Source organism: Eschrichtius robustus, chromosome 10, assembly GCF_028021215.1.
Source record: "Eschrichtius robustus isolate mEscRob2 chromosome 10, mEscRob2.pri, whole genome shotgun sequence".
In the NCBI taxonomy this organism is placed as follows: domain Eukaryota; kingdom Metazoa; phylum Chordata; class Mammalia; order Artiodactyla; family Eschrichtiidae; genus Eschrichtius; species Eschrichtius robustus.
Genome location: NC_090833.1, coordinates 10,314,604 through 10,560,000, shown reverse-complemented (window position 1 = coordinate 10,560,000; position 245,397 = coordinate 10,314,604). Strand labels below are relative to the sequence as shown.

Genomic DNA, 245,397 nt, shown 5'->3' with positions numbered 1-245,397 from the left:
CGCCTGCCAACGCAGGGGACACGGGTTCGAGCCCTGGTCCGGGAAGATCCCACATGCCGCGGAGCAACTAAGCCCATGCGCCGCAACTACTGAGCCTGCGCTCTAGAGCCTGCGAGCCACAACTACTGAAGCCGCACGCCTAGAGCCCATGCTCCACAACAAGAGAAGCCACCGCAATGAGAAGCCCGCTCACCACAACAAAGGGTAGCCCCCGCTCACTGCAACTAGAGGAAGCCTGCGCGCAGCAACGAAGACACAACACAGCCAAAAATAAATAAATTAAAAAAAAAAAGATCCCATAATTCAAAAACTTTTATCAAGCCTATACTCTGTGTGTTGTCTCTAGGGATATAATCAGCTATAGTTACTGACCCATAGAAGCATGGAGGCTGGTGGTAAAAAGAGATATACACACAGTTAATTATAAAACAATACAATCATGCTGTAACAGAGAGACATGCAAGGTGCTATGAGATATCAGAGGCAGAAGGGACTAACAAGGGCAATCAGATCTGGCCTCCTAAGCAGGCAAGTCCAGGTGGAAGGTGGGTGAGAGGAACAAGCTTTCTGGGTAAAAGGCAGCATGTGTAAAGGGGTAAACAGACAAGTTCAACATGACCAGGGGGCTGGGTGAAGAGGAAAGAAGAAGTGAAGACAACTGCCAAGTCTGTGGCTCAGATGCCTGGATGAATGGTAACATTATGCAAAGCAGAGAATACAGGAGGGAGAGGTAGTCTGATAGGAAAGAAAAAAGTTTTGGCCCGGCTGACCCATCTTTAATGGGTCTCTTACTAATAATGTTGATAACAGTAATAATTGCAATAGCATGGTGCAGGAGCAGCTACAGTTTGCAAAGCATGTGCAAGCACATCCTCTAGTTCTTACAACCACCCTTCACTGTGTCCATTTACAGGGAAATTGAAGCTTAGGGACCACTAGCCCAAAAGCACACACCTTGGTGACAGAATAAGGATTCAAACCCAAGTCTTCTTGATCCAAAGCCTGTACTCCTTATATTACACATCCGTATGAACTTGAGAGATACAGGTGACCCTTTCCAGTAACAACCAAGAGAACAAACAAGTCTTATATAAGTCACCGTGTTGGGCAGAGTCAGGGACAGAAAAAGAATCAGTTGCCAATTCCCATTTAGTTTTCTTGTGCACCATATCCCACATAGAGCAATATCCCACACTCTGGCTGTTTTACTTCAAGCCCTCAGCACCTAATGTGCTACAGCTAACACCATACTTAATGGTGAGAAACTCAAAGATTTTCCCACTAAGATCAGGTACAAGGCAAGGATGTCTCCTCTCACCACTCCTTTTCAACATCATCTGGAAGTTCTTGCTAATGCAATAAGGCAAGAAAAGGAAATAAAAGGAATGGAAGGCTTCCCTGGTGGCAGAGTGGTTAAGAATCTGCCTGCCAATGCAGGGGACACGGATTCGAGCCGTGGTCCGGGAAGATCCCACATGCCATGGAGCAACTGAGCCTGTGCACCACAACTACTGAGCCTGCGCTCTACAGCCCGCGACCCACAACTACTGAGCTCGTGTGCCGCAACTACTGAAGCCCATGCACCTAGAGCCCGTGTTCTGCAACAAGAGAAGCCACCGCAATGAGAAGGCTGCACTCACCACAACTAGAGAAAAACCCGGGTGCAGCAACAAAGACCCAACGCAGCCAAAAAAAAAAAAAATTTTATTAAAAAAAAAGGAATGGAGATTGGGAAGGAAAACATAAAGCTGCCTTTGTTTGCAGATGATATAATCATCTTTGTAGTAGGAAATCCAAATGAATCAACAAAAAAACTCCCCAGAACTAATAATTGATTATAGCAAGGTTGCAGGATACAAGGTTAATACACAAAAGTCAATTGTTTTCCTATATACCAACAATGAACATGTAAAATTTGAAATTAAAAACACAATACTATTTACAGTAAAACTCCAAAAATGAAACACTTAGGTATAAATCTAACAAAATATGTACAAGATATACATGAGGAAAAGTATAAAACTCTGATCAATGAAATTTTAAAAAATTAAATAAATGGTGTGATAGTCCATGTTCATGGATAGGAAAGACTCAATAATGTCAAGAAATCGGTTCCTCCCAACTCGTTCTATAGATTCAACGCAATCCAAATCCAAATCCCAGCAGTTTATTTTATGGATATCAGCAAACTGATTCTAAAGTTTATATGTCAGGCAAAAGATTCAGAATGGCCAACGTAATACTAAAGGAGAACAAAGTCAGAGGACTGACACTACTTGACCCTACAACTTACTATAGCTACAGTAATTAGGACAGTGTAGTACTGACAAAAGAACAGACAATTAGATCAATGGAACTGAATAGAGCACCTGGAGATAGACCCCCATAAATATAGTGAACTGATCTTTGACAAAAGAGCAAAGGCAATACAGTGGAGCAAAGGTAGCTTCTTCAACAAATGGTGCTGAACAACTGGATATCCACATGTAAAAAAAAATGAATGTAGACACAGACCTTACAACTTTCATAAAAATTAACTCAAAATGGATCACAGACCTAAATGTAAAACTCAAAAACTATGGACTCCTAGAAGATAACATAGGAGAAAACCTAGATGACCTCGGGTATGACAGTGACTTATTAACTACAACACCAAAGCCATGATCCATGAAAGAAATAATTGATAAGCTGGATTTCATCAAAATTAGAAACTTCTGCTCTGCAAAAGACAATGTCAAGAGAATGAGAAGACAAGCCACAGACTAGGAGAAATATTTGCAAAAGACACATTTGATAAAAGGCCTGTTACCTAAAATATTAAAAAAAACTCTTAAAACTCAACAATATAAAAAAAAAATACCCTCAAGAACAAGAAAACAAACAGCCCAAGGCAAAGACAAAAAAGGTATAAGAATTGGAAAGAAACAAAACTGTCTTCATTTGCAGATGATATGATTGCTAGACTCTGAAGACTCATTGTTAAGCTTAATAAGAGTTAATAAGTTGTGCAAAAAATCTGATACACAAATATTTCTATATGTCAGCAACAAATACAAAAAATAATTTTTAAAATGTCACAATTTAGAATTGGTTTTAAAAAAATAAAGCACCTCGGAATAAATTTAACAAGAGTTAACAAACCTTTATGGAAGGGACTTCCCTGGTGGTGCAGTGGTTAAGAATCTGCCTGCCAATGCAGGAGACATGGGTTTCGAGCCCTGGTCCAGGAAGATCCCACATGCTGTGGAGCAACTAAGCCCGTGTGCCACTACTATTGAGCCTGCGCTCTAGAGCCTGCAAGCTACAACTACTGAGTCCGTGTGCCACAACTACTGAAGGCTGCGTGCCTGGAGCCCATGCTCCGCAACAAGAGAAGCCACCGCAATGAGAAGCCTGCAAACTGCAACCAAGAGTAGACCCCGCTCGCCACAACTAGAGAAAGCCCGCGCGCAGCAATGAAGACCCAACGCAGCCAAATAAATAAATAAAAAATAAATAAACCTTTCTGGAAAAAATTATAGAACCTTATTGAGAGTCATTTTTAAAGAAACAGTAACACTGAATATCTAGAGAGACAGACACGGTGTTCTTGGATAAGAAAACTCACATGATAAAGTAATCAACGTTCTGCAAATGCATCTTCAGAGTCAATGCAATTCCAATCAATATCCCACCAGGTTGTTTTTTTTTTTTTTAATCATTTATTTATTTATTTATTTTGGGCTGTGCGCGGGCTTTCTCTAGTTGTGGCGAGCGGGGGCTACTCCTCGTTGCGGTGTGCGGGCTTCTCATTGCAGTGGCTTCTCTTGTTGTGGAGCACGGGCTCCAGGCACGCAGGCTTCAGTAGGTGTGGCTTGCAGGCTCTAGAGCGCTGGTTCAGTAGTTGTGGCGCACAGGGTTAGTTGCTCCATGGCATGTGGGATCTTCCCAGACCAGGACTTGAACCCATGTCCCCTCCATCTTTTCCAATTTTTCCTGGAGACATCCGCAGCCTGGACAATATCAACAGACACTCTCTTCCCTCTGGCATCTGGTTTGGTTCAAGGTTGCATTTGGGCAGGTGACAGTGCTGGAGGCTGGGAAGTCCACGATCAAGGTGCCAGCATGGTCACCTCTGGTGAAGGCTCATTTCCTAGTTCATAGCTGGCACTTCTTTCTGTGTCCTCACCTAGCGGAGGGGCTAATGGTCTTTCTGGAGCCTCTCCACCAGGTTTTTTCAGGTGCCTGAAAAGTTGTTCTGTGGAAGAGCAATAGGCCAACGATATTCAAAATACTCCTAAAAAAGAACTAGGTACGGAGACTTGTCTTGTCAGACACCAGGACTTATCCTAATACTGTAGTTAGTAAGGCAATGCTTAGTATTGTGCAAATACCACAGCTGCATACACCCCAAAGTCCAGGAGTGGTTCCATGTACAAATGGAAAACTGAATTATGATAAAGCTGGCATTGCAGATCAGTGAGAAGACAGATTTTTCAATAAATGGTACTAAAACAATTAAAAAAAAAATAAGACACAGATCCCTTTCTCACACCAAAATCACATTTCAGGTATGTTAAAGACTTGAAAATAAAGTCAAGACTCTAAAACTTTCAGATAATAATATAAGAGAATAATGTTATGATTCCAAGTGAGGCAAGGTTTTTTTAAAGAGACAAAAGTATAAACTTAAAGGAAAATAATAAATTCAACTATACTAAAATGAAGAGCATATGTTCAACAGAAGAAACCATAAAGAGTGTCAAGGCAAGCCCAAAACTGAGAGAACACATTTGCAACCCACATAACTGACCAAGGAGCATGGTAGCCAGGATATATATAAAGAACTCTGACAATTAGTGAGAAAAAGACAGAAAATGTAATAGAAAATGGGCCAAAGATTTGAACCAGCACTTCACAGAAGAGCACGAATGACTGATAAACATATGAAAATATGCTGAACTTCATTAATAATCTGGGAAAAGCAAATTAAAATCACGGTGAGAGGGAATTCCCTGGTGGTCCAGTGGTTAGGACTCTGCGCTTTCACTGCCGAGGACCCAGGTTCAATCCCTATTCGGGGAACTAAAATCCTGCAAGCCGTGCAGCACGGCCAAAAAACAAAAAAAAAAAAACCATGGTGAGAAAAGATTTCACATTCACCAGACTGGCAAAAATTAAAAGTCTGACAATGTCTCACCTTGTCAAGGAAGCAGAGGAACCCAAATTCTTATACACTGCTGGTGAAAGTTTGTAAATTACTACAACTACTATGGAAAAACTGGGCATTACCTAGTAAAGTTGAAAAGTACAAATCTTTTGACCCAAACTTTTCACATCTCAAATATACCCTAGAGTTAACTCATTCACAGGCAGACAAAAGTTCACAGCAGCCTTGTTTGTAAAAGCAAAAACCAGAAACACCTTAATGCCCACTGTCAACAGAGTGGGTAAATGAATTCTAGTAACTTCATACTACACAGTTGAGAAAAGATTAAATTATAGCGGCATGTGTCCATATGAATGTGTCTCAGAATACAACCTTGAGCACAGAAAGCTAGCATTAGAAGAATACCTACAGCATTTCATTTATATAATGTTAACAAGCATGATAAATGAAAGAAGCTACTGTTTAGGGATAAAATTATAAAGCAAAGCTAGGAAGTGGAGTAATTTCTGGATAAGCTTACTTAAGAAGGTAAAAAGAATGTGACGGAAGAGTAAAGGGCACACCAGGAATCTCAAAGGTAAACATACTGTTCTTTTTCTTAATCTGGGGGGTAGTAGCTACACGGCGGTTCATTAGCTTGTTACACTATTTACCTTACTTATGTTTCATAAATATTATTTCGTATCTCAATATTAACGAGGACAACAAAGAAACGGACTCTAAACTCATCATCTTTACGAGAAAACTGACCTTCCTTTACTGCTATCTTAGCCTGATGACTGACAGCATCAGCCACTCCGGTGATTAAGCCAGAAACCCAGAAGTCACCCCAAACACCTCCTTTCCTCTTGCTCCTCTCCTGTATTTACCACATTACCAAGTGGGTCCGTCTCCTCACGATTTCTTAAATTTGTCTCCTCCCCTGTCATTTCCACCTCGACTCTTGTCAGAGTCACCGTCTAATGCCTGCACAACTGCAAGAGCTTCCTAACTGGAAACCCTTTCAATGTTTCCTCTAACAGCCAGAGTAATCCTCTCCCTTACTCTGTGTTACCCTTCCAGCCTTCTTCCACTTCCTTGAAGGCGCTACTCCCTTTACTGCCTCAGTTTCTGGGTTTATTGTTCATACTATTTCCTATTTAAAATTCTCTGCCATCATTCCTACCCCCACAAACTTCAGTAGTTCATCTCAGTTCAAGTGTTACTTCCTCAAGGAAAGTGTTCTATGACTCCAACGCAAGATGATTTGATGCCCTCTTATAGGATCTCACAGCATCCTGTAGTTTTCCTTCACAGCAACACATCATAGTTTATCATTATATATCTATGTGATTATTAATGTCTCACTTCCCCTCTAGACTAAATTCCACAAGGGCAAAGGTGGTATCTGTTTTGCTCATCCTAGTATTTCTAACACCCAGCACAGAGCACAGAGCTTGACACATAATAAAACTCAAATTATATTTTTAGAATGAATGCGGGAACTCAGTGGGACCAGAGTCTGGAAAATCACCTTTTCCAATTATGAAATGGATGGATGGTTCTAATATCAAACGGTCCCATGAATCCCGAAGTTTTGTGTCTGTTGTTCTCTCCAACCACCCTCACCAAATGTATTCTATACCCTTCTGTCTTCTCTGCTTCCTGCTGTCCTACCCATCCTTGAAATTCCAGTTCCTCCAGGAACAGTTCCTTGACTCCTGCACTGGAAATGCACTCTCCCTATGGCATATCCTTTGCATTTGAAAAATCTATTTCACTTATTTGGGACTTACTGAGTTGTGAACTTTTTTCTTGTCAAACAGAAGGTTTGAGTTCTATCATGAAACAGTAGGCCTCTGAGACAAAACACTATAGGTGTCTAGATTTTCAGTTCACTGGGGGGAGGGACCTTCTATCGCAGTCATTCATTTGTGTAAGATCTATTTACTGGGTGCTCCTTGTTGTGAGTCAACAAAGCCCCGTGGAACAAGCATGAGCTTTGGAGTAAGACTTGGGTTAGAATTCAGCTCTGTCACTTACCGTATAACTTTGAACAAGGTATATGACCTCTCTCGGCTTCTATTTAGGTATCTGTAAGTATGCTGATAGCTAGAAGGAGTATATAGACTTCTCTTTTACACAAATCTTACTGTACTGTAATAATACTGTAAGTCTCTGGTGCACTTGAGATTAGTGGATCTCAGGGGATGAGGGTAGGGTTTTTGGTACCACCTGTTAGGGGGTGTTTTGTCAATATGAGGAGAAGGGCTGGCCTGTCAATGCCTGAAGGATGCTGCTGGCATTCAGAACACAGGGGCCAGGAAAGCTAAATGTCCTGCAATGCATGGGACAATCATACAGTACAAATTGTTCTGCTCAAAATGGTAAGGAACACACCACTGAGAAGCACTACAGTCAATAATGATACTATTATTGTTCCCCCTTATATTCTCAGAATTTAGCACGGGCCTAGAGTAGAAGGGCAAAAAATGTACGTTAGCCAAACAAAAAAACAAACAGTTATGATATCATTTATGTGCGTTTGAACAAATTGGATTAGAGCCACGTATGTCAAAGGTACAAGCCTAGCCACGTCAACCAGTGCTGTTGTGTCCTGTGCTCAAGGTCCATGACATAGTAGCTTACACATTTGAGTAGATCACATGGTATGCTCTGACAGTTCCTGTCCGGACAATACTGACCTCTTCTGTTAAGCAACCCTTGTTCAGCTACATGGCCCCTTCCATCTGGATGCAGCCTGGCTACACCAGGAACTAGGGCAATGTGGACTGCATGAGAAACAGAACTTTCACCAGCCACCCTGAGGCGAAAATTTCTGACAGATATAGTTTTTATCCCATTCATGAATCCTAGCAACTTGGGTCCACTCCTAGTCCTCTACTTACCTTTTGCAAATCAATGGAAAGTTGCTGAATGAAGGCTTGGAGTTCCTCTTCCTTCTGCTCCAGGGCTGTGATCTTATTTTCTGCACCTGTTTTTGAAGCTGTCACATGATCTCTTTATTGAAAGAAAGCAGACAATGAACAAATTTGGATATCCCACCTAAGACACATTCTTCTACAGGAAAAACACAGATGGTTCTTTACATGTCAGGGCTGCAAACATTAGCCTTGTGAAGATTATCAGTGGAAAAGACTCCTTCACTCTCTCTGAAACAAAAGGCCCAAGAGAAAAATTCCACTCAGATTTAGGCAAGAAATCCTGATCTACCTTTGGCTATTCAATAGCTTAGCAACTCTAAAACATACTAAATTGCTCGGCAGGGTTGGAGTGTCTGAGCCTAGGCAGGTGAAGGGGAATGAGGGTTTGGGGGAGGTAGGGGGGTCCTAAAGCCCTAGGCAGGTAAGGATAAGTCCAGAAGACTGCCAGAATTAAGATCAGAAAGTGCTACAGTGAGCAATGGGGAAAGACAGGTTGGCTGTAACCAGAGCTACACTAACACCGCTACCCATGTGCCCCACAGACCAAGCAAGAACCTCTGCTCTTCCAGCGTTGAGTAGTTTCTCTGAAGTTCTTCTATCTTCTGGCTTAAGTCTGCTGACATCTGGCTGGAGATCATCAACTCCTCCTGGGTGCGACTAAGTTCTCTGGTACGTGCTTCCAATTCTTGCTCCATTTTCCCCAAACTTTCTTCTTTTTTTAAAAGCTGATACAAAGATAGAAAGTTTCACTGGACCACTACTAAGAAATACACTTGTAAAAAAATCTGGACAAGGACTTCCCTGATGGTCCAGTGGTTAAGAATCCTCCTTCCAATGCAGGGGACGCGGTTCGATCCCTGGTCAGGGAAGATCCCACAGGCCACGGGCAACTAAGCCCACATGCCCCAACTACTGAGCCTGCACGTCTCAACTAGAGAGCCTGCGTGCTGCAAACTACAGAGCCCATGCGCTCTGGAGCCTGCGCGCTGCAACTACAGAGCCCACGTGCTCCGGAGCCCACGTGCCACAACTGGAGAGAAGCCCACATGTCACGATGAAGATCCCGCGTGCCGCAACTAAGACCCGACGCAGCCAAAAATAATAAAAATAAAATAAATAAATTAAAAATAAAATCTGGAAAAAAAAAAAAATCTGGGACTTCCCTGGTGGTGCAGTGGTTAAGAATCCACCTGCCAATGCAGGGGACAGGGGTTCGATCCCTGGTCTGGGAAGATCCCACGTGCTGCGGAGCAACTAAGCCCATGTGCCACAACTACTGAGCCTGCGCTCTAGAGCCCACGAGCCACAACTACTGAAGCCCGCACGCCCAGAGCCTATGCTCTGCAACAAGAGAAGCCACCGCAATGAGAAGTCTGCGCACCACAACGAAGAGTAGCCCCCGCTCGCCGCAACTAGAGAAAGCCCGCGCGCAGCAACGAAGACCCAATGCAGCCAAAAATAAATTAATTAATTAGTAAATTAATTAATTACCAAAAATCTGGACCAATAAGGCAAGCTTTCATAACATTTTTGTGAGCTTAGAAGGGGTCTCATATGCCCAGTAGTTTAAAAAGAAAAAGGAAATACATTCCAAACAGAACTTTCCCACTTTAACAAACTGAAAAACATACAAATATGATTAATATCAAAGACAACTAAGGTATGCTTATCAGCAGTTAGAGAGTGATGACTAGCAAGATCAGCGTAACTAATCATCTATTCAGGATTTAGCTTCTAAAACAAAAACGCGTACCATGTGCTTTACTTTACTTAGTTCCTGCTGCTGGAACCCCTCTAATTCATCCATTTCATCTCTTCTTTGGAAAAGATTCAAACTCTGGTTCTTCATTTCCTGTAACTGAGCTGTCAGAAACCTTTTATCCTATGCAAAAGAAAATATCAGCTCAGGCAACTAGGACATTAGACATCTGTATTATATAAGCAGAATTCTTAATAAAGGAAAATCTGAAGATAATTTCTTGTCAGTAGCAATAATACATTGATAATGGGAAGCTTTACGGTAATTATTTACAAAATTATCTATAAATTCTTTAAGTTAGAAATAAATATGTTTTAAATGATAGTTGTGAAAAGGGGAACAAGAGCAACAATTACTTAATACTTGAAAAGTGCTTAAGTTTAATTAGCAATTCCAGATATCCATTTTACATGTCTATCTCAATGACATACTGAACTGGCTGAATAACATGAATAACTGGAACAAGACTGAATGCTCTTAAAAAATTAGATGCATTTGAGTAGAACTAATATTGGTTAGTAAGTTCAGATAGCAAGTCAACAAAAATTAGACATGACTGGTGTCAGGAGGTTACAATTTACTAAATAATAGCTTCCCGAGATGGATTCTCTTCAGGACAAACCCTGTTGTCACAGTTTCCAATTCTTGATTAAAAAGAAATTAAAACGGGGGGGAGGGGTGGTGGGACTGGGAGATTGGGATTGACACATATACACTAATATGTATAAAATGGATAACTAATAAGGACCTGCTGTATAAAAAATAAATTTAAAAAACATTTTTAAAAAAAGAACTTGCTGTATAAAAAAATTAAATTAAATTAAAAAAAAAAAAAAGAAATTGAAACAGTCTAAAAATAACACTTCCAAAAATCACAGTGGCTTAAAAGACCTACATAGATGCCTCATTACTCTTTCCTGGTCTAAAATATTTCCCAACCCCTCCTGCGGTAGGGCGGGGGGATGGAGAGAAAAGCTCTTAGTGAACTGAAGTAGATTTTATTTAGTTCAGTCCTATACGGATTCCCCCTTTACCGTAATTTTAAAAGATGAAAAAGTAGTCCAATGAGAATTCAACTGCTACAATCTTAAGAGTTTCTTTCAAGACAAGAAAACTTTAACCTAACCCATACCCTTCATATTTAAGAAGACCATAATTAACACCATGTTTAGATATATTTTTTTTAAGCACAAGTTTCTTCGGGACATAGCTTGACTTTTCTGTAATTCTTTCCTACGTAAATACGTTAAGGCATTCTGATAGCTTGGGTAATCAGATTTCTACAGAACACACAAAGAAAATCGCTGGTTTAACTTGGTGTTTCATCCCAAGAATGGGGCAATAATAAAACTCATCTGTTTAATAAAATTAACAGTAAATATATTTTACAACTGAATATATCAATCTAAGAAATAATTTTCTGGACTTCCCTGGCGGTCCAGCAGTTAGGACTCTGTGCTCCCAATGCAGGGGGCACGGGTTCGATCCCTGGTTGGGGAACTAAGATCCTGCATGCCACATGGTGTGGCAAAAAAAAAAAAAGAAAAAGAAAAGAAATAATTTTCTACCATAAAGAGTAACTTAGGAGTACTCAATGAAAACAAGGAATGAATTAGGAAGCAGCACATAATGTGGGCTGAGCAAATTGACTATTGATTATTTTAAATTAAAATGTGTTTCTAATTGTAGGTGTGAAATTTAATCTTCCTGTTCATGTCTGGGAGCCAGGAATACATTACATAAGGCACCTACACAGTGTTACACAAGCTATGGTGCTGGAATAATCAATTCTCCTCATCTGTGTCTAGCTAAGAGGTTCTCTTATCTACTCAATGCTGAGCCTTTAGAAATGCCCTCCTTCCCCACTGCATCCTCAAAAAGTATTCCTAATGTTACCATTGTGTCAATCAGAGCCCCAGCAGGAAAGGGACTCAAAGTAGATATTCTGCAGACAGTCTAATAAAGGGACTTTTCAAAGCTGTGGGTGGGGTAAGAAAACCCAAAAGAGATGATGTGCTAGTAACAGTTGGGTATAAAGGGGCAAAGGGATAAATAGGTTATAAGAAACACAGAAAGAGAAACTCTATCAGAGGGTGAACCAAAGGTCCAGCTGAAGCTGTGACCTTTGGCCATGGGATGCAACCAAACTGAAGGGATCTCACATGGAGATGGCTGGGGGAATAAACTTCCCGACCACGCTCTTCCACACATAGTTGTTTTTGTGTTCCCCACTGGCATACTTAATTAGAAGCCAGAGGGCAATGGAGCCCTGCTGATGCATTCCCTATCAGTCTTCAGATACACAGAGAAAGGTAGGAGAGGGGGTGGAGAGTGTATCTGGAGGGGCAAACAAAAGATATCCAGTACACCCACCAAGAAAAAGGAAGACATGAGCTTTCTAAGTCAGTGTCTAATCACCCAGTGCCCTGCTTCCAAGAGGTGGTATAGCCATCAGTGTACTAGGTACTGGAGAAAGCATTTTCCAAGCCCCAGAGAAGAGGCCAACATTCACAATGAGACAGAAACAAAGATGAACTAACCTTTTCAAGCTGATCCATTTTTTCTGACCATTCCTAAAACAAAACAATAAAAAAGTACAGTTTCCAGGGTAGAGTATCAATAATATCAAGATCTTAAGAAAACAAAATAACCCTCTCCACCCAAAGCAACCAATCAACCAAACAAAACAGCAAATATAAAGAAAGCCAAGAGTCCTAAAAGGAAAAGAAAATGAACTTTATATAAAATTCTAAAGCACATACATAAGCCTGCAAATTTCTACTAAGCAGACCACCCAAACAAGGCTGTATCTGATGTTCTGATGCAGCTTTCAGCTTATTCCTGAGTATTTTTCTATGAGTACTATTATTATTTCTTGGGAGTGGGTAGCTGGGACCAGCTGTGTTGGTAATTCCACAACTGCTATATAAAAATTAATTTACTGAAAAACAGGCGGGGGGCAGGGGTTGTCTTCAGCAGCCCCCGATCATTATTTTCCTTCTCATTTTCACTTTACCAATATCTTTTACGCCATCTGATAAAAGTTAAAGGAGAAGGGATTATGCCCCTTATTCACCAATCACAGAAGAGGGGAAAAATAACCACTGGCACAAAAGGCTACATCCCAGCTGCCTACAGTCAGAGTCCACCGATTTTAGATTCTCTCTTCATTTATGTACATTCATATCTCAGTTATTCACTAATTATTGGCGAATGATGTTTTTTTCCTGGCTAGTAAATGTCTGACATGACTAATACACACTGTAAAACAAGTCAACCAACCACCCCACCTACTGCAGATGAAATAATGTATTTTCTTAAAATGAAATATAATAAATTGACCCTGTCTTAATAAATCAGAATTATCATTACAGTATTTTAATGCTTATCTTAAATTTAAAATGCCATTGAACAAAATATACTTTATAATTATTGTAACAGCCAGTAATAGTATTAGTTTCTTATTGTCATTCATTCAGCATCATTCAGTGGATGGTTCTACTGAGATTACAGAAGTTCCTCTCAGTCTAGTTGGCTGAGGATGAAGAAACTTGGGACAGAGGTTGTAACAACTATGTACTCCATGGATAATCACTAGCTTGATAGCATCTTCTCCACTATAAAGGCAAGTGTTTTGGGACTAGGCTTTCAGACAGGTTTTTGGAGGACAGAGACCTTTTTCCTTATCTTGGGGCTCACCACCAGATTACGAACACACTACTTTCCTCTCCATTTTAAAAAGTTATACAGTTTGGAAAATGATACTCTCACATTATGGACACACTTCATGATTATAACTGTAAAGTTCCTTAATAATTTCCCACCCTAAGGCCAAATGAAATCTCAAAGAACTTATATAGCATTCCTTTTCTCCTGGGTTGTAAATATCTTCTACCAGGTTTATGGCATGATTTTTGAAATCATGTCACTAAGTGAAATCTTTCCACCAGCCTTGGGCAGTGCCACATATAAAATACCTGGTCCTTTCTGGCTAATGCCAAAGCCAGTCCTTCTGCCATTTTGGCTCTGTTGGCTTGGAATGTCTCATTCTGCTCTTGAAATTTCCGCATGGAAGCTGTTAACAAAGAGGCTCTATTTGAGATATGGAGATATTTCAGAAACAGCATGTCAAATAGCCCATGTGATTACTTTACAACTGTCACCTAACAAAAAAGGCCAAGGTCACAGAGTGGATTATGAGACTGGGAAAAACCTGACCCATCTTGACTTTCCCAGAATCTTTTGCCCTTAGTAACAGACCACAGTTTTGTTTTAGCTTGTTTCCAATTGTTCTTGGTTTTTGTCAAGTATATACATTTAGGAAGATGCCAAAGGGTAACTTTTTAAATGATACAGTGATAGAACACTGAGTTAGGTAGGTTGCCGGAAAACACCAATGCTATTGCTAAGTGATGGCTACTACTACTTTATCAGAATTACAACAAAAAGTCAAAAAAAGCAAAACAAAAAACCCCTTTCTTCCACTTTATTTTGCTTAAAAAATTTTTTTTAGTATATATCAACAAAAAATAACTTTCTACTTCTGTTAGCATCTTTTTTTGGATTGAACCCAAAGGAGAACATATGATTTAGGGTAAACTAAACAAAATGTATGTTCTATTGTTAGAGGAGTGATGACAGATAGAGATTTCCCCCAGTTATTGAACAAAGCAGCAATGAAGCTATGGCTAGAACCAAAGTTTCTTAATGTAGGCCCAAGGACCAGGCACTTGATTTTACTAAAACCTAAGGGCAGCCAATAAACCAGTCAACTGGATGAGATACATAATAACCTTCTCCTAAGAAGCATGCCCATAAGGCAACATAAGGATGAATTGTATGCTTATAACTATCAGATAAATGTTATATCAACTTGATTAAGAAGTACACTACTTATAAAATAAAGATTTGGGCTATGAAGAAGGACAAACTTAACCATACGCTATTGTTTCATTTCAAAAAACTAAACCCTGGAAAGATTGAAAAAAGCAGGAAAAAAAATACGTACAATCCTGGTGTTTTTCTAATGCAATTTCAAGCTTCTCTTTTATCTTCTGCAAATTTCGGACCTGTTCAGCATAGTCTTGGATGAGGAGGGTGACGCACATACCAGGAATGGACAAACATCAGGAAAGGAAGTTAATTAAACAAAAAGAAATGAATGAAAATGATGATGATTTTCTCACCCTGAAAACCATTCCTGTTAAGGAAAGCTGGGCAGACAGCCTCCCATTAACAATGAACAACACAGGCAAACAGGTATAGTACAAACTACCCACAGTGTAAATGGTGAATACAAACAGGCAGATTTGTTCAGCCTTGAGAGAGAACAAGAACTGGGCCTGGTCTGGTCATCAGAAATGCCCCGCCATGAAAACCACTATTATCTCATTACTTAATTTCCAATCTCAGTTTTCACCTTCCTTTCCAGTCTTAGCAGTAGGACAGATCAAAGGGAATTCACTGAACAGCTCACTTATAGTCCATACAACTGAGTGACAGTGGTTAGGGCAATAGCAAACATCTTACCACAGTATTGCCTTTGCAATAAAAGTAATTAATTCTCTAGAAAAGTCAGCTTCCTTTCTACACAGAACTGAGCTGCCTATGACATATTAAAGGTGAAAGTCAGAATTAATTACCTTGGTAGCCAAAGAAGATAGTATGGTATAGTGGAAAAGTAGACAGGCTTTAGTTCAAATCCCAACTCTGTCAGTCCTTAGCTGAGAGACCTTAAGCAAATTATTGATCCTAAGTATTAGTTTCTTCATTTATGAAATGATGATATTAATTTATCTACCTCAAAGGATGTATTAGATAATAAACTAAATGTTCTATATGCCTTAATTATAAAATAAACTAAGTGCTTTAAGCACGTTGCACACAATGCTCAATAAAGGGTAGCTGATACTGTGGTTGTTGTTATTATTCATACTGAGCCTGTAGGTAAATACCCAGGACATAAGTGGGCTTAATAAATGTTAGTCCTCTTCCCTGTCTCTCCTCTAACATCAGTCAAGCACAAACTATTTAGGCAAGATCCATATTACCTTAGAGCTTTCTCCCCAACACTGAACAAATATAAAGTTACTTCACCTCTGTTACTGATATTACTTACAGGTAGGGGTAACAGGATAATAACAATTGAGTTTAAAGCAGACTGTAGTGGTTTGGATCCGAGCTCTACCACCTACTACCTCTGTGACCTTAATCTCACTAAGTCTTGTTAGGCTAGAGTGAGAACAAAATGAGATAATGGACTATCTAGGAGCTGTGAGTTATACTATGTACCTTTGATAACTACACAAACACAAATATTTCACATACAACTTGGTGAATTTTGTAGTCTGTTGCTTTCATTCCAGTAAAATGGGCATAAGGCCAAGGGACAAAAACAAACACAGAAGCCATTTACCACTTCACAGGCTGAAGTTTTCAAAATGTATCTACTGGCAGAAACCAAAATAAGAACTCACAACTCTATCACAAATATGCCCTGCTCAGGCAAAGAATATAATAGGAGTTGTGTAAATCGTAAACTGCACATAAAAGACATGAGAGTTATAGCTTCTATACAGGTGCTGAAGTTAGAAATACCATTGAAAAGTAGCCCAAAGACCCAGAACGACATTACACAGGTGATATGTATCTGTAGCAAGTGGCAACGTAGCACCAAACCCTGTCTGGTGCTGAAGAATCCAACATCTGTTGGCCATTCCCTAAATATGCTATCTCCTAACCCTCTCCACCTGAAAGCAAGCTAGGCTAATGGGTGAAAGATAGTTAAATCTACATATACTTTTAATACCTTTTATATCCATGGCTAGAAATCTCAGGAGCAGAAAAACGTAAGTTTTGGGTTTTTTTTTAACTTTAAAACTCAGTTTTGAATTTACACTATTCAGTACACTAACAAAAGAAGGGATTAAAGGGGGTACAAGTTGCTCCTTTTTGACTGAGAATATCAAAATATGTCAAAATAACTGTAAGGTTATGCTATTTGGCTTTTTTTATAGGGAAAGCGGGTCAGGCAAGGCAAGTTTCCTTTGTTTGCTTCTTATGAGTTCTTAGACATACCAGAAAGCCTGGCCTCTAATTTCCGTATCTGTTCATTTCTTCTCAAAAGCTGGGATGAAAGATCTTCTCTGGAGCTGCTTCCATCAGATGCCTGTTGAGACAGATAAAAGAGGTTGTATTCATGCCTGGGTTTTTAGCAGCGTGAGACCACGATATTCAATCAGAAAGCAACAACTCTTATTTTAGGTTTGGTTACACTTTAAGTGATAACTGAAAAGCTTCTCTAACTATAAAGTAGAAGCAACACTACCTCCATCTATAATGTTAGGAGATACAAGATGCAAAACAGATAAATTGTGTGTGTGTGTGCGTCTGCGTGCACACACTACTGGAATACACAGTGGTAAACAAATCCATTATGATCATATTACACCAAGTACATAATACAAAAAAATATATTTTCCGATAAAAAAGTAAATCACTTTATTTTTCCAAAGGTAAAATCCTGAGGTAAAGGGAAGAAGGTTCTTTAGCAAGGGATCAAAGGCTGGTTGGTCTGTGATGAAGAATCTATCACTAACATTGATAAACTTTCAGTATCTTCATCTATAAAACAAAGGGATATCAATCTGTAGCTGTAAAATGCATCAAAAACTTTAGCAGATAATATACATTCAGTAAATCACTATATTAATGAGACATCAAATTTTCCCAATAATTTAGATTATCTTAAAACATATGTGCACTACTACTACTTTGGGCACTGCTTACTACTGCTAATAAATAAGTCACTTTATCTTTCTACTTTTGATTATAAAATTTTAAAAATAAAGAAGAGTAAGGAGGGTGGTTTAATGAACACTCTCTCTCTACTTTAACAACTGCTGATTTTTCCCATATTTGCTTCATCAATTTTTATTCTACTATAGTACTTTAAATAGCAGACATTGACATTTCATCCTAAATATTTTGATAAACATTTCTAAAATATAAGGACATTTTCCTTTATAGCCACAATACCATTATTATACCTAACAAAATTAAGAATAATAGTGTCTAATATCCAGTCTTCAGTCTTCCCCATTTACTGCCAAAATGTATTTAAAGGTGGTTGAACAACTCATTTTAAATATTCATTTACCCACTGAGCCACTTACTCGTCCACTATGGAGGGTATAGTTAAAAGGGAGTCTCAGGAGGCGGAAGGCCCAGGTTCAAGTCCCATCTTCACCACTTACAAACTACAAGAACTTGGACCAATTACTTAACTTCTCTGTGCACTGGTTTTGTCCCATGTAAAATGTGATAACAAACATAACCTACGTCACAAAGCTGTGATAAGGATTAAATAAATCAATACTTGTCAGGTCTTGAAAACACAGCCTGGCACGTAATTAGCTTTAATACGTGTCATCTGTTAGTAGTACAAGTTATGATTATTACTGTCAGTGAGACATCAATTCTTAGCACTGTGCTAAGCACTGGGAACAGTGGTGAAACGGAGTCCCAATCTAAAACAGCAGCAGCTGCAGCAACTACGAATTACGAAGTGCTTATTAAGAGCCAGGCACTATACTAAGTGTTTTATATACTATGCAGAAAAGAGTTAACATCCCAGGCCTGAGACTGCTATCCTTGGCAAGGCCTGCTTGTAAGGCAAGCCCTTGGCTGGCCTGTGAGAACTTAGATTTTACAAGGGTTCTCACCATTCCTGATAAGAATGGCTCACTGTACCTAAACTAATTGTGCCAAAAATATGGTTTATGCTGAACACCTGTTTTCGTTCTGGGAGTCTGGAATTTTGGTAAATGCTAGGCAGAGGGTGCCTATATGACTAGCCTCCAGTAAAATTCCTGGGCACTGAGTCTCTAATGAGCTTCCTTGATAGACAACATTTTATCCTGTGTTGTCACAATTCCTTGCTGAGGGAAATAAGTGTGCCCTATGCAACTCCACTGGGAGAGGACTCTTGGAAGCCTGTGCCTGGTTTCCTCCAGACTTTGTTCATGCACCTTTTCCCTTTGCTAATTTTGCTTTGTAGTAAATGTTTTTACTGTGATAAACGATAGCAGTGAGCGAAACTATATGCTGAGTCCTGTGAGTTCTTCTAATGAATAATCGAACCTAGGGGAGAACCTTGCCTGCCCGCCCTGCCCCAACACACATACTTTAATAAAGACAGGTATAGTTCCTATCTCCATTTTATAGATGTGGAAATTAAGGCATAGAAAAGTGACAGAAAATTTGCCCAAGGTCACACAATAACGATGAAAAGAGGAATCAAATCCAGGTCTGCCTCCATAACCTGGCCTGAGTTCCTAACTGTTACTCTACTGCCTCTCATGAAGCTCCCAGTTTAGTGGGAGAGACAAACAAGCAAATCATCAACAACAATGCAGTGTAACAGAGGATATAAGAGACAAGGGACCAAATTCAGCCAGTAGGGATAAAGAGTAGAGGGGGTGAGATGGGCAGGTTGGGTCAAGGGGGCTTCCTGGAAGTAACATGTGAGCCAAGTCTTGAAGGATGCACAAAATTATGTCAGAGGAATTCAGAAGTGAGAGGAGGACACAGGAGAAATTCCAGAGAGAGGAGACAGCATATGCAAACATTTGTAGGCATGATGGAAAGTTGTCCATTCCATAAAGTACATTAAGTTCAATATGGCTGGAGCACAGGGTGTAGGAAAGTAGAATGAGATAAAGGTAGGATGGGTTAGCTGTGACAAGACCACAGGAGTTTACCATTATACTATAATAATGACTTTGCACTTCATCCTGCAGATGATGGGGAAGCCACTGAGGAGTTTTAAGCATGGAGAGACATGAACAGGTCCGCTTTGGGGAGTTATTGGAGCCAGGGGGCCCAGATAGGCTACCACATTTGTCCACAAAAGAAAGACAGCCTGAAATAAAATGGAAGTAAAATGTACTACTAGTAAATGGAGTACAAAGGGTAAGTTTGAGTCAGGAGATGGAAGCCAAAATACTTGCTGACTAATTGGACACCAAGAAGTGAAGAAGCGAAGAGTCTAAAATGTCTCCAAGGTTTCTTGCTGGTGACTTGGGGGACGAAGTGGAAATGTGGAAATGGAGTTAATGAATTCAGTTTTGTTCATGTTAGAATTTGAGATACCAGAGGAAAGGCACCTGGTCGGAGAAATATATGCAATGGGATATAAAGGTCTGGAGATAGGGAGTGAAGATCAGAATGTATACATAAATAAGTTCAAACAGATAACTTTAGAAGTCACACAGCAAAGTATTTCCTGAATTCAGGCCAATCTCCATATCTGGAATACATTCAAGATGAGAGACTTCATTTAGCAAGTCAGCGTGAAGGCAAAGCAAGTACTTCTGCCACAGAACTCAGCATTAAAACTATGTCCTTCAGCCTGGTGATCAAACGTGCATTTATATTTCCTGTTAAATACAGGAGCCAATGATAATTTAGATCTGGTCATCTATTGTTCCACCCCAATAACCTAATAGCTTCTGCCACGTAATCTGACCTGAACAGGTAGTATAAGAAAGGAGGAGGTCGACTCATCTGACCATGGAAACAACTCAAGTATCTATCACTAGTAGAAGACAGAGACAAACTGTGGCCTTTTCAAATGCTGGAATCTTATACAGCAGTAAAAATAAATGAACCATCTATAGTGTACCATTTTTATAAAGTTTGAAAATAAGCAACATTAAACAACAGATTGTTTATGAATATATATGTATCTGGTAGGATATTTTAAAAAGCAAAGGATTGATATACACAAACTTTTGGACAGGTTACCTGAAGGGGCGGAAAGGGAAGGGAACCAAGAAGGAGCAAACAAGTGGCTTTGACGGTACCGATAATGTTCTAGTTCTCTGTATAGGTGACAGATTTAACAAGCATTCATTTTATTTTTATGCCTTATACTTTACATTTACATTACATACATTCTTTTACATATATCAAGCATTATAAATAACTTCTTTTAAGTTATCTAACTTTAAGAGGATCCTGTCATATGCCACCGACCCGATTTTAATCCTAAGGCATGACACTTACCTAACACAGCAGCATCCTCAAATCTTTCCAACTACAAAGGTATTTTACAAATAAGGGACACAATGCAGCCATCAGTGCGATCTTTTCATCAATTTTCCCACTAAAATAGTGCTAATTCCCTGGCTAATTCCACACCAAACTCACAGACCTCGCTAAGCAACCGACTTAGAGTGTATATATGTGCAGACACAAAAAGCCAAGGTATTTTGAGAAACGAAATGTAAAAGAAGATGCACAAGGTATATAGATGGAAAAAGAGTACAAGAGGACAATGTAGAGAATATGCAAAGGGACCGATGAAAAATAAGAAAAAAGAAATAGAAAAGCACCTCAGAGCAAGAAGAATCAGATATAAACTACAAATAATCTTGCAATTTTAAAAGAAAATACTTATTGGAGGGACTTCCCTGGTGGTCCAGTGGCTAAAGACTCCGCGCTCCCAGTGCAGGGGGCCCAGGTTCGATCCCTGGTCAGGGAACTAGATCCCACATGCTGCAACTGAGAGTTCACATGCTGCAACTCAAGATCCTGCATGCTGCAACTAAAGATCCCGCGTGCCGCAACAAAGATCCCGAGGGCCGCAACTAAGACGCAGAGCAGCCAAATAAATACATAAATATCTAAAAATATATATATAAAAAAATAAAACAGCTATTAAAAGATAATAAAAAAAGAAAAAATATTTATTGCAAAGATTCCCTGAAATATTATTTTAAAAATACAATGCGGCTATACCAAACATTAAAAACTAGAGAAGATACTTACAAAGTCATCTCCTGAGTCAGCTCCCATGGAGGCAACCGATTCCTTGCTCACTGATCGTGGGATCCTAGTAGCACCTCCTGGCCTCTGAGCGACAGCAGTCTCTTCTGCAATTTTCTTCTTTAGTTTTGCAAACATTTTGCTGTGTGGCTATCCTGCACTGATGGCCAGGTCTTGAACCCCCTACAACAGTCGTTAGGCCAGCAACCAGGAATTCCGAGACAGGTGCCTAAAAAGTTCCAGATATCCAAACTAGCTGCATTCCCACTGAAATGTGGGCCAAAGGCTTGTGGCAATAGCGTATCTATAAATCAGATGAAAGAGCGCTCTAAGTTAAACACCAGAGAAATTTCACATCTGGGTTGCTTTGTTAAGCTTCAGGTTTCAAGATTAAGTTTCATAAGTTTACATGCACACTTACTAGAACACAATTACTAAACATCTGAAAAGCACTCAGGTGCTACAGATGCATGTACAGATAAGGAAATCCAGTCTCAAGGAGGTGAAGTAATCTGCCGAAGACTGTGTGGCTAAATGCAGCGCTGGCATTTGAACCCAGGACTCTGACTCACAAGTCCTTACTCTTTTTTTTTTTTTAATTACACCACATTGGCTGTGGCATGTAACACATCAAGTAAAATTTTCCACAGCAAACATTAACATAATGCTTCTGAATCCTTCCCCCAATAATATTAAGTTCAACTACAGTTTAGACAAAAACATGTTACTCAATACAGGGAGAAGGTATAATGTTCTAATGTTCCAAGATGGTTTGGAATCAGCTGTTCACTAGAAAATGTTGACAACTTTTTTCCTAAAAACCAGGCAAGCCAGTCAACTGTATTGTATACGTATCCGATATCCTTAAATGTTTCCTGGAAATGCTGTGTGGTTCTCTTTAAGAGTGATTAAAATTACCTCAAGTCAATTTCTTTTTTCACAATGTTTTACATGATATTCAAACATCTTTCCCTCCTAACGTGCATGAAACATTTACATTCTGGGTCCAAACTTAACTTTTGATATTTTGTGGAGGATAGCTAAGCTCCGCTCTAAGATGTACAAATGACTTCTTACCACTTCAGAGCATCCATTTAAGTCTCTACAATTCTTCAAAAGTTTTACCTTCAATGTCTGTAAACCACCTACTCACCTGGCTTATCTACTAGATTTAAAACAGCTTGGAGGTCAAAGCTTTCTGTCCTGCATGAAGACAAAAATAAAATGCATTGAATATTTCCTCTCAAGTGTAAGGCCAAAATGTTGCGGGGTCGGGGCAGGGGGAGTGGAAGAGGAGGGAGGAAGGACTAAGGTGAGGGGGAGAGAAAATCTGTCTCTACCACAATCCTCAGGGGTCTCCCCTCCCTCACCCTGGTCTTTGCATCTGTGATTTGCCTAAGAGCTTCACTTAAAGGCACAAAGAACAGAACCTCTCATTGTAGTAAGTGGCTAAACTCACTTCGCCTTGGGAGCAGTGAGCAAAACAACTTTAACGAGATTAAGGTTTCCCAGGGCCAGTATTTATTTCAGTTGATTCTGACAGTCACACTGTTTACCAGGCCAGACCCCAGAGCCTTGACTCGCACTAAGAAAGTCGCTGAGAAAAAGGATGGCTAAGTTGGGTAAAAGACAGCTTCCTAATGCCCGGGGGCCAGCCACCTGCCACAGCAGTTTGGATCCCACTCAGTCTCCTTCCAGACCCGCCCGTGCGTAGACTGTCAAAGAAGGGAAGGACCAATGTGTCTCCCATTTGACAGCAGGGAAACGGAGACCCAGAGAGGAAGAGTGACTGGTCCAAGGTCGCGCAGGGGGGGAAATTCCGGAACCCCAGGCTTCAGGTTCCCAGGCCGGGGAGCCCGCCTCTGCCCCCACCCTCGTCCTTTCTGCACCCCGGCACTGCCCCCCGCCTTGGGTCTTGGGCAACCCAGTCGGGGCCTCTTTGGGCGCACTCCGAGACCACCGGGAGAAAGAGGGGCCTGCTCGTGTCTCCGGTCCCCGCCCGCGCACCTGCCGCTCTCTGGGCAGCCGGCAGAGCCCCGCCTCCGGGGCCTCTCGTGAGCGCCGGCCCGCGTCACCAGCCCCCACGGCTGGCCTGTGGGCAGAGCAGCGACCCGGAACCGCACTTCCACCGGCGCGCCGGAAGTGGCTGCGCGCGGGGCCGTCCCACCGTGCGCATGCGCCTGAGCGCCGCTTCCCCGGCGGCCGGCGCGAGCTTGGGGGTGGCGGTTGGGCCGGAACCGCTGGAGGGCGCGGGGCTGGGCGCTCTCTGAAGCCGGCCCGCCACGTCAGCAAGCGGCCAAACCCTCGTAGGAGGACTGGGTGGCTGAAGCACTTCTTTCCTTTTTTTTTTTTTTGAAGGGGGCGGTGCGGAGCGGGGGAAGTGGTAGGAGCCTGGTGCAAAGGGGAAAGAACTGATTGCTGCGGTGGTGCCAGCCTGTGGCGTGGAAACCTCAGGCCGTGGCTGCGCTGGCCCAACCCAGACTTTTCACTCCTCTCCTTGCATCCCAGTCTGCACCCTACACGGCCTTGTCCCTGCAAGCCCCTGCCGCCTTCCTCACGCACCTGTGGCTCCACACGTTAGTACTGGGAACTCGCGCTTCGTAACGGGTGTTTTAAAGTTTGTGCCTGTGACCCATCGTAGGACACGTAATGTGTCATTGAAAGAAGAGTTTCCGGAATCATACCCTTATTATATAGTGCACTCTGATATATTGCATTTCATTAGGAACACACGCTAGCGGCAGCCCACCACATTCATTTTACTAGCCACTAATGGGCCTCCAACTTTTGACAGATGAAGAAAGTCCAGAGAGGTAAAACTGCCTTGTACAAAGTTACAGTACAAATTGGTAGCCTACGTCGGGTCTCCGGATCCTCAATGCCAACCAAGCCAGACATCCCACATTGAAGTTGCACATGTTCTTGCCCAGACCCAACACCAGCCCGAGGGCCAGCAGCTTCAACCCAATCCCCTGAAACAATCCCTCCCTCAGTGTGTCCCACCAGGAGGAGGGCAGGGAAAAAACCAAGACTAGGACGTAGAAGAAATTTACAAACTAAAACAATAGCATCAAATCCTCAACCTCAAGACTGTTTCAAGTAACCGAGGAATTATCTGAAAGAAGCAAACCCTATCAGTTTAGCCCTTATGTTGTCAACAATTCTGAAGAAGTAGCAAAAACTTTAAGCAAATAATGTTTATTTTTATATCGATGATACACTTAATATATACGTGAATTCAAGATACAAAATTCATTTACAAGAGTTCACACCTGATGAATGTAATCACATTCCTAGAGAGAACATTTATCAATGCAAAAATGTCAATACACTGACAACAAAAATCAAATATTCTGTAATCTTGTTATTCAATAAACATCAAAACAATGTTTAACTCTCCATTCTCTATTATTTAAGAGCCCTCAAGGTGGTAGGCACCATATAACAAGAAAACATTGGAAAAGACAAGGGCCTACTGAATCTGCTCTGCAGAATCACAGTGTTTACTCTGATATTCATTTACTGAAGTAGTGAAAGGCTTGCTATCCTTTGACAAATCACGTATCATACAAGAGTCAAAAGTGATGATCAAGAAAATAAAATGTTTTGATAACTTCTCAATTTCTAAAATCTATGACATATTAGCCATAACAGACAAAGCAGAAAAAGGCTGCTGAAAAGGAACACAATAGGAAAACATCCTTAAGAGTATGTATGGCTTAAGCAATTTAGAAACACAACAGATAAGACTTTTACAATACCACAGTTGTTCAAGTCAAATGATATTGACAATATAATTTTCCCCCTTAGTCATTGGTGGTAAATAGCCCCTTCAAATTTAATTCTACTGAGAACACATAAAACTAGTGAATCCAAATGGTTTCTTGTCTCACAGAGCTGAACTGATGGATTTTGTTCTAAAGTATTAACCCACAATACCCAAAATTTAATACAAATGAGCAACAAGACTACATTTCAAGGATTACAGTGATTTGTGAATAGCTAGATAGGCAACCAAATAGCTTCATTATTTGCACGACAGATTAGCAGCACTTGGATAAGAACTGTTACGTGAAAACTATTGTGCTTCAACCTCTCAAAGAGAGCTAATAAATATACCTCTATAATCCTTATAGTGTTACAATTCTATAACATTTCAGTTACAGACAAGCACAATTTTTAAAAAGTATTTCACACCACTAGGAAATCAAGTAATTATATTCTCCAAATGTAATTTCTGCTATGATTGAAACAAGTGCATTTCTGCCTAATATCCATAATACAGACAATAGGTTCACCATTATTTTCAGGGAAAAAAGACCAAATATAACTTATTTTAACTCCTATTTGATTATCTTAACCTTTAGTGATGACTTGAATAAAGAAAAAGGTATTCAACCTCACAATGGAAACTACTCAGAGAAAATAATAATGTGGCCTGAAATGACAAAATTCTTTAGAGCTAAGTAGGAAATGATTTAAAACTGCTTCATCACATTCAATGATTAATGAAACCACTATTTTTACTGGTGCTACACAGTGAAGATAAACCTATTTGGATAAATTCCTTCATTTGTAAACTCTACTATGAAAATGGTAGGACATTGCATCTGCCTTTCCTATTACCTAAGACCTTTCTACTTTGACAGGAAGAAGCCTCCAAAATATATCTCTTGATTGTTGAGTGGCAAGGTTTATTAAAAACAACAAATAAAAAACAGCTGGAGAACTAGTCATATGATCTATGTGATGAAAGGAATGTAACCAGATAACTATAAAAAGCCACAAAGTCCTAAAATATTTTACTGAACCATTAAGAGTTCTTTTTAATAAAAAAGAAACAAAAGTTTTTTAAAAAACTCATTCTGCAAGAAATAGTAAATAAAAATTCTTATTGCCCTAAAACATTTGAAGCAATTTTTCCTGCAGATTTTTAATACATTACAACACATACCTATAATCTAGAAAAAAGTCAGTAACATGCAAAGAAGGGTAGGAATAGATTTTTTAATTTAAATAGTGTTTATTTCTATATGGTTTGGAAATATTTACTCTGGGATTATCATATATGATCATTTCACATTTTACAATGGTTGATCTTACTGATTTGATGTTTGAAAAGACTTATGGGTCAAATTGTAATGTTTACAAATCTTAATTTTCCATCACAGATAAGTGGACATTCATGATAGTTTCAAAAGAGAAAAGAATATTAGTAATATAACATAAAATTTTAAATATTGTTTACTGCAGACCTAAAGGAAGGCTAGCTATAATTCCCCATCTCATTCTGAAAAGTGACATAAACACTCATTCTCTTAATCTTCATTCCATAAGGCTATCAGAAAAGTAAAAAAATCTCAACCCTAAAATTACCAATGTCTCAATAAACAATACTACACCTAAAAAGATGATTGTCTTGGGCTGTAGACTGGAATTGTCCACCAAAATAGGAAAATATTCCCAATTTATAGTCTGTTCTATGACCAAATTCAGGCTTTATGATTAAGTGAATATGGAGTGCAGAATTAGTATACCTCAAACTGCTAAAAAACTCTGAAAGCACTGTTCAAATGTTTTTAAAAAATCATACTGCTTAGAATAGTTTGATAATTTAAAATATAACTTTTAAAAAACACAAATTAACAAAAATATTTTTAAATTAAGAATTGGTGCTTCAGTCAGTGATTAACAACGTTATACAGAAATGGAATTCTTCTTAAAAGTCAATATTACACCAAACTAAGTTAAAAATATCAATTTTAGCTTAAGAAAACATATCTACAGAATTCCAAAGGAAATATTTCTATGGCATCAACAAATTAGTTACACTTGATTTAATACATTTATCTTTACCCATTTAAGGGCATGTCCCCCTACATCATCCTGACATCCTTCCCTTCAATAGGTAATTGATTCCATTCACACATCAATTATCCTTCCTTAAACACAAGGCATGTTTAATAAATCTCTGTGTTCAAAAATTCAGTGAAGCTGGGACACAGTGTAATTATTATGTTTTGAAATTCTCGTTTGAGGAAGATGAACTGCCTTAATAAAATTGTTTTTTAAGGTAAAGTGGTCACAGTATCCAGGAAAGAACTGGAGGTACGGCATGAACAGGTATAAAGTATCCATGTCTAAGACTGCAGGAGAACAGGGGGAGAGGGCTTGGTTTTCTAAGCAATTCTTATTTAACTGCAGCCTGACTGTTAGAGAGTCAGAGGTCATATTCACAATGTCAGTCTCATCTACTACACTTCTAAATGCTGCTGCTCTCCTCAAATCAATGTCCACATTAAGCATGAGTCAGTTCCATGAATTTTAAATAGCATAACATCTGCTCTGCTACTCTGCAGTTGCAATAAATGATTTGGTTACTAAAACAACTCGAACATCAGACATTATGAACGTTTTCACTGATTTTCTCAGAAAGAATACATCACCAAATTTTAATATGTATTTAAGAAAAAGGCTATTACAACTTTATTTTAAGTTTAACATTGTAATTGAGAAGTGTTATGAATACTTGGCTGACATATTAAAAATACAATGAAGAGGCAAACGTAACATTTTGGAGGACAGTAGAATTGACTCCTGACTTTTCTCTTTAAGATAATTTAAAATTGGATCAGATAGATTTAATCTTCTGAAGAATAATGGGGTAAACAGTTGTTTGCAGTTATATTTTATCAAGCAAAAAAATAACCCCTAATTTTTGTGGTGAATGTATTCAAGTGTATATTAAATATCTCCTACACTCTTCCGTGCAAATAAACATGCCCAGTGAAGACAGGAGTAACCGAATATTGATCTCTGTGATATTCCATAGGTTCACAAATTGGCACTGCACATATTTACTATCCTCTTATCCTCCCCTACCTGTCATTCTTGGTAGAGGTTTGAAGGCCCCACTTTTATAGCACGCCATGCACCTAATATTAAGAATCCTACTTCGTGTGTGAATATATCAATTTGCAGAACACAGTGGTCTCACAGAGACAAAGAAATACAACTGGAGGCATTTTATTCACTGGAAGCATTTTCTCAGATAAGCATACTCATCTTTGATATGCAGTTCCAATAAGAAAAATCTCTAGTTAGAAATGCCAAGACAGGACTAAATTAATCACAGCTGCTGCAAATATAAAGGTTATCAACCTCTTGTTCCTCATTAAATTCGACTCCACCTAGGTAAAGCCCTCCTCTACCTAATGCTCCTTTTTCTGCCTCACAGAGACATATGAGACACACTGGTGGAAAAAAAAATTGTTCCAAAATTAAGCTGTGGTATCAGGCATTAAAATGGCAACTAGGAACATATTTCCCTATTTAAAGGATATTTTCCTATCTATTTTGAAATGTGATCAAAGTAATTTTTTCCACTGTCCCTTGATTCTCAGTATAAATACGTATGTTACTAAGTAATAATACCCAACTACAGGCAAGAAAATAAAGTACTAATATAGCTTAAGAACCTGCTGGTGTCTCAGTTTCACATACTTAGGTTTTTCAGGTTTATATCACTAATTTATCATCAGTTTAAATGGAAATTGGCAGATGATTTTAAAGCTAAGAATATCCAGCTTTCTGTTAAGATCTTCATGTCCTAATTTCAACTCCAAATTAGTCCATTTTACCCAAACACAAGCCCCTCAAAATAGAGGCTCACGATTGAGATACAGCCACAACCTAATTACAGCAGCATGAACAATGCCACCATGATGTCCTCACAGAACTTAAATAAATTCAGCCCACAATGGGTATGGGTATATAATATACACATACTGTATCTCTGCATACCATATATTTACAAATATGTACATATATACAAAAAGTATACACAGAGATTCAGCATCATGAAAATATATACATGCCATTGCAAATATAATAAGAGTTTCAAATAAATAAGGACAACAAAGAGCCCTCAATGTAAATATCCTTAATACTCTCCAAACAAACATACAGGAACATATACACCCAAAATATCACCAGGAGATTCATACCATTCATATTCATATCAAATCTTTTTACTCACTTAGGATGGGGAGGTGGTTCTGAATCACAGGCAGGAGCCAAGTTTGCAAACCTTGGTACCTTACTATATTTCCTGTCCAGAATATTCTCTGTATATCAGACTGATTACAAGTCTCTGTGGATAACTAAGTACAAGATTTTTCAACGAAGTCCAAAACCCTTCTAAGAGACAGAAAGTTACTAACTCACACAGGTCAGAGATTAAACTTGGAGAAAAATGCTAATGAAAGCTCTCATAATTAATATATAAATCGGATTTGTTGCTTTTCCCTTTACCTCAAAGAAATTCAGTTCAATCACCACCTAATCTGTCTCAGGGAATACTACTGCAAGAAGAAAACAAAGCATAGTAGCCACAAGTGAGAAAAAATAAAATCCAGATCCTTTACCAGGAAAATTTCAGTCAAGACTAGATTGCACTTTACTTTTATAATCTCAAAACATTTCAACTTGGTAAAAATATAAAGGGTACAATAAATTCTATGTGCTTTGAGAGGTTTTTGAGAGCACCACTTCCTAGGAAGAAAACACACACACACATACACAAAGGATATACCCTGGCTAAAATCAAAGATAAAATGTCTGACTTGTGGATTTTTTTATAATTAATAAATAAAAATTTGCTGGGGCTGATTGATTTACTGGTTTCAATATTTGATATATTAAAAAAATACCATAGCTTTTGTGCCAAAATATAAATCTCTAATTATTTCTTTCTTGTTCATTATAGAAAGCAACCTGAGCTACTGGAAAGACTGGGCTGAGATTAGGAGATTTGAGTTTTAGTTCTAGCTCCATCTTTATGAAAAAAAACTGACAGTTTTTTGGGGTCTCAGCTTTCTCTTCTGTAAATTAGGGAAGATAGTTGCTTTATCAACTTCAGAAAGATACGGACAAAGAAAGAGAAAACAATTCCATTGTGCTTAATTTTGTTTTGTATATAACTGACTTCTTGCACTCTTACACTATTTTGTTTACAGTGGTTCTTAGGTGAGGTGAGACACTGTATCAGAATCTCCAGGGGGGAGTTTGTGCAATTTGAAAGCAAAGAAGTGCCCTTTCCCATTGTTTTGCTTTGTTCTTAGTTCCAAAATTTAAATTTCTATGAATTCTAAAAATAAATAAAGGGTTTAACATTTTAATATTCATAAAGGGGAGCAGTATATATTGAGAAAATAAGATTCTCTGCCATTGTCGTCTTGAGCCCATTGAGTGATTGTCCTTTTTCATTTCCTCTTCCTCGATTAAAGTAAGGTCTTAAAATGTAGAAGCTGGGTAATGGGTATAAAAGGTTCATTAAACTCTGTGTATGTTTTAAATTTTCATAACAAAAAGTTAAAAAAAAACAACAACAAAGGAATACAAGTGTTTGCACAAATGTAACCTTCACAATAAGGCCTACCCCGATCACTCACTGAACATTATTCTCTGCCTAAAAACAAACGAAAAATTTCCCTTGCCACGCTCTAAATTTTCTTCATACTATTTAAAACTTTCTAACATAAATTTACTTATTTATTGTATTTATTGCCTGATTCCTCCTACTAGAATATAAGCTTCTTGAAAACAAGGACTTTTAAGTCTACGTTGTCTGGTTCACCAAAGCCTAGGACAAAATCTGGAGTATAGTGTTGCTCAATACACATTTTTTTAAAGGCATGAATGAAACAATAGTTTAGAATTTTCCAGCACAGTTTTCCTCTCAAGATCATTTCAGTTCACTTTAAATTTTTAACCACCAGTAAGGAATTACACTACTATTAACTTGAGGAGCAAGGTCATCATCTAAACACTAGCTGTGAGTTCCAAGACCCCTTGTTCTTAGACAAACATGTTACTAATAACAAAAGCTCTAATTTCTTCCAGAGATTCTCTCTCTGAACTAGTTTCTACAACAACTAAGTGGGACCCAGATATTTTCTTGAACAAAAACTAGGTAAAAATGATATAGAAAAGAAAATGTTGTGTATACTAAAATAAGGGAAACCAATTTTCCAGGTGGCAGGGGTGGGAAAATCAATATCTTTTGGAACCGAGAGTTCAAATTATAGAACCACCGAATTGGACAGAACCTTGGGCCAATGCCTTCATTTTACAGATGAGAGTGCTAAAAAGCAGAGACATGAAGACACTTGTCAAAGGGCATAAAGCTAGTTACCAGGAAAGCCAGGATTAGAACTCAGGTCTCCTACTTCTCAAACCAGTGTTCTTTATGTTAATCAAGTGAGGATAAAGCTCAGGATGATAAATATTATTTTAAGCATCAGAGAACAGGAGAATATGTGTTGCTAGGAATCTTACTGGCACAGAACTTCAGGGGAATTGAAACAAGAGGTCAGATAACTAAGGACAGTCTATTGCTGTAGTTCAGGTGAACACTGTTATGAAAGGAAAGCTATGAAGTTTATTAAGGTACTGGGGGAAAAAAAAAAGGAAAGCAGTCTTTATCTGATAATGAAAACCCACTAGCAAAGGAAATCTCTCTCCAGGGTAACTTTTCCAAAGCCTTCTGAAATAATGTTTAAAAGAACAAACAAAAATGACTTTTAAAAAATTAATTAAAAAACCCACAAAGGCTCCCAAACCCAAAAACAATAACGTCAAGACTTCAGATGAAAAACCAACAAATTGGAACACGTATTATGAATAACTTAGACCAAAATAATTCTGTATGTTAGAAATAAAAACCAAGTGAAAAATATTACAGTAAAAATTCCCTAGGGACACAGGAAAGAGGCACCAAAAGCAAACACCTCATTTCCCCTGGGACTGCCAGAGGTAGAGTTGTGAGCCTGTACAGAAAATTAGGTAGAAGGGCTTTTGATTCATAGATTTCTGAACTTGAATGCTGGGGAGTCAAAAGAGGGGAAAGAAATCATAGCTAGTGCCTGTAAAATTATGAAGGGGATGAAAGGGAAGAAAAAACACAAAACTCTTTATATAATACACTGGGTCCTATATAAAATAATAAAAAACTTGTGCATGAAATATAAAGTTGTAAATATAAGGAGTTTTTAAAAACCTAATTTCCAAATTGTCAATGCAAAAGCAACTTCCATTTTAATTATATAACAATTCAGTTACCCTCAACTAAAATTAGTAACTACTCTGAAGTTTCATAAATCTGAACTAGGCAAAAAGATTACAAACTCTCTACTGTATACCACAGACCTCAACCTAGACAGTCTTTAAACTTGATCTCATTAATTAATAAAAGTTTAAATGGAATTCCTATGGAAACACTGTATTATGAAAACGACAATCTGATTTTTTGACTGAAAGATTTAAAAGTTATTGTTTTTCACTTCCAGCATTCAAAGACTACAAAGAAAACAAAATATGCAAACATGTCTTATGATAACACGGGACTCACACATTCCAAACGATATGTATCGTCTCAAGACCCCAATTAAAGATTCAGCTTTTCAGATGCAAATCAATCCTATACAGTTACTGAAATTTTGACAGCATTTAAACGAATTAAATGCTTTTAAGAACTATCTTGATTAGGCTTCAAAGAATCACATATTTTTCTATCTACTAACTTGGAATGAAAAGAAATATTATGGAAGGGCTCTGTTCTTGATTCTTAGTAGTCCATGCTGGCTAGTTTCATATTTGTGAACAATTACATATTTTCCAAATCCACACATTTAAGGTCCAAGTATAAGAGTTGGGTTTTCCTCATTATACAAAAATAAATGATTTACTCTTCTCAGGGTGAGAATAGTGACTATATGAGTGTAGGATCAGATGTTAGAGGTAAGTATCCGTACCTCAAAACCAAAAAATAAAAATTCCAAGATTAATCGAGTTTTTAAAAGACCTGAAATACTGTATTTTAAAACAGTTACCCTAAAAGTTTGAACAATTTTTTTCAGCTTGTTTTTAAAATGGTGGTCCTAAATTGAAAAATAAAAGCTAAATAACACCACTATGTGTCTGTCATCACATTAGAAAACTGCACCATTTAAAATCTGTGGCAAATGAAAACTTGTTTCAACAGAGGATTTTTGTTTTAATAGTCGTCTATGGTATTCTCAAGGAACACGTTTCGCACATCCAGAATGGATGCTAATTCCAAAATGTGCTTCTGGAGGTGAGGGTTCTCCACTGTTTCATCCCTTGGCAGTTGTGGATATGATTCTGGATAATTTCGTGTTTCCTGGTAAACAAAGAAGAGAAAAGTCAATTTTATAGTTTAAGGAAAGAAAATTATACACATTAATATTACTGTTAATATGAACAGTATTAAGAAGTAACTTAATATGCACATTCTCCTTCCTATTGGTAATATATTTGTTGAACATACGAAATTGCCGACATTTGACCATTTTGACCCAAAAAATGATAAGTTCATATGGTTCAACCCAATATATTCATTTAGTGAGTTATTTCATGAACATTTACTGGGGCCTATCATTTCTGGGAACTATGCTATATTGTGGAAACCATATAATTCCTACTTGCTGGGGGGAAAATCCTAAAATACACAGAATTTCAACAAGTATTTGTTAATGAATAAATAAATACATGTTTCAGTAGAAATTGAAATGAGAGAAAAGACATGGGAAACGCTGAAAAGGTCAAACTAATGGGCCTGGGCAATTAATTATAGGAGAAGGAGGTGTCAAAAATGACTAAGATTTCAGGAATGGATGACTTGAAAGAAGAGTTGAGAGCTACTCAGAGAAAAAGAGATGTAAAGGAGGAGATAGTTTGGGGATAGTATAAAGCTTCAGGTTTCAGGTATATTTTATTTAATGTAATGGGCTATACAAAGAGGACAGCCCGTCCACCAGAATTTGAAAATTCAGGACCGTATCTCAGAAGACAGGTTTGAGGGCTTCCCTGGTGGCAGAGTGGTTAAGAATCCACCTGCCAATGCAAGGGACACGGGTTCAAGCCCTGGTCCGGGAAGATCCCACATGTCGCGGAGCAACTAAGCCCATGCGCCACAACTACTGAGCCTGTGCTCTAGAGCCCGCGAGCCACAACTACTGAAGCCCGTGCGCCTAGAGCCCGTGCTCTGCAACAAGAGAAGCCACCGCAATGAGAAGCCCGCACACCGCAATGAAGAGTAGTCCCCGCTCACCGCAACTAGAGAAAGCCCATGCACAGCAACGAAGACCCAATGCAGCCAAAAAATAAATAAATTTTTTAAAAAAGAAGAAGACAGGTTTGAGCAGTTTATGTCATACTATATACTATATACATATATAATATATACACTGATACAATCTACATGAAGATAAATATTAAAAGCCGTGAAAATGGATGAGGTTTCTAAGCATATTAGCAAAGAGAGTGAAAAAAAGAGTCCCTAGAAAGAGAGATGAAAGATCAGGGGAAAAAACAAAAAAAGGACAGAAAAGGACTAATAAAAGAAAAAAGAAAATAGTTTTTGTAATCACATGGAAGCAAAAGAAGAAGACAATTTCAAGAATAAAGTGATTCTCATTTGGAAATTCTTCTTCATTTGGTACTTTCTATAGACTACAATTTTGCCACATACTTAAAATTTACTGAAAAAATAAATTACCACTTTTCTATACATCTAACATGACGGTCCATATATTCAAAGGTCATTCCTATCTCTCTTGTGCCTGTAGGCCTCAGTAATTACATATTACAGAGACCAAATTTTCGTTTTACCACACTAAATACTATGAGGAGTGACAATAATGAAAAGCTCAAAAACCCTAAAAAAAGAAAAAAACAAAAAACCAGGAACTGCTGGGGGGCTACTGTAATCTGAACAATTCTCTCAGCTCACACAGGGCTGGGACATGTTTGAATTCCGACCAAACACCCCAAGGGTGGAGAATATGTGTTGAAACAGTGGACATATAAAAGAGACCCCAGAGAAATCATGCTTCTTAGTACTAGGCTGAAATAAATCTACCTCTGTATGTTAATGCTGCTGTAATAAATCTGCCCTTAAAAAGCTTAAAAACAAGCCAGGGAAAGGTCAAAAAGATGTTCAAGTAATTTAACTCCTGCCAGAACAAAGCCCAACACTCTTTAAAGACAACAAAATACAGAATTCAACATCAGAAAATTCATAATGCTCACAGTTTAACAGAAAATTACTAAACATACAAAGAATTAGAAATATGAGACCCCTAACCAGTAGAAAAAACCAATAAAAACAAACCTATAAATGATAGAGAATACAGTATTAGTAGGTAAAGACTTTAGCTATTATTATTCATTCAAGAACACAAAAGAAAACATAAATATAAAATGAGGAGAAAAATGGAAAATGTTATAAGAACCAAAAAGAACTTCTAGAGGTGAGAAAAATGTAATCCCTGAAATGAAAAACTAAATGGATATAGGATTAAGAGCACATTAGACACTGCAAAAGAAAACATCAGTAAAGTTGAAGACAACAGAAACTGAAACACAGAGAGAAAACAGACATTTTAAAAAATGAAGAGCATGTAAATAAACCTTTTTTCACTTAAAAAAAAAAAAAAGCAAATCAGTGACCTGTAGGACAATATTAGGTTGTTTAACATATATGTAATTGATGCTCCAGAAAGAGAAAGGGAGAAGTAGAGAAATGTTTGAAGAAATAATGGCCAAAAGTATTCTAAAATATCTTAAATATCTTGATATTTAGATAGCTCCAAGATGCTCAATAAACCCCAAGCAGGAAGAAAGCAACAAAGAAAAGCATATCAAGGTAGTACATCATAAACAAATTGTAGGAAACCAATGTAAAGAGAAAATCTTAAAAACAGCCAGAGGAAAACACACATTACACATTGTAATAATAGAACAATTATTCAGAAAATCAGTAAGGCTATAAAGAAGTTGAACAACATTATAAACCAAGGAGATCTAACAGACATTTATAGAACCCTTCATTCAACAGTGGCAGCATATATTGATACATTCATTTCAAGTGTCCCTAGAACATTTACCATTATAGACCACATTCTAGACAATAAAGCAAGTCTCAATAAATTAAAAGGACTCAAACCATACAAAGCATACTATTTGACCACAAAGGAATTAAATTAGAAATCAGTAAGATATCTTGAAAATTCCCAAAATTTAAACACTAAATAACATATTTCTAAATAACCCATGGTTCACAAAACACCAGAGTGAAATAAATACTGTTTCAGATAAATAAGCAATGAGAGAACTAATCACCACCAGATTTGCACTATAAGAAATGAAAAAGGAAATTCTGTGGTAAGAAAAATGATACCAGATGGAAAATTAAATCTAAAGAAAGAAATCAAGAGTGCCAGAAATAATAAATATATAAGCTTTTTCCTCCTCATTAAAATTTTTTTAGGAATTCCCCTGGCGGTCCAGTGGTTAAGACTCCACACTTCCACTGCAGGGTGTGCGGGTTCGATCCCTGGTCAGGGAGCTAAGATCCCACATGCTGCATGGTGTGGCAAAAAAAAAAAAAAAAAAGATAATTGACTGTTTAATGCTATGATAACCACAAAGTATCAAATAGTATATATCATACTCAAAAGTCAAATGACAATAATAGTAGAGACCGGGAGGGAGAAAAATGGAAGAATACTATTGTAAGATAATTACATTAAATGTGAAGTGACATTAAAAAAGCAAAACAAGAGATACAGCATAAATCTACAGTGTTATTAAAATAAAATTCTAAAACAAAACAAAACCTCAATTAAGTTGAATGAAAATGAAGGCAGGAGAGAAAGAAAAAGGGTACAAACTGCAGCCAGGACAAATAGAAAACAAATAATAGTATATTTAACTCAAACTATATTAAGAATTATACTTAATTTAAATGTAATTTAAAACTACAAATGTCAAGTAAAAGGTAGAGATGGTCAAACTAGATAAAAAAGCAGGACCTAATGTTGTTGAAAAGAATTCCACTTTAAATATTAAGACAGATATAGGTTAAAAGTAAAAGAATAAAACAAGATTTGCCATACAAACACAAACCAGAAGAAAAGTGGTATAGTTATATTAATATTGCACAAACTAGACTGCAGATCAAGGAATACTGCCACACATAAAGACAGTTCATAATGATGAATGGGTAATTTCAACAAGACATAACAACTCTAAGTATGTACAAACTCAATAACAGCTTCAAAATGAACAATGAAAAAACAGCACCAAAATGAGAAACTAACCAATTCACAAGTATAATTAGAGGTTTAGATACTTCTCTATCAGGGATAGAATAAGGAGACAGAAAATCAGTTAAGAATATGGAAGACTTGAAGAACGCTATTTAATATACTTGGAACATCAAGCTGAATTGACATTTATACATCACTCCATCTAATAATAGCAGAAGCATACATCTAATAGCATATATTAGAATAGCATCTAATACATAGTCTTTTCAAGTGCAGAAAGAATCTTCACCAAGATAATTCACATGCTGGGTCATAAAACAAGTCTCAATAAAGTTAAAAGTATTGAAATCATATAACTAAATCATATAACTAAAGCAGTTAAGCTTAAAGGGTAGGTGCTTGTACTAGAAGAGAAAAAAGGTTTTCAATCTAAGCTTTAAAACATAGAAATTAAAAGAGCAAATTAAAATAAAAGTAATTAAAAAGAAGAAAAATAATAAAGTATGAATGGAAATAAATTAAGTAGGAAAGAGAAAAACAGCAGTAAAAAAAAAAATCAATGAAAGTAAAAGCTGTTTATTTGGAAAGATCATTAAAATTAACAAACCTTTAGCTAGACTGGAAAAAAAAAGACAGGAAACATTACCAATATGAGTCATGAAAGATCACTAGAGAGTCTACAGAGACTAAAAGGATAAAGGAATATTATCAACAATTTTTTGGCAATAAATTAGAAAATGACTTGCAAGACACAAGTGATTAAAGCTAAGAACAAAATAGAAAACATGAATAGCCTTTGAAACTGAATTCATAATTTGAAACATCCCCAAAAGGAAAACTCCAGGTCCAGATGGCTTCACTGATGAATTCTACCAATCATTCAAGGAAGAAATAATGCCAATTGAAAATAAACTCTTTAAGAAATACAAGAGAATGAAACACACCCCAACTCAATTTATGAAGTCAGCACTAACCTGATAACAAAACCACATGAAGACATCACAAGAAAAAATTAAATACTATAATCATTCATAAAAACAGATACAAAAATCCAAAAGGAAATACTAGCAAAATGAATCCAACAATGCAAAAGGATAATACACGACCACAAAATGTGTTTAGCCCAGATATACAAGGTTGACTTACTAATAGAAAATCAGTCAATGCTATTCACCATGTTAACAGAATTAATATATATCAGGATCAATTAATGCAGAAAAAAAGTATTTGACAATCTTTTATACCCATTCCTGATAAAAACTCTCAGCAATAGGAATAGAAAGGAGCTCAGTCAACCTGAAAAAGGGTGTGTATGAAAAACTAACAATTAACATTATAATTTATGGTAAATGATTAATTTTTCCCTTAAAACCAGGAACAAGGCAAGGATATTCATTCTCATTACTTCTATTCACCATTTTGCTAAGACCTAGCCCTGAAAAAAGCACACACATACACAAAATAAAAGGCATACAGATTGGAAAGGAAGACGTAAAACTGCCTTTGTCTGAAGATGACATGATCATGTAAATAGAAAACCTTAAGGAATACACAGAAAGGTAACAAAGCAAATACTTCAATTTAGCAAGACTGCAGGATACAGGTTAATTTATTATTTTTTTTTTTAAGATTTTTTTGATGTGGACCATTTTTAAAGTCTTTATTGAATTTGTTACAATATTGCTTCTGTTCTATGTTTTGCTTTTTGGCCGCGAGGCATGTGGGATCTTAGCTCCCTGACCAGGATCGAACCTGCACCCCCTGCATTGGAATGCGAAGTCCTAACCACTGGACCACCAGGGAAGTCCCCCAGGTTAATTTAGAAAACATTATTTGCTGATAATACATAAAAACATTTGTTTCTATGTATCAGCAACAAATAATTGGAAAATGAAATAAAAAATATAATTCTTTTTACAAATCATCAAAACTTGAAATACTTTGGAATAAATTTAATAAGACACATGTAAGACCTGTATGATGAGAACCACAAAATATTGGTGAGAGAAACTAAAGAAGACCTAAATAAATGGGAAGATATACCATATTAATTCATTGGAAGACTCAATATTATTAAAATACAACTCTCCACAGATTGATTATATAGATTTAAATGCAATCCCAATCAAAATATAAAATTCACATTGATATGCAAAGGATCTAAAACTATTAAAACACGTAAAACATTTTGGCAGTGGCAGGGGGGGCTCACACTACAAGGATTTCAAGACTTATTATAAACCTACAATTATCACGGCAGCAGTATATTAGAGAAAAATGTTATCAGTCAATGGAACAGAATTTAGAGTCTAGAAATATCCCTATACATATATGGTTGACTGATTTTCAAAAAATAACAAAAGTAACTCAATGAAAAAAGGATAATCTTTTCTGCAAGAGATCCTAGAACAATTTCATACCCATACTGAAAAGAAATTTTAACCCTTACTTCACACTGTAAACAAAAGTTAACTCATATCATAGAACTAAATGTAAAAGCTAAGACTATAAACTCCTAGAAGAAAACATAGGAGAAAATCTTTGTGACTTTGGGATAGGCAGAGATTTCTTAGATAAAACACACCACAAAAGAAAAAAAAATTGATTAGTTCAAACTTCATCAAAATTTTAAAAGTTTAGTCTTCAAAAGCCACTGTTAAGAAAACGAAAAGGCAAGCCAACAGAATGGGATAAAATGCAGCTAACAAGCACATGAAAAGATGTCCAATATCCTCATTCATCAGTGAAATGCAAATTGAAACTATGGGTTGGCCAAAAGGTTCGAATGAACTTTTTGGCCAACCAATACAAAGAGATACCACTATAAATCCAACAGACTGGTTAAAATTTAAGACTGACAACACTATGTGTTGGCAAGGATGTAGAGCAACTTTCACATGCAGTTGCTGGGAACAGAAAATGACACAACTACTTCGAGAAAAAGTCTGGCAGTTTCTTATAAAACTAAAAACATACCTACTCTATGACCAAGAAAATTCAAAACGTTAAGTCTTTGGAAAAGACTTGTATAGGAATGTTCATGGTCACTTTATCTATAATAGTCAAAAGTTTAAAACTGCCCAAGTGTTCATCAAAAAGAGAAGGCCTAGGGGACTTCCCTCATGGTCCAGTGGTAAAGAATCCACTTTCTGATGCAGGGGACATGGGTTCGATCCCTGGTTGGGGAACTAAGATCCCACATGCTGTGGGGCAAATAAGCCCACGCGCCACAACTACTGAGCCTGTGGGGCTCAATGAGAGAGCTCTCGCGCCGCAAACTACAGAGCCCATGCACTCTGGAGCCCGTGCACCACAACTAGAGAGAAGCCCACGTGCCACAACCAGAGAGAAGCCTGTGAGCCACAACAAAAGATCCCACACACCTCAACGAAGGTCCCGCATGCCACAACTAAGACCTGACGAAGCCAAAAAAAAAGAGAAGGCCTAAATAAACTGTGATATATTCAGAAAATGGAACTACTCAAAAGGAATGAGTTACTTCTACATGAAACAACACAGATGAATCTTAAGAATATGCTTGATCAAATAAGGTTTACACTGTATAATTCAAGTTCATGAATAGGTGACATTAATCTGTAGTGAAAATAATAAAAAAAGCATTGTCTCTGGGATAATGGGTAGTGGACTGACTGGAAAGGGGTGTGGAGAAAATTTTCTGGAATGATGCTATGTTGTATTACTTGATTGGGGTTTGAGTTACAAAGGAGTACGTATTTGTCAAAACTCATCTAGTGGTACACTTCAGTTCTGTGCATTTCACTGTATGTAAGCTTTACATTAAAAAAAAGAAGTAAGTAAATAAATATAAATTTCAGTTATTTATATGCATGATGAAGTGTTGAGGGGTGAAGTCCACAGTTTACTTCAAAATGCATCAACAACTGAGATGAACTGATGATTGAAAAAAGAGAGATGGATAAATGGACAAATATGTGAGAAAGCAAATATACCAAAATGTTAACTGCAGAATCCAGCTAGCGTGTATATGGGTATTCACTGCACAACTCTTTCACACTTTAAAATTATGATCATAAAATGGAAAAAATATCATATTTTAAAACTAAAAATGGCAAAAGACTTTTGAAAATATTTAAGCGTATTTGAAAAAGAACCAAATGTTACTTATAAGAAGTGAAAAATGGCTAAATTTTTTAAAACCTCACTGAAGAGTGTTACATAGTTACATGAATACACAGAAAGAAACAAACTACTTAGAGCAAAACAGACCAAAGACTTGAACACACTCTTCATAAAGAAGAACACAGAGTAACACATATGAAAAGTTGTTCAACCTCAAGAGTAATCCCAGAAATGACATTTGAAACCACAACGAGCTACTACTTACATCCACCAGATCCACATGAAACACAAAGAATGACAGCAACAAGTGTTGGCAAGGATTAGACCAATAGCAACTCTTACACACAGCTACTGCAAGCGTAAACTGGTATAACCAGAGCTTTAACTAGTAAGGCTGAATACATCTATAGTGTCTGACTCTGCAGTCCACTACTAGTATGTTCTGCAGAGAAAATCTTATACACGTGTGCCAGGTAACTGATGGAAGATTTCACAGTGGCATCGTTTATAATAATAACAAACCAGAAACAACCCAAATGGCCATTATCAGTAGATAATGAGTAATTTGGGATGTACAGTCAAACAATTGAATCCTATATAGCAGTGAAAACGGATGAATGAAAGCTACAGTCAGTCATCAACATGGCTCAATCTCAGGAACGTAACAGTGAGTCAAAAAGCAAGATGTAGAAGAATACATACAATATGGATCCATGAACATGTTGTGTAGGAACACAAAAACATGTGACAAAACTATAAAGAAAAGCAAATGACAGTTGTAAAATTCAGGGTTTTAGTTTCATTTGAGAGGGGAGACAGGATCAGGAGGACCCACAGAGGGGCCTCAAAGGCAATGAAAACTTTCTGCTTCTTAAACTGGGTGGTAGCTACTCAGATGTGCCTTAGATTGTTCATCTTTATACCTTACATATTAATGTGTGAATATTATATTGGATCTAGTCAAAGTTTATTTAATACAAGTGAAATATAATATATGACTCTTAAATACCTAAAATGGCAAAATTGATCTTTAATGATATTCTTTGCCTACCCGAAAAATCTTGTGCATCCTCATGGTGGCTGAACAAAAGATAAATCTTGTGAGAAGCAAGCGAAGAAATTCATCTCCAAAGAACTGGAGAAATGCCTGATCTGCAAAGAGGAGAAAAGTGACAGTAAAAGGATACTTAAGTGGAAAATACATTTCAAAAGGGAAGAAATGTTCAGGAAAACCTTCTCAACTGCCTTCAACAAATACCTTTACAAATTCAAACAATTTAAACAATTTTAAACCATTATAGTACATTCTGTTAAGTGTGCAGTTAGATTAGTAGGGTACCTATTGAACGTGAATGGGTCAGTAGCTGGGCAATATCGCGGTTGATTTTTCGAAGATATTCTTGACACTTTTCCCATAGGCCTCTACGCATGCTTGACAATCCAGAGACAAATAGGAAGGCCATTAGAGGATTGTTCAAAAAGAGAGTGAACAGGCTACCTCGTTGAGACTGATCTGTAATAACAAACATGTTATATATATAGACAACAGTTTTGCAAAAGAGAGGCATTTGAGGAACATTTTAATATACTGACAATGTATAAAATTAAAGCTGTATCATTAAAGTATAATTCAACAAAGTACATTTGGCTTGGAACTACAAAAACATATCCCAGGTACATTGCTTTCTGCTGAAAAAAACTTAAGATAGAGCCTCGTAAACTTAAGAGGAATGGAAAATGAACATATTCCTTTGCTTTTTTTTCCCCTGCAACTAACAACTTCCATGCAAATATGGCAAGTGCTGGATCATGGGCAGCTCCTAATGGAACCCTCTGAGAAGCACCAGAACTGCCAATCTCTTTCATTCTCCTTTGTTAGTTGCTCTTTCTCTTCCTATCCCTTAAATATCAGTATTTTCTTTCTGATTGCTGATCTCACCTATGCATAAATTTCAGTTATCATTTATATGCATACTAATTCCCAGTTCCCAATCTGCAGCCTAAATAAGCTCCTTAGGTCCAGAACGGCGCTGTCCTACAGTAGCCACCGGACACTTCAAAATGATGAGTCCAAATTGAGACACACTGTGAATTATAAAATATAAATGTCTCATTAACATTCATTTCACCTGTTTGTTTCTACCTTAAAAAAAAAAAGTGTGGCTACTAGAAAACTTAAAATCACATGTGTGACTCCCATTATATTTCTATTGGACAGAGGAGCTCCAGACTACTATACTCAACTTAACTCTCAAAGGTAACCTCAAACTCAACATATCAAAACTTGTCAGTAGATTCTTTCCCCTGTTGTTTCCTACAGATCTGCTTCTTATCCAGGATTATCATTTCTACCAGCACCTCAGCCAGACACCTGGCCGTCCATCCCTGCTTCCTTCCTCTCCGATTCCCTCTCATCCAGTCCATCATCAAGTCCTACTGGTTCTCCAGGATTATTATCTCCAGCTAACCAGCCACTGTCCTCACTCTGGCCAACATCATCTCCCCACTTCCATCAAAGCTCCTCCCCAATTCATTCTTCACATGCTCTCATGCTTTTTCTCTGCTAGAACACTCTCATTCAATCATTTCCCACCCCCATCTAATTCTACGTATCCTTCAACTCAACTTTAGACATCATTTCATCCACTTTCTTAACCCTCAAGGGCTGGTCAGGAGTTCACCTTACATGTGCTTCCTCCCGTGAAACCCTCAGAGCACCTACAGTAATTGCCCGTTCAGTTGTCTATATCTTCTACCTAGCACAGCACCTGATAAATAAATGTGGAATAAATGTTTGCTGAATGAATGAAGTGACTCTTGGTTAAAGAGAGAACTGTAGACTTCAGATACCAGAGGTGCAGGGACGTAATTTGACATTCCAAATACTTAGGTATCTGCTAGTTTTGTGTCCAGATGGGACACATTTAAGGGATTAGAGGTCTAAGTTTTACAGCACAAAAAATAGGATACTGGACTAAGAAATGTTAAGGACATATATTTCAATTAATCATATTAATAATAACAATAGCTAGCACATATTGAATACTTACTGTGTACCCAGAATTATTTAATGAGGTAGGTACTATTATTATCTCCATTTGATAGGAAAGAAACTGAGGCACAGAATGGCTAAGTAACTTCCCAAGGTCACATAGCTGGTAAGTGGCTGAGCTGGGATTCAAACACAATCAGTTTGCCTCCGGAGTCTGTGTTTTTACCCTCTTCACAATAAAACCTTTCAGATTAAATAATTGTGGTATTAACCCATTAGGTTCATGCAATTTAAAATAAAGCTGCATCTTGATAGGAAAATTTGATAGCAAAAAGTACTCACAATTGGAAGGGGTTACATTTCTCCAAAAATGATAAGAAACAGGTTAACAAAGTCCTCAAAGCAGGAGAGCTTTACCGTTGTTTGAAGGTAAGTTCTATCCTTTAGTGATTTGCCTTTTAGATACATGAACTTAGTATTTCTACATGTTTTTCCCTGTTAAATAGCAGAACTTACCTTAAAACAACGGTGAAAAGTCTCCAGCTTCTCTCGGGCATTCAAATGCTGACCATCACTTCCTGTGTCAAACTATGTCAGCAGACAGGACTTCTGGCTGGGAAGTAGCAGTAAAATGCCATCTCCCACAGAGAGACATCAGCACTATTCACAGTTAGGGAGATAGTGAAACAGTGACAAGTACTGCTAAAACAGGATTAAGGTTTGTTTAGTATTTTACCTAGCTTAATGACTGGGAATTAGATTAGATTTTATGTGTTGCTTACTGAGGACAAATTATTAAAGACAAAAAGGTTTTCATTTCTCAGTCACCTGAGAAAAGGCAAAACACTGACCTGTCTCTCTGGCACCCTGAGAAGAGGTTCTTTTATTTTAAAAATGCGAGGTAAAAATGTGAATAAAAGACACCCTTTAAGTTGTGCCAGTTAGGTTATTCTAACACTTAGGCATAGATTGAGAAGTGTTCTAGACCAGAAATCTCACGGTCTTAAAAGATACTTAAAATACGTAGCCAGAGCTGGAGGAAGTCATGCTATATGGATGACGACCAGCACACCTGCAACACAAATTTTAAAATTCACAAATCATGAGCTCCCCAGTAGCAAGGGACCAAAACCACTCTTTTCTCAGGGATGATTTATCATTTCTTTTAGAATTATCTCAAGGCCTAACAGTAGCCCATTAAAGAATTCTGGTTGTTGGCAAGACTTCGGGGTTTATTTCAGACTGACACTTGCCACATTAAACACTATAAATCCACAATTGACCACTATAGGTGGGGGAGACAAAGATCAGAGCAGTATTATTCAAAATGTAGACGTAAGTTTATTTGCAACCTACGGATACAACAGGGAATGACAGAACATACCTTGTAAAGCTTTTGGATATGCTGTAGGAGAAAGCAAGCAGACTAGTGGCTGTCCAAATAAGTTTGTGAAATTCTGTAATATATAAGAATTTAAAACTTTCATTAAAGATTTGACCAATGATAGTAATTTTCCAAAGCATATCATTAGTGTATAGATTGGGTCCTTTTACTTATAAACAGATGCAGAAACATCAGTAACAGCTGAAGAGACTGTCATTCAAGTTTAACTAACGTGCATAACAGGTTTTCTTAAAGTGGTGAAGTTTATTAAGTGAGCTATTGATTTTTAAAGTAAAGGCACACACATGGTTGAAGTGTCACAGGGAGAGGGTATCTGGCTGTTTATCAAGAGGCTGCTGCATTGGGCAACATACACTAATATTTACAAGGGTAAATTTGCCAAGACCTATGATCTGGCTCTCAGCCTCACAGGCTCTAAAACCTGACTTACTGGTATGTGAAGACTGGATTCATCTCTCATTGTGAATCATATTAATTGCTCATACAGAATGATGTATAAAACCAGAATGTGAATGTGTTAATTTATGGTGAGAATTAAACTGACACTCACTACTCTTTGCATGATTAAGAATATCCTTTCCCTAAAGGCAGATCTACATGGGAAGTAAAATCATAGACTGTTTGGTAAAACAAGAAAGAAAACTCCTAGGAGTAAACTTAATAAGAAGTGAAAAAAACAAAAATAACTAAAAAATACTCCTGAATGATAAAAATGAAGACTTGAACAAATGGAAAGATATACTGTGTTCTTAGAGGGGAACCCATTCTAAAGATGTCATTTCAATAATTTATTAAAATTTAAACCAACCTCAACAAAAATGGCCATGGATTTTTTTCCCCTGCAACTGAAAGAAATTCTAAAGAGCATACAGATAAGGTATATTAGCCAGGAAAACTCTGAAAAAGAAGAGCAAAGAGGGGGAACTAGACTTTTCAGATACCAAAACATACTTCAAAGCCTCAGTAATTAGAAATATGTGCCACAGCATACGAGGAGGCAGAAAACCAATGCAAGAAAACGAAGAGTCTAGAATTAGACCCCAAAATAGACAGGGCTTAAGGATATATGATAAAGATGATGGTTGGAATTGGTAGGAAAAACTGATAGCTATCTAGAAAAAAAGTTGGCTCCATACTTCATACCAAAACCTAGGATGAATTTCAAATATATCTGATTTAAATGTAAAAAAAAATTAAACAATAACAGTGCTGAAAGAAAATAAGGGTTATTTTTGTCATCTAGAAGATCTTCCTAAACTATTATAATTAAGATTAATAAACCCAGTTACAAAAATCAAAAATACAGCATGAACTAAATCAAAAGCTAGATGATGAATTGGGGAAAAATATCTGCAACTCACATTACAAAGGATTAATCTCCTTAATATAGAAAGAGCTTTTACAAATCCATAAGAAAAAGACCACTGTCCTAATAGAAAAATGGGTGAAAGGTAACAGGGAATACACTATTGATTGATTTTCATATATGGAACCTTCATGCATTATTCAGATAGATTATTCTATTAGTAGGTCTATTTATTAGCATTTTATTTAAAATTTTCTAATCTATAATTATAAACTAATCTGGGATAGAGTTTTTTGTATGTGCTATTTTTGTCTTGAAATAGTATCATTATCATAATGATTCCTAACATTTACTGAGTGCTAACTATTTTCCAGGGACTATCCTAGGATTCTTAGCTCCTAACCCATAATCTTAACAATCCTATAAAATTATTACAGAGAAGGAAAAAGAGTCTCAGAAAAGACCAAGGAAATACTCAAGGTCATATAAATGTCTTGTGGCCTGTTATAGAATGAATTGGATATTTCTGATATTTTCCATTGCTTTGAAATTGTGCAGATTATAGAAGTTTAAAAGAATTTATTGGTGAACTCAAAATGGCTAGAGCCTTTTTTTTTTAAATTCTTTTAAAATAATTAATTAATTTATTTATTTATTTTTGGCTGTGTTGGGTGTTTGTTTCTGTGCGAGGGCTTCCTCTAGCTGCGGCAAGCGGGGGCCACTCTTCATCTCGGTGCACGGGCCTCTCACTATCGTGGCCTCTCTTGTTGCGGAGCACAGGCTCCAGACGCACAGGCTCAGTAGTTGTGGCTCACGGGCCTAGTTGCTCCGTGGCATGTGGGATCTTCCCAGACCAGGGCTCAAACCCGTGTCCCCTGCATTGGCAGGCAGACCCTCAACCGCTGCGCCACCAGGGAAGCCCTAGAGCCTATTTTTATGGAGAAAAAGGAGATAACTTTGATCACTTCCCTCATACTATTTCATACCCTGTGACTGGGCTTTCAGATTTCCCTTCTTGTAGTCATTAGATATTTTTTTCCCAGGAAATTATCCATTTAACTGAGACTTTAAAACATCTTACAGCTTTAGGGACTTCCCTGGTGGCACAGTGGCTAAAAATCCGCTTGCCAATGCAGGGGACACGGGTTCGATCCCTGGTCCGGGAAGATCCCTCATGCCGTGGAGCAACTAAGCTCATGTGCCATAATTACTGAGCCTGTGCTCTAGAGCCCGTAAGCCACAACTACTGAGCCCGCACGCCACAACTACTGAAGCCCGCATGCCTAGAGCCCGTGCTCCACAACAAAAGAAGCCACCACAATGAGAAGCCCATGTACCTCAACAAAAAGTAGCCCCTGCTCACCACAACTAGAGAAAGCCCACGTGCAGCAACGAAGACCCAATGCAGCCAAAAATAAATAAATAAATAAATAAATCTTTCTTCAACAGATATTCATCGAACCTACAAACTAGACACTGTTCTAGGTGCTAGGGATACTGTAGTTAAGAAAAAAAATAAAAACAGATTTTAAAAAAAACTAAACCTGTCTTCCTGGAGCTGACATTTAGATGGGGGTGGAGGTGGCAGGTAGAGACCCACAGTAAACAAAGTAAAGAAGTTATATAATATTACAGAAGCTGACAAGTGCTACATATGGAAAGACAGAATAGAGTAGTTAGCAGCACAGAAAGGTTTATAATCAGACTGTATTTAAATCCCAAATCAGCCACCTTGTGCCTTGGTTTTATCAGTAAAATGGGGATAACAAAAGTAACACATTGCGTTGTGAGGATTAAATGTGTTAGAATAGTGCATGGCATTATATAGAAGCTAACTTATGATTATAAGAAAAATAAAGTAAGAAAAGTGGATAAAGAGTGCTGGGGAGGCATATAATTTTAAATAGGGCAATTAGGGAGAACTCTCTTAAGAGGCTTCAGCTGATTAAACACCTGGAAAACAGTGTGGGTATCTTTGGAAGAGGATTCAAGGTTGGGGGAACACAACACAAAGATCCTAAGCAGGAGGCTGCCAGGTATGTTTGAGGAACAGCAAGGTCAGTGTGGCTGAAGAGAACTGAGTGAAAGGGAGACCAGCAAGAGAAGATCAGAGATGCACTTGAGGTGGGGAGGAGGCGTGTGAGGGCAGAAAACATGAAGCCTTTACTCTGAGTGAGATGAGGAGCCTTCGGAGATTTTGAGTAGATAAGTGACATAATCTGACTTACAGCCACACCCCGTAGGAGAGCAAGGGCAGAAGGAGGAAGCCTAGTTAGGAAGCTACTGCAATAATTCAGGGGAGAGATGATGGTAGCATGGACCAGGATGGTGGCGGCAGAGGTGGTAAGATTCTGGATATATTAGTTATAACCAATAAAACATTCTGAAATGGATGTGGGTGTGAGGGAAAGAAGAGTCCAGAATGAAACTAAGGATTTGGGCTAGGGCAACTATAAAAGCACAATAGTCATTAACTGACATGGGGAAAGCTGGACCTGGAAGAGGTCTAGAAATTCTGTCCTGGGCATGTTAGCTTTGCAATCTCTATGAGAATCACCAAATAGAGATGTAGAGTAGGTAGATTATATTCAAGTCTGGAGTAACTGAGAAAGGTCTGGGCTGGAGATATAAATGTGGAAAGCGTCAGCATAGAGATAGTAATTAGTCATGAAATTATGTAAGGGCATCAAGGGCAGTCTGTTGTAGCTGGAAAAGAAGAGGAAAAAGGACGGAGCCCGGGGGCACTCCAGTGACAGGTCAGAGAGATGAGGCAAAACCAGTAGAGGAGACAGAAAATCAGCTGACGCCAGGCCTCCTTCGCCCTGAGGCAATCGAGCCACTTGCATTTAGGTTTTAAAGGCCTTATGCAGAGAAGGGGACAGCAGTCAGAGCTCAGGGTCTGCCTAAGATGGAGTCTAACAGAAAACTGGCCCTGCTAAATTGGAATCCCAAAGGGCTACACCCTTACTGTAAGGATGAACCAAAACCAAATTTCACACCTTCCTGCCCCCCAGGACCATGCCTCGGGGGACCGCAGGAAAATTATCTTGGTGCTGAGCAGAGCAGAGACAGAGCAAACAAACAAACGAACCAAACAGTCCTGATGGTTGTAACCGTAAGGCAGCCCTCTTGCATGTTTGTAGCCCAGATTCATACCACCTAGGCAATCCCAAACACATGGTCCCCAAATGGCAGTGCCTCTAGGTGTCTAGCAGAAGCAAATGCAGACCCTCTCTGGATGAAAGTACCATCATTCTAGGACTCAGTGAATTTCCCACAGATAATTTTAAGGATAACAAGAAGAATCTAAGGATAACAAGAAGAATCTAATCAAAGATAATCAAGCATACAGGGATACAAAAACAGTAAAGGGTGTCTTTAAGCAGCAAAAGCAGATTTCAGGTGAAAGAATTACTAGATAGATAATAAATAATACAGTAAGTATGCTTATTAAGTTTAAAGAAATAAAGAACAAACTTGAAAACAGAAAATAGGGAACTATAAAAAGGGCAATGAATTATTTGAAAAAGAACCAAACAGAACTTCCTGAAATGAAAAATACAACTAATATAAAACTCAATAAATGGGTTTAATAACGAGTTAGTCACAGCTGAAGAAAAGAATTTGTGAACTGAAAGCCAGATCAGAAGAAATTATCCAAATCTCAGCCAGAGAAACAAAAAGATGGAAAATATAGAAGAGAGGTCAAGAGACATGGAAGACACAATGAGAATGATGTATGTAAAATCAGAGTTCCAGAAAGAGATGAGAGAGGATCTGCAGCACAGCCAAGATTTGAAGAGATAATGGCTGAGAATTTTCCAGCAATAATGAAAAACTCTAACCTACAGATTCAAGAAGTCCAGCAACTCCCAATAGGTTAAATATAAAGAAACAAAACCTAGATAACTGCAGAACGCCAAAAACAAAGAGACGGCCTTTCAAAGTAGCAAGAAGGAAATGGAGTGAGTGAGGCTGACTGTCAGAAGAGCTCTTAGGTAATCTTGTTATGAAGGTGAATGCCTTCATAGACCACAGCAACCTACAGTCATCAGTCAAACACTTTAGGACAAGGCTGTTTAGATAAATATGACTGTTTTGACAAATGTGTAAGTCATGTTTACTGGCAGGGATCCACCTCTGTCATAAATAATTAAATACTCAAAGGATTTTCTTCTTACAAAGAAAAAAAAAAAGCAGAATTCAAAGAAGTGTTCCCCAAAATGACAGGTTTGTGTTTTTTTTAACCCCACTAGTACTACATTACTACAGATAAAGCCTATTCCCTGATGGAAATTTGAGAGCCAAAATGTGAGCCATACTTGTTATGTTACAGATCTCGGCATTTCAATTCCTCTCTTCTGAAATGAGGCTCAGACTAGCACAAAAAGCTCCTCTTTTTCTAAATGTAGAAACAGCTTGGGCTTTGGAATGAGAAAGACTGCTGGAATCAATTAGGCAAGATACTTAACCTCCAAGAGCAGTTACCGCAACTATAAAATAAGGATAATGGTGACTACCTTCATTTAACCATTCAACATATATTTATTGAGAATCTTTTAAGTATGAAGCACTGGGTACATAAAAGTACATGTATATGCAGATATAAACACACACGGGGGACTTCCCTGGTGGTGCAGTGGTTAAGAATCCACCTGCCAATGCAGGGGACAAGGGTTCGAGCCCTGGTCCAGGAAGATCCCACATGCCGTGGAGCAACTAAGCCCGTGCGCCACACCTACTGAAGCCTGAGCGTCTACAGCCTGTGCTCCACAACAAGAGAAGCCACGGCAATGAGAAGCCCGCACACCTCAACAAAGAGCAGCCCCTGCTCGCCGCAACTAGAGAAAGCCCGCATGCAGCAATGAAGACCCAACACAGCCAAAAATAAATAATAAATATATAAATTTATATTAAAAAACAAAAACAAAAACACACAGACTTCAGGAAAAACATAGCATAATGCTGATAGACCTTTACATTCTGGGCAGAACAGCTGAGCTTGCTCCAGTGAATATGACTAGACCACGAAGACCTAAAGACACTGACATCAGAGATTACCCAACTAAATGGCCCAGCTAGATCGCCACACTGAGCAGCTCACTGTGACAAGTCCTACCCACAACCTCAGAGATTCCAACCATTTTGCTAGCTTCCACTCTTATATCTGAGCAGAAAGGAAAAATTATGAGTCTCTAAAATGACATATTCAGGAAAAACACCAGAAACAAACCATAATGGAGGAAAGAGACACCATGCAGGGAGAATTTTTAAAATGATCATTGACATTCTCAAAAGGAAGAGAAGATATTTCAACCAGGATAAAAACCAATTATATACGTGTATGTATATATGTTTTACATACACACAGATACATCTATATCTTTGTGAAAGAAACATCTAGAGAACAAATGAAAAGCTCAATAAAAGGGTTAGAAGATAAAGGCAAGGGAATTTCCTACAGAGCAAAAAGACTGGAAGATGGAAAATAAAGGGCAAAAAAATCAGAGGACTAGACCAGGAGGTCCAATATATGAATGACAAAAATTCTCCAAAGAAAGAACAGAGAAAATGGAAGGGAGGAAACCACTGAAACAACTCAAGAAAATGAGCAGAGTTTCCAGATTGAAAGGACTCACTAAGTACATGCCAAGTACCATGGTTAAAAGTAAACCCAGACCAGGGCACTCTGTTAAGAAGCTGAAAAACACTGGAGACAAAGAGAAATCCTATATATTTCCAGGGACTGAAAACAAGTCACATGAAAGAACTCAGAATGCTTTGTACCTCTTAAGAAATACTGGAAGCTAGAAAGCAATGGAACAATGCCTTCCAAATTTTGAAGGGAAATAATTTCTAATCAATACCAAAACCACCATTTAAGTGTGATGGTAAATCAAAAACATTTGCAGAAGTGCAAGACTTCAAATATTTTACCTCATATTCACCCTTTCTCAGAAAGCTCCATTTTGCTGGAGATGCTACAGTAAAATGAGAGAATAAACCAAAATGAGAGAGTAAATGACAGTGTCCAAGAGGAAGACATAGGATTCAGGAAACAGGGATTCCAATATAGAAGAGAGATGAAGAATTCCCAGAATAATAATGAAAAGAGATTCGGGGAGGAGAGCTGTGCAGTACATGTAGAGGGCACCAGTCCAGAGGCTTTGGGAGAGAATTCATCCCAAAGATAAAATTAAGAGAATGATGCATCTGAACAACCTGAAAGAAGATTAAGCAATTGGTGAGGAGCTTGGGGTTGAATTTGTGATAAGTTCAGAAAAAAAAACAAGGAGCAAGATAACATTATTTGCTCCAGGAAAAGTAGAAAGTTGCATAGAAAAGAAAAAGTTTACTATGTGGCTTAGATGTTAAAAGCATTGTATAGTCATAATAATATAAGCACTACATATTCAGTGAATCAAAATTATGATATGTCTATTGTGTGGATAAAAGTTTATAAAAGGTATGAATATGAAATGGGGATAGGAAGGGGAAAGAGAGCTAAATTTTTCTTCCATAATGGGATATCAATACATGCTGCTTAAAACTGAAGAATCAAGAAATATCAATACCAGCATGTGATTTAGAAAAATAATGTTTAAATACCAAAATAATTAACTAAAAAAGATGTAAATGGTAGCCTCTGGGAAGAGGCAAACAGGGGTAGGGCATGAGAGTGGGAGACTGCTGTTGTTAGTAACTCCTGGTGGAACTTGGTTGAGCAGATCTCACCCTGACCACACAAGGGAATTATGCTGGTACATGAGACCCACCCCAGGCCAAGCAAATTAGAATCACAGGAGTTGGGACCCAGGTACAAGTGGTTTTGAAGAGGGCTCTGAATGTTTCTGATGCACAGACAGAGAACTACAGCTTTCAACTATATGCATGAGTTACTTTCATAAAAATTAAAAAGTAATACTGAAATGAAGAAATAACATGAAGTGTTTGTATTTACATGAAGAAACATTTAGAAAACACATATATGTTCATAAAACATTCATATGGATGAAATGGATATAACAAAGTATGTACTGAAGAAATAATACATGTCACCCAGTTCTTTTTCATTAGAAACTTGCAAAATGATAGTTTAAGAATTTTTACGTGCTTTGTGGGAAACGTAAATGTCAGACACTTTCATATGTTAACACAGAGAACTGCACACTTGATTCAGAGGCATTAACTAGTTTTTTAAAAGACCAAATTAGTCTACGTCATGCTCTTATTTGCCTACTGCATATGGGCTCCCCATTTCATTTCTAAAGATCAGAATGTTCTTGACAATTTAATTTTTTAGAGGAGTGATACTGCATGTGCCATCAACACCAAACACACACAGAAATCTTTCTATTATTCCACTGTTATCCTGCGTGTTGGGATATTGAAATTTAGAATTAAATCATGAGACATAATTCCAATTATGCACAATGGTGTTTTTTCAAAATCATCATCCAATACGCATTCTACATCCAAACGACACTCTGGAAATAGCAGGTACATAACATGAATGATATTCTTGAGATTATAAAAGATGGTATCAAATAACATCCAATTAAATTGAGAGAAATTAATAGATTGTGAAAATACTTTCAATGCATGCTAGATCATAGTAAGCAATACACTTGCTTACCGTGTATCAACACATTCTGTTACATCGTTAAACTGTAGCAAATGTTTCCTTTTCATTGACAAAGGCACAGAATGCTTTTTTTGAATTCTGTGAAGACACAAAATGCCTGGACTCTTCTGATTTCATATGTTTAAATGGGGCAGCCAATAAACCTTTTCCTTCAGCAGCCTCCCACCCTCTCAAAAAGATTAAAAATGACAACAGCACACTCACAATTTAAGAGAGTACATAGCTAGTTTTCCTAAAAATCAAAAGTTGTAACGTTAAACTTGACAAAATGGGTAGCAGGAAACATGCTGAACAATGTAGGGTGGGATGGATGCTCTTGGAATTCCGACTTTAAAAAGTGAAACTAAGCATGAAAATTAGATGGAAAAATATGCTTGGGGTCAGCTTTTTTGGCTACCAGACATTTCTATTGCTCTCTTGAAATAAACCTATTAACGTTTGCTTCCCCATCTAATTATATGAACACCCACAACAGAAATAATTTTAATTGGCAGATCTGTGTTTCCAGCATATTTCTGAGCATACTGTCCACTAATGAAATATTCCAACCACACACAAAGGGCTCCAAAAATTCTGTTTTCATTTTCCTGTAAATTACTATTGTTTGAATTCTAATGTCCAACTTTAAAGTGTCTCACTGCTGCCATTCTTCATACAATCATTGAAAACCACTGCTTCAATAGCAAAATATAAAAGAAAGGATTTTCACATTAAGTCCCTGTTACTTATTTCAGAATTCAGGGTCATCTTTCTTACTTATTGTCACAAATTAAAAAAAACAATAATAAGTGCATCTAAAACAATTTGTGTTGATATTCAATGACTATAACTCTATAACATGGGATAGGAATTCCACTTAAACTATAGTAGCTCAGTGTATAGAGGGGAAAAAGTTTGAAAACTAGAAAATAAAATGTTCCCATATATTTCAACCTCTATAAAAGAAAACTATTCTGGGTTATATAACAAAAATAAACCTCCCACCAGTGATCTTGGAAATCTTGAATTTTTTTTCCTGCAGGAGGATTTATTATTTTCCACTGAGTGTCCATTCATGCGTTTTCTTCTTGTTTCTATTCATAGCACCAGATCCTGACTAGCATGCACAACCTCAAAAGAAAAGAAAGACTAAATACAAACTGTGTAAAATTAAATAAAATAAAGCAAAATAAAAAGGCACATGTTCAGGTTGGTTACCTCAGGGTGGTGCCATAGTTTCTAACGTGCAATAGCGCTCATGGAACTCACCTTATATGCAACACTATTGGATGAATCCACAATGATGAACAGGGGCTTCCTTGTGAAGGGATAGAGATCTCCAGGATGAAGGCTGGGAAAACAACAACAACAGTAACAATGAATGACTGTATAACTCTATCAGCCAAGTCTCAGAAATCTTATTCATCAGTTTGGTCTGCTCACACCTCCTTTTTGTCACAGCACTGGGAGAAAAACAAAGATTAATTAAGCAAAAGACCAAAAAAGTCTGTATTTACTGGGGTAGACAAGTTAACAGCTTTATTTGGAAAAGAAAAATTCGGACATAATTATTATTCAAGAATATTCAAGCTAAGGAGAAGTCTACATATTTAATATATATATTAATATATTTAAAGATGGATTAATAAACACACATGAAAATCTCAGAAGTCAGCATTTAGGGCCTTACTTAGTATTTAAAAGTTCCTCCTAAGAACATGTTCTGAAAACAAGATGTAGTAACACAACAAGATTTCTATTTCAATGAGTCTTTCAAAATCTATATCCATTTTAAAGATTTTTATTATTTTAAGCTATATCTTAATATTGCAGACAATAAGCAGGGGCTCCCCTTCTATTATGTACATTTCCTCTGGAAATGTGCATCAGAATCAGCTGGGGTGCTTGTTAAAGATACAGATTCACTGGCCCACAGAAGGCTAAAGTCCAGTAACATGCTTTTTTTTTTTTTAATAATGATTTTTTTAATCTTATTTTAATTAATTTATTTTTTTATATTTTTTATTTTTGGCTGTGTTGGGCCTTCGTTTCTGTGCGAGGGCTTTCTCTAGCTGCGGCAAGCGGGGGCCACTCTTCATTGCGGTGCGTGGGCCTCTCACTATTGCAGCCTCTCTTGTTGCGAAGCACAGGCTCCAGACGCGCAGGCTCAGTAATTGTGGCTCACGGGCCTAGTTGCTCCGTGGCATGTGGGATCGTCCCAGACCAGGGCTCGAACCCGTGTCCCCTGCATTGGCAGGCAGATTCTCAACCACTGCGCCACCAGGGAAGCCCCAGTAACATGCATTTGAGAACCACTGCTTAAGGTCGTGATTTTGGTGTGCATGCTCCTTCCCATGGTTGGTGGACAACGTGGGTAGTTTACAAATATTAATGTAAATGTAAATGTAAATATACAAAATGATGTTGTCAATGAGCAATATCATCAAACCCCAATATATTTCAAATACAGGCTTTTCTGATATAAATCATTTACAACTATGGTCAACTACAGCACCAACACATGGCTTGGGGGACCGTTAGCTATTATACATATAATTTGAAACATTTCCCTCTCTGCCCTCCCTTCCCCACTCTTTAATATGAAGAGTTATGTTTTTATGTAAAGTGCTATTAGAAATGCAGTTTCAAGCACGTCCAGTTTCCTCTATAATGAGACTGCTCTCTCTCAGCTAGGGAAATTTTAGAGCCCATAATGGCCCAACCAGTGAATGCACTGAGCAAACTTTCATGGATGAAAGCTCCTTGAAATCATACAGCTAACTTCATTTTTGCTATATCACACCAACAGAACCTTATATTAAAAAGCTTATATTGGGCTTCCCTGGTGGCACAGTGGTTAAGAATCCACCTGCCAACGCAGGGGACACGGGTTCAAGCCCTGGTCCGGGAAGATCCCACATGCCGCAGTGCAACTAAGCCCGTGCGCCACAACTACTGGGCCTGTGCTCTAGAGCCTGCGAGCCACAACTACTGAGCCCGCGTGCCACAACTACTGAAGCCCACGCACCTAGAGCCCGTGCTCCGCAACAAGAGAAGCCACCGCAATGAGAAGTCCATGCACCGCAACAAAGAGTAGCCCCCGCTCGCCGCAACTAGAGAAAAGCCCGCGCGCAGCAACAAAGACCCAACACAGCCAAAAATAAAATTAATTAATTTTAAAAAAGCTTATTTTGATATTAACATGCATCATGTCCTGACTTATTATTTATGTATATATTTATTGTCTCCTCCAACTTGAATGAACAGATCTCCAGTGATTGAATAGTTCCTGACATATAATACATACTCAATAAAAAATTGTAAAATAAATATTAACCAACAATTCTAATTGCCTAAGATAGAGCCTGAGATATTGCTGGAATCCAAATAAGTGTCATGAATAGCAGTCTAAGGGAACATTCCATTTTACTTAATATTTTATAAGAGAGAACTATAATTTTTATAATACATACCAGTGCATTTCCTTGTGGGACTGATTTCGTTTGTGGATGGCATCTCCATTTATAATATCCCGGTTACTATTAGTAAGTACCCCTCCAAAATCATAAGGACCTATAAAAAGAAAGGGAAGAATCCTAGACTTCAGTTGGAGAGTAGCATTGATCTGATGTTCAAACACAAAGGTGTTGGGTGAATCTTTCATTGATACAAGTGGAAGATAATTACAAAACATTTTTATTAATTGAAAATTTAGCATTTTAGTTTAACGTAGCATTTAAATGATTTCAGCATGTTGCCTGTTCCAATATTTTAAAAGATCATCTGACCATCTTCATCAGTTCTTCAGATTATAATGAGAAACAAAACAAGAATCTACTGCATCCCATTATTCTGGGTAAAAAAGAGATGGAGATCTGGGATGTTCAAAATGATCTTCTCATTTCAAGCAAAATTAAAATCTCAAGTTCAACAAAATTATTTAAGTAAGAAAGTTGCAGAATGAAGTCCTAATAATTTCTTAAATATAATTTTAAGAGGACCACTAATTATAAAATGTAGGGAAATTTTTGAATGGAACTTGAAAATTCTCACTGACAAAAACTTCATTTTTAAGAAAAGAATTAAAAAAAATTTTTTTTTAATTTTAAAAAAATTTTTAAAAAATTTAAAAAAAAAGAAAAGAAAAGAATTACCAAATACCAGTGTAGGAAAAAATCCATTATCATTATTATTACATCAACCACTGTAATTCTGGTTTGGGAATTAGCCTTTTCCCACTGGTCCTATCAGTTAGTTAAACTCTTGTGTAAATGGAACAGCAACTGTGGGATGTTAGGAATAATCTCTCTCAAAGGACCATTCAGTTAGTAACTACTGTACTTTGAAAAAAGTAAAACAAGATCAATACATTAGGCGGGGCCCAGAAAATCTGATTCAATAGTGTATAAGATATGGAAATAATTATTTATAAATAAAAGTACTAACTTTATCACCAAAAATTTAAAGTATTTATGATTTTGCATCACTTTTCATAGTGTTATATTTTATCCCTTAAAAAAATCACTGCAATGAAGAGAGATTTATCTTGTTTTGTTTTCATTTTAACACTTTAAGAGGATCTGTAGGTCATGCAAGGAAGATGGCAGGGACATGCATTGTATAAAGGAATGCAAATTTCAACAAACAAATGAGGAGGAAAATGTTAAGGATGTTAAGAACAATTTTTTCTTGTCCAGGTAAAGATTTAATTGCCTTGTTTACATCCAAGCTACTCATATAATTCAACCAATTTCATATATTCTGGACTCACATGTTCTAGACAGCTTCAAGTTTTTATTCTAAAATAGCATCCCAATATTCTACAGATTGAATCCATAAAACCAAAGAAAGGACACAAAATAAAATCATGTCAAGGACTTGAACTTTCACAGTTACAAAAGTGCACTGATTTCTACAAGACTTTCAGCCACAGTGAAACCGCTGACCAGATTCCCTAACACACTGAAGGCTCAGAAAAATTCAACCATGTGAAGTAGATAATTAGGCTTGGTTATTCCATGCACATATATGTGTTTGCTTTTAGCAAATCTGTTAGAGAAGCATGCATGTAGTATGTGAATTTGCTGATTTTTTTTAACTTCACCGTATAATATTTCAGCAAATAAAACAGACTGGGGTATCTACAAGATTGCCGATTCAGCAAATAGACCAGGTTTCAAATTTGGGAGCCTCTCTAGAAAGCTTGAGATTGTCTGTGGGCTATGGGCCATCGCCTTGTAGAAAATAAAGAGAATTCAAGCCCTGCTCACGACAGGGAGCATTCCTTTATTGTACCTTCACTATCAGAACGACCTGTGGGGAAAACGCCAGTGGCTGACAGGTAAATCAGAAGCACACTATTGGCAGGCAGCTCCTGAAATTAAAGAAAATCACATATACAAAACGACAAACAGAAAACAACTGTTTTATTGAAAGTTCATGACATTTTAAAGTTGTAGGGAAAACAAGAACCTAATTTAACATATAATGGTCTCCCCCAAGAGAAAAGTCACTCTTGCTAGTTCCAACTTATAACTGTCTACACAGCAAAGATTCATTATTAACCTATAACCATTGCCAAAAGTTTTGAAGACAATCTCTGCTTCAAAACCCCATCATTTAAAGAACGTTCTCTGGAAAACTTAAAATGGAGAAGTAAAGATCCTGACTATAGGTCTAAAAGACAAACTTCCATCCGTGCCTTTCTCTATAAACTGAGAGGAATTCCCTACTCATGGTTCTTTCAGACAACCAAAATGTTTCCCAGAGCCACCATTCAGGTGGCTATTCTATTCATAGAACACGCCTATAAAATCTGCTCCTGTTTTTCAGTTCTGCGTTGACTACTATGCCTAAAGCAGTTTAGCAAGAAAAACCCGGAGGAAGGAGAATGATAGTTAATCAATATTCTCGTTAATTAATGGTAGGGAACATTCATAACATAATAAGCAATTTCCATTCCAAAAATAGCTATGATTAGGATATTCTAAGGCAGTTTTCATTTTCATATTTTTCCTAAATTCTTGACTCAAACATTCAAAGAGAAGAGTGACTCTCAGATTCCATTTAAGGCACACTTTCGCCATATACTAAAAAGTACTGGATGATAGATACCTTAAAAGATGCTGCTAAGAATGTGTATAGTTGGCTGAACGTTGGTTTGTAGAGCAGGTACTTGTGGGGGTTTTCTCGCCTGGTAGGCTTGTCAGCTGATTCCTATGTTTACACACAGAAAACAATGCACATACAGTCGGTCCTCTGCATCCGTGGATTCACCCAACCACGGATCAAAAATATTTAGAAAAAAAATTCCAGAAAGTTCCAAAAAGCAAAACTTGAATTTGCTGTGCACCAGCAACTATTTACATAACATTTACATTGTATTTACAACTATTTACATATAATTTACATTCTATTAGATGTTATAAGTAATCTAGAAATGATTCAAAGTATACGAGAGGATGTGCATAGGTTGTATGTAAACACTATGCCACTTTATATAAGGGACTTGAGCATCTGCGGGTTTGGGTATCCACGGGGGTCCTGGAACCAATCCCCCGTGGATACAGACGGATGACTATACAAACTGTACTTGACATATGAATTATCAATGCCTATTTTTACTATCTTCTTCATTAAATATCTTTTTTTATTAGCATTATGCTCATCTATTTCTCCTGTGTCTCATCAGGAGAATTCTTTATTCACACTCATGGCATTCGTTGAATAATAGCATTCCATGAGGAGCAGAAGCAGCAAATTGCAGGTGTAGGGAGATCACCTGCATTCCTGGTTTATTCATCTGGGAAGCTAAATTCATTGGCTCCCTTTCCAGGGCTTGTAACATCCGGAACATGTCAACAGTTAGTTCACTGAACTTAACCTGCAAGGAAAACAAACCTGACCGTTAATGCAGTACGCAGACCTTGAAGTGTTTAATCATATTGTTACTCTTGACTTTCATGTGTACCTGATGACATTGGATATTTTATTCCAAAAAATTTCAAAAGACAGAAAGTTAAAAAAATTGTACAGTGACATCCTTATGCTCAATAGCTAGATCCTATAACATTAACATTTTTCTATATTTGCTTCATCATGTCTCGCTCCATCTATCAATACTTCTATCAATCCATCAATTTCCACGGGTATTTTTAAAAACAAAAAGTAGTCACGTAAACACAGAGACCTATATTAGATCCCATAAAACATGTTAACTTTTGGCAAAACAGCCAGGCTGAAATATGACTATGGCCCATTTTAAAATCACTTCATTACATTTTGGCACTACATAATGTTTAAGGTTGAATCCTGAGAATTGCCTGGAGGTCCAGTGGTTAGGACTTGGCGTTCTGACTGCCGGGGCCCTGGGTTCAGTCCCGGGTTGGGGAACTAAGACCCCACAAGCCACGTGGCATGGCAAAAAAAAAGAAAAAGAGAAAAGACTGTATCCTTTTCTATTTTGTTTTTTTGTTTTGTTTTTAACGACTTATTTTTCATTTATTTTTGGCTGCGTCAGGTCTCAGTTGTGGCATGCAGGCTCTTCACTGCAGTGTGCGGGTTTCTCTCTAGCTGTGATGTGCAGGTTTTCTCTTCTCTAGTTGTGGTGCGTGGGTTCCAGGGCGCCTGGGCTCTGTAGTTTCCGGCACACAGGCTCTCTCGTTGTGGCACGCGAGCTCAGTCGTTTAGGCGCACGGGGCTTAGTTGCTCTGTGGCGTGTGGGATCTTAGTTCCCCGACTAGGGATCGAACCCGTGTCCTCTGCATTGTAAGGCGGATTCTTTACCACTGGACCACCAGGGAAGTCCCCTCCTTTTCTATTTTGAATAATACTTCTACAGAACTTCATGTAGGCAAGGTTTTAATTTAAATTAAAATGTTTTAATTTAGAAATTTGCAAATTAAAGCTTTAAAATCCAAAATTGGAGAATTATAAGAAAAAGTTAACAACAACAAAAATGATAGATGTAAGGGAAGGATCCAAAATTAAAACTTGTGTAAGTAATGCATATAGAAAAGTGTATCCACTGGTGACTTTTCCAATATCCCATAATTTTCAGTAAATTACACTTCTAGTACCTTAAATCCTCGTCATGGGACTATTCTGTCATGAAAAAATATTTGAAATCTGCTTTTGACAAATGTACTTAAAAATAACTCCTCCCCCATTTTTGCCTGATTGTAAAGGTAATATACAGATTTAGAAAGTTGTAAGGAAGAAAATAAAAATCACTTAAAATTTTGCTAAATTTTTTAGAGATAAATCTTTTACGATATTGGTAAATTTCTTCCTTGTCTTTTTCTTGTGCATATATGTATTATACGTAGACATTTTAACATATATAATAAAATAATTCTGTTTACATAGGTCCATATTATTTTCACTTGCCATATCATAAGTATCTTCTTCTGTGATTAAAAATTCTTTCTAAACCATTTAAATGTCTGTAGTACAGTCCATATATAGACACAGCATAATTTAATTAACTATTTCCTAGCAAATGGATGTTAGGATATTTACAAGGAAATAATTCTGTAACAATCAAAAGTACTATTTTTCAAAGTGAATTTTAAGCATAATTCCTTCACAATTCTTTACCTGGTTATTACAATTACCAATAATGAGTGCATCAGCCAGAGACAACTGTCCCACAATCATGCCCTGTTCCAGCAATGGGGCTCCTGTTTCAGCAAGGCGATTAGACGTGATAACAATGGTATTATCATCATTTAATACCATCACAGGGTCTGCCTGGAGAAAAAGCAGTAAGTGGTTGATGGCCAAGACAAAATGTCAATATAAGAAGTTATTCCTTCTTTTTGACATATACACACAATAAAAAAGTATACCACATATGCATTTACATACATAATTATGACAACCTTTCTTGTCAAGAACTGACCTCAATGAAAGCTGCTACTTCTTGAAGCACCAGGTTCCATTCCACTTGATCTTCAGTATTAAAGCGGTGAGTATAATCTTCAATTTCATCCGAGAGTTCCTGATTTTACAATATCATGAAGAGAAATGGTTATAGAAAAAAACCCATAAAAGTAGATTGTATATTGTACCATACTCCTGACAGAAACTGATACAGTTAAGAAGTTTGATTATTATCAATATACGGTCCCAATTATAACCAAAACAAAGAGTGAAAATTACATGGGCTTGCTTCAAAATCAAAAACTCCAAAATGATAACACATCAATAAGATCTTCATAGAAATCCACAGTGACCCATACCTACTCAGTGCTACATCAGCAATGACTTTAGTAATAGGAAACTCTTAAAGGTAAACCCCCAAAATTTTAACGTAAAAAAAAATGAATATAAATTCTTTGTCTTTATATCATACTATTTCTTTTGGAAATAATCTTATTAGTAACTGGGGATGGAGGAAGAAGGCTTGTCAAAACTAGCATGTTATACTGAATCACTTTGCTGTACACCTGAAAATAACACAATACTGTAAATTAACTATACTTCAATAAAAAAAAAACCCCAAAACTAGTGTGTTATACTTGAGCACCAAAAAATCAAGAAGTATGCCATTGAAACCACTAACTGAATACAGAGTGTAACCAGAACATAGCATGCAATAATTACAGATATTAAGTGAATCCAGAACGCAGTTAACTCTTAATTACCTGAGTTAATGAAGGACAGAGTGATGCAGACATACTAAAGGGAGGAAAAATCAAAACTCATTCACACCTTTGTAAAACATTTTTCTTGACCTAACTTTTCAATTATTTTCTTAAACCAAATATTTTAACTTTTGTTTGCATTTGCCAACCATTCACTGATGGGTGATGAAATGTAAAATAAGCTGAGGGGACAAAAGTAAGAAATTAAGACAATTATCTCTGGTGTATTTGAAATATGAAGAGCTGGAAAAATTTTTTATCATTACCCTTGTCAGAAGTTACCATACTCTCAAAGTTGTAATGATTTAGATATATCAAAATTATTTTAACCTTAAATCTATTTTTAAAAAACAAAATTATCCATAGACAATGAGAGATTAGGATTTTAATTATTTTAAAGTACATTTACCTTCACCAGATCCTTTACAACATCCATTTTGTTGAGAAGAAGACAAACTACTATAAATCTTGCATAGTATCGTAGCTTCTTAACTACCAACTCAGGTCTATGGTAGATAAATGGAAAATTATTCATGAGATTTAAAAAAATATGCTTTTTGATTTTTCTAACTTTCTGATAGCTTTTTAAACTCTTCTGATACTATTTTGCACAGTTATAAACATTGCTTCCTATAACCTATAGTCTTTTAACACATTTCTTACTCAGTGGTTCATTACATTGTTCATTCATATATTAATTCATTCAACAAGTATCTATCGAAACTTTGATGCATCAGGCACTATGCTAAGTACTAGATTAGAATGATTTAAAAAAAAAAACTAAAGACACAGTCCCTTCCCTCACAGACCTTACAGACAGAAAAGTATTTAAAATGTAGAGGAGACGGATAAATACTTAAAATAGTGGAATAAATATTACAATGATGTAATATTACAAAATATTACAATGATTACAATTTGAGCCCACAGGACAGGATCTTGGGTGAGAGAAGGCGTCTTAGCAAGAGTAATGTTTAAGTTAAGACTATAAGGAAGACGTTACAGTAGAAACTAACACAACATTGTAAAACAACTATACCCCAATAAAAAAAATTAAAAAAAAAAAAGATTATAAGGAAGATGATGGCTTCCCTGGTGGCACAGTGGTTAAGAATCCGCCTGCCAATGCAGGGAACACAGGTTCGAGCCCTGGTCCTGGAAGATCCCACATGCTGCGGAGCAACAAAGCCTGTGCACCACAACTACTGAGCCTGCGCTCTACAGCCTGTGAGCCCCAACTACTGAGCCCGTGTGCCACAGCTACTGAAGCCCGCGCTCCTAGAACTTGTGCTCTGCAACAAGAGAAGCCACTGCAATGAGAAGCCCATGCACCACAATGAAGAGTAGCCCCTGCTCGCCACAACTAGAGAAAGCCTGTGTGCAGCAACGAAGACCCAACGCAGCCAAAAATAAATAAATTAATAAATTAATAAATAAATAAATAAATAAATTAATTAATTAATTAATTTTTTAAATTAAAAAAAGATGAGAAGACAAAGTCAGGAAAATATGAGGCAAAAACAGTTCTAGGAAGATCAGTCTTTGTTTTGAAATCTTATTTTTCTAACGTTAATACAATCAAGCCAGTTTTCTTATGCTTACTATTTGTATGCCATATCTTTTTCTATCCCTCTACTTTCAAGTACCTGTGTCTTTTCATTGTAATGCATCTTTTGTAGACAGTATATAGTTAGGCCTTGCTTTTTTATCCACTTTGACAATCTCTGCCGTGTATACTCAGGAACTCAGACCATTTACATTTAGCCTTACTGTTGCCTTGGCTGAATTTGCAACTCTCACCCTGCTATTTGTTCTCTACTTGCCCCTCCTGTGTTTGTGGTCCTCTACTGCTCCCTCCTTGCTTTCTTTTCAGCTAATCAAATACATTTTAGTATTCTATTTTATACCCTCTATCAGCTTCTTACTTATACTCCTTCATTACTGTTCTTTTCGTGATTGCTAGGAATAGCAACACACGTCCTTAACTTATTAAAGGCTATTTACAATCTATATTACACCTCTTCACGCCTGACCCTTAATACTTATCCCTATCTGGAATTCCCTGGCAGTCCAGTGGTTAGGACTCCGAGCTCTCACTGCTGAGGGCCTGGGTTCGATCCCTGGTCGGGGAACTAATATCCCTCAAGCCTCACAGTGTAGCCAAAAATACATATATATATTTATCCCTTATCAATTCAAACCGGAAATTTCCAATTTCTATTTCCTGTTTTCCACACCCTGCATTACAAATATAATAACCTTACAACAATACATTTTTTGTATATGTTTCCCATTTTCCATAATAAAAATTTTTTAAATTCCCCTTTGACCCATGAATTATTTAGAAATGTGTCTACTGGTTAACATAATGATTTTTTTAAACTATGTCTCGTTCTTAATTTTTAATGGAATTGCACCACGGTTAGACAATGTATACTTGAAAAATTATTGAAACTTTTTTTGTGGCAAATATAAGTCAACTTCACAAAAGTTTCATATAAGCTTGAAAATTATGTGCATTCGCTTATTGTTATATGCACTTTCATGCACATTAGAACAAGTTTTCAATTATGTTGCTCAAATCTTACAGTTGCTTATCTTCTTCACACATAAATTATTAAATGTTATATTAAAAATCTCCATGTACAATACATGTGACCATTTATCAATTTCTCCCAGAAAATATGCCATTTTTTGCTTTGTTTATTATTATGCTACATTACTGGGCATATACAAGTTTAGAATTTTTTTATTTTCCTGAGTTGTTCCTTTTATCATTATGAAGTAAGCTCCATCCTTAATAATATTTTCTGCCTTAAATATAAATAATGTATACATAAATAGAGCAGCATTTCTTCCCCTTAGTATCTGTCTCATTTGTCTTTTCCTATGTACCTTATATCTTTGGAGGACCTCTTGTAGATAGTATATTATTGAATTTTTCTTATTAAAAAGGCATACTGATAATCTCTGACTTTTCCCTAGGAAGTTTAGATCACTTTCATTGACTATGATTACCAATGTACTTGGACTTGTTTCTACTTTATTATTTCGTGCTATAATTATACTTTTCTTCATATATATTCTTTTCGTACTTTTTACTGGAATGATCATAATTCACTTTCCTCCCCCTTCAACCTGTTTTGAATTTACACCTTCTCCTTACGTTCTTTAAAAATATTTTTCTTAATATTTTAATAAGCAAACTTTACTTACTCTAAGCTTCCTCTGAAAAATAAATGGATCTTATTAGTATGGTTGAATTCTTTATTTTCTCCCTTCTTTCATGTTGTTTTCCAGGATTTGGCCCGATTTTATCTTAATAACCTCAATTAGCCATTATTACAATGATTACTGCCTTATAAAGTCCATGCCTTTTTAGGAAGCCAGGGGATAATTTCTTCTCATGAATCCTTGTATATCATCCTTTCCTTTTAGTTTCAATTTTCCTCTTCCTGAAGAAATCCTTAGAAGTTCCTTTATGTCACCAAAACCAACCATGCCCCTGCAAGGCTGTGATAGCACTGGTCAGAGGGTTAATGACCTGGGGATTTCCCTCACGTTCTTGACAGCTAAGCTTTCCATTTAAAGGGATGGTTGATCCTTTTTTATTAAATAAATTTATTTATTTAAAAATTTTTATTTATTTTTATTTTTTAATTTTATTTATTTATTGTTTCTGGCTGCGTTGGGTCTTCACTGCTGCGCACAGGCTTTTCTCTGGTTGCAGCGAGCGGGGGCTACTCTTCGTTGCGGTACACGGGCTTCTCATTGTGGTGGCTTCTCCTGTTGCAGAGCACAGGCTCTAGGTGCGCGGGCTTCAGGAGCTGTTCCACACGGGCTCAGTAGTTGGGGCTCGCGGGCTCTAGAGTGCAGGCTCAGTAGTTGTGGCGCACAGCCTTAGCTGCTCCGCAGCATGCAGGATCTTCCCGGACCAGGGGTGGAACCCGTGTCCCCTGCACTGGCAGGCAGATTCTCAACCACTGCGCCATGAGGGAAGCCCCAAATTTATTTATTTTATTTTTTTATTTTTGGCTGCATTGGGTCTTCGTTGCTGTGCGCGGGCTTTCTCTAGTTGTGGCGAGCAGGGGCCACTCTTTGCTGCAGTGCACAGGCTTCTCATTGTGGTGGCTACTCTTTGTTGCGGAGCACGGGCTCTAGGCGCACGGGCTTCAGTAGTTGTAGCACACAGGCTTAGTTGCTCTGTGGCATGTGGGATCTTCCCAGACCAGGGATTAAACCCGTGTCCCCTGCACTGGCAGCCGGATTCTTAACCGCTGCACCACCAGGGAAGTCCCGCAATGGTTGCTCTTTTTTAGCCAGTACTTCTAGGTGTTTTGAAGACACTGTTTTAGATCATCTAGGCTGACACACTGTCAGAAGTGGAATTCAAAACGGAAGGAAAATTTGTAGGCGGTTGATGTCAATTCATACTTAAAATATTAATAAGACAATTCCATTAATTTTTTGAGAAAAAAACAGGTTCTATGACTCTATATGATAAATTATACAATCATGTAACACAGGCTACATGAACATATACTGAACCAGGGACTGGCAAACTTTCTGTAAATGGCCAGATGGTGAATATTTTAGGTATTGCAGGCCAAATATGGTGTCTATAGCATATTTAACTTTTCTTTTTTCACAACCCTTTAAAAAACGTATAAAGGATTCTAAGCTACCAGACAGTACAAAACCAGGCCATAGTTTGCAGATCCCTGTATTACATATACATACAGAAGTGAGTAGAGGCATTCTATTTTGGAAACCACTGTGTTGAATTGCTATCCACTCATACACATGAGAGGCTATCCTATCAAGCCTGAAAACCTGAATGATGACCCACAGCCTTCTGCCTGCTGCAGAAGAAGTCATCCTGTGAAGCTCACGACTGGGAGGTGTCAAGGTCTTCAAGTTTAGATTCACATCTTCCACTATTAAAAACTTCAGGGCTTCCCTGGTGGCACAGTGGTTAAGAATTAGCCTGTGAGCTCTATTTACAATAGCCAGGACTTGGAAGCAACCTAAGTGTCCATCAACAGATGAATGGATAAAGAAGATGTGGCACATATATACAATGGAATATGACTCAGCCATAAAAAGAAACGAAATTGAGTTATTTGTAGTGAGGTGGATGGACGTAGAGTCTGTCATACAGAGTGAAATAAGTCAGAAAGAGAAAAACATATACCGTATGCTAACACATATATATGGAATCTAAAAAAAAAAAAAAAAAAAAAATGGTTCTGAAGAACCTAGGTGCAGGACAGGAATAAAGACAAGACGCAGATGTAGAGAATGGACTTGAGGACACGGGGAGGGGGAAGGGTAAGCTGGGACGAAGTAAGAGAGTGGCATGGACTTATAAATACTACCAAATGTAAAATAGATAGCTAGTGGGAAGCAGCCATATAGCACAGGGAGACCAGCTCGGTGCTTTGTGACCACCTAGAGAGGTGGGATAGGGAGGGTGGGAGGGAAACTCAAGAGGGAGGAGATATGGGGATATATGTATATGTATAGCTGATTCACTTTGTTATAGAGCAGAAACTAACACACAAACAAACAAACAAAAAGAATCCGCCTGCCAATGCAGGGGACATGCATTCGAGCCCTGGTCCGGAAAGATCCCACGTGCCACGGAGCACCTAAGCCTGTGCCATAACTACTGAGCCTGTAGTCTAGAACCCGCAAGCCACAACTACCGAAGCCTGCATGCCTAGAGCCCGTGCTCCGCAACAGAAGCCACTGCAATGAGAAGCCTGTGCACCACAACGAAGAGTAGCCCCGCTCACCGCAACTAGAGAAAGCCCGTGCGCAGCAACGAAGACCCAATGCAGCCAAAAATAAAATAAATAAAATAAATAAATTAAGAAAATAAAAAATAAAAACTTCAGTACTGTCACCACTAGAGGTGACATGATTCTCTTTGGCAAAGTTCTTCTGGCACTCCAGAATTGCCACCTCATCCAACCTGTTAGGACCACTACTTGTAAGATGCTGACTCTTGACACATCTGCCTGAGAAACTGCTTTTCCGGGTGGCTGACTGAAATATCTCCCCCCAGCCTCTGTGTGCTTGGAAACTTCACCTTCTCAGTATCTAACTCTGACCAGATTCAGCCTTAGTCACTTACAACCATCGGGGTTTGCAGCTTCTAGGACAAGTGATTATGTGCTATTGTCTCCTCTGCTAAACAGGATGGGCCACGGAATTGAGACATGCTGAGAGTTGTGTATTTTTGGTGATAGGCAGTCACCTTGGTAATTGTTGGAACATACCATTCCTCCTGGCTTTGACACAATCCTTAGGTACTGAGACAATGCAGAGAGAACCTGGCCTTTGGAGGAGAGATTTTTGCTTTTTAAAGCTACTGTGAAATTGTGGAATACTTTCTTACTCAGTTTTAATCTACCAGCTGTTAATTTTAGCAGCTGCTGCCAACTGCTACCTTGACTGGCCCCCTTGCCCTTGATGAACTGAGAAACAAACAACTTACCAACTGAACAAAATCCTTCCTAAGGTACAGGGAACAAGGTCAAGGTTTCACAGACTGGACTGTCCTTTGATGCTAAGTTAGTGGCCTAAGGCAAGAGATTTTGTCATCCTGGTTCCAAATAATCCCACCTCTGTTCGTCTACCCTGCTCTAGGAGGCAGCACAGGAAAACAATTCATATGTGGTGTTTGCTATTAGGGTAGAAAATGACTTTAGTAAGTCAGACTGTTGGGTTTTAAGCCAAAGGACCTAAGGCCAATTTCCCTTTTGGCAAATTAGAAAACGCGGAAAAGTGAATTATATAAGGTATTTTACTATTGCTTAAAATAGTTCTTTGCTTACATGTATTTTTCATACTCATAAAGTGTTACATAGCCCTTTTGCATTTTTTTAGGGATATAATTTATCTCACCAAGAATTCAGACAAATTGTACAACATGAACGCAAAAAAAGGGGGAGTTGGAGGAAATACATCTATAGTGAAAGTATCTGAAGCAAACCATAAGAAAATCTGAAAGGACAGTAATTGATGGAACCTCCTGATAGAAGGAGGAAGTAAGGCCAAAAAGACTTGGGGGAAAAATGTAGACTTCTGCATCCACACACCTTACTTGTTTCAAGCAAACTCCTCTAGACAAGTTTGAACAAGATTTGCAAGGGAATGAAGGGGATTTACAAGAGTGGGACTTTCCCCAAAATGTTGCTATTTAGCTGGAAAGCTTATGGTAGCCAACCACAAAGTGTTCTCTAGAAAAATAGGTAAAAACTATGTTTTCTTCTATTTCTAAGAGAATATAATCTTTCCACTTATATAACAACTGTGAGTTCTGTTGCTGAGAGTAGAAAGAACTTTCAGATATTCCAACAATTACTAGAATGCTAGCAATAAAGATTCTCCAGCAGATCCCTGATTTCTTCAATAATTACTTTCTCATCTGGAATCTACCTGTACTCCAAATATGTCTGGGACACCCATGAAAAGGTAATCATCTAAAAGGAAAAGAGAGGGATTTCCCTGGTGGTCCAGTGGTAAAGAATCCACCTTCCAATGCAGGGGACACGGGTTCGATCCCTGGTCTGGGGAACTAAGATCCCACATGCCGTGGGGCAACTGAGCCCGTGCCACAACTACTGAGCTCATGCGTCTCAACAAGAGAGCCCGCATACTGCGAACTACAGAGCCCATGTGCTCTGGAGCCCACACACCACAACTACAGAGCCCACACGCCCTGGAACCCGCATGCCACAACTAGAGAGAAGCCCGCGTGCCACAAGAAGAGCCCGCGCACCACAATGAAAGATCCCGCTTGCCTCAATGAAGATCCCGCGTGCTGAAACTAAGACCTGACACAGCCAAAAAAATAAAGAAAATAAAGAAATAAAAATAAATAAATATTAAAAGGGAAAGAGTACACTTGTCCAGCTTCTTTTCATTTTCCTTCTCTCACCCTAGCATTGACCACGCTGCCAGATACATAATAAGTGCTCAACAGATTACTATTGGGGTTGAATAACTTCTACATGATTTTTTTTTCCCTAACAGTGGAGCTACACAACTGCAAAATGGTATTGGATTTATAAAAGAAAATTCAAACAGCATTACAGCCTTTTCTTTAGTCCTATATGACAGTTGTCAACAGGGTTTTGAATGTATACGAACTAAGATGACACAGGCTAAACAGAACAAAGGTATCAGTTAAGCCTCATTTTGGAGTTGTTTCTTTTCTATGAAACTTTGTGTGACCCCAATCTCTCATAAAGAAATAATCCACCCTTCCTTTGTGCTCTGACTCTACCCTGGTACTGTGACATCTGTTACAACATCTGTAATATTTATTGTTTTTAGGTAACACATCTCCATATGCTTAAGAAGGTCTAGTATATAGCAGGCACTCAATAAAGCCCATTAAATGAATTAAAGTTATAAAAAAATGTGTGATTTTCTGCATAATTTCCACAGACTAAAAATGCTGAGTGCTTTATCTTCTTCTTTCTGAAAATGGTAGGTGCATACCTGTCCTCTTTACTGACTTGAGAATAATATGATCTCTGTCTGATTGCAGAATAGAAGGAGAAAGCCTCATTCAGATAGCTGGTCTCAGATGTGCGCAGGCTGTGAGAAGAAAAAGAAACTCTTTACATTTGACAGGATCTCAAACTCTTCACCATGATAAATACTTGTTCCATTATTCCTCTCTTCCTCTACTCCAGGGGATGGGAATGACTATCCTAAATTTGAATCAGCAAAGCAATAATCATATCACCCTTAAAATATATAAAAAGAATAGTAACGATAATAAAAAAAAAACACCTCCCCGCTGCTCCCAAGCCTTTTTTGATGGCAACCCAGAGTACGCATTATCCTCATTCTTCGAAGGGCCTCTCCAAACAGCCTTCCACTCAGTTAAATCTTTCCACCTGGGACCAGGTCTTCCATGACCTTCCCCAAATTCATATAGTAATTTGCCCTTTGGCTCATTTCTTTAGTTTTTTCTCAGAGGACTCAGAAATGGACTAATCCATATTAATCTTCATAGGATGCTGGTGAGTTGGATTTTCTGTTTAACATTTCTAGTTTGTTTTTTTAATCAGAGTATAGTTGACATACAATAACATTTGTAGTGTTACAAGGGATTTCTTAAGAAAATATTCTACCAGGGAAGGTGATTTTAATGATGGGAATCTGGGTGGCATGCCAAAAGACACGGAAAGGAAGGAATTTTCTGGCCTATTGAACTACAAATGGTCCAAGCCTTTTTATGAAACACCTGGTATCACTTAATGATAATGAGATATTTAGATCCTAAAAGGAGCTCTCTTCTTTCCTTGACTCATGGGTGGGACTATATAGATGATACTGCTCTAAGGATAGAGTCTAAAGTATCTTTATTGACTTCATGTAACCTTTTAGACATATATGAGGATGAGCTTTAAGGTATCCTCCTGAAAACCACTCCTTCAAACATACCAGTTATGATATGTCCCTGTACAGTATCAAGATTCAGGTGAAGCCACTAAGAACCATATAATTCATTTAGTATTTATCTTTTATCTAAAACCAAGATCATACTCCTTTAAGTTTACAAATGAGTCTGACCAAACGAACTGTGTGGAAGGTGAGCCTCTGAAGCAAATAATGTCACTTTGATTATGGAAGGTCATTTAAAAATGCTGTCTTTATCAATATGATCTGAACTTTTAGGATTTCATTTGTAACTCCTCAGTTTTCCCTCCTACCAGGTATGTATCGATGCATACTTCTGCATGCTGTGTTTAAATCAGAACAATGCTTTATGTTTTCCATTTGCAATTCACTTACTAATAATGGTAGTATAGCTGCCCAATCTTAGAAGCAATTTCCCCTATTTGCCACCGCTTCAAGCCATACCGATTATCCAAGACTTGTCTGTTGTACATAGGAAATAAGAAAATAGAAATAAGAGACTATAAATTTCAAAAAATAACCAAATCTGTTAATTTAATAGGATAAAGTACCACCCAATTCATCATGAAATTTTGAATACATAAATTGAAATTCATGAATTTTTCATGAGAGTTCAACATAATCATTCAATTAAATTCAAAAAGCATTTATGTCTATTTAAAGTAAGTTGAAATATAAAAACAAACTTCTTTGAGCTACATGCATGAAAATTAGAAGCAACACCCCCCTGCCAAATAGCTTTGCCCAAAAAACAACATCTATTTTTAGGATGAAACCATGAATCTGCCTATCCATGTTAGAGTTAATCTGCACCATTTCAGATAATATTGTCTTTAAAAATCAAATAGTATTTACATTTGAAAACCTTAAATAAATAGGGAAAAATCAGTTTGTTTTCATTTGGGTCACAAAGATGAAATATATTAAGATACACGAAGAGATAAAAAGCACTGCGGCGGTAGATATTAGTCAAAACTGTTACTAATAAAAAACGGACCCTCACTCTCCTTTAACTGTAAAAATCCTTTACCGGTGCTGCTGCTGGAACTTCCAGAGTTTGGTGTAAACATCAAAAGTTCTTCCAAAATAAGACTGCCACTGCTTCTGCCCATATTGTGGCAAATCTCTGTAATGACAAGTAAACATACATTAATTTTAAAACTCGTATGCTACTTGGAAATTGAGTCTTACGATGATACAAACTGGACGGATTTAAAGCACTTGCATTCAGGCTTTCCTTAAAAAAAAAAAAAAAAAAGGTACATTTTTTAGAGCAGAAATAGTTCTATTACGGGGGTCCAGTACACATTCTTTCCTGTTCTTCTCTCCTACCTCTGACAGCTCCTTTGTAGGCTCCTCTGTAGATGCCTCTCCCGTGAGGTTTCTAGCACAATCTCCCTTCTTTCTGGGTGCTCTTATTCATACTCACTTATATACTGATAACTTCCACATGTTTGTCTTCAGCTAAGAACTCAGCACTTGGAAAAACATTGCTTTAGGGAATAAATCTAGAAGTGGATGTGCAGGTGGTATTGTTCTCAACTATTCTACCCCCTCCCTATAAGTGAAACTATATATCCTTGTCCTTGGGCCTGGCCATTTAACTTGCTTTGGCCGATGAAATATAAGTTATATACCACATGTCTGAGAAGAAGATTTAAGAGGTATTACATGGTTCAGCATTTTTACTTTTCCCTCTGACCTAAGACCAAGATAGGGCTGCTCCTCAGCCTGGAACACAGAAGGCACATTTAATGGAGCCTCAGAACTGCAGACAACTTGTAGCTAACATGGGAGCCGGAAATAAATCTCTACTATAGTAAGGTACTAAAATTTTGGAGTTATTACAGCAGCCAGTAGAGTTATTACAGCAAAAGCTAGTACAGAAACCGGTACCAGGACTAGGTTATTGTCCTAAGAAATACATTATGTGACACTGGCATTGAGACTGAGTGTCAAGTAACTGTTACTGAAAGCTGTCATATAATACAGTGGCAAAACCGCATTTGCCTGCAATAACTTGGAAAGTAGATAATGTGACTAACGAACTTGTGGATTTATACAAATAAGCCAGGAAACAGTATGCTACTAGGCACACGTAACAAAATATGAGAAAGAGATGAACTCAAAAAAACTAGCTGCGAGCAGGGCTGAAAAGGAAAAGAGGAAATCCACAAATTCCAGAACTTTCAAGATTGACAAATACAACAATTTCTAATGCATAAATGTAAAAGACCCAACTGAGACATGCTAGCTATGAACAGCACCTAGACAGTCTCATCCCCAGGGCAAAACCTCTTCATTAAAGCCTGTGAAGAAATTTATGAAAGCGGCGCCAAGTACATTCTTTCAGGGGGACAAAATAGATCTGGGGAAAGAATCTAAGGATTTGGCTGTCTTGTAGAAGCTTGATAAGCTCAAGGTCACCTGTAAAAGAGTCTAGAAGTGAGAGAGGGGAGTGTCTCGAAATATTGTGGCCATGGCTATTGGTACATGGAAGCTAACCTGAATCAAACAGAGTCAATGAAATCTTGAGAGCGTTGTACTCTCAAAAGCCATTTGTGTTATAAAGGAATAATAAATATTCATTGATTACAGCATGGAACACTTCTTATCTCACTCATGCAACTGTGGACAGCTAGTAGTGGATGGTCTCCCCTGAATGTTTAGCCTGGCTGGCGGCTAAGGTGCTGGGTCACATGTTTCTCATCTAACAGGCTAGCTTGGGTCCATTTACCTGAGGTGGTTGCAAGGATCCCAACAGCAGCAAAAGGGAGGGCAGCTCAGATATACATTTTTCTTTTCAAGTCTTTCCATCATGTTTGCACCGTCCCATCAGGCAAAACAAATCTCATGGCCAAGCCCAGCGTCAGTGTGAGAGGGGGATGACTCATGGGCATGGATATGGGGAAGGGAATGACTTTTACAAACAATCTGTCACAGAGACCTTATGTTTTTCTTTCTTTTTCAAGTTCTTTTAAAATAAACAAATAAATAAATTTATTTATTTACTTATTTATTTATTTATGGCTGCATTGGGACTTTGTTGCTGTGCATGGGCTTTCTCTAGTTGCGGTGAGCGGGGGCTACTCTTCATCGCGGTGCACAGGTTTCTCATTGCGGTGGCTTCTCTTTGTTGCGGAGCACGGGCCCTAGCTGCACAGGCTCAGTAGTTGTGGTGTACGAGCTTAGTTGCTTGGCAGCATGTGGGATCTTCCCAGACCAGGGCTCGAACCCATGTTGCCTGCAGTGGCAGGCGGATTCTTAACCACTGCGCCACCACGGAAGTCCCTCTTTTTCAGTTTTGAAAACACGTCTCTTAGAAAACAAAAATACTATACAGTGTATAAAGCAAGAAATAGAAAACACCTTACTGCTTTTCCTTTCTAGTTCCCAGAAATAACCCCCATTGAAAATGCATTTTCTCTATATATTTAAACATATGTCAGTTTATCTATTATTTTACATAAATGGGATCAACCTATATATAATATTCTGTAACATGCTGTTTTAGTTTAATAATATATCAGGTTTCTTTAATGCATATAGAATTACATCAGTATTTACTGTGTACAGTGTAGTATATAATGAACCAATTTACTTAACCAATCCCCTCCTGATGGACAATCATATTGCTTCCAGTTTTTCCCTGTCATAAAAATGCTGCAATAAACATCTTCATAGTAATAAACTTGAATAGTTATGTGATATGAGTAAAAGACAAATTTCTGTAAGTGGAATTAATGAGTAAAAGATTTGCATTTCTGTACCAGATGTTAAGACAATGAGTAAAAAAGCAAAAGGTTTTCCTACCCAAAATTTTCAGACACTACATTACAAGAATGAACTAGTAATTCCAGTTTTAAATCTATTTCCATTATCCTTACAATAAGTAGAAACTCATTTCAGATTACCGAATAGGTTAACTAGAGACACTAGTTTCCAAATTTATTGCAAGTTTTTATCCTTTTTATGTCTCCATGGATCCCTAATGAGAGGTTGCATTAGGAAGAGCTAATCAGTTATTTTTATTTTTAAATTTTTTTAAGTTATTTCTGAGATATACATTTTAAAATAATATCTAGAATTATGACTTATAACATTATACCAGAACATATAAGATTTTTAGGAATTTCATGTAATGTCTGAAACATTTATATTAACATATTTCCATACAAATAACCCCAAAAAAGTTTAGTATTAGTTTTGTTTTTTTTTTAATTTTTGAATTTTATTTATTTTTTTATACAGCAGGTTATTAGTCATCAATTTCATACACATCAGTGTATACATGTCAATCCCAATCGCCCAATTCAGCACACCACCACCACCACCCCTGCCGCCTTCCCCCCTCGGTGTAAATACGTTTGTTCTCTACATCTGTGTCTCTATTTCTGCCCTGCAAACCGGTTCATCTGTACCATTTTTCTAGGTTCCACATATATGCGTTAATATACGATATTTGTTTTTCTCTTTCTGACTTAACTTCACTCTGTATGACAGTCTCTAGATCCATCCACGTCTCAACAAATGACCCAATTTCATTCCTTTTTATGGTTGAGTAATATTCCATTGTATATATGTACCACATCTTCTTTATCCATTTGTCTGTCGATGGGCATTTAGGTTGCTTCCATGACCTGGCTATTGTAAATTCTGCTGCAATGAACATTGGGGTGCATGTGTCTTTTTGAATTATGGTTTTCTCTGGGTATATGCCCAGTAGTGGGATTGCTGGGTCATATGGTAATTCTATTTTTAGCTTTTTAAGGAACCTCCATACTGGTCTCCACAGTGGCGGTATCAATTTACATTCCCACCAACAGTGCAAGAGGGTTCCCTTTTCTCCACACCCACTCCAGCATTTGTTGTTTGTAGATTTTCTGATGATGCCCATTCTAACTGGTGTGAGGTGATACCTCATTGTAGGTTTGATTTGCATTTCTCTAATAATTAGTGATGTTGAGCAGCTTTTCATGTGCTTCGTGGCCATCTGTATGTCTTCTTTGGAGAAATGTCTATTTACGTATTCTGCCCATTTTTGGATTGGGTTGTTTCTTTAATATTGAGTTGCATGAGCTCTTTATATATTTTGGAGATTAATCCTTTGTCCGTTGATTCATTTGCAAATATTTTCTCCCATTCTGAGGGCTGTCTTTTCATCTTGTTTATGGTTCCCTTTGCTGTGCAAAAGCTTTGAAGTTTCATTAGGTCCCATTTCTTTATTTTTGTTTTTATTTCCATTACTCTAGGAGGTGGATCAAAAAAGATCTTGCTGTGATTTATGTCAAAGAGTGTTCTTCCTATGTTTTCCTCTAAGAGTTTTATAGTGTCTGCTCTTAAAATTAGGTCTCTAATCCATTTTGAGTTTATTTTTGTGTATGGTGTTAGGGAGTGTTCTAATTTCATTCTTTTACATGTAGCTGTCCAGTTTTCCCAGCACCACTTATTGAAAAGACTGTCTTTTCTCCATCGTATATCCTTGCCTCCTTTGTCATAGATTAGTTGACCATAGGTGCATGGGTTCATCTCTGGGCTTTCTATCTTGTTCCATTGATCTATGTTTCTGTTTTTGTGCCAGTACCATATTGTCTTGATTACTGTAGCTTTGTAGTATAGTCTGAAGTCAGGGAGTCTGATTCCTCCAGCTCCGTTTTTTTCCCTCAAGACTGCTTTGGCTATTCGGGGTCTTTTGTGCCTCCATACAAATTTTAAGATTTTTTTGTTCTAGTTCCGCAAAAAATGCCATTGGTAATTTGATAAGGATTGCATTGAATCTGTAGATTGCTTTGGGCAGTATAGTCATTTTCACAATATTGATTCTTCCAATCCAAGAGCATGGTATATCTCTCCATCTGTTGGTATCATCTTTAATTTCTTTCATCAGTGTCTTATAGTTTTCTGCATACAGGTCTTTTGTCTCCCTAGGAAGGTTTATTCCTAGGTATTTTATTCTTTTTGTTGCAATGTTAAATGGGAGTGTTTCCTTAATTTCTCTTTTAGATTTTTCATCATTAGTGTATAGGAATGCAAGAGATTTCTATGCATTAATTTTGTATCCTGCAACTTTACCAAATTCATTGATTAGCTCTAGTAGTTTTCTGGTGGCATCTTTACGATTCTCTATGTATAGTATCATGTCATCTGCAAACAGTGACAGTTTTACTTCTTCTTTTCCAATTTGTATTCTTTTATGTCTTTTTCTTCTCTGATTGCCGTGGCTAGGACTTCCAAAACTATGTTGAATAATAGCGGTGAGAGTGGACATCCTTGTCGTGCTCCTGATCTTAGAGGAAATGCTTTCAGTTTTTCACCATTGAGAATGATGTTTGCTGTGGGTTTGTCGCATATGGCCTTTATTATGTTGAGGTAGGTTCCCTCTATGCCCACTTTCTGGAGAGTTTTTATCATAAATGGGGGTTGAATTTTGTCAAAAGCGTTTTCTGCATCTATTGAGATGATCATATGGGTTTTTTTTTTCATATTTAGGCTCAATAACCCTCCTAGATTTTTTTTTTTAAGGTGTAGGATTATTTATTTATTTTTATTTTTCTTTGTGTTGGGTCTTCGTTTCTGTGCGAGGGCTTTCTCTAGTTGTGGCAAGTGGGGGCCACTCTTCATCGCGGAGCGCAGGCCTCTCACTTTCGCGGCCTCTCTTGTTGCGGAGCACAGGCTCCAGACGCGCAGGCTCAGTAATTGTGGCTCACGGGCCTAGTTGCTCCGTGGCATGTGGGATCTTCCCAAACCAGGGCTTGAACCTGTGTCCCCTGCATTGGCAGGCAGATTCTCAACCACTGCGCCAGCAGGGAAGCCCAGATCATATGGTTTTTAGTCTTCAATTTGTTAATACGGCGCATCACATGGATTGATTTGCGTATATTGAAGAATCCTTGCATCCCTGGGATAAATCCCACTTGATAGTGGCGTATGATCCTTTTAATGTGTTGTTGGATTCTGTTCGCTAGTATTTTGTTGAGGATTTTTGCATCTATATTCATCAGTGATGTTGGTCTGTAATTTTCTTGTTTTGTAGTATCTTTGTCTGGTTTTGGTATCAGGGTGATGGTGGCCTCATAGAATGAGTTTGGGAGTGTTCCTTCCTCTGCAGTTTTTTGGAAGAGTTTGAGAAGGATGGGTGTTAGCTCTTCCCTAAATGTCTGACAGAATTCACCTGTGAAGCCATCTGGTCCTGGACTTTTGTTTGCTGGAAGATTTTTAATCACAGTTTCAATTTCATTACTTATGATTGGTCTGTTCATATTTTCTGTTTTTTCCTGGTTCAGTCTTGGAAGGTTATACCTTTCTAAGAATTTGTCTATTTCTTCCAGGTTGTCCATTTTATTGGCATAGAGTTGCTGGTAGTAGTCTCTTAGGATGTTTTGTATTTCTGCAGTGTCTGTTGTAACTTCTCCTTTTTCATTTCTAATTTTATTGATTTGAGTCCTCTCCCTCTTTTTCTTGATGAGCCTGGCTAACGGTTTATCAATTTTCTTTATCTTCTCAAAGAACCAGCTTTTAGTCTTATTGATCTTTGCTATTGTTTTCTTTGGTTCTATGTCATTTATTTCTGCTCTGATCTTTATTTCTTTCCTTCTGCTAACTTTGGGTTTTGTTTGTTCTTCTTTCTCTAGTTCCATTAGGTGTAAGGTTAGATTGTTTACTTGAGATTTTTCTTGTTTCTTGAGGCAGGCTTATGTAGCTATAAACTTCCCTCTTAGAACTGCTTTTGCTGCATCCCATAGGTTTTGGATCGTCGTGTTTTCATTGTCATTTGTCTCTAGGTATTTTTTGATTTCCTCTTTGATTTCTTCAGTGGTCTCTTGGTTATTTAGTAACGTATTGTTTAGCCTCCTTGTGTTTGTGTTTTTTACGTTTTTTTCCCTGTAATTCATTTCTAATCTCATAGCGTTGTGGTCAGAAAAGATGCTTGATATGATTTCAATTTTCTTAAATTTACTGAGGCTTGATTTGTGACCCAAGATGTGATCTATCCTGGAGAATGCTCTGTGTGCACTTGAGAAGAAAGTGTAATCTGCTGTTTTAGGATGGAATGTCCTATAAATATCAATTAAATCTATCTGGTCTATTGTGTCATTTAAAGCTTGTGTTTCCTTATTTATTTTCATTTTGGATGATCTGTCCATTGGTGTAAGTGAGGCGTTAAAGTCCCCCACTATTACTGTGTTACTGTTGATTTCCTCTTTTACAGCTGTTAGCAGTTGCCTTATGTATTGAGGTGCTCCTATGTTGGGTGCATATATATTTATAATTGTTATATCTTCTTCTTGGATTGATCCCTTGATCATCATGTAGTGTCCTTCCTTGTCTCTTGTAACATTCTTTATTTTAAAGTCTATTTTATGTGATATGAGTATTGCTACTCCAGCTTTCTTTTGATTTCCATTTGCATGGAATATGTTTTTCCATCCCCTCACTTTCAGTCTCTATGTGTCCCTAGGTCTGAAGTGGGTCTCTTGTAGACAGCATATAGATGGGTCTTGTTTTTGTATCCATTCAGCAAGCCTGTGTCTTGTGGTTGGAGCATTTAATCCATTCACATTTAAGGTAATTATCGATATGTATGTTCCTATGACCATTTTCTTAATTGTTTTGGGTTTGTTCTTGTAAGTCCTTTTCTTCCCTTGTGTGTCCCACTTAGAGAAGTTCCTTTAGCATTTGTTGTAAAGCTGGTTTGGTGGTGCTGAATTCTCTTAGCTTTTGCTTGTCTGTAAAGCTTTCGATTTCTCCAACAAATCTGAATGAGATCCTTGCTGGGTAGAGTAATCTTGGTTGTAGGTTCTTCCCTTTCATCACTTTAAGTATATCATGCCACTCCCTTCTGGCTTGTAGAGTTTCTGCTGAGAAATCAGCTGTTAACCTTATGGGAGTTCCCTTGTATGTTATTTGTCATTTTTCCCCTGCTGCTTTCAATAATTTTTCTTTGTCTTTAATTTTTGCCAGTTAGATTACTATGTGTCTCGGCATGTTTCTCCTTGGGTTTATCCTGTATGGGACTCGCTGCGCTTCCTGGACTTGGGTGGCTACTTCCTTTCCCATGTTAGGGAAGTCTTCGACTATAATCTCTTCAAATATTTTCTCAGGTCCTTTCTCTCTCTCTTCTCCTTCTGGGACCCCTATAATTCCAATGTTGTTGCGTTTAATGTTGTCTCAGAGGTCTCTTAGGCTGTCTTCATTTCTTTTTTTTTTTTTTTTTTTTTTTACTCTATATATTGACATTTATTCTAATGAGAAAACATCAGGACCATTTTCAGACTTTTGGATTTTACTCTGTCCCAGGAGGAACCATTCATTCTAGAGTTCAGGATATCCCACCTATCTTATATTCCCTTGGTACAGTTCATATTATGGATAAAAAGATGGGAAAAGTTATTAGATTCCTGGTGCTGCTGAAGAGGACACACGAGGACACAATTTTGTGATGATGTAGGTGCTTTACAAGCAAGTTCTTCCATTTGCAAGATTCCCCTGTGGTGTGGAACCTCTGATGATAAAGTAAGGAGTGAAAATGTAATTAAAGGCTTACCCCATCAAGGTCTTTGTGGAAAGTGTTTAGGAAGGACAAATCTGCACACAGCCTGAGGCTGAACACTCTAAACTGAATCAGATGAAAATCGCTCTTAAGAAGCTTAGAATTTTCCAAGTATTATAGCTACGATGGCTAAAGGTAGACACAACAGTATTTAAAAACAAATATATATATATATAGACATTTTATCATTACTGTCTTCCTAGGATTCTGTGTGGTGTCTCTGATGCTAAGACCTGAGCTCTGACTGAAAGTTTCTCCATACTCATTACATTCATGAACTTTCTCTCTGGTGCGAATTTTCTGATGCCTAACAAGGTCTGAGCTCCACCTGAAGGCTTTTCCACATTCATTACATTCATAGGGCTTTTCTCCACTATGAATCCTGTGATGTCGAATAAGGTCTGAGCTCTGATTAAAAGTCTTGCAACATTCATTGCATTCATAGGGTTTCTTTCCACTGTGAATTCTTTGATGCTGAATAAGTTGAGAGCTCCCCCTAAAGGCTTTCCCACATCACTGCATTTATAAGGCCTCTAACCAGTATGGATTCTCTGATGTTCTATAAGGACTGAGATCCTGCTGAAGGCCTTTCCACATCCACTGCATTCAAAAGGTTTTTCTCCAGTGTGAATTGTTGGATATCTAATAAGATCTGAGCTGCCTAGGAAGGTTTTTCCACATTCATTACATTCTTAAGATTTCTTTTCCTTGTGAATTGTCTCCTGTCCGTTAAGTTCTGAATCTGAACTGAAGGCTTTCTCATATTCAAGATTTTCTCCAATATGAAGTCTCTGATGTTTAAGAGAAACTGTGCACCCACTGAAGGCTTTCCCACATTCAGGGCATTTGTAGGGTTTCTCTCCACTATGCTGAATAAGAAGGGAACTCTGCCTGAGGCCTATTCCACATTCGCTGCATTCATAGGGTTTCTCCCCAGTATGAATTCTCTGGTGGTTAACAAGATGGGAGCTCTGACTGAATGCTTTCCCACAGTCATTACGTTCATAGGGTTTCTCTCCACTGTGAATGCTGTGATGGATAATAAGATCTGAGCTTTGACCGAAGGCCTTCGCACATTCATTATATACATATGGCTTCCCTCCACTATGAATTCTCTGGTGCAGGATAAGGTTTGAGCTTCCCCTGAAGGCTCTTCCACACTGATTACATTCATACGGATTCTCCTTGGTATGAATTCGCGGATGTCGCATGAGATTGGAGCTCAGCTAAAGTCTTTGCCACAGTCACCACAAACATAAGGTTTCCTTCCCGTGTGAATTCTCTGACGTATAAACAAGTTAGAGCTCCTGCTGAAGACCTTTCCACATTTGTTGCACTTATAGATTCTCTTTATGGTATGGATTTTCTGATGCTGAGTAAGTCCTGACTTCTATTTGAAGCTCTGGCCACATGCCTTGCACCTATAGGTTCTTTCCTCTGTTGAAACTCTCTGATGTGTAACGGTTGGGGTCAGATCACAAATTCTCACTTTCTTATTAATGTCAAGCTTTCCCTCTCCTATAAGGGTTTTCTTAAGGGTAATGCTCACTTGGCTGAACCCCTTTTCCTCAAAAGAAGAGTGTAGCAGTCCAGCCTCTGCTGAGTTTACCTGTTGCCTCTCCAAGCTGTTCTCACTTTCACTGGGTCCTAAGAATTTAGATCCATGGGGTATTTGTACTGGGTGTCCTGATCCTGTTTCTTCAGAAATTTCCTGCTTTAGCTTCCATTCCTCCTTCTCAGTTTTCTTTTCATTATCCAGCATGACCTGGTCCCCTTCACTCTCCTGCACTCGGATCTCTCGGAGACCGCCTTGTGCGTGGACTGGCAGCGCACCGGGCCTGGCCGCATCCCTTCCGGGCTCTGCTCCCGTAGATAACAGCCCTGGAGGCGCTGAGCCAGGAAGGGCCATCCTGCCTACCCGGGCTGGGTGGGCCGCCCAGAGGACCTCAAAGCTGCGGGCTGGGGCTGCGAGCGGAAGACCAAGGGACGGGACCGTGACTGACTGGGGCCCTGGCGGCTGGGCCAGACTGGCGGAGCCAGAGACCTGGGCCCAGGAGCCCAGCGCCGCACACACCGCCACTGCGGGGCCTCGCCGCCGGGCCACCCTCAGTGTCCCCATCACTTAGTGCTACCTCCGCCGCTTCGGCCATTGTGTTCCCCCCAGCAACTTGTCACGGGTGTAGTCGCCTGTCTTCATTTCTTTTCATTCTTGTTTCTTTATTCTGTTCCGCAGAAGTGAATTCCACCATTCTGTCTTCCAGGTCACTTATCCGTTCTTCCGCCTCAGTTATTCTGCTATTGATTCCTTCTTGTGTAGTTTTCATTTCAGCTATTGTATTGTTCATCTCTGTTTGTTTGTTCTTTAATTCTTCTAGGTCTTTGTTAAACATTTCTTGCATCTTCTCGATCTTTGCCTCCATTGTTTTTCTGAGGTCCTGGATCATCTTCACTATCATTATTCTGATTTCTTTTTCTGGAAAGTTGCCTACCTCCACTTCATTTAGTTGTTTTTCTGGGGTTTTATCTTGTTCCTTCATCTGGTACATAGCCCTCTGCCTTTTCATCTTGTCCATCTTTCTGTGAACGTGGTTTTTGTTCCACAGGCTGCAGGACTGTAGTTCTTCTTGCTTCTCTAATCAGTTATTTTTAAATTGAAGTTGCTGTTAGAATCTTTAAGACCCCTACCAAGGGGCTACTGCTAGGAAGACAGTATTTTATATAAAAGCATTAGGCAGCAACATCAACTTCATGAGCACTGATAACCCTTGAGTGCTTCTTTAAAGATACTATGTAAAGCCTCTCTGCAAATTTTCAAGTAAGCATTTGCCTATAAGTTCCTTTGCATTTCGAAAACTGACAAATTTAATAAACCTCAGTAATACATCTCGTTAAGGGAGAAAACAGAATTAGAACTCAGTATTTTATCTCATGACTATATAATTTCAGGTGTTCAGTGGAAAGGGCTTTAGGGGAAGGGACTTTTCTATGAGGGCTAAAAGCACATAAAAGGTGGTCGGCCTAAAACGGTTAGAACAAGGCTCCAAACGTAAGTTGTAATACACAAGTATTTTCTGATTTATAGCTATGAACAATGTTGACTAAATTCTATACAATCTTCGTTAAAAGAATTTAGAGCATCTACCAATCCAGTCTGAAGACTCAGCTATAAAGACAGCAATATCTTTTTCAAAACAGTGTTTAAGTTTTTTTAAAAAAAAAACTTCCTAAAGGGTAAGCCCCATGATCACCCTTTTTCTAGTGAAACATCTCGTAGAAGCTATTATACTCTAATATGATTAGAGTCCAAAATTAACTAAGGTACTTTATAAAGAGTTTTAGATAATTTCCTCTACTATTCAGAGCTTGACTCTGGTTTTAAACTCTGAATATACCATTTGGTCATTATTACTGTCAGTAGAGATGGGAAATTAATGGTCCCTGGAATTAAATTAAATGGGGCTGTGTGAATTATCCCATAAGCTAAATGACCTTATATTTCACATTTTGCAAAGGCACCTTTGTTATAAATTGGCTGCTCATATTCTTTTGCCAAGTTTTCAGAGGAAATCGAAAGCACGATGCTAATCTCACTGTTTTAAAATCCTCAACTCTTATCAGCGAAAGTTGGGAGACTATTAGTGCAAATGATTAAACCTACTTCTCAGAGATGTTTCAAATGTAAAGTCGAGATGGCACTTACGAAGTTTCTTCCAAGTTTCTATAAATCGACCACCTTACTAAACTGAATTAGCTAAGATCACTGATGCCTACCAACACCTAAAATCCAAGTCCAATAGCCACTTTCCAGTCCTCATATCAGTTCTCCCTATGGCATTGACATGGCTCATCACTTCCTCACCATCTTGTAACCCTCTCTTCTTTCTGTTCTAACAGTCTCTTTCATTGGCTTCTGTTTCCTTAGTCCGGTCCTAAAATGCATGGCTTCCCCAGCATAGGTATGTGTAATACACGTAAACACACACAGACACACACACACACACACACACACACTAAAATGAGGATCAGAGAGCTTAAATGATTTGCCTGGGAACTCATGGCCAGTAAATTGTTGAGTTATGACTGAAATTCATAACCCCTTTGCGCCTGTAATCTAATACTCTCTCCTTTCTACCACAGGGAAAAACAACCTAGATTTTGATTCTACATTAGTAAAGTCCTTCTCTGAGAGCTCACTCTTGGAATGCTGTTGACAACAACATTGTGACTTGTTTTGACAACAAGTCAAAAACCCTGAGTTGTGTCCTAATACGCAGAAGATTAGGGCACACAGAGAGACACCTGGGATTCACGTGCTCAAAGAGACGACCATGTGAGGACAGAGCAAGAAAATGGCCATTTGCAAGCCAAGGAGAGAGGCTTCAGCAGGAACCAACCCTGCCGACATGTTGACCTTGGACTTCCAGCCTCCAGAACTGTGAGAGAATAAACTTCTGTTGTTTAAGCCACCCAGAGTGTGGTATTTTGTTATGATAGCCCTAGCAAACTAAAATAGTAAGTGATAAGGTAGCCTTCAAATCCCAAAATACAAACGGGTGGGAACAAATCACCAACAGCCAAAAGACCTGCATGCTATCAGTATCTGTGCAGGAAGAGAGAGAAGAAACAATGGGGACAGAGGATGGACTATGAAGAAGAGAACCTCCCAAAACAGCCAGTATGTATCCACTGGAAAGCACAGTGGACCATTTTGAGAACAGAAGCTAAAAGGTGGAGGAATTCTGCCTGAGCCAATAGCCACATGTGGCTAATGAGTACTTGAAATGTGTCTAATTAGAATTGAAACGTGTGAAAGTGTAAAATATTCAGTGTACTTCAAAAACTCAGTATGAAAAAAAAGAATGTAAAAGATCTCAATACTTTTTCTATATTGGTTACATGTTGAAAGAAAATATTTTAGATATAATGGATCAAATAAAATATACTGTTAAAATTAATTTCACTTTTTTCTTTTTACGTTTTTAAAATCTGGCTACTAGAAAAATTTTAAATCACATTTGTGGCTCACATTAAATTTTTGTCAGTCAATGCTTCTCTAGATCACGTGATTATGACACCTACTGCACCCTGGTGGTAGCCCACCTCAACTGCAAGTGCAACTATTTTGGGTAGCAAACCATATAAAATGAAAGCAGGCATCACAAGCTTGTACAGATAGTTTAGGGTATTAGCTCTGAAATAACATATACTTTATTATTACCTGTTCGCAGAATTTTGCCTCTAGGAAAGTATTAATTTTTTGAAGAAGGAAGAGAAAGGGGAAGAAAAAGAGGGACGAGGGAAGTAAGAGAGAGCGCAAGAGGGGGTGGGGGGAGAAAGGGGACAGTGGAAAAAACTGTAAATTTCTCAGTTATCCTTTCCTATATAGGAACCAGGGCATCCTAAAAATAGGCTGTTGAAGAAAGCATTGTAGATGATTTCTTCTTTACTTTGAAATATAAGGAGCATATTTAATAAAAATTTTTGCCATTATTTTTATTTAAGATCAATACACTTCACTTTGGTGCACTCCTTTGTATATTTGTTTGTTTATTTATTGCCTCCAACATTTATTTTGGCTTTGAGTATTTGCTCCTCTAGAGTCAAATAATTAGTGATTTGCAGGCCTCTGCTGTTTCAAAAGTCATGGATATCACTGGTAGACACAGGTGCATATCTCAAATACATGTCTCAAGATGCTGCCTTAAATAATCTCACCAAGTATTCCATTGTGCTTCGACAGTCTTAGTCACCATGGTAACTAGAACCCTGCAAGCACTTAGGCTTTTGATGGTTTTCTGACATTATTCAAAGCTACTTCTAACATCATTCTCACTTCATTACTACTGTAACTACATATGCAAGAGCTATTATAAGCAATATGCCATTCACTTTATCTATTTCTCACTCTGGACTGTGTTTTCTTACACGGTGAGTGGATAGAAGAGATTATTTATTATGCACATATTATAAGGAGGTATTTTCAGTCAAGTTGTAGTGATGTGCATGAACCTAGAGTCTGTCACACAGAGTGAAGGAAGTCAGAAAGAGAAACACAAAAATCGTAAATTAACGCGTATATATGGAATCTACAAAAATGGTACTGATAAACCTATCTGCAGGGCAGGAAAAGAGACACAGATGTAGAGAACGGACTTGTGGACATGGCAGGGAAGGGGAGGGTGGGATGAACTGAGAAAGTAGCATTGACATATATACACTACCATGTGTAAAATAGACAGCTAGTGGGAAGCTGCTGTATAGCACAGGGAGCTCAGCTCGGTGCTCTGTGATGACCTAGAGGGCTGGGATGGGGGGTGGAGGTGGGAGGGAGGTTCAAGAGAGAGGGGATATATGTATACATGTAGCTGATTCACTTCGTTGTACAGCAGAAACTAAAACAACATTGTAAAGCAATAATACTCCAATAAATAAATAAAGCTGGTCTAATAGATCTATATAAAAGCCCTGCTGCCTGATATCAGAAAATGCAGCTTTTTTTCTTACTGTTGGAATATTTACATATTTGGCTGTATATTGGGCCAATACAAAAATCTCACTCATTTAAAAAAATATTTAAAAAAAGATATTCATGGCTGGGAAAATGGAAAGGCTCTGACAACTTGGAAGACAACTTACTACATATAAGGCGAAAAGATACACCTTCAAGAGTAAAGAGAAAGTTTATTGTACCCAAATAAGGCATTACGTATATAGAAACTCTAGCCTTTCATGCACTGAAAAATACTTTTTCACTCTGCTCATAAACAGTTAAAAAGCCCAAGTGAGGGAATACAAGAGGGTTGCTGCCATGCTGTATGTTCTCTTTCTTTGTCCAAGTACAAGGCCCATCGATATGTTCAGTTTGCAAAAAATACACTTATAATACGTATACTTTTCTGCAAGCATATTAACACTGCAATAATAAGTTTAATAACCAGCTTGTGAACTCAAGAAAGAAAGAGAAAACACAAAGGAAAGCTTGCCAAAAGATAAGCACCAACAGTGAAGGGAAGGCTGGGAATCACAGGCCCCATGTTAAAAGCTGATTCTGGGACTTCCCTGGTGGCGCAGTGGTTAAGAATCTGCCTGCCTTTCTGGGAAGTACTCCTTGGTGCGAGCCCTCCCAGAGTCTGCCATTAGCCCCACCAAAGAGCCCAGGTAGGCTCCAGTGTTGGGTTGCCTCAGGCAAAACAACCAACAGGGAGGGAACCCAGCCCCACCCATCAACAGTCAAGTGGATTAAAGTTTTTTTTTTTTTTTAAATTTTATTTATTTATTTATTTATTTATGGCTGTGTTGGGTCTTCGTTTCTGTGTGAGGGCTTTCTCTAGTTGCGGCAAGTGGGGACCACTCTTCATCGCGGTGCGCAGGCCTCTCACTATCGTGGCCTCTCCCGTTGCGGAGCACAGGCTCCAGACACGCAAGCTCAGCAATTGTGGCTCACGGGCTTAGTTGCTCTGTGGCATGTGGGATCTTCCCAGACCAGGGCTGGAACCCGTGTCCCCTGCATTGGCAGGCAGACTCTCAACCACTGCGCCACCAGGGAAGCCCTGGATTAAAGTTTTATGGAGCTCTGACCACCACAGCAACAGTCAGCTCTACCCACCACCGGAGCCTCCCATCAAGCCTCTTAGATAGCCTCAACCACCAGAGGGCAGACAGCAGAAGCAATAAAAACTACAATCCTGCAGCCTGTGGAACAAAAACCACATTTACAGGAAGACAGACAAGATGAAAAAGCAGAGGGCTATATACCAGATGAAGGAACAAGAAAAAACCCCAGAAAAACAACTAAATGAAGTGGAGATAGGCAACCTTCTGGAAAAAGAAATCAGAATAATGATAGTGAAGATGATCCAGGACCTCAGAAAAACAATGGAGGCAAAGATCGAGAAGATGCAAGAAATGATTAACAAAGACCTAGAAGAATTAAAGAACAAACAAACAGAGATGACCAATACAATAACTGAAATGAAAACTACACTAGAAGGAATCAATAGCAGGATAACTGAGGCAGAAGAACGGATAAGTGACCTGGAAGACAGAATGGTGGAATTCACTGCTGCGGAACAGGCTAAAGAAAAAAGAATGAAAAGAAATGAAGACAGCCTAACAGACCTCTGGGACAACATTAAATGCAACAACATTCGCATTATAGGGGTCCCAGAAGGAGAAGAGAGAGAGAAAGGACCAGAGAAAATATTGGAAGAGATTATAGTCGAAAACTTCCCTAACATGGGAAAGGAAATAGCCACCCAAGCCCAGGAAGCGCAGAGAGTCCCATACAGGATAAACCCAAGGAGAAACACGCCGAGACACATAGTACTCAAAGTGGCAAAAATTAAAGACAAAGAAAAATTATTGAAAACAGCAAGGGAAAAACGACAAATAACATACAAGGGAACTCCCATAAGGTTAACAGCTGATTTCTCAGCAGAAACTCTACAAGCCAGAAAGGAGTGGCATGATATACTTAAAGTGATGAAAGGGAAGAACCTACAACCAAGATTACTCTACCCGGCAAGGATCTCATTTAGATTTGATGGAGAAATCAAAAGCTTTACAGACAAGCATAAGCTAAGAGAATTCAGCACCACCAAACCAGCAATACAACAAATGCTAAAGGAACTTCTCTAAGTGGGAAACACAAGAGAAGAAAAGGACCTACAAAAACAAACCCAAAACAATTAAGAAAACGGTCATAGGAACATACATATCAATAATTACCTTAAACGTGAATGGATTAAATGCTCCAACCAAAAGACACAGGCTTGCTGAATGGATACATAAACAAGACCCATCTATATGCTGTCTACAAGAGACCCACTTCAGACCTAGGGAAACATACAGACTGAAAGTGAGGGGATGGAAAAAGATATTCCATGCAAATGGAAATCAAAAGAAAGCTGGAGTACCAGTACTCATATCAGATAAAATAGACTTTAAAATAAAGAATGTTACTAGAGACAAGGAAGGACACTACATGATGATCAAGGGATCAATCCAAGAAGAAGATATAACAATTATAAATATATATGCACCCAACAAAGGAGCACCTCAATACATAAGGCAACTGCTAACAGCTATAAAAGAGGAAATCGACAGTAACACAATAATAGTGGGGGACTTTAACACCTCACTTACACCAATGGACAGATCATCCAAAATGAAAATAAATAAGGAAACACAAGCTTTAAATGACACAATAGACCAGATAGATTTAATTGATATTTATAGGACATTCCACCCTAAAACAGCAGATTACATGTTCTTCTCAAGTGCGCACGGAACATTCTCCAGGATAGATCACATCTTGGGTCACAAATCAAGCCTCAGTAAATTTAAGAAAATTGAAATCATATCAAGCATCTTTTCTGACCACAACGCTATGAGATTAGAAATGAATTACAGGGAAAAAAACGTAAAAAACACAAACTCATGGAGGCTAAACAATACGTTACTAAATAACCAAGAGACCACTGAAGCAATCAAAGAGGAAATCAAAAAATACCTAGAGACAAATGACAATGAAAACACGACGATCCAAAACCTATGGGATGCAGCAAAAGCAGTTCTAAGAGGGAAGTTTATAGCTATACAAGCCTACCTCAAGAAACAAGAAAAATCTCAAGTAAACAATCTAACCTTACACCTAAAGAAACCAGAGAAAGAAGAACAAACAAAACCCAAAGTTAGCAGAAGGAAAGAAATCATAAAGATCAGAGCAGAAATAAATGAAATAGAAACAAAGAAAACAATAGCAAAGCTCAATAAAACTAAAAGCTGGTTCTTTGAGAAGATAAAATTGATAAGCCATTAGCCAGACTCATCAAGAAAAAGAGGGAGAGGACTCAAATCAATAAAATCAGAAATGAAAAAGGAGAAGTTACAACAGACACCGCAGAAATACAAAGCATCCTAAGAGACTACTACAAGCAACGTTATGCCAATAAAATGGACAACCTGGAAGAAATGGACAAATTCTGAGAAAGGTATAACCTTCCAAGACTGAACCAGGAAGAAACAGAAAATATGAACAGACCAATCACAAGTAATGAAATTGAAACTGTGATTAAAAATCTTCCAAAAAACAAAAGTCCAGGACCAGATGGCTTCACAGGTGAATTCTATCAAACATTTAGAGAAGAGCTAACACCTATCCTTCTCAAACTCTTCCAAAAAACCGCAGAGGAAGGAACACTCCCAAACTCATTCTATGAGGCCACCATCACCCTGATACCAAAACCAGACAAAGACACTACAAAAAAAGAAAACTACAGACCAATATCACTGATGAATATAGATGCAAAAATCCTCAACAAAATACTAGCAAACAGAATCCAACAACACATTAAAAGGATCATACGCCATGATCAAGTGGGATTTATCCCAGGGATGCAAGGATTCTTCAATATACGCAAATCAATCTATGTGATACACCATATTAACAAATTGAAGAATAAAAACCATATGATCATCTCAATAGATGCAGAAAAAGCTTTTGACAAAATTCAACACCCATTTATGATAAAATCTCTCCAGAAGGTGGGCATAGAGGGAACCTACCTCAACATAATAAAGGCCATATATGACAAACCCACAGCAAACATCATTCTCAATGGTGAAAAACTGAAAGCATTTCCTCTAAGATCAGGAATGAGACAAGGATGTCCACTCTCACCACTATTATTCAACATAGTTTTGGAAGTCCTAGCCACGGCAATCAGAGAAGAAAAAGAAATAAAAGGAATACAAATTGGAAAGGAAGAAGTAAAACTGTCACTGTTTGCAGATGACATGATACTATACATAGAGAATCCTAAAACTGCCACCAGAAAACTGCTAGAGCTAATTAATGAATATGGTGAAGTTGCAGGATACAAAATTAATGCACAGAAATCTCTTGCATTCCTATACACTAATGATGAAAAATCTGAAAGAGAAATTATGGAAACACTCCCATTTACCATTGCAACAAAAACAATAAAATACCTAGGAATAAACCTACCTAGGGAGACAAAAGACCTGTATGCAGAAAACTATAAGACACTGATGAAAGAAATTAAAGATGATACCAACAGATGGAGAGATATAACATTTTCTTGGATTGGAAGAATCAACATTGTGAAAATGACTATACTACCCAAAGCAATCTACAGATTCAATGCAATCTCTATCAAATTACCAATGGCATTTTTTACGGAACTAGAACAAATCATCTTAAAATTTGTATGGAGACACAAAAGACCCCGAATAGCCAAAGCAGTCTTGAGGGAAAAAAACGGAGCTGGAGGAACCAGACTCCCTGACTTCAGACTATATTACAAAGCTACAGTAACCAAGACAATATACTACTGGCACAAAAACAGAAACATAGATCAATGGAACAAGATAGAAAGCCCAGAGATAAACCCACGCACCTTTGGGCAACTCATCTATGACAAAGGAGGCAAAGATATACAATGGAGAAAAGACAGTCTCTTCAATAAGTGGTGCTGGGAAAACTGGACAGCTACATGTAAAAGAATGAAATTAGAATACTCCCTAACACCATACACAAAAATAAACTTAAAATGGATTAGAGACCTAAATGTAAGACTGAATACTATAAAACTCTTAGAGGAAAACATAGGAAGAACACTCTTTGACATAAATCACAGCAAGATCTTTTTTGATCCACCTCCTAGAGTAATGGAAATAAAAACAAAAATAAACAAATGGGACCTAATGAAACTTCAAAGCTTTTGCACAGCAAAGGAAACCATAAACAAGACGAAAAGACAGCCCTCAGAATGGGAGAAAATATTTGCAAACGAATCAACGGACAAAGGATTAATCTCCAAAATATATAAACAGCTCATTCAGCTCAATATTAAAGAAACAAACACCCCAATCCAAAAATGGGCAGAAGACCTAAATAGACATTTCTCCAAAGAAGACATACAGACGGCCACGAAGCACATGAAAAGCTGCTCAACATCACTAATTATTAGAGAAATGCAAATCAAAACTACAATGAGGGGCTTCCCTGGTGGCACAGTGGTTGAGAGTCTGCCTGCCAATGCAGGGGACACGGGTTCGAGCCCTGGTCTGGGAGGATCCCACATGCCACGGAGCAACTAGGCCCGTGAGCCACAACTACTGAGCCTTCGCGTGTGGAGCCTGTGCCCCGCAATAAGAGAGGCCACGATAGTGAGAGGCCCGCGCACCACGATGAAGAGTGGCCCCCGCTTGCCACAACTAGAGAAAGCCCATGCATAGAAATGAAGACCCAAAACAGCCCAAAAAATAAAATTAAAAATAATAATAATAATAATATTCAAATCAAATAATAAATAAATATTTTTTAAAAAAAAGAAAAAAAACTACAATGAGGTATTACCTCACACCAGTTAGAATGAGCATCATCAGAAAATCTACAAACAACAAATGCTGGAGAGGGTGTGAAGAAAAGGGAACCCTATTCACTGTTGGTGGGAATGTAAATTGATACAGCCACTATGGAGAACAATATAGAGGTTCTTTAAAAAACTAAAAATAGAATTACCATATGACCCAGCAATCCCACTACTGGGCATATACCCAGAGAAAACCATAATTCAAAAAGACACATGCACCCCAATGTTCATTGCAGCACTATTTACAATAGCCAGGTCATGGAAGCAACCTAAATGCCCATCAACGACGAATGGATAAAGAAGTTGTGGTACATATATACAATGGAATATTACTCAGCCATAAAAAGGAACGAAATTGAGTCATTTGTTTAGACGTGGATGGATCTAGAGACTGTCATACAGAGTGAAGTAAGTCAGAAAGAGAAAAACAAATATCGTATATTAACGCATGTATGTGGAACCTAGAAAAATGGTACAGATGAGACGGTTTGCAGGGCAGAAGTTGAGACACAGATGTAGAGAACAGACATATGGACACCAAGGGGGGAAAACTGCGGTGGGGTGGGGATGGTGGTGTGCTGAATTGGGCGATTGGGATTGACATGTATACACTGATGTGTATAAAATTGATGACTAATAACCTGCAGTATAAAAACAAACAAACAAAACTAATACTAAACTTTCATTGGGTTATTTGTATGGAAATATGTTAATATAAATGTTTCAGATATTACATGAAATTTCTAAAAATCTTATATGTTCTGGTATAATGTTATAAGTCATAATCCTAGTTATTACTTTAAAATGTATATCTCAGAAATAACTAATTTTCTTGTCAACTGCATTATTATCAACTTTCATCAAATCTTTAACCGTTAAAAAAAAAAAAAAAAGAATCTGGATCTCACACGACACGGAGCAACTAAGCCCGTGCGCCACAACTACTGAAGCCCACGCGCCTAGAGCCCATGCTGCACAACAAGAGAAGCCACCACAATGAGAAGTCCGCACAGCACAACGAAGAGTAGCCCCAGCTCGCCACAACTAGAGAAAGCCACACACAGCAACAAAGACCCAATGCAGCCATAAATAAATTTAATAAAAAAAAAAAAAAAAAGCTGATGTTATTCCATCTGGACTCCCATTTCACCCCTTTCCCCAAAGTTCCAAAACTGGTCCAGAGCCACTCCCAATATATTTCTCTTTCTCTATAAGCACTGTGATTCTGTTTTCTACTCAGACCAACACAAAAATGGGGGCTTGGGAGGGGGACAACCAAAAAAACCCTTCTTTTAATTATTCCCAAGGAATCTTTTCTATTTCCAAAGAAATGTGCAAAAACTACATCAACGCTTGAAAGCAGAGATGTGTTTAATTTCCATAACTCAAAGAGGTTCTTTGGAGAAAAGTGTGGGGAAGAATGCCACACATCCCTCCAACCCACCACCATGGGCAACTAACAAAGACCTACAGATCTTCTGATCGCTTTCCAATCAAGGTCTAACAATGAACAAAACACTTTCATTTATATAAACAAGCACAGAAAATGCACACACTCACATGCACCAGACACCATGAGAAAATCAGCCCCCCAGAAGAAAGAGACCAAACTGAACACTAAGAGCAAAGAGTCCCCACTAAGAGTTAATATGGCTTATAGAACATAAACTTAACAGAGAACTTCTGATAAAACAAGATCATGTAAAACATATTATTTTCACAATTTGCTTTTTTTAATTTAACGACATACTGTGGGCAACTTTTCATTTATATCTCCACCAACATCTTTTTAATAGTTCTATATTATACTGTGTGTGTGTGTGAAATGACTTTTCTTTAAAAATGAAAAGAAAGGGGCTTTCCTGGTGGCGCAGTGGTTAAGAATGTGCCTGCCAATGCAGGGGACACGGGTTCGAGCCCTGGTCCAGGAAGATGCCACATGCAACAGAACAACTAAGCCCATGCGCCACAACTACTGAGCCCGTGAGCCACAACTACTGAGCCGGTGCACCTAGAGACCATGCTTTGCAACAAGAGAAGCCACCGCAATGAGAAGCCCGTGTACTGCAACGAAGAGTAGCTTGCTGCAACTAGAGAAAGCATGCATGCAGTAATGAAGACCCAACACAGACAAAAATAAATGTTTTAAAAAATGAAAAGAAAAAGGAAAAGAGTCAAAGTACTAATCTCTCAGTAAACTACAGACTTGCATTGCCACTAGCCACATCTGCTCAAACAAAAACCCAAAAGCATATAGAGAAGATATATACTTTACTCACCATGAATCTAGTTTTTGTAGAAATAATTAAGGCTGTTTAAAATGAAGGGGACCTGGGACTTTCCTGGTGGCACAGTGGTTAAGACTCCACACTCCCAATGCAGGGGGCCCAGATTCGATCCCTGGTCAGGGAACTAGATCCCACATGAATGCCACAACTAAGAGTTCACAGGCCACAACTAAGGAGCCCACGTGCCGCAACTAAGAAGGCACCGAGCTTCAACTAAGGAGCCTGCCTGCCGCAACTAAGACCCGGCGCAACCAAATAAATAAATATTTAAAAAATAAAAATAAAAAAATAAAATGAAGGGGACCCTTCACACAAAACACTGAAAATAAATCCCTGGTGGATTTGCTTACCCACTTTTCTAGGTCAGAATGATATCATGAAACGATCACCACAGTAAGTCACAATAATAACATCCATCACCATATGTAAATATCAAATTATTTTTTCTTGTGATGAGAACTTTTAAGATCAACTTTTTAGCAACTTCCAAATATACAATACAGTATTATTAACTATAGTCACCACATTGTACATTATATCCCTATTACATATTTATGCTATCGCTGTAAGTTTGCACTTTTTAACCCCCTTCACCCATTTCATCCCCACCCCCCTCTTCTGCCGCTGGCAATCATCAATCTGTCCTCTGTACCCATGAGCTCGGTTGTTTCTTTTGTCTTTTGCTTTGGTTTTTGTTGTTGTTGTTTTTAGATTCTACATAAAATGAGATTATATGTTATTTGTCTTTCTCTGCGTGACTTATTTCATTTCAGCATAATGCCCTCAAGGTCTATCCAGGTTGTAAATTCCAAGATTTCCTTCATTTTTAATGGTTGAAGAATATTCATATGTATATATATATTCCACAATTTCTTTATCCATTCATCCGTCAGTGGACACTTACATTACTTCCATATCTTGGCTACTGTAAATAATGCTTCAATGAATATGGGGGTGTACATATATTTTCAAGTTAGTGTTTTCATTTTCTTCGCATAAATGCCCAGAAGTGGAATTGCTGGATCCTGTGGTAGTTTTAACTTTTTAAGAAACTCCATACAGTCTTCTATGGTGGCTGCACCAATGTACATTCACCCCAACAGTGCACAAGGGCTCCCTTTTCTTCACATCCTCACCAACACGTGGTATTTTTTTGTCTTTTTGATAACAGCCATTCTGACAGGTGTGAGGTGATATCTCATTGTGCTTTGATTTGCATTTTCCTGATGATTAACAACGTTGGGCACGTTTTCATGTACCTGTTGACCATCTGTACATCTTCTTTGGAAAAATAACCAGTCAGATCTTCTGACCATTTTCTAATCAGATTGTTTGTTTTTTTGATTTTGAGTTGTACGAAAAGGATTAATTCCTGAACCCAATATAGTTTTAAGTACTCAAGAACTAAACTGAAATAGGTATCCTAAGCATTATAATAAACTTCTCTGACAATGAATAAACAGTCCTAAAGATTAGATCTCACACAAGTTTTCCATGTATTAGGGTTTCCTACTATTTCCACAGACACAATTTTACTCTGCAGTTATTTTAAAAATAAATAAAACCTTTGTTATAGTTAAAATGGCACTTTAAAAGAATCAAAATGAGGGAATTCTCTGGCAGTCCAGTGGTTAGGGCTCGGCGCTTTCAGTGCCATAGGCCCAGATTCAAGCCTTGGTTGGGGAACTAAGATCCCACCAGCCGCACGGTGTGGCCAAAAAAAAAAAAAAAAATCAAAATGAGAACAGTTTTGAGCTGGTAAAATATATTTACACAACCAAAACACTGAAAAAGAAGGTGAAGTTCACCTTCATTTTTAGGTAACACGCATTTTTGTTATGTGGCCAAAGGATAGAGATGTACCCGAAAGTGATTTATACACCGTGGAGTGCTATGTGGAAGTGTGTTCTGTCATTGTTACTGTTTCAGCAGTCACAGAGTGATGTGAGTCCAGCAGAGAGTCTCCAGCAGAAGACTACTTGAACTTTATGATTCATTTATGATTCAGAATCAGATCCGGAAAATAACCCTTTTTAAGAAGAGAAATGCCACTGCTAAATTCAATATGCTTCTCAGACATACTGAATAAAGAATTTCCATTCACAAACACATCAAAATTTCTAGTGTCTGTCTTATTTGAATATACAGATAGAACAGCTAGTAAACTTTGGATCAAATACATAATATCTAGTTTTTTAAAAAGCGGTATAGCAAAAACCGCTGATATGAAATGACAAGGTGAAACGTGTTGGGCATATGGTGGACAAATTGAATACATTTTCTAAAAATGCTGAGAAAAAGAATAGAGATGAAAATCAAAAGAGAGTAGATGGTTAATAGAGGCTTTAGACTGCAAATTCAATCTAAGCATTACAGGTATGAACAAGAAAGGAGAAACAAGGAACAAGCAAGAAGAAAGAAAAAATGAATTAATCGATTAAAAAAATATGTTTTCTGATAAAGAAATGCCTAAGATCTCATACCATACACAAAAGTTAACACAAAATGGGGCTTCCCTGGTGGCGCAGTGGTTAAGAATCCACCTGCCAATGTAGGGGACATGGGTTCGAGCCCTGGTCTGGGAAGATCCCACATGCCGCGGAGCAACTAAGCCCATGCACCACAACTACTGAGCCAGCGCTCTAGAGCCCGTGAGCCACAACTACTGAGCCTGCACGCCACAACTACTGAAGCCCACGCACCTAGAGCCTGTGCTCCTCAACAAGAGAAGCCATCACAATGAGAAGCCTGCACACCGCAATGAAGAGTAGCCCCCGATCACCGCAACTAGATAAAGCCCGCGTGCAGCAATGAAGACCCAATGCAGCCAAAAATAAAAATTTAAAAAAATAAAAATAATAAAAAACTTATAAAAAAGTTAACACAAAATGGTTCACAGACCTAAATGTAAGAGCTAAAACCACAAGACTCTTAGAAGGAAACATCATCCGAGTAAATCTCGGTGACCTCAGGTTAGGCAATGATTTCTTAGATATGACACCAAAAGTACAAGTGATGAAAGAGAATGATGAGCTGGACTTTATTAAAATTAAAAGCATTTGTGCTTCAAAGGACACCATCAAGAAAGTGATGAGCCAACTCACAGAATGGGAAAAAATATATATATCTGCAAATCATTACATCTTACAAGGGACTTGTATCCAGAATATATAGAAAGTGACTACAACTTAAAAATTAAAAGATAAATAAACCTATCTGAAAAATGATCAAAGGATTGGAATAAATATTTTCTCCAAAAAAATACATAAAAATGGCCAATAAGCACATGAAAAGATGCTCAATATCATTAGTCATTAGGGAAATGCAAATCAAAACCATAATGAGAGGGCTTCCCTGGTGGCGCAGTGGTTGAGAATCCGCCTGCCAATGCAGGGGACATGGGTTCAAGCCCTGGTCTGGGAAGATCCCACATGCCGTGGAGCAACTAGGCCTGTGCGCCACAACTACTGAGCCTGCACGTCTGGAGCCTGTGCTCTGAAACGAGAGGCCGCGACAGTGAGAGGCCCACGCACCGCGATGAAGAGTGGCCCCCGCTTGCCAAAACTAGAGAAAGCCCTCGCACAGAAACAAAGACCCAACACAGCCAAAAATAAATATAAATAAATAAATAATTTTTTTTAAAAACCCAAAACATAATGAGATACAACTTCACACACACTAGGATGGCTATCATCAAAAAGACAGACAATAACAAGTGTTGGTGAGGATGTGGAGAAATTGGAACCCTCATACATTGCTGGTGGTACAGTCTCCTTGAAAAACAGTCTAGAAGTTCCTCAAAAGGTTAAACTTAGAGTAAGTACTATGTGAGCCAGCAATTTCACTCTTAGGTATATATTCAAGAGAATTGGAAACACATGTTCATCCAAAACCTTGTTCACAAGGTTTTGGCTGAGACCCAACTCAGCCAAAAATAAAATAAATAAGTTTATTTATTTATTAAAAAAAAAAAAAGACTTCAAACCAGGGTGTACTGGGGTCATTTTCTGAATTAGAATAGTGACAGAAAAGAATTCCTTAAAAAGATGCATTTAATCTATAAAGCAAAAGAAACCAAACTAATCTCAAAGATCTCTTCTGTAGCACAAAATAGGAAACAGCAGAGTGTGGGAGTTAAGGACACTGTCTTTGGAATCCTTCATTTAACAATTGTTTGTGAAGCACCTGTGACGTGCAAGTCCCCGGCTTAGATAGCAGAGAAACAGTGACACATAGGGTCCTACTCCTAGGGATATTTCATTCTAACGTAGGAAGACATCATAAGCAAATAAGATCACTTCAGGTAGTGATGAGTTTTATGAAGAAAATTAAATGAATATAGAGATGAGAAAGTGATTCAAAGTGTAGCTTTAGATTCAGTGGTCATGGAGGACTCATTTGATGACCCTGTATTATCTTTATAATTGTAAATTTTTTTAAAGATATATCTATATATATTTTTTATTGTGAAGACATATTTACTCTCATGCAGTTATTTAATAACCGATGTGAGTTAAAAGCTCCTTCAGTATCTCCAAGGTGAGCAGAAAGGTGCATTACCCAGTGCAGGTTACCCTCCTCACTTAAGGGCATTCTTCTTTGGGGAGGTGGGAATGAAAACGGGCATAGCATTTTAGTTGCTCAACATGATTTACTGTTTACGAAGCCAGGTAAATTACATATAAGTAGACTCCAAACATTCTACTAACACCACAACTAAGCAGCAGAGTATCAAAATGATTAAACCTTTAGCAACTATTAATTAGAGTCAAAAAATCTACAGGCAAGATTTAAAAAACTTATAAAGCAGAAGGGCAATAAACTTATGATAGGCAGTAAACTTAATTCACACAACTTTCTTGTCCTTCCTTATTCTCTCAGCTGTATGTAACTCCATGAAGCAGGCTTTGTAAATGCATTCCAACTCCTCCCAGTCAGAGGCTTTGCCTTATTCCTAACATTGCATTTTAGAGACTTATTATTTTGATAGATTGGACTTTTTTTTAAATTTTTTTAAAAAGTGTCTCGGCGTATAGTTGATTAAAGATATATTCTTTAGGGACTTCCATGGTGGTGCAGTGGTTGAGGCTCCGTGCTCCCAATGCAGGGGGCTGGGGGTTCGATCCCTGGTCAGGGTACTAGATCCCACATGCATGCTGCAACTAAGAGTTCACATGTCACAACTAAGGAGCCCACGTGCCACATCTAAGGAGCCAGTGAGCAGCAAATAAGGAGCCCATGAGCCACAACTAAGGAGCCCGCCTGCTGCAACTAAGACCCAGAGCAACCAGATAAATAAATAAATAAATAAATAAATAAATAAATATTTTTTAAAAGATATATTCTTTAAAAAGAATTTTTTTAAATTAATTAATTTATTATTTTTGGCTGCATTGGATCTTCATTGCTGCATGCAGGCTTTCTCTAGTTGTAGCGAGCAGGGGCTACTCTTCGTTGCAGTGCATGGGCTTCTCATTGCAGTGGCTTCTCTTTGTTTTATAAATTTATTTATTTATTTATATTTTTATTTTCGGCTGTGTTGGGTCTTCGTTTCTGTGCGAGGGCTTTCTCCAGCTGCGGTGAGTGGGGGCCACTCTTCATCGCGGTGCGCGGGCCTCTCACTGTCGCGGCCTCTCCCGTTGCGGAGCACAGGCTCCAGACGCACAGGCTCAGTAGTTGTGGCTCACGGGCTTAGTTGCTCCATGGCACGTGGGATCCTCCCAGACCAGGGCTCGAACCCGTGTCCCCTGCATCAGCAGGCAGATTCTCAACCACTGTACCACCAGGGAAGCCCTGCAGTGGCTTCTCTTGTTGTGGAGCACGAGCTCTAGGTGTGCGGGCTTCAGTAGTTGTGGCGTGTGGGCTCAGCAGTTGTGGCTCATGGGCTCTAGAGTGCAGGCTCAGTAGTTGTGGCACACGGGCTTAGTTGCTCCACGGCACATGGGATCTTCCCAGACCAGGGCTCGAACCCGTGTATCCTGCACTGGCAGGTGGATTCTTAACCACTGCGCCACCAGGGAAGCCCAAAAAGATATATTCTTTAAAATAAACTCTGTCAGTACAATTCCGATCCTAGGGATGTAGAATAAAATTATAAAACATGTGGAAAGAAGACTGCATTTTTACCCAGAAATAAATTGCAAATGAAAAATAACTCACTAAACACAACACTGTAAATCAACTATACTTCAATAATTAATTAATTAATTAAAATAAAAATAACTCACAATCTTTACAATTATTCACTCCTATATAAAGTTTCCCAAAAAAACCTATTTATCCTTAGTATTTTACCCATAGCATGAATTTATTTATGACTGAAACTAAGCTAATGAAGCTTTAGGTCTGAAGTAAGTCAATATCCTAAGAATCTCATGAAATGAAATACGGCTAAACCATTTAAATAAAACAAAATGGTACAAAATTATTTACTCACCACACACAAGAATACACAATCAAAGACACATTTTGACAAAATTGCATATAGCTTCCGCTACCAGTCAGGGCACACACAACTAATGTAAAAATAACTGTCTAGAACACTAGACTGTCTAGAACACTCTTATTTTAGTTAACAGATACTTTATCCTAAGAAAAAGAAAGAATAAAAGAAATAAGCAAATAAACAAGTATACAAAAAATGTAACAGAAGAGAAGCCCCAGGTTCACTTGCATATGCATCCCAGGCTCCTTAGTTATCGCAATGTGTAAAATCAGATGTAAAATAGGTATGATGTGGAGTAAGGTATACAAGACCATCTAACAAAACAGCTCTCTCAACTTGAGTAAAACAATATAAGTTATCCTCTTCTGTTGTTTTCTCACCTGAGAATGAAGAAAAAAAGCATGATCATCTCTAGTACAGACATTTATATAACATTCTATCCATAACTTTTCAGAAACTTACCACACATCAGCCATGGAAAAAAAAGATACAGAACTAGATAAAAGTTTAAGGCATCAAGAGTCCACTAACCTTAACCCGTTGAACAGTTGCTTAGATTTATCCAGAAGGTAACAAAAATCTGTAACTGTTTTCCTCTCTCCCTGTGGGATGTCATCTTCAGCACCTCCAGAGGACATGATTTCTTTAAGAGCAAATTCAGTCCTGTAAGAAAACATATGTCTATTTACCAAGTAGGTGAAAATAAAAAGAGAAACAGACCTTAGTTATATCATCTGATAGCATTTTTTTTATGATACAGACATCTTCTGATTACAATCAAATCATCAAAGTAATTTAAGTATAAGATGGTGTGGAAGAACAGACAATCTCATATTGTGGGTGGGAATGAAAATTGGTACATCCACTTTAAAAAGCAGTTTTTATAATATTATTTCATCCAATAAATATTATTTGAATGGCTAAAATGTTCCAGGCACTCCTCTACATGGTTAAGAAATGTTGATCCTTTTAACCTATTTATCTATTTGATCCATTCTGTATATCCATCCCAGAAAACGATCCTACAAATGGAAAACCCTTTGTCCATAAAGATATTTATTTCAGTACCATAGTATTTAAAAGCTGTTATGAAACTAAAAAAACCAAAGAGGGAAATGGCTAAGTACTTCATAGAACACTAATGACTACACTCTACCCTATCACTAACTTACAGTTATACTTAAGATGATAAAGCAATAATATGGATATACTCCAGTATAAAAGGGATATAAAAACCACACACATTAAAAAGAAAAAAAAAAAAAAACCACACACACACAAACACACACGTACATATATTTTAAAGCTATTTATTACTGAATCCAAGCTATCTTCCCATGTAATCCATCATGTTAATCAGCCATTTTAAAAACAGCAAGTTGCCGGATAGTATACATAGTATGAACCTATGCTATAGAAAAAAAAATTCATTTGCGTTCACACACAGATAGAAGTCCCTGGGACAACACAGGGAAATCTTGTCCCAGTGCAGGGTGAAAAGGCAGAGCAGACAAGGACCAGACACCAGAGATGGTAGTTAGGGGGTGGTACAGTTATTTTGGCAAATATTTTTTTCTCCAACATTGTCTTCAACAGACAATTGCGGTTGCAAGGCAGGAAAATTGTCAGCAAGCCTAGAAGTGTCAAGGGGCTGCAGGGTAACATATGGGTGGCACTGCAGCCATCTGGTGGGGAAGTAGTTTACAACACGCATGGACAGCACTGGGTGGTCCCTGCATGTTCACAAGTTCCTTCTTCCCACCACCTCTTTCCGCACGTCATGGACTAGGTGGTTTTAACAAAGGGAAACAGACCTTGAAAAGTGCAGAGTTTGGGAAGGGGTTCCACACTACAGTGATCCTGGGTAAGTCATCTCCCACACTCAACAACCCCCTGCCTTCATTCTTTAAACCCAGAAGGAGATGCAGAAACAAGGCACAAACTGTACTTTCTCCAGCCCTCCCCATACAGTTCATGAGCCAAGGTGGCTAATATCCCCAGGACACAGGAGTTTACAGGAGAAAAACACAAAATAAAAGTTCAAAATAAACAAATTCAATAAGAAAGGATATTAGATATAAAGCAGGAAGAAAATATCATAATGAAGCAAATAAAAATACTGGGTATGAAAAATATAACCACTGAAATAAACTTAGTAGATGGATAGACTGAAGAACAGAAAAGATACAGCTGAACAAATTAATAAGCTAAAACATCAGGTTTAAGGTACTCTGCCAAAAGACATCAGGAAGAGATAGAATACACAAAAGAAAATTCAAGAGATATGGAAAAGGGAAATGAAGGAAATCAACATCCACATCATAGCATACAAAGAAGAGAGAAAAAATCATGCGAAGGCAATAAATACTTGCAGAAATAAACTTCTATAAACTTCCCAGAATTAGAGAAAATATAAAACCTCAAACTAAAAGGACTCAAAGAACGTTAAAAGAAAGAAAAGATAAAGAAATAATCCCACAGCCAGAAATATTAAAGTGAAACTTAAGAATCCAGAGAAGCCCTCTCCCATTCCCAAACTATCCAGTCCTACAGCCATTAGGTGGGGCAGAGCACAGCAGGTGTCCACACAGAGGGTAGCCTCCTGGGTATCAGAGCACAAACTGTGAGGAGACCATCCACATCCATACAAAGGGCCAGCTTGCATGGGATGGTGGCGCCTGAGTGCACTGAGTAGGGTAATCACGAGTGGGGACTGGCATGGGGAGTGAGAGCCTGAGCACGGTGAGGAGGGCATGTCCACATGGAAGAGTTCAGAGGTAGAGAGAGATCTGTCATATATAGGGGATTCATCAAATAAGAAAATCTTTTAAGGAAAAGGGGACCGAGAGTTCTCTCTGTAAGAGAAAGGAAACACAAACATGGAAAGGGAAAAGGTTAGAATGAACCCTGTGGATTGAAACTGGAGGTATGGGTGAACTAATGGATGTTTAAGAAGAGTGATATATCTCTCAGCTCCCTTAATCACATTCTGAGTGCGGTTGGCGTATTTTCAGAGAGGGAGAGGAAGGTGCACCTAATGCACGACAGACTGGCCCACAGTGGCCACTCTGTTCCTAGAAGTGCAACAGCTTCCGTCTGCATCTGGGGTTTCACCAACCCTCTCTTGTTTTTCCTTTTCCAGCCAAGGCCACTTTTGATGCCATTCCCAAGACCTACAGTTATCTCACTCCTGATCTCTGGAAACAGACAGTGTTCACCAAGTCTCCATATCAGGAATTCACTGACCATCTTGTAAAGACTCACACAGAGTTTCTGTGCAGAGGACCCAGGCTCCAGCTGTAGCCACCACGTATTTTTATATGAGAAAAGTAAAGTGAATGAAGCCAGTTAAAAAGAAAAAGAAAGAGAGAGACATAAATGTCTGGGTGCGGGGAGGGGGGCGGCGTGATGCGTACATAAGTATACTCCCCAGTTCTGTAAATCTGTCTAGTGAGAGGGCCTGGGAACAGTGACCATTCCCCCCACTGACCCCCACCAATGGTATGAACATACCTAGCACCCAAATCTTGGCTTCTAACACCATTCTCCAATAAAGGGAACCAGAGCTCCTTGGAGAATTGTAATAGTCTAATTACAGCCCTGGAGCAGAAAAAGTACAAGATGAATCTGGAATATCCTGTGCCAGAGAGCAACAAAGTGCTCAAAGAATGATAGAGACATAAGAAAAGGATATAGGACTTAAGTGTCCATCAACAGATGAATGATAAAGAAAATGTGGTATATGTACACAACGGAATATTATTCAGCCATAAAAAGGGGAAGTCCTGCTATTTGCAACAACATGGATGGACCTTGACAGCATTATGCTAAGTTAAATAAGTCACACAGAGAAAGACATATACTGTATGATCTTACTTATATGTGGAATCTTACAGAAAAAACCAAACTCATAGAAACAGAGAACAGATTGGTGGTTTCCGGAAGTGGGGGTGGGGAGTGATAGAAAACTGTGAAGGTGGTCGAAGGGTACAAACTTCCACTTAGAAGATAAATAAGTTCTGGGGATGTAATGTACAATATGGTGACTATAGCTAACAATATTGTATTATACATTTGAAAGTTGCCAAGAAAGTAGATCTTAGTTCTTATCACAAGAAAAAAATTTTTGTAACTGTGTGAGGTGATGGATGATAACCAAACTTATTGTGGTAATCATTTTGCAGTATATAATACATCAAATCATTATGTGTACACCTTAAACTAACAGAATGCTATATGTCAATGACATCTCAATAAAACTGGGATAAATAAATGAATAAAAATAAAAAATAAAATCAAGCATTAAAAAAGGACCTAGGATCTAGCTTGAGGGAGCGTCCACTAGCCAAATTGGGGATAATTTCAGCATCAAAACAAATAATAATAGTAATGGATTATAACCTATTAAATAAAATAAGAAATGATAAAGCAATACTGACATAAGTGAATGAATAAATGTAAAATTTGATAGTGAATGGGATAGTTTCAGAGTACTTGCCCACAAAATACACATTAATTCCAAAAGGAAAAAGTAACATCACAACAATGAAATCTGGCAGACATCACCTTCATTAAGTGAGCAAAATGAACATCATTCATAATCAGATCAATCAAAGTCCTGTACCACCTGACAGGATGAGAAGTGATATTCCTGCCAAAGAGACATGACGTAAACCTAATCATGAGGAAACAGACAAAACCAAATTGGGAGACATATTCTACAAAATAACCAAACTATAATCTTCAAAAATGTCAAGGATATTCCCCCAAAGAAAAGGGAAGACTGAAGTGCGATGCCTGATTCAGAGCTGGATCTTTCTGCTGTAAAGGATGTTATTGGGACAAGTGGTGAAGCTTGAATGGAATCTGAGAAATAGATGGTAGTAATACATCAATGTTAATTAGAAAAAAATATGAAACCTGGAATTCCCTGGCAGTCCAGGGGTTAGGACTCTGCACTTCCACTTCAGGGGCCACAGGTTCAATCCCTAGTCGGGGAGCTAAGATCCCGCATGCCGTGCAGTGTGCCCAAAAAAAAAAAAAAAAAAGAAAGAAAAAAACCCCCTAATACAACAAAGTTAGCACATTAAAAATATACTAATTATTTAGCACACTAAATGTGTCAACAGATGACTGGATAAAGAAGATGTGGTATATATATATATATACAATCGAATATTAGCCATAAAAATGAATGAAATAATGCCATTTGCAGCAACCTAGAGATGAACCTAGAGATTATCATACTAACTGAAGTCAGACAGAGAAAGACAGATATCATATGATATCACTTATGTGTGGAATCTAGAAAATGATACAAATGAACTTATTAACAAAACAGAAACAGACCCACAGACATAGAAAACAAACTTACCATTACCAAAGGGGAAGGGGAGGGATCAATTAGGAGTTTGATATTAGCAGATACAAACTACTATATATAGAATAAATGACAAAGTCCTACTGTATAGCACACAGAACTATATTCAATATCTTGTAATAAACCATAATGGAAAAAGAATATGAAAATGAATATATATAATACCTACTTTGCTGTACACCAGAAGTTAACACAACATTGTAAATCAACTATATTTCAATTTAAAAATAATAATAATATGCCGCAACTAAGACCCGGTGCAGCCAAATAAATAAATAAATATTTTTTAAAATACAAATAATAATAATAAAAAAGAAAGTCTAAAATTTTCAAAAGGCAAAACAAAGTAATGAACATACAAAAAAAATACACTAATTACCGCAGTTGAGTATGCACTGAAACCAGCATATTCACTAGGGGCAGTGTAAAATAGTGCAGACCCTTGGTATTCACTGTATGTATCGGGGGATACATTTATTCTTTCTATTAGATTCAGCAATTACACTTCTGGAAACTTATCTTAAGGAACATGTTAACCATCATTACTGATAAATTACTCATAACACAGGGAACTGGTGTTCCCCTCCACCCTACACTCTCACATAATTACCTATTCTTCAACCTCACTGAAATATGGGCAAGTCTCTGAACCAATTCTACTCTTACATAACATCACAGTTTTGCACGTTATTCTCTTCGCCTATTTTGGTCACCTGGCAAGTTTATATTCATAGTTTAAGATATTACTCAAATGACACCTTTTCAGATTTTCCTTGAAAACCTAATCTCTCCCTGGCACTTACATATGATCAAGTTGGTAGAGGCTTCTCCAGTGACACCACAGAAAGTTATACATGAAACAACTGTTTGTTAAAAGTTGGTAGAGGCTTCTCCAGTGACACCACAGAAAGTTATACATGAAACAACTGTTTGTTTAAAAAAAAAAAGTCTGTCTCACTGTCTAGACCTACACTGTCCGGAACTATAGTTACTGGCCACATGTGGCTACTGAGCACTTGAAACATGGCTACTCTAAGTTGAGATGTGTTGTAAAGGTAAAATACACCGAATTTAGAAGATTTAGCATAAAAAAAGATGTAAAAATCTCATTAATAATTTTTATATTGTTACATGTTGAAATAATGTTTTGGTTATTTAGTAAAATAAAATACATTATTAAAATTAGTTTCATTGGTTTCTTTTTACTTTTTAATCTGATCATATTTCTTTTTTTACCAATTTTATTTTATTATTATTTTTTATCGAAGTATAGTTGATTTACAATGTTGTGTTAGCTTCTGGTGCACAGCAAAGCGATTCAGTTACACATATATATACATATTATTTTTCATATTCTTTTCCATTATGGTTTATTACAAGATATTGAATATAGTTCCCTGTGTTATACAGTAGGACCTTGTGGTTTATCTGTCTTATATGTAGTAGTTTTTATCTGCTAATCCCAAACTCCTAATTTATCCTCCCACCTTTCCCCTTTGGTAATGATAAATTTTTTTTTTTTTCCCTATGTCTGTGAGTCAGTTTCTGTTTTGTAAATAAGTTCATCTGTATCATTTTTTAGATTCCACACATAAGTGATATCATATGATATCTGTCTTTGACTTACTTCACTTAGTATGATAATCTCTAGGTTCATTCATGTTACTGCAAATGGCATTATTTCATTCTTTTTTATGGCTGAGTAATATTCCATGGTATATATATACCACATCTTTTATCCATTCATCTGTCGACAGACATTTAGGTTGCTTCCATGTCTTGGCTATTGTAAATAGTGCTGCGATGAACATTGGGGTGCATGCATCTTTTTGAATGTAGAGTCTGCTCCAGCTACATGCCCAGGAGTTGGACTGCTGGATCACATGCCAACTCTATTTTTAGTCTTTTAAGGAACTTCCATACTGTTCTCCATAGTGGCTGCACCATTAATGTGATTATATTTCTATAGAACAGATATAAAGCTGTCAATATTCATAGATGATACAAACCTCTCCATAGAAATTTCAAAAGAACCTACAGATAAATTATTAGAATTAACCAGTGAATTTAGCAAAGTTGCTGGATATAAGGTGAATTACAAAAAGGCAACTGGAAAGGGGACCTTCAAGATGGCAGAGGAGTAAGACGTGGAGATCACCTTCCTCCCCACAAATACCTCAAAAATACATCTACATGTGGAACAACTCCTACAGAACACCTACTGAATGCCGGCAGACTTCCCAAAAGGCAAGAAACTCCCCATGTACCTGGGTAGGGCAAAAGAAAAAAGAAAAAACAGAGACAAAATAGGAACAGGACCTGCACCTCTGGGAGGGAGCTGTGAAGGAGGAAAAGTTTCCACACACTAGGAAGACTCTTCACTGGTGGAGACGGGGGGGTGGGCGGGCAGGAAGCTTTGGAGCCACGGAGGAGAGCGCAGCAATAGGGGTGCAGAGGGCAAAGCGGAGAGAATCCTGCACAGAGGATCAGTGCTGACCAGCACTCACCAGCCTGAGAGGCTTGTCTGCTCACCCGCTGGGACGGGTGGGGGCCGGGAGCTGAGGATCGAGCTTCGGAGGTCAGACCCCAGGGAGAGGACTGGGGTTGGCTGTGTGAACACAGCCTGAAGGGGGCTACTGCACCACAGCTAGCTGGAAGGGAGTCCAGGAAAAAGTCTGAAACTGCCTAAAAGGCAAGAGACCATTGTTTCAGGGTGCGTGAGGAGAGGGGACTCCTTCCTTGTCTGCCCAAAGAAGGCAGAGCACCGCCTAAATGAGCTTCAGAGATGGGCGCGAGCTGTGCTATCAGCTCGGACCGCAGAGATGGCCATGAAATGTTAACGCTGCTGCTGCAGCCACCAAGAATCCCACTATCCACACCTCCCTGGGAGGCTGTGCAGCCCGTCACTGCCAGGGTCTCGTGACCCTGGGACAAATTCCCCGGGAAGAACACACAGCAGGCCTCAAGCTGTTGCAACGTCATGCTGGCCTCTGCCACCGCAGGCTTGCCCTGCATTCCAATTATAACTATAGTACCCCTCCCTCTCCCTGGCCTGAATGAGCAAGAGCCCCCTAATCAGCTGCTGCTTTAACCCCGTCCTATCTGGGTGGGAACAGATGCCTGAGGGCGACCTACATGCAGAGGCGGGGCCAAAACCAAAGCTGAACCCCAGGAGCTGTGAGAACAAAGAAGAGAAAGGGAAATCTCTCCCAGCAGCCTCAGGAGCAGCAGATTAAATCCCCACAATTAACTTGATGTACCCCGCATCTGTGGAATACCTGAATAGACAACGAATCATCCCAAAATTGAGGCGGCGGACTTTGGGAGCAACTGTAGACTAGGGGTTTGCTGTCTGTGAGTGATTTGTTTCTGATTTTTATGTTTACCTTAGTACAGATTTTAGCGCTTGTTATCATTAGTGGATTTGTTTATTGATTTGGTTGCTCTCTTTTTTATTATTATTATTTTCGTTTTTTTTATTTTAATAATTTTTTTTCTTTCTTTTTCTCCCCCTTTTCTTCTGAGCCATGTGGCTGACAGGGTATTGGTGCTCCAGCCTGGTGTCAGGCCTGAGCCTCTGAGGTGGGAGAGCCGAGTTCAGGACATTGGACTACCAGAGACCTCCCAGCCCCACGTAATATCAATCGGTGAGAGCTCTCCCAGAGATCTCCATCTAAACGCTAAGACCCAGCTCCACCCAACGATCAGCAAGCTCCAGTGCTGGACGGCCCATGCCAAGCAACTAGCATGAGAGGAACACAACCCCACCCATCAGCAGAGAGGCTGCCTAAAATCATACTAAGTTCACAGACACCCCAAAACGCACCACTGGACGCAGCCCTGCCCAGCAGAAAGACAAGATCCAGCCCCACCCACCAGAACACAGGCACCACTCCCCTCCACCAGTAAGCCTACACAACCCACTGAACCAACCTCACCCACTGGGAGCAGACACCAAAAACAACAGGAACTACGAACCTGCAGGCTGCAAAAAGGAGACACCAAACACAGTAAGTTAAACAAAATGAGAAGACAGAGAAATATGCAGCAGATGAAGAGGCAAGGTAAAAACCCACTGGACGAAACAAGTGAAGAGGAAACAGGCAGTCTACCTGAAAAAGAATTCAGAGTAATGATAGTAAAGATGATCCAAAATCTTGAAAACAGAATGGAGAAAATACAAGAACTGTTTAACAAGGACCTAGAAGAACTAAAGAGCAAACAACAATGATGAACAACACAATAAATGAAATTAAAAATTCTCTAGAAGGAATCAACAGCAGAATAACTGAGGTAGAAGAACAGATAAGTGACCTGGAAGACAAAATAGTGGAAATAACTACCACAGAGCAGAATAAAGAAAAAAGAATGAAAAGAATTGAGGACAGTCTCAGAGACCTCTGGGACAACATTAAACACACCAACATTCGAATTATAGCAGTCCCAGAAGAAGAAGAGAAAAAGAAAGGGTCTGAGAAAATATTTGAAGAGATCATAGTTGAAAACTTCCCTACTATGGGAAAGGAAATAGACAATCAAGTCCAGGAAGTGCAGAGAGTCCCATACAGGATAAACCAAGGAGAAATATGCCAAGATATATATTAATCAAACTATCAAAAATTAAATACAATGAAAGAATATTAAAAGCATCAAGGAAAAGCAACAAATAACATACAAGGGAATTCCCATAAGCTTAACAGCTGATCTTTCAGCAGAAACTCTGCAAGCCAGAAGGGAGTGGCAGGACATATTTAAAGAGATGAAAGGGAAAAACCTACAACCAAGATTACACTACCCAGCAAGGATCTCATTCAGATTCGACGGAGAAATTAAAACGTTTACAGACAAGCAAAAGTTAAGAGAATTCAGCACCACCAAACCAGCTCTACAACAAATGCTAAAAGAACTTCTCTAGGCAGGAAACACAAGAGAAGGAAAAGACCTACAAAAACAAACCCAAAACAACTAAGAAAATGGTAATACGAACATACATATCAATAATTACCTTAAATGTAAATGGTTTAAAGCTCCAACCAAAACACACAGACTGGCTGAACAGATACAAAAACAAGCCCCATATATATGCTGTCTACAAGAGACCCACTTCAGACCTAGGGATACATACAAACTGAAAGTGAAGGGATGGAAAAAGATATTCCATTCAAATGGAAATCAAAAGAAAGCTGGAGTAGCAATACTCATATCAGACAAAATAGACTTTAAAATAAAGACTATTACAAGAGACAAAGAAGGACACTACATAATGATCAAGGGATAGATCCAAGAAAAAGATATAACAATTGTAAATATTTATGCACCCAACATAGGAGCACTTCAATACATAAGGCAAATGCTAACAGCCACAAAAGGGGAAATCAACAGTAACACAATAATAGTAGGGGACTTTTAACACCTCACTTTCACCAATGGACAGATCATGCAAAATGAAAATAAATAAGGAAACACAAGCTTTAAATGACATATCAAACAAGATGGACTTAATTGATATTTATAAGACATTCCATCCAAAAACAACAGAAGACAGTTTCTTCTCAAGTGCTCATGGAACATTCTCCAGGACAGATCACATCTTGGGTCACAAATCAAGCCTCAGTAAATTTAAGAAAACTGAAATTGTATCAAGTATCTTTTCTGACCACAACGCTTTAAGACTAGATATCAATTACAGGAAAAAAACTGTAAAAAATACAAACACATGGAGGCTAAACAATATGCTACTAAATAACCAAGAGATCACTGAAGAAATCAAAGAGGAAATCAAAACATACCTAGAGACAAATGACAATGAAAACACAACGACCCAAAACCTATGGGATGCAGCAAAAGCAGTTCTAAGATGGAAGTTTATAGCAATACAATCCTACCTCAAGAACGAAGAAAAATCTCAAATAAATAACCTAACCTTACACCTAAGCAATTAGAGAAAGAAGAACAAAAAAAACCCCAAAGTTAGCAGAAGGAAAGAAATCATAAAGATAAGATCAGAAATAAATGAAAAAGAAATGAAAGAAACAATAGCAAAGGTCAATAAAACTAAAAGCTGGTTCTCTGAGAAGATAAACAAAATTGATAAACCATTAGCCAGACTCATCAAGAAAAAAAGGGAGAAGACTCAAATCAATAGAATTAGAAATGAAAAAGGAGAAGTAACAACTGACACTGCAGAAATACAAAGGATCATGAGAGATTACTACAACCAGCTATATGCCAATAAAATGGACAACCGGGAAGAAATGGACAAATTCTTAGAAAAGCACAACCTTCTGAGACTGAACCAGGAATAGAAAATATAAACAGACCAATCACAAGCACTGAAATTGAAACTGTGATTAAAAATCTTCCAGGAGGGGCTTCCCTGGTGGCGCAGTGGTTAAGAATCCGCCTGCCAATGCAGGAGACATGGGTTCGAGCCCTGGTCCGGGAAGATCTCACATGCCACGAAGCAACTAAGCCCGTGCACCACAACTACTGAGCCTGTGCTCTAGACCCCACATGGCACAACTACTGAAGCCCGCGCGCCTAGAGCCCCTGCTCTGCAACAAGAGAAGCCACTGCAATGAGAAGCCTGCCACTGCAGCGAAGAGTAGCCTCTGCTCACCACAACTAGAGAAAGCCCACGCACAGCAATGAAGACCCAACACAGCCAAAAATTAAAATTAAAAAAATTAAAATTAAAAAAAAAAAAATCTTCCAGGAAACAAAAGTCCAGGACTAGATGGATTCACAGGCGAATTCTATCAATCATTTAGAGAAAAGCTAACACCTATCCTTCTCAAACTCTTCCAAAATATAGCAGAGGGAGGAACAATCCCAAACTCATTCTATGAGGCCCCCATCACCCTGATACCAAAACCAGACAAAGATGTCACAAAAAAGAAAACTACAGGTCAATATCCCTGCTGGACACAGATGCAAAAATCCTCAACAAAATACTAGCAAACAGAATCCAACAGCATATTAAAAGGATCATACACCATGATCAAGTGGGGTTTATCCCAGGAATGCAAAGATTCTTCAATATATGCAAATCAATCAATGTGATACACCATATTAACAAACTGAAGGATAAAAACCATATGATAATCTCAATAGAAGCAGAAAAAGCTTCTGACAAAATTCAACACCCATTTATGATAAAATCTCTCCAGAAAGTGGGCATAGAGGGAACCTACCTCAACATAATAACGGCCATATATGAGAAACCCACAGCAAACATCATTCTCAACGGTGAAAAACTGAAAGCATTTCCTCTAAGATCAGGAACAAGACAAGGTTGCCCACACGCACCACTATTATTCAACAAAGTTTTGGAAGTTTTAGCCACGGCAATCTGAGAAGAAAAAGATATAAAAGGAATCCAAATCGGAAAAGAAGAAGTAAAACTGTCACTGTTTGCAGATGACATGATACTATACATAGAGAATCCTAAAGATGCCACCAGAAAACTACTAGAGCTAATCAATGAATTTGGTAAAGCTGCAAGATACAAAATTAATGCACAGAAATCTCTTGCATTCCTATACACTAATGATGAAAAATCTGAAAGTGAAATTAAGGAAACACTCCCATTTACCACTGCAACAAAAAGAATAAAACACCTAGGAGTAAACCTACCTAAGGAGACAAAAGACCTGTATGCAGAAAACTATAAGACACTAATGAAAGAAATTAAAGATGATACAAACAGATGGAGAGATATACCATGCTCTTGGATTGGAAGAATCAACATTGTGAAAATGACTCTACTACCCAAAGCAATCTACAGATTCAATGCAATCCCTATCAAACTACCAATGGCATTTTTCACAGAACTAGAACAAAGAATCACACAATTTGTATGGAAACACAAAAGACCCCGAATAGCCAAAGCAATCTTGAGAAAGAAAAACGGAGCTGGAGGAATCAGACTCCCTGAGTTCAGACCATACTACAAAGCTACAGTAATCAAGACAGTATGGTACTGGCACAAAAACAGAAATATAGATCAACGGAACAGGATAGAAAGCCCAGAGATAAACCCACACAAATATGGTCACCTTATCTTTGATAAAGGAGGCAAGAATATACAATGGAGAAAAGACAGCCTCTTCAATAAGTGGTGCTGGGAAAACTGGACAGCAAACTGGACAGCTACATGTAAAAGAATGAAATTAGAACACTCCCTAACACCGTATACAGAAATAAACTCAAAATGGATTAGAGACCTAAATGTAAGGTCAGACACTATAAAACTGTTAGAGGAAAAACATAGGCAGAACACTCTATGACATAAATCACTGCAAGATCCTTTTTGACCCACCTCCTAGAGAAATGGAAATAAAACCAAAAATAAACACATGAGACCTAATGAAACTTCAAAGCTTTTGCACATCAAAGGAAACCATAAACAAGATGAAAAGACCACCCTCAGAATAGGAGAAAATATTTGCAAATGAAGCAACTGACAAAGGATTAATCTCCAAAATATACAAGCAGCTCATGCAGCTCAATATCAAAAAAACAAACAACCCAATCCAAACATGGGCAGAAGATGTAAATAGACATTTCTCAAAAGAAGATATACAGATTGCCAACAAACACATGAAAGGATGCTCAACATCACTAACATTAGAGAAATGCAAATCAAAACTGCAATGAGGTATCACCTCACACCAGTCAGAATGGCCATCCTCAAACAATCTACAAACAATAAATGCTGGAGAGGGTGTGGAGAAAAGGGAACCCTCTTGCACTGTTGGTGGGAATGTAAATTGGTACAGCCACTATGGAGAACAGTATGGAGGTTCCTTAAAAAACTAAAAATAGAACTACCATATGAACCAACAATCCCACTAATGGGCATATACCCTGAGAAAACCATAATTCAAAAAGAGTCATGTACCACAACGTTCATTGTAGCACTATTTACAATAGCCAGAACATGGAAGCAACCTAAGTGTCCATTGACAGATGAATGGATAAAGAAGATGTGGCACATATATACAATGGAATATGACTCAGCCATAAAAAGAAATGAAATTGAGTTATTTGTAGTGAGGTGGATGGACCTAGAGTCTGTCTTACAGAGTGAAGTAAGTCAGAAAGACAAAAACAAATACTGTATGCTAACACATATATATGGAATCTAAAAAAAAAAAAAAAGGTTCTAACGAACCTAGGGGCAGGACAGGAATAAAGACGCAGACATAGAGAATGGACTTGAGGACAAGGGGAGGGGGAAGGGTAAGCTGGGACAAAGTGAGAGAGTAGCACTGACATATATACACGACCAAAGGTAAAATAGATATCTAGTGGGAAGCAGCTGCATCGCACAGGGAGATCAGCTCGGTGCTTTGTGACCACCTAGAGGTGTGGGATAGGGAGGGTGGGAGGGAGATGCAAGAGGGAGGGGACATGGGGATATATGTATACATATAGCTGATTCACTTTGTTATACAGCAGAAACTAACACAACATTGTAAAGCAATTATACTCCAAAAAAGATATTTTTAAAAACTTAAAAAAATAAAAAGGCAACTGTACTTCTATATCCTAAGAACAAATAATTAGAAAGTGAAACTTTAAAGAAAATTATAGCATTGACATTAGCACCAAATAATATCAAATAACTAGGAATAAATATAATGCAGATGTGTAAGACCTCATCACAGAAGACTGTAAAACTCTGAGAGGTAAATTAATAGAAAATTAAGAATATGCCATTTTTTTTACTGGAAGCTTGAAAATTATAAACACATCAATTCTCCCTAAATTGGTCTATAGATTTAATGCAGTACTAATCAAAATCTTAATAAACTTATTCAGATTTGTGGTAATGGACAAGTTGATTCTATAATTTATATGGAAATGCCAAGAGCCAACAGCAGCTAAATTAATCTTGAAGAACAACAAGATGGGAAGACTTACTCCACTGGATATCAAAATTTTTATAAAGTTCCAAGATTGAAGACTGTGGTATTGGTGCAGCAAGAGAAAAACAGACCAATAAGACAGAACAGAGTTGAGAAATGACGCACAAGTAAACAGATACTTGATTTTTAACAAAGGTAGCAGGGTAAAACAATGAGAAAAAATAGTTTACCAAAAAAAAAAAAAAAAAAACGCAAGAAAGGAAAGGAAGAGAAAAAGAGCTAGTGTGGGGTCAACTGGATATCTAAATTAAAAGAAAAAAGATGAATCTTGAGTCTTACTTATGCCATACACAAAAATAAATTCTAGGTATACTGTGGATATAAATGTAAAAGGTAAAATAAAGTAGTACTTACACCATAATATAAGAAGCTATCTTCATGACCATGGGGTAAAAACTGATTTCTTAAACAGATCACCAAAAGTACTCATCATGAAGGAAAAACTGCACAATTTAAAAAACCAAGTATGTATTGTGTTGCTCAAAAGACACCATTAAGAAAGTGAAAAGACAAGCCAGAGAGTAAAAGAAGATGTTTGCAATATATATATTTGACAAAGGACTTGTAACCAAAGTAATAAATGAAGAACCCCTATAAATCAGTAAGAAAAAACAATCAATCCAATGAAAAAGGAGACGGTGGGCAAAAGGCTTGAATAGATACTTCACAAAGGGGATGGCCAAATGAAAGGGTGCTGACTTTCATTAGTCCTCAGAGAAATGCAAATTAAAGCCAAATGACACATCTACCAGAATGTCTCGAACAGTTTTTAAAAACCTGACAATCCCACATGTTGGAAGAATGTGCAGCAACAGGAGCTACTAGAAAACTATTTAGCAGTATCTACTAATGTGTACTCAGCAACTAGGAAAATATACCAACAGATGTGCACCGTGTGTGCACCAAAAGACATTTACAAGTATGTTCACAGAAGTAAAATTTGTAACTGCCAAAATCTGGAAGCAATCAAGTATCTATCAATAATGAAATAGATAAATAAGTGGAATACTATAGTATAATGAAAATGAACGCACTACAGCCACCTGCAACAACATGGATGGACCCAGCATAACGCTGAGGGAAAGGAAGCAGACCCAAAAGAACACATATCATATGACTCCAATATACAAGGCACAAAACAGATAAAATCAGACCTTGGTATTTGACAGACTGATCAAGATAGTGATTACTTTTAGGGAGGAGGCAGGAAATAAGAGGAATGCTAAAAATATTTTATTTTTTGACCTGGAGTTAACATTGTGAAAATTCATTAAGCCATACATTTATTATGTATAAAGAAAGAAGGAAGAGGGAGGACAAACACCAGACTCAGGTGGTTTTTAAAAGTAAGTTTTACAGGGGCTTCCCTGGTGGCTCAGTGGTTAAGAATCCGCCTGCCAATGCAGGGGACACAGGTTCGAGCCCTGGTCCAGGCAGATCCCACATGCCACGGAGCATCTAAGCCCGTGCGCCACAGCTACTGAGCCTGCACTCTAGAGCCTGCAAGCCACAACTACTAAAGCCAGCGTGCCACAACTACTGAGCCCACATGCTGCAACTACTGAAGCCCACACGCCTATAGCCCGTGCTCCACAACAAGAGAAGCCACCGCAATGAGAAGCCCACGTACTGCAACGAAGAGTAGCCCCCACTCACCGCAACTAGAGAAAGCCCGTGTGCAGCAGCGAAGACCCAACACAGCCAAAAATAAAATTTAAAAAGTTAAGTTTTACCAAACGCTTGAAAAACGTAACACTGAATATACTTCCTTTCCAAGATTCATTTTAATAAATCTAATATAATTTTGACACCAAGGGCAAAAGAAGGGCAATACAAAAAAGCAGAATTACAAGACAAAGTCCATATTATATAAACAGTTGTTACTGCCTCAAATGTTTGTAATGTTAATAGATTATGGATAATTGAAATTTTAATATAAAGCAGCAAACACAATTTCACTGGTTTACTACAAAATAAATGGTAAATTAAGACTTATGAATGAAATATGTCTGTACCTATATCAATTATTTGGGGAAAATATATAATATATGGTAATCTATAAACATTAGTTCTGTAGACATTTATGGGAAGCATACGTGTAAACATACCACATGGGTAACAATAAAAGATGATACAAAGAAAAGGACATATTTTGTTGTGGGTTAAATTGTGTCACCCCACAAAAAAAAATATGTTTAACTCCTTATCCCTTGTACTGTCAATGTAAACTTATTTGGAAATAGGGTGTTTGCAGATATAATTAAGATGTAAGTTAACATGAGGTCATATTGGAATAGAGTGAGCCCTTAATACAGTATGACTGGTATCCTTATAAGCTGAGGAAAAAAGATACAGAGACAGACACCCACAGAGAGGAGAATGCCATGTGAAGACAGAGACACAGAGGGAAGAGAGTCAAATGAAGAAAGAGACAGAGATTGGAATTATGTAGCTACAAGCCAAGGAACCGCCAGAAGCTAGACAAGAGGCATGGAACAGATTCTCCCTCTGAGCTTCAAAAAAGGAACCAATTCTGCCAATACCCTGATTTTGGACTTATGGCCTCCTGCAGTATGAGAGCACAAATTTCTCTTGTTGTAAACAACCCAGTTTGCGGTAACTTATTACAGCAGCCCTAGGACACCAATGCATATATGATACAGTCCTAACACAGATTACAAAATAGGCACAGGAGCATAAGAGCACTGAATGCACACAACTGCTCAAAGACTTGTTCTCCTAAGTACAGAGCATCTGGCAAATTATTGACCTGCTTTGTTGACAATTTCTTTTTAAAGGAAGTCTTGACAAAGCAACAAGAGAAACTGCTACTCTGGACTGAATTCTAAGTAAATGGGGGGCAATACAAAAGCATGAAAGAAATCTATGCAGAGTCACAACAGCAGCAGAAAGGGCCTCGGAATAAGACAGAAGAAGCATTCCTGTTCCAAACACTTTCTAGTTTTGTGACTGTAAACAAACAAAAGACTTCAGCTAACACTGAGTTGCACATTTTTAATCCACAAAAACAAGCAATTTACACTTGTTCTGCTACCTCAGATAACTGCTGTGAAGACAGGTGTGAAAGAAGTCTGAAAACACTATATAATGTATAATACAACCATCATTATTATTCTGCAGTTTAGTGATGTTTCAAAAAGATAGGGAACGACCCTGTGATTAGACCTAAAAGGGAAATAGGCCGAGAAAAGAATGGAAGTACACAGGAAATGAAACCAAAGTATAATAAAAAAGATTTATTCTGACAAAGTAGAGTAGATATTTATAGAAATCACATGGTAGGAAAGAGACATTTCCTTATGCATTCAGATTTTTTAAAAGACAGGTGAAAGAGATGGAATGGCTATATAATTAAGCATCAGCATTAGAGAGTCTCACACATATGTTTTCTCAGCTATAAAAATGGAATATTAATAACAGCTTCCTCATAAAGCTGTTAGACAATAAAATGAACTAATGGATATAAAATTGCCCTGTAAATTATAGTGTACTTTAAAATTATTAGTTGTAAAATTGTTATAAATGCACTCAAAACAGAGCATAAATTGAAAAATAGCAAGCACAAAACAATGTTGAATGTGTGTATGCATATGTGGGGGGTGATTATGACGGTTCTGCTATATTCAATGAAACAGGAACAAGAAGCTACTGCTTCAGATGGCATTCCTATAATAGGAACCAAATAGAGTGCAAAGCATCTTCACGTATCAAAGAGAGCAGAAAAATATCCTGAATTATATACAAATTATATTCTGAAAACAATTTTTCTGACTTACTCCAACATGCAATTGCAGTTAAGTTTCAAGCTACAGTAACAATTCTAAGAGAAATGCATAGGTACCAAACTGCTCATGGTTCAATACAGAAAGAGACTGAATGAACTGAGGGCAAAGAGAGGTTAAGAAAAAAAAGCCAGAAGAGCGAAGGCATGGAGCAGAGGTGATATACAGACATATAGCCAGAAGGCCATTTGTAAGATACTGTCCAGGAGACTACACAGATATCATTTTGCCTACCAAATGTGGAGAAAGAGAAGTGTTTACCTAATACATCCACATATGCAAATTCCAGTACTTATTCAACTGAGACATAGCACACAGCCTAACAGAAAGGAAAGGAAGCCTGTCACTCAGTCAGCCATCTAAAAAGAACAACTATCAGGACTTCCCTGGTGGTGCAGTGGTTAGGAGTCCACCTGCCAATGCAGGACACGGGTTCGATCCCTGGTCTGGAAGGATCCCACATGCCGCGGAGCAACTAAGCCCGTGTGCCATGACTGCTGAGCCTGCACTCTAGAGCCCGCAAGCCACGACTGCTGAGCCCTCGTGCCACAGCTACTGAGGCCCGCGTGCCTGGAGCTCGTGCTCCGCAATGGGAGAAGCCAACGCAATGAGAAGCCTGCGCACCGCAATGAAGAGCAGCCCCCGCTTGCCGCAACTAGCCCACGCACAGCAATGAAGACCCAACGCAGCCAAAAATAAATAAATAAAATAAATAAATTCTAAAAAGTAAAAAAATAAAATGAAAAGAACAACTATCAACAAGATACATGCAAAGACTATTTATGAAGCTAATGGGGCAGGAAACACAAAACTATGCAAAATGAAAGAAAGTAACAAATATTTATACCCTGGAGAATGATGTGAGGAAACATGACTTGAAGCAGCCTGGGGCTAATAAATCATAAAAACTGTCTTGGGTGGAAAACCCACAGAGGCAGCGGTCAAATACTATGTAGATCAATTTAAAGGGCCATTTACTCACAACACAAAAACTCGAGAGGGAACAAGACGTTCAGGCAAGAGTCTCAATCAGCTACCACGACACTACTCCTATTCAGTAGGTAAAGAAGCGCAGGCCACACAGAATTTTCCTTTTTTTTTTTTTATAATTAATTTTTATTGGAGTATAGTTGCTTTACAATGCAGACTTTTCCTTCTTAATCACATACAAAGATAGCAGCAGCAGCAGCCAAAGGTCACGCAGACAATACGCTAAACAGGTACTACGGGGACTTCCCTGGTGGTCGAGTGGGTAAGACTCTGTGCTCCCAATGCAGGGGGCCCAGGTTTAATCCCTGGTCAGGAAACTAGATTCCGCATGCCACAACTAAGAAGGCTGCATGCCGCAATTAAGAAACCCGCATACTGCACCTAAGAGTCCACACGCTGCAACAAAGAAGCCTGCATGCCACAACTAAGAGTCCGCATGCTGCTATGAAGAAGTCCGCATGCCACAACTAAAGATCCCTCATGCTGCAACGAAGATCCCACGTGCCACAACGAAGACCTGGTGTAGCCTAAATAAATAAATAAATAATAAATTAGTAAAAAAGAAAAACAGGTACCATGCAAATCATTTGAGGCCACCCAAAACCAACATCTCAGCATACTCTGAGAGAAGGCTGTTAGTCATGCAAATGTTAGTTAGGTCATACCTAATTTGTATTAAGAAGAATTAAAGGGGCTTCCCTGGTGGCACAGTGGTTAAGAATCTGCCTGCCAATGCAGGGGACACAGGTTCAAGCCCTGGTCTGGGAAGATCCCACATGCTGTGGAGCAACTAAGCCTGTGCACCACAACTGCTGAGCCTGCGCTGTAGAGTCTGTGCACCACAACTACTGAATCCCAAGTGCCGCAACTACTGAGCCCGTGTGCTGCAACTACTGAAGCCCATGTGCCTAGAGCCCATGCTCTGCAACAAGAGAAGCCACCACAATGAGAAGCCCACGCACCGCAACGAAGAGTAGCCCCTGCTCACCACAACTAAAGAAAGCCCGCGCGCGGCAATCAAGACCCATCGCAGCCAAAAATTAATTAATTAAAAAAGAGAACTAGTGACTTCGCTGGTTGCGCAGTGGTTAAGAGTCTGCCTGCCAATGCAGGGGAAACAGGTTCGAGCTCTGATCCGGGAAGATGCCACATGCTGCGGAGCAACTAAGCCCGTGCGCCACAACTACTGAGCCTGCGCTCTCGAGCCTGTGAGCCACAACTACTGAGCCAGCGTGCCACAACTACTGAAGCCCGTGCGCCTAGAGCCTGTGTTCCACAACGAGAAGCCACTGCAATGAGAAGCCCGCGCAATGCAACAAAGTGTAGCCCCCCACTCACTGCAACTAGAGAAAGTCCGCGTACAACAACGAAGACCCTATGCAGCCAATAAATAAATAATTTTTTTAAAAAACTAAAAAAAAAAGATAGTTGTGATTTATACTGTAACAATTTTGCTTTCCTAAATTGCATTTTTTATCTGCAATAAGCTGGAAGCAGAAGTAAGAAAATAATAAACTTTTCAACAAAAGAGAAAGTTATTCTTTTAGCAATAACTGATTGGAGATATCTATATCTATATCTATATCTATATATAAGATATATGTGTTACAACTTTATTGAGATATGATTCATATACCAGGCAATTTACCTATTTAAGAGTACAAGTCAGGGCTTCCCTGGTGGCGCAGTGGTTGAGAGTCTGCCTGCCAATGCGGCGGACGTGGGTTCGAGCCCTGGTCTGGGAGGATCCCACATGCCGCGGAGCGACTGGGCCCGTGAGCCACAACTACTGAGCCTGCGCGTCTGGAGCCTGTGCTCCGCGACAAGAGAGGCCGCGATAGTGAGAGGCCCGCGCACCGCGATGAAGACTGGCCCCCACTCTCCGCAACTAGAGAAAGCCCTCGCACAGAAACGAAGACCCAACACAGCAAAAATAAATAAATAAATAAATTAAAAAAAAAAAAAAAAGAGTACAAGTCAGTGGTTTTTAATATATTCCTAAGTTTTGCAACCATCACCACATCCAACTTTAGAAATGTTCATCACCCCCCAAAGAAACCCCAGATTCATTAGCAGTCATATCCCCATTTTGCCCCCAAATCTTTTCCCTCCAACCCTGGGCAACTACTAGTCTACTTTTGGTCTCTATGCATTTAACTTCTGGATATTTCATGTAAATGGAATCATACAATATGTGACCTTTTCTGACTGGCTTCTTCACTTAGCATAATATTTTCAAGGGTCATCCACATTGTAGCATATATCAGTATTTCATTCTTTTTTATGGCTGAATAATATTCCATTATATAGGTATATCATATTTTGTTAATCCAATCACCAGCTGATGGACATTTGTACTGATTTCACTTTTTACCTATTATGAATAATGCCACTATCAACATTTGTATACAAGTTTTTGTGTGGCCATGTTTTCATTTCCTTTGGGTATACACCAACCAGTAAAATTGCTGGGTCATATAGTAACTCTGTGCTTAACCTTTTGAGGAACTACCAGACTGTTTTCCAAAATGGGTGCACCATTTTATAACTGCAGCATGCATGAGGGATCCTACTTCTCCATATCCTTGCCAACACTGTCTTTTTCATTCTAGCCATTCCACTGGGTGTGAAGCAGTATCTCACTGTGGTTTTGATTTGCATTTCCCTGATGGCTAATAATGCTGAGTATCCTTCCATGTGCTTATTGGTCCTTTATATATCTTCTTTGAAGAAATGACTACTCAGATCCTTTGCCTATTTTAGGGGTTATTTGTTTTCGCTATTATTGAATTGTAAGAGTTCATTTATTTATTCTAGATATAAGTACCTTACCAGAGGCTTCCCTGGTGGTCAAGTGGTTAATACTCCATGCTCCCAATGCAGGGGGCTGGGGCTCGATCCCTGGTCAGGGAACCAGATCCCGCATGCCACAACTAAGAGCCTGCATGCCACAACGAAGATCACACATGCAGCACCAAACATCCTGCATGCTGCAACTTAAGACCTGGTGCAGTCAAATAAACAAATATTTTAAAATAAATAAATAAATAAGTACCTTACCAGCTATATGATTTGCAAATATATTCTCCCTTTTTCTGGTTTGTCTCATCACTTTCTTAGGTTGATTATATTTCTATTTTTTCTTTTGTTGTTTTAACCTTTATTTTTATCAAAATAATATATACAGAATTAGAATTCAACAGTACCCAAAAACACTTAAATAAAAAGCAGCAGCCCACTGGCTCACCCTTCCTCCACCAGCTCCATACCACCAGCAACAACAACTTTAAACTCTTCTGGATGATTCACCTGGTAGTTTCCCTACATAAGCCTACATAAGAAGAATTTCTTGCAATTGCTTGATTCATCCATTTTTGACATTACAGATTTTCTAAAATGACAAATAAGGAATTAGTTCTCTTATACTTCTAGAACCCCTCCCAATATTGTTATACCATTATTTGGGGTTAAATCAGTGAATCTTTAAATTATATACCTTCCAGTTAAATCAATAATTAATGTTTAAATAATGAACCCTTTTATAACTTCATTATATGGCATCAAATAGGGTATTAAGAGAGAGGGGAGATCAGCATATAACTGAGAAAGATCCTCAGACATCTTTAACTGATAGTAGGCTGCACTTCTTTTAAATCCTATTTGTCATTTCTTAAATAATTTTTCACAGTTGTTAGTTAAATGTTATACTGTTTAACCTAACTTCAGAGAGAGAGTCTCTTCATATAAAAAATGCCTTTACCTACCTCAATTACTCATTAGTTGAGGGAAACCATATTCTTCGGGTCTGTGCATGACACTATTATTCTGTGGACATGGTGACAACTACAGAAGTTATAAGATGGTGCTTAAGAAGTTCTAGTAAGCGTCCAAATCTATATGTGTTAGCAAACATGTGCTGGTGACTTTTAATATAATGGTATTTCACGGAACAAGGGGAGAAAGATGTGAGAAACAAAGTCAAGAGCGCGTACCAGTTATTAACACACAGTTTTCATGCAAGATTCAATCACAAAAGCAGGAATCAGATCCCTTCCCTTTGTGAAGGGAGTAAGTGCACACTACTTATTAACAAAGCACATGAATTAGTCCTTGAATTATAATGATAAACAAAATGACATGCAAATTATAAAAGGTACCTTGATTGCCTACATACTACCAGAAAACAGCTTAAAATATGGGATTACCTGTCTAGAGGAAAGTTACCAAGAAAAGAAATCACCCCTCAACAACCCGGACTTGTGGTCACTTGCAGCTGAAGGAAGAGAAGGGCAGGAGGCAGGAGAAATCTAACTCCCAGCAGCCAGAAACTATGCCAGGCACTTTATATACCTATTTCATCTTCACACCTCTCTAAGGCAGGCACTGTTAACCAGCATTTAGAGATGAAAAAAGAGGCTCAAATAAGTTATTTATCCGAAGTTACACAATTGGAAAAGTACTCCAAAGTCATGCTCAAAGGAACCTCACAGTCAGCACCCTTGTATGAGAATGCAAAGATTACAAAATCGCGTTGTCTGATCTCATTATCCCAGTGCTTCAAATCCTGTGGGCCCTGTCTCCCCTTCCCTTAAAACATAGCTTAGAGCATTTTTAAGGCTTTTCCCCCCAGTAACTGGAAATCAAATCACTCTTTGAAAACAACTTACAAGACCCAAAAGAATCACTACAGCAAATATTTTTAAAGGAACTTTGGTTATCAGATCATCCCGTTAAGGAATGAGTCCAACTACTAGATATTTGACTTCGGGCATGTTATTGAACTTTTCTAAGCTTTGAGATTTCTTCAACTCCAAAATGGGGATTATAATATTTACCCTTCATATAGCTATTATGATGATTCAATTAGACAATATTCTTAACACTATAGTCCAGAAAGTGCTATAGTCAGTAACATTAAAACTGGTATACGAGTCTAGCAATCACAGTACAAACAGTCCAGTGTTAGTTCATTCACTTGACAAACACTGACTGAGGGCCCCCTATACGCAAGGTATTTTTTAGGTACTGGAGTACAACAGTGAACAAAACAGGCAGAGTCCCTACTTTCACAGAATGTACTTTGTAGTGGAGAGAAAAAAATAAAAAAATAAAATAAATATAATGTTCCAAGTGCTAAGAAGTACTATGAAGAAAACACAGCAGAGAGTGTGATTGGAGGTAATATTTTAGTTAGAGTAGGTGAGGCGACCTCTGGGAAGGTAACACTGGAGGGGTGACCTGAATGAAGTGACAGAGTGAGCCAAGTAAGGATTAGGGAGGCTCAGGTTCCAGGTGGAGGGAACAAGTACAAGGTGCTGAGGCAGGTATGTACTTGGTAGACTGAGGAACAGCAAGAGGTTCTGTCTATAAGTACAACACTGAAAAAAATCCCCAGAAAAACCCAGCTCCTCATAAACAAATATAAATAGGATTCATGGCTGCTGCTTTTTGAGCACTACATAAAAGAGGCAGACACATAGCACAGGGAGGTCAGCTCGGTGCTTTGTGACCACCTAGAGGGGTGGGATAGGGAGGGTGGGAGGGAGGGAGATGCAAGAGGGAAGAGATATGGGGATATATGTATATGTATAACTGATTCACTTTGTTATAAAGCAGAAACTAACACACCATTGTAAAGCAATTATACTCCAATAAAGATGTTAAATAAATAAATAACTAAATAACTAAAAATAAAAGAGACAGAGCAAGAGACTAAAATCCAGACACTCATTTCCCAAGCCCAGTATCCTGGTGGGGGCTGAACCTGCCCGTAGCAGGTATGCATTTTTCTGAATGACCCATCTAGCCAGAGAGACTGCCTTGGTCTAATTTGCACATAGGTTCCAGGTAAGCCCCTGCAGCTCCTACAGGACTTCAGTTTCAGTAGAATTTATTGGATCTACAATCACCAAAGTGGTGTTAATATGCCTATCAACTGAGAAATGGAAATAGACTAATTATGTTGAACTAGATCCTATAATGACATTAACAAGGAGTTATAATGTGAGATAATCACAACTTTCATTGTTCTTCTTGATCCTGATAAAATGTTTTAATCTAGTAAGTTAAAATATGGCTGTGTGATATACACTGGATCTGGACTCTGAAGACCCAAGTACAAGTCTCAATTGTGCCATTTTCCCCAAAGTCATTCAGCTGACAGTTTAACCTAACTTCGGTTTCCTCACTTGTAAAGTGAGGAAATTCTATTCAAATGTACTCATTTTCTCATTAAGACATCAAGTAAAAAAGCAAATGCAATTATAAATATTATAATAAAAGGAGACTGATTTTTTCAAGGAAAAAGACCTTGTGTATATCAACTGACGTTAAACTAAAAATCAAATAAATAACACCAGGCTTCCACATTTAAAAAAATAAAATTCTTTGCTGCTGAGGAGTTCCATCTGTTCCTGCTGCTTATAACCCACCTAGAAGGTCAAAATGTGCCATGATAATGATGATGTCATAAAAACAGAGCAACACCGCTGACTGAGGATTTCTCACGAGAGGACCAAGCGTCAAATTGATCAGAGTCCTCTCATCTGGGCTGATCAAATCTTAATCTTCTGCAGCCCTCTACTCTTGGCAAATTTCAGGTCTGTCTTTAGCACAAGGAGGCAGCTATTTTTTAGCCAATTGGAAGTCATTAAACTGACAAGTGTCTCCACCTTCTCAAAATGTTCCTGGATCAACCCTGTCAGAAACTGTTTTTCTCCGAAAGCTAAATTACTCTCATTTAGCTCAGCTGCCATATATCAGTCATTCATGTACATTCACCATCCTCTTACTAAATTGTAAGTTACTTGAAAGCGGTAGCTGTCTGAAGTCTCCTTCCTCAAAGCACCTTGTACAAGGGCTCTGAATATTGTTCCCAGACAACTCCAGAAGATGAATTGATCAAAGGTAGTGAAAAAGTCTGTGTGTACCCGCCATATGGCAGGCCCTGTTCTGGGTGCTGGAGAATTTTTTTTTTTTAGTATTTATTTATTTGGCTGCACTAGGTCTTAGTTGTGGCATGCAGGCTCTAGTTCCCTGACCAGGGATGGAACCCGGGCCCCCTGCACTGGGAGCGCAGAGTCTTAACCACTGGACCACCAGGGAAGTCCGTGTGTGTGTGTGTGTGTGAATTTAAGATACCAAAGATGACCAGAAGTAAAGAAAAGTGACTGTGGCAGGGACCTGAGAATCTGCAAAATCTGGAGATGTTCATCACCTGAGCATCTAGGGAATGCCAAATAGCTGGCATCTAGAAAATGAAAAAAGGTAAATGTTCACCCTTCTGAGAAAGAAGTCTATAATAGATTGGCATAGTGATGTATGAAGAGCCTATAAGTGTCTTGTGAAGACAAGGAAATCCCTCAAATTCCCAAAGCCTTCACCAGACTTCCGATCTAAAAATATGCAGATTGGGACTTCCTTGGTGGCGCAGTGGTTAAGAATCCACCTGCCAGGGCTTCCCTGGTGGCGCAGTGGTTGGGAGTCTGCCTGCCGGTGCAGGGGACACGGGTTCGAGCCCTGGTCTGGGAGGATCCCACATGCCGGGGAGCGACTGGGCCCGTGAGCCACAACTGCTGAGCCTGCGCCTCTGGAGCCTGTGCTCCGCAACAAGAGAGGCCCGCGCACCGCGATGAAGAGTGGCCCCTGCTTGCCGCAGCTGGAGAAGGCCCTCGCACAGAAATGAAGACCCAACACAGCTAAAATAAATAAATAAATAAATAAATAAATAAATAAAAAGACTCCGCCTGCCAATGCAGGGGACACGAGTTCAAGCCCTGGTCCAGGAAGATCCCACATGCCGCGAAGCAACTGAGCCTGTGCGCCACAACTACTGGGCCTGTGCTCTAGACCCTGGGAGCCACAACTACTGAGCCCGTGTGCCACAACTACTGAAGCCCGCGCACCTAGAGCCCGTGCTGCGCAACAAAGAGAAGCCACTGCAATGAGAAGCCTGTGCACTGCAATGAAGAGTAGCCCCTGCTCATTGCATGTAGAGAAAGCCCGCGCGCAGCAACGAAGACCCAAAGCAGCCAACAATAAATGAATAAAAAATGAATAAAAATAAATAAAAATTAAAAATATGCAGATTAATTATCAGGAGACTGATTTCTGATATCAGCATGTGTTCTACAAAGATATATTTGGGACCAGCACAGAGGCGACATAGCAGAGTGGTTAAGAACACTGGCGCCAAACTGCCTGCGCTCAAATCCTGGCTCTGCTACTAACTACTCAAATAGAGCTGTGTGATACTTGCCAAGTTATTTAACCTCTTTGTGCCCCAACTTCTCCATATGTAAAATGTGGATGAAATAGGATCTGCCTCTTCGGGATGTCATGAAGATTAAATGAGAATGTATGTAAAGTGTTCAGAAGAGAGCCGGGCACACATTAAATGTCATTATCATAGGATTACCATTTAATTTACCATCTAAACTGGGACAATTTGGTGAATAAAAAGAGACATTATTAATAATGACATCAAGACACTGCAAAAACTTAGACTGTATCAGGCAAACCAGACATATGGTCACCCTATGAGTCAGTGTTCAAAGAAACCTAGTGAGTGGGACTGGAGAATTCCCTGCTTCACCTCTTTACATGCAGGCCACCACAGATGCAAATGCCAAAGGTTAACAAGTGAATTATATTCATCTGCATGCACATGTGTTGGCACTAAATGAGCATACTTAGTTTTTCCTGTAAATGGCTTCAACTGTAATACACCAATCAATATCAGCACAATCCCTCAAGATCAATGACAAGCATCCAACAAATACTGAGGACATGATAACGGTAACAAGCAGAAAGGTCACCTTGCTTGTTAGGTAAAGTAAGTTGTAAGGTAAGACTTGCTCCTAGCCCTCAAGAAGCTAACCACCAGTTAAATGATTCCTGCAGGTAGTTTCCTCCAATCATTCCCCAGAGGCCACCGCTATAGCAAATACACCAAAGCAGGAAGGAATCTCAGAGAAATACTGAAAAAGATGAAAAGGCGACTTGAAAAATGAACACAGTAAAAAAGAGAAATAAAGTACTTCATTATTTTACATGGCACTGCCAAACAGTTTAAGACATTCTTCAAAGAAAAAACAAAATTTGCAAAAAGCATTTGTGACAGATAGCTTTTGTTTTGGCCTAGGCAGCATCCACTTCCCTTTCTTTGCAGAATTAATGCTCTTCTGTTACATGCAATCTCATTAGAAACAAAAAATCCAACTCGGAAGAAAACATAATTCAGGAAAGGGAGAAAGAAGGAGAAGGAGAGAAAATGAATCAGGGAAATTGTGTGTGATAATGGCTCAAAAAGAGTTCTCATGTTTTAGAGACAGGTACTGAAACATTTACAGATGAAATGATGTGACGTCTGGGATTTGCTTCAGAATACTCAGGGTCAGGGGAGGGGGTGTGGATTTGGATGAAATAAGACTGGCTATGAATTCATGATTGCTGAAGCTAAGTGGTAAGTACATTGGGGGTTAATTATTCTACTTGATTTTCTCTAAGTTTAAAATTTTTCATAGGAAAAAAATTTAGTTCATATACAGTATGGTCTTAACTTTATAAAAGCATTTCTCTATTCTTCTGTATATATGCATGGAAAGATATCGGGGATAATGTTCATCTAGTGTTAACGATTTCTGCATGGTGAGATCTGGGATAGCTTCATTACTTTCATCCTTGAATTTTCTACATTGTGTTAACCTCAAAACAGTAACTGTGCATTACTTCCCCAAACATAATGGAGTGATATGTCTTAAATCAAAAGCCTAAAATCAAATATGACAACAAATATGTTAAGATTGGTTAAATTTGGTGCGAATATGGATAATTATTTTCTATTTGTATTTTCTGTATTATTTTTATTTTAAACATTAATCAAGTACTTGTGAAGGTTCTCTAACATAGGTTTCTCAACCTTGCCACTACTAACATTTGGGGCCAAATAATTCTTTGTTGTGTGTGGCTGTCTTGTGCACTATAGAGTGTTTAGCTGCATCCCTGGCCTCTACCCACTGGATACAAGTAGCACCACTACCACCCTACTTGTCGTGACAATTAAAAACACCTGCAGGGCTTCCCTGGTGGCGCAGTGGTTGAGAGTCTGCCTGCCGATGCAGGGCACACGGGTTCGAGCCCTGGTCTGGGAAGATCCCACATGCCGCAGAGCAACTAGGCTCGTGAGCCACAATTACTGAGCCTGCGCGTCTGGAGCCTGTGCTCCGCAACAAGAGAGGCCACGATAATGAGAGGCCCGCGCACCACGATTAAGAGTGGCCCCCACTTGACGCAACTAGAGAAAGCCCTCGCACAGAAACGAAGACCCAACACAGCCATAAATAAATAAATAAAATAAATTTTTTTTTAAAAATCCCTTATTAAAAAAAAAAAAAAAACACCTGCAGATATTACCAAATGTGCCCTGGGAGGTAAAATCACCCCTAGCTAAGAACCACTGCTCTAACATAACATATATCTTATCCAAAGCATTCTCAATTCTGCAAAACACAAATTCCCCAATCCTTAAGTATATCCTGCACATCTAAAAATAATTTTCAACATTATATCACTTTCTCTCTTATTCTTAATTCAGTTACAACTCTACTTGTAGTTCAGACTACCTCAAGTAGATAAACCAATTTTGCTGCTACACGTTTAATGATTCAATAAAAATTATACTATTTATGACACTTACTTAGTTCCAAAGCCTGAAACTAAAAACCTTAGGCTATATATAGTACTATAACCTTCAAAAATATGGGGAAAAAGCATTAAAAGGTTACATGATCCAATCTTCTTAAAATGTACTACTCAACCTTTGGTCGAACTAAACAGTCCCCAAACTAGCCCCAAAGCAGAGTAACTCACACAAAGATGAACGATCAAAGGATAACACAACTATCATCTAGCCTCTTACTACTCAAATGAGATCTGCAGACCAGAAACATCAGCATCACAGCAGAGCTCATCAGAAATGCAGAATCTCAGGCTCCATCTCAGACCTACTCAATCAGAATCTGCATTTTAACAAGCTCTCCAGGTGATGTCCAGGCACATTAAGTTTGAGAAGCAGTGATCTAGCTTTATACGAACTTGCTGGAAGCTGAAGTTTAGAGGGCTATATTCTTGTAATATATAGAACAAGTTTCTTATACTTAAGGAGATGAAAGAAAAACTGTGTAATTACAAAAAAGCCACAGGGTCAAAGAAAAATTAATGTAATCCATCTCTACCACGCCCCCCAAAAAAACTATCTCTAAGCTTATGAAATCAGTCTCAAGGATGACACAAATGCCTTATTTTAAAATCAAGCTGAGAAATCCAAATAGTCATCTATAATGGATCCCTCCCATTAAGAAAGAATTTAATTAACTCTCCCTGTAAAGAGTAAAACTAGTCTGAATAGCATAAAGCTACGGTTCCTAAACCTGGCTGATTATCCAGGAATTTTTAAAAAATATTTATTTATTTGGCTGCATCAGGTCTTAGTTGCGGCACGCGGGATCTTCATTGCCATGTGCGGGATCTTCATTGCGGCATGCATTATCTTTAGTTGTGGCACGCGGGCTCTAGTTCCCTGACCAGGGATCGAACCCGGGGTCCCTGCATTGGGAGCACGGAGTCTTAACCAGTGGACCACCAGGGAAGTCCCTGGTTTTTTTTTTAAAATAAAAATTTCTGAGACCTACTTCCAGATATTATGATTCAAGAGTGCTGGGATTCTTTTTTTTTTTTTTTTTTTTAACTATTTGAGTCACTTCTGATGATTAGTTCCATTTAAAAATCACTGTTTTAAGAGGATTAAAAAAAAAGATACTGTTTTCTTTCTCACTACATTTTTTAATAATGGATATGCATTTGGCCTATTTCAAATAACCAGTATACAATAAAAGACAAAAAAAGGGACTAATGAGTCCTGGAGAAAAAAGTTTAGATGAAAGTGAGATTATGTGGTGTCAATTAACCACACCTAGAAAAAGGTTGGTCAGTCTAGTTAGCAATCGTGCAGTGCCCTGGAAGAAAGGAATCATTTCTGAGTGTCTAGACTTGAACTCACTTCTAGAATGACTAAAACTAGCAACCCCCTTTAGCACCACACTGTACGTAGAGAAGCTTAGAAAATTTTTCTTAATGAATTCAGGATGTTATGAAATATCTGCTAGATTAGTTACACTGCCCTGTGCAAGATAAGATTGCATCAAGGCCTCTAGATAGGTCTGGAGTCTGAGAAAGAAAAAGAAGGAAGAGAAATAGGAAAAGAGGAGGGAGAGGAAGGGAAAGAGAAAAAGGAGAAAGAAGATGATGAAAAAGAATTTTTCCCCAAAAAAGAATTTCAGTAGCAACCTAGTGGGTTATTTCATGAATCTGTCCATTTCTTATCCGTTCTACTGTCACTATCCTAATCTAAGTCAACATCATTTATACTGGAGTCTCATGACTGGTTCTCCCTACTTCTACTACTAAACCCCTTACTCCATTCTTTTTTTTTTTTTTTTTTTTTTTATTTATTTATGGCTGTGTTGGGTCTTCGTTTCTGTGCGAGGGCTTTCTCTAGTTGCGGCAAGTGGGGGTCACTCTTCATCGCGGTGCGCGGGCGTCTCTCTATCGTGGGCTCTCTTGTTGCAGAGCACAGGCTCCAGACGCGCAGGCTCAGTAACTGTGGCTCACGGGCCTAGTTGCTCCGCGGCATGTGGGATCTTCCCAGACCAGGGCTCGAACCCGTGTCCCCTGCATTGGCAGGCAGATTCTCAACTACTGCGCCACCAGGGAAGCCCCCCTTACTCCATTCTTGATGTAGGAGCCAGAGTAATCTTTTTAAAGCTCCTTGAGATAGAGCCAGTGACTCAAGAAATGGTAAGTTCAGGGACTTCTCTGGTGGTCCAGTGGGTAACACTTTGTGCTCCCAGTGCAGGGGGGCGGGATTAGATCCCTGGTCAGGGAACTAGAGCCCGCGTGCCACAACTCAGACCTGGTGCAGCCAAAATAAATAAATAAATAATAAATAAATAAATACATAAGTATTTTTTTAAAAGTTTGTTCCCTTTAAAAAAAAAAGAAATGGTAAGTTCAGAAGTCATTCCTGCAATAGATGCAATAGCAGGGCTCAGAAGGGGCAACAACAGTGTCTGTCTTAGTGCATTTGGGCTGCTATTAAAAATAATCACAGACTGGATGGCTTATAAACAACAGAAATTTATTTCTCACAGCTCTGTAGGCTTGAAGTCTGAAACCAGGTCGCTAGCATGGTTGGGTGAAGACTCTCTTCCAGGGTGCACACTTCTCGTGATATCATCACACAGTGCAAAGGGGCTGAGGGATCTCTCTGTTGCCTCTTTTCTAAGGCACTAACCCGTGAGGTTCCACTCTCATGATTTAAGCACCTCCCAAAGGCCCCATCTACTCTGGGGGTTAGGATTTGAACGTACATATTTCAGGGGAACACACTCATACCGTTAACAGTATCCTTAACCACACATCTCTAACCAAGGTCTTCAGGTGGTATGACTTTGGCAGTAATTCCAGGCCTTTTGATTCCCTTGTTCCTGCCTGTTTTTTGAACCAGATTCTCCAGTCTTTCCATCAGTGCTATGAGGTACTTGACAATCTTCCAATAAATTCCTTTGCTGTTTAAGTTGGCTGGAATTAGGACCTGTAATTCCCAACCAAGACCCTTTCCTGGAACAATGCCATGCCTTTTTCCTTTTTTTTTTAAATGACCTGTCACTAAGATTAGCCTTCCAAAAATGCATAGAATTAAAAATTTTATTTTCTTTATTCTAATAACTTTCAATACAACAATACTTAAATATGTAAATATATTTAGATACATATAAAATTCAAATTAAAAATCAGGATGTTCTTCCTTAGAGTCTTGTGATTTAAGGAGGCAGGAAGAAGAGAAAGAATTGCATGAACTGTATGTGTACTGTTAGTCTCTCTAACTCCTATGTGAAGTTTGGTGCTTCCAAGGAATATCCTTTACTCATTGGCAAAAAATATGCTGGATATTTCAGAAGGATATGTGGCTTAAAATATATCTGCCTTTCAAAGAAGAGATTACAGATGCTTCATGAACCTTCAAGAATTAAATAACAGTCAACAAGCAATAGAAATTTCAATATTTCAATACCAACATTTAAGAATATAAACATATTCAGAACATAACTGAAAATATAACAATAAAAATGATCTCTTACTGGATGTTAAACCTGGATTGGGCTTCCCTGGTGGCGCAGTGGTTGAGAATCTGCCTGCCAATGCAGGGGACACGGGTTCGAGCCCTGGTCTGGGAAGATCCCACATGCCACGGAGCAGCTGGGCCCGTGAGCCACAATTACTGAGCCTGCGCGTCTGGAGCCTGTGCTCCGCAACAAGAGAGGCCGCGATGGTGGGAGGCCCGCGCACCGCGATGAAGAGTGGTCCCCACTTGCCGCAACTAGAGAAAGCCCTCGCACGGAAACGAAGACTCAACACAGTCATAAATAAATAAATAAATAAATAAAAGAACATGAATTTCTTTAAAAAAAAAAAAAAAAACAAAAACCTGGATTAAAAGAGACTTACTAAAGCAGTGTAACATTTATTTACCGCGAAATGATTATACTAGTGTACAAAGTCAAACATAAGCCTTCAAGATATAAACTCTTTTGAATGACAAGATTGTTTTAAACTCATTTGGCACTGTTCAATGTTATACACCAGAAAAAATTTGGCGGGCCAATAACCCATAACATTATAATTGACAAAGATGAGGCATGGCAGTGAGATACAGTCATACTGCTTGTAAATTAAGAAATGGAAAGGGTGGGGGAGAGATGGATTGGGAGTTTGGGATTAGCAGATGCAAACCATTATATATATGTATAACTGAATCATTTGTTGTTGTACACCAGAAACTAACACAACATTGTAAATCAACTTCACTTCAATTAAAAAAAAATTTTTTTTAAATAGAAATGGAGGAGGTAGATGTGGGAGAGAACTTCTTTGGTGGTGTTTTTCCTATTTGTTACTGCAAAGGAAACTTCCGATCTAGTTATTAAACTTTCAGTCTGTCTGAGGTAATAGCTATTATGCCAAAAGCAATTACAGAGACTAGAAGTGGAGATCTGAGGTTTTCTTGTTGTTTTAGCTGAAGTAACATAATTCCTGGGTCTGTGTGCATGTGTTCTTATCCCTTATCAGTAAGTACATTTACAATTTCAAAACTCTCACTCCTTTTTCCCATTTCTTCTCTATTGGAAAATCACAGATTAAGAAAAACCATTACCCTAGATAAATGTCTCCAATATTACTTTTGATGCAAACATTTTTAGACAATTTTTAAAAACAGATTGAGTAAATAATGAACATGGGAAAATTACATGCCTGTTAGTAAGGGGTGTTAAATTTATATTAATCACTGGTACAACAAATGAATGTATGTTTTGTTTAGTGTAACTGTCTCATTGGAACAGTCTCTGCTGACCTTTTTAAAGCTCTATAAAAACCATCAGCAAAGCCCTTGACTGCTAAATATTCTAATGTGAGATTTGTTTTGTTTTGTTTTGTTTTACTGTGTCCATACATAACATAAAATTTACCATTTTAACCATTTTTAAGTATACAATTCAGTGGCATGAAGTACATCCACACTGTTGTGCAACCATCACCACCATTCACGTGCAGAACTTTTTCATCTTCAGATCTGAAACTCTGTACCCACTGAACAACTCTCTATCCCTCCTCCCCGAACCCCTGGCAACCACCATTCTACATTCTGTCTCTATGAATCTGACTAATCTAAGTACCTCAGGTAAGTGGAATCACACAATCTTTTTTCACTTAGCATAATGTCCTTTTGTGTCTGGCTTATTTCACTTAGCATACATAATGTCTTCAAGGTTCATCCATGTTGTAGCATGTGTCAGAATTTCATCCCTATGACAGTTGAATAATACTCCATTATATGTATATACCACATTTTGTTTATCCATTCATCCGTGGACAGACACTTGGGTTGTTACCACCTTTTGGCTGCTATTGTGAATAATGTGGCTATGAACACCGGTGTACACGTATGTGTTCAAGTCCCTGCTTTCATCCTTTGGGTATGTATATACACAGAAGTGGAATTACTAGATCGTGCAGTAATTCTATGTCTAAATCTTTGGGGAACCACCACACTCTAATGTAAGATGTTAAAAGCACAATTATCAGTGTATTCTACAGACCTATGAGAAGTAGCTCTTATTTTTTTGTGTTGATTGTTCACATTGCCTACATTTACCTTAAAATTGTAACTTGTAACACATTTGTCAGAAGTGGCCCAGGATTTCACATTTGAAAGGGGGGGGGGGGATAGTAATAATAGCAGCTATCATTTATCAATAGATTCTGAGCTAAGATGAATACACAGTACCAGCCAGCCAATAAACTAAAGTACAATCTTTTCCTAAACGTATTTCTCAGAAGGTTAAGAGTTGTTATAATAGGGGTTGGGGGGAGTCAGTCAGTCAAACAGTTTAGATTTTCTCCTGAGGATTTTTCAGACTTTAATACGTCCTGTGACTTTCTAAGAGGTGATATATCAAGCTGTTATTCAAACTTTTTGCCTTTTGTTGAAGATCATGTTGCAGAAATGTTGTGATCTAGGGCAAGGTTCTCAACTGCAGCACTCTTAGCATTTGGGCCCAGATCATTCTTTGATGGGGGAGGTTGTCCTGTATGCTGCAGCAGGCCAACAGCATGCCTCTCCCCTGTACACTAGATGCCAGTAGCACATTCCCCAGCTTAGGACAATCAAAAATGTCGCCAGACATGGCCAAATGTCCCCTGGGAGGCAAAATCATCCTCAGTTGAGGGCCACTGGTCTGTTATTATCTCAATAAGTTCACTGTCCATTTCCCCACTTAAATAGAGGCCCTCCTGCCTCAAACTTACGTGTCATCCTCCTTTCCGCCTTTTCTACCGAAGAACAGCTGCTCCTCTCAGCCCCCACCCGTGCACTGGATCCCGTTCCCATTTGTCTCATGCCACGATCTGCCCGGCAGTTATTCTCTGGACAGTATGTTTAATTTCTCCCTCAGACTCCAAACATGCTCATTTTTTTCTTTCCTAAACAAAACAAACAAACCCAAACCCTTTCTCCTGCCCCTTAAGTTCTCTCTCTCCTTCTCTGTACAACCAAATTTTCATAAGGATCCATCTTATACTCATGGCCTCCACTTCTTCCACTTTTTTACTTTTACTACTTTTATACATTTACTTCTCTACCCAAGAAAATCTGGGTCTACGGACATTTTTCTATTCTCTCAAAGATCCTACCTGCCCAGTTCAGTGGTCTCCTCAGGGTCCTTCCACTACCTCACATCACACGGTGTTTTAAAATATTTTTGAATGAACTTCTGAAGAAAATATTTGACCTGGTAAGCAACCTACCTCTTGAATTCCCTGACATTATTCTCTTGGTTCTCTTTTCACCTTATTGATGGCTTTCTCTATTTCTCTGTTTCTTCTGCATCCCCTAAATACAAGTACTCCTTTGGGGATGGTTTTTCAGTACTCTTCTCAACAATTTCCATGACTCCAAATACCCCTAGGAATTCCCTGTTCACCTCTGCCCCAATATTAAACCCTGAGCTCTAAATTAAACTTTTTTTTTTAACATCAATGTGGCATAACTTTCAATAAAAGGAAGCAAAAGTAATATTACCATAAACAATAACTCCCACCAAGCAATGCCTTCTGCATGCAGGCACTGAAGAAAGTGTTTTGCAAAAATACATGTTAACTCACTTAATTTCCTCCTCTGCAGCCCTATGAAGTCAGCTTCCTATCCCAACATTATAAATGAGGTTATAATCTCCAAGAGGTTAAGGCACTTTCTCACACAGCTAGTAAATTGTAAATATAGGATTGGAACTACATTTTTACTTCAAAGCCAATTCTCTTAATCAAGTGTATTGTTTCATCTTATCTTCTAAAGTTCTCCTCAAAATTCAATTCTCTTAGCTCTTCTTGATTTCCACAGAATTACAGGATAATTTAAAGTCAACACTGGAAACTGTACACTCTTGGCCTCTGTATCAAAGAAAACATTATTTTTCTTAGAATCCTAGGGCTAAAAGAAAGTCTGCATTATATAATTCATCTCCAAGCCTGTAGGCAGAATTGTATCTAAACCATTCCAGACAGATGGGTATCTTCTATTTTTAATGACATCTACCAAAGGAGATTCTCACCTACTAAATTTAGATTGTGAGCCAAAGGAAGGAAGTGTATCTAATTTTATGCTCCAAATAGCTACACCTTCACATACAATTGGCAATATGTATCCTAATAGAATTACTACCCCAAGTAGAAATGAACACAAAATCTACAATCAAATACTAAGGCCAGCCACTAGAAAGGGATTCAGCTAGTCTCTTCAAGTTGACAAGGGAACAAAATCATTCTAGTCCAAAGTATGAAAGAGTTGACATCATATTCTTCCTATTATATTAAAACCCATCTAGCAGAGTAACTGGAAAAATGACAAAGGAGTTTCTAGTGTGAGGTATACCTGTTACATGGCTGTAACTAGTTACAAACACTTAACTCCAAATCTTAATGGAGAAGAGTCATGAATGCATCTTAACTGAGTAACAATTTAAGATTTATAGTTCTACCCTTGCCAACACTTCCTCTAGGCATCAGGCTTGAGGATCCAAACACCTAACAATCGCCCCAAAGATTTCGGTCTAATTCTGCCTGTCAGGTCATCTTCTTTGCCAGCTCTCAACACATCAAAGGAAAAACAAACAAAACAAAAATTTCACAAAAGCTGCAAAATGAAGCGATTTGTTGCAGTGTACTTTACTTAGTAATTCTTTGCAGGGAAAGCAAGGGAAAAAAATTCTTTGCACTGTTCCTTACAGCAGAAAGCTAAGATCACTTCAGGATAGTTATCTCAAAGAAGCTACTGGCTAGCGCCAAAAAGAAAGCTTAATTGGCCCTTTAGTCAAATACTTTCCCAAATTAACCATCTGAGCATGCTTCTTCACAAAGTTGGGAGGGCTTTAGCATTACCTAAAATAACATAACCCCATGGGTCAAATCGTACTGTAAAATTAAGTTCATCTTTTTTTTTTAATGATTAAAGGAAATTTAAAGTGGATAATCATGAGTATAAGTTTTGACTTCCATTATCATATTAAAATCTAGTACCAACTAGTAATAAATGAAAGATGATAAACCCAGGGAAATGTTTATATAAAATTACAACAGTAGTGTTGTTAGAATTCCAAAAATCCAGGTCATAGCTAAACCATCTTTTAAAACAAATATTCAGGGAGTTCCGTGGTGGCGCAGTGGTTAAGAATCCACCTGCCGGGCTTCCCTGGTGGCGCAGTGGTTGAGAGTCTGCCTGCCAATGCAGGGGACACGGGTTCGGGCCCTGGTCTGGGAGGATCCCACATGCCGCGGAGCAACTGGGCCCGTGAGCCACAATTACTGAGCCTGCGCGTCTGGAGCCTGTGCTCCGCAACAAGAGAGGCCGCGATAGTGAGAGGCCCGCGCACCGCGATGAAGAGTGGCCCCCGCTTGCCACAACTAGAGAAAGCCCTCGCGCAGAAACGAAGACCCAACACAGCCATAAATAAATAAATAAGTTTAAAAAAAAAAAAAGTACTTAAAAAAAAAAAAAAAAAAGGAATCCGCCTGCCAATGCAGGGGACACGGGTTCGAGCCCTGGTCCAGGAAGATCCCACATGCCACAGAGCAGCTAAGCCCGTGCGCCACAATTACTGAGCCTGCGCTCTAGAGCCCACGTGCCACAACTACTGAGCCCGCGTGCCACAACTACTGAAGCCTGCACGCCTAGAGCCTGTGCTCCACAACAAGAGAAGCCACCGCAATGAGAAGCCCACGCACCACAACAAAGAGTAGCCCCCAGTCGCCGCAACTAGAGAAAGCCCGTGCACAGCAAGGAAGACCCAACGCAGCCAAAAATAAATTTTTTAAGAAAAGAGCAGACTGCTCCATCTCCTATAAAAAAAAAAAAATATTCATCAGAAATAGCAAATGTCAAAGATAAAAATACTGACCTGACCCAAATCAGGCAAATCACCAAATATCTTTCTGAAAGTAATTCAAGATGCTTCCCAGAAGACAGCATCTATTCCTATCTAAGTAATAATGAGGTACTACATTTGCAGCCCAAACAATTCTTTCTCCCATTTGTTTAGTGAATAATTTGACAACAAATTGGAATTCAGGTACAAGGTTTTATTTTGTCACATTCTAATTTTGTAATCAGTTTTAACCCACCTAAGTAAAAACCTGTTACAAGCACAAAATATATATTTCAAACTAAGAACCATCTTCAATTTAAATCAAAATGGCTTACTCCAAAAAAGTCTAGACTAAACAAAAATGCTACCTTACATTTGGCCGTACAGCAGCAACTGTATAACGCCAAGTTTTATTTGGTGTCTGCTAGAGGCTCATGCAATTTTTTTCTCAGCTGCTCCTCAGTCGTCATCTGATCTGGAAGTGGTTAATTGCTTTATGATTCCAATTCATTTTTTATCACAAACAATCTTTTATTAGTCATTAGGGTAAGTTATTTATAACACAGGGTATTTTTAATAACAGCTTACTTGAGATATAATCCACATGCCATAAAGCTCACCTCTTTAAACTGTGTAACTCATTGGTTTTCAGTAAATTCACAAAAATTCTATGTCGATCATCACTACCTAATTCCAGAACATTTTCATCACCTCCTAAAAGAAATCTCACACCCATTAGCAGTCACTCTTCATTTTCCCCTACCCCTAACCCTGGCAACCATGAATTTACTCTCTCTCTCTATGGATTTGCCTGTACAGGATGTTTTATATAAATGGAATCACACAATATGTGGACTTTAATGACTGGCTTCTTTCACTTAACATAATGTTTTGAAGATTCATCAATACTGTAGCATGTATCAATATTTCATTTCCTTTATGACTGGATAATATTCCACTGTATGGAAATACCATATCTAATCTAACTATTCATCTGTTGATGAACATTCGGGTTGTTTCTACTTTTTGGCTATTATAAATATGCTGCCTTGAAAATCTGTGTACAAGGCTTTGTGTGAATATACATTTTCATTTTTCTTGAGTATATACCTACAAGTGGAGTTGCTGGGTCACATGGTAACTCTATGTTCTTAACTTTTTGAGGAACTGCCAAATTATGCAAAAGCAGCTACATCAGTTTACAATCCCACCAGGTCTGTAGTGAGGGTACAATTTCTTCATCAACCTTGTAATTGTTTTTCTTTTTTATTATAGCCATACTAGTGGGTACAAAATGGTATCTCGTTGTTTTGATTCAAATTTCCCTAGTGATTAGTGATGTTGAGCATCTTTGCATGTGCTTGCCGGCCAAGTATGTATTTTCTTTGGAGAAATGACTACTCAAATCCTTTGCTCACTTGTAAATTGGATTATTTGTCTTTTTATTAGTTGTAAGAGTTTTTTAATATTCTGGATACATTCCTTATCAGATACATGATTTGCAAATCAATTCTCCCATTCTATGGGTTGTCGTCTCAGTTTCTTGAGGATGTGCTTTGAAGCAAAAAAAAGTTTTTAATTTTGATATAGTCCAATTTATCTATTTTTTCTTTTGTCACTTGCACTTTTGGTGTCATATCAAAGAAACCATTGCCTAATCCAAAGTCACAAAGATTTACTTCTATGTCTTCTTCTGAGTTTTAGTTTTAGCTCTTACATTTAGATTTGTGATCCATTTGGAGCTAATTTTCATACGTGATGTGAGGTGAGGGGTCCAGCTTCTCTTTTGCATGTGGATGTCCAGCTGTCCCAGCACTTTTGCTGAAAAGACTATTATTTCACCACTGACTTCTCTTGGCACCCCTACTGAAAATCAATTGATCAGAGATGTATAGGTTTCATTTCTGGACTTTCAATTCTATTCCACTGATCTATATGCCCGTCTTTATGCCAGGACCACAATGCCTTGATTACTGTACCTTCATAATAAGTTTTGAACACTTAGTTTTTTAAGGAATAAATGAAGAATATTTTTAGACTCAGAAATTCCAATTACAGGAAGACTTTTTTTGCTGATTTCAAACTTATTCTCATTCAAGAGAAATCAGCATGTTAAGCTACTTATGTAACACATTTCAGAGGTATGGCTTTTATGAAACAGCATACTCAGTTTCATATACAAAACTTTATATCCTTTTCTTTTTCATTTCATTTCATAAAAACGGTAGAATCCTAGTTTTTAAGCTCTGTTTCAATACTGGCTCTGTTGTACGGGCTATAATGCAGCTGCAATCTGAGCTCAAAATAAAACTTTTCTATAAAAAGAAATTTTTCTCAAATTAAGTGGCAATTTTTTTTTTGCTTCTTCAAAAATTTCTTTAATGATGTTATGAGTTGAATGCATTTTTTAAATTGTTAATATCAATGCTCTATGAACCAGAAGTGAACCAGACTTATTTTAAGTCTTGCCCTAGGTAAGATTTCAATGTACAACACAGTTACAAGGACTGTGTATAACTGAAGTTACGGGACCATCTCTATTCCTTTTAATATTCTATAACATTAGTCTAAAACCTATCTGTGAACCTCAGGGGCATGCATAATGAAAGACAGAAGAGTGCGTCACCAGTGTAGAAGCAGCCTAGAAAGCTTAAATTAAATAATCTCATAATAACCTTCTCTCAATTCTAAGAACCTAAAGCTATTCTTATTTAAAGTGTCAACACTGTTTTTGTTTCCTAAATGATAATGACCTTCAAAGGGGCTTGACAGTTTTTACTTTTGCTGGCAGTCACTAAAAGCGACATACCAACTTTGAGAAGCCATCTGGTGGTGAGAAAACCAAGCCATCACCACACATGTCAAATTTCAAATAACTCACTAACACAATAGTAATTAAGGAAAAGTTCTATTTCCTCAAGTGCTAAAAATGTTCCTATTCCCTTCATGACACTAGGCGAATTACTTGTATCTCAAAGGTACCTTCCTTGTTCCTCTTGCCCACAAAATAAACCAATCCCAGCAGATGTTCCTTCAAAGTCCTTTAGGCTCAATGATTCTGTATAATATATCTGAATGCGTACAGTGGAAATGGGAAATGTTGTACTTTAGAAATAAAGAGAATCACAGATAAATACTCTGGTACAATTGCTTATTTATGTTTTCTGTATTTCCATTTTTGGCACAGAAAAGTAAACTGCTTAAACTACTTACTCTATTTTATCCCCAAGAACTTAAAACCCCTCTCTTAATCCATTTCCAAACCTTAATCTCAGAGAATTAAATACTTTATAGGAAAAAGATATAAATAAGTTAATATTTATTCAATATGATCTTAGAAAATTTCTAAGAAAATTTTGGTTTAAATTTTTTAAACAGTTTAAATTACTTAAGTGTAAGTAACTGACTGTCTATTCAACATAAAAGCCCAATAGGGACTCCCCTAGTGGCGCAGTGGTTAAGAATCCGCCTGCCAACACAGGGGACACGGGTTCGAGCTCTGGTACGGGAAGATCCCACATGCAGCGGAGCAACTAAGCCCGTGAGCCACAACTACTGAGCCTGTGCTCTAGAGCCCGCGAACCACAACTACTGAAGCCCGCGCGCCTAGAGCCCATGCTCCGCAACAAGAGATGCCACTGCAGTGAGAAGCCCGCACGCTGCAACTAGAGAAGCCCGCACACAGCAACAAAGACCCAACACAGCCAAAAATAAATAAATAAATAAATAATAAAATTAAATAACATTTAAAAAATAAAATAAAAGCCCAATAAAAAATACAAGCACTGGAAGATTCATTTCCAATGGCCTAGCCATCTAGTAAAATTTTTTTAGCCTGGTAAGCTTTATTTCCTGCCTGACATCCTCAGGGATCTAGTTTCACAGCTCTCCTGTATAATTTCTAATACAATACTTTTCTGGCCTCTCTTGGCACATGTAAACTGCTGCTAGGTAATATTTCTGTTGGCAACGGACTACATATTTTATAGAAAGAGACCTTCAATTGAACCCTCTCCACTTCAAACTCACATTCTTCCCTAACAGGTGAATCTTAAACTAAGTCTACTATAACAAGATGGAAACATTTTATGGTATTGAAATGTTACATATTCACTAAATCTCCCTGATAACAGAATTCAATTCAAGTTACAATCTCTCTTGAATAGAAATAAAAAATGGTTTTGGTAAATCATATTCTGAACTAGAGTTATTTTTCTTTCAATTGCCCTAGAATTATAGACAGATATCTATTCTACTAAGTTTTAGGAAGTAAAAAAAAAAAATTGAGGGCTTCCCTGGTGGCGCAGTGGTTGAGAATCTGCCTGCCAATGCAGGGAACAGGGGTTCGAGCCCCGGTCTGGGAAGATCCCACATGCCGCGGAGCAACTGGGCCCGTGAGCCACAACTACTGAGCCTGCGCATCTGGGGCCTGTGCTCCGCAACAAGAGAGGGCGCGACGGTGAGAGGCCCACGCACCGCGATGAAGAGTGGCCCTCGCTCGCCGCAACTGGAGAAAGCCCTCGCACAGAAACGAAGACCCAACACAGCCAAAAATAAAAATAAATAAATAAATAAATAAATTTATTAAAAAGAAAAAAAACCTATAAAAAAAAAAATTGAGTGAAATCTAGAAAAATAAATACAATAATATAAATGGTACTTCCAAAATTTAAGAATACTTTTTTTTTTAATTTTTAATTTTTATTTATTTATTTATTTTTGGCTGCGTGGGTCTTAGTTGCTACGTGCAGGCTTTCTCTAGTTGTGGCAAGCGGGGGCTACTCTTTGTTGCGGTGTGCAGGCTTCTCATTGTGGTGGCTTCTCTTGTTGTGGAGCACGGGCTCTAGTGGTGCAGGCTTCAGTAGTTGCAGCACGCGGGCTTAGTAGTTGCGGCACACGGGCTCTGCGACGTGCAGGCTTCAGTAGTTGTGGCACGTGGGCTCAGCAGTTGTGGTTCGCAGGCTCTAGAGCGCTGACTCAGTGGTTGTGGCGCACAGCCTTAGTTGCTCCGTGGCATGTGGGATCTTCCTGGACCAGGGATCGAACCCTTGTCCCCTGCACTGGCAGGCGGATTCTTAACCACTGCGCCACCAGGGAAGTCCCAAGAACTATACCTTCAATACATTATTCCTATCTTTTTATTCAATACATACTCTAAACAACAATACCCACTGTCAAAGAGGTAAAACGTACATTGTAGAGACTGACAGAGCCCAAATGAAGCACTGAAACAACCACTTAAATCAAGGTCTGTCCATTTAAAATCTCAATACAAACCCAAGTATGCTTTTATTTAATTCAAACATCTATTTGGTCCTAAGCTTCAGATGATCCTAAGTTTTACCAGAGATAGAACCTGCTTGCTAGTTTACAATCTACCAGAGAGGATAAAAAAGTATACAAATTTAAAAGTATATATTAAGATGGTATGACATAGTCTGAAAAAGAACAGGACTGGAAGTTTTATTCATTATTAGACATATGACCTTGAAAGGATCATTTGTCTTCTTAGAAAAACAGCTGACCAAAACTGACACAAATATAAAAAAATCTCAATAGTCCTAAATATATTAAAGACATAGATCTGTAATTAAACAGTTTCCCAAATAAAATCATCACGTGGCTTCACCAGAGAATTTGTCTAACCATTTATGGAAGAAAAAGCATCAATATTATGCAAATCTTTCTAGAGAAAAAGAAGGAATGTTTCCCAATCCATTTTATAAACCAGAATAACCCTGGTGTCATAACCTAAGGAAGGGCAGTATATGAACATAAACATAGATGCAAAAATCCTAAAAAATATACTAGTAAATTGAATACAGCGAAGATATTAAAAAGGATTATGTATCATGCACAAGTAGGGTTTATTCCAGAAATGCGAGGTTGATTTAACATTAGGAAAAAAAAATCAATGTAATTCAACACACATTAACAGGGGGAAAAAAAAGAGAAAAAAAAATCATACGATCATCTCAGTAGATATAGAAAAAGGATTTGACAAAATTAAACATTCACTCAGGATTTAAAAAAAAGATTTCAAGGACTTCTGCTTCTGGCCAAGATGTAGTAACAGGGACCAGATTTACCCTCCTACATTAAACAACCAAAAGAAATCAGCAAAATAGATAAACAATGGTTTTTCAAGACACTGTACATCGAGAAACAACAACAACAAAAAAACCCAGTGATCTCTGAGGACAAAAAAAAGGTGAGTTCTATAATTGCCCCCAAGACACGGCCTTGAGAGCATTTCCAAGGTGTGGTGCAGGGAAAGGGAACCCAGGCAGAGCCCAAGAGATATCACAAGCTGAAAAGACAGAGCTGAGAGTCCAGGGAGACCAACGCAGCTAGAGTTCACAGGGCAGGATATCGTATAGGAGAGAAAATGCTGGAGATGTGCGGGGAGTTCCTCTCAAGTATTCCACTGAATACACATCAGCCCATGAATGGAAGAAAACCACCAAAGACAGAGGAAAGAATCATCAGAGAGGACTAGAGGAACAACGCTGGGAGCTTACACAGGACCAACAATAGTGTCTGTTCCCACCAGCTAGACTTGGAAAACCTTATAATTCCTTGGTAGAGTATTCAGAAGGGTCCTGCCATAGTAGTAGAGAATGATAAGCCCTAGTGACAATAGCCCTAAATGCTGCCCTGGTCCACCCAACAAAGCTTAAAACCAAGACCCAGAAGCATCAAGATATTTTCAAATAATTTAACTGCATCTCAGGGAAAATCTCCAGAAATTTATAAGAAGAAAAACAAAACTCCAATCCCTCCACAATGTCTAGCACCCAGTCAAAGATTACCAGGCATCCAAAGAAGCAGGGGGAAAAAAAAGAAAAGAATAGAAAAGAAAAAAAAAAAAAGGGACTTCCCTGGCGGTCCAGTGATTAAGACTCCATGCTTCCAGTGCAGGGGGCATGGGTTTGATCCCTGATCGGGGAACTAAGATCCCACATGCCGTGGGGCGTGGCCAAAAATAACAATAATAATAATAAAATAAAATTTAAAAACAGCAAAGAAGCAAACTGACATTATAATAGTTATCATATATTATAACAGTTATCAAAACTATAGAGGCAAGCAAACTTTTCCTATAAAGGGCCACATAGTAAATGTTTTAGGCTTTGTGAGTCATACACTCTCTGCTGCAACAACTCAACTCTGACAAAAGTCTTGAACAGGCTTGTTACATAACAAACAGGATATACAAATAACCAATAAACATATATACAAATAACCAATACCCCAGTACCAAATACCATTTTCCAATAAAATGAAAGTGTTCCTTGGAGAAATGTCTGATTCTATGACTGAGGCAAGAAATATACAAGATGAGCCTGGAGCATCTTGTAGTGTTAGAAAGTAAGAAGTGTTCTAAAAAATTTTTTTTATTTTAAACCCACAATGACAGGAGTATGTCAAAGGGATACAGCAGCCAACTGAAGAACTCTCAATGGTCAAGCTGGAACAATTTTAGCAACAACAAAATATAAAGCAGTAATGGATTATAACCCAAAGTATAAAAAAAAATCCTTGAGTTCAACTATATAAATGATTGAATACATAAATAGATAGACAGACAATAAATTAAGTAAATAAATAAGTGGGAGAACAGACAAATCGCCAATGAAGAAGAATTTAAGATAATTTACGTATTTTGCCTTCAAGGAAGTGGTGCATAACATCCATTCTTTGAGTGTGGACTGCACATAGTGACTTCCTATCAAAGAATACAGTATGAAAGGGGGGAATAAAGGAGTAACTTTACAGTGAAGAACTCTGATACTTAGCTAGGCATCAAGGTTAACATTAACAGTGATAAGTCATGTGGATAGCATGGACCCTCGATATGATGCGATGAGAACGACATTTTACCCCATGGTCTTCCCCAGTTGAAAGACATCTGAAAAACTACTTGACCAATATGCTTTAAACTGTCAAGGTTGTCAAAAATAGGAAAGATCTGAGAAACTGTCACTGTCAAGAGGTCTCTGAGGAAATATGATGACTAATGTGGTATCTTATGTGGAACAGAAAAAGGACATTAGGTAAACACTAAGAAAAAAGTAAAATAAAGTATGGACTTTACAAACAGGACACATATATAATATTTTCTCTTATGTCTCTTAAGCATTATATGCTCATTATAAAAGAAATGTAGAAAATCCAGAAAGTATATAAAAATCCTACTTCCTAAAGATAACCATGATTAATATTCCAAGGCCATGTTTCCTAAAATGTGTGTCCACGCACCTCAGGGAACCACAGCAAACTCACAAGGATGCTGCGGGTTATTTTAAACTTTCAAGGGAAACACAGTGACATCTGTCGGATACTCCACAAACTACAAGCTCAGTGTTCAGCAGTTCAGTGTCAACATTAGATCACTTTACATTCCTTGCCATAATGCCATATCTTTGCCATATCTTTGTGAAGCTGGTTTTTCCAGTGGTTGCTGCAACAAAAAAACAAATACCATGTGAAAATCATGTGGCACAGGAAAGGAGGTGATGACACCCAATATGACCCCAAGATTTGAGAAGCTGTGAAGTGCCCAAGCATCTGTGGTTAAGAATGAAATAAAAAATGTTTTCTTAAAACACACACACACACACACACACACACAGAGCACTATTATTATACACCTACCACAGTGGTTAAGATTTTAAAATATCAAGCGCTGGCAAGGAAGTAGAGAAACTGGAACTCTCAAGGAAGTGGATGATAGGAGTATAAATTGGTACAACCACTCTGGAAAATGATTGTCATTACTGAGTTGACAAAACCCAATGACCCAGAAAGTCTTTAGATACTTACCCTAAAGAAACTCTTGCACATGTACATCAGGAGATATTTTTTTAAATGTCTGTGGTTGCATAGTTTGTAACTTAGAAACAATTCAGTTACTCACAGATCGGATAATGGGTAATTGTGGCACAGTCATGTAGTTGAGTTCTATATAACACTGAAAATGAAGGTTAAACATCTACATGTATTAACATGAAAGAATCTCAAACTCCTAATGCTGAATGAATAAAGCAAACTGAAAAGGAATACAAGCAGTATGATTTCATATATATATAAAGTTTAACAAATCTAAAACTAAACAATATATTTACAATTACATCCATATGTCAAAAACAATGAAGAAAACACAAGGGAATAAAAACCAATTCAAAGTAGTGCTTTCCTCTGATTGGGAAAGGAAGGAAGTGAATGCCATAAAAGAGAGGCATATAAGGAACTTCCAAGAATATTGATAATGCACTATTTTTAAAGTTGGCCAGTGGGACAAAGATGTTTATTTTATTGTTCTTTTTTAAAGTACCCATAGTCCTATATGCTTTTTTGTACATATATTAGATTTCATTTTAAAATAATTAAACTAAACACTATTTATTCAACAAAATATTTCTTGAACACCTACTATATTCTGGATATTTTGAGTGCTTTATGAACAAAGAAACGTCCCTGCCCTCACGGAGCTTATATTCTCTTATAGCTGAGGAAGAAGACAGAAAGCAAAATGCAGCAACACACACACACTCTTTTTTTTTTTAATTGTAAGAACAGAGAAAGGGTTATCAGGAGTAGAGTATAGGGCAAATTGTAGTATGAAACACTCACTGGATTACTCTTGAGATGTTAAAAAGGAAAAACCCCTACTTCCTTCCTATGTAGGGAAAAACCCAGTTCTTCCCTACTATTTTTCTCCTGTGAATCTCCGTTACTACTCACACGAAACACTTCACTCTGGTCACCAAATGTGTGGCGGTTTCCCCCGGCACCACCAAGCAATTCCCTGACACCGGCAGGAATTCAGCTCAATTCTGACACTGTCTACCTGGAGCAAGCATCAGATTCCACAGGTTAAGGGCTCAGTCCCACGAGACTGCCACCTCCCCTACTTCAGATATCAGTCACAAGCCCAGGTTACCCCCCGTGCTTCTGACTGACCAGCTACAGACTGGGGGTTCCAATGACCCCCTCCTTAGGTTTGCTTAATTTGCTAAAGTGGCTCACGCAACTCAGAGAAACATTTACTTACTAGATCAAGTTTACTGTAAAAGGATATAACTCAGGAACAGTCAGATGGAAGAGAAGCATAGGACAAGGTATGTGGAAAGGGGTGTGGAGCTCCCATGCCCTGTCCAGTGGCTTCCATGCCACTCCCCCAGCACCTCCCAGTGCTCGCCAACCTGGAAGCTCTCTGATCCCCGTACGTTGGGGATTTTATGGAAGCTTCATCATGTAGGCATGATCGGTCATTAACTCCATTTTCAGCCCTTCTCCCTTCTCAAGAGAATGGGTGGCGGGGCTGACCAAGCTTCTAACCATGGCTTGGTCTTTCCGGTGGCCAGCCCTCATCCAGGAGCCCAACCAGTCACCTCATCAGAACAAAGACATTCATCACCCAGGAAATAATAAACGTTTCAGGGGCTCCGGGTCAGGAACTGAGGGCAAAGACCAATATATATTTTCTATTATCTCACAGTAAAAACTCTTAGGTTTGTACCAGTTTATAAGAAACTAGGGGGAAAAGATCTAAGAGATGAAACCATCAACAATACGTTAAAAGAAAACCATTCTCTGTTTCCAGTATTCTTGAGAATGTCAAGTAGACTATCTAGCCATTAAAAGTCCTCAGAATTTAAAAAAAAAAAAAAACCACTTAGCACATCTAGATGCTTTTAGAATATCTGTTGAACAAATGATTGTTTACACATGAAATCTGTCTTAACCATCTCATTTTCTGTGCTAGTATTTTTCATAAAATGAACAAATTTTTTAAAAGAATTTATGAAAATGGCTGAACTCTCAGTTACCCTTTCATCTATTATATGTATTTCTTTATCTGATGTCAATTTTCAAACAGAACAACAAAAAAATAGAACATGCTGCAGAGAATAAAGAAATCTAAACTATGAGAGAAGAAAGAAAAACCTGAGCTGTTCAGGAACTCTATGCTGACTGAATCAGAGACTACATTCCTACACCTGAAGATGTTCTTCACCCAGTGACATGGCAAATTACTTGTCCATCATCCAGTCTCAAGCATGAGGCTTTGGCTGTTAGCCAGTAAAATGAATGTCACTTAAACATTTCTGCTTTTAAATCTTGTATCTAAGAGTCCTGTAATAGCACAAACTGTCTAGAAACTGAATTCTTTTCATTCTTAATGGTCTATACTTTCTTTGATACTTAAAAGTAAAAATGCACTAGGTTACCCACAACAACTACTTTTATCTAAGTACCTGAACCACTGGAGAGGAATACTTGCTAAAACTATACTATATCAATTATAGAAATTGGTAAAACAGAAAATAATGGTTTTGGAAGCTTTAAGGAAGTTTGAAGCATTCGAAACCAGAAGACACCCACATCAAGAACTGTTTTCATTTTACTTATGGGACTTTAATAAACCCTCATAGGAAATTATCTCCAGCAAAGTTAAAAAAATAAATTCCAATGTCAGTATTTCAGTCTGTAATAGCAAAAAATTTATAGAGCCAGACAAAAACTGTTTTGTCTTGACTGTGCCACTTTCTAGCTATGTTACTTTGGGTAAATCACTTTATTTTCATAAGCCTCAGTTTCTCTATTTGAAAATGGGAATAATACCGTCTGTCTTCTAATGAAGTAATAAATACAACCTTGATCTGCTAATAAACACCAGCACCCTAGGGATTAAGTTATTCTCCCTGGGGCCCCTCCTCCCATTTAGTTCATTTACTCTACTCTGTAATCAACCAAAACACTAAACAATTAAGAATTGATAAAAACACACAGTGAACTGAACACGTCAGATCTATACATTTTATTGCATGCAAAGTATTCATCAATAAATTCAAAGGGCTTGCAAAAAAATAAACTAGTGACAACAGGTAATATATCTGAGACATCACTGCATAATCAGTAAATGCCAGTCATTAAGAAGTCCGAAAACCAGCATCAGCTCACCCCGGTTTTCGAAATCTCTCCATCACCTTCCCTAATCCTTTTTCCCAAAGAGGTCATTCTGCTCTTCACCTCTTCAGTAAACCTTTAAGCCTTGAACAATCTAAAACATGCTTAATAATTCCTTAGTCCCTTCAGACTTCCTAACATCCTTCTGTCCCTAACTTCTTGGGAGTATTTACTCCATCATTCCAGATTTCTGCTGGTTATCCTTCCCCTCCCTAGTCTAAAAATAATAAGGCCAATAACAGTAATCGTGATTAGCAGTAGTAATGAACAGCCAACATTTTGTGACAGGCACTATCACTTGATATGTATATATCACCGAAGTCTCTCAACAACCCTATGAAGTAGATACCTTTTTTTTTAACTTTTTATTTTATTTAAAGTATAGGTGATTAACAATGTTGTGTTAGTTTCAGGTGTACAGCAAAGTGATTCAGTTATACGCACACATGTATCCATTCTTTTTCAAATTCTTTTCCCATTTAGGTTGTTACCATTTTATAGATAAAGAAACTGACTTACAAAGAGGATGCTGCTTTCCAAGGTCACACATCTGGCCTGAGTCATTCCAAAGTCACTGTTCATTATTAACATGCACACAACCTTCTAACTTACAAGGACATGAGAATGGAGTTATCTGGGCAGGGATATTATTGTCCAGTTTTTGCTGTTTTGTACTATTCATTAATTTAAAAAAACAAAATTTAATAAACATGTAAAATGAAAGTCAATGAGATAAAAATCTATACAGGAAGAAGACACAGAATCTGTTTTTCTTCTCTTATGATACTGACAGTGCTCCTGAAGGTAGAAATACATCAGGTTCTTAAAGCTGAGGCAGTTTAATACATAGTATGGTCTCTACTCTAACTCTGGCAAAATGGAATGCCAATTCGGTTATTTTCTGTTGTACAACTTAGTGGCTTAAAACAACCTTTCACTGTGATTGTGAGTCTGCAATTTAGGCAGGGCTTGGCAGAGATAGCTCTTCTCTGCTCTACGTGGGCACCCACTGGGACAGCCTGGTGGGGATCTGGAGGATTATGATCTGCTTTTAGGACGGCTCACACGCACGGCTGGCAAGCTGATGCTGGATAGCAGTTGGGTGCTCAGCTGGGGCTGAGGGCCAGGAGCTTCAGTTTCTCTCTTACACGGGCCTCTCACTTGGGCTGGCAGCTAGGTTCTAAGCATCTATCCCAAGACAGGAAGGTGGAAGTACATGGCATTTCAATGACCTAGCCCCAGAAGTCATATAGTTTTGCTGGAGCCATGCTCTACTGGTGGAGACAGTTATAAAGGCCTGCCCTGGTTAGGAGATGGGGACACAGACCTCACCACTAGGTGAAAGGAATGTCAAGGTCACATTGTAAGAACATATGGGATGAAAAATACGATTGCAGACATCTTTGGGAAACACAATCTACCACACCAATGGAATAGTTATGTTCAGAATATACTGAAATTGACTTTTTGCTGGTGTTTATTGGTCTTTATTAAGTAGACTTTTCCTGCAAAAAGCAATGGGTAAAGAGACTAAAAATAACCTTGAGGAACTCCCTGGCGGTCCAGTGGTTAGGACTCTGTGCTCTCACTGCTGAGGGTGTGGGTTCAACCCCTGGTCGGGGAACTAAAATCCCACAAGCTGTGTGGTGGCATGGCAAAAAATAATAATAATAATAATAACCTCCTCTGTGATGAAATGAATTCAGTGGCCTACGAGTAATTACCTTCAGGGCCAAATGATAGAGAAAAAGAGAAAAAAGGATGGGTAGGTACTTCCCAGAATAAAAAAGATGATAAAATAAGGAAACTGAGCAATCTCTCACTAAAAATTAAACCTATTTGAGCTGGAAGAAACTCTGACATCACTTAGTCCACTGCTTTAATTCTAGCAACTACCAGAAAATTGAGCTTTTCTCATGTACCTTACAGTAAAGATTAGGGAAACCTCTTAATTTTAGTAAAACTCTAAATTCTAAAATGCATAAATTTTTATTCATTCATTTTATTCCCTATTGTCACTGGCAATGAAAATGCTTAAAAATGAAAATGGATCAAATACGTTCAGAGTTAACAGGGTAAGGGAAAAGCTGAGGCACCTGCATCCTGTTTCAAACCCTTTTAAGAAGGGTTTATGAGCAGAGAGAACAGCAGATTACAAAATAGATGTGGTGAAAAAAAAGATGAATCAAACCCCTGAGGCACACAGGAAAAAAAGAAATGCGGTGGCTAGAAACCAGCCAAAGCTCTAGGGATTTCACCAGCATGCTGTACTGTGTGCTCTTTAAACACGTTCTTATACAAAGACTCCATCCTTAAACCACAGTCCTATCTCCACATACTAGAGCTAGAAATAGCTCCAGAGATATCTAATTCAGTGCTTTCCAACATTTTCAAGTATAAGAACCTTTTTTTAAGAGTAAAACTTCCGTGGCCATCCATATGAAAATTGTTGTGATTTTATTACCTGGTTATGAGAAAAATCAATAATGACAGAAGTACCACGAACTCACTAACACCTCTACTAAATGCTACTGGTCTTTCTGTTACAAGCGCAATAGCATGTACATGAGACATTCGATTTAGGTGAAGTTCTTAGGAAACACTGAATACGATGTCGGGTATTGGTAAACACGAAGTAAACCATATTTGAAAAGACTGAGACCAAGTAATTTTTAAGAACTTCCTTTTTTAGGTATGTTACAGTAGGATTTCTCCTGCTGTGCTTATGGTTGGATTCAACAACTAATCTCTTCCAACACAAATTCTATAATTCTCTTATAAATTATTAAAGGCATTCCCCTTCCTTTTAACTTACATCTTAAAGATTGAAAACTGGTTTGGGACAATATAGATGCATGTTTCTATTTTATAAAAAAGTAAGAATCCTCTTATTTGTTGATGACAATTTTATTATCACCATCCAGGAGTTACCTCAATAGGTAAATGGCTTGCTTATCTATTAGAAAGACAGGCTAATGGCAATAATTCTAAATCTAAGATCTTTATTTTGGGCAGCTGTTCTCTAAAAATCTATACGTGATAACTCTACAGTTTGGCAATGATCACAATAGTTTAAAAGTTCTGACAGCTACTTTACAGGCTTTTGGGAAACCATGTGGGAGCGCTTTCAACATGGGCTCCCCATCCAGGAAGAACTCACAGGATACTGCCAACAGGCACATATGCTTTCAAGGCCCATGGACTATATGGAGAGAGCTTGACAGACAGAAACCCAATTTCAAAACAAGACTATAAAGAATGGTGCCTAGCCTGAGAGTGAAATGTTTCTAAGACAGCTCCCAAGTTTATGAAAACACAGCACCCCTCCTGCTTAGTTTGTGGTGAAGATGGCCATTTCATGGCAGACTGCATCCATGAAGAGAACCCACAGCTAATAATGCAGAAGCTATGACAGCTTTAGGAGAACTATGGAAAACCAGGAATGAAACAAAGGCCACAAAAAAGACTAGGTTTATGTATTGGCCAGGGTTCTCCTGAGAAACAGAACCAACAAGATGCGGGAGGGTGTGGGTGTGTGTGTGTGTGTGTTTGTATGTGTGTGTATACATAGATAATAAGGAATTGGCTCACACAATTATGCAGTCTGAGAAGTCCCAAGATCTGCAGTCGACCAGCTGGAGACCCAGGAGAGCCGATGATATGGTTCCAGTTTGAGTTTGAAGGCCTGAGAAACAGGAGGGCTGCTGGTTTAAATGCCAGTCTGGGAGCCAGCAGCCTTGAGATCCAAGTAGAGCAAGGTTTCAGCTCTCATCCAAAGGCAAGGAGGACTGAGGTCCCAACTCAAGCAGTCAGGCAGGAGGAGTTCCTTCTTACTCAGCCTTTTTGTTTGAGGTCTTCAACTAATTGCATGAGGCCCACCCACATTGGGGAGAGCAGTCTGCTTTACTCAAGACTACTGATTCAAATGTTAATCTCATCCAGAGACACCCTAACACACCAGGAATAATGTTTGACCAAATATCTGGGCACCCTATGGCCAAGTGTCGACAGATAAAATCAGACATCATCACAGCTTACTTGACTCTGATTTGCCTACTCTTCCCAGACAACCAAGAAGGGGTCGAAACAGAGTTCAAAACCTGGTGACAGGGCTTCCCTGGTGGCGCAGTGGTTGAGAATCTGCCTGCCAATGCAGGGCACACGGGTTCGAGCCCTGGTCTGGGAAGATCCCACATGCCGCAGAGCAACTAAGCCCGTGAGCCACAACTACTGAGCCTGCGCGTCTGGAGCTTGTGCCCCGCAACAAGAGAGGCCGCGACAGTGAAAGGCCCGCGCACCGCGATGAAGAGTGGCCCCCACTTGCTGCAACTAGAAAAAGCCTTCGCACAGAAACGAAGAACCAACACAGCCAAAAATAAATAAATAAATAAATTTATTTTAAAAAATTAGAGATTTAAAAAAAAAAACAACCTGGTGACAGGTACCAGGCAGAGGAAAACTGACCCCTTCACTAGGCAACTACCTTTTGGCTCTTCCCTTAATAAGAGTGAACATGAGCAGGGGACTACCTCCCAATCTGTGGGACAAAAGACCAGGGAGAGAGCAAAGACTCTGAAGATGATGACATGCAAATGGCTGGAGATTCAGTTATCAGCACAGGGACACATCGCTGTCTGAAAGTAAACTGTCCTTCAATGCCTTTAATCAAAAGATAGCTGCTTCCAAAACACACACATGCACAGAGCACATCAGAGACCTCTCCAGAAGGAGAAGAAGCTTAGCCAGAGATTGAGCCCTTTGGGTACAATGGAGCCAGTGCTGGAAGAAAGGAGACTCTCTTTAAACAAAAAAAAATCATGGGCTCACATAACTCAGACCTTGTGAAACCAGGATAATAAAGTCAAGCTGTTGGAGAGGGCTGTAGTCACCTCAAGGCTCAACTAATGTAGGACTCCCTTCCAAGCTCACTCATGTGGCTGCTGGCAGGCCTGGCTTCCTTAACATGTGGCCCTCCTCATAGGCTGCCTGAGTGTCTGCACAGCATGGCAAGTGGCTCCCCTCTATGCAGGGTTGCCTTGCATCATGGCAGGTAGCCCCCTCCAGAGGGAGTGAGCCGAGAGAGAGAGAGAGGGAGAGAGAGAGAGAGAGAGAGAGGGAGAAATATCCAAGGTAGAAGACGAAGACTCCTTATAACCTGATCTGGGAAATGACATCTCATTTCTGTATTCTCTTCCTTAGAAGTGAGTCACTAAGTCCACCCCACGCTCAAGGCGAGAATTAAGCTCCATCTTTTAAAGAAAGGAGATCAAAGAATTTGTACACAGTTCTTTAAAACCACCACAGGGACTAAAAGAATTATTGAAGGGAAAAAAAGAAAAAAAAAGTAGCTGGGTAAGTTATTAAGACATCAATGGATGTTTTATTCTCACTGTATTCCCCAATCCCCAAGAAAACAGTCCTTGCCTCAAGGGAGATTTGTGTTTGTTTTCTGAAAATGTGAACACCTTGAGGAGATTACCTGAGGGAAGGGTGGAAAGATAGTGCCTTTGAGGGCAGAAAGGTAGAAACTAGAAGAAAAAAGGGGGTAATTTAACTGGGAAGAGGAAGGAGAGCTTTGGGACTCACAAAAAGAGGGGCCTTGCAATTCCACCTCCTAGCAGTGTTCTAGATAAAGGACAAGTGACAAGTCTTTACAGGGAAACGGGTATGTATTGTACCTGGGAAAGCTGAAACCTCTGCACCAGAATCCCCATACCTGGCAAAGATTCTTGTGCCTCAAGTCGGCCGTAACTATTAGAGCCACCAAACACCAAGGACCCACACCCTCTTAGACAACATGCTTACCAGGCACAGCCACAGTGGACGTAAAATAACCTTCCACCCTTCTCCTGGTTCCTCACAAGCCTCTCAGATTCTTGTACAACCCTAAGGAGGGGTGGATGCCCATTTTTAATCCCTAAGATTGAATTTTTCATCAGTTTGATAGGACTGGGGGGAGAGGGGGTGTCCCAAGGTTGGATTTAACTTCATTTAAAATAAATAATATATATAGTAACGTTTCATGGTTACCTGATTTTGTGAAATAAGATTCATACTGACTATATGGTCAATTAATTCACTACCTTATGGATATCTTTTACAATTCACTAATCTTGGTGGTTTCAAAAAAAGTTCCAAACAAGTTGTTCCATCAAAATATTAAGATTTTTCCATCACCAGTATATTACTCCCAAATTTTTCCAGGCTTTACTCTCCTAATATATAGAATATTAAGCAATTAGTTATATATCCATGTGTATCTGCCTGGATTTGCTACCCTCCCTGAAAAAATCCTGGCCTTGGACTTCCCAGGTGGTCCAGTGGTTAAGACTCCAGCCTTCCACTGCAGGGGGCACGGGTTCAATCCTTGGTCGGGGAAGTTCCGCATGCCGCGCAATGCGGCCAAAAAGAAAAAAAAAAAATCCTGGCCTTGTGGGAAAGCCATCCATTTAGGTTGGGGATTCACAATTTCCATAAAAAAGAAAAATCAATTCTACCACATAATTCACAAGTCACTTACCTGCTCTCTCAATAGATCCAACCATAACCAGCACTGCAGATTACCTATACTTCAGGATCTTAACCTAAAATATGTCCCAATTGTGTGCTATTCAACCTTTATAAAAAACCTAAATGAAGAAAATACATTTTTGGTAGATTATGAAAGAACACAGTATATAATCCATTCTTCTGGATTTACTGCTTTCAAAACTACTTTTAGGTTATACAATTCTTTCTTTCAGATAGACTCTCAGGATATAAAACAGATAGTTAGAAGCAGAGAGATACTAGAATAGATAGGTCTCCTTGGAGAATGGCCGATTCTAGGCCTAAGTAGAAAACATACAAGATGCGTCTGGAATACCCTGTCCAACGAGGAAGCTACCAAAGTCTACTGGAGTTGTGTCAAAAAGACCCAAGAGCCAATTTAGAAGAGACTTCCACTGGTCAATATGAACATCAACATGAAAAATAATCAAGCTGGATGGAAATTCATTGCATACATTTAAATCCATGAGTTGATAATATTATTATTAATAAAAGAAAGAAAGAAAGCCAGTCACCTTTGGAGCATGCTAGGAAACCAATTCATATTGAAATCTGCTATAAAAAAAAGAAAGGGGTAGGGGGACAAGCATTTATCCTGCTTTTCCTTTTACAAACTGTACCTAAGGAAAATTAAACAGTCAATGAAGAACAGATCAGTTGCCAAGGAGCTGGGCGTGCACGGAGTATGTGACTGCAATAGGACAGCAAAAGCAAGTTTCTGGGGTAATGGAAATGTTCCTTACTCTTCTTGTAGTGGTGGTTATAGGAATCTATACATGTGTTCAAATGTCATGGAACCGTCAATTTGCATGTTAATTAAAAAAAAAAAATTAAGTCAACACGGGAACTTCTCTTTATAAAAGCACTCCAGCTAGTAATGAAGAAGGAATGAAAGATTTAGAATGTCACCATTTGTAACCTCAAATGAAACTATAGACACTGATTACTATGAGTTCCTAACAGCAAAAAAAAGAAAAAAGAGGCCTTGATGGAACTACACACCACTCCTATTAAGTATTCTTCCAAAAACAAACAAACAAACAAACAAAAACCAACAAAACCTGAATCTCATAAAGTCTCTAAAACTAGTTCTAACGACAAATTTATAAGACACACAGGGAATAGAGAAACATGGTAAATGATACCATGGGGAGAGAGTCAGCAAAATTCAGACTGGAAAAACTGGTCAGTGGTTGCCAGTTGGTCAGTGGGGACAGAAGGGAATTTGGGGGAGTGAGGAAAATGTTTTATATTATGATTGTAGTGGTGGTTACACAACTGTGTGCATTTATCAAAATTCACAAAACTGTACACTAAAATAGGTAAGTTTCATCATTATAAATGTTATCAATATAAATTATACCTCAACCTTTTAGAAAATTAAAAATTCAGATTGTGGGAAACTCTTAATAACAAGCATGCTTTCTTTAACAAATAAACAGCATGGGGGAAAAGAGACAGAGTGGGGAAACTATAGATTTTTTTTAAAAAACTTAAGATCTAATCAACAGATTGCCAGTTCTGAACCTTATGTGGATCCTGAGTTGAACAATTTTTTTTATAAATGATTAGTCAGCTGTGGATATCTGAACACTGATGAGATATTTAATGATATTAAGGAAATACTGTTAAGTTTCAAGTTATTGTTAATGGAATTGTGGTTATGTGCTTCAAAAGAGTCCCTATCTTTCAACAATACATACTAAAATGATACAGATGAAAAATATGTATAGAATACACTTCAGGTGGAGTATGTGGGTATATAGGTGAAATGGGAATTGAGCTGATAATTGTTCAAGCTGGGTGATGAACAATTCAGGTTCACTGTAGTATTCTAAGTTTATCTGTATTTGAAATTCTCCATATTAAAAATATACATACATACAGAAAAGTAGATCTAGAGCCTTAGAGGCGAGCTAGCCTGCTTAACCCTTTTCTGACTACTCCTGGCATCCCAACCCCCAGGGAGCCCTTGAATTACTGCCAAGGAACCTCTGGGCTCTTTTTGAACACCGCTGAAAACCACTGCTTGAGCTAGTCTAGGTTTAATTCTTGAATAAAACATTACCATGAAAATACCAAATACTTTGACCATCCTGTCTTGGGCTCCCCCTACCACAGAGTCTGCTTTCACAGAATTAAATTCTGGCATTTTGCCCTAGGTTTTCACCGACACATGCTACAAGAAACAGCTTTACCAAAACCACTGCCTTTCTGTAGAGATACTGCTGAGGCAAACACTACCACAAAGAAACTCCGCAATATTCCTGTGTTTCAATGTAGATTAGAAGACATTCCCCTAGTTTTCCACATAAGTACCTCCAGAGTCTGTTTCTCACCAAAGAGTGTACTCGCTGTATAGAGATCTGTCTCCCAGAGATAAACACTCCTTGTTTGATGACTACCTACAGAAAGACTGCAATGGACAGATAATACTGCAAAGACAGAACATCCAAAAGACAAAGCTGTCTGGTTTACTTCCACACCATGTACTGTAACATTCTATTGCCATCTGCACATTTCACTCAACATGGTCTCTCTGGGTTATCTCATTCTTTTCCATGACTTGGATCACTAAGTGTTTGCTGTTGACTTCTAAATCCGTACCTCAAACCCTAATCTCTCCCCTCAGCTCCAGACCCATGTTTTCATCTGCCTGGTTAAAGATGGTACGTTGAAGCACTTTACACTCCATATAGCTAAAATAAACTCATACTCTTACCCTTCTGAACTTGCTCCTGGATCTGCTGCCTCAATTAAATGTGTTCCCATCCAACCCACTATTCAAGCTAAAAGCTCCTCAAGATACTGTGAAGAAAAAGAAAAGGCCAGCCATAGACTAGGGGAAAAAAATCTGTAAAACACATACCTGATAAAGAAGTTTCAGAATATATAAAGAATTCTTATAACTATTATATAAGAAGACAAACAACTGACAAAAAATGGGCAAAAGATCTGAATAGGAAACCACAAAAAAAGTTATAGGAATGCCAAACAAAAGCATAATGATATCACTGCACACCCTCAGAATGGCAAAGGGGGTACATATATGTCAAAATTTATCAAATTGTACATTTTAAATATGTGCAGCTTATTGTATACCAATTACATACCTCAATATAACTTAAAAAGAAAAAGAATGCCAAGCATAGGCAAGGACACGGAGCAAATGGAATCCCATACATTGTGCTAGTGGGAATGCAAAACAGTACAGCCACTTTGGAAGACAGTTTGGCAATTTCTTACAAACCTAAACGTGCACTTACCGTAAGACCCAGCAAGTCCATTCCTAGGCATTTACCCAAGAGAAGTGAAAACATATGTTTGCACAAAGACTTACTAACTCACATGTTCGTAACAGTTGTATTCATACTAGCCAAAAACTAGCAACAAGCCAAATGTCCATCAACTGGTGAATGAGAAACAAATTGTGGTAAATTCATACAATGAAATGCTCCTCGGCAATAAGAAGAAATTAACTACAGTTACAAACAATAACATGAATGAATCTCAAAAGCATTATGCCAAGTGGAAGAAGCTAGACACAAAAGACTATATGCGGAATGATTCACTTATATGAAATTCTAGAAAAGACAAAACTATAGTGACAGGAAAAAAAGACCAGTGGTTGCCAGAACCATGACTGCAAGGAAACATGAGCAAATGCGTGTGTGTGTAAGGGGGGGGGGGGCAGCAGGATAGCCATGTTCTGTATCATAACTGCAGTGGGTGGTTACACAACTGTATACATTTGTCAAAACTCCTCAAATTGTATACTTAAAATAGGTGAATTTTATCATACGTAAATAATACCTCAGTAAAGCTGATTTTTAAAAACACTGGAAGGAAAGGCAAAATAAAAATACTCAAACTAAGGATAGTCACCAGCTATCATTTATTGAGGTCTTAATGTATGTCAGGTAACATTATCATGTATTTTACACTCATTATCTCAATGAATCCTCTCAATAAGCCATTCAGGGACTTCCCTGGTGTCGCAGTGGTTAAGAATCCACCTGCCAAGGCAGGGGACTCAGGTTCGCTCCCTGGGCCCAGAAGAGCCCACAGGCCGCAGAGCAACTAAGCCGGTGCGCCACAACTACTGAGCCTGCGCTCTAGAGCCCGCAAGCCACAACTATTGAAGCCCGCGTGCCACAACTACTGAAGCCCGTGCGCCTAGAGCCCACGCTCTGCAACAAAGAGAAGCCACTGCAGTGAGAAGCCCGTGCACCGCAACAAAGAGTAGCCCCCGCTGACCGCAACTAGAGAAAGCCCACGCGCAGCAACGAAGACCCAACTCAGCCAAAAATAAATAAATAAAATAAAATAAATAAATGTATTAAAAAAAAATTAGCCATTCATTGAATCATCCAGCAAAGAGCTACTGAGTACCTATTATATGTGAGGGAATGTTCTAAGTGCTGGGAACAGAATAGCAAGGAAAACAGACAAAAATCTCTGTACTCAGGCAGTTTATATGCTATTAGAGGAGAGTAATAATTCTACAAGGTGGGTACTATCTACCTGCATCTGGCAAATACTTTGTCCAAGAGCCCAAAGCTAGTATTAGGAAGAGCTAGGACTCAAACTCTAACTCAGGATTTCTCAACCTCAGCATCACTGACAATTTGAGCAGGACAATTCTTCGGTTAGGAGGTTGTCCTGTATGCTGTAGGTGTTCAGCAGCATTCCTGGACTCTACCCAATAGATGCCCCGAGTTGCAACAACCAAAAATGTCTCCAGACATTGCCAAATGCCCCCTGGGAGGGAAAATCGTCCCTTGTTGAGAACTACTGTGTAATTTCTAAACTGACACCATAGCCCAAGCATTTTAAAACATCTTTCTTCCCACACCTGACACTGGTCCTGAATTCACCTCACCTAAGACTTCATCATTTGTCAGTCTACATCCTGGCTCTACTCTCTACCATTTCAACAGTCACACGACTGCCAAAATTCACCTTCTAAACCTTCAGACCCTAGATGAAATGTCTGTAGAAACTGCCCTCACTACCAGTACAAAGAATTACTATAAACTCTTTGTATACATACAAAGTCAATTACACCACCTTATTTTTGTGTCTGTCTTCCCCACTAACCTGCGAGCTTTTCCCCAGCAGGGGCTGTATCTCATTCATGTCTATATCCCTAGTACCCAGAACTAGAAAGCATTTGAAGGTTGTTTTTAATTCAACTGTAATTCAAACAAATTACATACATACACACACACCCCCCACACAAATCATACAATAAAGCTTTAATCAACATGAATCCTATTAGGACATGGATCCCAAACAAATGGGTCTTGCTCCTAATAGGATCTGAAAGGATTCTCTAACTAATTACCCAAACTTTATTAACAAACATATTGAAGCCTTCAGAATTTTCCAAAACCACATAGAGATCAAGTTTCCTAATCTTAAAATTCCTCTCAGTCTAGTACAGTTTGTCAGGGGCATTAAATAGCATCACATTATTTTGGACCACCAAAGCCCCATCCCACACTACCTCCCTCTTACCACCAATGCACTTGTTAGTTCAGATGTTTTTACTGAGCACCCCCTCAGTACTAGGGGCTCAAAGAAGAACCAAGGAAGGGAAACAAATGTTTAGTGGTGGGGGGTGGAGGGAAGACACAAAGAACTGGTAACCGTGGGCCATGCGGTGCTTATTCAAATTATCTTAGTTTTTCTTAAACTGTCTTATAATTTGGTCCACTAGGAATGTTCTCAAAAGATAACTCAGCCACTAAACTAATGTCTATCAAAAAGAATGACTTAATAGCAACGATCCTAAAATAAAAATCACATTTTTGGCAACTGTTTCTTAAAATGGAATAGGATATATGGTGTAACAGTCAACAACTCTACACAGCAGGCCAACTCAAAGGGATACCTAAGGCTACATTCAGCAATTAATTCACCATGCAGTGTTCACCAGGAAGTTGTATCATTTGATGTTGAGAATTTTATGGTCACAGTATACAACTCATAAAAACAGCTATAAATAATTTCTGGCTACAACCATTACATCTTCTCTCTATAATCCACCTTTAGAGCTTACCTGGCCATTATTTTTTCTATTTTTAGAGCAATCCCAGACCTGCTTTCTAAAGAAAATCTTGGTCTCGCCCACAGGATCTCTTTAGAGATGTACGCTGGCTGTCCATTCAGGTCAAAATGCTGACTCAATCAGGATCTGACCTCAGACATGCGGAATGTGTGCCCTCATTGGTGCCTGATGCTTACCAAAACTTGATTACAGAAATAATATTCATGGAACAAATTATTCATTCGATAATTCAATCAAACGTTCTCTAAGTGCCAGGCACCATTCTAGGCGCTGAGGATAAGCAGAGTCCCTGCAGCTTACTCATTCCTCCTTATCTCTGAACCAAGCCAAACCATCGGTGAGCAGTATACCTAAATCCAGTTGCTCTGGCTCTTCGGAGGATGTTCACTGGTATTACCTAAACCTGGATTGAGAAGCATTATAAGAAGCAATCTTAAAAAACAACAACAACAACAAAAAACTTCCTACTGTATTTGTCATTGGGTTTTTTTTCCCCCACAAAAGCACAGTGTCCCCATTATGAAAACCAGTGAGAGAAATTTTTCTCTAAAAGTCAAAAAAAGTGTGCCTCTCTTAAACATGTGCTTGATTTTACAGACACCATGAACATGCAAGCTGAGCTTTATTTTCTTCTTAGCTTTTGTTCTAGGAAACTCAGAGCCAAATATGGAACCTACCTTTGGTAACTGTGCAGTACCTTCTAGTCTATATCCTAACTTTGCCACTGATTTAATTTTATTACTATTCTCTCATGCTTTTTGCCTTAATATCTTTATTTTTAATCCTTCATACTGTATATATTTTGAAAAGAAGTGGGAAATAAAAGGTATTTAATAGGTGCTTTTTAACCTAAAATTTACTGTATACTTTCTACGTGCCAGGCACTATACTAAGCATTTTACAACCCTATAAGGGTTGAACTATTATTATTTCCGTTATACAGATGAAGAAGCGGGGCTCAGAGAGGTTTATTAACTTGCATATGCTCTCACAACTTGTATCTGACAGAGCTAAGATTCAAATTCAGCTCAAACCATTACACCTAGGTGTATCTACAGGCTATCATAGGAACAAACAAAGCAGAGAAGAGGAAGGTGAAGGAGAGGGTAGAAAGTCTGCATGGAAGATGTGATGTTTCAGGGAAGTCTTAAAGGTGGGGAGCTTGCCAAGGAATGGGGAGAAAGTATTCCAGAGAGGAAGAGAAATCACGTGCAAAAACCCAAACATAAGTTCTGGGAATAGCAAACAGGACATAAGAGTTATATTCAGCAATTAGTTCATTGTGAAGCATTCACCAGAAAGTTAAGTCATTTAATTACTGGAAGTTTAGTAGATCCATTATTGAGAATTTGGCCGCTATTGAGTACATGGCCACAGTACCCAACTGTGGCTGGAAAGATAGACGTGAAATAAAGGCAGTCTCTTTTTTTTTTTTTTTCAATTGAAGTATAGTTGATTTACAATTTTGTGTTAATTTCTGCTATACAGCAAAGTGACTCAGTTAAACATACATATACATTCTTTTTTTTATATTCTTTTCCATTATGGTTTATCATAATAGAGGGCAGTGTCTTTTTATGATTACGCTCAAAAGTCTGAATTATGTTCAATAAACAAGGGAAACCACATAAGGATCTTAAGCTTGAGAATTACAAGATCAACTTGCACAGTATGTGAATGAATTACAGATTCAAGGTAGGGAACCCAGTCAGGAGGCTACTCCAAGAGTCTGGCAGTGGGGTAATGAAAGTTAAACAAGGGCTATCGAAAAGAAAATATAATGCAAGCCATGTATGTAATTTTTACTTTCCCAATAGTTATGTTAGAAAAAGTCAAAAAAAAAAAAACTGAAAATAATTTGAGTAATACTTTTATTTAATCCAATATATCTAAAATATTATTTTATGAAGTAATTGACATAAAAATTAGTAATGAGAAATTTGCCATGCACTTTTTGTACTAATCTGAAATTTGGTGTGTTTTTTAATACTTAGATATATGCCTCACTTTGGACATTAAATTTTCATTGGAAAAATTTGATCTGTATTTAGATTTCATAATTTACAGATGAAAAAGCAAATTCACATACCCAAGTTGTTCCAGACATAAACATTTTCCAGTAATTAAATATTGGTTTTAAAATTTAAATTAATTACAATTAACAATATTTATTAAAAATCCAGTTCCTCAGTCATGAGAGCCACATTTTGAGTGTTCCACAGCCATATATGGCTACCACATTGGCCCATACAGGCCTAAAGAATGACAAAGGAACTTTGGCTGTTGGCACCTTCCACGATCAGCATTTCACATCTACCTACTGTTAAGGTTTACTGTGTATTAACATCGATAACTTATCAAGTATTAACTATCACAGTGGTCCTACTGGTCACATCCTCACTACCGTAACTTACTTTCTCTAGGCCAATGCCTACATCCATGAAAAAGGAATCTTCGAATGACTACACAGAATTTCTATGTAGTACCTGACACATGGAATGTGCTCAGAAATGCTTGTGGAATGGATGCATGCTCTTCATTACTCAAGGAACAATGCACTTGCTGCAGACTACCTAAGTCCTTTGTTTCTATCTTTCTATGGTTCAACTGCTTATTAGACTCTACGTACAATGAAAACAGAAAAAGCAGTAAGAAAACCTATTTTCAGGACTTCCCTGGTGGCGCAGTGGTTAAGAATCCGCCTGCCAATGCAGGGGACACGGGTTGCAGCCCTGGTCCAGGAAGATCCCACACGCCGCGGAGCAACAAAGCCCGTGTGCCACAACTACTGAGCCTGCACTCTAGAGCCTGCGAGCCACAACTAGTGAGCCTGCGTGCCACAACTACTGAAGCCCGTGCGCCTAGAGCCCGTGCTCCGCAACAAGAGAAGCCACCGCAATGAGAAGCCCACGCACCGCAACGAAGAGTAGCCCCCGCTCGCCACAATGAGAGAAAGTCTGAGCACAGCAACGAAGACCCAACATAGCCAAAAATAAATTAATTAATTAATTTTAAAAAAAAAGAAAACCTATTTTCAATTGTATATTTATTAGAGGCATTATAATATAATGGTTAAGAGCTTCAGCTCTGGAGTCAGACTGCTGGGATTCAAATCCTGGTTCTATCATTTATGAGATGTGTGATCTTATATAAATGCTCAGCCTCTCTTGTGCCTCAGTTCTCTCTCGTGTTAAAACAGGGATAACTGTACACACTTCCTTGGGGTGTTTCAAGGATTACAGAAGATAATACAAATAAGCCCTTGCACATGGTACCTGGCACACAGTAGATGTTCAATAAACATTAGCTTTTTAAACAGAGCTGGTGAAGAAGTTGAAATTACAGCTAACATAAAAAACTAGGCTTTCTCAATTATCCACATCTCTTTCCCACATAATCTTAGATACCAAAAAAAAAAAAAAAAAAGTACAGGCAGTACTTTGAAGTCCTAGAAGACAGAGCTTGCAGATAGTTATATTCATTAACAAAGGAGCTAAGTAAAAAACTTCATCTACTGACAGTGTATAATTATGCAGTATAGTATAGGTGCAGCCAAGCAAATGGAAAAAAACACGAAGCAAAACTGGGAAGGCATTTTGCCTTACCTGCTTTTCCGTTTTCGAGGTGGTTTCTCCACTGTGCCAGTCAGTCTGCAGACCAAACAAATAAGATGGTAACTAAAAGTAACATACAAGATCACATCTGCGGGCCCTAGTGTGCCAGTCAAGAACTCAACGCACCACTCTCTAGAACTACAGGCTGTCTAAGCCCATACCTGACCTTACAAATGCCTTATGTTCTGTTTCCCCTAAATACCAAGACCAAGCGATCCTGGGACTCACCGTTCCCCTAATGTCTGCTTAGCCCAAACCCTGCTCTGCCTCCTGGTCTCTCACTCCATCCTCAGCTCCTATTCGTCACAGCCCAGCTCCCCAAAACCACCCAACGCCACCTACTCATTGTCTGCTTCAACACCCCCGCAAGCCCCTCCGGCTTCCCCTTTCCAGTGCCCACCCCCTCCCGACCCGGGCACTGCCCCTCCGAGCCCCGCCCCTCCAGGCCCCGCGCCCCCCGCATTCCACGGCCCCTCCACCGGGCGCGCGCGCCCTGCCCCTCCCGGCCCAGCGCCCCCAGTCTCACCGCTCGGCGCCCCTTCCCTCACACGCCCCTCTCATCCGGTCTGGAGGATGCGACCGCCGCCCAGCCCGCTCCGCCGCCCCTTGGCGCCCCCCGAATTCCCCGCAGCCCGACCGCCCCTCCAGCCTCGGCGCCCCGAATCCTTCACGGCCCCAAGCTGCTGCCCTGGGCCCGCTCCCGCGCCCCATTCCCAACCCCGACCTCCATTCAGCCCCCGCCCCACCTGGGGCCCAGGCGACTCCGCGGCTGCTGGGGCTGCCGGGCTCCTCTGACCATCCGGCTCCTGCTCCGCCGCGGGAGCTGCTCCGGCGGCCGTAGGGCTCGCTCGGGAAGCTGAGGCGGCGGAGGCTGGAGTAGGCGGAGAGGCGGGCGGAGGGCCTCGCGCCTCTGCCAGGCTTGCTGCAGGGCCCGCCTCCCCCGCGCCTCTCCTCGGCTCCCATTGGCTAGAGCCGTAGTGTGGCCGAAAGCCTGGCGGCCGATTGGACGCTCGGGCCGTCGCATCCCGCCACCTAGAGTTTGGTTGAGACTGCAGGTGGCGGCGGAGGTGCCTTAGAGACTGCTAACACTGCCGGGGAGATCGATGCGCCACCGTGCGGTCGAAAGTAAAAACTGCATCTCCGGCGCCAGACACCTGCGGCGGGCAGGTTCTTCTGGCTCTGAGTCCTGCATCCCACACACCTGCTGGCGCCCCTCAACACTGCACCACGCCAGGAGCAACAGCTAAGCGCTGCAATTTCCCAAACTCCTCTGGCAGGTGCGACAGTGAGGTAAGTCTCCAAAATGAGCTTCATTTTGAACCACCTCATATCCGGTCCCTGACTACATCATGCTGAAATGGTTAGAGCTCACAGATTAACACTTCACAGAGGATCAGGCAAGAAAACTGTAACAATCTATCAACATAAAGTGTGGTTTAGATGCTCAATCCTCTGCAGAAGAGATCACAAGCTTGGGTGCAGGCTTCCAAGAAAGCAAGAGATTTTAAAAATAAATTACCGAGAAAGGAAAATCAACCCTGCAAACAGAATTGATGCCGTAACCAAAAGCACCAAAAGCAATGTGCTCGGTTCTCAAATGCCTAAATGGAACTGACCCCTGAATGTGTTGCTAACCGTCCTGTGATACTGCAGATGCTTGTGACTTCTACTCCAGCTAATCAATTTTGAAATAAATTTCCTTGCACTTTTAGTGTTGTTGACAGACCTAAGCATGCAAGACTACCAGCACATAAGCATTATAAATCAGTTACCTTTCCTCTTCTACTTTAACAAGGCCATCCTTGAAAATAAGACATAACTCATTAACATATTAACAAAATTCTTCCTCTAAGGTGGAATCCCCTTCAGTCTTTCTGCAATCCTGTGTAGTTTTCATTTGGTAGATCCTCGGCATCTATTTGGAGCTGGGAGGAGGCATAAAACTTTCTCTTAAGCTACTTGTTTTATCAGAATACGCTTTTATGCATCAATAATATGACAGCTTAGAGTTATACACACCATAAGTTTGGGGACAAATCTCTTACTGATCTTCACAAATGGTAAAGACGAGACTATAGTTTTTCATAAAGCCGAATTTATTTGGTGTAAAGGGCTGTCCTTTATTCTGAGATGGCTCTTTTTACATCTTTCCTTCTATAAAATGATGATGATGGTAAACTGTAATGGGACCTTTAAAATGGCATTGACAAGGGAAAAAAAAAGTTGAACATCTGTTGGCTCCCCAACTTAATATTTTACATAATCCCAAGATAACAGAACCATAAATCCCCTCAATACCAACAAACAATATCCACCCTTATAATCACCAAGCCAGAAAAGAGAGAGAACCTCAGAATCATTTGTCAGAGAAGACTAGGGGAGAAGTGGTAGGAGGAGTCCTGGTGGGGAGGATCAACTTACTAGGAGACTAATCTTGAATGTCACTCATTATGTTTCTTAAAATATGAATTAAAATCATCTGCTTGGTTTTCAAGGTCTTTCACAATTGGCTAACGCCTCTCTGATACATGGTATTGTCAACAGAACTGCAGCTATTTCATTTCTTATGCCTTCCCAAGGAGTACCCTCAAGTTTACCTTCATATCATGTCCAAGTTCTAGTAATCCCTGCTTCTGTGCTTTTACTATATGAAATACATGGCCCATCATTCTAGTATACATTTAATTCACACTTCCTCTTTTAAGCCTTCCCCAATTACTCCAGCTTAACTCAAACATTTCCTTCTCCAAATTTGTTGTACTTACATAAACTACAGTACATCAGCAATTATATATTGCCTTGGGTTATTCTTACTTCCCAACTACACTGAATTTGGGCAAATGATATGTAAGTGGGCCCTCAATAAATGGCAGCTTTGGGCCAGGGACTGGGTATTTTATATGTGCTATTTTTAATCCTGAGATCAACCATGTATGGCATTCTTATTTTAGACACAGAATTTTAAGATTCAGAAAACCCAACTTGCTCAGGGTCACAAAGCTACAATAACCAATATTGCTTAAGATGTACTACTCTAGGATGCCCTAAATGGGTTCACATTCCAGCTCTCTTGTGCAGCCTTGGGCAAGTTACCTATCATCTCTAAGTGTGTTTTCTTGTCTGAAGGAAAAAAAAAAAGGTAATACAGTCATTGAGCCATAGTAGGGGTGACACAAAATAGGGCATGTACAGCATTTAGCTGTGTGCTCAATACAGGTTAGCTGCTATTACTGCCTGGCCGAGCTGGGGTTTTTACCTAGATTGATCCCAAAGCCTATATTCTTTCCACTATTCCATTGCCTCCACACAGTCTTTTATAACCCATTCCCATTTATATAAAAAAGCAAAGTGCTGAGAACAGTGGCTGCCCAGGGACTGAGTGGAGTATACTTACATAATAATTATTTTTGTTGACACACACACACAAAATTCATAAATTTCATGCATTCTTGAATTAAGAAAACATTTGAATGATCCAAGCCAGCATAAGCTTACCATCATGAGGGTAAGAAAGGCACATATTCACCAAGTGATTAACAAGGAAATAGAAAACTAGTAAGAGGGGAATAAGGTCCTTCTCCAAGCATCTACTGTGTTTGGTTTCATGCTAGAGGACTTTCCAAATGCTTCTTTTTGGTGTTTTACTACTGTATATTTCATCAGCATGACTGCACAGTTTAAATACACAATTGAAAGAGTTGTGATGATCTCATGAAGCTGGGTTCTGGGCACTGGATCCAGGACGTAACAATGAATATTGTCTTTAAAGAACTGGAACACTGAAGAGTCAAATGCAGAACAAGAAAAGTTTCACTTCTGTTTACTAGTCAAGCAACTAAGTGAAGGAATAAGCATTTTTTAATTTTTAAATTGTTATATAAAATGCTAACTTCTTGTCGGGACAGACTGCATTAGATAAAATTTTTTGACAAACTTCCTATAATCTTTTTATTAATTTACACTGAGAGAATATAGCACCTTTCATCCAAAGAACTGAAGGTGCTTTACAAACATTAGCATTTAGAAAACAAGTACATTTAAAAATCTGGACTCTTGCTGTTAAATCTCTTCGACTCCAGATACACAAATTTTTTGGAGGCTGATGGAAAGCAATTCTGTTTCTGACAATGAAAGAGGCTCAGAAAGAGTTCGGATTTGTTTTCACAGTACAGGCATTTTCCAAAACCTGGTGCTGGGCTTACAAAGAAAAAAAAACACACAAATCTTAATGCAAAGAACAATATTTCAAAAGTGAAACACAGGGTTTAAGACATCAAAATCTTCCAACAGTTCTAGGCATCCGGACAGAGTAGGAGCTGATGCAGGTTGCATATTAAGGATGTGCTCTTGATCCAGGCTTTTTAGGGTCACACCCAAATGAACACATTTAGAGTGGTGAGATTTTTTTCAGGAAAAAGCATTAACCTAGGAAAAGCTGGCCAAGAGCATATCAGGAAAATGAGGAAAGGGGAGTAATTGGCAATTAAAAGTAGACAGTTCTCACTAGAGCCTAGGACATTTTATTAGAAACCAAGTATATCATAGGCAAATAAAAATGGTTATTACCCCCATTAATACAACATAAGGGATTTTACATTCAGCCTAGATACAGGGAATAACAGAGCCTCCTGCCTACAAATCTATGACTTGCAAGTATTTTCCACCACATGATTACTCTATATAGTACATAGCCCTTATTTATCAGAGGGATCCAAATATTCCTTTTAGGCTTACAGAGTCCAATACATTCACTCTCTCTTCCCTTTACATGTCTAACAGTAAAAACTTTTTTTTCATGCAAAAAGCCATTATTCAGTTGAAGAGAAAAAAATCAGGCAAAACAGAGATGGCAATTAAGGAATAGACAGAATATTATTGGCACATGCCCAACTAGTGACAAACAAATGCAGTACACCATGACTTAAAAATAAAAGTCACATTACACGGGTAACTAAAACAACTACATCAATCTAAGCTAAGGAGTGTCAAATGGGAAGGAAGGGCTGAGGGTTACCAATTTTATTGGTACAACTTAAGAGCAGAAGAGAGAAAGCACTTAAATACAATTTATGGTAACAGAAAAAAAATACTGCAGAAAGCTGTTCCAAGACCACACCAAGTTGTCTGCATCATTAATTTCCAGTGTTTCACAATTAGTAAAATACACAGCTACATATCCCTGTAAGATAAAAATACCTTTCCCCCTGAATTACACTGGGGTCAGGGCAGTAAAACAAAGCTACTGACCCAACAGTTCAAGTGTGTGCAGCAAACGTCTTAACCACTTCTTTCTTACAGCTATACAATTAAAAACTACACAAGGAGCTGTGTGGTTGGGGGAAAAAATCAAAACAGTATTGTGCTCGCTTAATAAAAGAAAAGCCCTGATGAAAAATTATGTGCCAAGAAGCTTAGACTATAAAGATTTTTATTGCATTTTTAGGTAACCTGGAAGTTCTTATCCTGAAGGGGGACAGTTGGTTTTCAAAACTACCTGAACAGATGCTAAAGTGCTTTATTAATTGGCTGGCTTCACAAAGATTTCCTGGAATGACAAAAATTAATTATAGTAGTAAAGGGATACCAACTATTTCATAATATGGTTAATTCCAGCATCATTTATGACCATAGTCATAAGAGACACTGGAACACTTGTCCTTATTAAGTGGACAGTTGCATATCAAGAACTGATCATCACAACCCTTTGGATATTCAAATTACTTACACAAAGCCGAAACATAGTATAGTATCACAGACCTTTACAAAAAAGGACAATCTGGTTTTTTCTACACTTTTAAAAATCTGCTTCAGATTACAGTTCACAAGTACAAGAGTCCTGACTTTTCAACCTTTCCAGTTGCAGTTAAAAAATGAACACTTTCTAAAAGTTAAGGTCAAGTGTTACAGTAAGAATGATTCCTATTGAAAAGTACATATATTTTACTTAATGATACTCATGATAGATTGTAAACTGGATTGATCACATTCTACTCAACTGGTATCAAGTGAACACATCAGCATTACAAGTATTAAATGTTCTTCTATTACTAGAGAGGATATAAACCAAAACATTAATATGGCAGTTATTTCTTTAGGCACAGTTTAGTGATTTTTTTTTTTTAAATATATAGTATGGAATTTCAGTTGAAGTTTTAAACTTAATAACCAAAGGGTCAAGAACTCTGATTAGGAAAAAAGAAAAAAAGAATAACTTTAAGCTAACAATGTACACTGTTTAAAATTTCTAACACTTTAACCTATCTGGGTTTTATTTAAGATTACTTTATTAAAAAATACAAGGAATCTGAAAAAAGATCAATACAATTATCTTAATGTACAAAGTCATAAGCTGTAGCAGTTTTTAAACTAAAATTTAAAAACACAACAAGGAGGGCAGCCCTTTAGACCAATTTATTTTATATCCATTTAAAATATCATCCAACAAAGGACAATGAAGTTTACAGCTGGGACAGGTATACATAACTCGAGGCATTTGCAGTCCATCGTGCCCACTGAATAACAACTTTGCTGCTGAAATTTCTTAAAACTTACCGAACTAAAACAAAAGACTGAATAATACAAAAGGAGGAGTATTTCAGTGTCTGTTCTGTCAATTGGCTTTTTTAAAAAAGGAAACATCCTATTTCCCCTAGACCAGTAAATAAGCAAGAGCTACATGCAGCAGTTTGAGTATTAAGACATTTCTCAAGTCTTCTCAAATGAGTCCAAGGCGGGGGTGGGACGGGGGAGAAAACTGATAGAAAAACATTGCTATAGACACCATAACAAACAATAAATTTAGATAATTTAAAATTAAAAAAAAGGGCAAGAGGCAGCATTTCAGCAGCAAAGTGCTCAATAAAAAGTATATTGTAGAGGGTAATACACGAAAGTTGGGGTAAGAGGACAGAAAAATGGGTCAGCAGGATGGGCGAAGGCCTCAAAGGAAATACGGCGTCGTTGTCCTGGGAGGAATAACACGTTCTGAATCTGGAACTGCCCGGAATAACTTTGGTTCTCTTGTATTTACATCTTTGAAGACCATGATCGAAGCAATATTTCCACAACGATAACAGTAATTAGGAGCAGACCATACTGTTACCAGCTTCTCATCAAACATAAATTTATAGCCTTCATGCACTAGTTGGTGTGCTCTGCAGATGAGTTTTAAGTTGTTGATATGAACAAACTGCAATTTAGAAAGGTTTTGTTAAGTATCCAGCACATTTAAAAAAAAATCAACCTACATATATAAGAAAATAAGCATTTAAATAAAGTATAAATCCTGTAATTACTAAAGCTCTCATGATTATAGAATCCATTCTACAGTTATCCCCACTAATTTCCATAAGTTATAGAGTCACTTTGGCCTCAGTTATAGAAATCATAGTAACATAATTAGTTAGAAGTTTCTGAAAGAAAAGCATTCTGTAAGTGCTATCAGATATGAAACAAAGTTTTTATGGTTTAATAATAAATATACTACTATCAATATCTATCATTTACTGAGGCTTTAGTATGGTTCTTACAAAATTCTGAAAGAGATTTATTATCCTTCTCTTGAAACTTCAGGAACCAGAGGCTCAGACAGGATAAATCTAGCTCTCTGACTTCATTATGCTGGATTACTTCACCCTGCAGTGTGTGTGTATGTGTAAGTGTGTGTGTATATATATTTTTAACTGAAAGTAGTTAACCTCAAAAATATTGCTTATTCACAATAAATACATATGTCAAATCATTATGTTGTATACATAAAACTAATACAATGTTATATGTCAATTATATCTGAATTAAAAATATATATACAAAGAAATATATACATTAAAAAGTTGCCTATCTTGCCCTTGTTATCTCATTACTTAATTGCAATGTTTGAAAGAAAAGGAACATTTATTTTACGCATAGTACCAATGGATGCTAAAGGAGGTGCTTTTATTACGTGATCTCATTTAACCATTAAGGAAAGACATACACGATAAACTAGACAAGAAATCTGATATCCATAGCCACCACAGTTTGAATAAACTAGACTAGAAGTTTGGTATCTATAGCCACCATAGTTCTTTATGTAGTCCATTAGCAACCAACAAACCACTTTTCCGAAAATGCTGGCTTTACCTCATTTGTGACCTTTGCACCAAAAAGCCAACCTGCTCCTCGGGGACTGATTGCCCAAGTATCCACATCTTCAGGATCCGACCAAACCAGATCACAAAATGCTCCTTTATGAGGAATTTCCTGATTCCGTTCAATGGTTCGAATTTGATCCAGTGTTTTGATATCAGGAGATAAACCACCATGAACACACAAAATCTGCTCATCTATTAACTAGCAAAAAAGGAAAACAAAGAGTTGAACATATAGTAATAAACTCAGTCGTATATCTAAATTCATCAGTGAGTGCTAATGATATCAATATAATTGAAATGGCTATTAGATAAAAATATGCAAAGTGTTACTGGCAGGAAAACACTTGAGCTTTTTTTTTTTTTTTTTTTTTTGAGCTTTTTTTAAAAAAAGATTTACATAAACTTACAGCTGCTACTGTGAGCATGTCAAAAACTTTGGTACAGTATCTCCAGGCATTAGCGTTTCCGTATTTGGTTTGGCACTCATCTATGAGAGAAACAAAGAGTTCTCATTAATGAAGTTCTGAATCTGCTGATAAAACTAAGGAATACAGGGGAGTTCCCTGGCGGTCCAGTGGTTAGGACTCAGCGCTTTTAACTGCCGTGGCCCGGGTTCAATCCCTGGTCAGGGAACTAAGATCCTGCAAGCCATGAGGTGCGGCCAAAAAATAAATAAATAACATAAGTAAAGAATACAACTAATACTAGGACAACAGAAATTTGCTTAAACTAGGATGGCAAGTTATGATACATAGTTAGCCCTAGTAGGTCCTCCATGTAGAACCAGAAGGAGACTAGTGTCTAACTAGTCTAAGAATGTGGTCCTGCTTTTCATTCCAGAAGTGGCTCTAAGAACCAGCGAAATTATTAGTCAAAATGCTATAATCAAGTAGAGCTAAATATTAATTTCACATAACCCAAAGCAAAAGCTTTTGTCTTACTATTAATACCGGGGGGGATTTCCTGGCGGTCCGGTGGTTGGGACTCCAAGCTTTCACTGCTGAGGAAGCAGGTTCCATCCCTGGTTGGGGAAGTGGGGCCCCGCAGGCCAAATAAATAAATAAATAAACTTAAAAAAAAAAAAAACTGGGCAATTCTATCAAACAGAGTAATGTATTTAAGGTGACTACCTTATTCTAGCAGGATAATTAAAGGAGCATGGATAATTCCCATTTCAACATTTTTCAGGCCTAGGTTGCCCCTTCTGAGATTTTCTGCAAATTGTGCAACTACATACTTGAGTTCCAGTAAGTACCCCTGTAGTCATCACTAAGGACAAACTGCCAATCAGTTCTTACATATTCTCAGCTGAACATTCTCTCTGCTGTCTACAACAGTTAATAGGGTACATTATCTCTTCTCTCAGTTAATACCATGGAAGTTCTGCTCTTTGGCTTCTTCCTTAATTTCGGAAAAAAATGGACGTATCACTAATTGCCCTAAGTACAGCTGAAAATGATACAGGATATAAGACTGTGGGGTATGGTCAATCCTCATAATTTTCTAAATTGTATCTCTACGTGAGGCAGGGTCCTTATTGTAAACGTCTCATGAGACAGCTCTAATGTTGAGCTCAGTTTACCAGTAGGAATCTTGTAAATTTTTCACCTTAACATGTAAGCAAAGCACTTGGTTCATAATAACTGCTAACCATATGTTTATCAGTGTGAACGGAAGGCCCAATATCATAGCTATATATAGACATTTTTACTACTTTAAAATCAATGTTAAGTTCCATGATGACTAAAACTGTCTCCCTCCTGAGGAGCAGATGGGCTTGCTCTTATCAAACAAAACCACAGATGAACACTAGAGCATAGCTGGGGATGAAAAAAAATCAATACTAGATGTTGTGCTGTTGTCATGTTCTTCGGTCAAGGCATCTTGATTAAAATGTCCTCCTTCCTCTCCCCCTTTTATCTCTTTTGCCCTACACTGATAACGTTGGTCAAATTCTGGGGTGTAATTATACATGTAACATTAATCTTAAACAGTTGGAGCCAGTTGCTTTCACTGAGCTAACACCACATAATGTATTATCCAAAATACTGATTATTTTGCAAAAGAATCAAACACTTTTTATTCCAAATGATATTTGGCATTTTGTGAATGAAAATCTGAAGTAACTTGTAAAAAGGAGATAAATATTAGCCATCCAACTTTTCAATTCCTATTAACAGTTATATCAACAATAAATTGTCAGGAAGTTCCCTGGTGGCCTAGTGGTTAGGATTTGGGGCTTTCACTGCTGTGTCCCGGGTTCAATCCCTGGTCGGGGAACTGAGATCCCACAAGACACATGGTGCAGCCAAAAATAAATAAATAAATAGATAACAATATGTTGTCAAAATTTCTCAATTTAATAATTGATTTAACGGCTGACAAAACCAGGAGTAAGAGAGTTCAGCTTATCTTTATAATGACAGAAGATAATTCAAAATATAAAGTCTAAAAACTAAAGGGTTATGAGATTAATATTTTCAAATCTCTCAATATCTGCCTTAATTGTGCTCAAGGAAAATTCTTATTAATAATCTCAACAGGGCTTCCCTGGTGGCGCAGTGGTTAAGAATCCGTCTGCCAATGCAGGGGACACAGGTTCGAGCCCTGGTCCAGGAGGATCCCACATGCCGCGGAACAACTAAGCCCGGGCGCCACAACTACTGAGCCTGCGCTCTAGAGCCCACGAGCCACAACTACTGAAGCCCACGTGCCTAGAGCCTGTGCTCCGCAACAAGAAGCCACTGCAATGAGAAGCCCGCGCACGGCAACGAAGAGTAGCCCTCGCTCGCCACAACTAGAGAAAGTCCGCGCACAGCAACGAAGACCCAATGCAGCCAAAAATAAATAGATAGACAGATAGATAATAATAATAATCTCTACAGTTCTATCTACCTCCTTCAAAGAGCTTCCTAACCTCATTTTGAAAAACTTTCAACCATATAAAAATTTTATAGAAGTAGCTATTTTGCTTTTTTAATGGCTGCATTCTGGTTATGACCTGAGGTCCTAGTATTCTCTGGAGAAAGCACACAGATTTACAGTACATCCATACAGTATAATACAGTGCAGCTATAAAATAACATCAATGAAGTGAAAAGGCTGGTCACAATATTAAAAAACAAGTAAGATCCCATTTTAGCTTGGGGTGTGTGCACACACATATGTATAAACACACACACACATATATATATATATAGACTAGGCTCTCAAACTGAGTGTGCAAAACATTCCCTTTCAGCAGATTCTAAGGTCCCACCCCAAAAGTGGCGCCTAGCAATCTACATTTTTAACAAGCATCCCAAATGATTCCAGTGAGATAAACTGAGGACTACACTTTGAGGCACTGATCTAGAAAGACATACACCAAAAAGTTAAAAATGGTTCTCTCAGACTACTATGTATAAAATAATAAGCTACAAGGATATACTGTACAACACAGGGAATATAGCTAATATTTTATAATAACTTTAAAAGGAGTATAATCTGTAAAAATATTGAATCACTATGTTGTACATCTGAAACTAATATTGTAAATCAACTATACTTCAATTAAAAAAAAAGAATGGTTCTCTCTACATATCAATAGTCAGATTTTCAACTGATTGAGGGAAGAAAAGGAGTTAAAGGTGAGAAAGTGGAAAAAGATTATCTGTATTTTCTAATTTTACTATGAAAAGCACATGTATGACTTGTGTGGCTTTCTTTCCCAAAGAGGAAGGTAAATCAATATTCAGAATCAGAGAAATAGAAGGTCTTACCATAAAATCCATACACCTGTGTAATCTGTCTACTCTCATGATTTCCTCGCAAAAGTGTAATACGATCAGGCCATTTAGCCTTTAGTGCAAGAAGGTAAGTGAAGGTCTCCAAACTATAGTAACCTCTGTCTACAAAATCACCCTGTAAAGTAAAAATTTACAGTTACAAACAATACAATAGCAACAATATTTTTTAAAAATTATACCAAAGGGCACAAACTCAGAGACACAGCCCAAAATAACAAAAATGAAGAGTTACACATTGAATTATTTGGAAATTGGGTTTTAACAAAAAATTCAAATGGAAATAAATAAGCTGTTCCTACTAAATGTTTGTGCTAGTCTTATGCTACAGGAGCCTACAGGAACCTGCTGTGCAATTCTCTCAAGGATTTTCCCTGAAAAACCACCATTTTTTCAATTCTCTGTTACCTACATTAATAAATGTTTCTAAAAGATCATGTGTGAATCAAAAAACTTTAAATGAATTTCAAAAATCTTTTTAACTGTATCAAAAGAGCTGTCAACTTGAAGAAAACAGTTTTTTTGTAAAAGCAATTACCATAATTATAACAGCATTCTACATTTAGCTTTGTATTTAACAACTGCATATGAGGATATACTATTTACACTTCCCATTTATGTTTTACTTGGGCCAATATTAGACCAATAGGAAAACAGCTAAAAGATTAGAAAAGTGACCCAGAAATTTTCAGAAGGAAGGAAAATAACGGAAGGGCTCAGAAAAAATTCAACAGTAACATTATATTACAAAAAGAAAGTAAGCAAATATCTACCTTAACAGCAAACGTGTATATGTGTATATCAATCAATCCACAGATTAATAACAGATGAAAATGAATGCTCAAAAAAATCTGATAAAATAACAGTAAACTGAAGATTTATGCCTTAAACCTGTGGTTCTGGGCTATTTTTCTGCCTAACCATTACTGAGGGCTACAACCCAGTCCTGTGTATACAGCAGTTTACAAAAGCGATTATTCTCAACTAGAGGACACAGCAAAATGTAGAAAAGTGTAGAATCACCTTTTCATATATTTAAATAGTGATTGTCACATGGCAACGAAATTATTATAAAATTTACATGTAGTAAGTCAGATCCCTTCCATTTAAAATAAGTACTTGATATCACTGGTGTTTACATACCATAAATATGTAGTTTGTGTCAGGAACCTGACCTCCAGTTCTGAATAGTTCACAAAGGTCATAAAACTATAAAAGAAAGGCAATATATGCTGATTACAAATTCCTGTGAAGGAGTAAAATAATAAAACTGAGGCCAAACTGTGTAAAGAAGCAGTTAATTAAGAGGACTTCAAATATTTACATTTATACAAAGAAATAAAGTGCAAACTAAACTGCCAAGCACACAGCGCCCAAGCCTTAAAAAAAAAAAAAGCACTAAAATGAAGCTCAGTTATCACTAAAGTCATTCCTAAGTCATTAATGTTATAGGCAACCCCCTTTCAAATTTCTTTCATATTTCTCCCATCTATCACTTGAGAATTTGAAATCATTTATCAGTTACCTGTCAATAAGCTAACCCAATCACCTTGCCCCACCTTCAGCATCTATCTTAAAGAGACAAAAGATAAGGAAACAAGTGGATAAGAATTTCTCTTGAAGAATGAATTTACATGACACTTCGTAGTTTCACGTAATCAACCTACCTTCTTACACTCTACTTTGGAAGATGTGTACCCTCAGCTTCTACAGCTGTGGAGAATCTTCTCAATAATCAGTAAAAAAAGAATAGTATATTTCATCATATTCTACTTGACTGAAAATTTAACTGACAAAAATGTGCGTTTGATAACTTCAGTCAACTCGATTATCCTAATCCTACTTCCTAAAGAAAAGTCACAGTTTTTCTGAAAAAGGATTTTAGATTAAAGGAACTATAATATACCATACCAACTACAACCAATAATTTCCTTCACATCTATCTTTCACACTTGAAAGTAGTATTACTACTTAAATTTCTAACACCTAAAACAGTACAGAAATCTCAGTTATAGTGAACAAAACTGAAATTTAAAGATTAACTACTGAAATAAAGTACTACCCTTTGTAGCAATGTTTCATAAGTCTGAAAAGTTGTCACTTGCTTAAAAAAAAAAACTTTAGAAAGTTTAAAATAAAATTTTCCTATCTTCTTAAAATTAGCAAGCAAACAAATGAAACAAATTCAGTCTCAGTCAACTGGTAGACTATTATTTGTTCAAAATATATGCTGTCCATTTCTACTAAGTGGAATCCCTTCCTTTGAAGGAATATACTTCTCACTTCCCACTGCACAGATATATATATGATGTGTGTATGTATATCATATATCATATATGTATAAATACAATCACACACAATATGAGCAGTAAAAAATAAGTATATATATCTAAATACACTTTCAGTGTATATATATACACATATACATATATGTGTTTGTGTTACTTTGGCCTAGTAACTCCACTCCCGTGACTATAACCTAAAGGCAAAAAAAAAAAAAAGCTGTATAACATAAAGAAAATGCATCATAGCATCATTTCTAATAACAGAAGAAACAACCTTCGTGACTAACGTAAGGGAATATTAATAAAGTATGATCTACTAATTCAAAGACCTGGACCTTAGGCAGTCATAAATAATGATTATAATGGAAACTATGTAGCAAAGTGGGAAAATGACTAGGGAAAAGAATGGAACACAAAACTATCCCTCTAATATAACTATACAATTTTGTTATGTAAAAATTGAGTATGTACACACTCAAAGTCAGGAAGGAAACATTAAAAAGTTTTATGAAACAATCGCTTCTATAAAAGTGTGGTGAAAGAGTGAGTGTCCTTAGACTTTACTACTGATGTCTGTAGAAACACATTCTTGAATAAAAGCTTTGTAAGTTTCCATTTAACTTATATATATTTAATGGATGATCAAAAATTCTGCTTTGGGGACCCATAGTTCCTACTCCATATTGGTAGTGTTTTCCAAAATTCTTTAATATAATAAATATTTACTGAAAACATATGCAGACAATTAACCTTGTCATACATTACTGGAAGCCCATCTCATTATTTCACAAATAATTTCTACCATCTATTGTATGTTTTTCATATCACACACACTCTGTAAATGTCCTCATTTTAAAACAAAACCAATCCCGAGAAGTGGATTTTATTCCATTGTTAGAGGCAAGGAAATAGTTGGCTAACTCAGCAGTTTTTAAATTTTCTGGTTTCAGGACCCACTCATAGTCTTAAAAATTACAGGTCTCCAAAAAGCTTTTGTTTATACGTCATATGAATCAGTATTAACCATACTAGAAATTTAAAGTGTAACACATACCTTCATACAGGTATGTGTTACAAAAGGGAGGAGAATTTTAATACCCTTTAGAGATAATGGTGCATATTCTTCTTTTAATACATCAAAACTTGACAACTGGTCTCTTCTCAAGCTCTGTTAGATAAGTTGGTCTAACACTTTGAGTGGGTAACACACTAGTTATTCGGAAAATGGAAATGACATTTCTTTATGTATCATCAAAAAAATATTTGTTAATTTCATCACTCACCTCATCAGAAAAGTCTTTTAAGTATCAGAAGCTAGCAGCCTCATGGTGGTAAACTCAAATTTTCTAAAATTCCAATATTTCACTTGAAAACTCAAATTCTGTCATCAGCAACAAATAACGTCAATTGTTTTCCTTGAAGTGACTGGCTCACTTCGTTCACTTTTGCAAAACAGTTGCCAAATACCCGTAGTTTGTCATTCATTCTCTCAAGTAAAAACAGCGTTCCATTAAAAAAAAGAGGCTATTTCAGCAGGAGATGCAAAGAACTGCACAAGTACTTTTCTTCTGAGCAAACCATTTTTCTTTGGTATGCAGTAGATGTGCTTTATGCGTACTTCCTATTTCATCACAGGGACTACTCAAAAGATGTATCTACTGAGGGGCTAAGAGTGCCAATTAATATTACTGCTTCATCAAGGCCATTCTTAAGTGATACTGGCATTTTATTTTACTGTACATGCATGCATGCTGGTGAAGAATACAATGACAACCAGCATAGGCTGGTGACACTCCCTTGATTCATGCTGAGGCACCAACAGTTTTACCCTCAGTTGATTTTGTGCCATCTTATAGACCTTCAAGGGTCCACAGGCCGTATTTAAAGAACTGAAGAGCTAGCTGAAATGGCTTCTTAAACAGCTGTTATGTACCCAAGCAGGACTTAACTTAAACCAAGCTCTGTCTGACACTGAAGTCTACAATCTCCTCACTAGATTATGCTGTTTCAATGCTTCTCAGCAACTGTATGCTTGTCAACATTTCTTATGAGTTTATTTATACTCATAAACCAATCCTGCAATTCCAAAACTGGCCCAAGGGGAAGACAACTGTACAAGTCCCAAAAGATACACCTTACATTTGACTAGTCTGCAGACATTTAGAAGCTCCTCAAGTCCCATGCTTTTGATGAGCAATTGTTTTAAAGGGTCAAGTACAAGAGAAACATGGCTCAATTTGGTGGTAGTCTTAAAATAACATGGGCTGGGAGTTTCCTGGGGGCCTAGTGGTTAGGATTCCAGGCTTTCACTGATGTGGCCCAGGTTCAATCCCTGGTCAGGGAAGTGAGATTCCCACCAGCCGTGCAGCCAATAAATAAATAAATAAATAACATGGGCTATCGGGCACCCAAATGAGTTTCAAATCTCAGCTCTGTCCCTTAGTAGCTGTGCGAATTTGGGTTAATTCCTCAATCTTTCAACTCAGTTTCCTTCTCTACAAAATGATCCTACCTCATAGGAACCTTAAAAAAAAAAATTGACATGCAATATGTGAAAAATTACATTATTAACCTCAAAACACAAGATAAATGAAAGCAAGAATTGTACATTTGACTGAAGGTATATATATCAGTAGACGTGCAAATTTATTATCTGAATTAATTTTAGCAGTTTGAAGTTGTCTCTAACTTCCTGACCTCTGATTATGACTATAATTCATATTATTGAAAAGTCTTGGGGAATTCCCTGGCAGTTCAGTAGTTAGGACTCTGCACTTTCACTGCCAAGGGCACGGGTTCGATCCCTGGTCGGGAACTAAGATCCCACAAGCCTCATGCTGCGGCCAATAAAAAACCTTGATAACACAGGTAACCCCTCAATTTTAATATTATAATCAAGGGAAAGCATTACTTGGTTTATTCCAGCTTTTAGAAATATGTTAAGGCACTGTTTATATTAATATCCTTTATGTTAGCAAAATACAAATATTTATTATACTTTTGGAGAGAAGTTACATGGAAATTAAGAAGAACTCCTAAGGTCTACTTTAGAGAACTAGAATTTTAACAGATTAAATATGACATAGTGGGGGCCTCTAATTAGAAGCTGATAACATGCAGATGTCATTTATTATAACCTCACACATCCAGAGAACAGACTGAAAAACCAAAAAGAAAAGAGCTAAGTAGTCAAAATAGAACTTTACGGGACTTCCCTGCTGGTCCAGTGACTGAGAGTCCGCCTTCCAGTGCAGGGGACGCGAGTTCGATCCCTGGTCGGGGAACTAAGATCCCACATGCCACGGGGCAACTAAGCCTGCATGCCGCAACCACTGAGCCTGCGCGCTCTAGAGCCCTAGTGCTGCAACTAGAGAGAAGCCGGCAACGAAGGGCCTGCGCGCTGCAACGGAGACCCAGGGCAGCCAAATTAAAAGAATAAAAAATAGAACTTTACTCATGGAGCAGCCCTCAATCACAACCAAGCTACACACATTTCTGCTCCTTTAGGCAGTCATAGTTAAGGTCCTGTAGGAATTCATAAATACTATGTTGTTCACAAATATTATGTCTTATAGCCCCAACTCCATCACATGCACAGAGCAGGCTATGAGTGCTCTGTTCAGCTTTCATTTCCCAGTAAAAAAGAAAAAACTACAAATACACAGTTTTCTAACTAGGCTAAACGCTGACAGTAAGAGTCTAAAGATAAGGTGTACCCCTCCTGTCAATGCTCTGAAACTCTTAAAAACAAACACATAAAACCCCAGCAGATGAAAAAATGAACTGTCTTTCTCATCCCATTCTAGCACTGACTTGCTGTAAAATCATGCACCAATAATTTTATCTTTCTGAACTGCTGCTATTCTCATTCCCACTAAGGAAATGATAAATTTTCAATAAAATATGACATTAAGTGAATAGAACAGAAATGAACAGAATGAATAGAAAATTAGTGCCTAATACCAAAGCATCTCCTATCAATCATAATAACTATGAGCAGTCCACATTTGTATTTTATATCTCCCCCTGTCTACAGAGCAATAATGCTTCACTCTTCACTTTCTAAGTGTGATTTCAACAAAGTCCATGAATAATTTGACCACTGCTTTTATTCACTTTAACAGTAACCAGGAATCATTGATGTCACACAGACTGAGGAACCCTAGCCAACCACCAGTTTTTTTTTTCTTTTTTTTAAATATTTTGCAGCACAACTGGAAACAGACATGGACTATGGACAGACAGTACAAAAGCTAAAAATATCCTCATGAAATTTTACCTGTCCGTGTATGTCTCCACACACTGTTACTGGTGTTGATACTGGCTGGACATTTGACTCTTCCAAGAGGAGGTCACAAACATAGTCACATAGCCGCTGTAAGAAGAGAAAATAAAATGCATCCTTTTATTACAATATTAAAACTAAAGACCAAATGCAAAAAAGACAAGAACTAATCCGTGTATTGTTTCACAGGAAAGGAAACTATGATGATTCTGGGATTCGATTTCTGTCAGCTTTCACCTTCCTCTCACAATGCCTATTCCAAAATGCAAACTCCCTGGCTATACAGGTAATAGGTTCTAGAAGACAGAGAGCTTTGCAAGGAACTGTAAAATGATGTTTTTCAACAAAAAGTGTAAAAGTCAATAATTTTAACAGGAAAAGGTTTTTATCTGCTAATTTTTAAAGTACATCGCAAACCACGCACTTACCAAATATGACCCAGCAATTGCATTCTTGGCAATGAAAATTTATGATCACATAAAAACCTGTACACAAATGTCCATAGAAGCTTAATTCATAAAAGACAAAAACTGGAAATAAATCAGGTGTCCTTCAACAGTGAATAGTTAAATTATGGTACATTCACACCATGGAATACTATTCAGCAATAAAAAGAAACAAACTATTGACACATGACAATCTGTATAAATTTCAAGGGATTTATGCTGAGTGGGGAGAAAATAAAAACCCTATCCCAAAAGGTTATATACTGTATGATTCCATTTATACAACATTCTTGAAATAAAAAATTTATAGAAATGGAGACCAGATTAGTGATTGCCAAGGGTCTAGGAGGTAGGGGCAGCAGGAGGAAAGTGTGTATGGTTATAAAAAGGACAACATGTGGACTCCTTGGGGTGATGGAACTGTCTGTACCATGAACGTGGTATGAGATACATGAGACAGATATAACAGTACTGCGTAGAACTAAATACACACACAAATGAGTACAAGTAAAACTGGAGAATTATGAACAAGATGGTGGAGTGTATCAATGTCAATATCCTGGTTGTGGTATTTGTTCCACAAGACGTTACTACTAGAGAAAACTGGGTAAAGGGTACATGGGATCGCTTGGTATTATTTCTTACAATTGCATATAAATCTACAATTATCTCAAAATAGAAAGGTTAACAAAATTAATCGCAAAATGTAAATCTAAAATTTAAGAGTCACTCTACCTTTTAAAAAGAACTCTAGGGGAACTTCCCTGGTGGTGCAGTGGTTAAGAATCCGCCTGCCAATGCAGCAGATACGGGTTCGAGCCCTGATCCGGGAAGATCCCACATGCCATGGAGCAACAAAGCCCGTGAGCCATAATTACTGAGCCTGCACTCTAGAGCCCACGTGCCACAACTGCTGAAGCCCATGCGCCTAGAGCCCGTGCTCCGCAACAAGAGAAGCCACTGCAATGAGAAGCCCGCGAACCGCAACAAAGAGTAGCCCCCGCTCACCGCAACTAGAGAAAGCCTGCATGCAGCAACGAAGACCCAACACAGCCAAAAATTAATTAATTAATTTAAAAAAAAAGAACTCTAGGGACTTCCCTGGTGGTCCAGTGGGTAAGACTCCACGCTCCCAATGCAGGGGGCCCAGGTGTGATCCCTGGTCAGGGAACTAGATCTCACGCGCATGCCACAACCAAGAGTTTGCATGCCACAACTAAGAAGTCCACATGCCGCAAGTAAAGAAGTCTGCATGCCGCAACAAAGATCCAGCGTGCCGCAACTGAGACCTGGCACAGCCAAAATAAATATTAAAAAAAAAAAAAGAACTGGGGAGGAAATCTTCCTTCCATCTGAGACCAATTAATACTACAGTCAGAGGCCCTACTAGATTTTATGAAGATCTGCCAAGAAAGGACAAATTAAACTACACGAGCATAATGAAATGATTTTAAACATTAATTAAGGAATCTAAATGCTACAATTTACTTAAATATATGAGCGACACACTTTAACAGTTATAGCTACAACACTTTACACAGAGGCAAGCACAGGAGAGAACTCACAATGGGAGGGGGAAGGAAGAGCAAGAAAAAAGTCCCTCCCCCCAAAATGAGGGGAAATCAAGCTGTTTAAAACATTTTCAAAATAAAAAGGTTTGCTCTTATTCCTAGGATAAGTTCCTGATCTTCAAATAGCACCTCAAAGGCAAGATCATCCTTTTGGCCTGGAGTCCTTCTGGCCCTGAGTAGCAAGCTCCTTCTGTGCTGAATGTCCTACAACCCTCAGATGCTTCAATAAACAATCCTTGGTCCAGATATATAATCCATCCATTATTTGTAAAAGGAACAGATACTGGTGAGTGAAACAATGTTTCTGAACTCAGAGCCTTAAGTTTATCATGAAAGATGGTCTCTAAGGTTCCTTCAGTTCCAGTTTGCATTTGTTTAAAAAAAACAAAAACAAAAACAAAAAAACCTCAGCTTTTTCCTTCCTATGTAGGGAAAAACTCAGTTCTTCCCTACTTTGTGCTTCTTTCCTATGTGTCTCCCTTACTAGTCACACAGAACACACAGTTTTGACACTCCTGGTCACCAAATGTATGAAGGTTTTTTTCTCCCTACAATATGCAATTCTCTGCAACACCAGCGGGGTATCCTACAATTTAACTCAATTCTGACATTATCTACCAGAGATACTGTCAGATCCCACAAGTTAAGGGCTCAGTCCCACAACACTGCCCCCCCACCAACTCCCCTGCCAATATACACACACACTTCAGACACCAGTTGCAGGCCCAGGTTATCACCTGCGCTTCTAACCAACCGGCTATAGATCAGAGGTTCCAAAGACCTCCTCCTTAGGTTTGAATAATTTGCTAGAGCAGCTCACAGAACTCAGGGAAACACCTGCATTTACCAGTTTACTAAAGGATGTGATAAAGGATACAGATGACTTCCAGATTTAAGAGATGTGCCGGGCAAGGTATGGGGAAAGGATGGAAACCACTGATCTTTTTACTATCACCATAGTTTTGCCTCTTCTAGAATGTCACATAGTTGGAATCATACATACGTTGTCTTTTCAGGTTGGCTTCTTTCACGTAGTAATACGCATTTAAGCTTCCTTCATGTCTCTTCATGGCTTGATAGCTCATTTCTTTTTAGCGCTGAATAATATTCCATTATCTCAATGTACCAGTTTATTTAACCATTTGTCTACTGAAGGACATCTTGGTTGCTTTCAAATTTTGGCAATTATGAATAATGCTGCCATAAACATCTGTGTATAGGTTTTACAGTGGATGTTAAGTTTTCAACTCATTTGGATAAACACCAAGGAGCATGACTGCTACATCATATGGTAAGGGTGTTTAGTTTGGTAAGAAACTGCTAAATGATCTTCCAAAGTGGCTGTACTGGTCTGCATCCCCATCGACAATGAGTGAGAGTTTCTGTTTCTCTACAGTTTTGCCAGTGTTTGGTGCTGTCAGTGTTTTGGATTCTGGCCATTCTAATAGGTGTGTAGTGGTATTGCCTTGTTGTTGTTTTTTTTGGTTTGGTTTTGTTTTGGTTTTGGCCACAACACGCGGACTGTGAGATCTCAGTTCCCTGACCAGGGATTGAACCTGGGCCCTCGGCAGTGAAAGCAAGAGTCCTAACCACTGGACTGCTGGGGAATTCCCACCTTGTTTTAATTTGCATCTCCCCAATGACATATGATATGGAGCATCTTTTCACAGGCTTGTCATCTATACATCTTCTTTGCTGAGGCATCTGCTCAAGTCTTTGGCCCTTTTTTTTTTGCCTGCATTGGGTCTTCACTGCTGTGCATGGGCTTTCTCTAGTTGCGGTGAGCGGGGGCTACTCTTCGTTGCGGTGCGAGGGCTTCTCATTGCGGTGGCTTCTCTTGTTGTGGAACACGGGCTCTAGGCATGCAGGCTTCAGTAGTTGCAGCACATGGGCTCAGTAGTTGTGGCACGCGGGCTCTAGAGCGCAGGCTCGGTAGTTGTGGCACACGGGCTTAGCTGCTCTGCGGCATGTGGGATCTTCCCGGACCAGGGCTCGAACCCGTGTCCCCTACATTGGCAGGCGGATTCTTAACCACTGCGCCACCAGGGAAGCCCCTTTGAACCATTTTTAATAGGATTGTTTGTTTTCCTACTGCTGAGTTTTAAGAGTGTTTTGTTTATTCTGGATAAAAGTCCCTTATCAGACATGTCTTTCACAAATATTTTCTCCCAGTCCGTGGCTTGCCTTCTCACTCTCTTGAAAGCGTCTTTTACAGAGCAAGGTTTTTGTTGGTTTTTTTAATTTTCTTTTTTTTTTTTTTGGCCGCGTGGCTTGTGGGATTTTAGTTCCCCGACCAGAGATCGAACCTGGGCCCTCAGCAGTGACAGTGTGAAATCCTAACCACTGGACCACCACCAGGGAATTCCCATGCAGAGCAAAGTTTTTAATTTTAATAAGCCCAGTGCTTCTCAATTATTTTTTCACGAGTAGTAGATTGTTTTGATTTGTCTGGGTTTTGTTTGGGGGACGGGGAACGAGGAATTTGTGGGGCTTGTTTAACAACTTCATTGAGATATAATTCACACATCGTAAAATTCACCCCTTTAATGCGTAAAATTCAGTGGTTTTCAGCGTGTTCACTGTTGGGCAACCATCACCATAATCAATTTTAGAACATTCTCATCACCCCAGAAAGAAACTGTATACTCATTAGCACTCACCTCCCACCTCCCACAACCCCACCCCACAGCCCTGGGCAATCAATCACTAGTCTGCTGTGTCTATGGATTTGTTCATTCTGGACATCTAGAAATGGTGCCTTTTGTGACTAGCTTCTTTCACTTAACATATGTTTTTAAAGTCCATCCACATTGTAACATGCATTATTTCTTTGTTCTTCTTTATAGTTGAATAATATTCCATTGTATGTATTTACCACATTTTGCTTATCCATTCATCAGTTGCTGAACATTTGGGTTGTTTCCACTATTTGGCTGTAAGATTTGATTCTGACACACTAAATCTGCAATGCCTATCAGACTTCAAAGTGCCTAAGATGTGCTGTAAACAGCTGACCAAGTGAGTCCTGAATTCAAGGAAAAGGATCCAGGTTAGAGAGACCAATTTGGAGATTGTCAGGAAATATATACTTCAAGTCATGAGACTAGAAGAGACAACTAAAGTGGCTGCTTACAAATAGAGAAAAGGATAAGTTATAAAAATGAGTCTTAATACTTCACACAGAAGTTAGGGACAGAAGGAGAAACCAGCAAAAGGGACTGCTTGATGAAGTACAAAGGAAACCATGAGAGTGTGGTATTATGGAAGTCCGGTGAAGAAAATGTTTCAAAAGAGGAGTAATCAACTATGTTCAATACTGATGGAAGGGGCTTCCCTGGTGGCGCAGTGGTAAAGAATCCGCCTGCCAATGCAGGGGACATGGGTTTGAGCCCTGGTCCAGGGAGATCCCACATGCCGTGGAGCAACTAAGCCCGTGTGCCACAACTACTGAGCCTGCGCTCTAGAGCCCGCGAGCCACAACTACTGAACCCGCGTACCACAACTACTGAAGCCCACGCACCTAGAGCCCATGCTCCACAACCTGAGAAGCCACCACAATGAGAAGCTGACGCACCACAACGAAGAGCAGCCCCCACTCGCCACAACTAGAGAAAGCCCGCGCGCAGCAAAGAAGACCCAACACAGCCAAAAATAAAAATAAATAAATAAATTTAGAAAAAAACAAAAAACAAACATAGATGAATCTTGAAAACATCATGCTAAATAAGCCAGTCACAAAAGGCTACATAATATTTGGCCAGGGCTTCCCTGGTGGCGCAGTGGTTGGGAGTCCATCTGCCAATGCAGGGAACACGGGTTCGAGCCCTGGTCCGGGAGGATCCCACTGCCGCAGAGCAACTAAGCCCATGCGCCACAACTACTGAGCCTGCGCTCTGGAGTCTGCAAGCCCCAACTGCTGAGCCTGCGTGCCACAGCCACTGGGGCCTGTGCGCCTGGAGCCCGTGCTCTGCAACAAGCACCGCAATGTTAAGCCCACGCACCACGGCGAGGAGTGGCCCTCGCTCGCCACAGCTGGAGAGAGCCCACGCGCAGCAATGAAGACCCAACGCAGCCAAAAATAAATAAACAAACAAACAAACAAATAAATTTATTTTTAAAAATATATATATATTGAGTTGGCCAAAAAGTTCCATAACACCTTATGGAAAAACCCGAAGGAACTTTTTAGCCAACTCAATATATGACTCAATTTATCTGAAATGCCTGGAATAGGCAAATCCATGAAGATATAAAATAGATTAATGGTTGCTTAGGGCTGGACTTTGAGGTAAGGGGTAATGGGGAGTTTCTGTTAATGGGTATAGTTTCTCTTTGGGATGATAAAAATGTTCTAACATTGATTATGGCAATGGTTGCACAACTCTGTAAATATATTAAAACCCACTGGGAAAAAAACCCCACTGAATTATACACTTTAAAAATTAATTTTATGATATGTGAATTATATCTCATAAAACCGTTATTTTTAAATTAATAATATATAGTACCTCTTTAAAAATAATAATTACCACGTTGACCAAAACCACTCAAATCTACTCCTTGTGGATAGAGGTAGCTGTCCTCCCAATCAATTTCAAAAGATCAGTGTTGTACAACATCCTCTTTCTATTATAATCCATTAGACCTGTGATATATAATTTATTATTTGTATAGTAATTAGCTCCCAAAGTTTACAATTACTATTTGCATTTTTTTTTCACCCTAACTCACTTCCATCTAGCTTAAGGGTAGTTCCAAAGAACAAATATGCCATGACTGGCCTGTATTTTTTTATAGTCTTTCATTACCACCTCCCTTCTCAGTCAGCCAGAAAAAAGAGCACTACTTTTTTTTAGGTTAGCCTCATAGAGCAGCAATTTATACTTTTAAATGTACTTTCTGAAACTATACAATTTTTAAAATAAAACAATATAGTGATGTTTTAAAGTACCTATCTCAGGACCTTACCCACCTTTCTTAGGTATAATGCCTTGCTCAATTAATATTTGCGATTTTTTTCAGGTACACTCACCAAACCTCCTCAAAGAGAATTCCACCAAGGTATCTGTAGAAGTGCTTTGCTGTAATTTGTCCAGGAGTGGGCAGAGTTTTCTGTTTGTTGCCAGGAGGCCTGCATGTTCTCAGGCAGTTGTCCCACCCACACTCTTTCTGATTGCACATCTTTTAAGAAGAGGCCTAACCTCCGTCAGTGAAGGTCAGGGCCCATACCTAATATATTCTCTGACAAGCGTATATTGTTGATCTCGCCTCTTGCCCACTCTCAGTTACTTGTAAATTTGGGGGCTCCATCAAATTTGGTGTACACCCCTTTAAAGATCAATCATTAGTATGTTACCCAAACAAACCAACCTACTATAAACTCCACCATGAATTAAGCCAGACTGTCCTCTAGAGAGGGCTGTCCTCACCCTGCGTTACACTGCACTCCTTTCCCAATTGCTTTTTCCCAAATTGCACTTTAATGTCATACTATCAACCTGTAGTAAAGGACATTATAGGAAACAGTCCTCTACAGAGCTAGTCATTGCATGGACTATAAACAAGGTGCATAGGATGCTGTGATTAAATAGTTGCCTTCAAGGAGGACTGGGGGAGGAATGTCTCTTTGTTTCTTCCATCAGGGATAGATGTGATTTCCCTGAGAAGCTTACTTTTATCATCTTACAGACTCTGTAAATTTTTTTTAGTTGATCAGTTTCCATCTTTCTGTAGGCTCCTAGAAAGCTTAAGGCCTAATCTCAAAGAAGTAACCCAGTCATCATAGCTTTTATTTTATAGGTACTATTCTTACTTTTCCTATTGGCTCCATCTTGGTTTCCTATCTTTATTTTCTTCTTGTCTCATTTTTCTTACTTATTCTGAATATAATTTATCTTGCTATATTGAATGCTTCTTTGTAAACCACTCTATATCCTTTTTAGAACAAAGTGAGTTATCATTTAACATTCTGAAACTAATCACAGCACAGATTTGTGAGGGACTCTATAGTTCTCATTTTGAGTGTTGCAGAAATTGCACCCACATATGACTGGCTCTCCTGGCCCATAATGCCTCCTGGACTGCAAGTCACTTCTGGTGACTGGCCCAAACCCCCAGTGCTGATCTGAAAGTAACAGGAGACCATTAGCTAAAGAACATCACTGTGAAACCCTACCAAAAGCCAGTGAGTGCCTAGCGAACCATGTAAACTACTTAGGCAACATCTTCAACCCAAGGCCAGGCACGCTAACTTGAGTAAAGTTAACAGCTGCCTCCTATAACTGCCACTTCTGCAGTTCCAACAGAGGACTTAGAGCACTAAGCCTCTAAGCCAAAGCCACTGCCTCTCATCGCTCCAGTTCAGCAGCAGCTTACAAATTCATGTCAAGAACACATAAAAATAAGAAGTTTATGAAATCTCAGTACAAACTCTACATATGTCAGCCAACTACACACACAGTGGCCTCTCAGAGCCCAGTCTTGCCATGGGAGAGGCTCCTCCAAAGCCCTTCAAAGCTTTGTTTGCAGCTTGATTTGTAGGAAGCATGGTTTCTCTTTCTGCCCCAAAGCAGTCACTGAGGCAAGATTCTCAATCTTATCCCAAATATAGGGCAAACTACACCCATTTCTCCCCACGGTGCCTAATTAATTCCTAATCCTTGAAAAAGTAGAGGTTCATGGACCCATTCTTAGGAGACCCTATTTCCCTTCTCTACCTTTTCCTCAAGATACTTGTTTACAGATCCACTCTATTCTCTGCTCCTGTCTCCCTGTTCTCTCTTGACCCTCAAACACACTGGGTTTTTAATTTCTGTAATTCTTCGTTTAGCTGATCTTGTTATCTGAAACATACTATTTCCTTTACTTACTTTTACATACTGGTATTTATAAAATCTCTTAAGAAATAAAAATCTATCTAAGATTATATTCTACACAGCCTCTGAATAGAGTCTCTACTATAACACAAATCCCTGGGAATGAAGAGTGGGAGCGGGAATCCAAGATGACAATGATATTCACATGCTAACAATCCAGAAGGAAATATCTGTACCTTCAGTAAAAACCAGAGTTTCTGAGCCCTGGCACTGCCGACAACTCTCTGTTGTGGGGGCTGCTGTCCTGTGCACTGTATGATGTTCACAACATCTGGCCTCTACACCCCCTAGATAGCTGCGAAAATCTACAAGTGTCTCCAGACATCGCCAAATATCCGCTCAGGGGGCAAAATCACCCCCAGCTGAGAACCACTGGTCTAGACCTTTCTCCTGAGTTTAACACTATTAGAACAATGGCTGGAGCACATTTGGTAATCAATAAATATTTGTTACCCAACAGATCTGTTTATCCAACAGTCTTCTGAACGTTTCTGCCTCAATGTCTTGACTTGGCAGCATCTCAAATTCAGTCTGGCCCAAACCAAACTCCCTTGTATGCCTTAACCTAGTTATTAGTATTTACTAAGTAATCCATGCCAGAAACTAAGAGATTACACTGAACTCTTCTCTCTCTCTCTCAAACCTAGACATAATCTGTCAACAGGTCCTATTATACCATCTTCATTTCCTTTTATACACCACAACCACTTGTCACTGGCTTACTTCAAAAGCTTTTATGTCACGTGGTCTATTGCTTCTATGACATTTTTGTCCCATTCCAATCCAAGGTCCATAATGCTGCTAGAAAATTCCAAAACCCGTCACTGTCCCCCTTAAAAACCTGTCAAGGACACTCCTCTGTCTACTATAGTGTTTCCCAAACTCCATTCAGATATCATCTTTGTGATTTTGTCATATTCTTACTACATACAACAGTGTACCTCTCTAATAGTTTTCTTTGAATCTACTTTTTAGTTAGCCATATTTTAAAAAAATCACAAAGCATGATTTATTTGTTTTTCCCTAAAATATAAAAACATTTCAAAGTGTTTATACATGAACCATCTCAAAGATAAAAATCCAAGTTTATCAGCCTCGTCTTCCATGATTTGGTCTCTGCCTGTCTTCCCTGCACCACCTCGAGCCATACCAGACTACTTCAAGTTGACCAGCCATGTTCTTTCAGATTAAGCTATACCATTGCACACGGTATTTCTTCTGCTTCATGTTCTTTCCTTCCCATCTTGTCTACCTGAAAAAACTCTGCTCATCCTCTCATTGCTCCTCCTTTGTGAAACTGTCTGTGGCTCCAGAGTTAGATGCTGCTTCTTCTATGTTCTCTGATATGCTGGACAGCTCTCTATTTTAGCACCTACCACACTATGCAATGATCATTTGTTTACCTCTCTATCTCCCCTACTATATTGAGAGCCCCTCAAAGACAGAGAGAAGTGCCAAATTCTATCTCTAGCATCCACAGGGAATAGTACTTGACACAGGAGACAGTTAAAGAAATGTCTGTTGTAAAGCAGTACGGTTTGATTCAACACACCTTAACTGAGTGTCTATCACATACAAGGCAGTGTTCTAAGACTGTGGAGAATACAAAAATAAACAAGATATGATCCTGGCCCTTCAAGAAGCTTGCAGTCTAATGGTGGAGACAGGCATATTTACTATCATACAAGACAGAACAATACAGTGGTAGTAAAATGGAACAAAAAGTGCTATGGGGCAAAGGTTAGTATAGAACAGAAAGAATGGAAAATTTTTTTGGCCTTGCCAAACAGCTTGCGGGATCTTAGTTGCCAGACCAGATATTGAACCTGGGCCATGGCAGCGAAAGCACCGAGTCCTAACCACTGGACCACCAGGGAATTCCAGAATGGAAATTTTAAATAGCAAATAAATTCAGGTATATACTCTGCTGACTCACTGTGGCAAAAGTCACTTAAACCTCATCAAGTCCTGGCTCTGATATTTGTTCTGCCTATCACAGTGATAGAGTGGACATGAAGGTACTCTGAAAACTGTAAGTAGCTGTGTAAATTCTAACCATTACTAATAATTCTGACTGTGGAATCCAGGAGCCCTGTATGGAGAAAGTGACATCTGAGCTAGAGCTAAAAAGGGCATGGAGGGGAATTCCCTGTTGGTCCAGTGGTTAGGACTCTGCACTTTCACTGCTGTGGGCCCGGGTTCGATCCCTGGTAGGGGAACTAAGATTCCACAAGCCATTTGGCACAGCCAAAAAATAAATAAATAAATAAATAAAATTAAAAGGGGCATGAAGGGTATTGTATAGAGGAAGCGTTAAGTGGTAGTTATGGATGTGAACCCTGGAGCCAGACTGCCTAGGTCTGAATGCAGCTCCTTCACTTACTTACTAACTATATGCCTTTGAAAAGTTAATCTGCCTGTGCTTGAGATACCTGTCTGTAAAATGGGGCAAATGTTAGTACCCAACTCACACAGTATTAAATGATTTAATATTTGTGCTATATAAGTATTAAATAAGTAGGTAAAAGAAGGAGACTAAGCAGAAGGAAAGAAGCAGGGAAGTACAAGGCACACTGTCAGAAGAGAGCACTCTAATGTGCTCAGAATGGAAGGTAAAAAGAAAGGTGATTAAGTGGAAAAGTATGCTATTTGCCATCCTAAAAGGCTATTAACTGTATCAGAAAGAGCTCTGCACAAAGAGGCTTTCCAACTTAATTCAATGATTAGCTGGACATCCTCAGGCAGATCATAAACTCTACAAAGCTCAGTTCCCCCTCGGTAAAGTGAGAAGAATACAGAACTAGGCAAACTCCGATTCTCTCTCAGCTCTGAAATTCTAGAAAAGGGTCTGGGGAGTCATTAGAAGTGTGCATTGTCCCATAGGAAACCTACTACCACATGTAGCTATTGAGCACCTGAAATGTGGCTGATCCAAACTGGGATGTGTTGTAAATGTAAAACATATACCACATTTTGTAGACTTAATACGAAAAAAAAGACAAGGTATTATGTTAGTAATTTTATATTAATTGTATGTTGAAATTGGGTTAAATAAAATATTACTAAGATTGATTTCACCTGTTTCTTTCTACTTCAAAAAATTTAACAATTTGAGGCTCACATTTCTGAGCATTTTCTACTGGACAGCACTGCTACAGACTATTTTCAGAAGACCCAAGAGACTGTGACTCTGTAGCCAAAAAGACAAAATGCCAAGCATTATCACAAAGGGTCTCAGAAAGATTATGAATGAAAACACTGAAAAAACTATTCTATGGGCTTCCCTGGTGGCGCAGTGGTTGAGAGTCTGCCTGCCAATGCGGGGGACGCGGGTTCGAGCCCTGGTCTGGGAGGATCCCACATGCCGCGGAGCAGCTGGGCCCGTGGGCCACAACTACTGAGCCTGTGCGTCTGGAGCTTGTGCTCCGCCACAAGAGAGGCCGCGACAGTGAGAGGCCCGCGCACCGCGATGAAGAGTGGCCCCCGCTCGCCACAACTAGAGAAAGCCCTCGCACAGAAACGAAGACCCAACACAGCCAAAAATAAATAAATAAATAAATAAATAAATAAATAAATAAATAAATAAATAAATAAATAAATAAATAAATAGAATTTAAAAAACAAAACAAACAAAAAAAACTATTCTAGCCCTATAGAAAGCCACAGTCTGTCCCTAACTGCTGTACTGTGTTCATTTTTCCTTGAAATACCTAAAGAAAGATAATATACAAAACCAAACAACTCAGGTAAACAAAATGATCAGTAAGACAGGCAATAAGGTGAGTGACAAGACTAACAGGCTTCAAACCTAGAAGGCTCAAGACTACCATATATGAGAATCTATAAAATCAGATAGAGGCTGAATAAGGAGGTACAAAATGCTCTTCACCAAGTCTTAGAAAAAAGCAAGGGAGAATTCTCTGAAGTTTTATGGAGGCATTTCAAACAGAGGTACAATTTTGCAGAGCAGTGGCCTTATATGAAAAACAGAGATGGCTCAGTGGCCTTATATGAAAAACAGAGATGGTTCAGACTAAACATAAAAGTGAGTTCCAAAAAAGATTACAGCAACTATCAATCCATGGAAGTGGGTACTTCTCCCTGTGCTGCATGTCTGAGGTAGACACTAGTATTCTCCCAACCCCTACCATGGAAACTGTCTTCAGTTCCTCAGTAAAAAAAAAAACAAAAAACAAACTGAACACCAACTCAGTGTGCAACTTCTTTACTTACATGGGACCTTTAAGAACTGTCAAAGAGATCAGACAATCTCCAAGTTACAGAACCTCTCCTATGACAAAATACGTAAGTGTAAGTATTCAGTAAACCTGTCTTCCATCATTCATTCTTACATTTGGTCAGACATGGAATCTGTGTCTTCTATGATCCTCTCTGAAATTTTTTTAGTGGGTGAGAATCACACGAACTCTTTTTTAAGACATGTTACGCTTTGGTCCACTCACCTTCACATATCACCCTTATTCCTTCAAAACAGTTATGTACATTTGACCCAGGACTAGTGATTTGACCATTTCCAATTTAGATATAGAGAAATCATGATTAGATCTAGAACATCCTATGCATTTATTATTTTATTTAGTATCTCCAACTTCCAGTCAATTTAAAACACAGGTAAATTTCTGTCTATTTTTCTACCAGAACAAATCTTTTCCATAATGATCATTAAGTGGCCCCAATGATTTCTTTTCTTCCTTTGATAGAATATTTTATTTTGGCTTTAAAGCCTCAGAAAAAGTGCTCCTGGAATACTTTCTTGGCCTGCCTAATTTTAGTTTGCACTACATGCCAAGAGGGAGAAACAGAATTAAATTTCTTTAAATACACCAGAGATGCAGCACAAGAAAATTAATCTGATAAAAACATTTCCAAGACAAAGAAGAAAAGCCTCCACTTATATAGAAAAATTCAGAATTTTTTTTTCTAGTAGTTGGTCCAGGGTGGGGAAAAAAATTTACTAGGAAACAGATACACACTAAGTACAGTCCAATTGTGTTGCAAAGGGAAATGAAATGGTTTAATAACTATATTCTCCTAGGTTAGGAAGGAAATCTAATGTTTATCAAACTAAGAGGTCTAAAGAAAATCCAACTGATTTGTCTTTCAAATCATTTCAATATCCAATATCAAGATACATTTCATAATAAGCAATATTTTACTCATTATAAACACAAAGCTTAAAACTGCTTTACATATCCTAAAGAACAGAAAACTCCACATCAATTCACTGACATGCAAAAACCAACTTTAGTTTTCCAATGAAATGGGTCACAATGTTGCGTTTTTTTAAGGAAAAATTCTTGTTTCCTAAAAAGCCATATAGCAGAAAGAAGCTACAAAACTATCGTCACAAAAGCATGAAAGCTACTAATACTGGCTTTGTCCTCATTTTAATTAAATTATCCTGTTAAAAAGGGGAAAATGGACAAGAATGCCTCCCCTATAAAACAGCACATATAATTAACATACAAGTTAGTTACATTCACAACAGCTCCTGTGGCCTTAAACATTTTGCATACTGTTGACTGATGTTAAATATCAACTCCCTGTACCAAGAGATGACAAAAGAAAAAACCAGTAATATCTTCCTTAAGAGAAAAAAATTCACGGACAAAAATAAATTGCTTTAAACCCACAGCTTAAAGAATAAAAAGAACTCAAAATTATCAACAGTTTACCCACTTACCACACAGCAAATCAAAGTTAATTGAACAAGAACAGGCACTACCACTAACCTGTAAACACTGCTAGTCACCTAAGCACTGGTTTTAACAAACGCATAGAAACACTTGTCAAAAAAGCAGTATCCCAAAGGCTTACATTTCTTTACTCTTATATTCATTCCTTTACCCAAACATAGGTTTACTGTTGCTAGGACTCTGCAGTACAAAGAACGACTCATTTCCTTTGGAAAACCAAAACAATGAAACCTTGAGCTAAGAAGAGACGGGGGCGGGGGGGGGAGCGGAGACAACTTAAAGGACAGAAACGTATTGGTGTTTATTGAGAGTCTGTTACTTTATCCACTTAAAACAGCTCAACGACGTGCTCGAAAACGGGTTCATATTGGAATGAGCAGAAGAAAACCAACACTCCTAAAAAGCAACTGGGAGAAGTCCTCGGGCAGCGGGACGACTTGACGTTCTCTCACCCTACCAGACCGCTAGGGCCCCCGCCTGCCCCTTCCCATCTCCATTCCTCAGTCACCTAAACCCACTGGGGCCGCGTTCCGGGAGCACGCTGCATTCCCTGTCAGACGCTGGCCTCCCCGCGCTCCTGTCACCGCTTCTGAGGGGATGACCGCTGCCACTGCCGGCGGGGGCTCGCGTCAGACTCCGAGACCCGGGGTCAGGGTGACGGGAGAGGAGTCTTGTAAGCAAAGCCGTGAAGGCTCGAGCCCCGGGGCAGCCCCAAGGCCAGGACGGGCAACCCTGGGGCAGAGGCCGCGACATTCCTTGGGATCCCCGCCGAGGGATTCGGGATGGCATTCGGGGGACTCGGGCTTCCCCCGCTCCCCGCGTGACGCCAAGTCGGAACGAGTCGCCTCGCACCGCGTTAGGCCCTCCACCGTGACGGGACAGGACACCGCCGGGGGTCCCGCGGAGAGAGGAAGGGCGGGCCGGCGGGAGCCCCACTGCCGGAAGGGGGGGAGCCCCGAAAGCAGCGCTCCCGCCCCGGCCAGGCTCACCTTCAGGTCGTTCTCCGGCAGGTATTTGCATAGCCGCGCTATCTCCACATACTTGTCCAAGTCCAGGGGCGCCATTTTAGAAATAACAAGCCCCGACGGCAGCAGCGGCGTCCGCGGCTGTGCTAGCGGCGGCAGCGGCGGAGGCCGAAGCCGGAACCCTCCCTACGTCACGTCCGGCCCGTGAGACGCGTCTACGCAGCGGCGTAAAGCTTGACCCGATTTTCCCCGCTGCTTCGGCACGCCCCACGCTCTCTCCCGCGGAACACAGGCTGCAGGTCCCCAGAAGTCTCTGGGTCCAGGGAGCTGAAACTACTGAGACCCGTAGTTGTTTATCGTGGGGGGTGCTGGGATTTGTAGTTTTCTATAGTGGCCAGCTACTCTTCTTTTCCTCCCCTTCCCTTCCTCTAGACTTTCACCTCTGGGGACCCAGCGAGGCTTTTCCGATGCAAAATGGCAAAGTAGGTGACACTAGCCATTCCCTGGTTTCTCACTCCGACTCTTGTAAGCATTCTCTCACCAGAATATCTTCACTTAAAAATTGGGTAAGCCTGGGGACTTCCCTGGCGGTCCAGTGGTTAAGACTATGCGCTTCCACTGCAGGGGGCACGGGTTCCTCCCTGGTCAGGGAACTAAGATCCCGCATGCTGCACGGTAGGGCCAAAAAAAAAAAAGTTGGGTAGGCCTGGCCGTATAGTAACCTGTTTGCACCTTTCCAAGGCCTTAATAGAAACCTTGCCTAAACCCTTGGCAGAGATGTCAGGCTACCAACTTTCCAGCCTGGAAAGAAAGGAAACAAATATTAAAGCTCTTCTTAGGCCAGGCACTATACAAATGCTGTTTTTCTGTCTAATCCTCATAACGATTGATAGCAAAGGAAGGCTCAGAGAGGTTGAGTAACTTGCCCAGATCTCACAGGCTATAAGCAGGGGAGCCAAGACTGGAATAGGTCTGGGTGGCTTAAGTCTACTTCAGTGCGTGTCCCATGAGGGCAGAGAGTTTTTTTGTTGTACCAAGAACAGGACCTGGTACTTAGCACACTTTCAACATTCCTTCACTCAACAGCTATTAATTGAACACTTAACTATATGCCAGGTACAGTTGTAGGTGCTTAGGGTATTCTGCAAACAAAATAGAAGAAGATCCCTATCCTCAACCTGTAGCTATACTGCAGTAAAGGAGACAGAACATAAACCATTAAACAATAATATAGTAAATAATTGTAGAGTATATTAGAAAGTGGTGGGCTTCCCTGGTGGCACAGTGGTTAAGAATCCACCTGCCAATGCAGGGGACACGGGTTCGAGCCCTGGTCTGGGAAGATTCCACATGCTGTGGAGCAACTAAGTCCATGCGCCATAACTACTGAGCCTGTGCTCTAGAGCCTGCGAGCCACAACTACTGAGCCCATGTGCCACAACTACTGAAGCCCGCACGCCTAGAGCCTGTGCTCCACAAAAAGAGAAGCCACTGCAATGAGAAGCCCGTGCACCACAACGAAGAGTAGCCCCCACTCGCCACAGCTAGAGAAAGCCTGCGCACAGCAGAAAAGACCCAATGCAGCCAAAAATAAATAAATAAAATAAATAAATTAAAAAATAAAAGTGGTAAGTGCTAGGGGGAAAAAAAAAACAGAGCAAGGGAGATGTAGTGATGCATGTTTAGGAATCAACAAGGAGGTGGGGGAGTTAGCCATGCAGTTACTTGAGACAAATTCTTGAGAGGAGCTGATGCAGAGGCCCTAAGATAAAAGCATGTCTAGAATCTTTGGGAAATGGCAAGAAGATTAGTGTGGTTGGATCAAGGTGAGGGGAGTAGGAGAGGAGATGAGAGAAAAGAACACTGATTTTTACTTTCGATGTAATGGGGAATTATTGCCGAGTCTTGAGCAGAGAAGTAACATGATCTAACTCATTTTAAAAGGGTCGCTCTGGCTGCTGTGTAAGACTGTAGGAGGCAATGATTGCAGCTGAAAGACCGGTTAGGAGACGGTTATATAGTCCAACAGTAGCAGGTGCTCAGTAAATATTTGTTGTTCAAGTGACCCTGGACTGGATCCTCTGGCCCTAAAGTGTATTTTGACGACATGTGGCGAAACTTTATTGAGGTCTCTGGGTGATGTTCTTTGTATTATAACTGTTCTGTAAGTATGAAATTGTTTCAAAGTAAAATTAATTTTTAACAGTCTGTTGCAGAATGGTGCCCACAAGCATAGATTTCTTCATTTATTCAACGAATACCTATGATGTGAATGAGACAGATATGATCCCTGCCCTATGGCACTTACAATCTGATAACAAACATGTAAATGAGGAAAGAATTAATTACAAAGTATGATTAATGGCAAAAAAAGAGAAAAAAAGGGAAAGAAGGAGTGCTGTAAGAAAAATGGAGTAGAAGAGGCCTACTTTAGGTTGGCAACATAGTGGAGGTAAAGTGTGCAGACTCTAGCACCAAATGGCTAGAGTTCAAGCCCAGGCTCTACTACTCCCTGTGTGACTTTGGCAAAGTTATGTACCCTTTCTGTGCTCCAGTTTTCTCAGTTCCAATGTGGCGATAATAACAGTGCTTGCCTCATATGGAGATGATAAGAATACTTACCTTCTAGGCTTGTACTGAGGTTAAACAGAGTTAATATATGGAAAGGGTTTAAAACAATGTCGTGTACAGTGAGTGCAGTGTGTTAGCTCTGAATATTGGGTGAGCAGAAAAGGCCTTTTTGAAGAGGTAACATTTAAGACTTTAGGGGGGAAAAAAAAGTATAGGAATAATATGCTCAGAGTTTTTTGGAGGAAAAAAAACCCCAAATGAGGGAAAGATGCTATTGTTGTTTGATTTTTTTTTTTTTTTACAGTCCTCTGAAAAACTGACAATTCACTTTTCATCTTTGATCCTCAGTAACTGGTAATTAATCCTATTCAAATATCGTCTCAGAATTGGGAAGGGAGACAAATAGGGAGATGGATACGAACGTTCTTTACAAACAATAAAGTGCTTGAAAGGTAGGTGTCACCTGCATCATTGCTTCCCTTGCTGATAAGTCAGTGAACAGGTAGGTAATGAAGACAATCCCCTTCCAGGGAAAATAGGGGGCAGTCCTCACATTACCAAACTGTCTGGCAGTAAGAAGGTCCCTCCTGCAGACCCACCTCATTCAGTGAACCTCACTCTTGACATTCCCAGTTGGGTGAGTTCTTAGAAGAGATGATAGACACATTGGGTGGTGTGTTACAGAGACAGTGTACAGAGCTTGCTGACTGGAATATGTTCTTAGTCTTCCTCGCACGAAACAGGAGATCTGGGTTCCTGTTCTCCCATTTATGTGGGTTAGTCATTTTAACTTCTCTGGGCCTCAATTTCCAGTTTAAAAATAGATCTCCAAAGTTCTTTCCAGCACTTCCTGAAAAGTGATTTCTAGTCTAAAAGCATAGATCCCACAATGAAAATTAGTTGCTATTTTGTCCACAAACCTCTTCCGATTTTTCTTGTTTATGTGCAACTCCAGCATGGCACCTTGAAATGGATTTAGCCTAAAGACACAGGGGGTGAGAGAGCATTCTGCATCTGTGAGCAGAAATCTCCGTCTAGATGCACATGGACGAATGGCAGAGCCAACCTGGCCTTAGTTTTCTTTCCTGAAAGAGAGCAGGAAACTCCTCTTTGGCAAACAGTCAGTGGAGATTTTTCCATTAACGTGGGAACTCACAAAGACTCCAGGTCTTTGGAATAGGATATGTGAGCAATAAAAAGAGCAACAGACTGCAAATTCCATCTTGTCAATAAATTTTTGTTACGGTTTCAAGTAGTGAAAAGATTTACCAAGTTCACCTTTCAGCTGTACTATCAAATCCTCTCAACTGCTCCCTCTTTGAGGTGGGTAATTACTATTCCCATTCTAGAGATGAAGAACCTAGAGCTCAGAGAGGGTGAACTTGCCAAATGTCAAGGTTAGATGGTTAGTGCGGGAGCCTGGATGTGAACCCAAGTATGTCTGTCTGCTTCCCACTCTGCTACCATAGCTCTGTGCAGCAGGCGCTCGTGTGGTTTCCTTCCTTAGCTGTTTCCTCCAATTCCTAGGATACAACAACTCAGCCCTCCTGATTGTGCGGTTCTCTGAAACATAGACATAGGTGAGCCAGCTCTCCATTTTCAGGAAAGCCACAGGGAACCTATGGTTATGAAGGAGACCACAGTAATGCAGATGAATACATCTCACTCAGGACTGGTGTCTAGAGTTCATTTACACCTAGGAATAGCATTACATTTTACATACAACCAGCTCTGCACCAGTCACTGGGCACTAAGCAGTTTACATACATTAGCTCATGTATTCCCCACCATAACCTTGTGACATAAGTCTTATTAGCTCCATTTTACAGACCGGTGACACTGGGGCCCAGAGAAAAGTATCTTCCGCAAAAATAGATACTTTCCTTGATGAACTTTTTATTCCTTGCACTTTTTACCAGCGTACCTAGTTATTTGTTTTTCTGTTTAATCTCTCTCTAGTTTGTAAACTCCAGGAGGCCAGGGGCCAGGTTTGGCTGGTTCAGCATAGTGCCTGCTATAGTTACAAACGCTAATTATGGAATAAGTCAGCTCTTTAGGGTGCCAAAGCTTGAACTGGCCTAAAGACTGCACAGGGGGACTTCCCTGGTGGTCCAGTGGTAAAGAATCCGCCATACAATGCAGGGGACGCAGGTTTGATCCCTGGTCAGGGAACTAAGATCCCACATGCAGCTAAGCCTGTGCGCCACGGCTACTGAGCCCGCGTGCCACAAACTACAGAGCCCATGCACCCTGGAGCCTGCGCACCACAACTAGAGAGAAAAAACCCGCAGGCCACAACTAGAGAGAAGCACACGGGCCACAACTAAGATCCTCTGTGCCACAACTAAGACCCGACACAGCCAAAAATAAATTAATTTAAAAAAAATAAGACTGCGCAGGGAAATTTCACACCTAGGAAAGCACCCTCAACTCTCCCTTTCAGAAACCATTCTAACAACCGCTGGAACTGAAAATATCCTAGTTCCTTTAAAGTAGCCCAAGGGATTTGGGTCACCTAACTGGATGCCCAACCCCTGGCATTTCGCTTGTAAGTCGTCTCCAAGTAGCTCTGGCTTACTTACTCAGCCGGGGAGGTAAGGCCCCAGGACGACCCGGCCAGTTCAGCTCTGGAGAAATACACAGCTGGGTCGAACCCGGGCCGCTAGGACCCCTCCCGGCTCCCTTCCAAGGGCGCGCCCTGGTGACCCGGCCCTAGGAGTGGAGAGCGGTTGGCCGCTGCGCTCTTCCGGGGTCTGGAGGAGGGGCGAAGGTCCAAGAACCGCCCCAATTGGGGCGGAGCCACGGCCCAGGACTGGCTTAAGCCGCCGCAGGTAATGCGGTCCGGAGGTGGGGGGGCTCCGGGACCCCGGTTTGAAGCGTTGCCGGGGTGGGGGTGGCTGGGGGGCCGCATCCTTTAAGGGAGTGGAGCTGGGCCGAGTGGAAAGCGCTCGGGAGACCTCCTCTGGCTCCGGCCCAGCCACACTGACGGAAAGGAACCATCCTGTTCTCTCCTGACCCTGTCTCCTATCCCCTAGCGCTGCCAAGCGGGGATGGGACTGGGGATGGACCTGGCAGGGGCGGCTGCTGGAAGTCCCGGTCCAGGTGAAGTTTACTTCACTGAGCTTTAGGCTTTGGGGACAGCAGTTAGTGGCTTAGGCTGAAGATTGGATTTATCCATTCACCTCCCAGACATCTCATCCATTTTCTTTCTTCATTCACTCATCCCTCATTTCTACTCTATGCCGGGCCGCTTGGTTGGTTCTCTGAATGAATCCGAGAGGCCCAGCTCGCTTGGAATTTATTCTAGTGGCATTTAGTCTAGAATCTAGAGAGTTTTAAATAGATGATTACATTCAGGGTGATCCCTGCAATGACGACAGCTTAATAGATACCTTCAGGTAGAGAATAAAGTAACTTGAGGATGTAAGTGGAAAGCAACAAATCAGGGAAGGTTTCACTAAGGAGGGGACATTTGAACTGGGCTTTGGAGGTTGACTAGGAGTTTTCTAGTTGACCAGAAGGGAAGAGACATTTCAGGTAAGGGAAGCAGCACAGGATGCAAGTTATGAAAGGGCCTGGCATTTTAGGGGAACAAATATAGTAAGAACAGTTCAATATAGCAAGAAATTGTAGAGGTGAGTTCCTGAAAAGAAGATTGAGACCAGAAGGCTTTGAATGTCATGCTGAGGCCAGGATTTATCCTAGAGTTCAGTATTTCTTGGACTTTTTAAATGTTGTCTTTTGATAAACATAACTACCTTATGACCTCTGAAAATTATTTTGATATATACCCCTTCCCCATGAAAACCATGGACACAGAAAACTTTAGGCAAAAAACAAAAAAACTCTGTAATTGGATTACGAAAGTTGTGTCATAGTTGCCTCCCAAATATAAGTTTATATCAAAAGGTTGGTAATGCTTATTCAAATTAATCAGGCCCTAGAAATTGGTACATCAACAGGAAAATTTTTAAAGAGGCAAGTAACCTGATTTGCTGTGTTTTTTAGGTAGAAGATAATTGTAAATGTCTAAAAAGTACCTTTCTTTCTTAGGCATAGGACACCATGAAGCAGCTGCCAGTCTTGGAGCCTGGAGACAAGCCCAGGAAAGCAACATGGTCCGTAAGGAAGGATTCAAACAGAGAAACACATGAGTTTTTTTTTCATTTATAAGTAGTTTACTAACATATTTGATCATCTATGAAAAAGGGTAGAGTTGAAACTGTCTGCAGTTTCTGGTAATTAGACTCAAACTGTCTGAGAAGATCTTCAGAGGAAAGGTAGTGGGGCAATAATTATCACAGAGCAGATGTTGATCTTATTAAAATCCATTTGCCAGGAAGAGTAAGGCACTGACCATCTGGCATCCTCAGCTCCAACACTGTGTGTTCCCCCAAGCTCTGACTCATTTTTAAGATTTTCAGGGAATTGGATTTGGATTAAACTGGCTTCACTATTTCTTGAGCGCTTGTTCAACCAACCCTTCGTTCAGCAACTAACACTGGCCTGACAGGGCCAGCCGCTGTGTAGGTGATGCAGGTACAAAGGTGAATAGTCTCAGTGTAGTGGGGGAACAGTGACCGGTGCTGAAGCAGGGCTCACAGAGGGCTGTAGAGAGGAGGCAATGCTTCTGCAGGAACTTGGAGGAGAGCCCCTGATCTGGCTTCCCTGTGTCCACTCTTGCTCTCTACGCATCATAAATCTGATCATGGCATTCCCTGGTTTAAAAACCTTTTGTGCCTCTCCATTGGTCTTAGGATAAAAACCAGAGTCCTTAAAATGGCCCACTGGGCCCTGCGTGATCTGTCCCTGCCTGTCTTTCCAACCTCAAGTCCCCTTACTCAGCCTTTGTTATCTTTCTCTTCCTTTAACGTGGCTTGCACTGTCCCACTCGGGAGCTGTATGTGCTGGTCCCTCTACCTGTATCATCCTTTCCCCCCATCTTTTGTCCCTCTCTTTGCCCAGCTAACTTCTACTCATACTTCAGATCTCAGTTCAAATGGGGCTCCTTCAGGAAGTCTTCTTTGACCACTCCTGTCCCCACCTACCTCCCCTTACAGGGTAGGGTCCCCCTGTGATATGTTCTCATACTATATATCCTGTATATATCCTGTACTCCTTTATAACACAACTGAAATGAAATGGATATTTGGAAATTAATCTGTCTAATGTTTTTCCTCCCAACTAGTCTGTCAGTGCTGTAAAGGCAGGGACTTCTTTTGTCTTATTCACCATGTAGCTGGATGGCTGTGAGCTCTTGAATAAGTCATTTAACCTTTCTAAGCCTCAGGTCCTGAGTTGTAAACCTCAGATGATGATAGTAGTACTGTCCCCAGAGGGGTTTTGTGCAAGTTAAGTGAATCCAGGGTTGTAGCGAAGTTAGCAGCATGCATGGTATGTGGTTAGTGGTCATGCAGGTGGTAATGTGGAATGTGTGAATCTGGACATCAGAAGAGAGATCTGGAAAAGAAATAGAGATTTGAAAGTCACTGATGAACACGTACAGTAGATGGGTGGTAATTGAAGCCATCAGTACATATAAAACTGATCAGGCAAGCAAACCTAGACTGAGAAGAAGAGAACCCATGAGGATTGGGAGAAAGCTGGAGGAAAAGGAGTCAGAGAAGGAAACAGAAAGTGCAGCCAGACAGGTGGATAGAGAACCAAAGGAATGGGTGTGGGGAAGCCAGGGCAGGAGAAAGGTATGAGAAGGAGGGAAGAGCCAAGAGTACCACATGTCAGAGAGGTCAGATAAGACTGGGCCTGAAAAACAGCTACAGAGTTTCCTTTTCCAACCAGAAAGCTTGAAGAAGTGTGCTTTCTCAGTCAGCATTCAGAATAACTTTCCAGAGCAGAATGAATGGATCCTGTATTTGATTTTTTTAAAAAAATCAATTAATTAATTAATTAATTTTTGGCTATGTTGGGTCTTCATTTCTGTGCGAGGGCTTTCTCTAGTTGCGGCAAGTGGGGGCCACTCTTCATCGCGGTGCGCGGGCCTCTCACTGTCGTGGCCTCTCTTGTTGCGGAGCACAGGCTCCAGACGCGCAGGCTCAGTAGTTGTGGCTCACGGGCCCAGTTGCTCCGTGGCATGTGGGATCCTCCCAGACCAGGGCTCGAACCCATGTCCCCTGCATTGGCAGGCAGATTCTCAACCGCTGCGCCATCAGGGAAGCCCCTGTATTTGATTTTTCAAAGTCCTGGTTTTTGGCTTCCATCAGGTTGAGCTTTATGAGTAATCTGGAAAAGCTCTTAAGAATCAGTGAATGGGGCTTCCCTGGTGGCGCAGTGGTTAAGAATCCGCCTGCCAATGCAGGGGACATGGGTTTGAGCCCTCGTCCAGGAAGATCCCACATGCCGCGGAGCAACTAGGCCCGTGCGCCACAACTATTGAGCCTGCGCTCCAGAGCCCGCGAGCCACTACTCCTGAAGCCTGGACTCCTAGAGTCCGTGCTCTGCAACAGGAGAAGCCACCGCAATGAGAAGCCCGCGCACCGCAACGAAGAGTAGCCCCCGCTGTCTGCAACCAGAGAAAGCCCGCGCACAGCAACGAAGACCCAGTGCAGCCAAAAATAAACAAATTAAATTAAAGAAAAAGAAAAAAGAATCAGTGAATGACGGAGAATATTACATGGCAGAGGGAAGCATCACTGACTAGTGACAAGAGCTTTGGGGCTGTTCTCATGTAATTACACATAAAGCTCTAGCCATCATTAACTGAGTCCTTCCTGCCATGTTACAAGATTGCATCTCATTCTTCACAGCTGAGAACTATTGCTGTCTTCATTTTACAAATGAGGAAAACTAAGGTTCAGAAAGGTAAAGTGACTTCCAAAAGGGCACACATCAAGAAAGCACTTGAACTGGGACTTGAACTAGGTCTGTCTGAATTTGCAAATCGTGTTCATAACTACCATCCTGTGCCAGGACACACCATTGGACATTTCTGGGTATCAGTTTCCCCCTCTACCAAATGGGGACAATTACTAGCCCAGGGCATCCCCATTAAGTTAATGTGAGATGAAAGTAGTGACAAAATTGAAAAGTCAAAGGTTATGTGCAAAGGGAAGGTACTGTTCATTAATTAGGAAAATGCTGCTTTGCTGGACATGATTTAAAATGACTGTGTATGTATAAGACCCTTCATTCTGGTGAGACTGTTCCATGAGGAATGCAAAGAACATACCGCTGCATTTATTCTCTGCTCAGGCCTCCTGAATATACCCTCCCTTTGGCAGGTACACCTTGACCCCGGTTGGAGACAGCCCCTGTGCTCGGGTTGGCCATAGCTGCTCATATTTGCCTCCTGTTGGTGATGCCGAGAGAGGGAAGGTCTTCATTGTTGGGGGAGCAGATCCAAACAGGAGCTTCTCAGATGTGCACACCATAGATCTGGGTAAGACCAACAGCTGTGGGGAATTCCCTGGCGGTCCAGTGGCTGGGACTCTGCATCTCCACTGCAGTTTGATCCCTGGTCGAGGAACTGGGATCCTGCATGCCACTCGGCGTGGCCAGAAAAAAAAAAAAGACCAGCAGCTGCGGAGCACACGCCCTATATTGCCAGAGAGCGGGGCTTTGTGCTGCCGGCCATGACCATTCCTAAGACTATCAGTTCAGACCAGACAGCAGGGTTTTCCTCTGAGAAAATGAACATCACTGAGAGGTCCCTAAGGTCTCAACAGACTCCAGGAATATATCCACCCAACCAAGACCTCCTTGATTTGGGGGAAAGAGTCCATATGGAGCCCTGGATAACCAGCCATTCATTCATCAACTATTTCTCTGGGAGGCATTGATGCCTCCACCTCTTCTATCCACGTAGCCAATTAATCACCAAATCCTAAATATCTCTTTTTTTTTAATTTTTTTGGTTTTTTTTAAAATTTATTTCATTTATTATTTATTTTTGGCTGTGTTGGGTCTTCGCTGCTGCGTGCAGGCTTTTCTCTGGTTGCGGCGAGTGGGGGCTACTCTTTGTTGCGGTGCGCGGGCTTCTCACTGCGGTGGCTTCTCTTGTTGCGGAGCACGGGCTCTAGGCGCATGGGCTTCAGTAGTTGTGGCGCATGGGCTTCAGTAGTTGTGGCTCGCGGGCTCTAGAGCGCAGGCTCAGTAGTTGTGGCACACGGGCTTAGCTGCTCTGTGGCATGTGGGATCTTCCCGCACCAGGGCTCGAACCCGTGTCCCCTGCGTTGGCAGGTGGATTTGCAACCACTGCACCCCCGGGGAAGCCCGATATCTCTTATTTTCATCCATGTCTGTCCACTTGCACTGCTACTACTGTAGTCCAAGCGTCATTATCTTTCAGCTAGACTGTTACAACAGCCTCCTCACTGGTCTGCCTGCTTCCAAGTTTACCTCCTGTACACTGCATTTTCCTTACTTAGCTGAGTATTTTCTAAAATATAAATCTGATCATGTCACTCCCCAATTTCAGGCTATCCCCAACTTCATTTCTTAGCTCCCCCAAACCCACACTTGCTCCACTGAATATCCTTCAGTTCCTTGAACTCTTTTGGTCTCCAACCCTTTGCATATACAGTAAATCCCCTACATAAGAATGAGTTCTGTTCCAAGAGCGCATTCGTAAGTCCAATTTGTTCTTTTTTTTCCTTAATTTTTTATTTTTGGCTGAGTTGGGTTTTTTCATTGCTGCGCGTGGGCTGCACGTGGGCTTTCTCTAGTGGCGGCGAGCGGGGGCTGCTCTTCATTGCGGTGCACGGGCTTCTCACTGCGGTGGCTTCTCTTGTTGTGGAGCGCGGGCTCTAGGTGCACGGGCTTCAGCAGTTGTGGCTCGTGGACTCTAGAGCACAGGCTCAGTAGTTGTGGCGCACGGGTTCAGTTGCTCAACGGCACGTGGGATCCTCCTGGACCAGGGCTCGAACCCATGTCCCCTGAATTGGCAGGCGGATTCCTAACCACTCTGCCACCAAGGAAGCCAATCCAATTTGTTCCTAAGTCTGACAAAGTTAGCCTAGGTACCCAACTTCTACAGATAACGCCAGACATGTGAACAAACTTAAGTGATTTGGACATGAAAGTTTGCAACTCAAAGGTTCGTATGTAGGGGACTTACTGTATTGTTCCCTCTGCTTGGAAGGCTCTTCCTTTTCCTTATCATCTGGCTACTATTCATCTGTCGGATCGCAGTTAAATGACACTTTCATCAGGAACGTTGCCCTGATACATCTGCCACTAGTTTAGGACTAGTTTAGGCACTGCCACTGTAAAGGAGAGACTCTTCTGTTTTCCTTCTCTATTCCCATGCCTCCTCTCAACACTAGTCTTCCATACTTCCCTTCTGCCTGACAGATGTGTGGGGATTTCCCCCCACACCAAATAATTCTGCAACACCAGCTGGACGTCCTACAACTCAGTTCAGTTCTACCTGGAATTAGCATCCGATTCCACAGGTGAAGGGCTCAGTCCACGAGACTCTCCCTGCTCCCCTTCAGATGCCAATCACAAGTCCACCTGTGCTTCTGACTGACCAACTATAAATGGGAGGTTCCCATGTCACCTGCCTCAGGTTCCATTAATTTGCTAGAGAGGCTCACAGAGTTCAGAAAATAGCCAGATAGAAGAGATGCATAGGGCAAAGTATGTGGGAAGAGGCACTTCATGCCCTGTCCAGGTGCCCCACCTTTGCAATACCTCCATGAGTTCACCAACCTGGAAGCTCTTGCAACCCCTCCTTTTTTATGGAGGGATAATTGATTAAGTTATGACCATTGGTGATTGTCAACCCTCCAGCCCTCTCCTCTCCCCGGAGTTGGGGGTAGGGGGCACTGTCTGGGGCTGAAAAGTTCTAACCCTGTAATGTCATGGTTAGTTCCCCTGGCAACCAGCTCCCATCCTTAGGGGCTTTCCAAAAGTCACCTCATTAACATAAACTCAGGTGTGGTTGACAGGGGGTTTGTTATCTATAATAAAAGACACCTTTATCAGTCTTATCACTTAGGTCATCACAAGGATTTTCAGAGCTCTGTGCCTGGAAGAGATGAAGACCAAATATGTATTTCTTAATGTAAATCACAATGACACAACCACTCTCTGTGTTTCCATAGTATCCTGTACTTTCCCATCTTTATCCCCCTTCACAGCCCTTTTCACATGTGATTGTTTGTTGTCTGTCTTCCCCACCAGAGTATAAGCTCCTTGGAAACAGGGAACATGGTTATAATGGCATGGTTATATTGCTTCTCATTGTATCCCCAGCCATTACCACAGTGCCTGGCGCAGAGTAGGTGCTTTATAAGTATTTGGATGAATGAATGAGCGACTACTATGTACCACACAATGGCAGAAGAAAATTGGTGTTTTGTTACATGTTTTTTTGTTTTTTTTAAAGCTTTTTTTTTTTTAATTATTAGCACCTTTAATTATTATTTATTTATTTATTTATTTATTTTTTAATTTATTTATTGGGCTGTGTTGGGTCTTCGTTTCTGTGCAAGGGCTTCCTCTAGTTGCGGCAAGTGGGGGCCACTCTTCATCGCGGTGCGCGGGCCTCTCACTATCGCGGCCTCTCTTGTTGCGGAGCACAGGCTCCAGACACGCAGGCTCAGTAATTGTGGCACACGGGCTTAGTTGTTCTGCGGCATGTGGGATCTTCCCAGACCAGGGCTCGAACCCGTGTCCCCTGCATTGGCAGGCAGATTCTCAACCACTGCGCCACCAGGGAAGCCCTGTTACATGTTTTGTTAGGTCCGTGTGTAACGTTGCTGTCTACTGTCGTTTTTTTTTTTAATAAATTTATCTATTTTATTTTATTTATTTTTGGGTGCGTTGGGTCTTCGTTGCTGCGCGTGGGCTTTGTCTAGTTGTGGTGAACGGGGGCTACTCTTCGTTGCAGTGCGTGGGCTTCTCATTGAGGTGGCTTCTCTTGTTGTGGAACACGGGCTCTAGGCGCGCAGGCTTCAGTCGTTGTGGTGCACGGGCTTAGTTGCTCTGCGGCATGTGGGATCTTCCCGGACCAGGGCTCGAACCCGTGTCCCCTGCATTGGCAGGCGGATTCTTAACCACTGCGCCACCAGAGATGCCCCTGTGTATTGTTTTGATCTCAGTTGTTTACTAACCAAATGTGCAGGAGAGTCTGCATGTAAAACTTGAGGTGGTTTGGCCTCTCTTGATAATCTTGGAAGATCTGACATCAGTACGCCTGTATGTCTACATGGTGACAGTTTTTTGCAACTGAGCTGCCACCTATCAGTGGGGCTCTCATTCTCCAATTTCCTCCAATCCTCTGTAGGCATTTGAATTTCTACACCCTGTACTAGGAAATCAAAGGTAAATTAAATCTCTTTCAGCTCTCAAGAAGCTTGCTGTCTAGTACAGTTACAATTCTGTCGTGACCTATTACTAGCTTTATGACTCTGGCTAAACCACCTAAACTATCTGGGCTTCAGTGTCCCATAAAATAGGGATAATAACTTGCTTCACTTGGCACTTGTAATGATCTAACAAGATAATGCCTGTAAAGGTCATATGTAAGTGGTTTACTAATTAAAATAACTAATAAGTTAGGTTTTAATAGTCTGTGAAATTGTTTTAGCCAGAAGTCATTTACTTGCAGGTAATAGAAACTCTCTTAAACCAGCAAAAAAAAAAGAAAGAAAGAGAATCCAAAGGCAGGAGATTTGGCCTAGCCTCAGGAGAGAGTGGAAGCAAGAATTAGAAAGCTGTCAAAAACCATCTACTTCCTCCCTCACTATCTGTGGAGAGATCTGCTTCTTTATGTAGATGTTTCATTCTTCTCTTCCCCATACTTTGGCTTTCTCTCCTTCTCCACACATGGTAGAAGATGGCCACCCAAACCCAGAAATCTATTTGAATTCCAGATTCTTGGGAGAGAGGATCTGATTGGCCCATTTTGGGTCCAGTGACTACCTTTGACCCTATCAGCTAAGGCTAGAAAGTCAAGGTGTAGTACAACCAAATCTCCTGGGATCTATCCCTGGGGTTGGGAGAATGGGGACAGTTCCCGTAGAAGAGGGTTTATGGACGAGTCAGACGTGTCCCCCCCCCCCAAGTGTCTGATATAAAAATTTTTGGAGGTTGACCACATTCTCCTTTTCTCTGATGGTTGTTCACTTATGTTTTTGACCCTTTTCTCCTCAGTACCCTCCCCCAGGTTTGTTAACCAGTATAAGCCATTGGCAGCCCCAATCTAGAAACTGGGTGAAATGTTTCCTAGGAACACACCAGTGGGATTTAGCCACCTCGGAGGGCCTATTGCCCCGGTACGAGCATGCCAGCTTTGTTCCCTCCTGCACACCTCACAGCATCTGGGTGTTTGGAGGTGCCGACCAGTCAGGAAATCGAAATTGCCTACAAGTTCTGAATCCTGGTAAGTAGCCAAAGGTTATTTATTTACCAAAATGAATAAATAAATCCAATTCCAATTCCTGTACCAAAGCCCATGTGGATTGTACTGACTAATCCATTTAACTTTGCTGACCTCATAGAAAATAGAAATTTTAACTTCTGGCAGAATCTGAAAATAATAGAATTACATTTTGTTTTCCTCATAACGTGTACAAATTATCCATTTCTTAAAAGCCAAAGCTGGAAGAGACTTCAGAGAAAAGCTATGCCAAGTGGGCAACCCAGGTCTCACAAGGGGAAGTGACTTTCCTAAAGTCACCAGGGAGCCAGGGACTGGGGCAGGCTAGAACCCAAGTCACCTACAGCGGAGGTCTCAAATGGGGGCGATGGTGCCCCCCAGGGGACAGTTGGCCATGTCACACCTCGGGGCAGGGAATCAACTGGGTAGAGGCCAGAGACGCTGCCATACATCCTGTAATGCACAGGAAGGCCCCTCACAATAAAGAATTATATAGTCTAAAATGTCAGTAGTGCCAAAGTTAAGAAACCCTGATCTAGATCCTCCTAGTATGTTTCTTTTAGTCAAAAAGTGCAAAGCTCCTGACTAGTCTCACTGGCAGTTTTATCACAGAGGAAGCAGTTTGGGGACATCACTACTGCGAGGATGTTGCTGAACCACCCATGGGAGGTGGACCTGACTTTTTGTCAGTTAAAAACATTTTTTGTTGTTGTTTTTCTCTTTATAAATATAATTTATATTCATTGTAAAAGATTTGAAAAGTGTAAATAAGTGGACAAAAGCCATCCACAATCCTGTGACCTAAGGCTATTAATAACAGTTCTGTGTACTTCCTTTCTGTCTTTTCTCTGCATTTTTATAAACCTGAGATCATCCTATTTCACCACTACGCTCTTGTATCTTTTTCTTTTTAATTTCATAATTAGCACAGAAATAATTCCCTATTAATAAGGCTTTGTTGAAATCATTTTTAATGGCTGCATCACACTTTTTTAAGATTTATTTATTTATTTATTTAATTTATTTTTGGCTGCATTGGGTCTTAGTTGCGGCACATGGGATCTTTCCTTGTGGTGCATGGGCTTCTCTCTAGTTGTGGCTTGTGGGCTTTCTCTCTCTAGTTGTGGCACGCAGGCTCCAGGGCGCATGGGCTCTGTAGTTTGCGGCACGCGGACTCTCTAGTTGAGGTGCAAGGGCTTAGTTGCCCCGTGGCATGTGGGATCTTAGTTCCCTGACCAGGGATCGAACCCGTGTCCCCTGCTTTGTAAGGTGGATTCTTTACCACTGGACCACCAGGGAAGTCCCTCAATTTTTATGACAATACCATAATTCCCCTGTTTTTTTTTTTTAACATATAGGTTGTCTTCAGATTTTTATCATTATAAATAACAAAGCAGTGAACATCTTTGTTCAGAAATCATTGACTGTATTTCAGATTATTGCCTTAGGGGCTTCCCTGGTGGCGCAGTGGTTAAGAATCCGCCTGCCAGTGCAAGGTACACGGGTTCGAGCCCTGGTCCGGGAAGATCCCACATGCTGTGGAGCAACTAAGCCCGTGCGCCACAACTACTGAGCCTGTGCTCTAGAGCCCACGAGCCACAACTACTGGGCCCGCTCACCACAACTACTGAAGCCCGCACACCTACAGCCCATGCTCCGCAACAAGAGAAGCCACCTCAGCGAGAAGCCTGGGCACCACAACGAGGAGTAGACCCCGCTTGCTGCAAGTAGAGAAAGCCCACACGCAGCAACGAAGACCCAAAACAGCCAAAAATAAATAAATAAAAAGAAAAAAAAGTTCTTCCATGTTTAAAAAAAAAAAAAATTATTGTCTTAGAACTCATGCCCAGAAATAAAAGAACTAGATAAAACACTGGACTTTAAGGCTTTTAGTACATGCTATCAAATTGCTCTCCAGAAGGATTTTTTTTTTAACTTTTTTTCTTTTTGGCTGCACTGCGTGGCTCGCGGGATCTCAGTTCCCCAACCAGGGATTGAACACAAGCCACGGCAGTGAAAGCCCAGAATCCTAACCACTAGACCACCAGGGAATTCCCTATCCAGAAAGATTTTTTTCAACTTATCCTCTCTCCAACTGTGTTTAATAGTTCTTGTTTCACTCCTGACCAGTATCGAATTTATCATTTTTAAGCACTGCTAATTTGATAGGCAAAAAAACCCCTTGTATCTAATTGTTTAAATATGCATTTTGTTAATTACTAGTAATCTGGACATTTTTCACAGAACAGTCAACTCTCGCCCAGTTCCCTGTATCGATAACAGATTTATTTTTACAACAGCTGGTCTTTGTCATTTTGGGATAGTAACAGTTCCTACCTTGTTAAGTTTGGCAAGAATTTAAATTAACTCAAATCTGGCACATACTTAATGCTCAATAATTGTTGTTGTGGTTGATGTAGCTATGGTTCGACAGATGGAAATCAGTTTTAGATTGGATGGAGATCAGTTCCTTTGATTTTCAGTGATGGCATCTATTTAAATAAAATACAGTGAGAATTTGGAAAGCTTTTGTCAAAGGAATTGATTTTCCACCAGATCCTTTTTCTCTCCTAGAAAGTATAGTTTGACACCATGCCCAGGAAATATGAAAGATGTAAGTGAATCATTAGTTGCGTTTGTTACTAAGGCGAGTCCCTCAGCTGGCTTAGGACTCCTTTCGTATTATTTGTGCTAACGTTTGGCTTGGCAGCCACACCATCCCAGGATCTTCTGACCCTGGAGGTTGTGCCCCTTCTAACTCCCCCTAAAATCCAAAAGCTGTCCAAGATCTGTAGCTATAGAGACAATTACGTTATGCTTTGTTTTGGGTTTTTTTTTTTTTTTGGCCATGCAGCTTGCGGGTCTCAGTACCCCAATCAAGGATCGAACCCGTGCCCCCTGCAGTGGAAGCGTGGAATCTTAACCACTGGACCACCAGGGAAGTCCCCATTATGTTTTGGATATAGGCTGAGACTTGTTTGGTCTCCAGGCTCATGTTTTGAGTCCCACACATATTACACATGCTTCGTGCGCCACTTTTATACTGAATGAAGACCTTTACAAAAGGCACAGAATTTCCCAGTCAAGAAATAATTCCTGGGAATTCCCTGGCACTTTCACTGCCGTGGGGTCAGGTTCAATCCCTGGTTGAGGAACTAACATCCCACAAGCCATGTGGCACGGGAGGGAGGGAGGAAGGGAGGGAGGAAGAATTCCTAGTGTGTTGTAGTGGAATAAGTACGGGAGTTTTGACAGATCTGTGTTCAGAGCCCTGCTCTACTATTCACCAACACTGTGACCTGGGAGAAAGGATTTAGACTTTCTGAGCTTCAGTTCCCTCATCTGCAAAGTGGAGATACTTTCCACCCACCTCCCAGGGTTGACTGAGGATAGTGGGGATGGCAGAGTGCTCAGGGCAATGATTCTGCACAAGGGAGGTGCTCAGTTACTGCTTGTGTTTCTATAAAATTCATGCTTCATTCTGAAAAGAAATAAGCTTCTGTACACCTACCCACGTGGTGAAATTTTATTTTCAAGTCAGAAGAGTGGAAAATACATAGATCTTGGTGGTGTTGAGACAGAATTTGAATCGCAACTCAGCCATTTACTAGCCATGTAACCTTAAATGAGTGACTTAATCTGTCTCTGCTTCAATTCCTTATCTGTAAAATGGGGAAACTAGTATTTATTTAGCACTTACTGTGTAGTAGGGACAATTACTGCTACTACTGAAGCTGTAATAATATTGTCTACTTTCTTTTAGTGGCCACATATCCTGAGAAACTTGGCACATTTAGTTTCTTGCATCTAGTGGGAATGAATTTTAGCAGCTGTTGGGCTCCTCTGAATGGGCACAGGGCAGGGTAGTCAGTCATCAAAGGGGAGTAGGGTTCAGAGAGGATGTTTGAAGGCCTCCAAAAACAAACTGGCCTCATTCTTAATTGTACTTGTGGCTTTTCAATCTTGGGAATTTGGGTCTATCTGGACAAACCCTAAGTATTGCCCCCTACCCCTCCTTGAATTTGGTGGCATGAGATCCCCGCCTAGACCTACACTGTCCGCCTTAAGGATTGGGGTTTGCAAAATGACCTTGCCCAGCCCCAGAGTTGATGTCAGAGGCCCCTCAGCCTGGGTGTTTTAGATACCTACCTTCTCTGTGGACCAGAAACGAGGACTTGGACCACGCCAAAGGTGACCAGCCCACCCCCATCCCCAAGAACATTCCACACATCATCGGCAACCATCGGAAACCAGCTGTATGTCTTTGGGGGCGGAGAGAGAGGCGCCCAGCCCGTGCAGGATGTGAAGCTGCATGTGTTTGATGCAAGTATGGACTCGGGGGAACCCTGGGGCTGCCACTTACCTGGTCAGGGTTACCCCGGCCTGCAGCTTACCCGATGAAGGAAGCAGAGGTTAGAAAATGACAACCTGGCTGTGTGTCTCACTTCTAGACTTCTTCAGTATATCTCTTAGCTGATATCTTCTACCCATAGCAAAATTTGCATTTAAAAAGGAATAATTGATCAATTTTAAAAATTTAAACAGTATAGTTTATAAAGCAAAAAAGTAAAATGTTACCCCTTACACCTTTCCTTCCCACTCCCCAGACAGAGGTAAACACTGTTAGCCATTCCTAATGTCTACCTCCAGATTTTCCTGTGCAATTATAAATCATATGCACATGTGTTTATGAACATCTATGAATTTTCTATGGATTTTGAAATTATATAAAAACTTTAAAACACACACATAGAATTATTAAATTATAAATGTTGGTCTGCCTCTTACTTTTGCAGGTCTAAGGGCAGATCTTAGTACTAGTCGAAAGTATAAACTTTGAAGCCATAGGACAGGGACTCAGGACCAGATCTGACATCTAGTTTCTGTATTACTTTAGACTAATTTCTTAATCTCTCTAGGCCTTAGTTTGCTGATGTGTAAAATAGAGATAGTAATAGTGCCTACCACAAAGAGTTGGAAAGATTAAATGAGATAATGTGATACAGTGCATAGCACAGTGCCTAACACATAGGAAGCACCTAATGAATAATCATTGTATTATCATTATTATTCCTTCATTTAATCACACATCATGGATCTTTCCTAAGTCAGAAATTTCCTTGCAAAGCATATCTTTGTGTGGGAATCCCTATTCATTCAGTCATTTTCCTATTGACTGACCTTTTTGCTGACAGTGTTACAGTGAATATATACGTTAATTTCTGCACATGTTACAACAATTTAATACGGACTAGATGCTAAGGAGTGGAATTACGTAGGGTCAAAATGGTATGAACATTTAAAATTGTGAGACCTCTTGCCAAATTTTTGTCTAAGTAGTATTTATTTACATTTCTTCCTCTTACTAGTGGGCATTTATGAATAATACTTTACAAATAGCATGTGACAAAAATAATTTTCATGAGTGTTTTTGCAGCCTTTTTTGAGAAAAGGCAATAAGCAAAATTTCGAACTTACAAAGTTTAAATTAAGAATTAAGACACGTCACAGTATGACTTTATCCAGAAAGAATGGACTGTGTGATTCCTTTAAAGCGGTTTTAAAATTTTAAATAATATTGGTTTTGAATATATAAAACTGTAAGAGAAAAAAATATATACATATATATATATGTATATATATAAAAAATACTATCACCCCAAAATTGTTAACATTTCAGTACAACTACGGTGCTTTTTTTTTTTAAATAGCAGAGATAATTCTAGGTGTACTATTTGTATCCTGTATTTTTCACTTAAGCATTTCCCCTGTAATCACAAAGTTTTTTCAATGTTTTTAATGAATACATAGTATTCTATCATGACTGTAGCAATAACTCACCCATTCACCTGTTGATGGACTTAGGCTATTTCCAGTTCTTCTCTATTACAAACAACGCTGTGGTAAACATATTTAGGCATAAACTTTTTCTGATTATTTCAAATTGTATTCTTTGGAACTCTGGGGACTCCTTGAACAACCTTCAGGCATGTCACAAATGGTAATTCAGAGATAACTTGTTTGGCAGGCTTTTGTCTCAGATAATTTTTGTAGCACTCCTTTAAGACTTATCTGGTATGTTGAAATGATTGATTTTCCTGAATTCTATATATGTACAATTTTGAAGATATGAAGGGTTTTCAACAGGTAAAATACATCTGCACTATTTGGATCATACCCATATTAATAACTCTCATGTATTGAGTACTTTCTCTGTGCCTGTGCTTTCCATACATTATCTCATTTAATCCACACTTCAACCCTGAGAGGTAGGTATTATCAGGTAGTTTCTCCTCATTTTACAACTACAGAAACTGAAGCTTATAGAATTAACTGGTGAAAGGCCACATAGTTATTCAGTGAAGTAACCTGGTTTTAACTCCACATCCCATCCTCTAACCATTATCCTATACAACCACTTCAGGAAGCCCTGCTAACTTTAAAAGTAGTCTATTTTTTTCCCCACCCTTCCAGCAAATCAATTAAGAATATTGTCTTAAAAAAGAGAAAACTCTGAAGGCCTGTCCCAGAAGAAGTAGACTCATTCTTTTTAACTCTGGGGCCGTTCTAGGTTGAAGAAACTTAAGGGAGGTCTTTTTTTGATTCAAAGCAAGAAGTGGTTCCTTAATGCCCAGTAGAAGGGGCAGGCATATTAGGCAGTGAATTCTCCAGCCCTGGATGTGTACCAGCAGAGGCTGTAAAGGCTGTGGACGGAGGGAGGCCTGGGCTGGGTTGGCAAGTTGCAGTGAATGACCCCCCAGGTCCCTCTCTGCTTGGAGCATCTCTGCTTGCTGGGAGGTGAGGCTTAGTTATATTTCTCGTGTTCTTTCTTCATAGCTTTGTCATCTAATGTCACTGAATTTATTTTTCTAGATACCCTGACCTGGTCACAACCAGAGACACTTGGAAAACCTCCATCCCCCCGGCATGGTCATGTGATGGTGGCAGCAGAGACAAAGCTCTTCATCCATGGAGGCTTGGCAGCGGACAATTTCTATGATGATCTCCATTGCATTGATATCAGTAAGTAGGGTGGAGAGCATGGGGGCTTGTCTGCTTAGGATTAAATAAAATATGCTTTGATTGACTAGAGCCTTGCTCTTGACCAGCCAGCAGAACCTTCACTAGATTCTGTGAAATGTGGCCTGAATAATAATAAGAAATAACAATAAAAGCACGTATTTCTGTTTGCCATGTACCTACCCATTATTTCTTATCCTTCCAACAACCCTGCTCTTTCATTAAAATTCATTATGCTTTGTGTTTCCCGACTGGATTTCTTTCAAGCAATACCCGTTAACCCCATGGATAACTTCTAGAGTGTGTCTGGAGGTGGACAACCAGAACTGTCACGCTAAATTGTTAAAAACACTGAGAAGAGGAAAGTTAGGGATAACATGAGAATTGTCTTTAAGTGTCTGAAGGGCTGATGTGCCCTAGAGAGCCTGGACTCTTTCTGGATCATTCTTGCAGACTATGAGCTCCTTTAGGGCAGGGACTTTGTCTCTTTTTTTCCGCCAGTATATTTCCAGCATTGAGCACAGTGTCTGGCAGGTCGCGAGTGATGAGTGCATATCTGTTAAGAGTGGACAGATAGGGACTTCTTTGGCGGTCCAGTGGTTAAGACTCTGCGCTTCCACTGCAGGGGGCATGGGTTCGATCCCTGGTTGGGGAACTAAGATCCTGTATGCCGCACAGTGCGGACAAAAAAATTTAAAATATTAAAAAAAAAGTGGACAGATGAACAAATGAATATGTTCTGCGTTGCTCCAGACGACAGGAACTGGAACTATGGGCAGAATGCATGAGAACTGCTGTGCAGTGTATCGGGCTACCTTGCCAAACAATAGGTTCTCTGGTTTGGTGACATCTGAGGCCAGCTGACACTGGCTTGGATTCCTGCATTGCCTAGGATATTTGGCTGGACTGGGCGATTCTACCTTCCAACTCTGAGTTGCTGGACCCCTGCCTTGAACTGACAGATGGAAAATATCTTCACAGAAGCATTCCTTGCAAGCAGTCAAACAGAGTTTTAATGCTTATTTTATTTAGTTTTTTCTTTAAAAAAATTTTAATTAAAAAAATTTTTTTTTTGGCTGCATTGAGTTTTAGTTGCGGCACATGGGATCTTCATTGCAGCATGTGGGATCTTTCTTTGCAGCGCACGGGCTTCTCTCTAGTTGTGGCGTGTGGGTTTTCTCTTCTCTAGTTGTGATGCACGGCTCCAGAGAGCGTGGGCTCTGTAGTTTGCGGCACGGGGGCTCTCTAGTTGAGGCGCGCGAGCTCAGTAGTTGCGGCGCATGGGCTTAGTTGCATCACGGCACATGGGATCTTAGTTCCCTGACTAGGGATCAAACCTGCATCCCCTGCATTGGAAGGTGGATTCTTTACCACTGGACCACAAGGGAAGTCCCTTAATGCTTATTTTAAAAAAGAAAGTCCTTTTCTCTTGTGCAAGGAACTACTTCCTAACTATTTTTCCTCCTTTCCAACCCAGGTAGTTCTCTAAAACCTAAAATCCAGTGGTATCCTGCCTCATTTAAATTCTTGTCTGAAAAGTTGCAACTACCTGCAGAAATAGGTTGGAAATAGGTGCTGAGGCAGCACGTTACAGCATAGAGAACACAGGTTTTGGAGTCAGACCTGAGTACAATTCTAGCTCTGCCACCTGCTAGCTGTGGGATCTCCGACAAGCCTCTTTCCCTCTCTAATCCTATTTCTTCATCTTTAAGAAGAAAGAAGGTAGGCAGAAGTAATAGCAATTGCATACCGCTATTAAGAGAATGAAGTAAGCAAGATACTTAGTGTCTAGCCAGTACTCACAAAGTTGCTTTCTAAGGAATTGTATTTCAAACATGCACGTGTGTGCACATACAGGCATGCTTGCACACACAAAACACACACACACACTTGGAACCTCACCTACTTCTGGGCTCCTAAATACTTAATGGTGATGGTCACCAAAGACCGGATCACATTCCTCAGTGTGCTCCAAAGACCACCCACGTCAGAATCACCTGGGATGCTTGTTAAAATTATAGATTACTGAGCCCCTCCCTCCCTCCCTCCCTGGACTAGCCAAACAGAATTTCAGCTCCCCCAAGTGATTTTTGTGCACACCAAACCTTGCTATAGGATCTCTCAGAGCTCTCAGTGAATGAAGTTCAGTGATTGATTGGTTTGCAAACTGCAGGAGTCTGACAGGTTAAGTTTGAAACCAGTCTAGGCCATGTTGTACCTAAACACTTTCTATCTCTTGGCAGGTGACATGAAGTGGCAGAAGCTAAGTCCCACTGGGGCAGCTCCCACAGGCTGTGCTGCCCACTCAGCTGTGGCTGTAGGAAAGCACCTGTATATCTTTGGAGGGATGACTCCCACTGGAGCCCTGGGCACAATGTACCAGTATCACATAGGTGAGCAGGTGTTGTTCTCTGTGGGTCTTTAAGCAAATGTCACCATTCTTTGAAAAGTATCACAATGCTTTGGTCTTTCATTTTGGTCCCTCCACATCTAAATCCAAAAGAATGACAACCAGACTTTTAGGGAATGACATCATCAAAGCAGTAACAGTGCCATTAGGGGTTTTTCCCTTTTATTTCCTGTTTCTGTTAGGGCTCAGGTGACACAGCACATCACAGAGCATTTCTGGAAATTTCTTAACACAGACCCTTTTTTTTTTTTTTTTTTTTCCAAAATAGAAAAGCAGCATTGGACCTTGCTTAAATTTGATACTTTTCTACCCCCTGGACGATTGGACCATTCCATGTGTATCATTCCATGGCCAGTGACATGTACTTCTGAGAAAGAAGATTCAAATTCTGCCACTCTAAACTGTGCTGCTGCGAAAGGGGATTCTACTGAGAAAGGAGTAACCGAAGGTGGTGACTCTCATGAAGAAAGTCAGACTGACACACTACTCTGTTTTGTGTTTGGTGGGATGAATACGGAAGGGGAAATCTATAATGATTGTATTGTGACTGTAGTTGATTAATAAAACTACATTTTTATTACTTTTAAATGTCAATTACTTTCAGAAAAGTTAAATGAAACCTTAGTTGTTTCATACCTCCAATATCTTCTGCACTATATATCCCTTTGGCTTTTACCTACTTTGGTAGGTAAAGAGATGAACTGGATAGCCCAGGGCAAAAACCTCTATTATATAAAGGGTTTTACCAGCAATACAACCCAGGTAACTGAGTAATAGATTGGCTGATTGTTAAGAATACTAATCACAAAAATGTTGCAGAAATCCTAATTGCTAGATACAACAAGCAGCTGTAGAAATTAGGGAGTGGACATTCACAGGTTGAAGTGTTTTTAATATTCATTAGCTGCTCCTCAGAAAGAGGTGCAGACTGTTGGCTTTTGGTATTGAAAGCCACTGGGGACAGGGACAAAGACTGGCCCTTATCTGTCCCCACTACGCCCTATCCCACTGCACATAGCACTGCAGGTCATTTTTAACGTTTGTATGGACGTTGGCCTGAAGACCCTCTGTCCAAATGCTTTTGGGCAACGCAGCAGAGGTCCGGGCCTCAGAGTAAAACTATCACACTGTCAGGTCCTAGTTCCACAAGTTAACCTTTCAGCTGGTTGCCCATCTATAGAATACCTATCCTTGGGCTGAACTGGATTTCATGTTAGCATGATAGCCTGCCCTTTATTGACCATACTTATTAAACTTTAGTAGGGCTAAATGTAGGTCACCATTCTAGATCCCACTCCTGTACCACTGAGATGGGACATTGACATAGCTGAGGTTCAAAAATACACCTTCACATTCTAAAATTATGAACTGAATCCAGGTGTGTAACGTTATCATCAGTGATCCATCACTCTATCAAATCTCAAAGGAATCCAAGCAGGTATAAAGCATCATTAGTAATAAAAAGCCCCCAGAAGTTTTTGAAAGGTAAGGGGAAATGGGACATTACAATTATGCTCAGGAAAAGTCCACTCTTGGGCACTGTAAAATGGCCCTTGCCTAGTTAAGGATATGGATGAACCTCCCACCCCTTTTCTTAGATTAGGTTAGGCAGATTTCCAGAAATGACTGAATAAAAAAAAGTGTTTTCCTTACCTCAAAACGCCAAACACTCCCCTCAACCCGAGACTCTAACCTTAAAATAAATGACTAACCTAATTAGAAGCTTATCACAAAACTTAGACCAGTGTAAATAACAAACATTTATTGGTGTCACTTATGGTAGAAAAAAGTTCCTACACCAGATGCACATGACCCAATTGTTAAATAGAACATTTTCAAGGTGAACACAAATCCTAACCCAGCTTTTTTACCCACTTTTGATGATAGCCAATTCTTCCTCGCCCCCCACCCCGAGACATGTGAGCAACTGCTAATGAAAAGCAGTAAACAGCCACTTGGGCTATATAGCATTTTCAACTCCACTCCAAGGTGAAGATTCCAATTACATTCGAGACTTAAGTTCTCTCAATTTTCTCCCAACGAAAGTTCCTGAGTCCAGTTATTTACAATATTACAGCACTAGCAGAGCAGTGTCTACAACTCATCTTTGTCTGCTGGTTCCTCATCACCAGTTGGGGGAGGGCCTGCACTTCCATAGAGTTTGCTGATAATTGGCTGAACAATTTCTTCTAGCTCCTTCTTTTTAGCTTTGAAATCTTCAATGTCAGCATCTTGGTGACTTTCCAGCCACTCAATCTTTTCTTCCACGGCCTTTTCCATGGTCTCCTTATCTTCAGAGGAAAGTTTACCTCCCAGCTTTTCTTTATCTCCAATCTGATTCTTTAGAGAGTAGGCATAGCTTTCCAACTCATTTCTGGTGTCAATGCGCTCCTTGAGCTTTTTGTCTTCCTCGGCAAACTTCTCAGCATCATTGACCATCCTTTCAATTTCTTCAGGTGTCAGGCGATTTTGGTCATTGGTAATTGTGATTTTATTTTTGTTGCCTGTACCTTTGTCTTCAGCTGTCACTCGAAGAATGCCATTCACATCTATCTCAAAGGTGACTTCAATCTGTGGAACCCCACGGGGAGCAGGAGGAATTCCAGTCAGATCAAAAGTTCCCAGAAGGTGATTGTCTTTCGTCAGGGGTCGTTCACCTAGAAGTCACACAAAAAAAAATTTGTGAGCTGTTACCAACAAACATTAGTACATCTGGATCCCTATGTTTCAGTCTGTTAGAGCCTGTAGTGTCAAGGGCACTCTATCAACCTAGAAGTGGGTCAGTGTTGGGAAAGGAACAGTGAGTTAAGTTACTAGTAACTCTTAATTGAATTTCATCTATTTTATAGCAGTATGAACCCTTTACTTGTTCTTGTATTTTAATATTTATTTTTTTAATTTATTTATTTGGTTGCGCCAGGTCTTAGCTGCGGCACGAGGGATCTTTTATCTGTGGCATGCGAACTCTTAGTTTCAGCACGTGGGATCTAGTTCCCCAACCAGGGATTGAAACCGGGACCCCAGCATTGGGAGTGCAGAGTCTTAGCCACTGGACAACCAGGGAAGTCCTTCTTCTTGTATTTTTGAATTTACTTATTTTGGCCATACCGCGCAGCATGTGGGATCTTAGTTCCCCGACCAGGGATCGAACCTGTGCCCCCTGCAGTGGAAGCGTGGAGTCCTAACCACCGGACAGCCAGGGAATTCCCCCAGAAGGTATTTTTAATGGGAAAGAGTGCTAGATAGCTAGATAAGAAATACATTTTAGTACTGGCTCTACCAAACTCAACACTAGTTAAATTAGGGCCCTCCCACCTGAAAATAGCAGATATTTCTTTCCCTAGACATTTCAATAGAGTATGTTAAAAGAAGTCAAGCTCTTCATAAACATACCATGGTATTAACAAATGTAAGCAATTACCTTCATAGACCTTGATGGTAACAGTTGGCTGATTATCAGAGGCTGTAGAAAAGATCTGAGACTTCTTGGTGGGCACCACAGTGTTCCTTGGAATCAGTTTGGTCATGACACCTCCCACGGTTTCAATACCAAGTGTAAGGGGACATACATCAAGCAATACCAGATCACCTGCAAAGTTAAGTTAATAGAGCTAAGTTCTAATTCAGGAGTCACAGGAGCAATTCCAAGCAGACCCCACAAACAATACAACTTCATCTTGCCACTTGATTAGGTTCTATGCAAAATCATTTCAGAAGCAATGAATTAAATATAGTTGCTAAGGATCTTGAGACTGTGCCAGGTCTTGATCTCACTGTACCCTTTACTAGCTGTGTGAGCTTGCTGCTCATAATCTATTGCTTTCTAAAGCAACAGCTAATTATACTCTGAAGCACTATGGAAGATGCTGTGACACTGACTTACCTGTATCTTGATCACCAGAGAGTACACCAGCCTGGACAGCAGCACCATATGCTACAGCCTCATCTGGGTTTATGCCACGGGATGGCTCCTTGCCATTGAAAAACTCTTTAACCAGTTGTTGAATCTTTGGGATTCGAGTAGAGCCACCAACAAGAACAATTTCATCAATATCAGACTTCTTTAAATCAGAATCTTCCAGCACTTTCTGGACAGGCTTCATGGTAGAACGGAACAGGTCCTAGAATAAGTGACAAATTACTGTGATGATGCCTGTCATACCCAGGTATAATCCAAATACCTAAATGCATTGTCCCAAACTCAGACAGTCTAACTAGATCTCATCAGCAAAGCAAAAAATAATGAACATACCATGTTTAGCTCTTCAAATTTGGCCCGAGTCAGGGTCTCAGAGAAGTCTTCTCCTTCATAGAAGGACTCAATTTCAATTCTTGCTTGATGTTGAGAAGACAGGGCCCGTTTGGCCTTTTCTACCTCACGCCGGAGTTTCTGCACAGCTCTGTTGTCTTTCCGAACATCTTTGCCAGTTTTCTTTTTGTAGAGCTTGATGAAGTGTTCCATGACACGCTGGTCAAAGTCTTCTCCACCCAAATGAGTATCTCCATTAGTGGCCACGACTTCAAAGACACCATTATCAATGGTGAGAAGAGACACGTCAAAGGTTCCACCACCCAAGTCAAACACCAGGATGTTCTTCTCCCCTTCCCTCTTATCCAGGCCATAAGCAATAGCAGCTGCTGTACTGTTAGGAGAATGAGAAAGAAAAAATATAAATAACTTAGTTAAGTTTACCTTTCCCCATTTGGCAAATATGCCATATTTTTAAATTTAACACTTACGGCTCATTGATGATTCTCATAACATTCAACCCAGCAATAGTTCCAGCATCTTTGGTTGCCTGGCGTTGGGCATCATTGAAATAGGCTGGTACAGTAACAACTGCATGAGTAACCTAAAATTATAACGAAAGATAATTAAACATATTTTATCACACGGCTTGACCTTTATTTAAGTTACAGCCAAGCCATCGCTTTATTAAAATGGGTATAATATATAATTTTATACCCATGGATTTGCAAGCATTAAGTGATAACACATGAAAGGTGCTAGTATTTTGTTTGGCCTACAGTAAAGCACACAAGTAATTAAAACTGATGCATGGATGTCATTCAGATTTTTAAAACGATGAAAGCATCAACACAACACAATCAATCAAGAATAGTAATAATAAAACTGCTTGACATTGTTCTAGAAATACTTACCTTCTTTCCCAAATAAGCCTCAGCAGTTTCCTTCATTTTAGTGAGAACCATGGCAGAAATTTCTTCAGGAGCAAATGTCTTTGTTTGCCCACCTCCAACATCAACTTGAATGTACGGTTTAGTTTTCTTTTCAACTACCTATTTTAAAGAATAATTATTTTCAGACGTAGAAGCAATGACATTTTAAACTTTAAAAAGAGGAATGTCTGAGACCCACTTCTTCACCCACAGTTTGGTTTACTTTGGTCCTTTGGAGCTGAATATTCAACGGAAATACTTTAAGGAGTATAGGTGCCTGACAATTACAAGCCTCTTCCGTTTTAACCAGTCTCTTAATGCTAAACTACTGTGGACAGAGTAGTTACGCATGAAATTTCTTTGCCAACCTTACTTTCTTAAGTTCTGTAACACACTGAAACTATTAAATAAAAATTATAGATACACCATGTCTGTATCCTTTTTGCTTGTCTCTGCACTGTTTTTCAGTAACTTCTTAATCCTAAATACTCCCACCCCCCCCCAACTTTCTTTTTTCTTTCCTTTTTTTTCTCACTTTCTCTTTAGAAGAGAAAAACCAGGTCGAACCTTGAAAGGCAAGAACTTGATGTCCTGCTGCACAGACGGGTCGTTCCATGTACGTCCGATGAGCCGCTTGGCGTCGAAGACCGTGTTCTCAGGATTGGAGGTGAGCTGGTTCTTGGCTGCATCGCCGATCAGACGCTCCCCTTCTGGAGTGAAGGCCACATAAGACGGCGTGATGCGGTTGCCCTGATCGTTGGCGATGATCTCCACGCGGCCGTTCTTGAACACCCCGACGCTGACGGAAAAACCGAACAGAAGAAATCAGCGATACTCACGGCAGCCCAGGAGGCCACTCCCCATTCTCCCCTTTTCCACAAACCCCACTTACCAGGAGTACGTGGTGCCCAGGTCGATACCGACCACCGTGCCCACGTCCTCCTTCTTGTCCTCCTCCTCTGGCCGCGCCGCGCCGAGCATCAGCAGCAGCACCGCAGCCACCAGGGAGAGCTTCATCTTGCCGGCACCGTCGTCCACTCACTCAGCAGGCAGGCAGGGCTTCGCAGGCAAACCAGCCACAGGCCGCAACACGAGAGCGCACCGAGGTGCCCGAGCTGAGGACGACACAGCCCGAGGTCAGGAGGAGCAGCGTACAAGGCGAAGGGCAGGCCCGGAACTGCAGGCCGCGGTACCTACCTCTCACACGCACCAAATCCCCAATTCAACGCGCCTGTGAGAGCTCAGTCAGCGTCAATCGCGCTGTTGCCTACTCCGCTTATATAACCTCCCTCCAGCCCCGTCGTGGAGGCTGCCGATTGGCGAAGGCCCTGCTCGTTGGAGGCCGCTGATTGGTCCAGGCCACCAAGCTGGCCGCTGCGGATTCGAAGCGGCCTCCTCCGCAGCTAACGTCACTGCGACGCCCCCTGGGCTGACTCATTGGCTGCTGGGCGCGCCCAACAGCCACCAATGGGAGGCAACATCTGCCCCATGCTCCGGCTCCATTGGCTTAGCAGCTGCCTGTCCGTGACGCAACTTCCCACTCCGAGGCGGTTTCCGTCGGTAACCGCTGAGGTCCCGCCTCCACGCTGGGCCCTAAGGGAGGCGGGAGCCAGTCCGGCGTGCTTGATTCCCCCGAGGCAGTGGGACCTGCGTCCCTTGCTTCTCCCCTACCCGCCCGCCTGCCCTTCCTCCCGAGGGAAGCGGCTCTTCCTCCTCCTCGCCTCCATCCTGTCCCAGGCAGGCAGGTATCAGCGTAGATGGTGTGATCACCTCAGAACAAATTTCTCTGCCCTTCACAGCCACTACGGTTACTAGAGTGTCCAAGCCCCAGGGCCTTCTGTTGCTCACCGGGCCGCAGCCCCCGACTGGGGCCTGGTCTGGGCACTGCCCGGCCGCGAGTCATGGCTCCTACTAGCCAGTTATGTCTCCCCGGCACCCCCTGCCCCGCTATCTTTGTCTATACCAGGCCTCTCCACATTGCCTTGCCCCACGGTAAGTCCCAGGGCAGGCCTGGCCAAAGTAATTGACTCCTAAGTAATTGACTCCGGAGTCCCCTCCCCATGTGGCAGCTCTCCCCTGAAGAGCTTACTAATGCCATCACTCCCACCCTGGGATGTATCATTTTTCTAGCTTGTCACCCCCTGTCTTTCCTCTCCCTGCCCATCATTTCCCATTGTGGATCAGATTATCATTTACAAGGCCTTCCTCATCCTTTTTGGATATGTTTTTACCTTCACTCCTTCTGGAAAAGGTCTGATCTGTGCTTAAACGCATTTGATGGACAAAGACGTCTTGATAATGCCTTACTCTTGTAGCAAAAAGTATAAAGGCTGCTATTTACTTCAGGCTTACTATATGCCAAGCATTAGTCTGTCTCCTGTGCCTTTTGGTCCTTACAGTTCGATACTTGGCATTTCCTATTTTACAGATGAGAAAATTGAAACCAAAAGAGATTAATTAGGGCTTCCCTGGTGGCGCAGGGGTTAAGAATCTGCCTGCCAATGCAGGGGACACGGGTTCGAGCCCTGGTCTGGGAAGATCCCACATGCCGTGGAGCAACTAAGCCCGGGAGCCACAACTACTGAGCCTGCGCGTCTGGAGCCTGTGCTCCGCAACGGGAGAGGCCGCGACAGTGAGAGGCCAGCGCACCGCGATGAAGAGTGGCCCCCGCTCGCCGCAACTGGAGAAAGCCCGCACACAGAAACGAAGACCCAACACAGCCAAAAATAAATAAATTAATTAATTAATTAATTTAAAAAAAATTTAAAAAAAAAGAGATTAATTAACTAGCTTAAAGTCATAGAGCTGATAAGTGATGGAGTTAGGATATCCAAGTCAGCTTGACTCCGTAGCCAATGCTCTTAACAATTTTTAAAAATGGAGTTCATTTATTCAACAAATCTTTTTGGAGGACCTACTAGAGACGGGCCAGAGGCCTGACACAAAATATTTTTGAGATGATTACAGAAAATTCATGGGACTTAATCATAGTCAGGAGCTATGACTCTAGTATTTTTTGCACTTAATGTTTTCTTGAGATTCACTAGTATGAGCAATACTGTGTTCGAATAGCACTGAAACATCGTACACACAGTTGACTAAGATGCTGAGCCTAGGAGTCAGTACTCAAGAATTTTCCTATCTCCTTTAGTGCTCCTCAGGGTTATACTGGTGACTCAGAGTTGACTCCATTCTTACTACAGAAGTTGCATCATCCGTCTCTTTCAACAGGATTTGTATACTGCTGTAACACTGACCCTTCTTTAGGTTACATTAGTCCATTATCAAGATAGAAATCACCATTCCACCACATTACAGCTACGTATAATTTCAAGCAAATTTTCTGTATATATCATTGTCCATATCCATTAAAAACAGAGCTCTTAGTTTCAGCCTCACTCTTGATTGATGGAGTAACCTTTGCAACTCTACTTTTTCTGAGATTTAGAAAAGTAATATCTGGCTAACTGCTAAAGGGAATTGAGTATATTGGTGGTTGTAGTATCTTTTAAGCGTAAAGTATATTAGGTATGTTATATATTATAATATATTGCAAAGTGCAGTCATTTATGGATTGAATAGGAAAGTACATAGATAAATCTAGTTTGCTGAATCGTAAATGCCATTAATAGTGTCAGTGCCAAGTTATCAATATTTAAATAAGTGCTAGACACTATGCTAAATGTTTTAAGTGCATTATCTCTTTTAATCCTTATGAAAACGTTTTTTTAAACCCCTAATTTTAGGGCTAAGGAAGCCGAAGCTCCAAGAGGCAAAGAAACTTGCCCAGGAGATCACACAGCTGAGAAGATATGGAGCCAGGATTTGAGCTTTGGCAGTTTAATTTTTAATTTCTATAGTCTAGGTTGTCATCCTGAGCTTCAGGTTTAGAAGACTTACGTATCGTTTTTAGGATATAGAGTAGTTACATAGTTTACAAGTATTTTGATATTGGGCGATAGACAAATGTAGAGTTTATCCAGTAATTTAAACCAGCTCATTTCACTTGTGCTCTTATGGGTAAGAAAATAGATTTCTATTTCCCATCTGATCTCAGAAAGCTAAGCAGAGTTAGGACTGATTAGGATTGAATGTTATTTAGTCCCCAAATCTTCCTTTCTGAAAGGGAATTAAAGGCATAGAGCAAGAAGGAAAAGGAAAAGTCCTATGTAATTGACAAGTTGAATGTTGATTGACAAGTTGAAGTTCTGATAATTAAGAACTTTTCACATGCTTTGTTGGAGAGGATATTCAACTAAGAGATAGGGCCCATGACCATAGGCAAAAACAACCTCCCAGAGCCTCAGTTTCTTCATCTATTGAATGTCGGGGATTTCTGTCCCTGCCTGTCTTAGTGGCTTGTTTCAAGGATCAAATGAGATACTGTATGGGAAAGTTGTAGAATAGTGGTAATGCTATTATTTATCATGTAAATATACTATGAAAATAAATTTTAGAAGCTCTTCAAGAAAACCACCTCTTGAGAGTGAATTTTCAAGATTACTTTCAATGGGAAATAATAAGTTTGGTGATTACACTGAATTTGACAAAGATTTTTGGAAATGCTTTGAAAAGTGCTACATCTAATTACTCTCTTGGGGACTTCCCTGGTGGTCCAGTGGGTGAGACTTTGCGCTCCCAATGTGAGGGGCCTGGGTTCCATTCCTGGTCAGAGAACTAGATCCCACATGCATGTCTCAACTAAAGATCCCGCGGCGAATATCCCACAGTGAAGATCCTGAATGCCGCAGCTAAGACCCAGGGCAGCCAAAATTAAAAAAAAAAAAAAATCTCTCTTATATTGGCCACAAAGATGTCTTTTTTATTAAGAGGCTGGGAATAATTCCTTAGCCTTCATTAAATAAGGGAGTGAAAGAAAAGTGTCTCCCTAATACCTGAGCTGGGAGTAATAGGAGGTATGAATCATGTAAGACTTTTTAGTACTTCTGAAAGTGCAATGTGCTATTCAATAAGTTTTTGTCTTCACTTTTAGAAAATGAATTTAGGGGCTTCCCTGGTGGCACAGTGGTTGAGAGTCTGCCTGCCAATGCAGGGGGCGCGGGTTCGAGCCCTGGTCTGGGAGGGTCCCGCATGCCGCGGAGCAACTGGGCCCCTGGGCCACAACTACTGAGCCTGAGCGTCTGGAGCCTCTGCTCCGCGGCGGGAGAGGCCGCGATGGTGGGAGGCCCGCGCACCGCGATGAAGAGTGGCCGCCACTCGCCGCAGCTGGAGAAAGCCCTCGCACAGAAGCGAAGACCCAACACAGCCAAAAATAAACATAATAAATAAATAATAAATAAAAATTAAAAAAAGAAAATGAATTTAATCATTAATAGAGAAACTTCCCCGCCCTTCCCCACACACAAAAGTAACAAACAGGGCTTCCGTGGTGGCGCAATGGTTAAGAATCCGCCTGCTAATGCAGGGGACATGGGTTCGAGCCCTAGTCCGGGAAGATCCCACATGCCGCGGAGCAACTAAGCCCGTGTGCCACAACTACTGAGCCCGCGTGCCGCAACTGCTGAAGCCCATGCGCCTAGAGCCCGTGCTCCACAACAAGAGAAGCCACCACAATGAGAAGCCCGCGCACCGCAACGAAGAGTAGCCCCCGCTCGCTGCAACTAGAGAAAGCCTGCGCGCAGCAACGAAGACCCAATGCGGCCAAAAATAAATAAATAAAATAAATAATTTTTTTAAAAAGTAACAATGCATTTTCTGTTCTTCACGTGTTTTTTTGGAGAAAGGTGTTTAGGAGGGCATGTGTGTCAGTGTGATGGGAAAGATCATGGGGTTTGCAAGCATTAAAAACTGTGAGTTCCAGTTCTGGCACTAACTAGCTGTGACTTAGGGCAAGTCACTTAATCTCTCTGAGGCTCTGTTTACTAGTATGTAAAATGGATATAATTCTGCCTCCTCACAAAACTATGATTAAGGTACTTGATTAATTGTAAAGCATTTTAATTTTATACATAAAATGTTAGTTTTAATTTTTCTTCTGTCTTAAGTTTTCCTTTGAAGTAAAATAAGCTACTGAGGATAAAGAGCTACCTCTATAGCTTCTGAGTGATAATATTTGATATATGTCTTAAATTTCTAAATTTTTAAAATAGGAAATATATATGCATGGTGTAAAATTCAATGGTTGCAATATACAATATACAGTGAAAATAAGTTGGCCTGCCACCCAGTCCCCAGCCCTGTTACCCTACACTAATGAAGGTTACCACTATCACTACTTTCTTATGGTGCCTTCTAGAGATGTTTTCTTCATATGCAATGTGTATGTGTGTATCCCTGTTTTGTTTTTTAAATTTTTTTTATAGCCTCCCTGCGTCTTTTTTTTTTATAATTAATTAATATATTATTGGCTGCGTTGGGTCTTCATTGCTGTGCACGGGCTTTCTCTAGTTGAGGTGAGCGGGAGCTACTCTTCATTGCGGTGCGCAGGCTTCTCATTGCGGTGGCTTCTCTTGTTGCAGAGCACGGGCTCTAGGCCCGTGGGCTTCAGTAGCTGTGGCTCGCGGGCTCTAGGGCACAGGCTCAGTAGTTGTGGCACACGGGCTTAGTTGCTCCGCGGCATGTGGGATCTTCCCGGACCAGGGCTCGAACCCGTGTCCCCTGCATTGGCAGGTGGATTCTTAACCACTGCACCATCAGGGAACTCCAAGAAGACGTTGTTCTTAATTATCTGCTAAAAACTTATTTTTTTAAACCTGTCTCTTTTATATCTATATAATTCAATTGGAATTTATTTTTTAATATATGTGAGTTGTATATAGTGTGAGTAAAATTAATTTTTTCCCACATGGATACGCAATTGTCCCAGCACCATTCTTCATAGTAGTATTTTGTTAGCCTCTGTCTTAATTTCTATAGCTATATAGAGCTGGCCCTTGAACAACACAGGTTTGAACTGCATGGGTCCACACGTGTTTTCAATAGGAAATACTACAGTACTACACAATCTGAGGTTGGTTGAATCTGTGGATGCAGAACTGTGGATACAGACGAACAACTGTAAGTTACATTCAGATTTTCTGCTATGCAGAGGGTTGGTGCCCCTAACCCCACACATTGGTCAAGGGTCAACTGTAATAAATTTTGATATCTGGTAGGACAAGTCCTTCCTTCCACATTACTCTTCTTCAGGAGTGTTGTTGGCTAATCTTGGCGCTTTGTATTTCCATATAAATTTTAGAATTAGCTTATAAAGTTAGCAAAACAAAATTTATTAAGTAAAAAAAGCAGGTTACTCGATAGTATGAGAATACTATACCATTTATTTTTAAAATAAGCTTTACAAAGTATTAAGTTTCTATTTAACTTATTTCTGTATTCTAGAATGTCTTTAATTTGCATGAATTTGGCATTTAAAAATTTGTTATCAGGAGTAAACAATTTCCATTTTGAAATGACAATTTATGATTTATCAGTGTGATGAAATATTATGTAGCCATTAAAATTGTTGATATCTGATTTTCAAAGAGTATATAAATTGTAAGCATGTTACTTTTTTTGTCTATACCTTTTGTTATTAAAAAAATCTCTGTTTATCTATCAGGAGCTTAACAAGCTTGAAAAACTTTGAGAACTTAAAACTAAGTAATACAAGACAATGAAAAAAGTTGTCAGTGAAAGATGTAAAATATGATTACGTTAAAGATATTTCATACATTATAATTAGTCATGGGCTAAATTCAAATACAGATAATGCACGAAAGCTTTATGCTCCATTAACATTACAGCTCCTATCAGTCTGGACATCCCTTGCACTGGTAGAAAAATAAGTTTTATAGTAGATTTCATTGTGCTGAAGTGTGAGTTGCATGATTTATGATCCTGTTCTACAGGAAATGATCCTCATTTCCAGTATTCTCAAGTTTTAGGCTTTTATCTGTTGTCCTCGATTTAGCCAATAACTTAAAATTCCTTGGCAAATGTTACAAAACCATACGACTATGTGAATACACTGCCTTAAATCATAAGCTCCATCAGCTTCATAGTAAATCGACCTCTGAGTATCACTATTTCTGAACCTGCCAGTGGGGGCCAGTGCAGGACAACCAAGGGCCCAGAGCATGGAGTAGGGCTGTGACTGGAATCTTGTCCTTTACTTTCAATTGGACTGTTTAAGTGCAAAAAGGACTTTATGAAGGATATTTTGTGCCACCTGTGTATAGGACAGCTTCCATGTCTGTCTCTCTGGATTTTCCAGAGGTTTAGAAAAATGTTCCCATTAAGAAATAACATATAGTTAATTCACATGTATTTTTTGTTATTCAAAATGTGATGAGTCAACCTAAATGTCCAACAGGGGATGCTAAATTAACTAGGGTAGATTGTACTATGGAAATGCTGTGCAAGGTTCAAAACAATGAGGTAGATTTTTATGTATCTATATGGAAAGATGCCGGGATTTACTATTACATGAAAAAAGCATTATAGAACATGGAGCAGTATGTACAGT

General features: G+C 39.3%; 5 protein-coding genes and 1 non-coding gene across 13 annotated transcripts in view; 2 read left to right on the top strand and 4 right to left on the bottom strand.

Annotated features, from left to right (window-relative positions):
- The window catches only part of GOLGA1 (golgin A1), a 54,229-nt gene extending 30,451 nt beyond the window's left edge, over nt 1-23,778 (bottom strand). The window contains exons 1-10 of one of the 2 annotated variants that reach the window (XM_068552734.1): nt 23,669-23,778; nt 22,815-22,864; nt 21,665-21,965; nt 16,910-17,000; nt 14,841-14,915; nt 13,810-13,907; nt 12,373-12,405; nt 9,827-9,955; nt 8,629-8,798; nt 8,038-8,149 (exon numbers count right to left, since the gene is read on the bottom strand). In XM_068552734.1, coding sequence (XP_068408835.1) covers nt 8,038-8,149; nt 8,629-8,798; nt 9,827-9,955; nt 12,373-12,405; nt 13,810-13,907; nt 14,841-14,915; nt 16,910-17,000; nt 21,665-21,799 — 843 coding nt within the window. In that variant the 5' untranslated portion in view covers nt 21,800-21,965; nt 22,815-22,864; nt 23,669-23,778. The remainder of the gene's footprint in view (nt 1-8,037; nt 8,150-8,628; nt 8,799-9,826; nt 9,956-12,372; nt 12,406-13,809; nt 13,908-14,840; nt 14,916-16,909; nt 17,001-21,664; nt 21,966-22,814; nt 22,865-23,668) is intronic. The other variant, XM_068552735.1, reaches the window with a different exon arrangement.
- An 8,962-nt stretch (nt 23,779-32,740) lies between these two features.
- SCAI (suppressor of cancer cell invasion) lies at nt 32,741-174,236 on the bottom strand. 2 transcript variants are annotated; one of them, XM_068552704.1, is made up of 18 exons: nt 174,091-174,236; nt 173,336-173,380; nt 105,526-105,657; nt 75,344-75,439; nt 74,689-74,775; nt 73,384-73,482; nt 65,279-65,375; nt 64,125-64,223; nt 63,821-63,973; nt 62,004-62,105; nt 61,337-61,438; nt 60,518-60,596; nt 58,696-58,795; nt 56,492-56,573; nt 46,272-46,344; nt 43,235-43,408; nt 42,947-43,047; nt 32,741-33,863 (listed from the first exon to the last, which is right to left on the bottom strand). In XM_068552704.1, the coding sequence occupies exons 1-18, from the start codon at nt 174,141-174,143 to the stop codon at nt 33,717-33,719; spliced, it is 1,821 nt and encodes a 606-aa protein (XP_068408805.1). In that variant the 5' UTR covers nt 174,144-174,236; the 3' UTR covers nt 32,741-33,716. The 2 variants fall into 2 exon arrangements, with proteins under 2 accessions (XP_068408805.1, XP_068408806.1); XM_068552705.1 differs by lacking the exon at nt 43,235-43,408.
- LOC137771053 (small nucleolar RNA SNORA64/SNORA10 family) lies at nt 107,958-108,085 on the top strand. Its single transcript, XR_011075273.1, has one exon. It is a non-coding gene; the product is annotated as a small nucleolar RNA SNORA64/SNORA10 family (small nucleolar RNA).
- A 3,605-nt stretch (nt 174,237-177,841) lies between the features above and the next one.
- Nucleotides 177,842-212,677, bottom strand: PPP6C (protein phosphatase 6 catalytic subunit). Of its 2 annotated transcripts, none has more exons than XM_068552622.1 (7): nt 212,559-212,677; nt 191,826-191,921; nt 186,405-186,470; nt 185,238-185,379; nt 181,884-181,963; nt 181,466-181,675; nt 177,842-180,533 (listed from the first exon to the last, which is right to left on the bottom strand). In XM_068552622.1, exons 3-7 carry the CDS (start codon nt 186,405-186,407, stop codon nt 180,285-180,287), a joined length of 684 nt encoding a protein of 227 aa, XP_068408723.1. In that variant the 5' UTR covers nt 186,408-186,470; nt 191,826-191,921; nt 212,559-212,677; the 3' UTR covers nt 177,842-180,284. The 2 variants fall into 2 exon arrangements, with proteins under 2 accessions (XP_068408723.1, XP_068408722.1); XM_068552621.1 differs by lacking the exon at nt 212,559-212,677 and adding an exon at nt 207,430-207,636.
- RABEPK (Rab9 effector protein with kelch motifs) lies at nt 207,850-232,329 on the top strand. Of its 4 annotated transcripts, XM_068552618.1 has the most exons (9): nt 207,850-207,887; nt 210,281-210,330; nt 214,030-214,094; nt 217,215-217,372; nt 222,170-222,322; nt 226,485-226,646; nt 229,193-229,342; nt 231,583-231,732; nt 232,018-232,329. In XM_068552618.1, the coding sequence occupies exons 3-9, from the start codon at nt 214,042-214,044 to the stop codon at nt 232,308-232,310; spliced, it is 1,119 nt and encodes a 372-aa protein (XP_068408719.1). In that variant the 5' UTR covers nt 207,850-207,887; nt 210,281-210,330; nt 214,030-214,041; the 3' UTR covers nt 232,311-232,329. The 4 variants fall into 4 exon arrangements, with proteins under 4 accessions (XP_068408719.1, XP_068408720.1, XP_068408718.1 ...); XM_068552619.1 differs by lacking the exons at nt 207,850-207,887; nt 210,281-210,330 and adding an exon at nt 210,352-210,428; XM_068552617.1 differs by lacking the exons at nt 207,850-207,887; nt 210,281-210,330 and adding an exon at nt 212,747-212,807.
- A 1,167-nt stretch (nt 232,330-233,496) lies between these two features.
- On the bottom strand, nt 233,497-238,218 carry HSPA5 (heat shock protein family A (Hsp70) member 5). 2 transcript variants are annotated; one of them, XM_068552615.1, is made up of 9 exons: nt 238,128-238,218; nt 237,823-238,045; nt 237,498-237,729; nt 236,913-237,050; nt 236,490-236,602; nt 236,002-236,392; nt 235,633-235,870; nt 235,171-235,338; nt 233,497-234,406 (listed from the first exon to the last, which is right to left on the bottom strand). In XM_068552615.1, exons 2-9 carry the CDS (start codon nt 237,945-237,947, stop codon nt 233,844-233,846), a joined length of 1,968 nt encoding a protein of 655 aa, XP_068408716.1. In that variant the 5' UTR covers nt 237,948-238,045; nt 238,128-238,218; the 3' UTR covers nt 233,497-233,843. The 2 variants fall into 2 exon arrangements, with proteins under 2 accessions (XP_068408716.1, XP_068408717.1); XM_068552616.1 differs by having other exon boundaries at nt 237,823-238,183.
- Nucleotides 238,219-245,397: the final 7,179 nt, after the last annotated feature.

What these genes read in the sequence shown, in the direction of transcription:
- PPP6C (XM_068552621.1), bottom strand. Translation starts at nt 207,504, where the DNA reads ATGGCGCCCCTGGACTTGGACAAGTATGTGGAGATAGCGCGGCTATGC. An exon ending in TGCCGGAGAACGACCTGAAG is followed by an intron (nt 191,922 to 207,429) that starts GTGAGCCTGGCC and finishes CTCTTCTTACAG; the next exon opens with CGGCTATGTGACTATGTTTG. An exon ending in ACACAAACTACATATTTATG is followed by an intron (nt 185,380 to 186,404) that starts GTATGTAAACAC and finishes TTTACTTTACAG; the next exon opens with GGTGATTTTGTAGACAGAGG.
- SCAI (XM_068552704.1), bottom strand. Translation starts at nt 174,143, where the DNA reads ATGGTCAGAGGAGCCCGGCAGCCCCAGCAGCCGCGGAGTCGCCTGGGC. An exon ending in AGGTCGTTCTGATAGTGAAG is followed by an intron (nt 58,796 to 60,517) that starts GTACAATAAAGG and finishes TTCTTTTTATAG; the next exon opens with GTCCTTATGATTTTGGAGGG. An exon ending in TCCCACAAGGAAATGCACTG is followed by an intron (nt 56,574 to 58,695) that starts GTATGTATTATA and finishes TTGTTTTCCCAG; the next exon opens with CCTTCATCCTGGAGATCTCT.
- RABEPK (XM_068552618.1), top strand. Translation starts at nt 214,042, where the DNA reads ATGAAGCAGCTGCCAGTCTTGGAGCCTGGAGACAAGCCCAGGAAAGCA. An exon ending in AAGCCCAGGAAAGCAACATG is followed by an intron (nt 214,095 to 217,214) that starts GTCCGTAAGGAA and finishes TCCCTTTGGCAG; the next exon opens with GTACACCTTGACCCCGGTTG. An exon ending in GCTGCATGTGTTTGATGCAA is followed by an intron (nt 226,647 to 229,192) that starts GTATGGACTCGG and finishes TTATTTTTCTAG; the next exon opens with ATACCCTGACCTGGTCACAA.
- HSPA5 (XM_068552615.1), bottom strand. Translation starts at nt 237,947, where the DNA reads ATGAAGCTCTCCCTGGTGGCTGCGGTGCTGCTGCTGATGCTCGGCGCG. An exon ending in TCAAGTTCTTGCCTTTCAAG is followed by an intron (nt 237,051 to 237,497) that starts GTTCGACCTGGT and finishes TCTTTAAAATAG; the next exon opens with GTAGTTGAAAAGAAAACTAA. An exon ending in AGGCTTATTTGGGAAAGAAG is followed by an intron (nt 236,603 to 236,912) that starts GTAAGTATTTCT and finishes TTATAATTTTAG; the next exon opens with GTTACTCATGCAGTTGTTAC.